Genomic DNA, 284,712 nt, shown 5'->3' with positions numbered 1-284,712 from the left:
AGAGGTGAAGGAGGAATCTCTCCTAAAGACCAGCAGCGTTTCCACACCTGCAGTACCTACACAGAGACACTGGAACAGCTTGACAGCCACTGCCACCTGCACGGCCAACTGCAGCAAGAGAGGTAACTACTGACCAACCAACTGCTGTAGCCAGTGTCACACCCTTGCAGGAAGCTTTGCACCACCTCCTCTCCCAAAACCCTGTCCCTGACCCCAGCCAAGGTCCCGCAGTACCTTCTCATAATATTGCAGCTCATAATCCAGGATGACTCCATTGGGTTGGTCAGGCTGAGACCATGAGAGGGTAATGCTGTCCACGGTGCGGCTGACCTGGTGCATGATGGACACAGCTGAAGGAGCTGGAAGAGAGATCAAGAGAGAGGCCTCAGTCAGATGCCTGCTGCATCCCCTGGCTGGAGGCAGACGGGTGTATTACTGATGCTTGAAGCTAATTAATTTGCCTTCAGCAGTGGCAGAGCTATCTGGGGGTCAGGGGATCCTGGCTGCTGCTATTTGCAGAGAGCAGCTAGGGGAGGGCAAAATGCTCCTGCTGCACAGTAAGAGTTTGTAATTAGACAACATGCAGACAGTGTCTCAGGCAGGAAAACAGACCATTCCCAGGCGAAGTAGAGCCAGGGCTGGAGCAAACACAGCCTTATTCCCCTAGAAAAGCATTACCAGCCCAGCAACATGCAATCCTCTCTGCTTGCCTTGGGGAAACAGGGGTTTTGTACTTTGACATTTGCATAGAGAAGCTTTCGAAGGCAGAGATGCAGGAAGCAAGCAGCTCCTCTCCGCCTGGGTGTGCTGGGTCTGCAAGCTGCACATGGCAATGAGGGGAGGCGCATCAGGCAGCCTGAGCAGGCAATGCAAACCTGACCTGACACACTGACAATGGGGAGCCACCCGCCTCGCCAGCGTGCCCTGGAAACAGCACACCCACAGATGCCACTCGTCCCACTGTGCACAATGAGACCTTCCAGCAGCTCCTCAGACAGCCCAGCCACACGTCCACCCCTTCACTGCCCTGTGCTGCCTGCATGGCTCCACACACGGCCAGGCTGGGACCATGCTAAGGGGAAATGCTCTTCCAGGGAGCTGTGCTGACAAGTTCATGGGGCAGGACCAGGCTGACAGCTCCCTGGGAAACTCTGACCTGCTCTGTTCCTGCCTGTTGTGGACCGGGGCAGGGGAGCAAGGAGCCTGGACTGCTTTTAACCTGTGCTGGCTCAGTCATTGACAGCAGAGATGCTTCAGCACTACAGGTATCTGCCTACAGCCCCCTCGCTGGAGGGGTTGGCACATGGAGATGCCCACACTGCCCTCTCTTCACTCTGAGAGCAGTGAGCAGAGCACGGGTCCTTGTCCACCCTGTGCCCAGCCTGCTGACAGCAGAGCCAATGCAGCCTGCAGGGATGTCAGTCCAGAGCCCATCCCAGACATCACTCATCACCAGCCCAGCCTTGGAGAGTGCTAACTCCAGCACAGCCTTAGCCCTGGCACATCTGCCAGCACAGACCCACTGCTTCAGCAGCTTTGGGGCAGAGGGCAAGCCTCTGGGATGGGAGAGAAATGGAAAGTGGTAGCAAGAAAGCTTCCCCATCACTTGTATGCCAGGCCTAGTTATAAATGGATGCAGAGAGGCTTGCACTCAGAAGGGCTTTTACCAGGCCCGACCCTTTCAATATTTCATGGAAGAACAACTCATTTGACAGCTCTGAGAAACAGTTTGGAAGAGTGGCACACAAAGCAAAGCATCAATTACCCGTCTCCAGTCTGCTTTCCTTTGGCACTACAAGCAGCGACAGAAACTGTGCCAGCTGAGGACTGCAGACACAGCAGCAGTAGGACTGTGCTACTTGGACCAGTGTGGCTGCAGCATGTTCTTGCACATTGCTGTAATGAATTACAGCTGAGCAACTGCTCTCAAAGTATACCAACAGAAGCCATCCATCTGCCTCCTCACTACTGGTTTTCTGGATTCAGAGCACGGTAGCTCTCAGGATGTTCAATGCCTGTGTGCCAAAGGGAGTTAGGGCTGGATATGTTAAAGCAAAATCTGCCACCACACTGCTCCACTGTTTCCCTCATCTCCTTGGGTTTCCCCACTCTTGACGGAAGGTGCAAGGCAGGCTAGCCTCAGCAAAGTGCTGGCCATCACCACCTTTGTCCAGCACTCATTCAAAGTAAAGTGCAGAGAACTTCCACCATGGGAAGTATCCAAGGTCAGCTTGGACAGGCCTTGCAGCAACCTGATCTAATGAAAAACATCCCTGTCCGTGGCAGGAAGGTATCTTTACAGGTACTTTCTGGCCCAAACCATCCTCTGATTCCAATGGATCCTGAGACCAGCGCCCTACCTCCTCCTAAACGCCAATCCTGCCATCCGCTTCTGGCTAAAGCCAAACCCTGTTACCCACCAGTCTGAATCTCTCCATCATCTCAGACCATCCCTTATCCCTTATATCCTAGTCCCACTGCTACATGGCCCATCTTGCAAACTCCTGGGATTAGTTTCTCACACTGGTATTAAGATAAAGCACAGGTAACAATTCTGGAGCCTGTGAGCTCTTGCCAGACCTTGCTGCTTCCTTGACAACACATTTCATAGGACATCTGCAATCTCCAAGACAAGTATTTCTCCCTGTGGAGAAAGGCCTTGGAAGGAAGATGTGACCAAACTACAGATCACCCTGCAGCATGGGATTGGGCCTGAGTACACAGCCCATGGTCTCTCTGGCACATCTGAGCTGCACATGCTCTGGGAACTCATCCCACACTCATACAGGCTGCTCCAGGACAGAGGCTGTGTACACCCAGACCTGTCCCACTACAGAACTGGGATGTGGCAGCATTCCATGATTTAGATACAGATTCCACAGCTGGCCTTGCAGCTGCAGAAGCATCTCAGCTATGGGTCCCCCTGGGTAGGAGCAAGTACCATGGGATGCTTTTCTGCCACTTCCATGCATTGTGGGCCAGCCTGGGAGGACAAGGCTTCTGCAAGGCATCTCCTGCTTCCTCCATGCTGAGGAAGCTGCAGAAGATAACAGCTAGAGCACCATGTGAATCATTTGTGACCAGCCACGGCCCAGGTAGGCAGCTGTGGAACACGGTGAACCTGCCCTCATCTGGCTTAGAAATGAGAGAACCAAACAGATGAGGTGGGGCTCATCTGATGAGCCTTAATGAGGCAAATGGGATGAGTGACTACAGCAACTTCAGCACTTCTCTTCTACCTGGGGCAAAGGAGTGTCTCTGGATAGGCAGGAACCTCCACCATTGCATCTTCTCAGTGACTGCTGTGCTATCACAGACATAGGGGAAAGGCACCATAATAAAATCACAGAAAGACTTAGGTCAGTTTTGACCCTGGGAGGTTTCCAGCCCAGCTTGCTTGCAGAATCATTTCAGAGTCAGCCTTGTCTAGGCTCGAGCTTGGGGCTTCAGCACTTTACCTTAATGCACCAGGAGCTGAGCAGACTTCTCTGCTCATGGGCAGCTCCAGAGGAGGAATCCATGGGGGTGTCAAAAGCTCTTATTGTCTGGCTTTTCTGCAGCCCACACAGAGTGCAAGGAGCTGCCTGAGCTCAGCTACTGGGAACACTTGGGAAGGATGGGGATCCAGATGTACCCCACCTTCAGGGCTCAACAGCAGAGCCTGTTGAACATGGTAGAAAAGATTAAGGGAAATAAGGAAAAGCGAGAAGACAAGAAGGGAAGCAAGCTGAGTTTTCCAGGCAATACCTGAAAGAAGGTCACAGAGACTGCAAAACCCAGGGCATGATGAGACAGCACAAGGACATGTCAATTTTGCAGGAAATTGGGAAAAGTGACCATAACGTTCTGGTCTGAACATCAGCATGAGACTGGCAACAGAAGCCAGGCAGTGAGTTAAACACAGCTGAAACGCTTGGGGTGACCCTGTGTTATAGACAGACATCCTGATTTCTCTGAGGACTTCATATTATGGTGAGCCCGCTGTGCTTCTTGCAAGGTTTGCCTTGCAGTTACTGGCCCTGTTCTAAAATGCACCTATTCTTTTCAGGTGGAAGCGTACGGACTTGAGCTTCCAAGTGCTGGAAGTTTAGAAACGGACTTTTGCCCTCATAGAAGAACTGAAAGATCATGAAAGTATTTCCTTTCCCTCTGTTACCTGAGTTTCTTGTGTGCTTCACAGATTTATCAGCCCACAGATCAATTTGATGACTCTCTTCTGAACCTTTCCCAGTTTTCCGCATAAACCTCGAAACTGATGGCAGTAGCCAGTAACCATCTCTAGCTCCAGAGACAGCATCCACCTCCTCACTCAGGTTTGCTATTGCTCTGTGTCCAACATGGCACTTCCCTGACTCAGCCTCATCCTCAGCCAGATGGGCAGAGCTGCTGTTCCCTCTCTGCAAAGGGACGAGGTACCTGCTGCTTCCTTCACTCTGTGCACTTCACTGCTGATGCAGGGCTGGAACAAATGCCTCAGGACCCAAGACACTTCTGCATTCCCTATAACCCTGTGTCGTGCTGGGAGCAGGGTGAGAGGCCCTGGATGCATCTGAAATCAGAGCAATTAGTAAAATTGCTATGTAAAGCTTAGGGCAATTCATTACAATAAAACTGACAAAAAGCAGCAAGGGGGCATCACACAATGTATTGGGTGAATGGGAAATAAATAGGCCCATTTTCCTCCTTGGTGTTACATCCCTGACTTGTACCATTTAGAGGCATTCTTAGGAAGATGGAGTGTTTCCCTCCCCAACCTATACCCATGACACCAGGTTTTCTTAATCTGGCCAAACAAGCCCAGGAGTCCTCAGGGCATCTGCTGGGGCATCTTCCTCTTTTATTGAAACAGCATCCATCTGGGAGCTGTTACCTTTCTCCTAGCCTGGCTTCTTCACTATCCTATGGTGGCCTCCCTCCTATCCTGCTTCTACCTCTTCATTACAGAGAGACAAAGAATAAAGACATAAGAGTCTATAAGGAATCACTTAACAGGAGAGCAAGCAGGCACCTTCCTCACAGACATCGAGCAACATAATCTGAGATCCTGTGGCACAGTCTGCTCCCTTATGCATGCTCATTCACCCCATCCCAGGGGACCTACCAGGGCTACAAGCATCCTATTTCTAATAAGCTTTGATAGCAGAGGCAAATTTTCCATGCCAGGCCCTGATCTTGAGCCACCACAACTGCCAGGGGCTGCTGCCACTGGTTTTTAGTAGGTCTGACTCCCAGTGACGTGATGCTGCTGAAACGAGCCCCCTTCTACCTACACACCAGATGATGTCCACAGCACTTCAGGGCTGCTCCAAAACACCTATACCCTTGGTGCTGCTGTCAAGCTGTGGAAGGTCACACTGCTCAGGCTGGGAAGCTGCACTGTTGCTCTAAAGGGGATAAAACTGGACAAGACACTGCCAGCAGACAGAGCAACACTACAGGGAGCAGCCCAGTGTGTTGGACTCCCCAGGCAGCATCTTCTGCATCATAGAATCATAGAATAGTTAGGATTGGAAAGGACCTCAAGATCATCCAGTTCCAACCCCCCTGCCATGGGCAGGGACACCTCACACTAAACCATATCACCCAAGGCTTCATCCAACCTGGTCTTGAACACTGCCACGGATGGAGCATTCACTACCTCCCTGGGCAACCCATTCCAGTGCCTCAGCACCCTAACAGTAAAGAATTTCTTCCTTATATCCAGTCTAAACCTCTGCTGTTTAAGTTTCAACCCGTTACCCCTTGTCCTGTCAATCCCTGTCTGTTTCATAGACACCTGCTGGGGGACACCAGGATCTTCCTGCAGCTTCTCTTTCATGATCTTTACACCATCTGAAATGCTACCAGTTGCAATCCACCCCCTGTTTTGCCCCTACCCCCTGCCTCCTTCATCTGCCTTTCACTCTTTGCCTACCAGTGGGTCAGCGCTGTTGAGATCATGGTACAATCAAAGCGCTTCCACTCTGTTGGCTTAGCTGGAAGAGTTAGGTTACAGGCAGCAAACCCTATCTCTGATCACTTTAATACCACTAACCCATGTCATGTCAGACAGAGTCAACATTTGCTCTGGAAAACACTCAGGACAGGGAAAGCAAAGCCAAGCTGGCCTGTGGCCTCTCCCCAGCAACACTTTGAAACTACCCAGGGGACACAAAAAAAGAGGTGAACAGCTGGGAGTTTTCCAGCATCTCCTCGGAGCCCTCCTGACAGATCCTGGAGTGTCAGGTTACTGGACCGGGAGCTGCTTTTATTCCTATAGGAGAGTCAGCAGGGAATTCTGGCATTTTCAATTACCCACATGCAGAAGCGGCTGTGATCTGGGGTCAGGATTAACTGCATGACCCCCAGCTGAAGACAGAGTGGCAGGGAAATGCACCATGATGTTGCAAGGCACCAGCTAGTCCAGAGGCCATGGGACAGGGCAGTAAATGGGGAGATGTGGGGCAGAAAGTTGCTGATAGAGGATCTGGCAGTGGATGCCTGCAAGTGCCTTGCAAACAGGGCAAAGAGAAAGCCTTAGGGTCATGGGCAAGCTTCTCTTCCACTGCTTTTACCCAGGGATGCAGCCTCATTGGTCACTCAGGTAGCTCCAACACATGGCAATAACATGGGAATGGGATCCCACATGGCACCAGAGCAGGGCATTCCTCAGTACAGGGGTCCCAGAGCTCCTTCTGCACTTCCAGCTCCACACAACCCCAGCAGCTCACTCCAGAGAGACTAAAGGATAAGTGCTGTGATCAGCCATGGAGCAAGGGCTTCCCTGACCTTGAAGCCACAGAGCCTGGAGACATTTGGGCTGGAATCCAGGCTCCAGCAGAGCCCAAACCCCATTGTTTGAACTGGCAGGAGCACACAGGGCCCCCACGCAAGGCTGCAAGCAGGCAAAATAGGCACACGGGGCTTAGATGACCTCTGTTTCTCAAGCACAGGCAGAGCAGAGAGCCAGGAAAACTCACTCTGCCCTTCCCCACAGACCTGGGTGCCTTGTCCCAGGAGGTTACCCAAGGAACACATAATCCACATCAGCCCTCGCTCCTTGTCCCAAGGCATCCCAGTGCCACACAAGCCCCAGAAGGTGACTGTCACTGTGCAGTGGTCTCTAGCTGTCCCCAGTCCAGGTCCAATCGCTCAAAGCCCCAGTTCTTCATGCTCTTACTCAGCTCAAAGTCCAACTGCATCTAATACCTAACTGAAAACTGACTTCTTTGGTTAAACCTCCATTTTTCACTTCTCCAGGTAAAGCACTCTCCTGCCATTTAAGCATCGCAGGCTTTCACAGCCCAAGCCCTCCTGAATAATGGGTTTGAATTGGAGATGCTTTCCTCTAACATAAGCACTGAAAACATCACAGTAAGGAATACCTGGCTGAGGAAGTGAGGAAGGGAAGCTTTTCCTTTGTCCTCAATAGCAACACTGGTGACTGTGCTCTGCATGGGAGGTTGGGCTGGAGCCCTCCAGAGGCTCCTCCATCAGCACTTCAGTGTGTGTGATTCTCCTCCCAAAAGGGTTCACTATTGCTTGGACTATTAAAACGTTTGCTCACCCAATTTATTTCCCAATGTCCACCCCTGTGATGGCTTCTTCAGGAGCTATATCCTTTTGAAATCATTACCTGGCAGCACACATCCCTTCACATCCACCCTCAAAGCAGCAAAAGCATTGGGCTTGACAGAGCTCTAGCATCCCGGGATTTCACAGCCTGTGAGGTTTTTGCTTCCAAGGTTCCTGGCAAGGTGGCCCCATCAGGCTGGTACCCACACTGCTTGTGTGCATCGAGTGTCTGGAAGAGTTCCCAGCAGGCCCAGCCTCCAGCCCCTTCAGTTTGTGATGACGAATGCTGGAAAGTCTTAAAAGCATGGCAATGCAGTCCAAGCTGGCCCTGGCTCCGGCCCCATTGGAATCAGCAAAGGCTTTGGTGTAGATTACAGCCTTTAAAGCAGTTCCTCCTGCCACAAGCCCGGTGACTTGGGCCAGGCAGATGAAGGCTTTTGGCTGTCTTTATGCTCTTTGTTTAGTTGGGTTTGCAGCCTTCATTTGCATGCTGCCATCCTGCCCATGGAGGAGGCAGGGCTTTTTACTCAGCACTGAGAGGATCCCAGCATCCTACCACTGGAGCAGGTCTGGGGTCACTCAGCACCAAGGTCCTTCCCTCCTCCGGCTTTCCCCTCCCTATGGAAACCTCATCTGCTGCAGATCAAGGCAATGTCATGAGCAAAATGACACCTAATGCAGAGCATCCCCTTGGACCCACTGAGTCTGGCTAATCTAAGGCTGAACTTGCTCCTTTGCTCTCTTTCATGGAGGACTCCAGCAGGCTGGTCCTCCTTTTTGTGGGGGGGCAAGTTTGGAAGCATCGGAGGGTATCTGGAAAGAACATTTACTGCCCAGCCCTACCAATGCAGCAGGCTCCTGCACACTTGCCAGTGGCTGTGATGAACAGGAACCAGGCTCCAACCAGACAGGCATGTTGAGGATGCTCCTGCCTGAACCCCATCAGATAGACATCATTTTACACATAGACAGGACTCCTAAATCACAGCGACTCCTGGATGGACCAAGGGACAACCAGCCACAGGGGTGCATTAAACTTGGTTTGCTACAATCATCTATTTATCCACATAATAAACACATCACTGAGTGGTGTATGCTCAGCTGTCCAAGCACTGTGACCCTGACACTGGCCTGCCTTATCTCTGCAGCCTTGCCTACCTGCCTCCAGCATCTCCACCTGCCTGATGCTGGCACTTGATGCCTGGTGAGCAAGCGAAGCAATTAGCACTGCAGACTGCCTGTGCCAAGTGCAGCAGTGAGGAGAAACCACCCCTCTGGAACACGTAAGCAAAAGGTAAGCTCCTTGAGCCCCTCCATCAGCTCTCAGCAGCAGGGACAGCAGCACGTTGTGGGGAGAAGGGGAGGGTTCACCAGAAGGAACTTGCCACCCCATTCATCACGGATGCGCTGTTGTTTTCAGCCCAAAGCCAGCTCCAGATGCGTTGGAACAGGTTTCCAAAGCTCCAGGCAGGTGTGGGAAAAATGATCCTTGCATTCACAGAGTAATTTATGCAACAGGGAAGCCTGGGAGTCAGCAGGGGGAGAAGCTCACAGAGCTGGGAGCAGGCAGAGAAGGGCATCTGCTAGAAAGGCTCTAGCAGTGCAACCCGTGCCCTGCTCTGCCAACATCCCCCAACTGCATGAAGAGGAGTGGTAAAGAGCCAGCAGCTGGCAAAACTCCTGCCATCTGGGAACCTTGGCTGCAGACGGTCTCCAGCAGGCAGAGAAAGGACTTGGACACGGCAGGGTCACTCGCCACAGTGCTGTAAGCCAGGGAGATGCAGGGAAAGCAAGAGGCTGGGCCACCAAGTGACAGGAGGAGGGCAGCAAATGTCAAGCTGCATCCATCAGGTTTCAGTGGCAACAGCCCTGTGTATGGGTGAAGGTGGAAGGTTGGAGCTGTGGATGAAAGAAAGCAAAGAGGGAGAGAAGAAGGGCTGCAGAGCCAGGATGCTTATGTGGGTCCAGGTCTAGCTGTTAATGCTGGATAACAGAAGCAGCCATGAGGGTGTCAAGGTTTCTGGAGGCTTTGGAGCCTAGGAGCCAGCCAAATAGTCACAGAAATAGATCCAGTGAAGTCCCCAGTAGAAGAAACATGGGATTTAAGGGACTTCAGGAATAGTCTTACAGTAGCTCAGCAGACACATTGCTTGCTCTGCCACACAAACATGTGGGAGACAGCTCCACAGCTCAACATTTCTGCTTTCCCACCTCTCAGCATGTTCCTGGAGGTATCGTGGTCCTCCTCTGTCCTAACAATGCTTGTGTCAGTTTTCTGCACACGAAATACTCTACCAGATTTTGAAACATCAAGAACTATGAGGCTGCTTCTCATTGACCTCAGTTAGCCACCTCAGTCCAGCCTCCTGATTCCCCATGCGGGTGGGAGTACTCTCCCATTTAGGCAGTTCCTGGGCAGCCTTTCAGCTTTGCCAGTAGTTTTCGAAATCAAATGTTTTACTGGTGTCCAGACAGGCAAAGTCTACTGCACTTCCTTAGAAAAACCATTGATGTCATTGGGAAAAAGCCAGTGTTACACAGACTCGTGCACAAGGACTTGATGGGCCCTTCTACCTCTTCATGTGCCAAGTCAAAACTGGTTGCCTTTCTGAATGATGCTTTAGCCAAAGACAGGACTGAATGGGAGGGTAATTCATATGCAGATTGATCTAAAACATCTCTTGGCTTGAACCTCTGAAACTTAGTAGAACAAAGAGCAATGGCCATAAATAATACCTTGGGAGGTTCATGCTGAACACAGGGAAAAGCTCCCTGACCAGGGGGAACCCTGGGACAAGTCACTGGAAATGTGGGGAGATCTCTGCCTTTGGGAATTACCCATAAGTGTCTACCCAAAGACATGGCTGCCCTGATGTATTGCTGGCAGTAGTCCTGCCTTAAGTGGCAGGTTGGATGAGAGATCCAAGATGTTGAGATGCTGCAGTCTCCTGCCTTTTACTTCTACACTGGAAGACAAGAAATAGACATTCATGGCTTTTAAGGCCTGGAAAGCTCATTCCACCTTTTCAAGGTGATTTCTGCATACACTTTCCCAGGTTGTTACACAGACAAGTAATTCCTGACTGAGGCCAGCTCAGGGCAAGGCTAAAGCAGCATGAGAGAGAACAGGAGATGCTGAGTCCCTTCTTGTGTTCAGAAGAGTGCAGACCACTGCTGTGCATCCCTCTGAAGGAGGAAGCCAGCCAGACCTTCTGATGAAAGCGAGAAGATAAAAGCAAGAGCCTGTGTGCCCCTGGCAATACAGTCCTCTCTCTGTCTAGCCTGCAGCATAACTAATGTGACAAGCAAACAGCAAGCTGGATGGCTGGTGAGAAGTGCTAATCCCTACCAATCTTATACCTTCACTTTGCCTTCTACCCTGGTTCCACTCCTTTCTCTCCTCATCTGACCCCTCCATGCTCCTGCTGCATTTGGCAGTAAAGCTGCAAAGGACTTTGTTTGGTTGAAGATAAGGGAAATATCTCTCTGCACTTCCCAGGATCTGTCCTGCCTGTGCTGCATCACTCCTGGCTGAACTCCCTACCCCTGCATAAGAGCCAGGCCAGATTCAGTCCATCCACAGTACATTCAGAGCACAGCAAAGCCATAACCCATGTGCTAGTTTTGGACCACTGAAGCATTCAGCTGTCCTTGAGCTCACAGGCACCTCTGAGTCTTGTCGGGACAGTCCTGTCCAATAGACAGTGCCTGGTTGGGATGCAAGCCCCTGGTTGGGATGATGGCCACCATGACGCAGAAACTCAAACCCCAATGGCACAAACAGGATGCACATGTGTGAGCTGCACATCTCTCCAGCCAAAGGACCCATTTCATGACACTGCTGTGAAATGCCACCTGGGATAATAATGCAAAAAATCCTAAGTTATCTGGATCCATAGAAAGGGAGAAGCACCAGTTAACTCTGCCACTGTGGATGCTGCTCCTGATGGGTTTATCAGGAAAGCGTATGGGTTTCCTCTGTCACACACTAGCTTGTATTCACACTGTATTAGGTGTTTATGGCTCTTTTTGGCTCTGTTTGCAGCCAAGAGCCTCAGCCATCAGAGTAAACCCTTCCTTCTCATCCCATGTGACACAAGAGTCGCTCCCAAAAGGAATAGGCTCCCAAAAACCTGGATGTTCTTTCCTCCATCACTCTGGATATTCCAGAGCCCAGGGCTCTTTCCTCCCTTTCTCAGATCACAAAAGCCACAGTCTGCTATCAACAGGTACCCTACCCATGCGCTATTTATGTCACCCCTGCCCAAGGAGCCCTTTCACTTGGTGACTTTCCCAGGGCACTCAGCCAGCCACAGTGTGGATGGGGCCTGCAAATCCTCACAGCATCAAGATTCCCCCCCCCATCCTTCCTCAAAGAATGGCCAAAACTTAGCAAGCAGGGGCTGTGTGTTGTCACCAGCAAGAGGGTTGAAACTTGGCTTGGCTTTCAATTAGTCAAGTGTCATTATCCTGACTGCTGGGCCATGTTCAGCTCCTTAACCCTTGGCTTCTCTCCTATGCCTTCCCTCTTGGGATGCTGGCGTGGCTCTCAACCACACTCTTGGCATAGATCTTTTGTACTGGGATGGCTGAGAAAAGGCTTTTTAGTGGAACCCGATCTTTGAGCAATGGGCTACTAAATGGGGTGGCTTTTCTTTAGCCACATCATGGTCCCTTACAACTGGCTGTGTCAGATGGCAAGTAGAGCGTGAGTTGGGAAATGCACAGCATGGAGCTGGAGGTCAAGAAGATGCCTGCTCAGAAGAGCAAGGAGAAAACACAACCTGGTCTCAGAGGTGACAAAAGGTATCTCATAGGAAGGCAGAGGAGACCATGCAGAGTTTGCTGGAAGGAGTATATTCCAGTTGGCTGAAGACCGAGGGGTGGGCAAAGAGGTGGTGGGAAGAGGATGCTTATTGCAAGCTCTTCTTATTCCTGTTCTGTTGGTCCCAGTCTTTTCTGATCTTCTATCTTGTAAGAAAGGAAGCATCACACCTCCTGTTCTAACAAAAACCTGCCCTTGGGATGTTAAACACCTTTGGTCTTTATAGGACACTCACTGCAAGAGAAAGGTCCAGGAAATCTGCCTCCAAGCACAGGTTGGTGTTGGCTGCTTCCTTTTGACCAGCCTTCTAAGAAGAGAGCTGGCCTGTCCCTCAGGGCTCCTCTCTGCACCATGGTACCTGGACTGCTCCCTCTTTTGTTGATGGGACCGAAATGATGAGTCTAAGGCCAGCATCAACTTGAGCAATGAAGAACATGAGGAAATGGGTTGAGAAGGAACTTGAGGGGATCCAGCCAAGGGTGACCATGACAACTGGAGAGAGCTGGCCTGATAATGAAGACATTAAGGGTGAATTTAATCACAGCTACAACTGCTTAGAGCTCCATTAAAAGAGGGTGGAAGCTCACTCTTCCCAGCAGGGGCAGGTGATGCAACAAGGGGCACCAGCCACAAATCAGGCTGGAAATTAAGCCAAGTCTTTCCCGGGAAGGTGACTTGAATCCTGAGAGAAGTGAAGGTTTCCAAAACCCAGCTAGGAAAAGCTACAGCAGATCTACTGTTGGTGATAGTCCCACTGCAAACAGGAGGGTGAAGCAAAGACCCAAGATGTCCCTTCCACAAAACCTGATGGGATCCCATGCCCCGAATGAGGCATGGCAGCATGACTTTGTGGCTCAGCATCAGCATCATCTGCATCACATGAAATTAGTTTTAACCAATTATTAGAGACCTGGAAAATTACATAAAAACATGGCTGCCAAATTGTTCATAAAGTGTCCAAAATGGTAAAATTGGGAATGAAAACTCCTGTGCGGAGCAATAATCACAGCTCCATGGCTGGGCTCATGAGAACAATTACAAGGTTGTGCTTGGGTTTGGAAACCAAAATGTAGATCTTGCTTCCAGAATGGGACACTGCATAGAGGGAAGCAACGTTTGAAGGCAACAAGACAGCAGCCACCAGGGAGGTAAAGACCTGCCTGCATGGCTAAGTGAGGCAGCCCTTTACACTTGGATGTGCGAAGGGAACAGTGAGACCAGCAAGGGCAGCAGTTTACCTGCAGCAGAGCTGCTATGGAGTACAACATCTAATTCAAAACATTATGATGAAGAATAAAGAAGTTTCCACAAAGTTCCACGTTCTGGAAAGCCGCCTCATAGGAAGAAAGGATGATTCAGTTTGGTCTAATTATGCCTTAATATCCATTGATAGAAGCCACCCACCACCTGCGTCTACATGAGGACGAATGTCCTAATGCAACCCCACACAGCTAAATAAGTTAAGCTGATGTAAAGGCCAGTATCAGTGAAATCCAGACCTTGTTGGAGAGGGGTGCAGCAGTAGTGACCACAGCCATCCTTCTCTGGAAGAACAAGGTGAATGGTGTCTCACCTTCTGGATCCTCGGTTTACCTTTCAGGATGACAGTCACCACCACACCTCCAGCCACACTCAGCAGGTGCCTACTGGCTGCTCTGTTCCCTTACTTTGCATTTCTTACTCTCTCACAGCAGCTTTATCCTGATACGCTGAAGAATTTGTGATGGCTGAAGGTGCTGATGCTGGTGATGTGACATCCCTCCTCAGTCCTGAACTCACTGAGCACGGGTGGTGGCCCAACTATGATGCATTTATCCCTTGGTGAACCTCAGCAATTCAGCCTTGCTTTAACCCATGACATCCCATCATGCATTAAGTCCATCTCTTCCTGAGATGGAGCTCCAGATGGCTGCTCAACCCAAAGCAAAGGCAGAGGGAGGCTGTAATGCCTCTTCCCCAGGCCCATCCCTTCCCTCTGCAGCTTTCCTCTCCCCACAACACCCTTCATTCTCCTGTCCCAGCCCTGCTTTTGTGTCTGCAGCTTCTCTTACCAACTGCTAATGATCTACATCAAGGCTGCCAGGCAGTGCTGAGTGTAAGCAGAAGAATTCAGATCCTCTAATTACAGAGGAATTAGCGAGCAGACAGTTACTGTTTAGTGCTAATGAATAGATACATTAAGAGAGACATCACACAGGCTGAGAAGTGTGAGCCCTGGTAATAAAGGAGTGTCAAACAAGGAAAACACAAGGAGGAGGATCCAGGGGACTGAGAAGGATTCACATGCAACTCAGCTCTGCTTTTGCTAATGTGGAAGTAGCCACAGGCAGTACATGAAGGCAACAAGCACACCATACAACTGCAAAATGCAAAACCTGAGCATTCAGTAACTCATCTGGAGGTGTGCAGAGCTCCTTCCCATCCCCAGGTAGCATTGCACCCACTCCATCCCCATCAGCCATAGAATCATAGAATAGTTAGGGCTGGAAAGGACCTTAAGATCATCCAGTTCCAACCTGCAACAGGTCACCATCCCAGACCATCTCCTCTCTCCTCATAGTGTGGGATGTGCTCCTGCTCGCAGGTAAACCACGGTTCAATGCTATGCTAAATCTGCCTTCAGGGCTTCTGATATGGGATTGAAAACACTGACCCTGGGTCTCCCCAGCTAACTTGAGATCAGAGGTCACTCTGATGCTTCATGGGTGACCAAGATATGTTTGCAGGTTTACCTCTGTCTTGGCACTCTGCATGCCCAACCAAGTGATGCCCATCTGCACCACTGTGGCTGCTTAACCCCACACCACACACATTGTGTGCTCTGCAGCTAGTACACACCATGGTCTCCAGGCAATTCAGTGCAAATGCAGTCATTCACAACGGCCAAATTCAGTCTTAAAGGGCAGCCTGGGGCATGTTCATACAACCCCACACGTCTGCTGCAGTGCTCAGAGAGACCACAGGAACTTGTTTTCTCCCACACATGCTTGTACCTTATTGACTTGCTTCCACCATCCAGAGTAAGCAAAGCCCCAGTGTGTGCTCCAGCTCCAGATGGCTTCCAGGTGGGCTGTGGAGAGCAGCCTCTGACCAGCAGCATCCTGGGGCATCCCAGCACCAGCAGAGCTGCTGCAGCCACCCTGACACATCCCTTCCCCCAGCAAAACCACCTTGCACAGGAGGAGCATAGCAATCCCCCATGCCAGCACAGAGCTGCAGACCCCAAATGAAACCCTTCCAGCTCTGCTGCTTGTGGTCTTCCCCAAGGTGACTCTGCAGCGGCACAGGACCTGGGGCAGACCTCCAGATGGTCATCATGCATCTCCATCTCCCAGCTCCACTGCTGTGCAGCTTGCCTTTGCTTTCACAGCCTGCCTTGGCTTTCTTTGCAGTCAGAACAGAGATTGCAGCTTGTGTCAAAATGATGGAGCTAATGTTACCTTCCCTCCTTAAGAAACAGCAGCAGCAGGGGCTGCAGCAACGCTACCAGCAACAGCGAGCACTGCAGCTGTGTCTGCAACACACCCCATCTTTTCACTGAAACCAAGAGGTGTTTTCCACACCTCAGGCTTGGGCTTCACCCAGAAACTGCCCATGCAGTTTGGTCATTACCAACCTGCGGAGCAAGAAACACCATGCCCCATCTCACCCCATCTCTTCAAGGTCTGCTCACCCCATAGGGTTTCACCCACTACCTCTCAAGCAGGAGACTGCTGCTGACCACCTCTTCCTGGAGAGGTCTGCTGGGAGACACAGGGCCAGGTCTTACCAGCCTGGTTGGTGGTGATGTTCACTGATGCAAACTGCGGGGAGAAGGGGCTCTGGTCGGTGACACCATTCACTGCCTGGATCTCGAAGGTGTACTGGGTATGGGCCAGCAGGTCACTGATGTAGATGCGGGGCTCCGTCAGGCCCAGCTGGCGTGGGGCGAACTGCACGTTGTCCCCACAGCGTGTGCATGCCCCACGGCCAGAGCCGCAGCTCTTGCAGATGATGTTGTAGACCAGGTCCTCCCGGCCCCCCGAGTCTCGTGGTGGGGTCCACTCCAGCATCAGAGATGTCTCGTTCACACTGGAGATGACGGCCTGGGGGGCAGATGGGATAGCTGTAAAGGGAATAGACAGAAAGATGTAAGAGCCAGAGTGCTGCTCATCACTATAGGACCACCTGCACCCCCTCCTCTTCCCCATCCCTGGACAGGACTCTGAAGTGGGCATGCACTGAGCTGGATGCTTCTCTTGGTGTTAGGGATGTGCAGCAAGATGGATACCCAAAGGCAAAAGTGGGAACAAAACCTGTCCTCCTAACCCAGGCTGATGTGATTATGTGGCATCCCTGGCAAACTTCACCAGTTATTTTTTATTGCATTCCTGATTTCTGGCCTTTGCACTCATGTCCTTCGTGCCAAGGTGCAGGTGGTCTCATCTGAGTACAGCCCTACAGTGAAGTCATCCCACTTCCTAGAACAGCACAAAACAACCCATCCCTTCTGCACATGCAGCTCCCCTGTCCCAAAGGAAGAAAGACCCATGTCTGCAAGGCTCCTCTGGACAAGGTGATCTGAGCCCCCATAACTCCTCCAAAACCCCACTGAGGCAGATGCCTTTGACTGATGAGCATCTCCTTTCCCAGCCACCTGCAGCCCCCCCACCCCAAGGCTGCCTAGAGCTCACATACTGGTGCACGGCATGTCGATGGGATCGGCATCTGCCCGGTAATATCCATTCCGGCACACGCAGTTCGTGGCCCCTTCTGAAGTCGTCCGGCTGTTAATGGGGCAATGGACGCATCCTTCATCGCCTTGGCTCGCCTTAAATGTCCCCGACGGGCAGCCTGGAAGAGAACCAAGAGCAGTGGTGAGGATCGGGGATGCCCAGAGCCTGGCGGTGCTGCCAGGAAACACCCTCTGGGGCTCTGCAGAGTCCGAAGCCAAAACTGACAAATTGAAGTGAACAAAGTGGAGAAGGAGCAGCTGGTTTCCAGGCACTGAGGAGGCAGGAGTGCTGCCTGCGCTGCCTGCAGACAGCAGGTCCACACGCAGACATCTCCTCCTGCTATTCCCCTATGAATGCAAAGGGGATTTTGAGCCATTGCCACCTAAGATGCAAGCGGTGGTACCAAGTCAGACCATGGTCACCAACAGGGGCCACCCAAGGAGAAGGGCACAATCACAGAATCATAGAATCACATGCATTGGCCATGATACCTCCCCCGCCTCCAACAGCCTATAGCCTATATAGCATTTCTAAGAGGCAGGCTCTTTGCTTTTGTGGGATGTTTCTTCCACCGATTTTCCCAGTCCTTTCTTTATTCCATGCAAATGCTTGCATCCCTTTTATCCTGTCCACAGAGGTGCAATCACGGGCTGCATGAAGGAACTGCTGCCTTCTGCTTGGAAGCTGCCATTTCATTTGATGCAACTTCACACCTGCAGTGGCAATGAACACTCAATCACCATCCATCTTCTCCATGACCTCTAGGATTGCACAAATCTCTGTCATGCCTCAAGCAAGCTGCATAACAACATTCACTATTTTATTCTCTACTCTTTTCCCATCATTAAGTGTCCAAATTATTCTTTAACCACCAATGTATCCACTGGACTACTCATTATAGCCCCAGGGTCTCATTCCTTAGAGACATTGAGCCAACTCAGCCCATCTCTGTGTGTGTTTGTGCAAAGTTTGGGGTTATTTTCTCCTATTTGCACCACCTCAAGCCTATTGAATTCCAATTACCTTCTCATTCCCTAGTCACACTGTCTCATAAGGTCCTTTTGCAACTCTCCACAACCAGCCTTTAGCTTCACTACTTGGTATCATAGCTAGAGTACCACTACTTGGTAGCAGCGTGCTAGAGCCTATCTCCACTGGGGCTCAGACCTCTAAACCACTCAGAGATAAAGAAGATGCTCCAGTAGCAATGGTAGCTCAAACATATGTGTGCAGCCATGCAGGGTTGGTGAGGATGGCATGGGGCATGCATTGCTGCCTACAGCAGATGAGTGTTGAAGGCTGGACCATGATGTGAAATACAGTATTAAGAGATATGGCACAGGTAGCTAAAACCATCACTGCAAAGCTTTACACACCACAAAGTCCATTGTGGGTCAGAGGATCACCAATGCCATAGCACAAGCTTGGCTCTAAGCATTTATCCACACGGCTCTCGGTGATTACTCTTTCTGCTGCTGTTCCTCTCCTATGCAGCACAAAGAGCCTGGGGGTTGGCAGGTGGTTTCTGCACTGAAACGAGTTAAACAAACTTCTCCTTCAGCTCCCTGCCAAGGTCTTCAGGAATGAGGAAGATCAGAGAAACAGCCTGGGAAACACAGGCACTCAGGGCTGCTGTAAGCAAGAGAAGGGCTCAGAAGTAGCTCTTTTTTTCCTTTGCAGGGAAAGAAAAAGAGAGGTCAGTTTTCACCTCCCTTCCTTCAAAATTATCTTGTGTTTCCAATGAGAAATGCTCTATAAAAATCACCATTAAGCTTTCCTGCTTGTAAAATGCTACCCTGCTTTCTACAGTCAAAGAGCTGCTGAAAACCTGGCTTCTCCTCATGTTCCTGGATGCCTCCACCCTCACTGTCCCCTACCAGCCATGCATTTGACTCTATTTCTGACCCTATTCCCAGCATGTCCCTTGGTACAGACCCATCTCAGAGGGTGTTAAGCTGTTGGGAGAGGTGATGGATGCATAGTTCTCCATTACAGAGAAGTGATGTTGGCTCTGTAGTGAAAATGGTAACAGGGTCCAGGTACTAATACTGGTTTTTGAAGCATGGTAAGACCAACACACATAATGGCCCTAGTGTGACATCCAGGGTGAAACACAAGGTCATTTGATCAAAGACATTTAAAGACACAGGCCTCTTTCAGCTTCTTCAGGCTTATTTTAAGAATAGCAACTTTCCTGTAAGGCAGTTTCTGCATCAAGACAGAGATAACAACAAACAAGTGACGCTGCTGAGGTTTAGTAACTGGCCCCAAGTGATAAAAACCACTCTCCAGATTTGGCCTGGCACAGGCCAATGGCTGCAGTTTAATACTTCTGCATCTTCTGCTCTCAGAGAAAACAGCTTTTAATTTGGAATCCACCCAATGTCTTGTTTCCAGAGTAAACAGCAAATCAAACCTGGAGTCTTCAGGCAGGGGCTAAACCCTCTCCTGTCTGAACAGCCTGGATGTTCCCATCACTTGCCGGAAGACATGAGGACACCTCAGTTTTCTGCCCCAGGTGGTGACAGCAGCTTCATGCTGCTTCTCCTTAGACCTACAATGAGGGTAGAGGCAGAGCATCCCTAGAAACTGCTGCTTGGGAAGAGGGAACTGAAACACTGAAAGCACAGAGATCTTTACTTTGTCAGAGCATCCTTCATCCCAGCAGGGTGACAGTGGTTTTGGCCCCATCACTGAAGCAGAGGGGACTGCAGCTTCCCACGTGGTGGGTCCCTGCATCTCCAGCACCAATCGGAGGATGCTAATAGGGGCTCACAGGAAACATATGGACCTTTAATTGCCTCACTGCTGCACACAGGCATGGATGGCTGCCTCACCAGAGCACAGCTTCGAGACAGCAGTGGGTTTGCTAAGAGCACTGGTAGCTCTCTCAAACAAGATTCCAAGCACCTCACCAGCACCAGGTGTCCTCATTTCCCACCCACCCACTCCCATGGCACAGAAGGGTGGTCATGCCTGGAAAGGCACATGCTTTGGGAAGGGAATGCCATGGACAGGAACCCATGAACAGTCCTCCCTCTCCTACAGGAGGACCACACCATGGATCTCGGAGGGAAGGCCACTTCCACAGCATCTGCTGCTGGAGACAGCACTGGCACGAGGCTTCCAGCCCTTGTTCCAACAGCACTGCCTACCCCACAGCAGCTTGGTAGAGAAAGACTCAGTCTGAAGGAAAAGCCTTTGATGCAATGTGCAAGAGGGGCCACCGAGGGGTTCACTGCCTTTCTCCAGCCAACTTAATCCAGTGTGAGCTGAGCAGGCTCCAATCTCCTCTGCATCAAAACCTGCCCTGGCCTTCAGAGCCCACCCCAGACCAGCTCTGCAAAGAGCTCAGAGCAAACAGCTCTCTTGCAATGGTTTCCGAAACGGCACCTTCAGTGTGCGCTAAAGGCTCCGAGGAAGGGCTCCCCTCTGCTCCCTCTGCCTGGCTTTTGTTCCTGCTGGCAGCAAGGCTCCTTCCACTTGAGCAAGGCGTTTTTAACGGCTGATGGAAAACAGGCAGCCCTGGCTCTGTCAGTTGGGATCTGCCAAGAGTCTTAAACCCCCAACCTTATCTCCCAGCTGCCTCTCTTCTCCCTCGGGGCTGGAAGCAGGGGGCAGGCAGGCTGGCGCTGCAGCCTCACATTGGCAGCATCCCTGGCGCTGGATTCCTCAGCCACATCCTGCCTCTCGCCCTCCCTGCTCCCACTGGCATCCAAATCACACCGCAAACCATACACAAGCCTCTGGCCACGCGCCACGGGACTCCCCCTGCACTGACCCCAAGCCAAGTGGGTGACAGAGATCTGCTCCAGGAGCAGTGTGGCCAGCACATCGAGGGAGGTGTTTTCCCCCTGTCAGGCACCGGGGATGCTGCTTCAGCTCTTTTGTGGTTGCCCAGTTCAAGGGCAGTATGAGGAATGAGAGGCCAGTATCAAATGGCCAGCCCTGGGACACAGGGCTTACAAGGAGAGGTGCAAAGATGGCTTACCTGGGGGAAGGGGAGCAATGAACTGCAGCTGTCTGGGGGCAGATGCAAAGAAGACGGACACAAACACTTCTCTGCATCAAAGGACAAGGACCACAAGTTCAGAAGGAGCATAGGGAAAAGCTCCTTTTCCAAAGGATGGTGAAGGTCACAGTGGTGCATCTCCTTCCTTGCAGGAGAGTCAGCTAAACACTGTGGCTGTCTTGAGCTAATGCTGGTGGCAGTCCTGCTGCAAGTGGGAGGCTGGATCTCATACCACAGATCCTCCTCCACCAGCATTTCTAGGTCTCTACTGCTCATGCTGTGTGTGAGGGTACTTATGATGCTGTCCAGTGCAGAAGGTTATGTCCAAACAGCTGCTTCCTTTCATCAACCATGCCCTTCTTCTTGCAATTTGAGGTGGATGTTGTAATAACATAGTCACTTTTCCTATATTCTTCCCATATTCTGCCCCTCACACCTTGACCCTTGGTTTAAGTTCTGCATGCAAATGGGGTCTCATTTTGTCTCACCTGCAGAAGTTGCCCATTCTCTGCTTATTCCTATCCCCAGGCCCTCACACAATGGTGTTTGTTACCTTAGCAGGAGTCTGGCCTCTGTACCACCCAAAGGAACAATGCTGCCCATTGCCTTTTGGATCTGCTTGCACTTCAACCATGGCATCTTCAGCCTGGACATCATAGTGCTGGAGGGAAGAAGACTCAATCCTGCCTTGCAAGGCTGCAGTGTAGGAGGCAGGCAGTAAAACCCAAGCTCCTTGGCCTTCACATTGGAGTTGGCTGCTAGAGAGGATCTTGGGACCTCCAGGTGCCACATCTCTGCACTCATCCTTCCTACTTTCCCTCCTGATAAATGCAATTAACAGCCTACACTGTTACCTCATACTTGAGATAAGCAATTAATCCCATTGCCAGGTGCTGTTACTGCCAGCAATTCTGACAGCATTTGGAGAGCAGAGGATAGAAACACAGAAGGGAAAACAGGGTTAAACAAGATTAACCAAAGGGGAATGTGCTCAGCCGAGTTCTGCAATGTGGATTAAAGAGTTGTCAGTAAAGGAAGTCACAATACACATGTTCATGATTAACCCCATCATTCTCCCCAGGATACAAATCGAAGCAGATGACACAGGCCTGCAAAACATCCTCCAGTTACTTGGGGCTTTAGACAGGTCTCTATGCCATTGACTGGACCAACCTCCTGCACCTCACCAGCAAATGGAAATCAGCTGGGTCCCATCACCTCACAGCACACAGGTACCACCTCACAGGCAGTGATGCCAGGACTCCAAACCCAACATCCCCTCTCCACAGGTGCCAAGCAACCTCATCTTCCTCCTGGCTTCAGCCCAAGGCTCCTTCAGACACAACCCCCAGGCAGGGATTTCCATGCTGCACCTTGCCTGTCTGCAGCTAACCACCACCTGCATGATACAAGAGGTCATCCAACCATTCACTTGGTCCATGGGCACAGGGTCAGTGTGGGGCTGTGATGGGACCTTAGTACTGGGGTGTGACAGAAGTTTGGAGAGGACTGGGCAGAGTAATGCCCTGCTTTGGGAGCTCCCCAGCAGAGCATGCTGTAAAGCCCTGCAAGGGACAAACAGTCCCCAGCCTCCTCACCAGACTGTGCTCAGCCCAAATAAGCTCCAAAGACCAGGAAAACTGCATAGCCCTTCTGGACACCACAACACTGATGGTGGTCACCACAAACTGACCCTGCAGCACAGCCTGAGCCAAGGCAGTCACAGTTGCCTGCTCTCCAGCAAGAGCATCACCAGCCTGCCAGGGAGCAGCCTTATCCAAACCCTTGCAGCTCTCAACAGGGCTGAGCCCTTGGGCCAGGGGCTTCCCAGCAAATCCCCCTGCAGCTTCCCAGGGTTCACCAGGTCATGTCCCCATAGGCAGCCTCAGAATTGCAAGCAGCTGGCAAGGCAGATGCGGCACCAGTGGGATCCACACCTGCAGCCCCCTTGCCGACCGGCTCTGGGCGGCACATCCATCAGCAGGATGGGATTTGGCTGTCAGGGAAGCATGCCTGGAATTTCTTACCTGCCCGGTTAGCTCGGTTCAGCCTCCACAACCCATCACAGGGACTCTTAAAGAGAAATGGGAAGCTTTCCGACCCTACCTGAGCACTGGGGTACTGCCAACAGCATAGAATCACAGAATCCCAGACTGGTTTGGGTTGGAAAGAACTTTAAGACCATCCAGTTCCAACCCCTGCCACAGGCAGGGACCCCTTTCACTGGAGCAGCTGCTCCAAACCCCTGTGTCCAACCTGGCCTTGAACACTGCCAGGGATGGGGCAGCCACAGCTTCTCTGGGCACCCTGTGCCAGCGCCTCAGCACTCTCACAGGGAAGAGCTTCTGCCTTACCTCCAACCTGAACTTCCCCTGTTTCAGTTTGAACCCATCACCCCTTGTCCTATCACTGCAGTCCCTGATGAAGAGTCCCTCTCCAGCATCCTTGTAGTCCCCTTCAGACACTGGAAGCTGCTCTGAGGTCTCCACGCTGCTTCTCTTCTCCAGGCTGAACAGCCCCAACGTTCTCTGCCTGGCTCCATACAGGAGATGCTCCAGCCCCTGATCATCCTCGTGGCCTCCTCTGGACTTGCTCCCACAGCTCCATGTCCTTTTTATGCTGGGGACACCAGAAAACTGCACACAGTGCTCCCAGTGGGGTCTCATGAGAGCAGAGTCAAGGGGCAGGATCCCCTCCTCTGACCTGCTGGTCACATCCCCAGAGTACAGACAGCAAAGACCACAATCCAGCATTACCCCTGCTAGAGCCATTCAGCAGACACCCAAGGGGAGAGGACTTCCCTATTGAAAGGAGACAGGGAGCTGGATGTTTATCACACTGCTGTAGGCCACAGGAGACTGCAGCCTCAGAGGCACAGTTCACAGCTCACATCCAGAGGCCAGCATCCCTGAGTGAGGCCAAACCTACATGGCAAGTTTATAGGTTAGGAGCACAGCTGTGGTGGCAACAGATGCTCTGCACATCCTCACTCCTGCAGGCACCTGAGGAACACTCTAGGATGTAGTTCCAAGACCAAGCTCAGCAGCCACTGGTACCCTCCTGGGGATGCTGCGTGCTGCTGTCTAGGAGCAATCACAGTCCAGCACAGGATGCAGCCAGCACCCATCCAGGCTCAAACTCAAACCCTTACCTTTGTGGCTTGGCACACACAAAGGCACTTAGAGCTTCAGGTGCTGGAAAAGGGCATTGCCCCTGGAGCCCTGGGGCAACCCACATGAAGTGATGCCAGCCAAGGTGCTGTGCCACCCGGTTGATGCTGTGGAGTGATGCGCTCGCAGATACACCAAATGTCACACTCGTGTTATTCAGCCTCTTCTTTTCTTCTGGTGCAGAAGATGAGTTCCAGCCTATGACTGAGAGACTGCAGGGTGTTTTCATTTCACTTTAGATTCTTTATTTTGATATCTTAAAAACCGCTTTCCAGACAGGCAGCATCTCCTCCTTCAATGGATGCAAGCACTGCAGTGCTGCATACTGCAAGAGCGGCTGTTTGAACCCTAAGCCAGATTTCTCCAAGTGGTCTCCAGAAGAATTTAGGACTTTCACATTCTGTTCCTTTGGTCTTGTTTAAATGTTTCCTAAAGCTTCTGCCTGGGAGAGCTCTGCCTCCACAGAGTGGTATGTTAACCATTACAGGAACAGCTCCCAGCCTTTTAATGCAGGGGAAAGAAGCAAAGCAAGCAAGCAAGTGGTGACATCAAAGTTGCACTGATGGAAACCCCCTAATCCTATAAACCCTTCCTGCTTTAATTGGTGTTAAAACAAAGATAATCTTATCTCAGCCCTATAAAAGAAGGGATTGGATGTACTCTCTAAAAGCCCCTCTAAAAACCCTCATAAACTTGACAAACATTCCATGTTTTGAGACTGAGGAGAATGGCTTTAATCCTAAAAGAAACATGAAAGTAAAAAGGGAGCTTTCCCTGGACTAGAGCCCTTCAGGACCGCCCTCTTGGTCCTCATGCAGACCTAGGGTCAAGCTCCCTGCACCATGGGGCTGGTGGGGATGCGCATGCACATCACCAACACCAGACACAGGGACTGGGGTACCAGTGCAAGCAGGGACCATCCGGTGTCTGCAGAGCCCAGATCAGGTGCCCAAGTGGACTTGTGCCTCCACTCCCAGGGACTCCCAACTGCATCTGTGGCTGCTCAGTGTTTTCACCTGCAAACCGCCTGTCTCTGCCTAACTCCCTTATCCCAGATGTCGGAGGAGCAGGTTTCCCAGTCAGGGTTGCAGAGATCCGGTCTCTGAAGGACATCCCTACCTAACCTAGAGGCTCCAGCCTCCAAAGCCAGCACGCAGAAGTGTTGACAGTGCTATTCCCAAATTGCTCTGACTTGACTTCCCACAGCACCAGCACCAGGACCATTCCACGCCTTGTTCTCCTCTCCCCCTCAAGCACACACTCTGCAGACCCCCTCCAGGTGCAGCTCCCAATGGAGCCTTTTCAGGGCACAAGCAGCTTTTCCATGTGGAGGTGAGGGTGGCCAGGAAGGCTCCGAGTGGGCACACTTAATCATTACATTTTAATGCTGCTTAGCACCCAGTTTAGACAAGTTTCAAACACGCCAGCTGGTTAAATGCCAGCAGCCGCTTTCCAGATGACAACATTGCTCTTTGTCAGCCTTAGGTGCTGAGTGGAGTTGGCATAAGGGCTGGATAAGAATGGTCAGTGATGGTGCTTTAAATCACTGGGGTATAGCTGCATAGTAACTTTAATTCCCAGCCTGCAGTGAGCAGAGATGGAGGCAGGCAGCACTGCATGGCAAGGAAGGCCACACATCTCCCAGGGTGGCTGCACACCGTCCACCTTCACATCCCAACGTGCCCCCAAGTCTGCTTATGTGCTTATGAAGGGCAAAACCCAAGGAGAACCAGAGCAGAGGTGAAGCAGCAATGAGCTTCTGCAGCAATGTGGTGATATGGAGAAGGTTGAACCTCAGGTCCCTTGGCTCTCATTTCACTGATAACTTTCTCCAAAAGGATGCTCTGATGAGGGAAAAGCAGCAGCAAATAATTGTCTGTCTATATCCATCAGGAACAGTGCTGTATGGCAGGACCTGAGAGCCAAGCATGCACTGACAGAAAACACAGATGGGAAGAGGCAATCCTCAGCCACTCATAATTCCCCTTATTTGGATGGAGTTTGCCCGCATCCATCAAAATGCACCTTCCACACCTGAAAGCTCTCTTCCACCAGATTTCATACTTCCATACTCTCAGATTTTCATACTCCCACTGGAAAGCAGAGAGGCCTTGGAAAGGCAGCACAAGCAAACCTGACATGTTAAAAAACATGAGGTTGCTCAGACACAAGGTTGGGATTATGCTGGTTCCGATGCATGGAAGCTGAACTCGGTTCCTGCGTCTGTGCATTAAGAAGTAACTCCCAGTAAATCAGGGGTCTTCCCTAGCTTCCCAGATTGCCAGGGCTCTCCCACTGTGCTTGAGAGCTTGTTGCCAGCACTGGGCATGCAGGATGAACATGGAACATGTTCCCAGAGATGCCAGCAAAACCACCAAGGATACAAAGTACAAGCAAACCATTGTGAATGAGAACCAAAACTGCCTCAAAAGAGAATAAAAACCCCAACCCCAAACCACAATGATAACCAAAAGTGTTGCTACCCCCCCTCCCCAAATGCTAGTCCTAATTTTCAATACAAAATCATTCTGGCCAAGAAATTACAGTGCAGGAGTACAAAAAAACCACATCTTAAAATGTCACAAACTGGCAGCAGTGCCTTTAAATTGGTAAGCACAGAATAGAAGATAAGAGCAGCTGAACTGGGTGGTGGAAAAAACAGGGACTGTAAGATGAACAGCAATCAAGAATGACAGAAAAGTGAAGCCATAGGAAAGGTGGCAAAATTGTGTCCACTGAAAGACAGGAAGACATAATAATAGTGGATGCATAAAGGATTGTTTCATAACCAACATTAAAATTTCCCATTACCTCTGAAAGTAGGGAGAGTATCAGTGATAGCTCCCAACACCAGGCAGGATTAGATAACTTGTACCCAAGAGCTTTAGGAGCCAACCAAGGAAAAGCTCTGTGATGAGAATGCTGGTAGTTATGAAACCAACCGCTGTGAGACCACTTCAGGGGATCAGACACATGGGTACCACTGCGGTGTGTGGTTTTCAAGGGTAAGATATGTTTATATCTCTTTGCTAAGATGATGGCACCAGAGTCAGAGGTAAAAACGTGACCTCAAATAAGAGTCCCCTGATGTATTTCCTTTGTGTTGTGGGGGGTCACTGGTTCTCTGGTCACTTTGCAGAGAGGGATAGCAGATACCTGGTGCACTGGTGAGGTTGAGCATCCTCGCAGCCCCGTTCTGCAAGAAGTGGTCCTCAGTGCCACATACCACAGAGGAGAAAGGCTGAAAACCACAGCAGCTGCTGCAGGGAATGGGCTGAGTGTGACAGCCCTGCATGAAGCTGCAGCTTCAGTGAGATGCTCAGATGGGTAAGGCAGAAACTGCCCAACACGTTGTGTCAGTCTTTGATGTGATGTGAGAACTGCACATGGGCAGCGTGGTACCAGCAACAACTGCCTGATCAGCAGCCCTATAAGAACATAGACAGATTTGGGCTTCTTCATCCATAGACTGTCCAGCCACTGAGGGGTCCCAAAAGTCCTTCTCCAGAGACTTTCACTGCATTTCCCCAAAGTCAGCTGCTCCTAAAGTTCACTGCATGGCTCCAGCTGACATAAGGATTTCCTCTGTCTGCAGAGGACCATGGAAGGCATCCATGCTTGCCTAGGTGGAAGCAGCTGAGTTATTTGGAGCAGAGGCTGCAGGTGGAGAGGGGTTTTCACCCAAGTGTGAGGCACCTGGAGCAGCTCCAGCCAGGACTGAGAGCAGGACAGATGGCAGAGTCCCTGCTAATCCAGACAGGCAAGCCAAGCTCAGGACTGCGTAGCTCCATGGGATGCTGCCAAGCATGAACTCTCACTTTAAAGGCCCCACGTGCTCTTACAGATTAACACAACCCCCTGAGAAGGTCCCACGGGGAGATGCTCATGTTTGAGAAGATTTGTGCCCTGCCTGATGAAGGATGCTGTTCTGGAGCAGAGAAGGGAAAGCAGAGCCGGGCTGGAGCATGGGGTGCATGCTCAGCCCACTCCTGCTGCAGTTCTCACTAAGAGTGCAAAGCCCCAAAGTTTCCCACCCTGACACATCTGCATCCATCATTCCAGAAGGGTACATGCTGCAGAGTAGGGATGTTGACAAGGAATTGCCTTATTGTTATTGCTGCATGAGCAGAACTCTAGATGCCATACTTCTCATGGAGAGGTCTATGTCTTCTCCTCTCCCCTGCTCCTTCCGATTCCATCTACAATACAGAGCCTGGTTTTCCATAGAAAAGCAATGTTGGAGGCAAGGACATGCAGCTTTCAAGGCAGAGCTTTGCTTGGCAGGACAAGCAGATCCTTTTGTGCAAATAGCAACTCTACTGGGACTAAATACAAGCTCCTCACAGCATGTCTAGGATGCTAAGGCTCTTCCTGCCTATCTTCTCCTCTCCCTGCTGCTTTTGTTCTTGTGGTTTCATCTGCTCCCAAGGGAAACCATCATTAAGTGTCTCCCCAGCTTGTTCTCTGCCCATCCTCCCATACACAGATGGGCAACCCTCACACTCCTCACAGGAGGACATGGAGCCTGCTCTCTTCCCACGTTGGTCCCCAATTGCTCTGCTGCTGGCTTTGCTCCAGCTCTTAGGTCTCTAGCTGGTCTAACATAAGGTGCAGGGGATGTCCCCTGCAGGAAGGAGATGCTGAAAAACTGATGAGGAGAGAAGTCCTCAGTGGTTGCTCTGTACCAAGAGCTCATGGTATGAAAATGCTTGAAGACAAATGAAGAGGCACCAAGCAGTGTGAAGGCCATGGGCCCTCCAAAGCTGTTGGCCAAGCAAGGTGCAGTGACCAGCTTCTTGTGTCCCTGTCTCAAGGAGACCTCACACAAAGCAGCACATTCCTGGTTACTCCTCCAGACAATGACTGGTAAACCTGAGCAGGCACAGACATCACGGACAACCCCACACTCTCCCACACCAAAACAGGGAAAGGATAGGAGCTGTCTATGCCATAAAATACTCCTGATGCAGGCAAACCAGCAGTAAGAAAGCATGGGGTTAGCTAATGGTGTGATGTTCAGGTCATCTGTGGTCCACTGTCCAGGGAGGTTGTGAATGCTCCATCCCTGGCAGTGTTCAAGGCCAGGTTGGATGAAGCCTTGGGTGATATGGTTCAGTGTGAGGTGTCCCTGCTCATGGCAGGGAGTTGGAACTGGATGATCTAAAGGTCCTTTCCAACCCAAACTATTCTATGATTCTATGAGACCAGCATAGCTGGGGTCGTGCAGCAGTGGGAAAGCACAAGCAGATGGAGCACAGGAGCTGTGCTTCTCCCTGTGCTGGGGTGCCTGGCTGGCCACCGCTACCCTGCCAGTGCATCCCAGTACAGTGCCGTGTACTGGAACCCAGATGCTCACACACTGCTCTGTCTGGTCTGGAGCTGAAAATTAAATTAAACCCACGACAGGGACAGTTAATTAAAGCAGATTAGTGCGAGACTAATTAGGGCCACTGACACTGCAACCATCAAGGCCTGCGATGTTAATTAGCTGTTCATTACTGTCAGCTCCCTGTTCAGTATGGAAATATGAGCTGCCTGTCCCCTGGGCTTCATGCACAGCAGAGCACGCCCTGGTCACCCCCTCCGAGGGTGCACCCAGCCTCCCATCACCTCCCAGCAGAGACACCATCACCAACAGCAAGATCCTCACCACTACCAGCAGTGAGCTCTTCACCACCACCCAGTGCAGACACAGCAACCATCCCCAACCACTGTGGCCACCAACAGGTCTCCATCCCCACCTAGCAGCAAGACCATGACACCAAAACAGCCCAGCACCACCTCTGATCTACCACATCCCTTGTTTCTGGACACCATCCCTGTGCCACTGTCAGGGAGCCAAGTGGTGCCCAGCACTCACCCATAGCACTCCCTAAAACTGGTACCCACAGACATCCACATCCCACAGATGAGATGCACTGACATTGTTTCCCCTCACCCTCATCCTTGAAAAGGTACTAGGAGATAGCATCACAGAATCATAGAATCATTTAGGTTGGAAAAGACCCTTAAGATCATGAAGTCCAACCATAACCTGGCACTGCCAAGTCCATCACTAAACCATGTCCCTGAGTGTCACATCTATACATCTTTTAAACACCTGCAGGGATGGAGGTGCACAGAACACAAGGAAAGGCTGTACACACAAAGGAGTACACACAGAGGTTGCAGGGAGCACACAGGCACTGAAGAGAGCATACAGCATCTGTAGGAAGTCCATGGGTGATTGCAGGGAGCCCATGAGGGAATGTATGGAGTGCACATAGGGTTATACAGGGAACACACACAGGTCACAGGGAGCACACATGAGCTGTAGGAGAACACACAGGTTAGAGGGAGCACACACATGGGTTGTAGGAAGCACACATACTGCAGAAAGCACACAGACACATTAGGGTGTACAGATGGGGCTGTAGAGAGCATATGGGCTGTAGGGAGCACAAATGAGCTGTACTGAGAGACACATACTGTAGGGTGCTCACACAGACTATAAGGAGCACACATACACTGTAGGCAGCACATATGGGTCATGCAGAGCACTCACAGGCTGTATGGACCATGCATGGGGCTGTAGGCATCACACACGGTGCTTTAGGGAGCACACACCAGCTATATGGACCACACACGGGTTGTAGGCAGCACATACGGCATAGGGAGCACATGTATGGTTGTATGGAGCACAGGCACAGGCTGTGCAGACAAGGCACAGGGGCTGTATGAGCACACACAGGCTGTAGGGAGCACACCTGGACTTCAGGAAGTGAACAGATTGCAGAGAGCACACACGGGGCTGTAGACATCACGCATGGGTTGTACTGCAGCACACGTGCTGTAGGGAGCACACACAGGCTGTAGCCACCACACATGGGGCTGTACATATCACACACTGTTGGGATCACATGCAGGCTGTATGGAGCACACACCATTGTAGTATGTTCAGGGAGAACACAGTGGGCTGTAGCCATACATGTAGGGTTGTAGGAAGCACACACAGGCACAGGGAACACACATGGGGCTGTGCAGCGTAAATACAAGCTGTAAAAATGGGGTCTTGGGGACACAAGAGTCTTCCTGTGTTCAGTGACAGTCACAGCAGTGAGCATGCTCCTGCATAGCAGGATCTCCCAGTTGCATGGCAGCTGTTAGGCTGAACCAGCCTCAAATCCATGCATGTTCCTCACACACAGCTACATCTTCCACCACACCTGCACCGGTGCCCTCCAGAACCAAGCTGCATTCTCACATCCCACCCTGGAAAACCAGGGAGGATGCTCACACCTTCCCCTCTAACCTGTATCCTGCTCCAGCACTGCAAAAGCAGTTCACTGCCTTTAGCCTGGCGTCTGGTTCAAACAGGTGATGGGGTAGAAGCTAAGCGAGGATGTCCTAATGGGAAGCAATCAGATTCCACTGCTTCTCTCTCCCCCCCTCAGCCCCCCGAGCGTATTTAGAGCTTTCAGAAGGAAACAAAACTTGTTTATCTTAACACTAATCAATTTATAGCAATCAAAATAAAACCCATTAGAAGCCATTCCCCATTTGAATTTCAAAGAGGCTTCTGACCCCAGGAGACTCTGAGCTGATTGATTAGAAATTTCTGACACTAATGTGTGTCTTCCAAGGGTCCAGTGTGGCTTTAATTCCTCTCTCCTGAGACACTGATTGTGTGTTAACATCTGTCAGCCCTTTCCTGCACTTAGGGGAGGGGAAATTCATGAGCGGACTGAGTTGCATGGCACAGCTGTGGAGAAGACAGCATTTGCTGGCTTAAACAGCTTCCAGAAATCCCTGGGGCCAAATCATTTGCATGATCCTTTTCTCCTTGGGCAACAAAAAAGGGCCAGGCCAACAACCAAAACTGGAGTGCAGCAAGGAATGAAAAGCACTGATGCAGAGCGGTGGCAGCAGGTGGAGTGGGCAGAGATCAGGGCTGGGATTCTGGCTTCTGCATCACAACTTTGCCCCTCACTCCTCTGTGTGCAGGTAGAAGCATCCTATCCCTATGTGCAAGGGTAGCAGCAGAACACAAACACAGAGGAGAGATGATGTTAACCTGCAGCTGTATAGAGGGGAGCCTTCATGCCTCAAGATGGAGCACAACCGGTCCATCAGTGTTTTGGATCATGATGAAGACTGCACCTGTCTCCTGATGAGGAGAGTTAAAGCACAGCAGTGGAGGAATCTCTACCCATTTGCTGCCACATTTCTCTGTTTGATGCATAAAGCTGAGGAAAGGCAAACCTGTTCAGGCTAAGGCCATATGCACAGTCACGTGCACCTGCATGTGGGTGATCCATGAGGGGACAGTGCAGTCATCCCTTTGCTCTCTTCCATCTGTACAAAGGGGTGGAGAAGGGGTGGGAGAAGAGGGAGTGAACCTGTCCATGGCAAAGGGGCACAGCAAAGACCTGCTGCATCACCTATCCCCTGCAGCTTCCCCTCCCCAGTAAAAGCCCTCTCTGCTGTGTTGGGACCAACTGCTTCTCACTTGGAGCAGAATAAAGCAAATGAAAGCAAATCAGCTCAAAAGCCACTCCTCCCTGCAGCAGGGTGATGGGTCAATGGGAATGAAGCTCTCCAACCCTGCCCATTGCTGCAGCACATGGCGAGGATGCTGAGCCTGCTGATTGCAATGCTAAGCTGCTGTTGCTCATGGAACAGCATCATAATACAAGGACTGGGAGAATGAAGATCTTCGGCCCAACGTAGAAGAGGATCATGCCGGAGATCATCTTAAGAACCTGAATGTGCACGAGTCCATGGGACATGATGAAATCCATCTGCGGGTCCTGAAGGAGCTGGCAAATGAAGTTGCCAAGCTGCTGTCCATCATATGTGAAAAATCATGGCAGTCAGGGGAAGTTCCTGACGACTGGAAAAAGGGAAATATAACCCCATTTTCAAGAAGAATAAAACTACAGTCAGTCTCACCTCTGTGCCTGGCAGGATCACGGAGCAGATTCTCCTGGAAAGCATGCTAAGGCACATGAAAAACAATGACGTGGTTGGTGATGGCCTGCATGGCTTCACCAAGGGCAAATCCTGCCTGACCAATTGAGTGTCCCTCTATGATAGGGCTACAGAACCTCCTCACTTACTGCTCATGGCTCCATGGGTTTTATCAGCAGATGTTTTTCAGCTCCCTGCTAGATGCAGTTACAGCAGGTCTGTCTCTGAGTGCTGCTGACCCATGCTGCAGTCTCCTGTCCCTCCATGCCATGCTACCACCTGAGGAACCTATTTAGACCCAAGCTGGCTTCAGCACTGTTTCTCTAGCTATGGTTTCTCTAGCCATCTCCAGTGCAGAGGTAGTGCTCAGGCCAAGCTGGCTCCATGGTCCTGGCATATGGTTTTTCATGGTATCCTAGTAGGACTGGTGGGGAAAAATCTCTGGTTTCTCCAGGCCAGACTGCAGCTCATAGAAGGGCTATGCTGAGCCCTAAATCAGAAAGACCTGAAAATCTCTAAGGATGGTGATGCTCAGCCTCTGGGGGAACTGTCTCAGCTTTTCCAATGTCTGCCCTGAGCTTCTCAAGATGCAGCTTGTGGCTGTTGTCATTTTCTATATGATCTGGCACCACTGCTGATGGGGATTTGGCTCCATCCTCTTTTAATTGCCCTGTACAGAACTGTAGCTGTGCTCAGATCCCTTCTTGGGTTCTTCTTCTCTGGGTTCTGTCATGGTTTAAGCCCAGTCGATAACTCAAAACCATGCAGCCGCTCACTCACTCCCCCTCTTCTTCCTTCCCCAGCTCCAGAAGGGATGGGGAGGAGAATCCAAAGAATGTAAAACCCACGGGTTGAGATAAGAGCAGTCCAGTAACTAAGGTATAACACAAACCACTACTGCTACCACCAATAATAACAATGATAAGGGAAATAACAAGGGAAGAGAATACAACCGCTCATCACCTGCCGATCGATACCCAGCCTGACCCGAGCAGTGATCTGGGCCTTCTGGATGACTCCCCCCAGTTTCTATCCTGGGCATGACATGCTGTGGTATGGAATACCCCTATGGCTAGTTTGGGACAGGTGTCCTGGCTTTGCATCCTCCTGGCTTCTTGTGCCCCTCCTCACTGTAGAGCATGAGAGACTGAAAAGTCCTTGATCAGGGTAAGCCTGACCAGATACTAAAGCCAGAACTAAAGCCACTCACAAAGAGTAACAGCAAGGTCTCAGGGTGCTGGGTGACTGGGCACTAACACAGCAAATGAAATTTGGTGGTGACAAAAGGAAACCAATGCACTTGGGGGAAAAGAGCCCTAATTATACAAACACAATGATGGGCACTAAATTAGCTATTAACATGCAGGGAGGAGATCTCAGCAGCACTAGAGATAATTCTCTGAAAACATCAGTTCAAAGCTCATCTATCATCAACAGAAAAAAAACACACAAAAAAAGAGAAAATGTAAGGAATGATGAAGAAAGGAACCCAATGCAAAGCAGGAATGTTATTAAACCATTGCAGGGAGTGACGTTTTGATCAGTGTTTGCAATGGTGGTCATCCTCAGGCAAGATCATGAGGGAGATAATAAAAATTAATAGGAATACTGAACAGCTTCCATCTAGAGAATCAATCAGGACCTTCCATTTGAAACGAGACCACGCAGGGAGGTATATAAAGCCATCAGGAACATAGAGATATGAATGGGAATAGATGGCTTGCAATTTCTTATGGTGTGCATGGACATATTTTTCACATGGTGCATAATTAAACTGCAGCACTTACTGCCACAAGATACTGTGGGCACTGAAAATAGGAGCAGCATGCCAGAAGACAAGAGGAATCATCACTCCATCCCTCCCTTATTGCTCCTACTTTCTGGCCAGTACAGACCTTCGCAAACCAGTAAGCACCAGGTTTGTTTCCATCAAAGACACAGCCATGCTCAACACATGGGAAACTCTCTCTCGGACACCTCCTGACTGTGTTCCTGGGTCTGCCACTAACGGGACTGGGTCAGCACTCATAGGACCTCCAGTGAACTGGCTGCAGCCAGTGCTTTCCCAGGGAACATAATTGGAAGTGTCCATTTCTAAAGCACACCACAGCCCCAAATACACCTTCTGGTTAGCCAAGTGCACAGCCCAAGACCAGGAACAGAAACTGGGGGGGCTGCCAAATGAAGGCACTTTACTGAGCTGCCTGTGAGCAGAGTGCCCTCAGTGATGGGCTAAGGGCAGTCACCATCTCCCATGAGCACAGCAGGACCCGCAGCAGGATGTCACACTAAGGACAGTGTCCCCAAAGCCCAAACACCCCATGACATAGCACTAAGGATCACAGACTGTGTCCCCAGTGCTCCAGTATCCCACAGACATGAACAATGCAGCAAGTGGGTCTCTGACCTTGTCTTTGCCCTTACAACGGGTGTCCAGCCCTGCCCATCTGCCACCAGCACTAAACCCACAGCACGGTGCCGGTGTGTGTGCATTTAAACCTGTTCTAGAAGGCTGCTTCACCTCATCTTCTGGCCCCCGAGAGCCTTCTGTGGAATAAGAAACCATCCCAAAACAGATCAAAGATGTCCACAGAGAAGCTGTTAAAGGGGAAAGAGCTTCTGGGCTTCCCGTTTAAGGAGTATGTTTCCCTTCATGCTCAGCCCAGCGATTAGTGCTCACCAGGGAATCGGAGCTGCAAAATGAATCTGAGAAGACAGAGCAGTGTCAGGCTGTTAGAAGCTCAAAAAGAATCTTGGCTCCCCTGAGCTTGAAGACAGAGCACTTACCATTCACATTTAACAACCAAACGCTTCCAAGGCCGGCAGTGGGCTGCCTGCTGGGCTCTCCCGCCTGGCTCCTCCCTAAGGAGACCATTAGCACCTGAAAACCAAGAAGCCACGGCCTTGGCTTGGGGTTGGACACGGTGCTGAAGAGCGAAGCAGGATGCTACAGGAGCCAAGGCCATGAGGCAGCTTCATGCTGCTGCGCTGAGGCTCGTATTTTTGGAACCAGCATCCCAGAGGGCTGCAGTGGATGCTGCTTGTTCTCGTGCCAGCCCTGACTGTTTTGGAAAGTTTGGTTAAGCTCCATTTGGCTGCCTTGGAGTTATTCGAGCACGGAAAAGGGGGTGATTGGTTACAGGAGGTTTCAGGGGTTTTTGTGTCTGAGCATAGTTCAGTTGGGAAGGAGCAGATTTGGGCTGCCTGGTGCAGCTCTTGCAGGAGGGGAAGCAGCCTCTTTATGTGAGCAGGCAAAATCAGGGCTATCCCAGCAGAGTGTTATTTAAGGATGCATTCCGAGCTCTCCGCTCAGTCCTGTCTCTGCAGCTGGGGACAAGAGCAACCTCCTCTGCAGCTTCTATCCCCACTCATCCCTTCTGATCCTCTCCTCACCTCCGGCAACTGCCACTCTCCTAAGAGCACTGATAAAACACACAGGTTTGGCAGGAAAGCTGGAGCAGGCAGGGCTGCTCCAGGCTGCCCTGCACCCCACAACACCCCGGGACACCCCCTTCTCCCCATCACCCCTTGCTGGCTGTAAGGCTGATAATAAAGAAACCTCTGTGTGTCTCCAGGGAAGTGGGACTCAGAGAGGGGCACAAAGACTCCCGCAGCTGTGTGTTTGCAAACAACCCAGCTGAGCTGTGAAGAGGGGCTGAAAGCAGTAATTGTCTTTAATTAAAGGAGGTTGGAGGCATCTCAGGCTTTGACAAAAGACATTTCCAGTCTGCTAGCAGCTCCAGCACTCATCCCTGCTGCAGCCGCAACCCGGCCGTGTGACAGCAGGGACATGGCCACAGCAGCCCAAGGGTGCAGATGTGGCAGTGCCAAGGTAATGCCATGTACCTGTGGGTACGAGATACATCCACACCTCCACTGCTAGGAGCATCCAGCAAGTCAGCTCACGGCTGGACAGAATACTTGGGACCCCTACAAGCCTCACATCGTGCACCAGAACTGAGCCAGATGTGCCTGTGTTAGGACCCAGCAGCTGGCTGAAGGTATCCCACTCTCCAGCTGTGCATGTGCCTGTCCAGGGGTGTCACCTCCACCCTGCATGCTGCCTCAGCCTTGTACCAATCTGTCCTTGCCACCTTCCATTCTTCCCTGTGAGGGTGCTGAGGCGCTGGCACAGGGTGCCCAGAGAAGCTGTGGCTGCCCCATCCCTGGCAGTGCTCAAGGCCAGGTTGGACACAGGGGCTTGGAGCAGCTGCTCCAGTGGAAGGGGTCCCTGCCCATGGCAGGGGTTGGAGCTGGAGGAGCTTTAAGGTCCTTTCCAACTCAAACCAGGCTGGGATCCTGTGATTCTATGAAATTCCCTCTTTCCCTCCTCTCCTCCGTGCTTCAGGGATGAAGTTCCCCAAGGACAGCATGCTGCCCACCATTCGCTGCTTTCTTCCTCCCACCCTCATTTGCTTTTGGCCTTCCAGCACACGGGCATGCAGGATATCATGGCTCTGGTTTCCATGGAAACCCCACCTTGTCCTCTCCATCCCCCAAAGCATGCAACAGGGTTGAGCTGACGCAGCAGTGCTGTGTCCTGCCAGCCCATCCCTGGCTTGGCATCCTCCTCCTGGTTTCCACCAAAGCCCTTCTGACCCCTTCTCAAAGCAACACAAAGTGTGGAGCACTTCTGCTGCCAGATAAACGCATGGCACCAACCTCTCTCCTTTAGCCAAAACTGCACCTGTGTCCAGCCTGAGCCCTCTGCTCAGCTTTGCCCATTATGCTCTGACTGCTCTCTGATGACCACCCCCTGTTCCACACTCAATTCCTACCTTGCAACAGGAAGCACCGGAAATCCAGCTCTCACACACCGGCAAATCCCTGCCGTGGGTCCTGCAAAGCTGCACAGAGCCAAAGGCACCCATTGCATCATGTGTGAACTGCACCTGCATGGGGCTCAACGTGGTCCAGAGGAACCACTGGGCATGCTGGGCAGGTCCCCATGCACATAGTTTCACCTGGGAAATCCTGGAAAGAGCCATCATGCCCTAATTCAAGAGAAACAAAACCAAACTGGGATCACTTCCATCTGAGCCAGAGAGTAGAAAACTGTCCAGCAGCAAACAGACCAGTTTTAGTTATAGGTATGCTGAAGATACACACACATTTATCACTCTGCAAATGCACCATACTCATGACAGCAACACGAGCAAGCAGTGGGCACAACAAAGGTCCCCATCTGGCTTCCTAATCCTCTTTAGAAAGCGGCACAACCAGTGCAGGCAGCACCCAAGGGTGAGCTGGTGCTCCCATCCCCATTGCTGCAGACCTTTGGCACATCCTAAAGCTAGGATTTGCATGGCTGCAGCTGGAAGACCGAACTTGAGAAAGCCTGGGGATTATTTCACCTACAACAGCTACCTCATCTCTCATTCTTCAGTCACTGCCATAGGTCCGCTCCTAAGGTGTAAACTGAGAGTAAAACACCACCATTACAGATTGGATCAATGTCCGAGCTGATGCAGGTGACAGTAACAGCATAATCACTGTACTTGTGAAGGTGACTGGAAATAACAGTGAGGGCAGTGCTCGCTGCACCACGCCGCAAGTAGCGATGCAATGACAAATGAAGGCAATTGTTAATCCATCACTGGGGTGCACAGCAGGGAGAGGTGAACAAGAAACTTCTCGGGGTGTGAATCACTCCCTGACTGTTTCTCCTAATCCCGTTCTCCCCATTTTTACTCTTTCCGTTCCATTCACGGTGCATACAGACCAAAAAAGCTCAGAGTTCATTTTGCTCCCTGTGCTGCAAGGAAAGGCCGGCAGCAGTAGGGATTCCACTGCAGTAAACCCTCCCCAGCTTCCTGCCTTCAGCTGCAGGAATCCTCTGGATGGCTGGCACAGGAGAGCAGATCAAGCATCCACTGCCTGGGCAGCCCCAGGAACCACCTCCTCCTCCCTTGCCACAGCTCCCTGCAAGCCAAAGATGGGGCTGAATGATCCTGAGCCATCCTGAGGTGGGGATGAATGGGGAGGTTATCTGCCAAAATAATGCTCTTTATTGTGGTGAAAGTAACATGGATGTCTGGAGGATTGTCACTGGCACACAAGACTGGAAGGATGAGGCAAAAGGGAGGGGAGAGAAAGGGGCAGAAGGGGGGTCATGAAAAACAGTTGGCTCCCACTGAAGTGCACCAAGAGAGAGATCAGCACCTTAGAAATCCTGAGTTAAGGGTATGATGCAAAGCAACATCCCACATCCTGCCCATCCCTTGATGCTCCACTCATGTGGGCACTTCAGGCCGCTGAATGGAGCATCAGCCCTTAGCCCTTTGTCTGCTCCAGGAGCATGCAGACACTGTGGTCAGGGATGGCTCTCCTGAAGGGCAGGGAAAAAGGTGGAACAGCATGATGGAAGCCACCCACTGATGTCAGAGAGCACACATGTCCCTGACACTGCACAGAGCCTTCCTGTGGCTCTGCAGAAAGCTCCTGGAGAGCTGATGCCATAAAAAGGCAGAGAGCGTGCATTTAATGGAGTGTGCTGTTTGCTGTTTGGCAAATATTATCTGTTACTACAGCCGCTCCAGAAGTCACTGCAAACCTTTGAAAAGCCATCCAGGCTGGGAGAAATGCCATTTGGAGCAAAGCATCCGCATTACTCTTACTTTATAAGACCCACTTCAGGCTGCACTTTAATTCTTACTCATCTTGAGGGTTTGAGCATTTTGATAGTTGGAAATGAATAAAGCCTTTATCAGTGTCCATTTCTTGCTCACTCTGCTGTTGTCTCCTGTCACAGCTGCAGGTGTAACAACTGCGGTTCTCCTGAGATCATGATGTTTTGAGGGGAAATTGCTAGCTTTGGACTGTGAGTTAAAAATTGTCTTCTTGAACACAAGCTTTCTGTGAGCTCTGAATGTGGCAACAGCCTCAAAGTGCAAAAAGACACCGCAAGTAGGAGCTTGTCATTGCTGAAAACTGTCAGCTCTCACATACTGAAGAACCAGAGATCCCCTCAAAAATGCATCCTGAATTTGTCCCATCAGCCATCATCCACCTAACCTGTGGACCCTCACCTCATGGTCCAGGCATACCCACCACGTCCCCGCAGCATCACTGTGGTACCCACAGCCCATGGAGGAGGGGTGAGCCAGCCCAAGTATAAGGATGTGCTTGAGCACAGAACCATTCACTCAAGCATCAAGAGCCCTGTTGGCCAACTGAAACCATGAGACAGGTTTTAAGAAAGGTCTCTCTCGTTTCTGACACAAGGAACAAAGGCAATATCCCCATTTTGCCTCCAGGGACTCAGGGAAGATGCCAACACGTTGGCAGGTGTCATTTCAACCCACTGAAGCAAAGAGCTGGCTTCAGAGACCTAGAAATGCTCCACAAGAATCACCTCCCCACAGAACACACTGTGTTCCACAGGTCCCCCTTTCAGATGCCTCTCAAAGAGAAGGATCTGGGAGGAGCAATGCACCACGTTGGTAGCTCCAGATATCAGCAGGACTTTTTCTGTCTCCCTTTAACAGGGTGCTTACCAAGACCTAGTGACCATCTTTAGCATCTCTTCTCTTTATAGCACCTGGCAACATTTTTTGGTTTGGGTTCCTTTTTTCTTTGGATTTTTTGGTTTTGGTTTGGCTTTTTTTGTTTGTTTGCTTTTTATAGGGTTTTGGGTTGTTTTTTTTTTGTTTCTTTTCTTTGATACAGCTTCTCCAAATGCCAAGAAATAAATGGGACAAGGGGATGCCTCAGACTCACCAGACAGCGCTCACGGCACTTCTGCCTGGTGCTGCTCTGCATGCTTCATGCAACTCCTTCCTTACAGTGTTTAAGCTCTCATCCTTCACGCAACTCCTTCCTTATAGTGTTTAAGCTCTGCATCCTTCATGCAACTCCTTCCTTACAGTGTTTAAGCTGTAACACCCACCATTGGAAGGACTGGGTATCACTGGTGTTACCAAACTTAATGTCTCCTTCAAGATGTGAACATACTGTGTATTGTGCTTGGTCAAACCTAATTTATCATTGTTTGAAGTTTGCTCTATGTAAACACAGCCATCAGGTGAGCTATGAACATTTTGATTCCATTTCCTAACCTTTATGGGGACATTTATGTACACTTTCCAGTGATGTACTGTTTCTAAGGCATATAGGGAAAAATAAAGAGCATCCCCGGAGCTAATTCAGCTAATCATGGCTTCTAAACTAATTTTTCTGGAAGATTTTTACCTTGTTTCACTAAAATAACTGTGCTTTTAGAGAGTGATAATCTGACATCCAAATAACTTTACATCAGCACAGAGAACGACTGAAGATGCCTTCCAGAATTAAACATGCAAAATAATCTCATTTTCACTTTGCCCGACCCAAATGAAAAAAACCCACCTCAAAACCAGTATTTTCCTCTATTTTCTCATGTTATATATGACAAAAAATATTCTCCTCTTGCCCCATAAGGATTCACCACTTTGATGAATTCAGGGAAAAAACTCTCCTTGCCCCCCAGATCTCCAAGCGCTTTGATTCAAAGGGAAAAACTAATGGTAAAAACCACATTCCCTTCATTTGATGGCAATAATGAGTTAAAATCCTGGAAGCCTGGGCCTGGATCCCAGCTATTCATTCCAGTTCCTATTAATGTTTACCACTTTTACTCAGAAAAAGAGGGGGGCTGGCGCAGGGGGGAAAGGGAGGCCTATGATGGAGAGAGTGGAAAAGCAGGAATAAACGCTGCTCTCCCACTGGCGTCAGCACAGGATGTTGCCAGAGCCGTTATTCCCCACTCACATGGGTGTAGCGAGATCAGGAATGTGGTGTTTGATCCAAAATGCTGTTTCTTCTATAAAAATAAGGCCAGAGGAGATTTTTTTATCAGTACAGATATCCGCTCCATGAAAGCACCCGCGTTACCAGGGGGGTCCCATCCTCACACAGTCAGTATTTACATGTGGAGGGTCAGAAAGGACATCACTCTTTTCTCTGGTGCAGACCTTCCAGGTCTGCTCTCACCTCCTCCCTTCTTCCCACTGATCCCAGCACCATAATGTGCTTAGGGAGAAGGATGGGGTGACCAAGCAGGATAGGGAGCAGAGACCTTCCCTGAAACTCTACTGTGGGGGATCGTGAGCAGGATGCAAAGGGACTGGGAAGCACCAGCTATGGCAGAGAGTGGCAATGCAAAACTCCACCACATCCCTCTGAGAAATCCTGTGAATGGCCATCATTTCCACCAAGAAATTCCCAATGGACTTTGCAGGACCTGAGATCTCCATCCCTTCCTCCAACACCTGGACTCATGACCTGCATCTATACCAACAAATGAGAGTATGCTGCTCTCTTCCCTGCTTCTAGTGGGCTGCTCTTGGGTTACCTTCTGCATCCTGCTGGGGTCTTTACTATGTCTTCAAAACGGGGCTGGCAGTGCTCTGCTGTTCAAAACTCACACTCATGTCCTGTAAAACCTCATCTCATCACTTTCTCTATAGAGAAACCACTTCAGTGGAAGGTCTCAGCCCACTCTTTGTCTTGAAAAGTAAAATGAGAAAGCAGCTGTCATTGCCTTTGCCTGTTTTGGCCATGAAGATCTTGCCCCTCAGAAGCAGCATTTCCTATTCTGAGGTGAGTCGTCCACCTTCCTCTGCCAGCAGCACATTCCTTGCCCCATTCATGGACCACCCGTGACCCTCCCTGCAGGGTCAGCATCTCTTCAGGGATTCAAAGCACCAAGAAATGAATGCCCCAGCTCCCCTGCCTGACACTCCCTTGATCCGCAGGGCTTTCCCTGCTCCTGCTCCAACCTCCAGAAGCCCAAACAGCAGCCAGCAATGTGCAGAGAACAAGCTGGCATCTCCTCCAACTCCATAGTGCACCAAGCAGGCTAGGAGCGGTTAATACTGAGCAGCTGCAATCCCCACCACAGCCCTAATTGGATTCACAACATGGAGAGGTCAGCAAGAAGCAGGAGGGAGAAGAATCAAAGCAATGGAAAGAAAGATGCTTTATTCTTGCTTCCCAGACGGAGAGGGAGAAGCCCGAAATGCAGTATCCACAATGACACAGAGCCACAGCCGGCTGGGAGCATTCAAATTGTCAACACCCCTATAGAAAAGGCAGACAAATTCCTGTTTTGTACTTGGGAAGAAGCCAGGTGATGTAATCATCTTATAGGATGATGGTGAAATACTTTCCATTCCAGCAGTAACTCAAGATGTTAAATAGCAGCTACTAAAGTTAAACATTGTTAAACTCAGTGTGTCAGGATAGCATCTACCTATGAGTTTTTAAAGAGATGGCTGATGAACCAGTGGATGGTTAATGTTCACTTTCCATCCACTGTCAAGTAGTAGGATGCTTCAGAGCTGTAGGAAAAAGCTCTTTGTTAAATGAGGCAGTCTTGGCTATTTTAGGAGTGCTGTTGCAGCACCAGTACCAGTCAGATAAGGATGTACCAGCCACAGGATATGGCCAGCAAAGGATGAAAGGGAGGTAGTAATAGTAGTGCCAACCTACGTACACTTATGGAAAAGAGATCAAGGCAAATTAGTCTTGTATGGCTTTTTGATGCAATTACAAGATTGGCTGGGAGAGTTTCACAGTGTTAACGCAACACACCCAAACCTCTGCAGAGCATTTCCCTTGGTAACACATGATATTTTGACTCAGAAATTAGTAAGTCCACCGACACTGCGGGACATATTCAATGCATTAAAACTTGGCAAGCTGATGCTGCTATGGTCTGAGATCTAAACAGGGAATGTGCAGAGAGCAGGTCTGTTTCTACTCGAGCCAACAAATATGGTTCATGCCTCTGGGCTATTTTAACATGTTTATCAATGACCCACGAGGAAGCCCAAAGCATTCCAAGTAAAGTTAGCTAATGACATGGAAGTTGTAGTGTGGTAAATACTGACGATGATACACAGCAATCCGGATGCCTCAGTGAGCTGGGCACAAGCAATGAACATGCATTTCAGCACAAACACATGTCAGGTCACACCTCCAGGGACAAGGATGCAGGCTCTTCAAAAGCATCCAGAGATGCCATTGCTGAAATAGTTAAAGCAAAGAGGGGATGTAGGAAAAGGGAAACCTCAGCATCCCCCTGGCACACAGGTTGTCACTACATACATGCATTCTGTGCATGGGATGGTGGATCTATCAATGGAAAAGCCAAAGCAGTGCCAAGGGCAGTGTTTAATGGGCAGTTCTCCATCTCTGCAAGCATTTATGACTGGCTGTATCTGCTCCAGCTCAACCAGGAATGCTTCCTGTAAGAACCTCATTATCCCTAAGGCCTTACAATTTATTGGCTGGGTCCAGCATTAACACTAATGGGCCAGACCTGAAGCAGGCATGGAGCCATAAATAGCCTTTTATCTCCAAAACATCATGTACTCATGGCAGGTGACTTTGAGACACGCGGGACATACCCTTCCCTGGCACATCAGAAACCTGCATGTCCCTCCAAGCCCTTACCCTACATTTGCCCCCTCCAAAACCCAAGCACAGCACAGTTGGGGCAAAGCCTCATTGCTCTCCACACCTCTGGATCCTCAGCATAAGTGACATGAACATCACTGCTTCTGCAAACGAATTTCCAGCATACAATGGGCTTGGTGGGAGACCTGCTGTGCCAGACCTCTAAATTACACACAGGCACACAGGCAAGGAAGCCCATCATGGAGCCTACCTGTAGGACACACATCTGCAAGGGCACAGACCTTAGAACAGCTTTCCAATACCTAAAGGGGCTGCAGGAAAGCTGGAGAGGGGCTTGGGACAAGGGATGTAGGGACAGGCCAAGGGGAATGGCTTGAACCTGCCAGAACAGGGGAGACTGAGATGAGCTCTTAGGCAGAAGCTGTTCCCTGTGAGGGTGCTGAGGCGCTGGCACAGGGTGCCCAGAGAAGCTGTGGCTGCCCCATCCCTGGCAGTGTTCAAGGCCAGGTTGGACACAGGGGCTTGGAGCAGCTGCTCCAGTGGAAGGGGTCCCTGCCCGTGGCAGGGGTTGGAGCTGGAGGAGCTTTAAGCTCCCTTCCAACCCAAACCAGGCTGGGATTCTGTGCTGATTCCAGGTCCTCCAAAGATGGGGAGGAGCTGGAGATGGATGCAGGGCTCAACAGCCAGGACCAGCAGTCAGGGACTGCCATCCCTGAGCAAGCAGAGACCCTCGCAGGCAGTGTTCTCTGCCATGCAGCCCAAACAGTGAGAGAGCAGGCAGCACAATAGCTCTGCCTCTGCCGTTGCAGAGGGGAGCCAATGAATAAGGGAGGCAGAGAGAGAAATGCGCTTAATATGCTGCATGGGAGGGACAGGCGGGGGAGAGGGGGGAGGCAGCAGACAAAGAACAGGGAGATGGAGGAAAAAGACGCAGGCAGGGAGCAGGAGAAGGTGAAGTGGGGAGGAGGCAGCATGGGGAGCCCCTCGCCAATGCAGTGGGAAGGAGCCGGGAAGCGACAGAGGAGAGAGGAGGCAGAATCCTGCGGGATGGGGCAGCGAGGCCCAGCGAAATGGAAATCTCTTAACCACACAGAATTGTTAACTGCTCCCAAATCCTTTTGTGCTGGGGCTGCAAGCTTAGGAGAGCTTAAGCTGTTAGACGCATGAACTTCCTCCATCAATATCCCTGGTGTGCACTGCCGCGAGCAGGCCTGTGCTGCCGTAGCCAGATGGAAAGCCCAGTGGAGTAAATGAGCAGCTCCTTCCAGCACCGTGCATCTGCACCAAGGGGCTGTCCATTGCTTGGGATGCCCTTTGCCACCAGGACCCGTTGGCAGGACAGGACCAGTGAGAGCCGTGTCCCCCACGCTCCCCATCACGTCCTGTTTGGGCAACCGAGCCGTGTGAGAGCACTTCGCCCCGAAAGCCAGCTCAGATTTGCTTTTGTTTTGCTTCTGGAAAGGGGCCCAGATTCCCTCCCATCCCTTGAAACATGAGAAAACCTGCCAGCTACATGTACAAGTGAGTCCCCCAAACCAGGCGGCTCATACCCTACCTCTGCAGGCACAAGGATACAATGGGAGGTGGGCAGGGATGCATCCTGCAGGTCCTTCCTGACCCAGCTGGGGTGACCAGCCCCTTTCCCAGTCCTCTCTGGGGCTCACTGGAGGTGCTGGGAGAGGATAGGGGGGCTATGGCTCCCCTGCCAACTCCATGGCACTCTCCTTCCAGTCCTCACTCTTCTTCTGGGGGAAAGCAGAGGATGTGTCCCAGTCTGACACAGTCCTGGGGTCCCATCCAGCCCCATGCAGGAGGGGAGAAGAAAGGGAAGAGAAAAAGGAAGGGGAAGAGGAAGGAGAAAGGGGGAAAGGGAAGGGAAAGGAAAGAGGCAGCCCCAGAGCCAGCTGCCCCACAGAGGCATCAGGCTGCCGACCACCCCATGATTGATGCTGCTGGGGAGCGTGGGGCTGGTGCACGCCAGCACCGGCTGGAGAAACAGCTGCCGAGGTACTGGACCTCCCAAAATCCTGCTGCTGCCAGGCAAAGAGGAGACCCAGCCTCTCCCTCCACCGTGGCCCCTGGCTCTGTCAGGCCAGAGCAGGCATAAGGAGACCTGGGAGCCACGGGGCATGCATCCCTTGGCTGTGCTGGCAGTGGGACCAGGGAGTCTCAGGAGATCGAAGCTGCACCAGAGCAAAGTGCAGGGCTGGGTTCAGGCCAGGGAAATAAATCAGCTGAGATGGAAAAGCTGACACGAATCATCTTGGTTTTCTGGTGTTGCTACGAATGCTCAGTTGTGTGCTGTAAAACACCCATCTTCCCTCTGAGGCTGGGATTAGCCAGGCTCCCTTTCCACCCTTCCTTGCTGTCCCCATCCCCATCCCCACCCCATCCCTGCTGCAGCTGGAGGACACAATCACCCTGAGCTTGGTGGGACGAGATGTGCAGTGGTCCAGTGAGGGGCAGCTCAAATCACAAACATCAACTGACACCCACAGCACAGCAGGAGCTGTAGTTTGATGCATAAATAGCTCAGCGACCAGCAGGAGATGTGGTGCACTCTCCAAGGGGACAACCCAACCTACAGTCCCAATTGAGAATGGCCAGAGGCTGTCTGTCCCCCTCCATCAACTCCTTCCCCATGCTTGCTAGGTGCGACCCAGCTACCCCTTTTCCACAGCAAGAAGAGATGCAGCTCCTTCCTTGCACTCTGCAGTGCCCACTGACGTATCTATAATTGATCTCAGAGAAACCCCAGCTCTGCTCAGAGTGTGATGATGCTATCAAAACTGTAATAGGATTTTGATATTCAGCCATTTGCCAGTTGCTGCGGTTTGCTCTGTGCATGGGACAGCAGCAGGTGCCCATTAAACACGCAGCTCTCAGGTCCCCAGCTCTCCCCAACAGCCCCTTTCTAAACCTCCCCACGCCACACATGACATGGGAGGAACAGAGAGATGAGTGTGGGCATGATGCTTTCAGCAAGGGTGGTGCAGAACCTCTCTCTTACCCAGGACCATGCTGGCTCCAGAGTACTCAGCTGAGCTGAGCAAGCACCCCCAGAGTCAGCTTTGAACATCTCTGTGGATGGCAGGAGAACATCTACAGGGCAGGACGTCACCTCCTCACCTGGGCACCAGTGAACCTGGCCCTGAACAGTCTTTAAGCATGTCCCACCCTGGGCCATTTACACCTCTCCATGCAAAAAACACTAGAGACAACTTGCTCCCTCCCAGGACATCACCTTTGGCTGCCTGCCCTCCTGCTCCCCTCATCCCAGAAGCATTTCGGATGATGCCAAGGCCCAGGGCACAAACTGAAGTGAAAACAGCCACAGTATTTTGAGAGGTGAGCTGCAGATTGGTGGCACACGGATGGATGGGTTCAGGGCACAGAGTGAGGAGCTGAAGGAGTCAGCATCCATACACATGCTCCTCTCCCACCCCTGCCCGAGGCAGTTGCTCCCAGGCAGATCATGCACATCCCTACTGCAAATCCCGACTGCCCCATGGGCACAACCACCATCCCCAAGGCTCTGTGCAGCATGACACCAAAGCCAGCAGTTACCTCTGCAGACAGTCCCATTTTCCACTGACTCGTAGCCTGCCCGGCACATGCAGCGGCCGATGGGCACCAGCCACTCGCCATCGCCGTTGCAGTACAGCTTGATGGGCACATCCACCTCCTCCGCATTGGCGATGCACGTCCCCCGGGCTGCCACCAGCGAGGTGCTCTCTGCTCCTGAGAGGGTTTCCTGGAAGACGGCCCCATTCTGGATCACACGAGGACACTTGCGGTAGAAGACACGGACGGCAATCAAGGACATGCAGCCCCCATAGTCCTGGAAGGCCAGGTAGAAACCGTTCTTGGAGACAGGCCCAAAACTGCGCACCTCAGTGTTAATCTTCATCACCCGTCCACCTAGGTCCACCTGCGAGAAGCTCTCATCCGCAGCAATTGTGTCCACTTTCATCCAAGGATTCTCCATCCAGTTGGGAAAAGTCTTGGTGGCCGAGTCAAAGTCCGACTCGAAGTAATAGAGGTTAAAAGTCTCCTTACAGGAGCCTGGGACATTAGGGATGCTGCTGCAGTCCCGGACAGAAAATTTCATCTCCACATGGATGCGGTGTGCTCCTCGCCTCCGGATGTACTTGGTTCGGAGCCAGTTGTTTTGGCTGGATTCAAAGACGTTGCACACCTGGTAGGTGCGAATCGTGTTCATGTTCTCGTCGTACCCGCTCACCTCTTCCCACTGCAGACAGGACACAGGAAGTCAAGGGCTTGCACCAAACTATTGCTCCCAATCCACCTCACCTCTTCCCAACCCCACCATGTGCTAAGAGGGCAGAGTTTGCCAATGCCAGCTGCCCCACGCTGTGCCCACCCCACCACCTCACCCAGCATTGCTCCAGCATCACCCTGCAAGCATCCTATACCTACACCTCCATCCTGCTCTGGCAGGGTTTCACCCTCACTGTATACGTGGCAGGCTCCACTCTCCAGGAACAAGGTGGCCCAAGCCCTCCACAGAGCTTGGGGCCATGTCACTGCCATGAGCACCATGCTCCATGCCTGGGTTTATGGTAAAGCACCTCTGCTGTGTGGCAGAGCATGGCAGGGCCATGCAGCATCTCTGCAGGCAGTAATGTCTTTAGCAGGGTCTCCTGCCCGTGGGCTGCACTGCACAGCAGAGCATCACAGCAAAGGAACACGATACCTTTAGCAGATGTATTCCCACCGGTGCTGCTGCAGTTACAGACGTGGCAGACAGGACCCGGAGCGCGTAACACAGCCATAAAACCTCCTCTCAGCCCAAGGACTGGCTGTGCAATGGGCCTGTAGCCAGCAGCCTCTCCCCATGGGCAGGAGGAAGGTTTATGGGAGCCCAGCTGACCCCACTGTGTACCCACAAAGGGAGATGCTGAGTTAGATCCTGCTGGTAGCTCTTATCCTCACCCCTTCAAACGCCAACATGTTCTGCAGTCCCTCCTGCGGGTTTACACAGGGTTCAACCCCAGCTGTCCTAAACTGCAGCTATGGGATGTCCTATGAGCAATGGCACAACAGCAACATCCTTCTCAGCAAGACACTCGGAGCTGACATTTCCCCATAGGAAGCTCAGCCCAGCTCCCTGAGCTGACTAACAGGTAACTCTGGAGGAGTCTCTGAAAAGTTTGGGGCTGCTATGACACCTCCTTGCCCTTTCCCCAAGGAAATCCTTCAGCTCTTGTTGTTGTCTCCATCCTTTTTAGGATGGGGAGACTTCAGGATGGGTAATGACCAGATAAGGGAAGAGCTGCAACCAGTAACCAGCTCTATGGTGAGCACAGATTGAAAACAAAGCACCTCTGACCTGGCTCACCAGAGCATCCCCCCCCAAGACCAGCAGCACCCTCCTGATGCTGGTGGCAGGGACCGGGATGCAGCTAGCGTGTGACAGTCCCAGCCAGCTGGAACGGCTTCCAATTAATTTGTTCATAAACCTGCTCAAGTGGAAGCTGAGCTGTTTCCCACGGACATCAGACCCTGAGCACAACCCTGCCCTGGATGCAGGATCATGACACCCAGGGCAAGGTAGCCCCACAGCCCAGATCCAGCATCAACGCCAGGACCGAGTTTGGTACATAAAACATCAGGAGCAGAGCATCCCCAGCCCTCAGCCTGCAAACGGCCTCACAAGGGCACCCAGGACTGTAGAGGGAGGCTCAGGGGATGGGAGACAGATTGCTCCTTGCACATCAAGGCTAACAGCCCAACAGAAGGCTGTCAGGGAAGATCCCCGAACAGCTCCAACCACTTCTGATTGGCACTGACTGGAAATCTGCTGCCATCGCTGGGGGAGGAGGAGAGCATCCTCACAGAACACAGGGGGACCATTTGCTTTCTCTTCCAGAAATAACTTTGGTGTGGTAGTGGAAAACTGCAGGATCTCCACCTATTTTAGGGCACTGGCTGGGAGCAGGTGAAGGAATCAAAGGCAAGACATAGGGAAGCAATTCCTTCCTCTGCCCCACCTCTGACACGGCTCTCCATCACCTGGACCACTCCTGACACCCACTCTGAAACAGCATGTCAGCCACCAGGACCTGGAGAGGCACAGTACTGCACCATCCACACCTGCAGGGCCCCCAGGGAGGGCTCAAGAAATGAGTCTGAAGAGCTCAGCCCTGGTCAGGCAGGAACAGCACATGGTGGAAGGAGAGTCTCTACAGCCAGGGGATGAACAGCACATGGTGGAGGTAGGCAGGAGAACACCTACAAGCAACAGGGGAGCTCCACAGGGAGGGAAAAAAACAACTGTTTGGGCTTTTGGACCTTTGATAATCAGCAATGAGGCAGGAAATGGGTAGCAGATTTTGTCTCCCAGATGATGCTGACTGCACCAACCTTGCCAGTCACTCATGGGCATGATGCACTACTTTGTCCTGTCAGTGGGCACGAGGCCAACCTGGGAGAAGCTGCGAAGGCACTGCAGCATCAGCACCCACATCGTGCGCAGCACAGGGCACATCACATCCAGCCCGCAATGGGAGGCCATCCCACCAGCAATGGCAGGGCTGTGCGGGACTTTCTAGATGGGCATCTACATCCTGATGGGGACAGGGATGTGGGAGCACCCAGGAGGTGAGGATCAAGACACCCAGCATCCTCCCACATCCCTGCAGCAGCAAGCAGGGGGCTCCCAAGCCGGGAGAGAAAGTCACCCCCATACAGCAGCCCCTGCACTTCCTTGATGCTTAATTAGAAGCCTCTCCCTTTCTCCTCGCTCTCTAATTAACATGCTGGGAGCTCAAAAGAAGAAGGCAGCACAATAATACGGGGAGACGGCTTCCAGCAGGCCCCGGCCTCATTACTGCAGGGCCGGGGAGCGGGAGCAAGGCGTGCTTTACATATGGAAACACCGCAAACAAGAAAGGCTGGGCGAGGAGAGAAAAAGACTTGACCTCTGCTCCTGCCCATTGTGTGCCCATCATCCCCCTTTGGCGGCCAGGCTAGTGCTGGTGAGGCGCCAGGCTCGCAGGCAGGCGTGGGGCTTTCTCATGGTGATGGGGACCGGTGCCGGCAGCGCCTGCGCCCCAGCACGGCAGGGCTGTGTTTAATCTCCCCAACAGAGCCTTTTCTTGGCTGTTTCTTTTCTTCTAAGTCAGCCTGGGGAGGGGACTTGCTGTCATCCTCAGGGTGAGACCCACAGAACATCTTCATCCAGCCCCTGCAGAGGGCTGCATCAGCTACCCTCTCTGCACAAGGTGATGGGGAGCATCTCCAGCCTTTGGCCAAGCTGGATTGGGCCATTCAAGCCTGGTGGTGTCAAGCACTCCACGCTGCTCCTGGCCACTGCAGCCAGAGCTGGGCAGGATGCTCTGAAGCACCTTGATGGTCATGGAGGTGGCTGGGGCTGCTCCAGCTTTGTGTCATGAGCAGAAAGGTGCAGAGATGTCCTGCCTTGTTCAAGCTCTTCTCTAAAGAAGCTTGTTCTGGGTGTGCTTGGGATATGGCTTGGGGAACTCTTGGTATCAACAAAGCAGAGAGACAGTCACTACTGAGCCAGCTAATGTCCCTCCATGAGATAATGCCAGGAATGCTGGACAGTCATTTCAGGACTTATTAAATGGCTGCTGTGGGTGCAACCTTGCAGGCCAATGCCCCCATCCTTTTCAAGTGATGGGCAATGGGATAACAAGTGAGATACTGGGGATAAATGACAGTGGCTTCAGCATTTCATTTCTCCCCCTTCCTGATTTTTAAGTGGCTGCAGACCAGTTTTATAGAGAGCATGATTCCTCCAACACCACACTGGCCTGGTGCTATAGGGTGAGAATTATACTTCTCCAGCACTGGGGTATCTTTTGGGCACATCACCTTCTAGAGAACAACTGGAAACCCCAAGTGTCACCCACCCCCTCTTGTGCTTTTCCCACTTGACCTTTTCACATGGTCAAGGCACCCTGCTTCAGTGGCTGACTTCTGTTGAGCCAACCCACCTACATTCATGAGCAGCAGGAGACCCCAGACCAGGCTCCAGGTCCCCACGATGCCACTGGATAACTCACCCCTGATGGAGGATGCACAGTCCAGCCCAGCTCTGCCGTTGCTGTTGTGGAGTCCATCAGTGTCTCTGCAGGAAGAAGGTGAAACAAGGAGTCAGTGACATGGCTGGTGAAGGCCTGAGGCAGGAGAAGGGGAAAAAAGGGAAGAGGAGCCAGAACAGGACCGCAGCCATGGAGCCCAGCCTGTGCTGTACTTTCTGGCCAGCACTTAGCTGTGGAGGAGCCAAGAATTGGTCTCTCCACCCATCTGCTTCCTCATCCATTGCCCATTTCTCCCTGGCCCCCTTGTCTCCTGCAGTGCATGGGAGCATTCACCCTTCCACCCTCCAGCAAGGGTGGGCTTTGCTCCTTAAAATCCAGAAGCAGGGTAGGCCAGCCCCAGAGCAGCTCTGCTGCTGCAGACAAGAAGCCCAGCCTGAACCAGTTCCTTCCATCCCCTCTGCAGTTTCTGTTGCAAAAGTGGGATGTTTTTTTATGCATGGTAGGCAGAATCCTTGGTGATGCTGTAGCACATAGGAAGAAATAGCACTTTTAGGACTTAAAAGTACTAAAAAATTAAACCAACATTAAACCTCTGTTCCCAGATGATTTGGGTTGAAATAGGTCAAGTGATGCTGCCACCAATACCATGGAGGAGAATTCTCCCTGAGCCACATGGGTAGCAAATACTCCTTGTGCTCTCCACAGCTCGTCACGCTTCCAGTACTGAAGTCCTTCTCATCCCAAATAGCCACAGGTCAGCCTAACAACACTGATGGCACAAGAAAGGATGCTCAGGTTATGGCACCCCAGTACTTGGGCTAACCTGTGCAGGTTTTTCCCAGCCAGCACAGGAATGGGGCAGATGGCCCCATCAGAAATACATTGGACAGACACTTCCATGAGTGGTTTCCACAATCTGGGTGACTGTCCATCCTCCAGGTCTGTGGTTGCATGCTCATTGCAACACAGGGATTTTTCTGCACTATGCCCGGTGCTGACAATTTAAGGAAATAGGACAATATTCCAGTGTTTAGGAAATGAGTTCAGAAATCACTCCCAAAGGTTCCATCACATCAAAGGGCATGGGAAAAGTGTGACACTTGTGGGACAGACTGTGCAGGCCAGCACACAACCATTCTGTGGCTGAGACCAAGGTGATGCCCACAGGAGCAATTGTACTCCTCTACTCTATAGGGAGAATGTGAACATGCCTCTGATTTCGGGATGCCAACTACATTTACAGGGATGCTGGGAAGCATCCATCATACACACATGCAAGACAATACAAAACTCAGCTTTCAGCTTCACTCTCCCTGCCCTCCCACTCAATGCAGGACAGGCAGGGGATATATCCAGCGTTAGGGAACTCAAGCAAAAGTATCTTATGAACAAGATGCACACACCTCCCCATCAGCTCACAGAGAGGGATCAACCCCAATCTAGTAGAGAGCTCTACCCACCATCCCATAACCCATCAAATGGTGCTACTTCCTATGGCCACACATGGATGGAGAGTTACTGGCTATAACTGTGTCCCGTTGCTGCTCCTCACTGTCAAAACCCCAGCGTACTGGCACAAACCCCTCAAAAGCAGCTCCACCTCCTCCACTCTCACTGTGTTGAGCAACAACAAAGGAAGAAAAGCTCAGCCTTGGACAGACCCATCCTTTAGGGGACAAACCTGGATGCAGAACCGAGCTCTCAGCCTGCCCAATGGCGCACTTGAACTCCCCTTTACCCATCACCCAGCCAAAGAGTGCCTCAGCACAGATAGACTCCTTGCACCTACTTCTGGCAGTAAATCACTTTCAGACTGTGGGTTGTTCGTTACTCCTGGTTAGAGCCAGAGGTTTCCAGTTCACAGGAAACCAGGATTTCAAAATCTGGTTTGATTCCAAGAGTAAAAAGCAAAAATAGAGCTTTCCAAACTTTCCCACTAGGAAGAGTTCTGGAAAACAGCTAGTCCAGAAATGTTGTCACTCAGATTTATGAAACTTCTTTCTCAACTGAATATTGGTTTACATAGGTTGATAATAGTGTTTATTTTATCAGGGGATCTGGCTTTTTCATTAAAACACCAGTGGCACTTTGATCTGAAAGGAAAACAACATTTTTCACCCAGTGCTAGCTAGAAGCTGCACTGATTTACAAAATCAACCCTTAAATTTGTTACTTTAACTATCAGTGACAGTGGTGCATAGTAAATACATTAACAGCAGTGACTACCATGTAAAACAAGATATACTCTAAACCAATGTAAGTAATTCCCCAAATAAAAACCATCTTTTGAGGCATTTTGCATTTTTAGAAGCCCGTTATTTAACAAAAACACAATGGTTCCTGGTGCATTACTGCAGAGCACGCTGCCCACAGCCACTGCCTCGTAACCTCAGCTGCAAACCTGTATATGTCCTCAGAGCTCTGCACCTACCCCAGCTGGCCCAAGGCCATCTTTTGACCCAAGCCAAGGAGGAGTGGAAACGTGCAGGTTTTTCCAATGGTCAATTATTTCCTCATTAAAAAAAAGGAAGATCTTCCATTAATTTCACTCTGAATTTACACTGTTTGCCTGCCAGCTATTAGATTTCCTTTCACTTGCATAAAGACTCTCCTACCCGAAGCCTCCTTTCCCTCTTGTGGTGCTTAACGGTGGCAAAATGTCATCTCCAAGACAACTACATGATTTGAGCTTCCTTATTCTTCCACCCTGAAACAAGTTCCTTTCTTTGAGGTTCCTGTTTATCAACCTTCTTTGTGTAGGGTGGATGACAAGCCTGTGGTACCCCACTTCTGCATGGCTTTCCTACCAAATGACTGTCCTGGCTGAAGTCCCTTTGGGGATCAGTTACATGCTAGAGCTTAGTAGTTTTGCCTGAATCAGAGTGAACCTGGTCAGCAGCAGGGCTGACTGCAAAAGGGAATGTGAATCCAGGACAGATTTCAATGGTGATGGTGGATTTGCTCCATCTATTGATAGTTGACTTCAAAACACCTTATTGCCCAAGTAATGCCTGCCATAGAGTCATCTGGCTTGCATATGTGGCCAAGGAGCATCCTCACCCTCCACCCAAGGTCCCAGTGATCCTTCACTGAAGATCACTGTCTCATCCCTGAGAATTTCCTTATATCCATACTAAAGAAGCACGTTAATTCATTTCTCCAGCAAGCAAAATCAGGAGTGATGCTCAACAGCAATCCCAGGCTCAGACCTGCTCAGATCTCCACAGCAAGAGGCAGTGATGGGAAGAAGGCCCCACAAAGACACAGCCAAGCCCTGCTCCGACATCCCATCATGGAAGTGCTGGCACAGAGTCTGAACTTGCAACCAGGAAGGTTTAACAACAGTAAGACAAGGCCTTATCACCCATCTCAGCCCCACAGAGCCTGAGATTCCCCTGGGGTCTGCTCCTTCTTCAGATGCATGGGGCGGAGGGGACTGCAGAACCTCATCAAAGAGGAGTTTGCAAGATGATTGATTGTGGTCTGCAAGGATCTACACCGGGAGAAAACAGCAGCAAAGAGAGTTCCCTATAGCCCATGAGGGAAATTGCAGCTACAGCTTTGCCTGGGAGCAGAATCCAGTTAGATGTGGGGAAAACAAGATTCCATTTACTTATGCAAAACTGCCTAGAGAGGTAGAAGGGTATTGCCAAGAGAGGCAGATCTTGCACTGCTTGTATCCAAGGAGGTTGCCTTGGTTCCTTCTGGTTATCAAGATATGATAAACAAGGAGATATTCATGGAGACATCAGAGTGGATGGGTGACTCCAGGCACCAAGACATTAATGGTGCAGAGTTCTGCAGCAGGCACAAGCCCCACACAAAGTGCAATACATGTCAAGGAAGAGGAACCCATCTTTCTGCCACAACATCCCATCCTACCCAAAGGAACCCCAATAGGGCTGCCCTCAGCCCCTTGCAATCTCTGCACCCATGGTGAGCTGTGGCCATACCTCATCCAGCAGGTTTCTGGATCCTACCTGAAGACTGCCTCATGCTCATAGAATCATAGAATAGTTTGGGTTGGAAAGGACCTTCAGATCATCCAGTTCCAACCCCCCTGCCATGGGCAGGGACACCTCACACTAAACCATGGCACCCAAGGCTCTGTCCAACCTGGCCCTGAACACTGCCAGGGATGGAGCATTCACAACTTCCTTGGGCAACCCATTCCAGTGCCCTTACAGTAAAGAATTCCCTCCTTTTATCCAATCTAAACTTCCCCTGTTTAAGTTTTAACCCATTACCCCTTGTCCTATCACTGCAATCCCTAATGAATGAGACCTCACTTGGAGCACTGTGTGCAGTTCTGGTGTCCTCAACATAAAAAGGACATGGAACTGTTAGAACAAGTCCAGAGGAGGCCACAAGGATGCTCAGGGACTGGAGCACCTCCTGTATGGAGGCAGGCTGAAAACACTGGGGCTGTTCAGCCTGGAGAAGCTGCATGGAGACCTCAGAGCAGCTTTCAGTATGTGAAGGGGGCTACAAGGATGCTGGGGATGGACTCTTCATATCCTGCTCCAGGCACCCAACAGGACCAATTGCTGGATGGGCAACCCCAAGCCCATCTGTTAGTGCCCTGCCAGCTGTGGAGAGAAGCTGCCTGCTACAACCGGCAATCTGGGCAGCTTCACTCCCTGTCACAGCCAATGCTTTCACAGTGCCATCACCACACACAGCAAACCCGCATGGGAACGGGGTGGGCGGCATGTCTGGCCCTGGCCCATCTCCGGTGCCTCGCAATAGCTGCAGCTCAGCCCAATGCTCTCTCCAGAGCAGCATTTTCTCAGTATTGTTGTTTGTGTTGTTCCCTCCCGCGTGTTTATCTGCAGATTCACGTGCTACCCACGGCATTATAAATAAACCTGCAGCTGCTCAAAGCCAGCAGACACAACCCTGGCCCGCTTCCCACCACAAACCACACTGCTCCCCACGGGGCAGTTAGCAGATAAGTGCCTGTCCTTTTCACTTTGAAGATGCTTTCAATAAGCAACTTTGTGCCAGGCCCATACCCGGCACTGCTGCTTGCCATGAGGGCTCTGCCTCCAGCACTCGCCACCAAACCACCACCTCCTGATGCTCAACAGCCACACTGAGACACCATCAACTGCAATGCCAATGACCTGGGTGAGGGGGAGAGCAGCTCCTACGCTGCTCAGCCACAACTGAGATGCTGCTGCACGAGTTCTTCCCATCTGGTCAGGTTAGGACTGAGACTGGCAGGCACACCTGGGAGAGGAGGACAAGACTGGGATCATACTGGGTACTGGCAGTGATTGGAGACACCAGCATGGCATGGCCAGGGCTGGGGATGGAGTGACAGCATCAATGAAGAGTGGCAGAGAGACTGGACAGGGAAGATACTAACAGAGGAGCTGTGCATGTTGCAGACACACTTCTCTGGGTCCGGAAAAATAACTGCCATGGAGTTCTGCCAATTCAGACCAATTTAGCACATCTGGGCCTGGGTTTCTCAGAAGCCCTGGCAAATCCTTCACATTCACAGGCTGCAAACTCATCCAGATACAGAAACAGCTGGACAAATAAATAGCCCCACAGATAGCTGAAGCCTCCACCCTCATTTTTCCACCCACAACTTTTTCCCTTCCTCTTTCCCTTCACAGGCCAGCTCCTCCCCCAGGGTAGGAAACGTGCCAGCATTTTAATCCTGGTATCACATTAACACAGTGAGCAGGCTTCTCCATTGACCATCAGCTGTGCCCAGTGCTGGACATTTAAAGCAGGTAAGAAGTTGCCCAGCCTGGTTTAGGTTGGAAGAGACCTTAAAGCTCATCCAGTTCCAACCCCTGCCATGGGCAGGGACCCCTTCCACTGGAGCAGCTGCTCCAAGCCCCTGTGTCCAACCTGGCCTTGAACACTGCCAGGGATGGGGCAGCCACAGCTTCTCTGGGCACCCTGTGCCAGCGCCTCAGCACCCTCACAGGGAACAGCTTCTGCCTAAGAGCTCAGTTCAGTCTCCCCTCTCTTGGGCAGGTTCAAGCCATTCCCCTTGGCCTGTCCCTACAGGCCCTTGTCCCAAGCCCCTCTCCAGCTTTCCTGCAGCCCCTTTAGGCACTGGAGCTGCTCTCAGGTCTCCCCTTCAGGAGCCTTCTCTTGTCCAGGCTGCCCCAGCCCAGCTCTCTCAGCCTGGCTCCAGAGCAGAGCTGCTCCAGCCCTCGCAGCATCTCCATGGCCTCCTCTGGCCTCGCTCCAACAGCTCCACATTCCTTTTGTGTTGGGATGCTGCAGGGTGGCTCAGCGCCGGGGCCCAGCAGGACCGGGATCCACACAAACTCCTTCATGCAGGCAGACGTGCTCCTGAAACCATGATTCCAGCCCAGCCTCAGGCACAGCCACCGCATCCCCATGCAGGGGGGCAGCTAATGAGAAACCCGTCTGTCCCCTGCCTTGAGGAGCCCCTGCCACAGATGTCTTTACCCTTCCACAAGCTGAAAAGCCCTTCTCTGCCTCCGGTGCTTTGCTGCAGTCTTACTATAGCAGCGTTGCCAACGAGAGTGGAGAGGGGCTGAGCAAACCCAGTGGCCCTTCCCTGCAGCCCCAAGCTTTGCTTTGCCTGGCCGATGGCCAGCGGAACAAACTGAAACCCAATCCCCCCCCGGCCGATGCGCTGGCGCAGGAACAGCACGCTGCATTGTGAGCCGGCGGCTACAGGATATTTGGGATACTTCACTCAGGGATCCACTTAAACTCCAAGAGGGAGAGTGATTGATAGGGAGCGAGAAGAGGCAGTTGACAGAGCTGGGATGGGGACCGCCAGCATCCTGCCCTGCAACCAGAGCCCCAAAGGCCACACCAAGGGCAGTGGTATCAGGTCTTGCTGGTGTTGCTGGTGCAGACAGGCACCTGGTCAAAGCATGTCCCTAAAACATTAGGTCCAGCCAGATGCAGAGATAAGAATAAGCATCTCCATCGGACCAGCCAGGCAGACCCCCAGCTGATGACAGTCCTGTGGGCTCACAAGGCACAGTGAGGAGGCCTGATCCCATAAATGGCTGGCAAGGGAAAGATGTCACCACTTCTGTGGAGCCACAGAGCCTTCCCAGCCCCTCCTCTCACCACAACATCACTCCCCAAACCTGCTTGACAGCCCTGTGAGACTCGAAGAGCCAGAGGGGGATTGAGGGATGATGCTGGGACACCTTCACCTATCGACTGGGTGATGCTCAGCTGCCTGTGACACCCTGACAGGACCGGTGTCAAACAAAGGGACATCTCCTGCCCTTAGAGCTGTGTTCTTCCCGACCTTGCTGGCGGATGCTGCCATGAGCTGGATTCTGCTTTCCCACTTCCCACCTACATCCTTCCCTTCGCTTTCCCTGATCCCCCACACCTTGTCTGACCACCCACATCACTGTCCTCAGGGGAGCAAACCCAGGGCTGATGCTGCTGTGCAGAGGGGGGAACCACTGAGATCCTTGCTATACTGGAGAATACAGCAAGCAGGGTTTGGAGCAGAGCTGCCCCTGGCCATCAGGCATGCAGCAAACCAGTGCATGAGCCGGGAGCTGGGGCTGAGCACACTGCAGAGAGCAGCATCCTGCTTGCTAAGCTCCAAGAGATAGGAATTGCCCCTCTCATCTGCCCACGGGGAGTACGGCCCAGCTCCGGCTCTGAGAGGGTCTCTGCTGAAGGAGCAGTTCAGCTGGATGCAAGGAATGACCACGCTCCCCCCACTGCCACATTGCCGCAGTTATCACAGCAGATGCATCCTTTCTGTCCCCAGGTTCCTGACACCGCCTGCCCCAGAGGTCACAGGAAACACAATAACCCCACCAGAGACCCCGGAAAGCTGCTCCAGCAGCACCAGGGACCCACGGTCCTGGCTGGTAGCATCTGTCCCAAAAGGAGCCGGGACTTGTAGGTGGTCCGGGTTCAGCCAAGGGCAGGCTGCTGGAAGACACAATGCAGATGCTAAATGCCAGCGAGCAGGGGCCCTCCTGCTGCTGCCGGGAACGCGGTAGCCACACAGAGAAGACACAGATGCAGGCGTTTAACAGCCATTGCTACTGTCAGCGCTAATGACTCGAGCCCTGCAGTGGCACCGACCCCATCATTGCAAGACACCATGCGGGAGGGAACCCCAGTTGTTAACAACTTGTACAGGATGCAGTGCACAGGGTGAAGGGCACCTCATCTCCCTCCATACCCCAGACCCACTCTCCTGTGTCCCATTCACAGCACACTGTGCCTGCAGACCAGCTCCTCTGCATCCCTGAGCACAGGGCCGAGGGGACCTCAGGAGATTTGGGATGCAGCAGGAAGCCCGGAGGCTGCAGAGCATTATGGGGTGAGGAGCACATGCCCGATGTTCACCCCTTTACCCTACTAACCTCTGCCCATTATCCGATGCAACGAGCACTAAGGGGAGCAGCAGGAATGACATGCGGCTGGATTTTGGGCAGCTCTGCCTCCCCTTCCCCTTGGGCCACCCGCACCCAGAGCAGAACCAGTGCGTGCAGCAAGCCCCTGCCTCACCTCCCAGCACTGCTGGCACTAAATGAGGTTTTGTCACCCCGCATGGTGGCATGGGCTGCAAGCAACTTGTTCCCAGCAGGCTCCGGAGCCCTGCTCAGCATCCCAATTGAGCTATCCTTAATGGGCTTCAATTTTAATTTGCTTTTATTGGAAAACACAGATGGTGACCCCCCTCTCCCTCCTGCCTGAACATACACGGGGTAATAACGTTTACAGGGGAAAGATATTCTCTCCAAACACAGACAAAGCTCCAGCAGAAGCCCCACCATCACACAGTGATGTGCAGCCGTGCCACACAGCCCCATGCCCAGCTCATAAAGGCAGGTCCACACAGAGCCACCAGCATGATGCGGGCAAGGGAGGCAGCACCAGCATCAGCAAAGGGGACTTAAAGACCAGGACCAGCCCCTGGTGCAACCAAGCGAGCCTGATGGATTAACCTGGCTGGCTTCTTCAGGGACTGGGTCTCTGGAAAGCATCCCAGAGCAGAGGGATGCTCAAAGCTGCTGCCTAGGGATAAAGGGGAACACTATGTACCCCCCCACCACCAGCATGCCTGGCTCCAACCAGCAATTCAGGTCAGAACTTGGGCTGCATTCACTCCAGCACCAAAACCTGGTGCTGTGGATGCTTCCACACATCCAGCAGTGCCAGTGCTGCCATGCAGAGCCCCAGGCCCCCTTTCACATCCCCCACCACATGGAGCTGGGTGAGGATGCTCTCCACCACGCATCCCTGCCTCTGTCATTCCCGTCTGCCACTGTTCTCACATGCAAACATGCTGCTGGCTGGCAGCAAGCAGGAATGGCTCAGGAGGAGCCACAAGGCCAGCCAAGCCACAGAGGGATGCCCCGTGATCTGGGATGGTTGTGGCCATGGCAGGGCTTTGGATCAGGCTCCCAACCACAAGAAGCCTCTCCCTGGGACACACACAGGAAATCCCAAAATCCCTACAAAGAGCTTGGCTTCCTTCTAGCCCCTCCCAAGGCCAGAGCATCTCTTCACCATCATCCCCTTGTTATCTCTGGGGGTTTGCTCACAGACACAGAACACAAACCCTGCATTCCCTCCGGGCCCCCTGCCACAGATAAAGCCACAGAGGAGCCGGCACTGCTGGCGCTGGGTATTTTTAGACAGCTGTAAATGTTTCCTGCATTGGGAAAACCCCATCTTCAATAGCTCACCACGGAGAAGGCTTCCTCTTTCATGCCCAAGTAACTCATTACACGCTCATAAAACCTCAGCAGGCAGCAGCCTGAACCAAGGGGATGCTCCACTGGCTGATGCTTCAGTTCTCCTGGTTACTGATGCCCTACCTGAGCAAGGGATGTGCTCCCTCATAGAATCATGGAATGGTTTGGGTTGGAAGGTACCTTAAAGCTCATCCAGTTCCAACCCCTCCTTCCACTAGAGCAGGTTGCTCCAAGCCCCATTCAACCTGGCCTTCAAGCTCTCCATCCATCATAGCACTGCCCATTAAGCACGAGCCAGACAGCTGCCCTCCATTGGGAAAGAGCATCCCCAGAAGCAGGCAAGAGATGGGCTGTGGGACCACAAGCAGAGCTGCTATCACCCCCAAGGGCTACACTGAGGAGCTGAGTGATCACAGTCCATGCTGAGACATATCTGCATGTCTGTAGACCAGCAGCAACTGGAACAAGGAAAGTGGCAGCAACATACGAAACTGCTCTGCTGCTCATACAACTGATGGAGAGCACACACTGGGGTCCAAGCTGCCACTGGGATGGGGTCCTGGAGACCCCAATGCTCATGGAGATGAATTCCCATCACAAAACGAGTAAACTCAGTGTGGGCAAACACAGAGCAAAGCTCGTTTTGTGAGCTGAAGAGGAGCCCATCAATGAAGCGGGAATGAGCAGGGATGCGTAGGTACAGGCAACCCTCATCTGGTTACATGTACGTGGGAAGAGATTTTTGCACCCTCCAAAAAGAAACACAGCCAGAGGTGGAAAAAGGGCAATTTCCAAAGTTGAAAGGGATTATTAGCAAAAATTGATTAGGGTGGAAATGTAAACAAAAACAATGAAGAGTAATTACAGCTTAAGGAGGCTTTGCCAAAATCTCATAACTCTGAGAGCATAAAAGAAGGCGTCTTTAGCTTAAAATTATCTTGGCTTTGAATAAAAGAAAAAAATTGCAGTAAAAATAAACATATTGTATAAATTAAACCCGGGGGAAGTTGGCAGCACAAAATCAGCAGTTACACGATGCAGACAAGTTGCGAAAGGAGGTATCAATGAAAGAAACTCGACTGCCAGGAAACAGAAAGGAGAGGGAAAAGTTTAAATACATCAAAAGCAAACAGAACCGGAGCTGTGGAAATGCAAGTCCATGGGGATGCTCAAGTGTGAAGTCAAGCAGCAAAACAGATGCCCCAATGCACTGGGCTAAAACAAGGGCAGAGCCAGGATGGATGAGAAGCAGCAGCTCTGGAGAGCAGCAGTGGCCAGGGAATGCCAAGAGCCATGGATCGGCCTCAGCACCCTCGCTGGCAGCATCCCGACATCCAGGAGCGAAGGATGCGTGAGATGTGCAATGGAAGGGCCACGTTAGCAACTCTGCAGCTGTTTCCTAACAACAGCAGCATCCTGAGGACAACTATTTTCTCTCATTCATTCTCTTTCATGGGGTTGTAGAGCCCCTAAAGACCCCTGGGGTGAGGACAGCACCAGGACCCATAACACGCCTCACCCAACACTTCTTGCTGTGCACCAAGTAGGGACAGAGCAATCTGAGGATGGGGAATGATTCTGCAGCATCTCATAGGGCTGGTGGAAAGAAGCTCAGGCATCTCAGTCCAACCCCATTCCCACCATAAGAACAGAGCAGTCTGGGCTTGGCCTGGCTGATCCTGGGAATTCCCTGTGGACCCGCTGCAAAGCCAAACAGACACTTCCAGCTGCTCAGCAAACCCTTTCCACAGCAGCAGGGTACTGAAAACACATGGGTGCTGCCTACAGTGGCTCTACAGATACTGCAGGAGTCAAACCAGAGAGATGCCTGGGGCACCACCTGAGCAGCCAGGATACAAGCCAACACAGCGAGCATCGGGAAGGGCAGATCCAGGGCTGAGAGCTCTCCAGAACAAGAAAAACCCAGGCAGTTCGGCCCCATGCTCCCCATGCTGCACTGGCACTTTGTCAGGGAGGTGCAGCAAGGGGGACACCCCCTGAGGAAGCTTTGAGGATAAAGCGTTAGAGGTATCAGTGTGGCTGTTGGACAGATGCTGCATCCCTCTGCATCCCTCTGCATTCCTTCTGCATCCCTTCTGCATCCCTCTATGCTGCAGGTGCCACCCCAGCCACAAGCCTCAGGAACGTCCTACAGGAGGCAGGGAAGGACAGACACATTCCTGCTCCCTCCCCACATGCAAAACCACCCATCCGAGAAGAGAGCAGCCCTGCATCCTCTGAGCACCGAGGGATGCGCAGAGAAACACCTCCAGCTTTGCAGGGTTTAGCACACACCTCCAAAATTCAATGTACAGGGTGGCAGAGGCATTACCTGACAACCCCCTCAGCCTTGACATGGGAAATGAGGCGAAAAGTCTTATGCAGGGAATGCACCATCCCCCAGATTCCCTACTCAGCATGAAACAGCCTTTATAAATCAATGTCTGCAGGAGGAAAACACGTGAGGGAGCAGCAAGTTCATCCTCCCCTTGCTGCTGCACTCCTGATCATCCTTGAATCCCACGGGTGTGATGGAAGGGATCTCTGATGGGTTCAGGTCCCATGTCCTGCTCAGGGAGGGACTCTGATGCAGCCAGTGTCTATGATGGGGAACCACCAGCACCCTGCACCGCTGCCAGCACTGCTGGAGCAGCAGGGATCTGGGATAGACAGGGAATTTCTGGCAGGCAACACGGGTAGCTGAGCTGAGGGTGGCCACACAGATGTCCTCAAGCCCAGGCTTGCACGCATAGCTGTGTACACAGCCGCTGTGTTTCCTCCAGAGCACCTGGGAGCACAACACACCTGGAAAGATGGATGAGCTACAAGTGCCATGGAGAGCCAGAGGCTGTGATGCAGCCGAAGTCCAGATGTGACCCTCTGGCTACCTGTTCCCTGGCAGGCTGCTTAGAAGCAGAGGGTGAGCACAACCCAGGGCTCAGCAGCAGCACCGCTCCTCCTAACCTGGAAGCTGGAGTACATCCATCTGATTGGATCCCAGCAGGCACAGAGCCATGTCTGATGCCAGTCACCATCCACAGGGCACCATGGCTGGTGCAGCAGGAACAACATTCCCATGGGAGATGGGCTGCTACCACAGGCAGCCTTATAGGGTGCCAGGGTTCTTCTCATCCAGCTGGAAACCCTTCCCTGCAAACACCCCCAGGCTCTGCTGATTCCAGTGAGCCCCTCTTGCCATAGCATTACCTGGCTGCTCACCAAGAACACCCGATGCCCACCGAGCTGCCTATCCCAAATGCACAAGGCAATTCCCCAAATACCCAGTATCCCATTGGTTAATGAAGGGGAGGACCAGCTGGTCCCAGCCCTGCCAGGAGCATATCCACACCTCATCGCACCCCAGGCAATAGAAAACATCTCCTCCTCGAGGTCAGAAATACCTCCTGGATTCAGAGGAGGTTCATCCCCTGTCCATGGAGGATGCAGCATCCTCCTCCATGCCTTCTGATTTATTCTGCCTGGAGAGCCGAGGCGCCGGCAGGATGCACAGGGCTGCTGGCCCCATCCATCCACTCGCACTGCCCGGATTTATGGATTAATAAAGCCCACTGGCTGAGCCTGACTCCTCTCAGGGAAAATAATTAACTCTTGATGCAGTTCTGACTCACGGGACATGGATCTGAAGAACTTGGTAAAACCTTAAAGCTGCCCTGCTCCAAGCAAATGATAACATTATCACACCAGAGCAGCATCGAGCCCAGGCTCATGTGCTCCACACAACCCTGTCCCCACACTGTGATGTCCCCAGGCCGGGACTGATGGCCAGAGAGAATCTGTAAGGAGCCAGGATGGATGGGAGACATGCGGGACAGGATGGAGCTGTGCCAGCCAAGGAGGTGACACTGCTGAGGGCCAGCGGGTTTCCATAGCAGAGGGGCTGGGTGAGTGTGAAACACAACAATTGGACTTTGAGTGCCTCTTAGATGCAGGGTTTTCCCTTCATAGAATCATAGAATGGTTTGAGTTGGAAGAGACCTTCAAAGCTCATCTAGTCCAATCCCCCTGCAATGAACAGGGACACCTTCCACTAGAGTAGGTTGCTCCAAGCCCCATCCAACCTGGCCTTGAACTGCCCAGCATGGAGCGTTCATCACTTCCTTGGGCAAAAAGGACTCTTCTTCCTTAACCAGCAGCAATGCATTGAGTCAGCTGAACCTGCACAGCCCAAACCCAACAGAGAAACCAGCAAATCTCCATCAGGAGCCACCTTCTCAGGTGAAAACTGGTTTTGCCAGAGCACGGGGTCCTAGAGCAGCGAAGCAGGGTATATCTCCTGCTCATAAAGGCTGTTGTCATTGCACATCCTCTTAAACCCAGCCATTAGCAGTGGTTTTCAGCTCTAAAACACCCTGTTCAACTCATCTGACACTGCCTAACCTGAGGCAGAGGCAGTCCTGGACTCCCCTCCCCATTTCAGCAGGGAATCTGGCCAAGGCTCCTGAGGAGGACAACAGTGAGAGGCATGGAGAGGTGCGTGCAGGGTGACCAGCATGCCTGGACTGATCTGCCACAGTGGACTCTGCTGTCACCTCCTGGCTTCTATAGAAAGGAGGTGATCCAACCAAGGCATCATTGGTACGTCAAGCCATCAGAGCTGGGACCAGGACCAGTCTACACTGTAAACTCATCACAGAGCAGTTAAGCCAAAGAGAAAGCTGGAGAAGACATCTCAGTTCACATTAGTTCAGCTAAGCCATCCATACGCCAATATAAATCAGAAACATGCTCAGGACATGAAGTGGTGCAACAACATGTGATGGAAAGTCAACGTGTGATGGACACAGCCAACAACCTAACAGACTTCTGCTTCCTGCACTGCCTGGAAGCGGTAGTGCCTTGTACCTGTCAATATCTGTCATTGTTACACTCTGTCATACCCTGGGATGGGTGAGGACAGGCTTGTTGCATAATTTTAATGCACAAAGTGCAATAAAGACCCTGAGGGTCTACAATTTCGGGCCTCCTAATGGCAAAGAAAGAGGGCTACATCACTAGACTGGAAGCATGTAATTGCCCCAGCGCTGATGATCACAGCCCATGTAGACCAAAGGGAGGCCAGGCCAAACCTCAAATGGCTTTGCCCATTGTTCCAAACGCATTCATTTCTCAAATCTCATAAAATTCACAAGCAGAGTCAAACAGGAAATAGGAGCAAAAAGTAAAATGAAAACCAGAGGGGTTTAGGAATAAATGATCTTCAGAGGTCCCTCCCAACCCAAACCATCCTGTGATTCTGTGACTCATAGAACCTGCACAGGCCACGCTTGGGCAATCTAGGAAGACAACTGCTTCAACCAAAACCAAGCTCAGAGTAAAAAAGTGCTCGTGACAACTGCACGTACAATGGCAATGCATGAGAAATGGTAGGAGAATGAGCAGGCAACACATATTTTATTGTGAGTGGCATGAAGTGAAGTGGCATGAAGAAGAAAGGAAACCTATGGAAAAGCCACATTTGGCATGGCTGAAGTAAAGAAAAAGTTATGGCAGTGGAGTTCTTTTAAGCACCTAGACAAAAAAGTTCAATAGAAGTGTTAAAATTAACAGAAACATAGGAAAAAAAACATTGACAATGGCCCAGGAATGGAGACGTTGCCACCTTTCTGAGCCCTGCCCCACTTGCAGGCTGATTAATCTATTCATCTACTGCCCTGCTTGCAATCACAGCTTCCCTCTCTGCTTGTGAAGGATGCTTGTGAAGGATGGCCATGGCCAGCCTGTGTCTGTATTAGAAAAGTAGGATGTTATTTCCATAGCCCCCAGGAGGACGGAGCTGCTTCCTCCCACTCCTAACACAGGATTCCTTAGCTCATACATAACTAATGACCCAGGGACCGTCTGGCTGTAACTCTCTTAAAAATCACACAAGCATCCAGCAAAGAGCAAGACTTTGTCCACGGCTGGAACAGATGCATCAGGACCACACGGTGACCAAACAGCTCCTCTCTTTTCTATACACACAATGGCCTCATTGAGGTGAGAAAAGCCACTGCCATCATTTATCTTCATTTATGGGGTTTTCAGTTATGACACTTCCATAAACAAGCCCAAGGAACCATGAATACAAGAAATTCCCATATGACACCTCCACAATAGGTTGAAAAATCAAATTCTGGGGCTAGCAGTTAACATCAATTGGGAGAAAACCACAAGAAGGCTTCACAGCTCCAATACTGGCCAATGTCTGCATGAACACCTGGGCAGTGGAGCAAACCTATGCAGTTCTTTCCAGCCCCATGATGTGTGTTGACGACAGAGGGATGTTTCTGTTACCGATGAGCAGGGATGCACAAGAAGTCTGGAGGAGACACAACCAGGACAGATAACCCCAACTGACCCAAGGGGGATTCCAGACCATAGGATGTCATGCTCAGCATAAAGTTATGGGAAGAAGAAAGAAGGGGGGGGGGGGGAATACTGGGAGCGATGGCACTTGTTTTCCCAAGTCACCATTACACATGATGGAGCCTGCTTTCCTGGGGATGGCTGAACACCCTCCTGCAATGGGAACCAGTGGATTAATTCCTTATTTTGCTTTGCTTTAACTCAACCCATGAGTTTTCCCAGTTTTTCTCTTCCAATTCTCTCCCCCATCTCATTGAGGGGAGTGGGTGAGCTGCTGTGTGGGGCTCAGGAGCCAGATGGGGTTAAACTTATGACAATGGGGAAAGGGAGAACTAAGAAAATCAAACACATTTCACAGTGACAGACTCAACAGACTTCAGGAATTAGCAGGCAAGAGGCCATGAGGGGATGTCTGGGAGAAGAAGAAAGCTGGGAAGTCTTTGCAGACACTAATGCGGAAGCACCTCAGCGCAGGAGGATCACGTTCAGTAGATGCACTAGGATGATAGAGTGATGCAACAGTAGGCATTCAAGGTCTTGCTCAGCCTGAAATCACTTCTGGGAGTATAATGAAAACGCTGATGTAATTCAAATCATAAAGAATTAAAGAACAGGAGTATAATTAGCACCAGTCAACATACTTCGACAGGAAACAGGTCTTGTCAAACAAATCTGATTTCATTCTTCACTGAGATTACAAGTTTGATTGGTGAGGGTAACCGTGTACAAGGCAGGAGGCTTTCTGCCTACTGGAAGCAGGAGGCGTGACGGCAGCACAGGGAGCAGAGCCAGCCCTGCCAGCCACAGCTCAGTGGCTGCTGGGACGTGCAACTCCCTGTCGCCCGAAACATGACAAAGGGATTAAGAGCTGATGAGCTGGTGGGTTCCAAGTAACAGTTCCCAGCACTGGATCTCAATAGGCTCTGCAGGAACCAGCCCCAGTTTCATTTCTGCCTTACAGTCAGCGTGATGGAGAGGGATGAAGGAAACCGATGCCATCTAATGCTCTTCCAGGTTCACAGAGCATCCTCCAGTGAAAGATATGGGATTCACCTCCCTTGGCATTCACCATATGTAAAAATAATGCTCCCACTTGGATGCAGTTGTTAATTTTCTACAGATAGTAGCAGCAGAGAGAAAAGGGCCTCTGAGGACAAGGGGATGATCTAAAACAGCCACTCCAGGCAGGTGGACCAAATTGCCCTCTGCAGGATGCTAAGGGAGGGGGTCTTGTTAACAGCTTACATTAGAAACCCCCCTTTTGTGCTGGTGATTAAATTGACCAAATCATATTCATATTGGGGGGGGTGGGAGGGGCACAGTCCTTACAATAAGTTAAAGTCTGTTGGGAAAAGCACTGGAAAGCCTGGTCTCCCTCAGGAAACTCCCATCAAACTGATGTGGCTCAGCAGATGTAAGCACCAGCCAGGCAAAAGTCCAGCTGGTCCCAGTGACACGGTGGCACTGCTGGGGTGGGTGCCCTGGCACTGCAGCTCAGATGCTGCTCCCACCCAGCAGACACTCACTGTGTATGAAGCAACAGGGCTGCCTCAAGGGTCATCAATGAGACTGACATTCCTGCCCATTGGGAGCCAGCAGGATTAGGGCTAAGTCTGGGTGTGCAAACAAATGCCAGCTTTGCACTTCCTTCTCCTCCAGAGCAGGAGACGGATGATTGGCCCATGCAGGGGCACCTACGATGTTCCATAGAGGAGCTGCCCCAAAACACAATGGAGGTGTGTGCAGACCTGCCTCAAGGATGCACCAGCTCATCACAAGGAACACGCTCATTGCCACCCACATCCATCCATCCATCCATCCATCCATCCCCTGCCACGCGACTCCCCAAAGGGTGAGCAACAACTTGGAGTACCCCAAGAAAGTCCCACAGTTGGGATCAAACCAGGAGCTCTTCCATAGGTAGAAAGAGACCACTCGATGGCAGGCCTATAGGATTTTCAACAGGTTTTAGGAACCTGCTTGCACTACAGCACAGACAAGACAGGGCTGAGGGTACTGGGAGCTGCAGACCGGGCTGAGGGTACTGGGAGCTGCAGGAGTCCCAGGTCCTTGCCTGTCCCGAGGTTCAGGAAACCTCTCCAGTGCCCCAGCAAGTGGCAAATCCATCCAGGAACAGCAATTGGGAAGGAGCAGCTGCTGTTGTCAGTGCTTTCGGGGCTTGTCACGCTGCCTCTTACCCCCTGCCTCCCAAGCCAGATCCTCTGACATCCAACACCGCCTCTGCCAAGCCAGACACTGGGTCCCCCCACCAGTGTAAGCAGAAAAGCCATTCTCTGGGGGCTCCTCTAAAACAGGGCCTTCCCCCCCATCCAAAGAAAAGACTTAGTCAAAGCAAATGCCAGACCCATTAAGAGCAAAGGACCTCACAGCCAACAGAGGAATGCCTGGGCCTGATGGACTGTTTATAGAGTCTTTTATAGGAAGGATGGGTAACCTAATCCCAACTACAACATTTTTTATGCTGCTCTATGAGGGTTCAGCTGTGATTAAACTGTTGGCACAGTCCCATGGCACATAAAACCATGGAGACCAGCAAGTCTCATCCCTGCCAGAGCCCTGCAAATGCAGGCAGCAAAACTATGCTAAGCATTAAAGGCCAGTGAGCCTCACCACAGGCCATCCCCGCTTGCACCTCCAACAGGCTTTGCTGCCTTAAGAGACCCAAATAAAAGCAACTCAGTGCTGATCTCCATTGAGTATTTATCCCTGATGCAGTCCGGAGGAGGGAAAGGGATAACCACCCAGAAGCTGGATGCAGGAGAGGCAACTGCTCTTGTGCAAATGTGATGTTAGCAATGGGCTTCAATGTCCTTCTCTCCTAGAAGCAGTCCCAGGGTCAACACAGAGCCTCAACCACCCTCCTAAGACACTGGGTAAACCCCACAGCAACATGTGCTGAGCAGTTAAACACTGGATTTTGAGCCAGCTGCACTAAACTGAGATGATCCAAGTGGTTTGTCCCTGCTCTCCACACCAGACTGGAGCAGAGACCATGGTCCCCAGCAAGGACAAGGTCCCCCCACTCCCAGGAGCCAGCCTCTGGGCAAACGATATCCAAACACCTTCCCCTGGCTCAAACAGATGCTGACCCAGGAGCCACTGTTCCTCCTGAGATAAAGCACCCCCAGGATGCTCTGATTTGATTCGGAAGGAGAGAAATTGGAAGAGCCCACAGGCTCACACCAAACCCAGAGCAAAGCCCCCACTTCCAGACCCTCAGGTTAGCTGGAAAGGGGAAAGAGTGAGGGATCTGTGGCAGGAACACCTCTGCTGCAAGGCATCAATGGGGTCTCCATCAGCACTGCAGGTGGATGGGATTTCTCCTGGCATTTTGAGCATGTTTGTTTCATCTTATTGTTATAGAACTGGAACGGAACCAAGGCTTGGGTTTGGTTTTTTCTGTTGGCTTGGTTGACTCATCCATCACTTTGCCTTGTCACTGTCATGATACGTCCTGGTGTGACACATCATCCCCTCCATAGCCACCACACACCCATTCCACGTGGGCTCCCAACACGGACCACATGAGGTGGCCTTTCAGAGTTGAAGCTCTGGAGCATATCAAGCCCAAGAGCCTACCACTGATTTCAAACCCTTCTTCTGCATCAAACACCACCACTGCAGAAACCCTGCACAAAGCATCCCCAGCCACAGCAGCCAAGGAGAGGGATGTGTCCCTCTGCACAGCCGGGCTCTTTATGTGGGATGGGACTTTGCCAGCAGTTTTATTTTAGCCCTGTGCAAATGTACAGCACATTCCCATCGCTGAAGGGAAGGATATCCCACAGTGCTTTAAGGATGCCATCACCTGAGCCCATCGTAGTCCCCAATGCACCATGCCCAGGGTGATGGGCACCCTGATTGGAACAAGGTGGGTGGGAATGCCACCATGGCTCAATGAGCACCTTGGGAGACCCACAGGCCAAGCCCTTCTCCACCCCTCTGGCCACAGAGCACTTCAAGGCTGGTGGACGGCACACCCAAGGCTGACCTCACTGATCCCATCTTTTCCCCTTTTCCCTCCGTAGCCCACACACCAAGGACCTCCCAAACACGCACTGAAACACTAGGTCAGCTTCTCAAGGGCTCAGCACCCACAAGGGAGCTTGAGACGTATTTGGCATCCCAAATTACAGGGAAGCACTTGCCCTTGAGGGGGACCTGCCACACATTCCCCGGCACAAAGCCACAGGGGCAGCCCCTGCTGTGCCATTGGGACACATGGACTCCATCGCTCCCTCCTGCCGGTCCTCAAACGTGCCGCTCCCAAACCTACCACAGTCCCTGGCAATGGCCCTCCACATCCCTCGCTTGCCAGTCCTGAATTCAAGCCCCCACCTCCCCACAGTCCCACCTTTTCCTACACAGAGACATATGGGAGAGGATGGGAACAGCAGAGCAGTGCTGTGAGACCCAGCATGGAGAAGCTGCACTTCACCCCAGCCCCACTGATAAGCAAGGATGAGCTCCTGCAGCAATGCCAAGGGGTAAAAGTGAACACCAGGAAGGAATTGGTCTGCTCAGCTTCTGGGACATACCCACTTGTCCCCCATGTCCCATCAGGATGGGGACAGCCACTTACTCTGTCCTAGAGGTACCAGCCTGGATGCTCTCCCCTGCAAAGCCTTACTTGCACATGTTGGTACCTCCTGCCTGCCCCATGACTCACCATAGACCAGTGGATGCCAGGAGACCCTCCCAGCCATAGCTCAACCCAAGGGGGAGCATCAGCCACCTCCTGGAGCGGTGCAAGGTTTATCCCAAGCCAGGAACAGAGACCAGACGACAAATGGGAGCAGCTGCCAGTAAATGCAGCCTTTCCAGGGGATCTGTGTGCATCCAAAGCTGTCGCTCTCGAGGCAGAACAGGTGCCTGTCACAGCAGAACCATGGCAGCTATTCAATCTGAAGGCACAAACTCTAACATCAGACCCCATCATTAGCAGCTTCTCTGCACTCCATTTTGCCTACAGCCTTGGAAAAAGGAAGGTGAAGAGTCAAAAGGAGCAGAAACCCAGGTATACGAGGCGCAGGCTCTGCAGCACAGCCACACAAGCAGGCATCTCTCCATCACCAGACGATGCTCAAGAGAGGATCTGCCCCCCATGACAAAGCCACATCACCCACCATCACCCAGGGTGGGCTCCCAGCAGCACCCACCTACCCCAGGTCAGCTCCATCACCCACCTGAGCCAGGATGAACCCCTCAGACACAGGGCAGACCCTGTACTGCTGCTCAACACCTCCTACCAGCCACACACCGACCCCTACTAATGCTGCCAACATCCTAATTAGCACCTTCCCTGTGCCTGCCCTGCTCCCCACTGCTCTGCATCTGCCCAAGGACTGTCTCTGAGGTTGCCCAAAGGTAGAGCAGATGAATGGGGATAAGTCCTGGAGGTGCTCAGCACCCCTTCCTCTGCCCTGCTGTGCCTGCTGTCAAAGGAGCTCCACGCAGCATCATCCACACTTCTGGTTTTATCCTTTTTGAGCCTCCAGAGCAGTGCTAACACATGGCAAGGGCAGAAGAGGCACAGGAGGGTCCTTGTTACATGGGGATTATCCCTCCCCTCTGCAAGGCATGGAAAAGGTGGGATAGTCCCCTCCTTCCTCCCAGTTTTGCCAGGGACAGGACAGCTCCAGGCTCTGCCCAGGGAATGCATTTGTCTAACCTGTCCCTGGTGGGGCTGCTCTGCTCTGACTGCCTCCATCCACCCCTTTGCTGCCACAGCATCACAGGCACCCCATGCCAGGCAGGAGCAAGATCAGAGGGGCAGAGATCTGAACCCCACTACCCAACACTCCAACATCAGGCAATACTGACACCAGCCATTCCCCACAGCAGGTACCAGCAGCCACTCTCTGCTCCCTAGGGAAAGAAAACAATCTTACCATAGAATCACAAAAACATGGAATGGTTTGTGTTGGAAGAGACCTTAAAGCTCCTCCAGCTCCAACCCCTGCCACAGGCAGGGACCCCTTCCACTGGAGCAGCTGCTCCAAGCCCCTGTGTCCAACCTGGCCTTGAACACTGCCAGGGATGGGGCAGCCACAGCTTCTCTGGGCACCCTGTGCCAGCGCCTCAGCACCCTCACAGGGAACAGCTTCTGCCTAAGAGCTCAGCTCAGTCTCCCCTCTCTTGGGCAGGTTCAAGCCATTCCCCTTGGCCTGTCCCTACAGGCCCTTGTCCCAAGCCCCTCTCCAGCTTTCCTGCAGCCCCTTCAGGCACTGGAGCTGCTCTCAGGTCTCCCCTTCAGGAGCCTTCTCTTGTCCAGGCTGCCCCAGCCCAGCTCTCTCAGCCTGGCTCCAGAGCAGAGCTGCTCCAGCCCTTGCAGCATCTTCACAACATCACCAGCTTCTCTCCCTCCCAGAGCTGTGCCCATTCCTGCACCAGAGCAGAGAAGCAGCCACATCCTCACTCACATTTAACACACAGGTGCTCTTGGTGTGCAGCTTGCACGCACAAAGGCTGAGGATGCTCACACCAACCCAGCGCTCCTCACGTGCAAGGGCACTCCACAAGCAAATGGGAAGTGGTGGGAATCCTGCATGAGATCCACAGGAAATGCTTTCCAGAAAGCTGGCACACTGCAATTAACTCCATGCAGCCTGGCCAACCCCTTCTAGGGATGCTGGGAGGGACTCTTCATTAGGGACTGTAGAGACAGGACAAGGGGTAACAGGTTCAGACTTAAACAGGGGAGGTTTAGATTGGATATAAGGAAGAAATTCTTTACTGTGAGGGTGCTGAGGCACTGGAATGGGTTGCCCAGGGAGGTTGTGAATGCTCCATCCCTGGCAGTGTTCAAGGCCAGGTTGGACAGAGCCTTGGGTGCCATGGTTTAGTGTGAGGTGTCCCTGCCCATGGCAGGGGGGTTGGAACTGGACGATCTTAAGGTCCTTTCCAACCCAAACTGTTCTATGATTCCATGACTCTCTGCAGGCAAAACACCCATACCCTCACTTTACTTCATCCCTGCTGCCCCCAGTTCATCCCTTTCTCCTGCTCACTTTGTCCCCTGACACCAGACCGGCTTAAGAGAAACCAAAGGCCCAGATTTACGACGTGGGACTCACAGTGAAGGTTTCTGAGCTGCAGTTGTGGAGCCTGGAAACAGGATTTGGAAGCAAAGCAAACCATGAAACACGACTGTGACGTCTGCACATCGGGACGTGACCCCTCACGTGCTGCAGCCCAACGCGCACCCAAGCATGCACTGCCTGGCTCCATAAGGGCCTGGGGCTTCTTCAACCTCGTTGCAGCTGCACCCAACTCATTCAGCAAGCCCAGCCCCAAGCACTTTCCACCATAACTTGCCTTAAACCAGCTGCGCATGGATTTGTCAGTCCAGAGCATCCCTATCTCTTACTCAAGAGCACAAAGAGCTTATTCAGACACATCCTCAGAAGAGGTGGTAGATATAGGTTAAAGGTATGGTCCTGGGTATGTCCTAGAACCAAGCCCTCTGTTTAGGTCATTCTGTGAAAGCAACCACACACCTGGATGCATCTTAACAGCCTATCCCTGCCAAGGTTGTCCTCGGATGCATCCCGACCCTCTAGTCCCAGTGAGCAATCCAAGCCAAAGCACTTGGGTCCAGTGGCCACCCTGCATGAATGAGTGGCCTCCTGGCTCAGAAAAGCAGGACTTCTTCTGAAGACCAAAAATCATCCAAGAACTCCTTGTCAGAGTGCCCTAATCAGCCCTCCTTTGCCCTAAGAGACTCTGGGATAGGAAGAACCTGCAGTGCCACACTGCATGTGATGCTCCTCATCCACAGCCTCCCACAGCCCCTATGCACCAGGGCTGCAGAGGATGGAGATGCCTTCTCTCCCCTGTATCCTTCTGCTGAAGTTGTTCAGGCTCACAGCGGGTCTGGATACAGGGTCCAGTGGGTCCAGCCTCTGTTCAACCCTCCCTGGGTCTCCTCACCCCTCTTTTTCACAGCACCAACCCTGCAACAATGATCCCTACAAGCCATGCTGAGGATGTGCAACCAGAGCTCACCAGGCTCCGGCAGGGCCCCACACACTTTGGGGAGCTGGGGTGACACTTCCCATGGAGCAGCACTGATTTCAGCCTGTTACTGGGCACACACCCCCCAGAGAAGGCAGCTACAGCCTGCCCAGCATGCCACAGCCATCACCTCAACACACTTTGTCCGCTCCGAGCCCCATGTCCCTTAAGCCCAGGTGGGAGCAGAGGGGAGCTGAGCCCTTTGCAGGCAGCCCCCGACCACCTCCCCCTCCTCTCCCATGGCCGGGGCTCAGCAGCCAGCACAGGCTGCCCAGGAGCCCGTCCTCGAAGCCCATTGTTCCCTTTGTCTGGCCCTTTGAGCACAAGCCGGCGCGAGAGGCATCCCCTCCGCCACGGGGACGTTCACACGCTCGGCCGCCCTCGCCACCCCTAAACCCGGTGCTGAGCCCCTCTCCCTGATGCTCTCACCCTCCCAAACGCATAAAGGGCAAAGGGGAGCGCCAATGGGCACCTTCCAGGGACCCTTGCCCAGCCACCCTGCTAAAACCAGGAGCCTGCGGAAGGCTGGAAGGCATTCCCACACCCGGAGCTTCCATCATCGCAGCCATGGCTGTGAGCATGTGAAGGGATGCAGACCCCCACGGCACTTTGCCTCAGAAGCTGTGGATGGTGTGGCAAGCCAAGCTGGGAGTTGCGGGGGGAACAGGGCCCCCCATCAAGCCCCCATGCAGCACTGGAACCTGGAGAAGGCACCTTTCCCTTTGGCACAGCCCTCCAATGACACATCTGTGACAGGAGGCTGAGCCAAAGGGATTCCTGGTTTCCTTCCCACCACTAGCAGCACACGAGGAGGATGCTCAGGAAGGAAGCACAGAAAGCACCTTGCTTTCTGCAGCACAGCATTGAGGGCTTCTTGATGCACCCGGTGCCTGGGATAGACAGGGGTAGGCTTCACCCTGCCCAAGACACTCCTGCCTCCACCCTCCATTGCTCCTTGTTTTAAACCTCATACTTCAGAACTGAAAAGCAAGTAAAAGTAAGATAAGAGGATGAACAGTCATCCCTCCATCACCCTCTTCCTCACACCTCCATGTCCCCCACAATCTGCATCTTCCCTGAAGCCCCCCACCCCTGTACCTCTCCTGCACAAGTCTCTTGGCCCTCCTTTCCCAGCCTTTCCCAGTTCTGAGTTGATGCTTTCAAAGAGCCATCCACAATGACTTTAAGATCTCTTTCTTAAAATGCTAATAAGTAATTTAAAGACTGCCACTGTGCATGCATGGGTTTAGGGTAATTTTTTTCCTGTGAATCCCTTTCCATTCATCACTGACTACATTTAATCTGCCACTTTATAGCCTGGTTATCCAGTGTCATGAGATCCTTTCCCAGTATTTTACAGACAACTGCTGTTTTTACCATCCTGAAACATTCCATATCATCTGCAAACTTTCTTGCCTCCCAGCTCCCACCCCTTCCCAATGCATTTATGAGTACATCACACAGCACAAACCTCACGCTGACCCCCGTCCAGTGGGAAAACTGACTCTTTTGTTTCCCCCTCTTTAAGCAGATTTTAATCCATGAGAGCCCTTCCTCTAAACTTATTGGTCTGGAGTCTCCGGGATCACCCAAGGAGCTCTTCTTAAAGGATGCTCATCCCAATATTCATTGGACCAGTTTATTTTCACTTCTGCCACCACTTCAGGGCCATCTCTCAGCCCTGCCCTGGGAAGGAAAACTTGTCAGGAATGCCCTTGGCCATGGCCATTTGGGGGGGTGCAGGGATGTAGTTCCCATCTCCCCATCTGCTCCATTCTGGTTGGGTTTACCCTCCCAGTTCCCATGTGTTGAGATGGAATATGGGGGGGATGATTAATTTCTTCTCCCAACTTGTTTTCCGAACACCTCTCAGCCTGACAGAGCTGGGGTTACATTCACTACACCACAGGCTCTGATTTTTCTCTTCCATTTTCCCCTTTTAGATGCCGCTTCCAATACCTGAAGAATGCATTTTTACCTCCTTCCATTTGCCATTTAACCAAGATTTACGTACAAAAACCCCAACCAAACCTCACACATTAAACGGCCACATCCATTTATTCTGAGTTTTAATATCATTTCCTGCATCACGTGCAAGCACGTCACTATTTCAGCTTCTCCCTTCAGCGACCTCCTTCATTTTGCCTTACTTGCAAGCGGTGCCATGTAGTATTTTTGCAGTCATTTTGAAGTATGATGCTGCCATACAGAAAAGTGCTGGTCATTTTATGGATGTACTGGTCAGCCTCTGAGCTAAAAACCCAATTTATTAGACCGACTGGTAAAACTCCACCAACTTCTGGAGCTCACCAGCCCCTTTTATCTCCCTTAACATCTAGCAATCAGTGCCACAATTCATAGCGGGGTAGCAGGGACCAAATGCTGCCCCCTTCATCCCCGAGCATGGAAATTCAGAGAGGGCAGACAGCACAGCACTCCTTCATTGGAATCCCAGCCTCATTTGGGTTGGAAGGGTCCTTAAAGCTCATCCAGCTCCAACCCCTGCCATGGGCAGGGACCCCTTCCACTGCAGCAGCTGCTCCAAGCCCCTGTGTCCAACCTGGCCTTGAACACTGCCAGGGATGGGGCAGCCACAGCTTCTCTGGGCACCCTGTGCCAGCGCCTCAGCACCCTCACAGGGAACAGCTTCTGCCTAAGAGCTCATCTCAGTCTCCCCTCTCTTGGGCAGGTTCAAGCCATTCCCCTTAGCCTGTCCCTACAGGCCCTTGTCCCAAGCCCCTCTCCAGCTTTCCTGCAGCCCCTTTAGGCACTGGAGCTGCTCTCAGGTCTCCCCTTCAGGAGCCTTCTCTTGTCCAGGCTGCCCCAGCCCAGCTCTCTCAGCCTGGCTCCAGAGCAGAGCTGCTCCAGCCCTCGCAGCATCTCCATGGCCTCCTCTGGCCTCGCTCCAACAGCTCCAGGTCCCTCTTGTGCTGCTGCCCCAGAGCTGGATCAGGGCTGCAGGGGGGGTCTCCCCAGAGCCCAGCAGAGGGGCAGGATCCCCTCCCTGAGCTGCTGCTCACGCTCTGGGGGTGCAGCCCAGCACACAGGGAAGTTCTGTGTTACTCACCTCCATCCTGCTTTGCTTGCAGAGCCAGCACACCCTGCACAGCCATCCCAGTGCTTGCACGCTGGCACAAAGTGCTATCCATTCATTCAACACATCCCTAAAACACCTGATACCGGTATGAAGTCGGTATTGATACATCCCTGCACACACATGTGGGGCACCTCTCTTTCCTCCTGGCCCTCAAGGGGTACCTGCCCACCTCCAGCATCCCCAGCGATACTCACTCCCTGTACTGCCTGCATCCCTGGGTACCAGCCAGGGCAGAGCCTGCTCCTAACCCTCCCAGGCACTGCCTCTCCCTCCCTCCTGCACGTCAGCACCTTATCACAGGAGGCCCCGTGGTTACCCCCTTATCTAACGCTGAACTTTTGCCTCTGAGGATCTCCCTGCTACCCCCATCCCGACACGATGCAACAGGCAGCCACGCTTCATTCTGACGTCTCTGCAAACCAGAAGCCAGGTTTGGGAGGGATTGCAAATCAGGATGGGTCTTTACTGGTAAAATAAAGCTCTTCCTATGGAACAGGACCCCCATACCCACTCCCAGGCAGACCCACACACAAGGACCCATCTCAGCAGGGTCCATCTGTGAGGAGTGTTGGGGCCGGAGTGGTCGGCTCAGACTAACACAGCTCCAGTTCAATACACACAAAGGCATTCAGGCCTTGGGAGCTATCACAGCATTCAGTATTTACTCAGCTCCTCAAGCAGGTTTCGCAGCCCCGCTGGTGCCCACCCCTCTTTACAGCCAGCTCAGGTATGTGTACACAAAGGACTAGTGCAAGCAGATCCTTAGCCCGCCTGCAAAGGGGACCGCTGCTCCCACCCTTGGGGAACAGCCTCCAAGCCCCTTGGAAGCATCCTCAAGGCACCCCCTGATCCCTCTCCGGAGAACATCAGTGGTCACACCACCTCCAAGTCATGGTTCCCTACAGCCCTGTCCCCTTGGCATCTCCCTCCTGCTTTGATCACCCAGAGAAGCTGGAAATACAGCAGGGATATGGAAGCAGCTACAGCTTCAGCATGGGAAAAGCAGAGAAGCAGAGGTTACAAGGGCAGCCCCACAGATGTTCAAATCAGGCACCAGTTCATCTGGTCTCTAAAATGAGTTCTCCCTGTTGCTGCCCTGGTGTGACCTGCAACCCCAAAAGTATGGCTCAAGTCTTTCTCCACTGAGACCATGAACCTGGACCCAACAAGGCACAAGTCAATCCCTGGGGTCGCTCCAGCCCTGGGCCTGGAGAAGGCTATGGAGGTGCTCAGCAGCAAGTCCTGCCCATGTGTACAATAGAAGTAACCAAGTTTTAACACTAAAATACATTACAGAATACATAAAATACAGTACACTGTATAGTACTGACATGTATGCAGTATAATAAATGGATATGTGCACATCATAACACATTATTAACCACACAGAAACACAAAGGTCCTGTCTCCAGCTTGCTCAGAGGATGGGGCACACGTATTCATGCTCAGCACCTCAGCCACAGCATGCCCCAGAGATACCTGATCCAGGCAAGGATACTGTCCTGCCCCAGCACCCGTCTCCAGGCCCATGGCCGAGCTCAGGATCACAACTGCCTGGCACAGAAGGACGATCAGCACTTGTCCATGATGCTGCTTCCCAGTGCAATTCCCACCAGGTGATGCTTCCTCACCCATCAGAGCCCACTGCCGCCTCCCAGGGCACCTGCACCCTCACAGATATTAGGGCCACCTCGTCCCTCCGTTGCCATGTTCTGGCTCTCCTCCAGCCCTCGGGAAGCCTGCCAGCCCCACAGGGCTGATGGAAAGTTGACTCCAGCAGGGTGAGGAGCACCTCTGGGGGCTTGTTCCTGCCTCGCACATGAGTTCCAGCCGGGCTGCTGGGTTTAAAACACCTTCAGTGCCCTCACCAGCTCACCCCGAAAACACCTTGGAAGCATCAGGACTCCAGATACACGTGCAGCATACACCAGCAGGAACACAAAGAGGAGCTGTGAGTGATAGTGGCACCATTATCAACCAGTGTGGGCTCCAGACCCTGCCCGGGCTCCTTTGTTCTTGATGTTCTGGTTTTAGTTTGGGGTTTTTTTGTTTCTCAAAACACGCTAAAAAAAGAACTTTTCCCTTCAAAAGCCTGAACTTTCTCAACTGCAGACACGTTACCTTGCAACTGCCTGAACAACTGTAGGCAGTCCTTCACCTCTGCTTTATGTACATTGTCATCCACCTCCCCGTTTTCCATATTGATTTATGGTTTACGTTCTTTTCACATTCCCTTTTAACAGCGCCGGGTTTAACCAAACAGCCTTCCCTCCCGAGCCCAAGCCACGCATTCTACTGGCCAGTGAGTAATCAACTTCCAATTTCCATGCACACTCCTGTTTATATTTCCTTCCCTATCGGCTTTGTTTCTAATTAAGGTTTGTTAAATGCAAGTGAATATATAGCATACAGAGAAATATAAAGCATGTAGATAAATAAACACCCCACACACAGGCGCACCGACGAAAGGCTGCACTTTCAACCACGGATCCCAAAGCACTTTGTCATGTTCATTAACAAAACCTTGCGGCTCCCTTGGGAAAGATGCCGGTGTTATTTTACGCCTTGTAATTAGGAAAACTGAGGCACAGAGGAGACAAGTGAAATTACCAGCATTAGAGAAAAGCTCCATAGCAGACCTGAAAACAGGACTCAAGAGGCAGGATTCCCAGGCAAATAACTAGGATGCGTTTTTTCCCCTTTTTGCCCCCATTTTGGCCTTAGGAATCTGCCGGAGCTGGTGATGGCAGCATGGAGAGCATCACCACCATGAAGTGCCTGTGGCCAGGGTGATGTGGTGGGGTCCAGCCCTCATCTCCTTGGCCAGCAGCTACCGGGTAAGCCTGCCTACACCAACGGGGCCCAGGGCATCTGGAGATGCAGGCAGCCACTGCACTCAAGCATCCCATGGAGGTAACTCCCAAAGGGGAGGAAGGAGCAGTGGTGCTCCTAGGGAGCTGCATCCCACATGCTTTTACCATATCAGCTCTCCAGAAGCCTTTTCAAGTAGGGAAAGGCTGGGACATGGTAGGTGGTTGCTTACACCAGCACTGAAAGTGACCACTGCAACCCCATGACACACATACCATACAACAGGAGGCAACAGCAGGGGCAAAGGGGGGACCCCACTGAGCCTGTATCAACACATTCAGCCCCAGACGGCAGCAATCACTGGAAGCACAGGGCTGGGTCCCCATTGACCATCTCCCTGGGAGCATCCCCATCCATGGAGAAGCACATCTTCTGGTCATCATCTCAGGTGGATGAAAGCCCCCACCAGTGCTGTCTGGCCCCTCATCCCCAGATGTATATTCCTCATCTCTTGGGAGGAGCCCAGGTGCTCTTACATCCCATACCCGCTCCTACTGCCACGATAGTGGGAAAGTCACCCACTTCTCCAAGCAAGCAGGCCAATGTGCCAGGAGCAGGTCCCCAACCCACAGCTATGCCTGGCAGTGCAGGATGCACAGGGTGGGGTGATGGTGTCACCCTGTCCCTGTACAAGGTGCCAGCTCCATCTCCTGCTGTAGCCAGCACCAGTGGCTCTGCACAACCCGCTGGCCAGGCACAAACCCCATTGTCAGTGTCAGCTACACCAGCTGATGAGGCCCACGTGGACATGTATGCTCCCACAAACACGCTCACCACCCCAACCCTTCCCCCCCATAATTAAAACCATACCAGGCTCATTTGAATAGCATAGCTGGCTAGCGCTCTCCGCTGCAACGTAAATAGTCCTATTTATGCCAAGCTCCCATATTGTAAATATCACGATGTATAGCTGGCCAACCTATGAGTCATCTCCCAAAACTCCAACTTAATAAATGGTGCCTCATCCATGTTCCAGACAAACACCGTCCGTGCGGCTCCCACCGTCCGGCGCCTCCACGCCCCGGGCCAACGAACCGGGGGACCACAGGGACCTCCCGCAGCACGCAGCCACCCGCGGACCGGGATGAGCCGGGTTCTGGCCGGACACGATGCTCCCCAGCGCTGCAGGCTCGGCCGGGGTGGGCTTGGGAACGGGAGGATGAATCCCCCCCCTTCCCTTTCTTGGACCCCACGACCGGGCTCCCACCCAGGACCCTCCCCAGTGGAGCTCCCCACCTGCCGTTGCTTTGTCTGAGCACCGGGGGAAGGCGGCGGGGAGCCGAGAGAGCCACGCCGCCAGCAGGGAGCCGGCCGGGAGCTCGGGGATGCCGGCACGGCCTTGCTGAGCTGCGCCCGAAGCTCCCTTCCACCCGCAGCGGGCACGGAGCGGCGGAGCCCGGGCATCCCTCAGAGAGCACCGGCGGGGGATGCCCGAGCTGGGGGGGAGAGGGGCTACGAGACCGAGGGGGGGCAGCGACACACAAGGGGGCCCCTGGCTCGGCACCGGGCTCCGGCGGCGGCACCGCCGGCACTTCCCAAACTTCACCTCCCTCCAGCGCTGGAGGGGTGCGGTGGGGGGGGGGGGGGGGGGGGGGGGCACACACAAAGTGTTGCCCCTTCCCCCGAAATAGGGGTTAAAAACACGAAGTGGGGCTCGCCCGGCCCCAGGGCGGCCCCTGCCTCACCCCCCCCCCCCCCTTTTTCCCTTACCTTCCACGGCAGCGAGCAGCGGCAGGAGGGCGAGGGGCAGGCAGCAGAGCCACAGCGGCCCCATGGTGCGCGCCGGGCCGGGCATCAGAGGCGGCGCGGCCGGCGCTCCATGGAGGGGGGGGAAGCGGCGGAGCCGAGCCGAGCCCCTCGCTGGGGCTGGGGCCGCCGCCGGCGCGGGCACGGCCGCGGGCACGGAGCGCACCGCCGGCCGGGCCGAGCCACCGCCGCCGCCGCGCGGGGGAGCTCCCCGCGCCGCCCGCCCCGCCCCGGGGAGCCGCTGGGCCGGCGGGGGCGGCGGCCGGCTGGGCGGCGGCGGCGGCGGCGCTGGAGGCGGGGGGGGGCGGAGGAGAGCGGCTGCAGAGCGGCGGGGGGCGGCTGGCGGAGGGCGGGCGGCGGCTCCCCCCGCGCCAAGATGGTTTCTCCCGGAGCTGTCGATCACCCGCTGAAAGCCGCGGGTTCAGTCCAAAGCTGCCCCGCCGGGGCGGGCCGAGCGCCGCAGGCACCGGAGGGGGGGTTGGTTACGGGGTCCCCGAGGGGTGCACCCCCCCCTCTGCCGGCCCAGAGCCAGCGGACCCCGGCTGAGCATCACTGGGGCTGGGGAGAGAGGGAGGTGGAGGAGGGTGAGATGGTGTGTGCTTGGTGTGAGCTTAGTATGAGATTGTATGAGCTGGTGTGCGCTGCTGTGATTGCTGGTGTGTGCTTGGTATGAGCTGGTGTGTGCTGCGTGCGTACTTGTGTGCCTGGTGTGAGTGCTGGTGTGGGAGCTGGCTACAGGGAGGGAAGGGGACATATCCAGCAGGAGACTTTTGGGGTTGTTCAGCCTGGAGAAGGCTACAGCTTAGAGAAGCTCCAGTGCCTAAAGGGGCTGCAGGAAACCTGAAGAGAGGCTTGAGACAAGGGCCTGTAGGGACAGGCCAAGGGGAATGGCTTGAACCTGCCCGAGGGGAACTCTTAGGCACAAGCTCTTCCCTGTGAGGGTGCTGAGGCGCTGGCACAGGGTGCCCAGAGAAGACCCAGAGTCAACCCAGGTGGGGCAGGAGCACAAGTTCACTCATATTCCCTCTGTGTGAGGCCATTGTGAGCTGCTCATAAGCCCCATTCACACCACATGAAGTCAATCATTACCCTCCCTGAAGGTGCAAGCTGACCCAGCTCCACCTCTTCGTCACACTCCAGATCTGACCCTTGTGCACCTCACAAGTCTTTGGAGGCGATCAAAGCTCCCGATGGTATTGGCCATGTGCATGAGCCAAGTGGGCTTCCCCAACTCACTGTGGCCAGCTGCAGGCTCTGAGCACCTTTGGAAGCTCCTACCGCAGCAGATGGTACTGGTCATACAGGTTGGCCACCCATTCAATGCAGCAGCCTCCAGAGAATCCTGTGCCCCACCTCCTTTCTTCTTTAGCGCCTCATTAGGGTTCACTCTTGCATGGAGAGAGCTCAATTCATCACAGAAGGAAGCAGAAGGATGAGGGACAAGCAGTGGTCTTGCTGCTACTGCCTCCAGATGTGTTTCTCTGTAGGACAAGAAGCCCAAGTATCAGGCTCCATTATAGTCCCCTCTGTCCCCACTGCTCTGGAGCACTCAGTATGTCCCATCAGATGTTAGAAAGCACTCTCAATCCCCAACCTTCTCAAACCATCATTTCAGCCTTTCCAGATCCCCAGTCTGTTGTTGTGTCCCGCAAGTGCCCTGAACAGGTACATCCCAGAGGATCCGCACAGTTTTCCCGGAGTCCAAGAGGAAGCAGCAGCCATGTCTGTTTGCCACTGTCCACCCAGACCCTCAGGATTTTCTTGCAGCTTTCCAGGGCTGCATTGCTAGACACAGTGGGAACCTTCCCTCTCCTTTGAGCATCCCCTTAGGCTGTTGCTGCTAGAGATGGGAGCTTGGACTATGCAGATTGACTGCTGCAGTGACTTTGGAGCTCTTACATACTCCTTGGGGTAAAGTTTGTCCGGTGACGATGCTCTTCAGAGTAACCCATGAGCTATGAGCTCTGTTACCCCCTCATGCCTTCACTCTGCTCCCAAGAAGGGCTTCCTATGACAGTGGCAAACCAGCGAGTGCCACAAAGCATGACTCCATGATGAGTGATACTGGGCTTCCTCCAGTGTCCAGGTCTGCACCTTCCTCTCCCTCTGCACCAGAGTTGGTGGCCTCCATGTAAAATGGTCATGGACCACAGAGGAGTCCATCCTCATTGCTGTCCTCACCCAGACAGGAGACATGATGCCCTCCTTGCTGCCATCTGATGACAAGCGACCGCAGCACTGTTGCATAGACCTGACCACCACCGGGCAGTGGGTCCCACCTTGGGAGGCAAGGTCTATTGGTTTTACTGGTAGCTGCTGCCTACATCTGACCCTGGGGCATTGCCATCATCGAACTCTCAAACCCTGCTGCAAAAAAGTGCTGCTTTCCCCACATAAAGGAAAAGCAGCAGGACTGGGGTTCCAGAAATGGGACAGCCACCACTTCTGTTGCACCAACATGTTAGTTTACATCAAAAGATGGTTCCCAGGCAGACAGAGCCAAGAGAGATGACATCTAAAGGACATTAAAATGGGTTTGATGGTGACGCATTCACTGTAGCATTTTCAGTTCCTGGTGCAGGAAGAACAGGTTTCATTTGCACATGAAGCCTTTGGCTCATCACATCTGCAGGAGGTGGCTTCCTCTCGCCCTCTGCAAGGTTAAAGAGGTGCAGCGGGCAACAATCAGGAGTCATGGCAGGCACAAAGGGAAGCAGCATGAGTGAAGCAGCATCTGTGCAACGGGTGGTGTAGAGCTGCCATGCACAGACTCCAGGCTCAATGCAGCATCCTGGCATCAGGGACAAGAGGGAGCATCACCCAAGGAGCCCCAACTACTAGAAGGATGTAGGAGAAGCTTCTTGTAATTGGGATCTAGGAAAGCTCCTTCCAGAGCCACTTGCTTAAGCTCAATCCCCTCATCAAGGGAGAGGGCAGTTAATGTTGGGTGGGAGGGATGGGGATTGAGTCCCATGGTGGCACCTGGAGCAGTAAATCTGCCTGTAAAGACCCATGGAGAGCAGGCAGGCAGCAGGTCTGGAGCCGTGGAGAGATGCCCTGCAGGAGACCAGCACCCTTGCTCAATCTCTGCATGCAAAAAGAAAGCTTTTCAGCTCCTGGCTGAATCCCTCGGGCTCCAAGGAGCCTGGAGCTTCCAGGAGGAGGAAAACACGAGCATATTTTCACAGAAATTGGAGTCTCCCTGCAGCAGCAAATCCCGTAAAGCAAAACCCAAGTGAAAAGCAGCTTCAGCTGTTCTGGCTCTGGCTGTGACGGGCTTGGCCCCAGGCCAGTGAGTTAATTCTGCCTATTAACTAATAGTATGGTGTTGTCGGCAAAGATTCATTGCTAAACTTATGTTTTTAAGATATCACTTATCATTTAAACACTTAACTCTTGATCCCCAAACATGTACAGGCACCATGTAGCCCTGCAGCCATGCTGCAGATAACCAAAGCCACCTCTGGCTGCGGAGGCTGGGCAGCGTTTAACCCTTTTCCCCCTCTTTGTCTGAATGATAAATTGTCTCGAGTAGCACTTTCCAAAGGAGAGCAGGCCCTCCTGCTCGGGGACCGCTTATTATCACCTATTTAATGTTCCCAAGCTCAGCGGGGATGGAGGAACTGTTCCCAATAGCAGGTTTTTCTAACCTCTGTGAAGGGTGTGTGAACAGCAAGGAACCCCATGGATATATGTGATTGCAGGCTGTCACAGAGAACAGCCTCCCCCTGTCCTGCCTTGCCTTTTTCTGTCACCCCAAATGCTCCGTGGTCCAGTGAGGAGCAGGCTTGGTCCTTTGGGAAGAAGGGTGAGAGCAACAGGGGCTGAGATGCAGGTGCTGCCCAGTGCCTTGCAGCTCAGGATGCTCAATCCCTCATCCATGTGGTACAGGGATGTTCTTCAGGGACCTCAGTGCTCTCTCACACCCTTCCCAGTGTGGACCAGCATCTTTACCAGTTTTACTGGTCTCCAGCCACCATTCACACAGGCGTTGGCTGCAACCCACTGCGGTCCCCACTCCATGAGGGTCATCGTGGTGAGGTTTCTGTGTGCAAAGTTAAATCAAGATAAGGCTTTTACATCCCTTTATGTTTGTGAGGGTACCTGGCCCTGGATGGCTTGTGCTGAAACGTGACACTGGAGAGCCAGAGTCCTCACTCAACCTGTTCAGCTTGTTGAGGGTCCTGCCCGGAGGGAGCTAATGGATGAACCAGCAGCTCCCTCTCCCCTTCAGCTCTTTCCTCCAGCATTTCTGAACTCACCTATTCCTAAATGAAAGATTCATGCGTGTGATGCATTCTGATGCTACCTGGAACCAGCAGCAGGGATGAGACAGAGAGGAAAGGAGGAGGGTAAGACGATGGCACAGATCAACCAAGCATCATCCTCTGCTGGGACCCCAGGAATGCAGCAGAACCCCAGAAAAGCTTCAAGGAAGTATTTAATGTCTTTGGGGAGACAAGGGGGCTGCAGAGAGGAGTGAGGAGCAGAAGGCAGCCGTGTTTCTGTTGCCATTGCAATGTCTGAAATCAGGTTTTAGAGCCTCCAGCTAAATTAAGAAGCAGAAGTCAACTGGTAGATTGCACTGAAGATTTGAAATTGCACTCCTAAAATGAATGAAACTTCTGAATGGTATCCATGGGAACAAATTAAAGAGAAGAGGCACTTTTGAAGCATTTAAAATAGATTTAGAACTGCAGAATTGGGCAGGAAATTTCGGATGTTTGGTTCAACAGCTAATATGAGCCCAGTCTATGATAAGAGAGCTGAGCGTAGGCAGGTGAACCTTAGATGAAACAGGTAAACCTTGGACTAGACTGCTGAAACTATCCATTGGTGGCTGTGTGCTAATATTAGAGTTAAAGGAAACTTTAGGAAAAGCAAACTCAATAGAAGTATCTCCTTTGGGACTGGAAATGTGTCAAGTCTTGAAAAAGTGAATGCCCATCATAAGCAGGACCTTGCAGAGACGAAAAGGAACCTGGTGAAGAGAATGCAAATGTGAATAAAAACATATAAATCACAAGGAACTCCTAATTTCCCAGAAAGTGGAAAAATGCAACAACCAAGAATATAAATTGTTAATCTGTGTTATAAAAAATACAGAAAGAAAAAAAACCCCTTAGATATATAGCAAAGAATGTGTGGAATCCTCACCAGAATGTCATGTTATGCATGTAAATCTAATTCAGAAGACTTCACAGCCATGAGACATTGACTGGCAGAAGGTGGGTTTTGTATTCTGGAAACTAGTTTTCTTTTAGTCCTTTATTAGTTTATGGCTAGGCAGAAACTGCAATGATAGAGAGTAAATCTGCCCAGTAGGTAACCTCTGATGAAAACCTGCCAGGCATCACATACTGACAGAGAGAATGACATTAAAAGATGCGCAATTTAATTGCTTTGATTTCTAAAGACTTCTAAAAGAAAAGGATGTAACCCAAGATATCCCCAGTCCAGAAGTCTTCTGGGAAATAGTTTTAGACCTGTGCAAAGGAAGATGGAGAAGTTGAAATGTCAGACTCGGGTCTCGGCTTAATACTACAAAATCACAGAGTGGCATCCTTGAAATTGAGAATGCTGAAATGGCATTTAATAGGAAGCTGGAGAGAAAACTACCTGGTTTTTGCCAATGCAAGTGTTAGAAATAGTTTTGCAGATGCTTATGAACCTTATGAAAAAATGCACCATTATGCTCAGAGGCACTCATGAGCAACATCCTTTGGTGCCCTGAGGTGGTGTAGGTATACGGGAAGTCCAATAGAGGATCAAAAGGGATGGGATGTTGTGAAATTGCTCTTTTCTCCTAAGAGGTGATTACTGCAAAAAGAGCTAAAGGAGGCAATCACATCTCCTTCCACAGCAGAAGGATGGAAGACAGACCGGTTGTCCAGGTCTTTCCAAAGAGGAGCAAGCAAAGGGATATGAAGTAGCATGGAGAAAGTGGAGCTGTGCTCCCCAGGGTCTGGAGTCAGTGAGAGCAGTGCTGTGTGCTCTGTGATGGGCATTTCACATTTCCTCCTTGGCTCTGGGAATATCCACTCCCTTAAGGTTTTAGCTAAAATGTGATTGAGGTGGAACAAGTACTGCAAATGAGAGCGCTGCTAGATGCAGGCAAATGCATGCATAAGCTCTTCATGCTAATATTCACTTACTTACCTTCTCTTTATTGAAGTCTCATCTAAGTAATAAACTCTAACACCAACTTATCCTCTCCTGCCTGGAGACCACAGGGGAATGATCATGGGGATGATCATTGGAAAAGCACACACAAATACAGAGACAGGAGGGTGGTGGGATGGGATGGGGAAGCTTTAACAGCGTGCATGGGATGGGCAGAGGGAGCCTAGAGGAAGGGGAGGCAGGGGAGGAAGGGCTGTTGCACAGGTCCCTGCCATGTACACGGAGCACAGGGGGACACTGTGGTCAGAAAGGTCCTTTCATTGAGCCCTTTGATACTGTTGAAGAAGGCTCTTTTCATTTATCCATGCAGGACTTGGTCCCTACAGCTACTGGCACATCCTCGGCCCATTGGCATCAGCATCCTGGCTGGTGTCTGGGAAACTTCTCCTTCAGGGGCCTCTCATGAGTACCTGTGCCCATGGGAGGTGTCCATGCTCCTGCATGGCCAGTGTGATGCCAGCCTTGTACAAGGGAGAAGGTGTGTTAGTGGACAGAGGAGTCCCTTTCCACAACCCCTTGGAGCCCTTCCGAGTGGCCAAATCACATGTGGGTCAGTGCAGTCTGTTCATGTCATCTGATGTGGTTTCCAAAGGCTTTCCATTAGGTCCCTTGCCAAAAGTATTTAAAGGAAAGCAAGCAGCCAGGGGGTACAAGGGAAGCTTCTTGTCTTTTTAAACACCTAAGAGATGGTGGCAAAGAGTAGTAAGCAAAAGGTACCCTGAGCAGAGGGAAATCACCAGTCAGTCCTACAGGGTCTGAGCTGAGACCCATCTTCAACAGACCCAGAAATGGCAGGAATTGAAATGTGTGAAGTTCAGGAATCGAGGGGTGATTCTTCACATGGATGGGAGAGTTGCTGTGGAGCTCCATGGCAGAGCTACACAAACAGGGATTCAAGTGGAGACTGGGCAAGAGAGATACAGGAACATAAAATACAGAGGGAAACCCATGAAAACAGTTGGGAAGCCTTCAATAAAAACCTTTCTGGGCTCATGCAGCCCTCCCAGCCTGTCTCCTTTCTGCCATGAGAATCCTTCCTAGGCCCAGTGAAGCTGAGGTTTGCCCTATGGGCTACACCAACCTCTGTGGCATCAACATCGGGCATGTAACGGGAACCACCAGCACAATCTTGCCAGCCCCATTCATTCCAAGCTCAGCTCCTGAGACAAAGGGTATCCCCTGCCATACTCATCTTGAGGCTGCTACCAGAGAGCTCTTTCATGTGGTTTTAATGTAAAACAACACTTGGCTTTTTCCTTCCTGGAGATGGTTTTTGTTCTGCCTGGAGAGCTGGGATTGCCTTGAGCCAGGGCTGCTGTGTCAGTGCTGGGATGGGGACCTGGGCAGGAGAGTTAGTGCAGGAAGAAAGGGAGCAGAAGTCGGGATGCAGCAGGCAGCCCTAGGGGGACCATGGGTGCTCCATCCCCGGGAGGCACAGCAATCACCTTGGGATATGGAGGCAGTGATGTGTCAGGCTGGCTCTGTGCGGAATACCTTTTCTCAGCAGGCATCCTAGGAAGGAAATAAATCAGGCCCTGATTTACCTGCGAGGACAGACACTTCTTCTCAACTGGTTTTTAATATGGAAGCATTTCCAGGAGCAGCTGTTCAGATGGCTGTGAGAGGAGCGAGCTCTGAGCCTCTTGAGTCAAACAGGATTTCCCTTCTTTTCAGACCAGCAAAACTCTGCTCTGTAAGTGGATGTTCCAGCTAATGAGGTGTTAAGTGTAGAGAGAATCACAAGTACTTGAGGGCAGATCCAGCTGCTAGTAAAACCAACAGCTAACACCAGGATTGTCCTCAACTTCCAGGAACAGCTTCAGACAAAGAAACTGTCCTAGGGGCAGGATCAAGGGGAAAATAGGGGAAATAGAACCACAAAAACATGCTTGTGTTTCATGTTACAGCCGCGTTATGTGGTTGCATATGTTCCCTTTCCTCCTCCAACAGGGGAGTCTGATGACAAGGGGCATGCTTGGAGCAGACACAGTGTTTCTTAGGGAGCAACAGCCTCCGTACTCCTGAAATACCCCCGTTTGCTGATGCAACGGCCACAGAAGATGTAGCAGATTATGTCAAGGAGGTTTATTTAGTACAGGTCTCTGCTCCCACAGGGAAGAGACGCAGTTTGGGTCTGAGCTACGTCCCTTGCTTGCTCATCAACACTGTCCTCAGGACATTGTCGCATCCAAGAGTCAAAAGTTCTTGATGGTATTTCCTGAATGGGACCTCCTTAATCTAATACCATGGACACAGGCTCAGCGGGCACATCAGGTGGGCACAAAGCTCCTGTGGAGGTTGGAGAAGTTGAGATAGGGCAGAACAGGGTGAATGTCCTACACATGCCATCTCGGGATGCACGGGACCTGAGTGTGGTGGATGGAGGATCACAAGCATCAGAAGTAGGAGAAACACACCAGGTCCCCTCAAAAACACAACCTTTGGCAGGCATCCTGCTGGCTGGATGTCACTGAGGGATGCTGAGAGTCCACAGTACCCTCAGGAAGGATAATAGGACACCACCAGCTCCAAGACCTTATCCAGGGCTGCAGCAATGTAAGGAAACCTGGGGTGGCAGGAAACCCCCTGAAGGGTTTCCAGGACACATCCATGTCTCCCTGACCTGGTGCTGATGACAGTCCTGCTGCAAGCAGGAGGCTGGACCCCTGCATGGGTTTCCACCACCACCTCTGGGATTTGTGCCCTGGAAATAGCACAGAGCTGGCAGAAGGCCAGCATCTCTTGCAGTGCTGGGGTTTATCTTTAAACATAACAATGACAGCAGTCCTGCTTTGATGGAAAATACCTGCCCGGTGCCAGGATCCTGCATCCTTAGGTCCCTAACTGCCAGAATTGGGCATCCTTGGCGAGTGGAGCCGTGTTATCTGATGAAGGGGGATTATGCTGTGAAAACTGCTCGTTGGGGATTGTATATTAACAGGATATGCTCGGCTAGTTGACAGGAAGCAATAAAGTAATTTGAAGGAGACTGCGAGAGAGTGTGTGAGTTCCTGCGTCTGTGTTAAATCACGGCGCTAGATAAGCAAACAGCGCAGCCCTGGAGCGGGGAGGAGCTGCCAAGAGGGACTCGCTCGGTGCCAGAAACCTCCAGGAGCTGCGGTGAATCCAGCTCGACCGCAGCATGGAAACCACTGGGGTTGCAGTTGCAGCCATCCCGACCTCTTGCTCAGCAGCTCCTGTCGCTTGTCACCCCCGTGTCTGCGTGCGCGAGTGGAGGCAGCATCCAAGGGCCGCTGGGATCCCGATGCCTGCGCGCAGGAGCCCGGCCCACCAAGGCTTTGAGGGGCTCCGTCAAGGAGCTGCTCCTCCCCGAGATCCAGGCCTGCGGAGGAAGGGGAGGAGACCCAGGACGAGGAATACGTGCAACTGCGAGAAATGAAGCTGCGAGAGCAAAGGGTGAGCCAGAGGCTGCCTGCAGAGATGAGGGGAGCAAGGGGGGATGCGGACAAACATTCAGCAACCGGCGCAGGTTTCAGTGCCCTGCTCGGATCCTGCCCCCCATATGTCAGCACAAACAGACCCTCATGGTGCTCAACCTCCCATATCCTGCTGGAATCCAATATAGCAAAAAAACCAGCAGCATGTTCCACCCTCGAGAGGCTTTTCTGGTGTCCAGGAGGGGACATTTGCAGGCTTTCGGATGTGATCTCTGAGCCTTTTCATCAGGGAGATGCTTTCACACCCTGTGTGATTGCCCAAGGAGCTTGCTGCCATGGGATGTGAGCTCCACAGGAGCTATGAAAGCGTGTCTGCACTTAGTGAACCTGGGGACACTCAGACTGCTCTCTTCAGAATAACAAGTAAAAAAAGCCATATATGCTGCTTTCCACCACAGGCAAACCCCCCTCCACTTTTCATGGGCATATTGGTTGCATTAGGGGCATCACAAGTCCTCCCTGCTAAGAAGGCAGCGGTGAAGGGGACAAGGGAGGTGGATGGCTGGAGGCAGATGTGGTCAATTGAACAGTGAGGCTGGGCCATGTCCATGTGTTCCTCTTCTGCTTTTTCAGCATTCCCTCCCTGATCCCTGCCCTGACGCTGATCCCCAGTAGGAAGAGTCACCAGTGATGTTCTTGCACCCCTCCTTCTTCCCACGCGCCTCACACAGTCTTTGGAATAACCAGGCAGGACAAACATGACTTGTTCTCCTGCCTGTGGAAGAACTGCTCCAGCTGGCTCTTCCAAATGCATCCAGTCCAGCCACTGCTCAGTTATCTGATGGTCATGATCAGCAGCTAAAGGAGCCTGTACCTGTGAGTCCTTCTCCCAGACTTTTCCTTCCACAACTGGAATGGAGCAGGCTATGCTGGATGGATACACAGGCTGTCCCCTGTCAGAGCTGACACTACAAGCTCAAGCTGTGTGTTGTGCAACCCTCGGCATCGGCACCATTCAGCAGACTAGTGTGGATGGCTCATGGTGCCCTCCACCTCCCTCACCTTCAGTCTGATGCTGTTTCACACTCACCCTGGAGAGTCACGCACTCACTGTTGGACCTTCATCACCAGCTTGGCACCAGGACTTACCTGACCTGCTCATGAGTCACTTCTGCAGGCAGCAGAGAGCAGCATGCTCCGGATAATGGACATGCCCACTGCTATCCACCTCTGATCACAGGGCTTTGGAGCTCCCCAGGTGGGAAGGAGCTGCCACCATTCACACCTGCACGCTTTCCTCAGCCACATGCATGAAACCCTGATGGGACTGCCCATAGCAGCTGCATCCCAACCTCAACCTGACTCCTGCTCACGTCCTTCTGCTCCGCTGCCTCCCAGTGAGAACTAACACAGCCTGGGGCACCCTGATCCTCTTTGCTTCTCCAGCACTTTGTCCTCCTTCCCTGACATCCCCACCCAGCTGCAGGAAAGAGATGTTCTCCCAGTGCATGACCCAACCACATCACAGCAGATTTGGAAGTGCTCCTGGATCACTGGCTCCAGGCCACCCGAGAGGAAGGGCCACTCCCTGGGCTGGACTGGAGCCATGATAGAAAGAGACACAAGCTGCCTTAGCTGCAATCATTAAATCCCTAGCCTATGTGGGAGAGAACATCACATCTTCCCACTCTCTCCATACTCCTGCAGGACGTGCAAGTCACTGGCATCCCTTGACAAGCACATCAGCTGTCCCTATGAGAGGTGGAAGGCTTAGGCTAGGCTTAGGCTCCATTCCGTGCTGTGTCCAAGACTAGGCAGGGCTCCCAGCTGCTCTGGGCCAGCTTTCCAAAAGCCCCCATATTTCCTGACCTTTCTGATCTGCTCACCCATGTGTGAGCATCTCAGAGTGGCTGCTGGGAGCCTAAGGAAGCAGAGAAGCACATTTCTGGTGTAGACTGAGCCTGTTCGAACACATTATTGTACTCACCGATGCCCAGTGCAGAGCTGAGGCTGCAGGACAGGCAGGAAGAAGAGATCCAATGAGTGCAAACCCATGGGATACATGATGTTTGCTGTCCTGCAGTAAGTCGGTATCAGTGTGTGTTATTTACTAAGTCACCTTCATCATCTGCTTCTAAGGAGGGATAGATGGTTTCTCCAGACCAGACTAGGAGTATCCCTGCCTTTCCCCTATCCTGGGGGGAAACTCAAGTCATGTTAGCTCTGCTTGGTGTCTGCAGGAGCTGGAAGCCCTGGTGAACTACAGTGCTGCCTTGACAGATGGGGATTTCCTTCCCCTGCCTGGCTCCAGGCTCTGGAAGCTACTGCCCCCCATCTGCTGTAGCCCCACTCATGGTTCCTGTGGTCCTGACAACTGCTGGCTTCAAAGACAGTGGGATGGAGGATAGGATCCCATCCTTCCAACCTCATCCACATGAAACGTGCCATTACTCTGGCTTCTGAGGGCTGTGTGATGCTGGATGACCCTGAGCCTGCCCGGAGCCCCACGATGCTCCCTAAAGCCCTGGGAGCTGTGCAGCAGGGATACAATCCCCCAGCATGGCTCAACTTGTGTGGGACCAAGGACCACCACCACCACCACATTGGCTTCCCAGGGGGACCAGGTCACCTCCATCACATCCCCATCAGCCAAGGCACCATTAAACCCATGGAAGGTGTTTTCTGTGCCCTGGGTGTTGGCACAGCTCTCCTGCCCAGAGGCACCACGCTCTCACCCTGCCCATCTCACTCCCCACAACAGCTCCCACTGCTCCTGTCTCACCCTGGAGGACCAAGGGGGGGTACGGTACCCACACAGCCCCCACCGCAGCCTCCCCTCCCCTGTGAGCAAGGCCCCCCTACCCAAAGCATCCCCATTGCTGCTGCCTTTACCGCAGGGCTCCGCACCGGCATGGCACGGCCTTTTCTTCCTTTTCATCCCTTTCTCACTTCCCTGAATGCACTTTGCTTGCTTTGGCGGCGCAGGGCAGGGAGAGCCCCTCTGCCCCCCCTCGCTCCCGGGGATCCCCCCCGGCAGATGGGGCCGAGATATGAATGTGCACACAGTGAAGCCCCTAAGAGGATTTGCTGGTGCCCCTTTCATTGCGAGCCTTTGTGTGCTGCTCCGCTGCGGTGGGACGGCCCCGAGTTCTCCCCCGGCTTCTCTCTCTTCCACTCCACAAGAAAAGAAAGTGCCTATAAAGGCCTTGTTTGTCCCATTTGTTTGAAGGGACCATATTGCTGTAGGTGCTGTGGGTCCCGGCGTGACAGCGTCTCTGCTTTGAGAAAGGGGCGATGTGCGGCTCCCTCCTGGGAGGGTCCGAGCAGGCGGCTTAGCCAGGCGCTGGGAAAAAAGGTTTCAGTTGCATTTCAATATCCATTGAACCCTGAATCCCCCGGGATGGGTTTTCCATGGGCTCCGCAGACAGACAAAGCCAATGGAGGTGGAGGCTGGGAAGATGCTTCGGAGGCTGGGAAGATGCTTCATCCGGTGACGGGAGGTGGACCCGTGAAACCCCCCAAAATCCCATGCCCAGGGCTGGCAACGTTGCTTTTCCTATGACATCTAGTGGTAAAGCCATGGAAGGAGGAAAATGTCGGCTGGGTTTTCCCGGCTGGAGCACGGCCATCTCCTGCTGTGGCATTTTGCCCTTTGTATGGCAGCAGACGGTCCCCCCAGCTACGAGGGAAGCAAAACGGAGCTGCACAATAGCCTCAGCGGCTCAGAGATGTCAAACAGCCCACCCCGAAACGTGTGCTTGCCCCTGTGCCTTGTCTTGGATTTTCAGGGCCCCAAAGCAGATGCCTGGGCTAGAAATGGAAGTGCTCACAAGCATGTCTACCACCCTTCCCGCTCCAGTCCATGCTCCAACATGTCCCCTTGTTTGCCTGCCAGCTGCTCCAAGGCAGCTCTAGGACATATATGTCAGGCCTGGGAAGATTTCCAGTGCAAGTCATGCCCCATGTGTTGCAAAGCAGCATTCAGAGGAGAGGTGACCCTGCACAATGAAATGAGGCTCTAAGGATGCTCGCAGGGCATCTTGCCCCACTTGAGGGGCCTTCGAGCCCCTGTGGTCCTGGTTAGGGGTGTGACAATCTGAGTCTGGATAACAGCCTGGGCTGCTCACTGATTAACCAGACTCTGTTAAGGTGTTGGCAAGAGCTTCAGTGCTTTACTAGACACTGGAAAATCCACTCTGGAGAGCACACATTGAAGAGGTTAATCATTAATGTCTCCACTATAGGGTTGCAGTGCAGTTCCTGGTACTAGAGCATCCCCATTGCTGGACCATGAGCTGCCGACAGCGGATGGACATTGTCCCAGAACAAAAGGCACCAGTGAGCCTAAATCCTCTTCTGCACAGCCTGTCTCCTGCAGCAGATCACCTTGACTTGGCATACAGGGCATGCAGGATGGGTGCAGCAGGGTGTGAGGACTTCAGGAGCACATTGACAGTGGGATCAAGACAGTAGAATAAGGAATGAGGGTGCTTTGGTGGTCCTGCACGTGGGTAGAACAGCTGTAACCACCACTGAACCTCAGACTGTACTGAGGGGCTGTGCCAAGTGGTTGTGCTACACCATGTGCAGCCAGACACACAGCTCTAGCAGACATTCTGGGGCTGGGAAGGGATAGCTGATCCTTGGCTTTCTCCAGGAAGCTCTCCTACATGCAGGGCCAGCACCCAAAGTCAAGGGGAGGCACCCAGCACTGCACCCATAGTGGCTCTGCATCCTGAGGGACACTCTCCTGCAGGACTGTGCTCCACGCAGGCAGCTGGTGGCACTGGCAGGACCACTCCAGCACTGGGCAGAGCTCAGGTGTCATCATAGGAGCAGAGTCAAGGTCTTGGTGGCTGCTGGGAGGTCCCCACTGCTGGTGCCTGATGCTGTGGACAGTCCAGGGATCTCCAAGAGCCGAAAATGTGCAAAGCCCTCATATTCCCAGAGCCTGACCTCTTGGGCATCCCCAGGCTGCAGGGCTGGATCCATGGCATAGGCTCAGCCTTGCACAGTAGAGGACACCAGGCTGTGCAGTACACAGAGTTTGCATCTCCAGGTCCATGATAGATGTGCATCTCCAGGTCCATGTAGATGTGCATCTCCATGTCCACGGTGGATATGCATCTCCAGATCAATGGCAGGAGTGCATCTCCATCTCCATGCTGGATGTGCATCTCCAGGTCCAAGATGGGTATGCATCTAAAGGTCCATGATGGATGTGCATCTCCATGTCCATGGTGGGTGTGCATCTCCAGCTCAGCACTGCTGGCAGGAGCAGCTCCCTTAGGGATGTGCAGGGCTGTCTGGCTCCCTCCCATCTGTCTGGAAGTGCTGCTGCTGACCCGTCCTGTTCTGTCTCCTTGGTGACTGCACATGCCAGCATCCCCAGACAAAAGCTCTCCTGGCATATAATGGGAACAGAAGGCAACACTGGGCAGTGCATTCAGGACTCCAGCCCCTGCTCTTGCCGAGTCAGCCAGGGCAGCAGACTCCCAGATAATCCCCATTCAAACACCAGATGGGTATTCCAGGTATGTGTCCGTGCGTGTTGCACACATTTCCCTAGGGATCCTTCTGCAGTGTAGCAGCCCTTGTAAGGCTGCACATGGCAGCCTGGCTGCGTTGTGGGCTCTTAGCTCCCTTACTTGATTGTGGCTTCCCCTCTGCATGTAAATGCATGATTTAGGGCAGCAGGAGGCTGTTGGGAGCAATCCTGGACTCCACTGTTCAGGTACTGACTGCCCAGCCTGCTCATGCATTGCTCTAAGCTGCAGGATGGGTTGTGCTCAGGATGGGTTGTGCTTTGCATGGTGTTTGTGTGGTTTGCATCAGTGTGATGCCTGCTACGTGCCATGTGTATTAATCCACATGAGCCTCTGACTTGCCTCATGTGAGGCACATGGCTGCCTATGGGACAAGGGCTGGGCTTGGGGCTTGTCTCACAGCCTCTCATAGGTGGAGCTCATGACATGTACTGTAAAAAGAGGGCTGAAAACCCCATGTACCGCTCCAGTAGGGCTGGCAGGATGCTGTAACTCAGCAGGGTCAGCTCTTCCCTATGGGGAAACTGAGGCATCTGGGGGGGACTGTCATTGATTCATCCCCAGTCACTCCCAGGAGCCAGGAGTGGAAGGAAGAAGAGCTCTGCCTTTCCTTTTTCTTGCAAACCACAGAAAACCTCAGCGGAGGAGAGCAGGGCTATGTGGGGCTATCCTAGACCCGTGTTGTCACATCCCCAGTGCTGGTTTGGGGGTTTTGCCAACAGAGGCAGAGAGGATCCCCAGCATGGCAACTGGTCTGAGCCCAGGAACCATGAAGCATCTGCATGCAGGGCATGGGGGGAAACCCCAGCTAACTGAGATGTATCCCCAAGGAGTTAAGGACATGCATGGGGACAGGCAGGACCAAGCCGTGCTCACAACAGCCTCTCCCACATCCCCTTGTGCTGCTGCTCCGTGTAGGGGCAGAGACTGGGGGAGATGCTGCTGATGTGGAGATGCAGGAGGGTGGGAGGCAGCAGGAAGCGGAGCGGAAGGAGCCGAGCTCGACGTCGAGCTGTGCCTGGAGCTGAATGCTGGCCAGGCTCTCCATCCCCGCACATCCCCATGGAAACCTTGGCCTTGTAGGTCACCAATGGCCACGCTGGTCCAAGCGGCCTCCGATGTGGACAAAGCCACTCTCCATCACCCAAAGCTGCAAAGGGGAGAGGGATGGAGCCCATCCCAACCCCTGCACCCCACACCCCAGGGTCAGGGATGCCTGAGCATCCTCTCCGTTGGCAGCATCCCTGCCTCCCCTGGGGCTGTGTGGGGTGCTCCAGCAGCAGCATCACACCCTCAGGTTCTGCTGGTCCTTCCCCTCCTGCGCTCCCTTCGCAGTGCAAGTGCCCTGAATGCTCCATTTGAAGCTAATTTCGGCTGAAATCTGGTTTGCTTTCCAGCGTTGCTGCTTTAAATTGGAGAGATTGACCTTGTAGCAGGAGGTGACATGCAGATGCACATCAGCAGCCCGTCAGAGCGGGCAGCGGGGGCCGGGGGGGGGGCTGCGGAGCTGCCTCGGGGACAGGCCAACTATTTTATGAGTAATTTAATATCTGGAACACAGACTTCATTCCCAGAGATCTGCTGGGGAAAGAAAGAGCCTTTCTGCAGCCCTGTAAAGGCTGCTCCTCATAAGGAGGAGGAAAAAGGGGCTGGGACTTAACCCCTTGGTGGCCAGCCCAGAGCGGAGCCTCCACAGCTCCCACTGCTTGCAGGGAGGCCAGGGAAAGGAGGAATTCCCTGTGCAGGTCAAGGTGGGAGACAAACCAGTCCCAATTGCTCCAAGGAAAAGAAGGGATTGCTTCTTACCATGCAAATTCACACCCAAGCCTGAGTGAGGATGGGGGAAACAAACTTATCAGGAGCCCTGAGGTTAGAGCTTGGATAACAGGTACCAAGAACTGATGGGGCGCAGCACAAACAGGTCAATACCTCTGCAGCTGCCACAGTGTTTGCTGGTGATGTGAGACCATCCTCATCCTTGGCTCAATGGTACTGATAAACAACACAGCCAGGCTTTGATCTCTCCAGTTCAGCTTCACTTCCCATAGGACTCGACAGACACCTTGCATGCTCCACCTCATCGGATCCTGCTTCTGCCTGCACTGGAGCTTTGACACAGAGACAATCTCCAAAACCCAGGTAGATGACACAAGGGAAACCCCCACGTGATGGTGTTCATGCTGATCCCTGGTGCTGGGTACCAGGAAGGGTTGATTTTAGGATCCTCACAGCTCTCTGTCAGTGTCTTGGCACATCAGGGGGCTTGCTCCCAAGTGTGCCTGGTTGCTGGGAGTCCCCATCACATGTGCTGCTCTTTGGTGTGATCTGGTACATGATGGGGCAGCGTGATGGGCGACATGGCCATGGTGCTCCTGGTTAGCTCTGTCCCACACAGCGAGACCTCCAAGCACCCCATGTCTGCTTAGGGCAAAATGCTTACACCCTCAAACCCCCTGCTCTGAAGTCACCTCAAAGCACCACCCGCCTCGACATCTGCTCAGCATCTGCTGGCCTCTTCATCTTGGTGGAGGCCCGACACCACAGGCGAGGGTCACAGCACCACCTGGTGAAGCTCCATGGCTTAGCTTTGGTGGGACCATGAGGAAGAACCGGGCTCAGCATGGAATGGGAAGAAAAACCCAAAGGGAGGGAAGGGGAGCAGAACGTGCTTGTCAGGGCAGGTCTGCAGGGAGCATGCATGGAGCAGGGTGAGTGCACATGGGTGCACGATGTGAGCACACACAGAGCAGTCAATACGTGCGTGGAGCAGGATGAGTGCATGGGTGGGAGCATGCACATGCATTGGTGCAAGTGAGCACAAAGGCACAGAGCACTGGGACAGCTCTGGCATATCCTGGATGAGAGCAAAGCCTGCAGCTCTTGCAATGGGTGCAGCCATGGCCTGGTTAAAGCTTAGAGGGTAGCAGGAGCCCATGGGTGAGATGTAAAGGGTGAACTAAAGGTGCAAATCAGTCCTTTCCCTGAGACAGTGAATGTGGAGCCCTGTGATACAGGCTCCTCCTGTGGATGGTCCCTTGGGGTGGGGCACCTGCGTTTTGGCTCTGGTCTCAGTGGGTGCTCTAATAGCTTGGGAGAAGGGGTCCTCTTCATGGTGGGGTGGAGACCTCAGGTCTTCCTGCAGGGACAGAAGCACATTGCCCGCACTGAGCGGCCATGGATGAACTGAACAGGGATGCTGCATGGACCACCATCCACCCCAGCCACCCACAGCCCTCTGTTCTCATTTTCTCACCCATTCTAGGTACCTGAGAGGTTGTGCTGCTCCATGGCCCACACAGTGACAGCTTCCGAGGAGCAGACAGCTGCCGTCCCATGGAGCTTGTGCCTGCGGTGGCATTAGGGGTGCTGGCTGAGACCCATGGCAGGAGCTGCACACCTCTGTGTTCCGGATGCATAAGTGAGGTGCAGTTGGTACCTGCATCCCCCTCTGACTCTCCAGGTACAGCCAAGACCCTGGAAACCCTTTGGCTTGTGCTGGTGTTAGGCCAGACATCAGCTTCACAAATCACTCCAGAGGGGTCCTGACAAAGACCTTTTCAAAAGTCCAAAATGATTATATCAATTACTCAGAAAGGCAGAAAGCTTTGACACGCTGTCCACCAACATCCTAGATCCATTCCTGCTTCAGGTTCCTCCTGCCCTCGCCTGCCCTATTGCATGGGGTTAACCCATGCCAGAGGAAGGACTTTGCATTTGTCTCCATCAGATGTCAGTAGGCTCCTGCCAGCTCATCTCTCCAGCCTGCCAAGGCTCTTTCATTGGCAGCCCTGTCCTCCTTGGCTCGCTGACTCCTGCAGACCTGCTGCCCAGCCTTGGTTTTGGGGTTAAAACTCTTTCCCTCGCCCTGCCCTGCTGACCCGGTTGTACTGGGGATGCTGCATCTCCAGCCGCAGAATGGCACAAGTGATGCAGCTGCTTTTTAGAAGCATCCCAGTGCTCCCGCACAGGGAGATCTTTGGGATGCAATAGCCAAGCATCTCTTCTGATGTGGGGCAGAGCTCTGCGGACACGGGGCGGCTGCACCCCAGGGACAGAAGCCACAGATTTTGCTGGGGGAGGGAGGCAGCGGGGATGGTGCAGGAGGAAGCAAAGGCAAAGGCAAAGGCAAAGCCTCCCCTCACCTGCTGCCTGGTCCCTGCGAGCGCTGCCCTCCCAGCCTGCGGGACAGGGATGCGAGGGCTGATCCAGTCTCCAGTGCCATCTGCCGGCCACTTACCCAGGACAAACTGGAGCCTGCACCAGTGCTGGTCACTGCGCTGTGCGGGCCAGTAATGCGGGGCCCTGGACCCACAAGCAGACCCCGAGAGTTCAGTGGCACGAAATCCAGTCCGTATCCGATCCCCAAACCCCTTTATCACCCCCTCCATCAAGCCCCTTTCAAATCCCAGACCCCCCCCAAATATTCTCCTATGTGGTGAGTGCCCTGTGGACACCCCAATGGGCTTCACAACCCAGCACAGCTGGGCTGGAGGCTGCAGGCAACCTGCCCACGCAGGTACGATGCTGGATTGTCACCTTCCCCAGGGATGGGGACATTCCTGGAGTCCTCAGCTCTGGAGGTCCTTGGATCCATCAGCTCTACTAATAAAGACATCTCTGAGAGTGCTTGGTTGTGCTTTAGGACTTCATAGAATCACAGAATCCCAGACTGGTTTGGGTTGGAAGGGACCTTAAAGCTCATCCAGTCCCAACCCTATCTGTGTGCTCACCTCTTCCATCATGGCATTGAGCTCTGGCTTCCCTATCACGGCTCGTCTTGGCACAAGGTTCCACAAACTTCCCTGGATATTACAGTTACCACCACCCAAAGCAAAAGCTCTAGAAGAGGTTGGTGTCCCCACATCCATCGGGCCTCAGGACTCTGGTACAACACTGTCTCCAGCATCTCCCCATCTACCACCTGTACCCAGTGGCTGCAGCTTTCCCACTGTGTTGTGTGTCCCACCTCCTGCTAGAGATCATGTTTTCCTCTCTGTTTTCCAAACCCTGGGCTGAGACCTTTGCTGTGTGGCTCTGTGACAGTGATCTGCAGCAGGAACTGCATGAATTATCTGGCTCTGCTCAGCAGGAATGAACCCAGGTTGCACCTGGGGCTGTGAGAAGCAGGAAGGAGTCAGCAGCACAAAGAGCTGTCATTTAATGGTCAAGAGCAGCAGCTATGTGCTTAAGGCACTTAAATCCAGAGCAAAGATTCAGATTTCCAGGGGAGTCCTCAGCCCTGCAGGGATCAGCCAGCTATAGGAGAAAGGATGCAGAACATGTTCAACAGACTAAGCACTGGGGGAGATGAGGAAGCCAGAGAAGATGCTGTCGGACCCTTCTATCCCCACCAGGGAGTTCTTCTCTGTTGGCTCCAGCCAGATGGACTCATTGGCTGCCAGCTTGAGGACCACACCACCCGTGGTGACCTGGTAGCTGCCCTGCACGTAGTCACAGAAGGTCACCACCTTCTCACCCCTGCTGCCACCCCGGCCCCTTTTCACGCTGAGGCACAGGTTGCCCCTGGATGTGACGTGGTAGGTGAAGTAGTAGATGCCAGGGATGCGGCAGATGAAGCGGCCGTAGCGGTTCTCATAGTGGCCCATCTCATTGGTGATGATGCGGTTGAAGCGGATGGGCTGCTCCTGGCGTGGGTAGGGACCAATGGTCCTGGCAGCTGAGAAGGCAGACTTGAGGGTGGCCTTATAGTCACCAGCATCGCCCTGAAGGCCAGGGCTTCCCATAGGACCTGGTAATCCCTTTGAACCAGGGGGGCCCTTGGGGCCAATCTTCCCAGGGTAACCTGGTAGTCCTGGGTCTCCCTTCTCCCCCATGTCTCCTTCGTGATCCACCTGGCCAGGGGGACCTAGGGAGCAGAAGGAAGAGTCATTGTGGTCTCAGTAGAGCCCCATGGGTCTGCAAGGGGCACTGAGAAGGAAACCACCAGTACCTGCATGGAGTGAGGGTCAATGGAGAGCCCTACCTGCCCAGCATCAGTGATGCACCTTGCTTTTGTTCCTCCAGTCTGTCCCCTTTTGTCCCCAAGCATCACCCCCTCCTGATAACCCCCTATAGTCACTGGTGAAAAATGGATTGCTTTCCCAGGACCATGCACCCAGCACTGCCTTTTCCTGCTCTTGGCATTCCCAATATGACATTTTCCCCAACTGCATCCTCTCCTCCTTACCTCGGTCACCCTTTAGGCCATTCTCCCCATCTCTGCCATTGCTTCCAGGTCGTCCTGGTGACCCTGGGATGCCTGGGATGCTGCCATAGGTGTTGCAGAGGGTGGAACTTGCAAGCTGCCCTCCAGCCAGACAGATCAGCATCGCCCACAGGGTCTGCATCTGCTGGAGCACAGAAGGACATTGAGGGGCTTGGCTTGTGCAATGGGAGGGATGGGGCAAGCACTCTGTGCTGCTCTGGAGAACAATGGCTAGAAGTACACCTGGGTAATGCCACCAGGGAGGGAAAACATCCTGCTGCAGAGTCAAATCCACCCTCCTGATGGCCTTGGAGGGACCATCCCCTTTGGGCATGGGAGGGTTTTTCAGTCTCTTCTTGCTTTTATATGACCAGTATACAAGTGCCCAGAGCTTCAGCCACATGAATACCTGGGGACAGGTTAGCCTGGCCCAGGGATCTGATGCCAGCCTGGCCAGGCTGCTGCTACAGGCACATGCTGCAGGTTCCCACTGCTCCCTCAGAGTAGAAATTCTCTACCCCACCTTAGGATCACACCTGCAGGGTAAAATCCATCCCCAGGTGGGAACAGTTTCCCATCTGCAAGCTCTTGCTTCCCACCAGCCTATCTGTGGGACAGCAATCCTTGCAGGTTACAAGGAAATCCCCAAACCTGCCCTCTAACCCCTGTGTGCTCCTGTTGTGTTCTGCCATATGCCTGCTTCATCCCAGGAGCATTTCTGTATCTAACCAGCCTTACCGGGACAGTCATAGGGGATGCTGGTCCCTGGGGTCCCATCTTCCTTCTGCCCTCCCTGCATCCCACAGCTCGGCTCCTTTCCCCAGCTCCCCGTGCAGCTGTGTATGCCGTGAGCACTGCACATTCCAGGGCTGTACCTGGACATCACATCACCCCAGGCATGCTCGCTCACTGGCCTTAGGTGGAATTTCCCAGCCCCTTTCAGACTGATGCTCAGTCGCTGATCTCCCTGCTGGGCCTTTGCCATCTCCCCTTTCATCCCCCCCTTCCCCAGGTCAGCAGGATGGGTTGAGGTCCCATTAGGGATCTCCACCACCTCCAGCCCAGCAGCCTCCTTTCTCTTCTGCACCATGCAAGGCATCAAGCACCAGGAATCTGATGCTGCCAGGTTCCCTTACCTGCAGGGTGGAGCTGGGGCTCAGCCTTGCCTATGTCTCGTTCTTACCTTCAGGTTCTGGTTGCACAGATGGGGAGATGGGGCAGGACACAGCAGTGTCCTGCTTGGAAATGCCTACGAGGAGAAGCAGAAGTTTGCTGGAAGGGTTATTGTGAAAGGATCTGGGCCACATCCCTTTTTTATCTTTAGCTCCTACCCTTTTTTCAGTGGCACTTCCACATCCGCTGCAGATGCTGTCCATCAGCTCAGCAGAACATGCCATCCCCAAGCAGCACCCTGTGGCCCCAGGCATGCAGCTCTGGCCTTGGGGAGCAGAGGGATGTCTGCTCTGCCCTGCAGGCTCCCTGGGTCATGCTTGCTATGGGGAATGCTGCCATGAGCTCCAGACAAGGTTGGGGTAACCCCCAGGACTGCAGAGATGTGTGTGCGTTGAACTATCATCCCCCAGGCTTCTCTGCTTCCCAGCTCAGCCCAGAGGATGCTACAGGGTCATCCATCACCTTGAATCTGTTCTCCAGGCTCTCCTAAATGCTGAGGATGGGAAACGATTCCATCCTGTGGTGAAAGCATTTCCAGTCCTGCTTTCTGCTGATGCTTGTGGTGATGAAGCACAGGATGTTCATGGGTGACAACCTCCTTTTCCATTGCACAAAGTGTGCCACCAGGAGGACTCTCCTGGTGGGCTTTGTAGCCTCCAAAGCCACAAAAGCCACACGCTCAGGGAAATCAGTGCTTCCCCTGCCTGAACCTGTTGAAGCTGGGATGTCCCAGCCACCAGAGGCATGGCTATGAGGTGTGCTGTGTGCTCTGTGGCCTTCTGCAATTGAACTGGAGGGGAACAGCAGTATGAGGGCCCCTACCTGGAGGAGTCTTGGTCCCCCCTGACCTAGGGGCATGGGCACATGAACCATCCCTTTCCTGCAATCAATGTGGCTGTGAGTCCTACCCCACCGAGCAAAGCCAGGGTTGTGAATGGTGTGTGATGCTCTGATGCTGACAATGGACAAGCTAGGGAGGAATTAAGGCTGTTCTGATTCCACACATGCACACAACATTCACCCAGACATATGTGAGCTCTACCTACAAGTCATGGAGGAACAAACACCCTGGGCCACATGCACTGGGGGATGTTTTATTGACACTTTCCATAGCTGGGTGATGGCAAAGGCACTGCTGCTGACCTGCTCCAAGACACGTGGCTGTCCTGCTGGGAAGGGGAAAGGTGCAGGGAGACCTCTGCCTCAGTCCGGTTATGTGGGATTCTCAGGGTGGATGCACGTGGCAGTGCCAGCAGCACCCTGGGGGCTTGGCACCATCACTCTGGGTGCAGATGCATTCAGATGTGGCTGTTTGCCCCATTCAGTGGCTGCCTGCGCTCAGTCCCCAGGCCAGACCATTGAGTCTGGGGCTAGAGCTGACCTCTTCCCTGGGGCTTCCCAGCCAGCAGAGAAGCCTGGAGCATCAGCAACAGCCTGGCACAAGCAGCAGTGTTTTCAGGGCAGGGTGAAGAGGCCAGCACACTGAGATGGGCTCTGGTGGTCCTCTAGTCCGGGAAAAGCAGGAACCCAGAGAAGATGCTGTCAGAGTTCCCGATGCCCACCATGCCATTGTAGTCATTCACTGCCAACCAGACCTGGTTCGCAGCATCCAGGTGGAGGAGGGTCCCCCCAGAGCTGACCTGCATGGTGTTGGTCTTGTGGTCACAGAAGCTGGCCACCTTGACCTCATCCTTGTGCAGGATGACACAGAGGTTGGCTGTGTGCGAGGAGTGGAAGACAAAGTAGTAGAGGCCGGGGATCCTGCAGGTGAACTTGCCCGTGGTGGTGTTGTAGTCGTGGTTGGTGTTGGTGATGACATGGTTGAACACCACGGGGATGTTCTTCAAGGGGTACTCACCGGTCTGCCTTGTCACTGAAAATGCTGACTGGTGCTTCTGCTTGTAGCTGCCCGGCATTCCCGGCTCTCCAGCCATGCCAGGGTCTCCAGGGTCTCCAGGGGCACCAGGGGGACCCATGGGGCCATTCTTGCCTGGCAAGCCAGGGCTGCCTGGTTCTCCTTTCATGCCCTTGGGCCCTCGTGTTGCAGGGGGGGCCGGGATTCCTGGGGGGGGGTGAAAGGGAGTGAGTGTCAATGGCAGGATGTGGGGAGAGGCTTCTCCACAGAGGATGCTCTCCTTAAGCCTGTAAACCAAGGAGAGCAGCCATGGAGGAACTGACGGCCCCCATTCAACAGCCTGTGTGGTTCCCCTCCTTGTTTACTCACCTGGCTCTCCTTTGGCTCCCTTCAGGCCATCCCGGCCATCCTTGCCTGGCAGACCTGGCATACCTGGCAGGCCTGGAACACCATAGCAGCTATGACGGGCATCTCCGGCCACAGCAGACCCCGGATTCAGGAGCAGGAGGGCAAGGACCACATGGAGCTGCTCCCAGAAGCTCTGCCCCATTTCGGTGCTCTGGAGCTTGCAAAGGGAAAGAAAGTGTTCAGGATTGGAGGCATTACATGGTGGCTTCCAGACCATGGGACAAAGGAGGTTCTATGAGGCTGACTGCACCAGGAGCTCCTGGCTGTGATGGCTGAGCCCTCTATGTCCCCCCCATTCTAACTGCCAGGTGGTCGACCCGAGCGATCCCAGCCCTGCTCCAGCAGCATCCTCACTTCCCTGGCTCTGCCCATCAGGTTCAAGCCCCCATCACCTGGGATCTCCCAGGACAAACCTTTGCCCATAGGAACAGGTCTTCCCTCAGCAGGACCAGCGTGCATCTCCTCTCCATGACATGTGTGCAGCCTGTGTCTCCTTCTCCACCTCCTCTCACATAGCCCAGTGCTGTGCCATACTGATGGACCCCCAGTCCCCATGCAGCCTCCCCCAAAGAGATGGACCCTGCAGCACCTCTTACCTCTGATGGGGGCTTCAGTGCTGCTGGGGCCTCTGTCTGCTGTGGGCACTGCCGCTGGCACAGCAAAGTGTGTGTGAGTCTGTGACACCCTCCCTGGGGAAGTCTCAGGGTTAGGAAAGGGCCCTTGGGGATCCAGAACCCTCAGATGAGTTTCACATCCTCCTGACTGGTTGTTTCCTCTGAGCAAGCACTTTCCTGTCCATCCAGTGAGATCTGTACTTGTGCCACCGCAGCACATCCTGAACTGATTTCTGAGCACAAAGGCAGCTTATGGATGGGCGCAGAGCTCCATGTGTGTGCAATGAATGGCTTGTGCAAAGTCATTGCCTGGCTCTGATGGGACCATGCTGCATCCTCAGGCAATGGATACACAGACAGACTCTACATCTCATTGAAGCTGTACAGTAGGTATGCTTCATTCAGTGCTGAGGTGCATGGGGGATCACTCCTCCAAAGGCATGTGCACCTTTCCTTTGTCACTCAGTTTGTTTATGTTACATATAATGATTACATAAACATGAGATTGCTTCATGTCTAATACATATGCAAAACCTATTCCCGTCTAGTATTATAATTAGTTTTCTGGCATTTGTCCCATTGATGCTCTTGCGCCGTGCCTTCTGGGGGTGGTCGTTAGGAGATCATGAGGATGAAGGCCTGTAGCTCCTCTTCATCATCGCAAGTAACCTCTTGCTTTCATGCAGACTCAATAGGGTTTCGTCTCCTACCCAAACCTCAGGTTCAGTACAAGCAAGTTTTATGGATCTTAAAGCAGAAATTTGTCAAGTTTGCAAATTTTGTTACTCTGGATCTCTTTTGTTCCTGTTCTTTCTATGGATACTGTTTGTCTTAATAAATGTGAAGTTATGACTCTTACCTACTACAGTTCTGCTGAGCAGCTGTAACTCCTACAATTCTGCTTCACCATTCTAGCAGCTTTGACTCCTACGGTTCTGCTTCACCAAGCACAGTGACTGCTTAAGCAAGCAGGCACAATGTTAACCCTTTCTTCCCAGGTATCACAATGGCACTGAAGGATGTCACTTGGAGCATTGTGTCCTTGATCAGGGTAAGTGCTACTGAGCAACAGCTAAACCATCAGTGTGTTATCAGCATTGCTCTCAGACTCAGGCCTAAACACAGCATTGCACCAGCTACTAGGAGGAAAGTTAACTCTGTAACAGCTGAAATCAAGGCACTTCTCTGATGCTTCCTGGCTTTCTGATACCTGCCCGGCCTGCAGTACTGCCCACCAGTCTCACCCCAAGCCCCCAGGAGAGAAGAGCATCACCTCAACACTCCACTGCCATCATCCCACAACCACACCATCCACCCTGAAGTCCCTGCCACTCCTTGCTGACAGGCTGGAGGACCACAGCTGCTTTTCCCCTTCCTTGGGGAGTTTGGGTACCAAAGAGTACCATGTGGGTGAAGTGTATGGTCTTCATGTATTTGCCCCTGTGTTTGTACAGGACAGCTACCTTCGACTCATCCAAGAAAGGACAGACATCAGCCAGTCCCAGACATTTCCTGCTCTTGTACATTCAGTCGCTCCTGTCCCTCTGCCTTTCCAGTTGGGGTCTGTGATGGGCCAGGGGCAAGCTGGCATCACTTCTCCCACTGAGCAGCTTGGGATGGGGCCCAGGACAACGATGGGTTGGGGAAGACACATGAATAGGAAAGAAAAGCCAAGCAGCTGTTGTGGGAGAAGGGTTTATTTATGCAGATGGAGAAGGGTGTGAGAAGCAGCAGTGGCTGAGTGCCAGGACAGCATTTGCAATGGTTGGTGTAGCAGAAGCAGTGATATGCAGTGATTTCCCACTCAGGAACAAGGAACTGTAGCTGATAAAGTTGTCTCCAGGGACAATCAGACCTCTTCAGTGTGGGGTCTGAATGCCCTCTGTCTCCAGGATGGGGTGGAAAGGATCAGCATGGAGGTAACTGCTCCAGTGCTGACCCCCAGCCTGGCCACTCTGTGACACCTGTGGAAGCACAGGACCCATCTGGTGACTCAGTTTGCAGCCATCTGTGTTTGCTGCGGTACTGAACCATCCCACACACTCACAGGGTAAACACCATGCAGACAGGTAGGTCTGGGCTGGTGGACGGACCCATCAGCCCATCAGTGGGTAGAGCATGAAGCCACTGAAGACGCTGTCTGCCTCAGAGCCGCTGTAGATCATGCTGCCCCGGGCAGGATCGGTGCTGAGGGAGACCCGGTCCCCCTGCGCCAGGCTGAGCACACTGCTGCCCGAGTTCACCTGCAGCACTTGGCGGCTGTTGGAGTCACAGAAGCTGACCACGTTCTCTCTGTTCTTGGTGATGCTCAGGCAGAGGTCACCGCTGGAGATCACCTGGTAGGAGAAGTAGTAGATCCCGGGGATGCTGCAGGTGAACTCCCCGGTCTGGGGGCTGTAGGAGCTCTCCTCGTTGGTGATGATGTTGTCAAACACCACAGTACTGCCCCTGGCCGGCGGGGACCTCCGCGAGGCAGAGAAGGCAGGATGCGGATGCTCCAGGATATTGCCAGCCTTCCCCTTGGCCCCCTTCGGCCCCGGCTGCCCAGCGAACCCAGGGGGGCCGGGCAGGCCATGGTAGCCCCGGTTCCCTGGGATGCCAGGAGGCCCAGGCTCACCTGCATCCCCTTTCGGTCCCTGGATGCCCGTCCTCTGGGCTGATCTCCCTGCAGAGAGGTGGTGATGGGGGGAAGTCCATGCATGTCTGTCATAACCTGAGCTGCTCCCACAGCCCGGGATGCTGCTGCCAAAGGGCTTGAGGTGCCCAGGTCACTGCACCGCACATCCCGGCTCCCACTTACCTGGTTCTCCCATGTCACCCTTCTGCCCCGGCCTCCCATCAAGGCCAGGGACTCCAGGGAAGCCATCCTTGCCATCTGGTGCCCGGCACACACCGTCCTCCATCAGGGCCATGCCCAGCAGTGCTGCCAGGGTGCTGGTCACCAGCCAAAGCCTGGGGTGCATCCTGCCTCCCTACAGACACAGGGGTGAGGGAACTGGGGATGGAGGCAAGCACACAGCAAACACACCTTGGACACAAGTGCTTTCATCAGGTGCATCCACACATCTCCCATGGCACCCCTGTGTTGTTCAATATTGGTAGAACACCACGTGCAGCAGTGAAAATAACTTCACAGAAGGATTTTGGGGGTGTTTCCTTATGTGATCTGAAAGCAGTGATGTTACAGAAAATCTGATGTGTGGCCAAGGCAGGACTGTGGGATTGGAAAGGCCAGGACATGAAGCACAGCATAAACCCTTTGCATGCTCTTGGGATGGGTGGTTGCATGTCAGATGCATGCAGAGAAGTGTTGAAACACTGAGATACAGGCAGTGATCCCATGGGATAGAGACCCCAAGTGAGGAAGGGATGCAAAAAACACAACAGAGGAGGGATAAAGAGGAAAGGGATAGGCAGGAAGAGATCCATCTGTCCAACACATAGAGCTGGAGAGAGAAAGGATGTCCTGAGCACACAGACCGACCCCAAAACCTGAGGTGCTCAGCCTGGAACAAGCCTGCAGAACCCAGTGATGTTCCCAACCACATGGATCACAGACAGATTACTGCTGCCCTCCCTTCCCCCTGGCATCATATTCTCCTCCTTTTCCTACTTGTGGAGGAGGCAAGTGGGACAGGGAGCAAGGACCGGTGGGTGTTGGCAGGGGATGCACATGTCCCTTGCTGTTGGGGTGACTTACCTCCTTGCTGGGGTGAATGAAGACAGAGCAGTCTGAGCAGCAGCTCTCCTCACTCGAAGCCTTTCCCTGTGAGCAGGGAGGAAGAGGAGCAGGATGAGGGGATGTCCTTGCATGCACTGTGGTTTGCCTGGTTGGGGAAGAGGAGTACCAAGTTTCGCTTTCTCTGCAGGAGAAACTTGTTCCCTTTCCTGCTGTGCTGGGAACAGGCAGGGAACAGCTTGGTCAGCAGAAGTGCAGGACCACAGCGCTCCCAGCCTAGCCCAAGGCAGTGACCAGCAGTGGCCGGGCACAAAGGAACACGAAGGTGGAGGCTGCCCAAAGGCATCCCACAGCTCTGTCATAGCAGGAGGGGATGGGAGGGGTGAGCACCAGGTGGCATCCAAGGGATGCTCACTGTGGGGATCACTCCTGATGGCTCCTGGTCTGGGTGATGGGCAGAGCACGACTGTCACTGGTACCCAGCCTTGTCATCGCTGCTGCTGGGGGCTGAACCCCTCTGGTGCCCACATTAGGGCTGCTCCCTGATGAAGCAGGGCTCTGGCAGCGCTACAGGAGAGCCCCCAGATGCCACCAGTACTCAAGCCCCACTGCGGCAGGGAGCAAAGGGATGAGATATGCCTCAATGAGTGCAGCAGGTCCTCGGGGATGCTGGGGACCAGCCAGGACACCTCTCGTGGTCCCAAGGAAGGTGTTGTATTGTTTCCAAAACAGCTTAAAAAGGAAATGACTGATGTGAAACCAAAAATGAACCCACAGACCCTTTCCAGACAAAACTTTGCTCATGGATGCATCTCCATTAATAATGACCTTCAGAGATCCATGACTGAGCTGAGTGTGCGTCCTCTTAAAGCAATTTAAAACACATTTTTGATCAAAATGTCACCCTGTAATAAATCAGATGCTCAGAAGAAATGCAGTTTTATTTTATCAGAGTTCCTCTATCAACCAGACCTGTATTTGTGTCAAGAAGAGATGACAGGTGAGTTTGAAAAGACCTACTGCCAAAGAGGGCTTCAGGACAGTAATTGTGTTTCTGCCCTACTGCCCTTCCTTAACATACAGTCAAAATGTGATCACTCTGTCATTTCATCCAGGATTGATCAATGGCCTCATGCTCCTGTGTCCTGCATTTCTGATTGTCCCCCTAACCCCACTGAAATGCTGAATTACAGGGGGATGGTTCCAGGTTTCCAGCATCTCATGGAAGATGGTGTTGGCTCAGGTGGCACCTCCAGGCTCTTCAGGCTCCTTGTCAGTGCTTAGCCACACTTGCTTGACTTTCAGTGTTGCTGTGTTCAATCCAACCTTCCTCCTCCAACCTCATCTACAGCTGGGACATTGGTGTCTCCAGAAGATGGATGGACGGATGGATGGATGGATGGATGGATGGGTGGATAGGGGGATGGATGGATGGAGGGATGGATGGATGGATGGAGGGATGGATGGATGGATGGAGGGATGGATGGATGGATGGAGGGATGGAGGGATGGATGGATGGATGGGTGAATAGGGGGATGGATGGATGGAGGGATGGAGGGATGGATGGATTGATGGATAGATGAATGAATTGATGGAGGGATGGATGGATCGATTGATGGATGGATGGATGGATGGATGGAGGGATGGATGAATTGATGGAAGGATGGAGGGGTGGATGGATGGATCAGTTGATGGATGGCTGGCTGGCTGGCTAGCTGGCTGGCTGCAGGGAGCCATCCTGCAGGCTCCTGCACAGCACATCCTCCAGCCCAACCATGGCCCGAGCCTGGCACACGCCTGCCCCTTGCCTCCGGGTGTCTGTGGTATGTGCGTGCCGCGCCGGGCAGCGGCAGTGGGGACACTCGCCGCGAGGTGGCAGTGCTGCCTCAGCCATTCCCGCTGACAGCCGCTCCTCCTCCGCGGAAGGCAGAGGCCGGGGGACCCCCCCTTAGCATCCCAGTGTCGGGGTGTCCGGCTGCACAGTAAGCACACGGGCAGCCCTGCCCCGGCACGGAGCCGCCACGCATCGGGATCCGGAATGGAATCACAGGATCATGGAACGGGTTGGGTTGGAAGCGCCCTTCGAAGCTCAGCCAGTCCAACCCCCCCTGCAGGGACATCTCCATCTAGAACAGGTTGCTCAGAGCCACATCCAGCCTGGCCTGGAATACCTCCAGGGATGGGGCATCCACCACCTCTCTGGGCAGCCTGTGCCAGTGTTTTACCACCCTCATTGTAAGAAATTCCTTCCTCACATCCAGCCTGAATCTCCCTCTTTTAGTTTAAAACCATCACTCCTCATTCTGCTGCAACAGGCCCTGCTAAAAAGTCTCTCCCCATCTTTCTAATAGACCCCTTTAAGTACTGAAAGGCTGCAGTAATGTCCCCCTGAAGTCTTTTCTTCTCCAGGCTGAACTGCCCCAGCTCCCTCCTGCAAACTGCCCCAGTGAGGCCACAAATGCCTTTCCCCAAGCTGGGAGTAGTTTGGCACCCCTGAGACTGGGGTAGAAGTGGTATTTCCTCAATAAGGGTGCAAGCATGGTTGTGAAGCCCTGGCAGGTTATCCCTGCTGATGCAGGTCCAAGAGCATCCCACCAGCACCACCACCAGCAGCAGGGTCCAGCATGGAACAAGGACAAGGATGATGAGGAGACTAGCAGTTGATGTGAGATGGGGTCAAGCCCAAAGCAGAAGGGAAGGTGTTTGTACACTGGAGTACTGAACTGATGTAGGTACTCTGCAGAGCCCCCCAAAACCTGCCCCAAAGAGGACAGCCCCAAATCCAGGAGAACCTGACCACTGCAGTGAGCATCCACATCATTTAGGACAGCTCTCATGGCCGCAGACCCAGGATCAGCATCGCTCCAGATGGATTTTACCCTGAGAAACCCTCAATCCAGGATGGGCCATGGGGAAGCTGCTGCACATCACCTGGCAGGATGTGTCGGAGCCACCCCAGCACTGCACCCTCCATGGGAGAAAACTGACCCCTGAAACTCTCCTCCCTGCATCCCCAGTGCCTGCAGGCACACATGAGCTGCCTGACAGCAGACAACAGGGAGAGATGCTCCTCTGCTGCCTTCCCTGCTGGGATCCCCTGGGGGTCCAAGCAGTGACAGGCAGGAGCTGTCAGAGGAGGATAAATCAGGCAGCTGACACCTTCCTGTCACTGTATAGGAGACAGCACAAAGGGAGGTGGTGGCAGATGAGCAATGCACTGCACACACCTCACCAGGACAGGACAGCAAGGAGGTGAAGGAGCTGCCCCATCCTGAAAGGAAAAGGCATCCATCCAGAGCGATGCTGATCCTGGGTCTGCAGCAGAGTCAGGAGGCCATGAGAGCTGTCCTAAATGATGTGGATGCTCACTGGAGTGTTGTGGTTCCCCCAGATCCAGCACAGCTCAGAGCATCCGTGCTCCTACAGTCACTTGTGGCTCAATGATGCCCAAGGACCCACACAAACTGGTTCTGCAGCTGGTGAGCTGGCCTGTCCCAAAACGCTGCTGATCACCAGAAAAACAAGGTTTGCATGAATGTGAAAGTCTCCCATGCTTCAATCAATGGAACAAGGAGCTGGGATGGTTCAGGTGCCCTGGAAGGATTTCCTGCAATGTCAGCTGGAAATCAGGCTGAAAGGCTGCTTGCCATTGTCTAAGAGGTTTGAATTCCTATCATGGGGGATGTGTTATTCCAATGACAGAGCAGGTATGTGGTTTAAAAGCCAGGATTTCATGCTCCAGTCTTTGCTTGCTGGAACCTGGCATCGATGCACATCCCTGTTTGGCTTGGGGGATGAGAGGAGATAGGTGAAGGCTGAGCAGCCCTGGGCAATGCTGGGCAAGCTTATCCCATCCATTCTCCTCTTGTTCTCTGTTCAGGATGTCAGGGCCTGTCATGATTTGACGTGTATTGGTTAGTTGGGCTGCTTGTTTCCCATTCTTCGGTGTATCTGTTATTTATTTATTCGTGTGTGTAACAAGCAGTTCCGGATTGATCACTTTGGCATGTAAATGAGCTGCTCCAGAGCTTGTCACTGGAATTTGTAGATTGGGAGAGTTTGCAATCAAACACAGCCGGAATCTAAATTACAACATTTCAGGCATTAACAGCAGGGAGAAGACAGGAAGGATGTGCCATAAATAAGAAGGGATCAGAGCAGGGTGCCCAGGGCTATACTGACAACGTGCCAGGAGCCCCAAGGCATGCAACAGGAGTCCCTGCTTTGCAGTGCTGAGGTGTGCCTGGCAGGGCTGGCAGTGCCCTGCACTGATTTACTCAGGGGAGAAGGGCAAACAGAGGAAGCAAAAGGCTTTTGGGGAATGTTAGGACCTGGTCTGTGGCCAAGGGCTACTCACACTGGTCTCTGAAGGGGGCTGGTTAGCTTAGCATGGTGAGAAGCGTGCAGATGTAGGCTGCGAGGAGCATCTGCCCACTGTATGGGATACTGATTTGCTTGCTACCATGGCTCATATTTGGCTTCTTCACACCACTCAGGGCTCCATCAAAAGTCTATGGATGTGTCCCAGATGCGATTCTGTCCATCTCAAGGTCAGTAGAAGAGATCACTCATGAAATCAAAGTGCCATAAGCCTGCAGGCAGCAGACACTATGGCTGGGCTGAAGAGCAGGGAGCCAAGCAGGACCTCTGCAAAGCCACACCATGGCAGGGCATGCCTGAACTGGAGCCCAGCCAGGAGAACAGTGATGGCAGGACATGGCAGGACTATTCCCAACACCAGATCAGAGTGGCTGTGGCTTTGGCTTCCTCAGTGTTGAAACTCCCCCAAGGACAGAGATCTCCCATCGCTGCATCAGGACTGCATCACATGCATCCATAGGAAAAAGTGTTTCCTGATGTTCACCCTGAATATCTGAGGGTCCACTATGTGACCACTGTGCTTTGTCACATCATTTGGCACCAGTGAGACTGTTTGGCTCTGCCTTCCTTGCAGTTACCCCCAGGGAGCTGAAGCTGTGGTTAGATCTGACCTCATCCTCCTATTCCCATGGTAAACCACAGCCTAGCACAGGGGCTTTCCCACTGCTCATCCTGAGGATGAATAACTTCCCTTGACCTTGGCCACAATCCCCCTAAGGCAGCAGTTTATCTCACCTGCGGTTGGCTCACATTCAGCCTGCTCTCCATCACTCCCCACACCAACCCTTTGCTGACTGCAGCAGTGAGTCCCCAGCCAAATCCTGCTCCTTCCTTCCTCCACCTCTTGGCTCTATGCTATGGGCTCAGGAGATGAGGCTCTGACAGACACCCTGGACAGCACAAGATTCCCTTCCAAGCCCAAAGTGATGGCTATTCTGTGGGTGAGGCACATGGTCCTCCTCTCTGGGTTTTGTGTTTCAATGCGTTCTGGGTATGAGGTTTGCACTCATCAGGCCATGGCAAGACCATCTGGAATCCCTCCACCAGACAGCAATGTGCTCATCCTAGTGGATGGGGATCACTGTGCACTTGTTCATAGCAGTGTTATGCTTTCCACTGGGCTGAGATGACCGGCATGAACCCTTAGGGCACCCTGTGCACAGCCAGACCCTGGCAGCTGCCAGAGCATCCCATGCCCTTCCCAAGCACATCTCCATGCCATGGTCTGGTTTCCCTGGCAGAAGGCATCAAAACTGGAATGGAAGTTTCCTGCAGGTGAGTGCTATGGTTAACTGGGTCAGCAGCAGCTGGAGGTCTGTGCTGGCTGGAGACTATTACTACTCATTTCTATTACAACTTGCTTTCCACAGCAGCTCCTCCAGGAACCCGGCTTTGCTTTGCCTGACCTTGGCTGCGGATCGATCCGGAGCTGCAAACACTTCTCACATTGGCTCAATTTGGAGGGGTCTGATTGCTGCTTCAGAGGCTTTGATTGCCTCTGCTCTGGCCACCGGGACCCTGGCTGATGTCCTGCAGGCACCATTAGCCAACCTCCAGGTTAGTGGATTTGCTGAGGAACATCCCAGCCCCGCTACGGTGATGCTGTGCAGAGCCAGGCCTGATGTTTTCAAGGCAGGGATGGATTCAGACTGCAATAGGAGGGAGGTCACGATGGCTCCTTGTCCCTCTGGCCCATGCTTGAGCTCTTCAGCACTAGAAGGCTTTGACTTTGGTAGGTCCCTGGGCTCTGATTCCCCAGCAGGCAGAGGGCAGCAGCACGGGTACATCCTCAGCACTCTGTGGTCCATATGCATAGAGCATCCTCTCAGGCACTTTCATTAGGTACCCTCCACAGAGAGATCCCAACCTCTCCTATGAGCCTGTGCTCCCTGTAAGTTCACCCTCCTCAACCACCTCCATCGCTTTCCAATGAGGACACAGCCCCTTCCCAGCTTTAGCAGGCACTCTTCCCCTTGCAGTGACAGTGACTGCTCAGGATACCCTTCCGCAAGCACTGCCTGAAGTCCTCTCTCTGCTCTCCACAGGCAGAGGTCAAACCCATGTCCTTGCTGCCAACTCAGAAGCAGATCGATCAACATCTAGGAGGCAATTGCAGTTCTCTGTGTGGGGGGCAATTGTGTGGCAGCCCCAGCACTGACTCTCTGGCCTGGAAGTTATTCCTCACTCAGACTCTTAATTCCAGAGCTGCACAGAGGGATGGGAAGCCTCCCAGCTTCTAATTAATTACTGAGTTCCCTGTAATTGAGGCAATTTACTGCCAATGTATCTGTCTTATTGCACTGTGCAGAAGGTCATTCTGTAACACTGTCTTTTTCCAACACCCTAGTGAGTGGCCAGAAACCAGGCCCTGAAACTCATCTCCAAACTCCACATCCACAGGGAACTTTGCACTGGGAGGCAAAAGGCAACTGTGGTCCTGTACCGATCATCAGAGAGATGCTCACCCAGGAGGTCCACTGGGAGCCACACAAGGCACCAGGAGTACAGCATGGTGGAAAGGGGCTGCCTCTGGACAGTGGGTTCCGGTCCTCTGGAACTGGGTCTGGTGAACACGGATGTCCTAGCATGAGGATGTGCACAAGCTGACGCATGCTGGACCCTGCAGCTGGGCTTCACGTGGCATTTCACATTACACAGACTGGGCATTCTTAATTCCAGTTCAGATTAATCCTGTAATGGGACATATTTGTTTACATTAATCTTCATAAGGAGGCTTCAGAAGCCTTGGGATGGGAAGATCATGCAGGGGGATTTCTAGGGAGCTCTAATCCTCCCAGTAATCCCCAAGCTTTTCAAATGAATTTATTTGGGGAGGCCACAATGGTACAAGAAGATTAGAAGGTTCTGTCTCCTGTTCTCAGTCCTGAGCTGGATGGACCTCCCTAATCCCCTAAAAGCCCATATTGATGGGACCATGCAGCTGTGTCTCTTTTCAAGTGTCACCTATCCTATGCTGGTGTAGCATCCCCTGGGTAGGGCCATATCCTTCCACTTGAAGCCACGCTGATGAGCCTTGCTTGGGCTTAAGAGAGGATTTTGCGGATATAACCCTTCAAATTGTCTCCCTCACTAATTAATGACCTGGTTTCAGTTTTGGAACATGCACTTGGATAAACTGCAGAAGTGTATTTCATTCATCTTAATTAATGATTTAAATACTCAGAAGCCTCTGCTAAGACCCTGTGATTGATGGCAGCTCGCTGCCTGTATCACTGTACTTTGGTCCCATTGGCATCCCTGACTGTACAGTGGGGATGCTGGCACTGACCCTCCTTGCTTTCCCTTTGCCTGCTGCCTGAGGGCAGCATCCTTTAGATGCACACAGGCAGCTGTGCAATTGCTCTTGGAAACATGAATTAACATTCCTACACTGGTAAAAATACTGCTGGAGACAGGGCCTGCCTGCACCCTGCCTGCACCCTGCCTGCTCTGCCCAAGCTGGTCCTTCCTACACTCCTGGCTCTTAACTAGGAGGGGTTAAGCTTGAGGTATCTGTCATACTTAGAGATGAGAGTATGTGATAGAAGCTCATCTGCACCCCCACAAAGGAGCACAAGGAAAGGAGCCCAAACAATACCCTGGGTCTACTCCCACACTCATCACTGGAGAGCCCTCAGCCCTTCAGTGGCCAATGTCCACAAGCCTAGAGGAGCAGAGAGACACAGTGCCAGGTAGGAACCCAAAGTACAGACAACCAAGGAGCAATTCCTTGTCCAGGGCCCCTCCTTCAGTCCCAGTGTTGAGGTGTGACATCCATCACCATGAGTCACTGGGAGCAGATTCCCAGGTCACCTTCCACACCAAGGGAGCTGCTGCCTAGTGGTGCGATGCAGGGGAACCATGGGATATAGGGAAAGAGCATTTTTGGAGTTGTTGTGGGCAAGCTGAGTGTCTGAACCCAGCTGCTGGAGGGATCCACATTGCACATATGTATATATGGTGAATATATATATAATAATAATATTATATATTTCTCACTAGTGGCTCTCCATCCTACTCAGCCAGAGAGGGGAGCAGGATGAGGCTGCTGGTGCTGCCAGTGCTTGTGTGGATGTTGAGTGTCTGTCTGTATATAGATAAGTACATAGGAATATAGGTATATGTAAAGTACATGTGTGCTTTGCATGTGTATGCCTGCTGGGAACACACATCTTCATCCTCACTACTGTTTGGCCATGGGGATGGGGACCTGCATCAGCCTCACCTCTCTCAGCTATTGGATCCAGCATCATGTTTCCCACCAACAATAAATACTGAAACTAGCAATTTTATGACAAAGAGGTTGGGAATGAGCATGGGATCTGCCTGTGCTTGTTCCTTCTGCGGTTACAGGCTTCCTACTGCAGACACTGAGTGCTGCGTCCTCTGGATATATAGACAGGCAGAGGAAAATCCCCTTTTTGGAGTGAAGACCAAGAAACTCTCCCCATGATGTTCTTCCAGGAGATGAGCATCCTTCTGCTCCTCGGGGATCTCACTAGCTCAGTGCATGACACGCAAAGCTGCTCCTTCAGCATCCCAGTTACTTTGTGGTTTGGATCTGGAGGTGAGAGACTGTTCTCTGTGGTCCTGTGGTGATGCCTTCTTGCCTTTGCATTGAGACCTGGCTCCTCAATAGCAAAGTCATTGTTCCCTCTCTGGCCATGCCCTTCTCTCAGAGAAAAATCATACTCTTTTTCTTCCAGGTCTTTGGATAAAGATTTGTTTCTTAAAGCCCCACTTCCTCAAGTCATGAGATTAAGCATAAAACTCAGTTTCCACTTAAAACTAGTTCATTTTTGCCCATCTTGTGAAGAAAGAGCCCCAAAACATTATTAAAAGGGTGCTGTCAGTTCAGCCATCGAAAGCTGAGGATGAGAATTTAAAATTAAGCATGTTTTTTAAGCCAGGCTTGATGTAAGGGTGTGGAATAGGTTTGGGGCAGAGCAGGGGTCTCATGAGCACCCCCAGGGTGACACTGAGGAGCACTGGAGGCTTTGGGACATAGGCAATAGATGCCACTTAGGGTGGCAGCATCCATCCTGTGCCTCTGAGGTGCAGATGTGTGCTGAGCCGCAGCTCTCACCTCCTGCATGCCCTATGCACAGTGTTAAGAGACTTCCCTTGTGCTGTGCAGGCTGCAGAGCTGACAGCCTGGCCCTGGGGCTGCACTGCATCTTGTCACCCTTGATGAAGTGTCTTTGCTTTGGATGCTGCTTAATTTCCCATCAAAACTGTTTGCCAGTGGTGGTACCCAAGTCCCCTGGGCAGTGCTGCTGAGGGCTGCTGTGCTTCTGGCAGCATTTCTACTGTGCTTTTCTGCCTCAGCAGAGCTGAATGTGCTCCTCTTACATCCCACTCTACAAGGTCTTTGAAGGGAGGCAAAGATGAGAATCACCAGCAGGACATCCACCCCAAGGGAAAGCTGTCAGGGCTGTGAGCTGGAGAGAAGCACTCAGGGGCATCCATCCTAACCAGACATCTCCCTAGTGATAACTTCACACCAGTGCCCTTCACTGTACCCATTGATAGCTGAGCCCTGCTCCCTGGACAGCCCCACAGCCCTGCAGGGAGGCTGCAACTGGTCCTGAATGGTCCTGTTGACCCCTGTGCGTGCAGACTCCCACTCCAGTGTCCTAAAACCCATCTCCGGAAGGAGGAGCTGCTTCTGTTTGACTGTGCTTAGGGAGCGTTACTTGGATCAGATCGAGGACAGATAAATAATCTGCATGCAAAGTGCCTCCCTCATGCACAGCTGGCTCACATGGCAGATACAGGAACCGGGGAGCCGGGGGAGGTTTATTATACCTGGGATTATAGAAGTGTTTGACAACTGCTCACTGTAAGGCAGCCAGAAGGGAAGGAACCCTGCATGAGTGAACAGCAGCAGCAGCAGGAGCCAGGGAAAGGCACTGCTGGGACTTGATTTCCTGGTGGAGGATGGGGATGGTGTCGGCACAAACCTCACCTGGATGGGCTGTGTTGGTGATGCTATTTGGAGACGTGGTTGCCATGTCTGTCCCTGTCAACGCCTGGTGCATGAGCACTGCGGCATGTGGCTGGCTGCAGCCCCTTCTCTGGCTCTCCCAAACCTCCTCCCTGCTGCCCGTATCCTCCCTGCCTCCTTTCTCTGCATCCCTCCTGCGACAGATGCAGATGCATCTTCTGTGATGACAACAAGCAGGGAGCAGAGCCAGCTCCAGCTGGGTGGAGTAGCTGGAAATAGCCTTTTGTGAACCACTTTTAGCAGTTCATCTGGAGTTGTGTTTTGCCAGCAAAACTTCTGCAAGCTCTTTATCTCTCTTAGCAGAAGGCTGTTATTACTGCAAAATGAAGCAGCATGGATGCAGCTCCCTGGCAGCACAGAGCCGGTTATGCAGCAGGAGGGACGCAGGCAAGCTCAGAGAGTGGCTTCAAAGTGCTATTATTCATTCACGCTCACATTCATTGTAATAACACCTTGAATCGTGGTGAATTTGGCTGGTATTCGGTGAAAGCAAGGACCCTTCCAGGGAAGAGGCTTGTGCAAAGGAGCACTCTGGTTTTGCAAGCGCAGCTTCAGGCTTGCCCAGCAAAGCGAGAGCAGAGTAGTAATGGTTTGACTGGGTCCCTGGCTTTGCTTGTAATCAGCAGCCTTCACATCCCTTCCACTTAGTGGGCACAGAGGTGAAGTCATCGTGGTGCTGCAGACAGGGATGGCTTGTGGACATGTATCCTTGCTGAATGCCTCAGAGCATCTCTTCCTGCCTGAACTGGGGCTGCTCTGACAACAGGACAGGCTGAGGAGAACAAGTCTTGATGGCTACTGGAAGTCTCAGGGAGAAGATGTAATGTCAATCCCAAGGGCTTCTGACCAGGAATTCCTGGTGCTGGGAGTGTTTCTTGCCTGCTGCTGGGGCAGGATTATGGATAATAGCATCAGGATGTTCGTATCCACCCTCTCCAGGCCAGTGTGGAGGACATCCCCCCTGCACACCTTACCCTTTTTGCCCAGCAGTGCTGGGGATGACCTGACCCAGTCTCCCATTGTTAGCAGCAAGATCAGCATTGCAAGCGGAAAGGGAGCAGTTTCTAGTAGATTTCCCAAACTGGTGGTTCCCAACAGGACCAGGATGGATGATTGTGACCAGAGAAGGAAGGAGAGGATGTCTCAGCCAAATGATGTAGCTTAGAAGAGGAGAAGAGAAGAAGGAAGGGGTGGAAGCATCCTGCAGACCCCGAGGGGCTAAACCTGCAGTCGCAAGGACACAGTGGCTTGAGAACATCCATGAGCATGTTACAGGGCTTCAAAGATGGGGAGAGCTGGGCAGAGCCCCCAGAAAGGCTGCAGTGGGTGCAAGGGGGGGTCTGGACCTGTCACAGCCAGATGGGGACAGTAAATCCTTCCCAAAGCACCACCGGATCACAGGATTTGCATGGTTTCTCTGTCATTTTCTGCTGTACTAATGAAGTGCTTCGAGGCATCGCAGGAGCGAATGCTCTTCCTCAGCACAGCTACTCTGGGCAATGTCTGCTCAAGGAATCCTGCTCTGCATGCTTAGTTATTAAGATACATTATTTACAGAGAGATGGAGAGAAAGCAAGATGTGCAATCAGTAATGATGTGATGCAGCATCCTGGCTAAGGGGAGCTCGTTTCAGAGACATGCATTTTAACAAGGCCAGAGGCAAGGTCACACATCAAAGGCTGAGGAGGGTAGGTCACAGTTATCAGGCAAGGGCTGTATCCCGGATTGCAGGTTGCAGCAGCCAAAGGCACTATTGAATGTGACTAATGGGACAAATGCTGTGCTTGTGTGAGCAGGAGGTGCCATAGAGGGAGATGACCTCCCTGCCCATGTGTCCAAGCCCTTGCAAAGATGTAATGTGGCCACTGGCTTTCGCAGTGTCAAGAAGAGGATGTTTATGGTGTGGGAGAGCAAACGGGTGCCTGTGTCTGAGCACCGTAAGCAGATGTGCTGAGGAAGGTCAGGCACAACCGGCTTTGTGAAGAGAAGGCAAAGACAAACCCTCTGGACCCAGGCAGATGCCTTGCAGTGTCTGAAGCATCACTTAAGACACCAGGTCCTCAGAGGTATGATCTGAGACCCACTGCCCCTGCACAGTCCCATCATCTCCATCACTTTGCCCCACAGCACAACCAGAGCATTTCTTTGTAAAGCAAAGCAGATGCTCAGTGATCAAAGCTGTAGCAAAAGGCAGTCAGGAAGAGACACAAGGACCAGGAAGTAAAACGTGCTCAGGAGAGCAAAATATACATTACAAATATAGATATATCTATTGTTAGATACACTTGCCTATACAAACCACTGTGTGCTAATCACCTATTACCCCATGGGGACATGCTGCCCTCCTAATCCCACCAGCCCTGCTCTGTGTGCTACCATCACTGCTCCAGGTCAAAACACAGGGTGGACAGGGTGGGTGATGGGAGGACAAAGAGGCAGGAGTGAGACTGGGAATAAATGCAAGGGAGAGCACCACTTGATCCCTGTGGGCAGATGGATGCAGGGATGCAGGGAAACACCTTCCTAATTGTTTACATTTCCTATGCACATGGAACCCATGTGGCCATTTGAGCACAGAGCCAGCATTCATCTTCAGGTTGGCTGCTTCAGGGGGAATGTGGGTGATGCTGATCAGTGACCATGAAGCTCTGGCTTGGCTTGAGATACCTGAAGCTGCAAGAACCCGTTTGTATAGAGGTTCTGCACTGTGGCAGGGTCCTTCCTCTGACAACAAGGAGGTTCTGTATCCCTTCCCTCATGTGGCATCCATGCATAGGTCACTCTTCTCTCAGAGCTCAGTTTCTTGCTGCATGAGCCCTGCAGAGGTCCAGTTCTTGCAGTACAGTGGTAGGGCAGAGCTCTGCTGCTGCACCAGTGCTGGCTTCCATGGCGAGCTAATTCCGGAGTGACTCATTTAATGATGATTAATGACAGGCACACCACCCTTTCCTTCCTCCTTTTATCGATTGGGGGGGGGGGGGGGACGACGACCCACACCAAAGCGGAACCGGAGATGAATTAATTCGCTCAAGTGGAGGGGAAAGCAATCAGACTGAAATCAGATCGAATGTGGGACTCAGGGGCGAGCAGGAGGATGTGCCGATGACATGTAAATGAGGGATGCCCCAGCCCAGGTTGGGTCTGGAGGGACACAGCACATGGGAGCACTTTCAGCAGACAGGAGGTAGGCATGAAGATGAGAAGAGCAGTGTAGCATGTGGTAGGTCCAAGCCAGAGCTCTTCTGTCTCATCATTCACTTTGCCACCCTCAGAGAACTGCACGGTATTTAACACATCATTTTCTCCCGTTTTGAGGAAAGGGCAGCTCAAAAGTGAGCTCAGCCTCTGAGCCAGGTGCTGCTCTCCCATCCCCAGCCTGACTCCAGGGGATGCTCAGGGGCAGTGAACGACAGAGGATTGCCACAGCATCCCTGCCCTGCTCACTGCTGGCACCACTGGCATCTCCTGTGATGTGCTGAGGAGGGAACAGAGGGGAGGGTGGAATGAAGCTGCGCAGGTGGAGAGGGAAGGCAGGACCTGACAGCCAAGGGATGGATGTCACCGGAGCCGTGGTGCAGAAGTAACGGTCGTCCTGGTTACCTCCTGCACCCCTATCCCGGTTAGAGGCCATGCATACCTTGGCAAGGCTAGCAAGGGGGAATGTGGCTCTGACTCTGCTTGAAACCCACCTCCAAGAGCCAGTCTAAACCCGGCTGACACCAATGAAGCCCCCTCAGCTGGGCCAGCTCCTCCCCGAGCAGCCTGCACTGCTCTCTCTGCCCACAGCATCCATTTCAGCACACTGCTCTGAGCCTGTGGAAGCAGGGCTGCCTTCCCCGCGGGCTCAGGACAGGAATAGCAATGAGTTGTCCCCGGCACCCGCAGCGCAGCCCCTGCCTGCAAGAGCTGCCAGCACAGTGGGGTGCAGGCAGGGCTGAGCAGCAGCTTCCCAGCTCCCGTCGGGAAGCGAACGCTGCCCATCCAAGCAGTCCAGATGCTCTCTTCAGTTCCCTGGGGCTTGGCACGGGAGCCTTGGCCCTGCTCGGGAGGAGGAGGATGCGTGTTTCATTTATTATGGATGGCCGGGAGTGGGGAGCACCCGGCACGACACGGAGGGCACACACAGCCTCTCCCAGTGCTTCCTTGTGATAAAAGTTTAATAAATGGAAAGACAGTTTCCATTTCATTGGTAATTAACTTCTGTTGCTGTGTTCCCTCCTAATTGTCTCTATTACTCCAGATAAAACTGAGATCAATAGAAACCAAAGTCTGGAGGCTGGGAAAGTCACAATTAATTAGTTATCTCTCTCTTGCGTGCATCCTCCATCTGCTGGTAATCAAAGGAGACTGGCTGGTCCTCACCCAGGTACTGGGCTTTCCACGGGTGCTGGTGTCCTATGGGGATTTTGCAGTGGGCTGAGCACTGCATCTGGGAGCAGAGGAGGGAAAGGGACAGCCCTTACTGTGCCACTGCCTCCCTCCCGGGTGCTTTGCTTCTTCAGGATGGTCCAGAATGGATTCCATGATGGACCACCAGGGTGATGACTGCATGGCCATCCCTTAGGCTCTGCAGTTTGTGCTGGGACCCAAGCACTAGGAAACACCTGGGAGGCAAAAGTGCTGACATGTCTCCTGTCAAGACCCATCACTGCCCCTTGGCTGTGAGTGTGAATAAAGCTGAGAAGAGCCAGAAAGTCCCTCTGCATGGGAACCCCCATTGGTCTCCAGCATGCTCCATCACACAGGGACTAAACCCACCATCCCATCTGTATTCTTGCAGAAGTGCTCTCTGCAGGGCTGATATCATTTGCTAGGATGTGGGTGCTGCTAAATTGAGAATTTACAAAGAAACACTCAGGTGTGCTGTGCTGAATTTCAACACATCCTTCCCCTTCCATCGTGTGCCAAGGACCTGCCCCAGCCCCCGCTCAGGAACTCTCCATCAGAGGCCTTAGCAGGATGTGGCTGGCACAAAGCTGCCCTATGGGACCCTTCCCAGCCCAGCAGCTCTGTGCCTGACCATACCCATGGGTGAAGCGTTCAGGAAATCCCTGTCTTCCAGCAGTCTTCATGGGCACAATCTGTGGCCTTGTCCCATGTTTGGTGAAGATGCTTTTAGGCAAAGCGAGTCTTTGTGTCACCCCAACAATATCTTTTTCCCTTGGCAAGGCTTCCCCAGCAGCATCAAGGTGATCTTCTGTGCCTGTTTTGGTGTCATGGAGATGTGGGACTGGACCTCATGAGTCAAACCCATCTCTCCATGCTCATGGTAATCACAGATGTTTGCTCCAAACCCGCATGCGCTGCACATTCCAAAGACTTGTAAAAGATTAAGGCAAAGGCAGGATGCTTTTTGCAATGCTAGACAGGTATCAAAGAAGAGAACTGACAGCAGGCAATCTCCCTGGGAAGATTCCAGTTAATCCTAAGAGAAAGTGCACAAAACCTATAGCGGGGGGAAAATAACAGCATCTCCACTTGTCTGGCTGGGGGAGCTTCCTTTCTGACCCCGGTTATGGTGACAGATGTGTCCGTCTGGTCTTATCCTGTACATTATTCCAGCTGTTTCAGTGCTCCAGCAGGGAAGAGAACCAAGAGTTAAGGAGAAGGAAAACATTATTAAGGAGAAAAATGTTTTCTGGCCCTGCAGGTGGTCAGCAGGACCTGACAAAGAGATGCTCGCAGGCAGTGATGGACCATCCTTTTCAGCCTCTCTGGGGGATGCTGTTATTCTTGCTGCAGGGATACTCCTGAGGCTCACTCCTCCCTTGACCCTTTGCTACAGTATTAATCCCAAGCCTCTTTTTTTTGTCCTCTTTCTCTCCGCTTGGGAAATCCTTCCCCTTTTGTGTGTTTATGAATCTCCTAATTTTCCATGGCAGCACAGTCACAGGCAGTTTATGCAGATTTTATGTGCTAACAGAGTTGTCGCTGAAATCGGATAATCCCTTTCCATATTTAAAAGATCATGATCCCCTTCCTCGACCCCAGTTGCGTCAGGCCAAGGTCTCTCTGCTCCTCTATTCCCCAGATCCTCCCAGCACTGCTGGCAACCGCCGTAGCTGTAGATAATAACCTAAGTAAGATCTTAACACTGCCTTGTACGTTCCTGTCTCTGCTGCAAATGCTCTGTCTGGTGCATTGTGTGCCTGCATTAGCCACAGACTGTTGGGAATCAAATTAGATTAGAGGAAAAAAGAGATATCAACTACCCTTGATCTCTGAGGTTTGAGACCAATTGTTTGTGACTAAGATCTTCACTAAGCTTGATTTGAGAGGCACATATAATTTGCCTGGAGTGAAACAAATTAATGGAAAAGCCTCTCAAATGAGGTAAATCCATTTTGGGGTCTTGGTCATGCTTGTTAGTCCGTAACTGCTTCTCCTATCTTCCAGTGTGATAAGCCAGACTTTTAGGGTAGTATTAGACCCACTCTCCAGAAACCTAAAACTGTAAGTAAGTGGTGTTTAAAAATAAGCAATGTTTCTGCATTGCCATCAGCTGTGTATTGAGCTGGAGAAATGCTCTCTTAAACACTGGGCAACAGCACTGTTAGTGTTTAAAAGCTCACTATGGTTAAACTGCAAAGTGGACCAGTTCCTTAGAGATGAAAATAAAGCAGTGTCCAAACATAGGAAACAGAAATGTGCCCAGATTTGGTGAATAAAGAGCCAAACCATAAAGGTTAAATGATCTTAAGAGCTGCTTGCTAGCAGTTTAAAAGCAAAGAATGCAGCTTTTCCCCCTAAACCATCAGGAGGCTGTCATCTCTCATAGACTGCAGTGGGACAGGAGGAGCACATAGCTCCACAGTTAAATAGAATTAAACCTTTCCAGCAGCATTTTGCACGTGTAAAATCAAGAAGGTTCCCACAGCAGAAGGGCTTTGCCAGGGAATACATAACCCTGAGAAACTGCCTCAAACAGAGGTATCAGAGGAGGTGATGGAGCAAAGCAAGTGCCTGAAGAAGTGCAGTCAGGCTCCACTCTAGGTAATGCTGGGGGTTCATTGGCATCACCCTGGACCGCCAAGTGATAGGAGCTCCCAATGGTCTGTATAAACCTGCCCTAATCCTGTCCCCATCTCTGGCTCCGGCTCTGGTGCAGCAACATAGAGAGCAGCTGCAGCTAAGAAATAGCAATCACACATTTAAGACACAGTTGCTTATTTTCTTTCCTAACTTGAAAGCTTCTATCTTTTGTGCTCCTCATTTCCATCACTTCTACCAACTGTACCACATCATCACCAGCCTTCCTGCCCTACTAAATATGATGCAGATGATATTATATCTGGTTTACATGATCCAGAACCCTGTATCACCCTTCTCCATCCTTCTCCCCCTTCTCCAAAGAAGACAGTCACAGCCATTTGCAAGCCTTCTATACCATACCCATGCTCGCCTTTGCTCATGCTTTATCTCTTCTCTCCCTGCATTTGCACTAAACCTCTCCTGCCCATCTGCAACCAGGCTGAATTCCTCCTTGTTCTTCATCTCCTCTACCCCTATGGATGCTCCCATCCTTTAGTCTCACACCTGCATCACAACACCCTAATGACTCCCATTGTGCTCCTGGCCTCTGATGTCTCTGTCAAACACCCTATCCCTGTCTTCTCTTTCTTCCTAACACTTTTTCCCTCACTTCTCATCTCTTTCCTCCCCAGTGCCTCTGACAAATATTCCCTTCAGACCCTGAAGGTTTTGAAGGCTTTGCTTGGCCTTGGCTCTGCCATCCTCCCCAGCTCCTGGCTGTGTGCATCTCTTTGAGGCTACCTTGCACTCAGCTGCCCCATCAGTAATGGGACTGTTGCTCATTAAAGAAGCAGAGCCACAGCCTTGTCAAGAAGTACCATGTAAAGAACAGGCCAAACCCTAGGCAATTGATCTGCTGGCAGATACCCAGTGGATTTTGGAAACAGCAAAGCCCTTTGTTCTATTTCTATGCCATAAATTGATCCCAGCCAGGCACCCCCTGCACTGTTCTCTCCTCTCCACCATCCAGCCAGCATCTCCTACAGTGTTGTGGCACTGGGACATGAAGTTGTGTAGCGTAATGTGGCCGCTGATGTGCAAGGGGAAAGCCACATCACCCCATGAGGACCTTGTGCTATGGGGCTTGGTGCTAGCTTAAAATGAAGTGATTAATTTTCACAGCTGAAAACCCTCCACATTTCATCTCATTTTGCAAGAAAATGCTGATGAAGCCACAAATCCATAAGGAAAAGGGTTATCTTGACAGTCAGCCTTATTCCCTCCCCTTCCAAGCAAATCCCCACTGGTCTCTGACAGGGCAGAGCTGCATCTCCCCTGGCACAGACATTCCCAGCCTAGAAGATGCTGGGGATGCATCCATGCGAAGTGAGTGCCTGGTCCAGCTGTGCCCTGACAATGGGGTGCCCTCAGTGCTGGGCAAGGCTGGAGCCCCTCTGCTGGCAGGGAAAAGGAAACCTCTGCAGCAAAAGCACGGTTGTTTGTTCATAAATATCCTATTTTGCAAAGGAGCTGATGGGGGGGGAGGACTTGAAAAAGCAAATGAACTTGTATTTTATGCTTTTTAAGATGTCTAACAGAGTACAAAAGTTCATCTTTAATAGGAGGGCAACACAGAGTGCTTAGAGCTGCGGTTTGACACAGATACAGAGCTCAAATGCCTTTGAAGTATCTTCTGATTCCTCATTCTGCCTGAAGTAACTTTAGATTTATGCAGCAGATGGGAAATAGTCCCTCGTTACGTGGCTCTACTTCAGTGCTCACTCCAAGATAAGGCAGCCTCATTGCATCCGCACTGCTTAGAAGAGCTCTTAGTGCTTTAGTCTTCAGGGGCCTGAGCCTGTAGTTTGCATATTTTTCCCTGTTTCCCTCTAAAATTAGTCTTGATAAGCCCAATGTATTGTGAGCATCTTCAAAGGCAAGCAAGGGGGAGAGGAGTTTGTCTGTGGAGGTGAGGAGCTTCATTTCAATTCGTTTGAAAACAGCTTCATGTGTTTGTGGAGGTGGCAGTGGTTGGGGGGGGATCTCATGGAGAGGAGACAGGGAACGGCCTCGTGGTGACCCCAGCCTCAAACGTGATGATGGCTTTGAAGAAGTTGCTAAAAAGGCTTCGTTGTGGCTGCACTCCCCACCCTGAGCTGCAGTGAGGTCCCTCCGCAGGGGAATGCTCCCCGAGGGGGCTGCAGAGAGAGGCCAGTGTGTGCTGCATGTGATGGGGATGGAGATGGGTCGGGCAAGCAGAGAGGATGATGTTTTCGGGTTCCATCAGCTGCACGCTCAGCTGCCGGCAGGCAGAGCCGCGCTGCCTGCACACAGGGGCTGCTGGCACGGAGCTGTGAGCACAGCAGTGCCAAAATCATCATCCCTCTCCTCTGCAAGGGCAGGTGAGGAGAAGCTGGTATTGAATCATAGAATCCAGACTGGTTTGGGTTGAAGGGACCTTAAAGCTCATCCAGCTCCAACCCCTGCCATGGGCAGGGACCCCTTCCACTGGAGCAGCTGCTCCAAGCCCCTGGGTCCAACCTGGCCTTGAACACTGCCAGGGATGGGGCAGCCACAGCTTCTCTGGGCACCCTGTGCCAGCGCCTCAGCACCCTCACAGGGAACAGCTTCTGCCTTGTATCCAACCTGAACTTCCCCTGTTCCAGTCTGAACCCATCACCCCTTGTCCTATCGCTCCAGTCCCTGATGAAGAGTCCCTCTCCAGCACCCTTGTAGGCCCCCTTCAAGTACTGGAAGGCTGTTCTGAGGTCTCTGAGTGCTTACCAGCCTGTCCTCTGTGGACTTTCACCCTCCCAGCCCCACATCTCTTCCTTGCAAGGTGAGATCACAGAATAGTTCGGATTGGAAGGGACCTTCAAAGCTCTTTTAGTGCAACCTACTGCAATGAGCAGGGACATCTTCAATGAGAACATGTTGCTCAGAACCACATATAACCTGGCCTTGAACACTCCCAGGGATGGAGCGCCCACCACTTCTCTGTGCAACCTGTGCCAGTGTTTTACCATCCTCGCTGTATAAAGTCTTCCTTAGATCCAGCCTGAATTTCCCTGTTTCAGTTTGAAACCATCACCCCTCATATGGATGTGTTTCTGAACAATCTCACCTAAAGGATGAAGGAAGGTGAAGCCTTGACTCCCCATGGCACACTGCACATGCTTGTCCCAGCAAAGCACAAGCCAGCCTGACTCAGGGTTACTGCTCCCAGGAATGATCTGGGCCACCCTTGGGCTTGGATCAGATCATGGCTGATGGGTGCTGGATGGGGCAGAGCGATGGAGCCATGGCAGTTGTCACCAGGGAACACTGTACATTATATCACAAATCAACTGAAGTGATTGAGGTTGTGCAAACACGATTTATCCCAGCAGGATCCACAGCTGTGGCTGTATTGTCTTTGTTTTCAGCTTTCAAGTTTTCCCCACTGACCAGATGCTAAGGGTTGTGTTGTTTACCCCTCCTGCAGGAAAGCATCATTTTACAGACAGCTTAGCATTCCTTTTCCTTGCAAGCTCCCCTGGAATACACCACGCTGAGCATCACCCTCCTCAGGTCCTGCCCAAGGAGTCTCTAGGCCCCTTACCCTTGTAGGCTCCCATAAATCCTGCTCCAGGGATGGTGCTGCTGAAGCAGCTCAGCTCTATCAAATGTGTCTCATCCTTAGTCTGTTATCACTGCAGAAGGCAACTGGTGATGGCTGGGAGGTACCATTCCTCTGGGGCATCCACTGGGGCATCTGCTGGGCTGCCTTGCAAAAGCTCCCCTATATTTGACATGACATGATATGGCATTCATTGAGCATTCACTGCTGCCCTGTTCGTGCCTTCTTGCTATGGAGCTGCTCAGACCACAGGTATCCCATAGGCATCCCTGAAATTGCTTCTGTGGGAGGAAAGGATAAGGGCTCACGTAATTGAAACAATCCTCCCCTCAGTCCATCCATCTTCTGTGCTGTTTATGCCTCATGCTTTATCTCTGATGTTCAGAACAAGCCAATAGCAATAGTATTTATAAGTTGTTTGTACAATAATTGCTGCTTAAGATAAATGATTCATAAAGTCCTACCATAGCCTTGGAAATGGTGTAAACAGGGAAAGCAGCTGGAGGACAGCAGTGGGATGCTAATGAGGGACCACCATAGGGGAGTAAGTGCATGAAGACTGGGCAGGAGGGGGATTAATCCAGCCCTTGAGGCTGGGAAGCATCCTGCTTCCAGTGCCCACCTGCAGCACAGGCACAGACTCCACGCTGTTCAGCCAAGCAGGGCATAAGTCCTGAAATAGGAAGTCTCAAGAGTCACTATAAATCATGAGGGGCAGGAAGAATGCGAATACTGGAGCCAGGAGACAGCATGAGCAGCTCTGAAATCTCAGGGATAAGGAAGGAGACAGAGGGGACAGGATTGGACATCCAGGTCCCTGGTGAGTGGCAGCTCCGACACAGATGGCACTCCATAGAGAGGCAACGGGCTGCTTCTGCTCACTGCTGTCCAGGTGCTGTAAGGTCCCCTCCGACCCAAACCAGCCTGTGATGCTGTGATTCCACAATTCCATAACAATAGGTGGCAGCAGCCCTCACCGTTGCCAGCATCCCTGTGGGAAAACCAGGCATCCCAGCCCCATCCAGCCTAGGGTAAAGGTGGGAGCCTGCAGAGAGGGACTTGCTGCTGGGAGAGGCATTGTTGGCACTGGGGCAGCTTCGTGTCCCTGTGCCTAGTGCAGGGTCTCCTTTTGAAGGACTGGACCTAGAGGAGTATCCATGATCCTGGAGCAGCACTGGCCTTGTGCAAGTCTGGGACCTAACTGAGCCTAGGGGACCTGGAAAGCTGAGTGTCCAGGCAGCCATGGGGATTTGGGCTGAGGAGATGGGAGTGAGCATTGTGCCCAATGCTGGCTCTGCTGCATCCCGGGAATCTTGGCACAAATGAAGAAAATGAGAGACTAGAGGGAAATTAATAGAGCAGAAAATCTGAAATGATGTGGAAATAATTCCCGCAGCTTAAGGAGAGCTCCTTGTATGCTTAATTTCAGAACACAACTGGGTTTGGGTTGCTAAATTACAGTATCAAAACGAAGAGCTCTGACTGGAGCTTATGGGACATGGGGACATTTCCATGCATGCAGTGAGCTCTCCCATATGGAACAAGGCAAGGGCTGGTGTGATGTTAGTTTGCCACGGGATTGGTGGTGGCTGGGAGATCCAAAGTGTTGCTTGTTCCCTTCATGAACGTTTGGCCCATTAACCTTCCATCCCTAATTGGGGCCTGCCATGAGCAGCTGGGGGAAAGACAAAGGATGGAGGGGGATCTGTGAGGTGTCTTCTGGCCCCTTCTCCCCATCCTTCAACTCTTCTCCTGCCTCCTCATGGGGGCTTCTGTCCCTCTTCTGTGCCAAGCAAAGAAGCTGAGGCACAATGAGGCTTGGGAGATGGATGATCCCGGAGGGATGAAAGGAGCAGCCACAATGGGAAGGGAGTTGAGGGAGACTTCTATTTCATGGGAACCTCCTGAATCCAAGCACTGTGTGGGGACTGGCCTCAGCTGCAGGGATGCCACTGGTGTCCTGACCTGGTCCTCAGCCCTGACATTTCCTTGGCTGACAGCAAGGGCTGAGCTGACCCTGCAGGGTTGTTGCAGCCAAAGAATTATGGAACCATGGAATGGTTTGGCTTGGAAGGGACCTTGAAGCTCATCCAGCTCCAACCCCTGCCATGGGCAGAGACACCTTCCACTGGAGCAGGTTTTGGGGCTTCTCTTGTCCAGGCTGCCCCAGCCCAGCTCCCTCAGCCTGGCTCCAGAGCAGAGCTGCTCCAGCCCTCACAGCATCTCCATGGCCTCCTCTGGACTGGCTCTAACAACTGCAGGGAGTGAGCACCAGAGACACAATCCTGCCCCTGTGCCAGGATGTGGAGGACTGGAACTGAAACTGTCTCCTCCTGCACGTTCTTCATCATGGGGCATGAGCCTCTTGGGCAGAGTGCAGAGACTGCAGTGACCCTGGGGAGAAACATGCAGCTAGGAAACTGGGGCCCCTGCACCCCATCCCATTCCAGGATCCCCTGCTCAAGGCTCATGTGCAGCCCATGGGCGTGCTCTGTCGATGGGTGTCAGGGAAGTAGGCAAAGGGAAGATGCTCTCTCTTCCAGATGCTGGAAATCTGTTGGGAAGTCCTCAAGGAGTTCCAGGGACAGAGAAATTATCTTCTTTCCTGACAAAAGACGTTTTCAAGGTGTCCTTTAGGCTTCAGAGCGCGCAGTGAGATTGATCTGTGCTCAGCCCCCCAGAGAAAATCACCAGTCTGTATTCCCTCTTTCCTCATACATAAATGGACAGGAGCTACTACAGGGATGCTGGAGAGGGACTATTCATTAGGGACTGTAGTGATAGGACAAGGGGTAATGGGTTGAAACTTAAACAGCAGAGGTTTAGACTGGATATAAGGAAGAAATTCTTTACTGTTAGGGTGCTGAGGCACTGGAATGGGTTGCCCAGGGAGGTTGTGAATGCTCCATCCCTGGCAGGCCAGGTTGGATGAAGCCTTGGGTGACATGGTTTAGTGTGAGGTGTCCCTGGCCATGGCAGGGGGGTTGGAACTGGATGATCTTAAGGTCCTTTCCAACCCACACTATTCTATGATTCTATGTCCCTGCCCACAGAGCCAGGAGCAGGCACCCCAGAGAGGGGAGGCAGCAGGGCCAGGATGGCTCCCATCCATGGAGCTGCATCCAGCCCTGCCCTGAAGGGAGGGCTTCGTTTCCCTCTCTCTATAGCAAAAAGCCTGGCTGCAAACTGCTGATGTGCAGGGTGTGAGGGGCATGGTGGGGAGAGACACAGCTTGGGATGTGGGGAGAGGGGAAGGGTTGTCTCATTGGAGACATGGCCCCAGCCTGCTCCAGCAGAGAGCCAGCTTTTTGGTGCTAAAGCACCACAGACCTGTCCCGTGCAGGCTCCACAGCTCCCATGCAGACCTGCATCCCTGATGGGACACTCCCAGTTAGGAATCTGGGCCGGCAGCTCCTCTGCTCCGAGCACTGGGCATAGGAACAGAAACCTTCATGTACCACAGGGATGCTGCCAGAGCCCTGACTCACGTGAGCGGTGCTGGGGTGGCTTCTGTCCTCTTTCTGCTGAGCTAGACCGCTGCTGGCGCTTAAGTTAATCAAGCTGAAAGGAGGTTTCAGCCTTCCTGGGAAATAACCGGGCTTCCCAAGGCTGCATCCACAGCCCAGTTCATCCCTGCCTGCCCTAGTTTCCTGCTCACTGCTGAGCACCAACAGTGCTGCAAGCAGGGGAAATTCCACTTTTATTACAGCAGATGGAGTCCAAAGCCTGACGTCCAGGAGAAGAGGAGCACAAGAACCATTCTCTGCAGTCACAGTCTGTGTGGGGCTTGCCATCCACCCCACAGGACCATACCAGCACACAGAGCACCTCTGGGCAGGGGCTGTCCTGCATCCACCAGGTCAGCATCTTTGCTCTGATAACCTCAACCCACAAGTCTGCCCTAATCATCCTCTTGCAAGCATCAGCTTTGGTACCCGAATCTCACAGCACAGGGTAGCCCTTCCTGTTCAGTTAGGAACATTTCCACTTCTAGGAACTCTGAATTTCCTACATGAGCTAGACCTTTTGGGACATCTCCTGTGCTTGGGTGGCCACAGATGGCATTGCCTCAGCAGTCTGTCTACTATCCTCCCCTTCCAGTGCTTGTAGTGATGGACTGCTGGCAGAGTCATTTGCTTTGCCCTCAAGGCCTGCCCCCCATTTCTTTCCTGGAGCTTTTCCATGAGTGCCAGATTAAGCTGCTTGGGGTAACCTGGCTGAGTGTGATGCAAGGCCAACACAACAGCAGATTAACTGCACTACAGGAAAATACATGGAGAAAAACACATACCGAACCCTCTGTGCATGTAAATAGCTCCAAACCGAAGTGCAAGAACTGGAGAATTAGGATTTAGGAACGCCTGGAGGTGTTATCACCCCATGGTAGACACAGAATCTTGTCACCCTTCTGAACATGTGAGGGATGGACAGGAGCAGAGACCTTCCAGGGCAGGACCACTGTAACCAGCATGGATTTGAACCACTAAGTTTGGTCAACCCCTGTCAGATGGAGCTGGGAGAAAACTCAGCCCGTGAAGCCTGGCCAAAAGAGGCAAGAATGATAAATTCAAATGGACATATAATCTATCAGTCATATTGAACTGCAGGGGTGGCTAATTGCTTGCTATGGCTGGCATGGCTACCTCCCACCATGACTCCAGTCCAGTGGATGTAGCGGGGAGAAAACCCATCTCCATCCCCATTAAGGCTTCACGGGTGGCCTGGGGAGTGGAGGGGCAGAGGAAGGCAGAGCAAAGGGAGATGGGGGCCTGGGGGAGCCGTGTTTCCCCCAGGCTCTGCTGAGCAGAGACCTCTCCCTCTGCCCAAGCAGCACCCGGTGGCTTTGATGTGATGGCTGAGAGCAAGACGAGCCCTGGAGGCTGCAGGGGGGAGCGTGTGTGTCAGAGGCAGCCCTGGCCGCTCGCTGTGTTGTGCCAGCAATAGCGTGTAAAGCGCTGTCTGTGAGAGAGGAATCGCGTGTCAAGTGCTCCCCGGGGCTGCGGGATCGCTGCCTGCCTCCATCCCTGCCCTCCCCGTGCGGGAGCCAAGGGCAGAGCAGCGGAAAGCGTCTGGAAGCGGCATCCCAGCAGGCAGGTCCCCCGCCGGGCAGGGAGGCAGCCGCTGCATCCCTATGCACAGCCCAGGCTCTCCTCAACTGGGGATGTGCTTCCCAAATCAGACACCCCAGGAGAGGGGAGAGGTGGGACTGGGGGTAAGAACTGGGTCAGTCCTTAGGAGGGTGAAGAGCTGCAGTCAGTGCAGGTAGGATGCTTTACAGCACCTCAACTTGGGGCTTGGAGCAAGCTGCTCTAGTGGAAGATGTCCCTGCCTGTGGTAGGAGGTTGGAACTGGATGAGCTTTAAGGTCCTTTCCAACCCAAACCAGTCTGGGATTCTATAACTGGTTTCAGCAGACTGACTTATAGCTGGAGTCTTTCTGCTCCATCACTTTGCCTCCCCTCAGACCGCAGGCAGGAGGGCATGAAAACCCCTGTGCCCTTGACTAAGGGGCAGGACAGGGGAGGTACAGAGAGCTGTGTGCCATCCACCTGCATTAACGGTGCCACTACCAGCTCTCAAACTACACCCATGAAATCACATCACGTGTGGACAGCCAGAAAAATTAGCTCTGGATCTCATTGCACCGTGTCCTGAGCTGCTCCTGTTGAAGGTCAGTGAGTCTCTGCCTGGGACATTTTATGCATGGACGTGATTAACAGCACAGGTACAATTCAGGGATGCAGAAAGGCAAAGTTTCTTTACCCAGCCCTTTTCAGATACTAAAGCATTCAATTCTCTGCAAAGTTCCGGTGCCTTTGATGCCTCCTGCAGCTGGTTGTGTGGGAAAGAGACAACCAAGATCCTGCCGAGCATAAGCCATGTGCTTGTGTGTGCGTGGATGGAGCCAGGGAGGAATGGCTGCACTTGAACAAAGAAAGATGAGGCAAGTTGGGATGCACGAAGTTTTAAAGCCAGTATCAGCTTCAAGGTTACCTTACAAAAGCACAGGGACAGAGAGAGAGGCAGATGCACCACGATCTTTGCTGTGTCCCCTTCTCCCTGCCCCATGGAGCAGCTCTGGGGAAGCCCGTTAGCGCTCACATTGTCCCAGATAACTGAAGAATTTGAACAGTAGGAATGTCCTTGCTAGGTACAATTAGCTGCCTGAAATAACTCAGCTGAATTCTCAGGAGCCAAGCTCATTTTGCAGGTCTGGTCATTAGGAAAATCATCAGGATCTTGCTGAAGAGTGAGCATTTATCAGCCTTCAGGAGCCCACCCTGTGTAGAAGCAGAAGCTGTGTCCTTCTTGCAGGAGGTACCCGGTCACACACCTTGAACTGGAGCTTCCACATCGAGCAGGTCTGACCACGTCTTCCCTTAGCAGTGCTGCTCCATGTCCGGCTGTACCCAGCCCCATCATATCATGAAAACAGTCCCGTGTTTGGCATAGGAAAGACCCATCCTTCCGTGAACTCTCCAAACACCTTCCATTGAAATGATCCCAACACAAGAGGGACAATGGAACTGCTTGAGTGAATCCAGAGGAGGCCATGGAGATGCTGCGAGGGCTGGAGCAGCTCTGCTCTGGAGCCAGGCTGAGAGAGCTGGGCTGGGGCAGCCTGGACAAGAGAAAGCTCCTGAAGGGGAGACCTGAGAGCAGCTCCAGTGCCTAAAGGGGCTGCAGGAAAGCTGGAGAGGGGCTTGGGACAAGGGCCTGTAGGGACAGGCCAAGGGGAATGGCTTGAACCTGCCCGAGGAGAGACTGAGCTGAGCTCTTAGGCAGAAGCTGTTCCCTGTGAGGGTGCTGAGGTGCTGGCACAGGGTGCCCAGAGAAGCTGTGGCTGCCCCATCCCTGGCAGTGTTCAAGGCCAGGTTGGACACAGGGGCTTGGAGCAGCTGCTCCAGTGGAAGGGGTCCCTGCCCATGGCAGGGGTTGGAGCTGGAGGAGCTTTAAGGTCCCTTCCAACCCAAACCAGGCTGGGATCCTATGATTCTATGAATGCCAGCCTAGCAAGAGGAAGAAAGCCAGATGCTGGCAGCAGCACCGGCAAGAGCAGCCTTGCAGAGTTTGGATGCAAATGGACTTTCAGGTGGGAAAACAAGGAGTGACAGCAATGTGGATGGCACCATTGCAATGCCATTTATCTACAGAAGAGACCCAGCACCAGCATTCCCTCCTGGCTCTTCGGCTGTGGGAGCAGAGGCCAAACATTTGTGCTCTACTCACTCTGCTGCTGGGCAGCCGAGAGTGGGCAGCAGGAGGTGGTATGGAACAGCAGTGGACAGGCACAGGAACAGGAGGCAGGGAGTGCAGGGCCAGCAGCAGGCAGGAGCAGCAACAGGCAGCGGGTGGTTAATCAGCCGTCTGCTTCCGTGACTGAGCTCGGTGTTGGCAGCAAAGAGCTCCGGAGAGGAGAAAGCCTCTCGCTCATGAAAGAAACATCAGTGCTAATCGAATCAGGGTCCAGCCCAGCAGCACGCGACAGGCCACGGAGGCTCATTCATATTTCATGCTTTGCTCTACTTGAGCAAGATAAAGGCCAGTGCAAAAGATGGGGGAGCCCTGCCTGGCATGGGTAGGACCCATGGAGAGAAGGGCTGAGATTGCACATGGGCTAGGGGTGGGTGGGACTTGCCAGTGGGTCAGTGATGTCCCAGGTAGCTCAAGTCAGTGCTTTTGGGTTGGGGCCTCTGAAGGTCAGCAGAGGAAGTGGGGTGCATGGGGCTTTGCTTGCATGCACAGTTGGGGCTGTTCAGCCTGGAAAAGAGAAGGCTGCGTGGAGACCTCAGAGCAGCTTCCAGTGTCTGAAGGGGGCTATAGGGATGCTGGTGAGGGACTCTTCATTAGGGACTGTAGTGACAGGACAAGGGGTAATGGGTTGAAACTTAAGCAGGAGAGGTTCAGATTGGATATAAGGAAGAAATTCTTTACTGTAAGGGTTGTGAGGCACTGGAATGGGTTGCCCAGGGAAGCTGTGAATGCTTCATCCCTGGCAGTGTTCAAGGCCAGGCTGGACAGAGCCTTGGGTGCCATGGTTTAGTGTGAAGTGTCCCTGCCATGGTAGGGGGGTTGGAACTGGATGATCTTAAGGTCCTTTCCAACCCTAACTATTCTATGATCTCTTCCATTGCTACTGGAGGCCTTTCTTGACCCCTGGATGTGGGACAGCTGTTCCTCAGTGCTGTTGGTGGTGGTGACACCCCAGAGATGCCCAAGCTGGTCATGACCATCAAGACAGAACATATGGCAGAGAGTGACCAGGCTCTGGTTGCCCCCTAAAAGCTGTCCTACCCCAGGAAGATGTGAGTGCAGGAGTGTGGCTAATCCAGGCTCAGGGGTAAACAAGCCATGCAGAAGAGGAGCAATGCCACCATGGATGAAGAGGGAATGAGGAGCAGGCTGCCCCATCCCTGGCAGTGTTCAAGGCCAGGTTGGACACAGGGGCTTGGAGCAGCTGCTCCAGTGGAAGGGGTCCCTGCCTGTGGCAGGGGTTGGAGCTGGATGAGCTCTAAGGTCCCTTCCAACCCAAACCCTTGTGTGATTCCATGATTCTGTAACAGGCTGCAGGGCTGCAGTGTGATGCACATCCTGCACCTCTTAGGCTGCAGTGGGACCTGTACACAGGGAGGCAGCTGGACCTGGGGACCGGATCCCCACACTTAGCTTAGCACAGCAAGGGGCTCACTGAGAACAAACCCAACCTCCAGGGCAGGATGTACGTGTCCTGTCCCTCGAAAGCGGCAGGTTTGCATCCCTACCTCTATCCACAAGGGAAGAAGCTGAAACAGCAACAGAGAAAAGAAGGGCTTGGGGTACGCAAGCAGAAACACTGTCAATCTCCTGCGCAGCATCTCCAGATGGAGCCTGGTCTATCTCCTGTTACCATCGAGCTCACAATGTATCTGCCCACATCTGCTCTCTTGTCCTACGCTGTAGCTCCAAACACCTACAGAGACTCAGTGGGAGACAGCTACAGGGCAGAAGCAAGAGTTGTGGGCAGTGGTCATGAGTGCCTCCCATAGACACTGACCACCCCTCAAGAAATGGGGAATATCACCCCAGCTGTAATGGTAGCTCTTTGAAAAGCAGTCCCAGGACCTCAAGCAATTGGATCCCTGTTATCCGGTGCTCTTAAATTCCCCACCTTGCAATGCACTGGTTTTTAGAGAGGCTCGAAAAGTGAATGTGAATACAGGCATGATACAGGAATCAAGTGAGAACAAGAGGGTGCAGGACACTGGAGAGAAGCAGCTGGCACCGACCCACTCATCTTGAGAATGTTTCACCCGGCTGGTGGAGAGCTGGGGGTGGCCCAGGCACAGCTCATCCTTGTGCTGCTTCATTTCACCACTAACTCATCAGCTCCAGGCTGTGAAAGCAAAGGGTTTTGCCAGGCTGCATTGGAGCAATGAGAAGGAGCCGGAGCAGCAGCCGGGGGATGCTCAACAAGAGCAGGGTGGGCAAGGAGGGCTGAGTCCTGCTGCCAAAGGAAGGGGTTTGGCTGCTAACATGAGGCTGTGTGAAAGCTGAGGAAGGGGTTTTGTCCGTGGTGGGAGCAGTCCTAGGACAGGATCAAACTGAAGGCGCTGCTTTGTGGGGGCAGAGTGACTGCGGCTGTCAGTGCTGATGCTGGAGGGCTTGTCAAAGCACAGGGAGCTCCCAGCAGCCCTTCACCAGCATTGCTCAGCCCAGCCACGTCCATCTGTCCATCCCGTCCTCCCAGAGGTGGGCAGCTCTGACAGGCACTCTGCAGAGAGAAAACAAAAGCCCACGCTCAGAGCCCCCCCTCCCGACTCCCAGCAATGTTTGTGCAGGGAATTTCAAAGAGGCTGCAACTGTGCTCTGAGAATCATAGAATCATGGAATCAACCAGGTTGGAAAACACCTTTCAGCTCAGTCCAACCATTCCCAGTACTGCCAAGGCCACCCCCAACCCATGGCACTGAGTCCTCATCCCCACGATGTATGAGCCCTTGCAGGGCCGGTGCCTGCAGCCCTGCCCTGGGCAGCCTGTTCCAATGCCTGAGCACCCTCTGGGGCAGGAATTGTTCCTCAGCTCCATCTAAACCTGCCCTGGGGCAGCTTGAGGCTGTTTCCTCTTGTCCCATCCCTTGTTCCTTGGGAGCAGAGCCCAGCCCCTCCTGGCTCCATCCTCCTGTCAGGCACTTGGAGGGAGCCATCAGGTCCCCCTGAGCCTTCTCTTCTCCATCTGAACCCCCCAGCTCCCTCAGCCATTCCCCATCCCATTTGTGCTCCAGGCCCTGCTCCAGCTCCATTGCCCTTCTCTGGCCCTGCTCCAGCCCCTCAAAGTCTCTCTTGCAGTGAGGAGCCCAGAGCTGAACACAGGATTTGAGATGTGGAGCTCTCTTGTAGGCAAAGCATCATCCCCATTGCAGATGTCCTCCTTGGGCACTGCCCTGCTCAAAGGACAGGCAGGGAGGTGAAACCTGGGGTAATCCCTGCTTATGAGAACCACAAGCCCCTGTCACCACCAAGGATGCTTCAGCCTGCCCTATTGCCCTCAGCAGGAGGAAGGAAAGCTGTTGGGGTGCTCTCTGGGAGCAGCTGAAGACACAGTATGAGGAGAGCAGAGGACAAGGGTAAAATGTGGAAAACCTTTCCTTCAAGACAGTGTCTCAGGGCTCATTGCAAGCTTGAAGCAAAGCTTTGCCTACACGGAGCTCCCATAGGTCCCTCTTTCATGGACACTTGTAGTCAGAAACTGAGGCTGGCACTGTCTTGTGTGCAGGGGCACTGCTGCATCACACTCCCCTTCTCTTGCTGTCATCTATTTCCATAAAGCCTGTACAAACATGAGCTCCTCTGTGTTGTTGACCTCTGTCACATTTGGCTGAAGCCCATTGCTGCTCCAGGACAAGGAGAGAGATGCAGGACAGGGGGGATGCTGCTCTATGACTGCAATGCCAAGCCCATGGTTAAAATAGGTGAAAGCCTTGGAAATGTCTTGGGAAGTTGTATCATAGCATTTGAGTGCTTCATGTAGAGCACTTATTGATGAGGTCTGCTGCTTAGAGATATTTCATTGCCTGGAAAATCCCAGGACCCAGCAGGCTGGTGAAAGGGACCTCTGGGTTCTCCTGTCCAGCATCATAGAATCACAGAATGGTTTGGGTTGGAAAGGACCTCAAGATCATCCAGTTCCAACCCCTGCCATGGGCAGGGACACCTCACACTAGACCATGTTGCCCAAGGCTGTGTCCAGCCCAGCCTTGAACTCCTGCCCCACTCAGACTCACTTTGACTCCCCAGCTCATCCCAGTCACTCCTCGTCTTCCCAAGCCTCTCAGCCACATCCTAGTTCACCTGCATCTGTCCTAGTGACCCTCCTTTCCCTACCACCCATCCCTCCGTTCTCTCTTGAAGGGGCCATCACTTGCACAGGATGCTTTTGTACAATGTTAGAGCCTCTCAGCAGGGCTCAGCAATGGGAAAGCATCGATGGAGCCGTCAGGATCCCGTGTGGAGCATCTGATGTCAAGGAGTCTGTTGCTCCACTCCGAAGACCCTGCAGAGCCCAGAGATCCCCAGCTCCTCCCTGTACTCCAGCAGTCACATCAAAGAGCACAGCCTTTTGTTTCAGCCCTGTTTGAAGCTGGCTGCTGATTTTTGGTATGCACGCAGCGGTGCTTGGCTCGTGCTTGTTCCTGGAGTAAATTTCCTTGCGTTGCTCTTAAATGATTGGAGAATTCCAATTTTAATCTTTTATTCATCATCTTCTTCCAGCTCAGGCGCAGAAAAAGCCACGTAAATCCAAAACCTGCGAGAATTGAAACTTCAGAAGAGCTGCTGACCCTTCGCTGGCAGCTCGGAATGTGAAAGAAATCAACAACTGTAATGAGGAACCTCATCTTCTGGTAGCAGGTTCAGAGCAGCCCAGCATCAAATGGGGTTTCATCCCTCCCTGCCTTGTGTCCATGCAGGATAGGGTCAGTCACACTGCGACGACTGCTGCTCCATCACCTCCTGTATCCCCATCTCTGGCATCTCTGCACTGAGAGCTCTAAGCTCATCCAGTGCCTTTAGAGCTTGTTGCCTGTGTTGCAGCACCAAGTTCTTCCCCCATGGATCCACCAAAACACATCCACCCAAACCACCTCTGTCACCCCACACTCCCTCAGCTCCAGGCATGATGACCACTGCTCACCATAGTCTGCATTGCATACTCTCACCTCTCCTTCTTGGTGCATCCAGGTAAGTTGCACCCTTCTCTGTGTTTGGGAAGGACACCACATCTGCCGAATGCAACCCCACTGCTTCCTACAAGAGCCACTTTTCATGACAACTTTGTGAAGGGGAAGATAAATAGTCTTCATAGGATGAGTATAATCAATCTGTATGTATGAAAGAGTCTGGGGTCCAGAAAACATCAGTGGGAATAGCTTCACCTTCTTTCAGCATCAGCAGAATGAATATCTGTGGCTGGGAGTCTAGGTCAACAGGTTTCTATCTTACATCAGGTTATCCTGAGTCATTTCCTTGGACACGATGCTAAGTGACTGTGCTAAAAGCAGAGAGGGAAGGTGCTTTGTGAATACAGCCTTCTTGGCAGACTAAGCTGGTATGTGATCAGACAGGAATCGTATCAGTAAATAGGAAGCAGAGTTCACCATCTGTTAGCACCATGCACAGAGTGCATTTGACCCCTGCAAGCCTGCATCTATTCGGCACAGGCTGAGCACGGGTGCAGAGCTAAGACGGGTGGCTCCATGCAGGGCTCTGCGGGTGCTCTGCAAGTCCAGACTGCCACCTCCAGGCACACACAGCTCACAGAGCCGCACTTGCTAACGGCACAGACCGATCTGGCCTGGGCAGCTGTAAACAGAATGCTTCGGAGATGAATTATTGATAGCTCGGGGTGATGCTGGGTGTGACTAGGGAAGGAAAGCTGCTTTACTCAGGAAAGTGCAATTAAAGCCTCTTGGGGGACATTCAAGATGTGAAAATCCTGAGGGCTCTTTTGATCCGTGAAGGGGTTTATTTGCTGGCATACATAAAGCAGAGTTCCCATCACCTCCCCTCGAATGGAAGAGTTTGCCTCTTGAGCAGCTCCTTCCCTGGAGAGGTCCCTGAAATCCTCTCCACAAGGGGAGCTCCATCCCTGGCAGTGTTCAAGGCCAGGTTGGATGAAGCCTCGGGTGCCATGGTTTAGTGTGAGGTGTCCCTGCCCATGGCAGGGGAGTTGGGACTGGATGATCTTAAGGTCCTTTCCAACCCAAACTATTCTATGATTCTATGATTCTAAGGGGTTTGCTGCTGAGCTGGTTCCTCTTTCAGCCATCAGATCCCCATGTGCCAGCCTTGTCCCCAGCCTGGCTGAACCAGGTACCCACTGCTGGCAGTGCTTTGAGAACATGGAGCACTGCACAGGGTTGTAAATGTAGCTCTGTGTCCTGGAGAGGAGCCTCCAGTGACTGATTCTTGCCAGGAACGCAATTCCATGGCAGTTTTTTCCAGGAGAGGAAGAAATGATGTGTTAAAAATGACACAATAGTGCCTTGTGTTCCTGAGGGTTGTGAGTGGGGTGATGCCCTGGGCATGGTCCTCACCACCAAAGTGATGCTGTGGTAGCTTTGTGTATCTACCCCTTCCCACACCTGAGGGGAGGAATCAGGCGCCAGCATCATCCACGGGTCAAGTATTTGCTCTGGGACTGAGAAATGTAAGAAAACTTTGTACACCTTGCACAATGTTGATACTGGCTTTATTCATAGCTGAAATGTGGGTCCTCAGTGAGCACTGATCTGTCCCAGCATTCCCAGGGTGTCCTGCTGTGCCCAGTGTGGAGCATCTGGTGTCAAGATACTTGCTAGTGTATCGTGAGCAAGCTGTGCCATGGTGGCTGTCCCTGTCTGTGTGAGGGTCTGAGCAGGACCTACACAGCTGTGAGCACTGAACATGCACATGGAGGAGTGGGATGAGGTCCCTGCAAGTGATGGAGCAGCTCTGCGCAACGCAGCGACAATAACAGGCAAGGGGATGGCCCGTGGGAAGAAGGGATTTTATTGTTCAGGAGGAGGTGCACACTCTGAGCACAAAAGGCAAACCCTGCCCCACCATCCCTGCAGCCCAACGACCCCAGGCTGCAGGATCTGACCCATGGACTACCTTGGAAAGGGGCATCCGGCAGCTCCCAACCTCAGATCCTGCAGCCACATCAGCAGGGTTGCCCAGCAAACCCCAAAGACAATGGCCTGCCCTCTGTTCTCCCCTGTTCATCCATGGTTGGACTCACCCTCTGGGGAGTCCCAGATGTTGGGAAGAGAGGACATGGCCAGTACCTACCATCTTGTGCTGCAGGACCTGGACTGCCCTCTGTCATGATGCTGACTGCAGGGTGGGTGTGAAGGTCTGAGTGCAGGACACAGGGTGCAATACAAATTAAACAACACATTGCATCTGTCCCCCATTACAAAAAGCTTCCATAGGAAGAAGTAAAGTGCCCGCCACAGTCAGAGAATCCATCAGGACGTAACTGCCCTGGATAGAAAGCTAAAGGAGCCCCAGAAAGGCCAGTTTAGCCAGGATTATTGCAGCTGATAAATGGCTTTAACCCTCCCACCCCCAAAACCCCATTGTGCCCAAACAGCACTGGGAGGAGCAGCCCTCAGGCCACATCCTACCAGTACCTGCATTCGAGTGATGCTGGATTTACTGTGCCAGAGCTAAGGACACGGTGCTGTGGGCCAGGCTGGCCCCTGGCAGTCACTGTGAGTCCCCTCCAGCACTTCCCCCCTCCCCAGCTGTGCCCCCAGTAGGTGTTTTTTGCAGTGAGTTCAGCCCCATAACTGAGGCTTCTGTGCTTTGAGACTGTTCTTGTGTACTTAACATCCTATTTCAGTAAAACTGTTCCCGAATCCTTAGAAAATTGTATTTACACCCAAAACCTTCTCAGCCCACAGCTTGCCCCCATCTGCATCTGCAGCTGGCTCAGCCTCATAGACCAGCTCTGCAAGTCTATGGAGGCCACTGCTCTGCCAGAAGAGATGCTCCTGTGGAAGAGAGGAGAGCTGTGGAGGAAGTCCAACCTCCCAGCCACCAGGCTCATCAGCTGGGTCGTGCTGAAGACCCTCTTTTCCCAGACCTGCTGTCCTGAGCCATGTGGGATTGCATCTGGAAGCATTGCTCAGAACCCTCCTTTGCAGGTGACATGGCAGGCAGGAGGTGCAGAGCCTCCCACAGCACCATGGAGCTTCTTGAGGCTCCAGATAACAGACCCTGGCCAATGCTCCTCCATGCTGGGGAAGTTTCCTCTGCTCTTCCTGGCACTGGCACCAGGTCCCCTGGGCTTGGTAGAGGTGGACCACGAAGGCACCTGCAGGCTGGTGCAGTTCAGGAGGTCCAGGCTGGAGTGCACTGGAACTGGGAGGTAGTGGGAGCAGGGTTGCCTCTGCTGTGTGGCAGCCTGTGGAGCCCCCCTCAGTTCAAAGATCCAACAACCTTCCACTTGTCAGGTCCAAAGGAGCTGTGTGCCATGATGAGCACAGTGCCACTGCTCCTGGTATTGCTGTTGTGTCTGATACCCCTCCATCTGCTGGGGCCATCCTGCTGTGTGAAAGGGTTACCCCTTGTCCTGCATAGTTGTGTGGGGACCCCCAGTGCCATAGAGACACAGTAGGAGATGGAGAGAGGCCGGACATGTCCCTTGCCTGTTTGGAAGTCTGCTCCCCCCTTCAGATGGGGGAAGGAGGCAGCAGGACCATCGAGGTATCTGGAAAGCACATTTCCACTGATGCTGATATCAAAGAGATGCTGGTGGGGTTCCAGGTCCTGATCTGGTGCCCCTTTTCCTGCTCACCACCCTGCTGCCCCTCTGCCAGGGTAAGTGTTAAGGAATGCCCATTGCAGGTCTGCAAATGGGGTGATCAGAGATGCCTCCTGGGGCCGTTTGTGTTCAGCAGCTGGGATCTCATGGCCTGGATGCTGCTCAAGATCTTCTTCTGGTGGCCCATCATGGTGATGCCCAGACTCCGAATGTCCCTGGAGAACAAAGACACTGTCAGACACCCCAAGGGCTGGACCTGGACAGGGGCACTGCTCCTCTCCATGCATGCACCCCATGGACCAGCCCAGGACCTCACGTCTGGGTTCTCTCCACTTGCCCATTAGCACAAGTCTGCTACTGCTGAGGGTCCACGAGCATCCTCCCAGGGGCACAAAGGCTGCCATTCCCTTGGCCATATCCTATTGACAGGACTGCCATGACAGCTCCAGGGGTGGGAAAAGTGGGATCACTTCTGACAAGCTAACAGGTGACAAGATCAATGATCTGAAATTGGATTCAGTTTTAGTGCGATGCCCTCAGATAACCCAGTCAGAAAGACAGATGGATGATGAGCCTTCCCCACTCTAGAGCTTCCCTGATGTGCATGAGAAACAAGGATCAGGATCAGCTCAATCCCACAGCAAAGGCCCCAGGTACAGCCCCCAATCAATGGATGACAACCCTCTGTCTGTGTCTCTCCATCTTCCTTTTCACTGGCTCCTTCTCAACGTGCTGCACCTCAGCTGAGGTGTGCACTGTAACATCCTTCCTGAGTCACAGGAACCGTCTGTCAGCTCCATGCCTTTTGACAGGGAAAAAGTCTTCTCAGAGGCAGGAGAGGCTGTTGTCAGCCCTGGCATTAATGTTAATACCAAGGGATGGGGAATGGAAGCCCAGAATAGGAGCAAGTATAGTCACCACCTTTTCTGGTACTGCCTGGAGCATGAGCAAACTTGGAGACCCCTGTACAGGTGGCAGCTCCTTATAGCAAAAGGAGGATGGGTCAGACACATCTTCCCCAGCTCTCCTCACTAAACCCAGCCTTGGTCACTTGGCTATGACCCTGCATTCACAACAAGGCCCTATACGGTACCTCCCTGCCCAGCTGCACTGAGCAAGGAGCCAGTCCAGTGCTCTGGGGTCTGAAGAAGCATTGAGGTGCCCCCAACTCTGTTTGCTTCCCAGTGATCCCAGAGAAGCTGTGCAGTATGGCACAGCCATGCTCTGATCCAGACAAACCTTTACCAGGGAAACAGGTGAGAAGAGCAAGGAGACAGAAACCTCGTATCTATCATATAATCTGGATTATATGACCTCGTGAGGCACTTTACAACCCAAATTACCGATGAATCCATGGTGACATTGGAGAGAAATCACAGAGGTGACCTGATGCTCACACCCTCTCAAGTACAACTTCCAGACCTCCAAAAGGTCAGCACTGCCTTGGACATCATCCCAGATCTCAACACCTTTTCCTTAGGGTTATGTCTCTGGCATCAGCGACTGACTATATTGAGCAAACCAAGGCAGGACGGTCACCGTTTGAGGGTAGTGGGAAGGTGCAGGGCAACCCAACCAGTGCTGTTTGTTCTCTGGTACTCACTCGATGTTCATGCGCATCACCATGCCCAGGGAGGAGTACCCTGCCATGGCAAAGTTGTCCCGGTAGTGTCCCAGTCGGATGGAGTCCAGCCAGTCCTCCACAGTCAGGCAGGTGGCCAGGTCCAGGAGGCCCCTGTCAAAGGGTGTTTGGGTGAACCTGGGAGCAGGATAAAAAAGGATTAGACCAGGAGGTGCTGGTCCTCGGTGGCCAGGCTGTGAGGTCCAGCTTGAAGAGCCTGATATCTTCAGGGCAGGAATCACTGCTGTATGGGCACTGCTACCCCAGACCATGGAGCAAAGCAGTGATGTGCCCACCCTAATCCGTGCCCATGAGCCCTGTGCATGACCATGGTCACAGGGGAAGACACTGCTACTAGAGATGGACAGGAACACCCCTCATTCACTGCAACCCACACGCTCTGCCCAGCACCAGCTCATCACGCAGCCCTTACCGGTTCACAGTGGCCGTGCACTTCAAGTTGTCCGGGTTGCGGATCAGCTTATCTAGGATGCCAACAATCTGGGAGAAGTGTGGCCTCTCGCTGCGGTCCTTCTGCCAGCAATCCAGCATCAGCTGGTGCAGGGTCGTGGGGCAGCCCATGGGGGCAGGCAGGCGGTAGCCTTCCTCCACCGAGTTAATGACCTGGGAGGAAGGCAGGAGTTAGGAGTTGTACCCTAAGTGAGTCATAGAATCATAGAATAGTGTGGGTTGGAAAGGACCTTAAGATCATCCAGTTCCAACCACCTGCCATGGGCAGGGACACCTCACACTAAACCATGGCACCCAAGGCTTCATCCAACCTGGTCTTGAACACTGCCAGGGATGGAGCATTCACAACTTCCCTGGGCAACCCATTCCAGTGCCTCAGCACCCTCACAGTAAAGAATTTCTTCCTTATATCCAATCTAAACCTCCCCAGTTTAAGTCTGAACCTGTTACCCCTTGTCCTGTCACTGCATCCCTATAGGCCCCCTTCAGATACTGGAAGGCTGCTATGAAGTCTCCACGCAGCCCAGCAGCCTGGATAATGACACACAAGGATGATCCCTGGTGCATGAGCTGCTGGTACCATCAGATGGGGAAGCAGGGGTGAGGTGTACACAAGATTCATGCTAAACAACAAATGAACGTATGAAGCCTCATGGGAGGCTGGGAGCAGGCTCGATACAAAGCACATACAGAAATCACTGCTATGAGAGCAGATTTATTACAGGGTCCAATAGGCCTGAAACATTGCAGCTTCCCTCCAGCGGACAAGCCATGAGACCCTCACTCTCACTCAGTCATTCTGGCCTTGCTGCCGCTCAGAGGAAACCCTGCTTGAAGAACTGTGTGAAGGCAGTGCAAGCACTGCATCCGTTCCTTGTTGTCACCAAGGCCACTTTCTAAACTACTAAGAACACCTGGGAGAGGGTATTCTCAGGTCTCCCACATCAGGAAGAAGGCAAAGACGTTTATAGTCCCTGTAGGTTAAAGTAAAAAGGAAGTTCTGTGGTTCTGCAGTCAAAATACTCTTTTTATCACCTGCTTTTGGAACTATTGCTCCCAGGTTATAATCAGGACCATAACCTATGTTTGTTTATAGTTTTTATGCCACTCTTGAGGTAAGAGCAGCTCCATATAATTCTGACAAGCCCAAAGCTGACTGCCAGGTGATGCAAGCCTGGTGCTCTCAGCAGCCTCACATGAGCAGTAGAAATGATGGACCCTCAGCCCCGGGTGGAGGACGGAACAACCAGGCTAATGCAGTGGGGCTACAGTGCTCCTAGGGAAGCTCTGACCCCTTCCAGGGAATGGGAAAGGTGGCACATGTGCTAAAGACCTTCAGCCAGGGCAAAGTCTTATACAGAGCAACAGACGGGGATGGGGAAACCCACAGTGCACACACCAGGCACAGCTAGGAGCCATGGTGCTGTAAGGGGAAATCAGTGCAGTGCAGTGCAGTGATGGGCATCACATTGATGTCCCCACTGAGGGTACAAGCACAGTGTGCACAGCCCCGTGGGGAGCTGAGGGAAGGCAAGGGCTGCTCTTTGGGTCCCTTTTTCCCAGCTCTCCATGCCCCTGTGCACTCACATCCCGGTTGGTCATGTTCCAGTATGGACGCTCGCCGTAGGCCAGCACCTCCCACATGACGATGCCATAGCTCCACACGTCACTGGCCGAGGAGAACTTGCGGAATGCGATGGCCTCCGGAGCTGTCCAGCGAATGGGGATCTTCCCCCCCTGGAAGAGGGAGGAACAGTGGGGGAAAAGGTCAAAGACTGGCTTAGTGGGAGGAAGCCCAAGTTGTGTGTGTCTGTATGGCACAGAGGACATGGGCGACCCTTCCTCTGAGAGTCCCAAAGCCAAGATGCAGAGGATGCTGTACTTGAACTAAGCAGCAGGAGCATTCCCCAGAATTAAAGGATCTGGAATATCACAAAAGGAGATCTGTGTTTGAGATACCAAAGGGAGCAGCTGAATACAAACACATACAGGGGACACATCCTGGCTCAATTCTTCTCTTGACTGAAGCCAAGCAAAAAGCATGAAGGCCATGGTTTCCAGGATAGGCCACTGCACTCATCCCTCAGAGCTGCAACTGCTTTGGGCATTGCCATCAGCTAACCCAAAGCAACTTGAAGCTCTTTCTGCTTCTTTAGTCTTTGTCCTTCTGAAAAATGGTGTTCAGACTCCTCAGCTGCAGCTCCAGACTGGCCTCCATCAATAGCTATCTATTCACAACGTTTTCCCAGTCAGAGGTGTGCCTGAGGAGCACTCTAATTCCTCTTTTCGTGGCCAGAGAAGAACTAAAAGAGCACATTCCCTCAATATACCTTCTCTGGTGACCTCCGGTGGAGCAGCACATCAAACCCCAGAGCCGTCAGGTTGGCCAGAAAAGTCTTAAAATGGCTTCACAGACAGAAGTGTCTTCATCAAACCAGAATTACCTGGGCTGCAAAGCCAATTCCCACCTTTTCCACACCCCTGAACGAGGCAGAGTCACATGGAAAAACTACTGTGTGGTCACACTGCTGCTGAGTGTACCATAACACCCACAGACTGACCTATGGCTCTGGGACAACTGGAGGAGTGGATGGAGCTACAGTCTATGGAAGGACTCCAGCAGGGACATGGGGCTGTCCCTGTGCAGTGAGCCACGTGCACCCACAAAACCTGTTTGTCTGGAGAGGTTTGATCATCTCCCTGCTGTGTTCACTGCACACCTGAGTTCTGGGATGTCCCTGTATGAAGGGAAATGCTCTAAAGCTCTTTGGGTTCATGTTCTTGGTCCAGCTATCAGCAGTGAGGTGACTGCCTCCAGTCCTACCCTGCCTATGTTGACTTGAGGGTGTCCAGCTTCTCCATCTGTCAGTGGCCTGGGCAATGACCACTGGTAAGGCTGAGCAAGACATTGCAGCTCTAGGAGCCACGCACCGTGGTGGTGTAGGCAGCATCAGGGTCATCCTCCAGGATGCGAGAGAGGCCAAAGTCAGACACTTTGCAGACCAGGTTGCTGTTCACCAGGATGTTGCGGGCAGCCAGGTCCCGGTGCACGTAGCCCAGGTCAGACAGGTACCTCATGCCCGCTCCGATGCCACGCAACATGCCCACCAGCTGGATGATGGTGAACTGCCCATCGTGTTTCTGGAAAGGAAATATCCCAGCGGTCATCCATGGTTTTCACCAGCATCACTAAACTAACCCCCTAGTACCTCTTGTATTTGACTTAGTACCTCTTCTAGCCCCAGTGCCTCTGTCTTGTCCCAGAGCCTGCTTCCCACCCTCCCAGCACCTCTGACATGCAGCTCAGGCTGGTGTCCCTGCCTTTCCCCATGGAGCTGGGCACGATGCCCTGGAGCTGATACCTACTGTAGAGGTGAGAGCCCAGAGCACATTGCTCTCTTGCAGGGGCTGCAGTGGCCATGATGCTGAGGAGCAGGAGCCAGCTTCCTCCAGTCACTCAGCCCAGGGGGATGTGCAATGAATGAAGAGACCAAAGAGCTCCTTACCCTGAGGAAGGTGTCTAGCGAGCCATTCTCCATGTATTCTGTAACAATCATTACCAATTTGCCTGCAGAAGACAAGAGAGGTCAAGTTAACAGAGAAGTCACCTTCCTCTGGGAAGCCCAGTGCCAGGCTTTTACTGATAGAGATGTGAATCCATCCTCCTGCACCCCCCAGAGTGGTCTCACCCCTGCACCATACAGAATGGGCACAGCACTGAGGATGTGGCAATAACCCCAACACTTACCCCTCCCTCCCGGTGCTATTGATGTGGCTAGGTCAATTTCCTTATCTTACTGAAATCTACATGCCATTAGCATAATGCTTTGCATCAGAATGTGCTTTTTGAAGGAAGACTTCAAATTATGATGCAACACAAGCAGCCTTTAAAATAAACACTAATGGGCAGAGCATCTCCCAAACCAATAACCCTGACCTGGGGCCACTGCAGAGCAAGGTGAAGAACTGCCACATGGGAAGTGTGTCCTGTAAGAGAAGGCAAGGGGGTGGGATGGAGGGGACCCCAGTACATGGATATCTGAGAAGTGGGCATCTGGGACAGCTAAAGGAATGAGTGTAACCAAAGAGAGCCCTGACCCCCATCTCCCAGTTCTGCCCACCAGCATCCCATCCCCACCGGTAACATACTCCTGGTCACCACCCCCTCCAGGTGGATGACGTTGGGGTGGTCAAACTGTGCCATGATGCTGGCCTCGCTCAGGAAGTCCCTTCTCTGCTTGTCCGTGTAGCCAGATTTCAGCGCCTTGATGGCCACAGGAATCTCCCTCTTCCCTGGCAGCTTCAGGCGGCCATAGCACACCTCTCCAGACTCCCCTGCAAGGCAAGGGAAGGGCATGGGAAGCTCCTGAGTACATAGTGGTGTACTGACCCACCAGCACCATGGATCACCCAGTCTGCTGTGATCAGTCTCCTTGGGATTCCCAGGCTCTTTGTGCATCACTGCCTCTGAGCACAGAAAGGATTTCCCATCGCCAGCTTCCAGTGCCACCTCTGGCAACCAGACAGGAATATCAGATACCACCTCCCTCTGATGCCTTACACTGAAAGTGATGGGTTAGTAATAGTGATTACAGTGGCACTTGATTTACTGCTTTTAATGAACAAATTTGGGAATCCCTTAGAGCAGCAGGATGTCTTCCAGCCAGGCTTCCCTATGCTGTTCTGGGGTAAGCCCTTGGGGTGCTGCTGGTGAAGCCCCATTGCCATCCCTGCCCTGTGTTTCCCTAAAAAAAACCAACCCTTTTTGTGTTGACAACGTGCCATTTAGCTACAATTTCATTTGCATTTTGTCACTGGAGATGCTTGCTGTGAGGTTTCAAAGCAGGGTGGCCACGTTGGAGCACCCACACAAGGCAGGCTGAGCCATCTGCTGTGTCAGTCTGAGCTGTTGGTGCCACACCAGCAGCCCCCAGCACTGGGCTGCCTCCAAGGAGCTTATTTCATGCATTACAAAAGCTCCCACTCTCCCCATGGTTTTGGTCTCTAACAGGATATAGAGCCCTGGGTGAGCACCATGCTAGTGATGTGCAGCCTGCTGTGGTCCCAGCACAACCACAGACTGAATTTCCCTCATCAGATGTGGTGTAAAGAGGCAGCCTGGCCCAGGGACTCACCAGACCCAATGACCTTCTCGATCTTGATCCGGGAGGCCTCAATTTCACGGGTGAGCTCATGCACAGCTTGGCAGGGGTCCTCATATGTGTGAGGGTCCACATAGAACTTGGACTCGGGGAACTTCACTGCCGGGTTTCAAAGGGGAGAAAGGAGATAGGCACTTTCAGGCAGCTCTGCTAAGAAGCAGGGGCACCCAGCAGCTGGGCAGGGGATGGGCAAGGGCAGGACTCTCGGGTTGAGATGCTGAGGAGCCACAGAGGTTGCAGACGCAAGGGAACTTAAGGCACTCTTTGGCATAGCAGTGTCCTCAGAGCAGTGCAGAACCCAGCTGGCTGGGTCTCCTCAGTGTGATTGTCTCCCTCCATCAAGCCATCTGGCTTGCTGCTATTTGGGGTGAGCCACCACAGTGGCATCTCACACTGTGTAACCCCTCAAACCCCATCACCAGGGTGTCCCTGGGATCACAGCCCCTGCTTAGCTCTCCTAAACACATCCCCAGAAGCAGCTGGTGGTCAAAACCCTTCCCTCTGGAAACCACAGCAGGCCCAGGGGATATGGTCCAGACCCCTGCCAATCCATAGGGTCCTTCATGCCCCAGGGGCAGCAGCAGGAGGGTCCTACCTTGCCCATTCTGATAATGCATCTTCTCCTCATCGGAGTCCTGGAAAGCTTTGCTGTACCCGCAGTGCCTGCCATGGGGACACACAGGTCAGAAGAGGTGCTCTTGTCCCTTGCTCCCACCAGCATCCCAAAGGCAGGGTGGAAGGCAGTGTGTGCCAGGGCTGTATGCAGCCTGGGAGGATCTACCCTAAGCCCATCCTGTCAGCCCTCATGCTGGCAGTGGTACTGGTTCTGCTATTGCCGTATCTATTGCTATCATTACTGCTACTCAGTCTGCTGACATAGAACCATAGAATCAACCAGGTTGGAAAAGACTTTCACCCCAGGATTGCCAATGACAGGAAGGTCTGGAGACTGGCTCTGCCTCAGGGAACATGGAGGCAGGGTGACCCCTAAACAAAGCCTCTTGGCTGTTTATTAACTCCTGACCTATGGATGCTCTGGACAAGTTGAGAAGAGCAAAGTTGTGCTCAAGATCTCCCACACCTCCAGCCCTGCCTGGTGACAACCACACTGACCTCCAGAAAACACTTACCTCTTCTTGCAGATTAAGACCACCAGCAATGCAACAAGGCCAGTGATGAGTGTGAGGCAGATCCAGACAATCGTCATCGTGTCGTACCGGAGAGAAACTGGAAGAAGCAGGATAGGAAGGAGGTGAGATAGAGTGCAAAGACTGCTGGGCTCAGGAACCTACCTAACCCGGTGGGGTTCTAGTCTTCAAATCCATGCAACCCCAGCTTTGGGGCTGTCCCAGTGTACAGGGACCATTTACACATGGGAAAACCTTGGGAAAGTCATGGTGATACAGCAAACTGGCACAGAGTGGAGCCTCAGGACCTCACCATCTCTTCCTTGCCTTAATTTCTATGTCTTTCCTCCCTCTTCTTTCTAATGTATCAGCACATGTCAGCAGGGCAACCTCAAGCAAGCCCTGCAAGCCCCAAGCCCAGATATGCCTCCAGCCTTCCTCTCTATGCGGCAGAGGCACGGTGGCCATGGAGAACATCATCACCATTCCCCAAGCTCCCTGCCCCACACTTCCCACACCCCACAACCACAGTCACTCACCTGGCTTCCCTGTCTCCACCTCCACAGTCTGACTGAACCTCCCACAGCCTGCAGACGTGCGAGCCCGAACCTGGAAGATGTAGCGGGTTGCAGGCTTGAGCCCAGAGATGGTGGCAGTGGTGCCCTTGGATTTCAGAGTCGAGTAGCTCTGCATTTCCTTGTCCTGGTGAAAAACACCCCCCCAAAAACCTTGCTGCATCAAGACAGCATCCACAAAGCCTTCCAAGACAGTTCTTTGTACAAGGCTGGCTGACAGCAGCAATTGGGATTTAAACCAAGACCCTGTCTAAACCATGCTGGGACCGGTTTGTGGCAGCAAGTTCTGCATTACCTTCTCATAGTACTTGATCTCATACTCCAGGATGATGCCATTGGGCTGGTCCGGCTCTTGCCACAGCAGGGTGACACTGTTCTGGCCTGTGCTCTCCTGGTGGACCACCATGACCTGGGATGGGGCTGGGGATGCAGACAGCAGGGTGTTAGGTACCCAATGGCTGGGCATGGCTGGGGCAGTAGGACACAGCACCAGGGAGGGCTGGACCTGGAGCCCCATGCAGGACCCCTGGTTTAAGCCCTATTTCTGTTTTAATTAAAGCCATAGAATTATAGAATTACAGAATCAACCAGATTGAAAAAGACCTTTAGGATCATGAAGGCCAAAATTATCCCAGGACTGCCAAGATAACCAAAAGACCAAAAGAGGCTGCAGGGACTGCAGTGGGGTACTCAGGGATTGAAAGGCAGCAGCTGTAGCTCTTTGGGCTGGCTCCTATGAGGATCAGAAATCACTGTTGGGACATAAGACCTCAGGGAGCTGGGACAGGGTGGAATGATGGGAATCCACCCCAGAGCATCTCTGCTGCACCCACTCTTGTCTTGCTCAGGGGCTGGGAGACAAGAGTGTCCAGCACCAGCATGGGCAGGGCTCCCCATGCAGCATGGCTGGGTCCCTCACCCCTCAAGGTGGGCAGGATGCTCCATGGTGTGGAGCTGGAGCAGGCACACACCTAAATTTTAATCACTCCAAATTCCCAACCCCACTGGTTTTGCAGCGTTTGCTCAGCATCCGCTTCCCAGCAGAGAGGTTGGAATCATAGAACCATAGAATCATAGAATGGGTTGGATGGGAAGGGACCTTAGAAGCTCATCTACTTCCAACCCCTCTGCAATGACAGGGACATCTAGATCAGGTTGTTCAGAACCACATCCAACCTGGCCTCAAATGTGTCCAAGGATGGAGCATCCATCACCTCTCTGGGCAGCCTGTGCCCATTCTTTACCACCCTCACTGAAAAGAATTTCTTCCCCACATCCAACCTGAATCTCCAGTTTTCAGTCTAAAACCATCACCCTCATCCTATTGCAACAGGCCCTGCTGAAAAGCCTCTCTCTCTTTCTTTGAAGACCTTGGAATGTGCCTTCCACCTCAAACTATTCCAGGGTTTCCTGGGGAAAAAGCAATTCAAATGAAGGGATTTGCAAAGACGAGACACGCACGAGAGAGACTTTCCCCAGCTGCTGTCACCTGCCAGGGCCTGGCACTGGTGTGAGCTAAGAGCAGAGCATGAACTGCTGCTTGGCCCTTTGGGAAGGGACAGAAGGCTGGAGGAACAGCCTGAAAGATTCATGCTCCACTTAATGTTCCTGTCAACAAACAAGTGTTCTCCGTGCCCCCTGTCTCCTGCAGAAAAGGAGCCTCTACCAGCAGCCGCAGTCTGAAGGGGAGGGAAAGGAGGATGAAAAGGGATGCTGTGAACCAGAGGACCACTGCTGCCTTGGGTAGCAGCTTGTCTCCAGCCCATCCTGTCTCCTGAATCCACCTCCTGCAGCAGAGAGGTTAGGATCCTCATCTCCAGTGTGTCCCATGCTCATCACCAAACCAGCCCTTGGCAGATACTGGTTGGAGCAACATCAGCATCACCCACAATGGTGGAGGCGAAGCCTCTGCTCCTCCTACCTGCCTGGTTTGTTGTGATGTTGGCCACGGCTGCTCTCCTGGACTCCAGGCTGAGGTCAGAGACGCCGTTGACTGCCTCTACCCAAAAGGAGTAGTTGGTGTGGGCCAGGAGGTTGGTGACGGTCAGCACACCCTTCACCAGGCTCATCTGCTGCGGCACGAAGCGGATCCCACTGCCGCATGCCTCACATTGCCCAGCATCACCCGCACAGCGCCTGCAGACCACGTTGTACACGATGTCAGCACGGCCCCCCTTGTCCAGGGGGGGCCCCCACTCCAGTGTCACCGAGGTGCCATTGACGCTGGAGATCAGGTTCACGGGAGCAGAGGGGGGGCCTGGGAAAGAAGCGGAGGTTCAGGCAGAGTGGGGGCTGCAAAGCATGGGATCAATGGAGAGATGCCACTGTTGTCATGGTCACATTGCAAAGGTGCTGACATTTGTACCTGCACGCACAAATGATGCTACAGGGGAATGCTGCCCGGAGTGGGGAATGCTCCACAGACAGGTCTCAGGTTAAAGTGCCATGGAGGTGAGATGCCCTGGATCTTAATGCCAAATGCCAGACAGGAAAGAGCTGATGTTTGTTCAGGGGGTGAAGCAGGAAGCAGTGGGGATGTATGAAGTCTTTTGGGAGAAGAGTGTGCATAGGTTGAACAGTGGAGAACAGGACCTGCTCATCTAAAGGGAAGGGGGAACTGGCATTTCCTGGGGAGTTTAACAGTCTTCAGTGGATATTCCCCAGGAAAACACAAGTCAGATGTTGCTTACATGTCTTTCACCCTGGCATCAGCTAGTAGCCATCCACCCTTCTTCCCTCCTGGACAGAGAGGAGGAGGAGTCCTGGGATGTTCTTGTCCCCTTTTAATAGCACTGAACCCCTTAAAGCAGCCCATTGCAGAGACTCGGGCTGAAACCATATGACACACCTTAGTGCCAGTGTCCAGGAGAGCACAGCAACACTTGTGCTGCCCTTTGGGTCTGATCACCCTCACCCTTTGTGCAAAGGAAAACAGCCAGCAAGTGGCTGGTGTGCGAGCAGGTCAAGCTTGCTGGCAGAGCCATGGTCTCACCCTAGTCCATCACAGGAGAGACCCTTGGGAGAGGAGCAGGGATGCTTGGAGAGCAGCAGGATGAGGATGAGACAGAGGGCAGTGAGGGAGTGCAGCAAAGGGGGTCTCAGCCCATGTGTCAAGGTGCACAGTGCCTTGTGCAGCACGCACAGGGGCAGGGGTGCATCATCTGCAGGGTCTGTGGATGTGATGCCTGCCCACGGATGGTTCATGTTGGGGTACTCACGTGTGCAGGCAGCAGACGGGGGGTCCTGCAGGGCCCGGTAGAAGCTGCTGTCGCAGCGGCACACGCGGGCAGCCCGGCTCTCCGAGTGGCTGTGCAAGGGGCACTTGGCACAGAGCTGGTCCCCAGGAGCTGACTTGTAAAACCCCAGCTGGCAGGCTGCGGAGGAGGGAAGGGTCAGGGGGATGTGCCTGCATGAGGAGCATCCCACAGCTCAGCACATCCCAGCAGCATGAACCGGGACCTGGCTCTCACCCCCATCCAGTGCATGGGAAACCAGCCCTATGAAGACTGCTTTTGTCTCTCTCCCAGGCTGTGCTACTGCCATACCCATACTGGTTCCCCACTGTTTCACAGGCAGACCCAGGTGCCTTTGCTTTTGTTGACCTGCCTGCAGAGCTGGAGGTGTTTTCCTGCTGCCTGCTGCCCAGAACCCTCCCTGATGCAGCTCAGGGCCAGGGAGCACTGCAAAGAATAAACCAGGCATCACTGGAAATCACCTTGCTATTATAAGAGCCATAATCTGTGTGGTGCAGTGCTCTTTCACAGGAGCTGCCCCACTGCTTGTTCTGGGGGTGCCCAGCAGCATCCATGGCAAGGGTTTCAAGAGCTAAAAGCTCCACTCCTGGGACATGGTGGTGCTTGTCCTCTGACCTTGGTGCGCTGCTACACAGAGCAAGGTTTCCTCCATAGAATCATAGGATCCCAGCATGGTTTGGGATGGAAGAAACCTTAAAGCTCATCCAGTTCCAACCCCTGCTATGGGCAGGGACACCTTCCACTGGAGCAGCTTGCTCCAAGCCTGGCCTTGGGATGGGACAAGGGATGTGCCAGGGATGGGACAGCCACATCTACTGTGGGCAAATGTCTTCTTTGCACAAAACAAAGGGAAAACACCCTCTTTTGTTCCCCCTTGCAGCAAGCCCTCAGCACACACTGAGGTCTATGGAGGGACAGCAAAGCCAAGCAAGCCAGGCTGAGTTCTTCTGACAACACCTCCCACCTCCGTTGGCTCTGCTGGTGCTGGGGCTGCGAGGCAGGAGCACCCGCTCATCCCACACCCACGATGGCATCAGCCTGCTCCATCCCAACCCCAGCTCCAGCAGCAGCCCCCCGGGTGGATCATTTGTCACACAAACAAACAGCTCGTCTCTCGTTAGGGAAATCGATTAGTTCCATAGTGACATGTGGCGCGTCAAGTGTCTGCCTAGGCGTGGAAGGATCTGCCCTCTTCTGCACATTTCCATTCCAAGTAAGGAAAAACCAGACTCTGCCTGGGTCCCTGTATTCATCAAGCATTTCTAGGACCAGTTCCAGTGACTCAAGCGCTATTCCTGGCTCTGACTCATTTCAGTTTTTCCCTACCGAGGTGGTAATACCTTCAGCCCCCGTTGCCAACTCTGCATTCAGCCTCAATTTCTGCTTCCAAACATGTAGAAGGGTTTTGTTTGTGATCCAGCATCCTTGGTGGTCTGGGTCCCTCCGTGCCGTCTGTTTGTTCTGCTTCTAGGTGCTGATTTGTTTTCTTATTAACAACACTCCTTCCCCTGCCACAGATCTCCCTGTGCTACCAGCATATTTCACAGATCACACGCTGCACAGTAATAAACCAGACTATAACTGAGCTACTTCCAGCTATAGCAGCTGAAGGCAGAGCTTCATCCGCATGCATCCCTGGTGCCTTGTTAGTCTCTCTTTACTGTCACCAGCTCCTGTGGCACTTGGCACCGAATGCTACCTTATAGACAGGGGAGCAAGGGCACCAGCAGGATGTACACATGTTGGTGTCACAGGTTGGTGTCATGTCTTGGTACAGCAGGCTGGAAAAGTGAACCCAGCCTTTGCAGAGTTTGCTCCTAAATTCCTGCTCCTCCATTTCAAAAAGTGCATAAGGGCAAGGAGCAGAAATGCCCAAACTGGGGATGCAAGGGAAGGCAGATGTGACTTAGGGGGAAATTGATGCAGCTCAGGGCTGGCTTTGCTCCCCAGCCTTCCTGACACGTTTCATCTCCCCAGGACCATCCATCAGAAGCACAGAGGACACAGGGGAGGCAGAGGTTTGCTGTCTCCAGTAGCTGCATCAAGAACAGCTCAGGGCATTTGCCACACTCTGGTGCTGACTGGTTCTCCTGATGCCACACACTAAGAGGGACTCCCTGCCTTTACCCAATGACCCTGTGATGACACAGCCCCACTGTCCACACTTGGCAATGTATATGTCAGGATTCGTTGCCTTCAACCTGTGTGAATCCTCCTTGGTCCTGCAAACCATTGTCATCTCTACCCATACAGCAACCAGGGACTCTTGATTTAAGAGGCACTGGAGTGGTTCCCCCCCCCAAAACATAGTTAATTAAGGGCAGAGAAATCAGTGCTACAAGTATGGAGAGATAGGGGAAGGATGGGAACATTAGAACATGGGAACAGATTTGTACCAAGCAGTTGTAAAGCAGGTTTGTACCAAGCAGTTGTAACCACTTAGCATTCAATGCTGTAAAAATAAACCCTGTTAATTACCCGTAGCAATGATTCACAATTATTTTAGATGCACTCAAGGGGAAAATTATCCTAAATGACAAATTACAGGTGAATTTGTGCACCAGGGAAGAGCCTCTGGGAGCCTGGACAGCATGAGAACATGGGGAGGCCTGGAGAGCAACTGGGGCTGGGGCAGGCACTGCTCTGGATGGGATAATGAACCTCAGTGTGCCTCAATGCTTGCTTTAGATGGGAGCAGGACACACACATGCAAAACCCTTCACAGGCACAGGAGAGGGCTTGGAACCTGCACAAGATATGAAATCCCTACAGGATGACAGGAATGTCCTGCTCTGGATTGAGCTCCCTCATACCATGTGGAAAACCAGGACCTCCTGGCTTAGCTCTGGTAAAAGCAAACCAGCAGAGAAGTGGCCAGTGAGACACATTCAATCTAATGCACCAGGTCTAAAATCACAGTGCTCCACAGTTATGGTTGTAGCATGCACTGAAGCCACCAAAACCTGAAGCCACTATTGGAATGGTTGTCCTGCTGTCTGCTCTGCACCCAGCTGGTCCTGCCTGCCCTCCCAGGAGCCCTGCAGAAGGTGGAGATTTCTTATTTTTAACTATTTCATGCAATTTCTACCCTAAATCTGTGCCTAAGGGCCCTGCCTCTTTGCGGACCACCAGAAGTCCTGCTTCTAGTATCTTCTTTCTGTCCCCAGTCCCATCTCCCTGTAAAACCCAGCCAAGGCTCTGTCTGTCCTTGCAGGTTCATCTCACAGTGTGATTTTGCAGTGCACATGGGACCACAGCGACCTTCATCTGCAGCCCAGCTCAAGACTTGCACATCCACACTGCTGATCCCGGTATCATAGGCAGAGCCTATAAAACCCAACACAAACCTGTGCTTGGCAGAGCACACCTCCAGCTCTCTGTCACATAAGTGGGTCCCCGGTTATCACCCCAGCCTATTGGGGTCAATACCACTGATCCCCCACCCTGTGCAGCACATCCTGCCTGGTTTTACCAGCCCAACAGCCCCACTCTCCCCTGCATCGCCTGCCCAATGCAGCCAGAAGCAGCAGGCTCGTCTCAGAAGCAGCGAGCGTGGGGAGGGCTCTGCCAACCATCTGCAGTTCAGTCCATTTGTTTCCCTCCCTTTCCGTCCTCTGGGGACAGGACAACATCTGTTAATAAGCTGGCAGAGCTCGGGAGATGATGGATGAACCTGTCGAGGATGCTCTATCTGGGAATGAGCCGCTCTCCTCATGTTGAAGTCACCGTCTGGGACTAGTGCTCTGCAGGTGGCCCTGGTGGGACCACCAAGGGCTGCTTCAATGGGGCTCTGCATTGACCCTGTGTCACTCCCTCTCAGCTCCATGCTCAGCCTGGGAGGTTGGGGCAGGGTGAGGGCACGGTTGAGAGGGTGCCATGTGGGACTGATGCTACCAATTACCCCCTTTCCTGACCCTGCAACGAAGCTCAGCATCAGCAGTCACCAGAAGAGCAGCCAGGTACCTCCCTTTGGCAGTGCTGGGAAGAGATAGAGGGAGAAATAAGCTTATCGTAGCCACTGTGACAGCCAGAGACAGGCACCAGTCCCAGAGGCCTCCAGGGTGGGGAAGAAGCTAGCACAGAAAATCCCAGCTCCTTTCAATCCAGTTTCAGCATGATGCCACCAATCTCAGCTCCCACATGACACAGACACTGAAACAGCAGCGTGTTATTCACAGTCATGTCTTAACAAGAGGCATCTGCCTCATTGTGCCAAGCCTTGTCTTTCTGCAAGGCTGTGTTCTCCCCTTTCTCTGCAGTCCCAGGTCAGAACAGGGTCTCTCACCAGGTTGGTCTGTGGTCTTGGAGGGGTGTTTTGGGGCTGGGTTGGACTGTCTCTGTTGGGCTGACTCTTGGTCCTGATATCATGCATTGCCCTACAGCCCTGCTGATGCTCTGTGCATCCTTTGTGTGCTGCTTGCCTCTGTCTCACCCGCTCCCAGTCACTGTCTTGTCTCTAGCCCCTGAGCACCACCTTACAGCTCTTCACACATCCCAGTTCCCACCATGTGACCCCCTTGTACAGCTCACAACCCTTCCCTCACCCAGTACTGCCTTACAACCACTAATACACACCAGAACTTGTCTGCCATCGCCTCCTCACTGCTTGTTCCTTCTTCCCACAGTTCAACCCATCTCACACTCCTTTGAACCCATAAACATTGCAGGATAGGGAATGGGAGCAGTTTTCACCCACAAAGTGGAGTAATTCCACTTGTAGCACTGGGCAAACTGAAACCATTGATGGTGCAGACTGACTGCATCCCAGACTGGACATCTGCACGGTGCTGCTATATTGAAATTAGCAGTTCTTGCCACGTGCCTTGAATGCCCTGTTGAAATCACCCCTCACTCCATCCTGATCCTCTTCCCTGCATCTTCATCCAAATCCCAGCTTGCTATGAGCGCTGCTTTGCTGCGTGGTGCAGACACCCTTCTGGAATCAGGGGGATGCTGTGCAGGGTCATGTAGGTGAGACAGCCTAGCACGCTCTCAGAGCAAAAGCATTTCATAAGGCTTATGTGGGACATGCTACAGCTTGCAGGAGTCATCCGGAAACAAGCAGCCTAATGCTAGAATCAGAAAAAAAAAGCTGTTTCCAAACTCTGCCTTCTCAGAGGGTTTTATACAGAATTATCCAAAGCTTCGGAAAAAAAACAGGGTTTTCACCAGGCTAAAACCAAACACAGAAAATGCTGGATTCAAGAAGGAGCAGGGCTGAATGGGAGCCACCCCTGCAGAGCAGGGTGCTGGGGGCAACCCTGCATCCCTGCTGCAAGGCTTCAGGAAGCGAAGATGCATAAATGAAGAAAGGTCACACAGAACACCAGGAACCTAACCCCAACCCTGCAGGAGCTGTTATGCAGCTTTAGAGGGTTTGTGAGCCCTCTCACTGCATGCATATGGCTCTGGATATACACAGGGGCTGAGCTTTAAAATGAGGGTGCCCACAGAAGAAGCAAGTGAAGGGCATCACAGGATGCTGGATGGATGCAAAGCATCCAGGTTTTGGATCCTTTTGTTCTTCACTGGGAAGTGTCAGCAGCAGCATCTTGTCTTCAGGAAGGGGAGGAAGTCATCACACAAGAAGAACTGTTGTGTGTGGGATCTCATGCCAAGTGCAGAGCAAACTTTTGTCACTGTCCTAATGCTGTGTGGAACAAGGATACAGATTCCCAAACTGCCGAAGGTCTTTGAATGCTCCCAGATCCATCCATCACAGCCCAGTTGCCCTTTGGCACCTCTTGTAGGGGCTACAGAGACCACCAAGCACAAATGAAGTTTGTTTCATCCCCATTGATGCCCTGAACTCCAGTCTAGCATAACCCTCATCTATGTCAGCTGCAAAACACAGCAAACTCAGAGGAAAAGTGGCAAGCAGTAAAATATGGGATAAACCCCATATTGTTCTGTTGGTGGGGAAAGGGCAGCTCTGAAGCCATCTCTGTCCTTTAGTTTGCTCCTAACCAGTAAAAAAGTAGAATTGTTTTAAGTGTTGGGGCTGCTTCAGTTTGTTTTCCTTGTACATACAATTGGCCACTTGCTTGAGGAACTGAAGGTGCTGGAGATGCTGAGACTACCTTGTAATGCTCCAGCACACTCATTGAGCTCAACTAGTGATGCACACACAGCCCAGCAGACCTGGGGTCCAAACAGACCAATCAGCATTCAGATCTGGGGTTACAAACTGATATGAGGCAAGTGCGAATCCAAGGATCCCATCCCAGAGCTGGATATAATCCTGCAAGGAAAGATTTCCTAAAGCCCAGCCCAAACTGTGCAAGCGGTTTGTGTCTCTGACACATCTTCTTTGCAGTCTGTTCTCATCTGAAGTCTAATACCAGGATCCTGGATAGTCCTGGCTTATGTGGCCTGGAAAACAAACTGGTTTGGGCTTTTATTGGTTTTTTTGGGGGCTGTTTTTAAGGATGCAGGGATTTGCATGGGATAAACAGAGGTGATTTAATCTCACCAGCTGATATTGCCTGTATTTTACAAGGCAGCTGACTGGCTTGCAAACCAGCAATGTGAATCACTATGTTTCCTTGATTTTCCTGCTTGGCATCTCAGAGAGGGCATTTGCAGAACTCCCATAGCTCATCCTTGGAACTATCACTGCTCCTGCCTTTGAAAGGTTTGTTTTGGGAGGCTCACAGCAGAACCCCTCTGTGGTGGGCACTCAGGGCAATGGTGCAGTCTGGCTCTTGGTGTGACAGGTTGGTACCCTGCCAATGGGCAGAGGAGAGTCTGAGCAGGCATCACTGAGCCTGAAGCTTGGGGCTGGCATACGAGCACTGGGACTTGCATGGAAAATCTCCATGAAATCCACACCCGTTTTGCAAGGAAATGGGAGAAGTATTCCAACATATGTGTCTAGAGTTGCAATCGGAAGGTATGTTGACATACATTTATCTGTCACCTTGATATATAGTACATAAACTTCCAGGCAGGACCTAAGGGTGTTGGAGCCCAGCGTGGTAATGGGTACACTGAAATCATAGAATCATAGAATAGTTAGGGTTGGAAAGGACCTTAAAATCCAGTTCCAACCCCCTGCCATGGGCAGGGACACCTCACACTAAACCATTGCACCCAAGGGTTCATCCAACCTGGTCTTGAACACTGCCAGGGATGGAGTTTGCTGGTTGACACAGGTATGTGTGACCCCCAGGCACATTCCTGGGAGCAGTCTGTGGGGTTTGCTTGGAGTCAGCACAGCAAGACCAGTCTCCTGTTTCCAACCAGGCAGCCTGTATGGGCTGTTTCACATGAAGACACCACACAACAAGCTTGAGGTTCCTCAGTGATGTTCTTACCCAGGAGGGGGAAAAAATCATTGTTATCAGAAAAGGGAGAGAGACTTCTCTGACTTAGAAAGGGTTCTGGAATTAGGGAAGAGAATGGAGCAAGGCTCTGATGGGCTCCCTTGACCCCCTAGCACATCATTCTTCCCCCCTGCATGCTTCTCCACCCCTTCTGCACTGAGGGAAGGGAGCACAGGCTGTGGTCTCTCTGGCTGGGTATCCAGTGGCAATTAGTGCACTGGGCAAAGGATCTGTCCTCTCATGCCCAAGCCCAAGGAGATAAGGTCGTATGTCTCCACCTTTCCTCCCCTTCCAACACCAGCATCTGGACCACATCTGTTCACACAGCTGCAAAGGTTTGCTGCTGTGGCTGCAGGTCATTGCCCAGCACGGCTGGAGTCCATGTGTTTGACCTGGCTTTGTCTGCAATGCCTTCACCTGTGTCATCTTGTCCCCTGGGGTGTTTAGGGCTTGCCCTGTCCCTGTGTTGTGCCCAGCCAGCACAGTACATCAGTGACATGGTGCAGCTAAATGGAGTCTTCCCTCCTCTCACACTGTACAGCTCCGCTCCCCCCCTGTCCCACCATCTGGAAAGTCAGCCCCCACTGACTTGCTTCATAAAGGTCCATGGAGGCACAACTGTATTCACAAACACATAATTACCAAGCTGGGTATTTTCTCTTCTTAATTAGCAATGCCGTGGTGCTTTAATTGCTCGATTAAAGTTGCCCACAAGGAAGGTTTAAGGTACATTAGATTTGCTGATTTGTTCATCAGCATGAATCCCACCAACTGGAAAAAATTATCTGCCTCCCGGATTGCTAACCAGACTCTGCAGATCCATTTCCATCAGCCATGTGCCATAGAAGACACAAGGAGCCCAGCAGCAGAGGGGTTTGTCCATAAGGAGCCAGCGTTATCTCCTATTTCCACCTCTCCTTCAGTTTGGTAAGGGTGCCAGTAGTGACAATCTCCCTCTCTTCTCCTTGTTTAGAGGATATGACCATTTCTTCAGCTCTTCCTCAGTTGTAAATGGGCTGATGGAGCAGCAATCACCTACCTGTTGCTCCCTCATCACTGTTTTCCAGGCAAAGGCAGCAGCCAAGCTGAAACTCCCAAGCACAGCAGAGGGAAAGCAACCAGAGCCATCAGGATACCAGGAGGTTAAGATACCTGCTCCCAACCTCCTGAAACCTATGGATATACCACAAAGACCCTCTTTGGGAATCACATTTCTGTCAAAGGCTCATCCACTCACTCTGGCAACAGGGAAGAGAGTCTGTCCACGGAATGATGCAGATCTGCCCCAAAACACTGACCCTGATACAAGGATCATGGACTTAAAGGGCAGCCCTCCCCAAAGAGGGTCTGGCCAGGGTAGGTATGAGGGGTGTGGATGCAGGGATCCTGTCCTGAGGATCCTGTCCTGTCCTGCCGGAGCATCCCTGCACCTCTCCATCCAACCCCAGGGTGTGGAACAGTTGTTCTGGGTCTCAGCCACACAGCTCCTTTGAGGAGGTGGCTTATGGCTGTCTTCCATTCCCACAAAAGCAGAACCAGGGTTAAAGTGCTTCCCTCTCTCATTACTTTAATTGCACCGACCTTATTGAGACGGGTCTCTGTTTGTCCTGTACAGTAGCTGCATATAAATAAGGTGGATTATGCTGATTGTCTTCTTATCTGATAAAATGCGAGGGCAGATCCCTTTTACTTATGCGATTGCTTATTCTGCTATTTAGGCAGAGCAGTTGCTATTTGCTGTGGTTAAGAGGTACTAATGTGTCTTGCTGTGGAGTGATGCGTTTCAAGGAGGAAAGAGCTGGCTGTGTATGATGGGGGTGAGGGAAGCAAAGTCCTTCAGACCCTTGACTAAGGTGGGGAAGAGTGAGTGGGGCAGCAGGGCTGAGCTGCCCTTGGGGGGCAGAGACCCTGAGGGGTTTCATTCTTGGGGTGGCTGTGGCAGAAGATTCCATGGGACTGGAAGCTGGGAATTGTAGAAATTGGCAGACCCCAGGACCCCATCAGCAGCTGTGGCCATTCATGTGCAGGTCTGGTGCAGTCAAAAGGGGGTCCTGTGCATCTGCAGATGCATGAGGCACATATATGGGGGACAAATGCCTTGTGTGATGCAGAGCTATGACACATCTAGCTGGCAGCCTTAGTGTGGTCCTCTCTCCAATCCCATGGAAACTGCCCCTCACATCCTTACGGCAAACACCAGGACATCACAATAAGATGAAATGTGTGGATCCTGCTTGAGTAAGAGCAAGGAGTCACAGAGCCCAGCAACCGCCCTCCTGCCCAGCTTTTGCTTAGGCATCCGAGGTGATGGCTGACAGTAAAGGGGACAAGAGGCAGAGAAGTTCCCCAAGTTCTTCCTCATCCTCCACCATGGCCCACCTCACCCCGTCCTTCCCCGCTCTGTGTCACAGCCTTCCTTCTCCTCTGAAGGTTTGGGAACAGCTTGGGCCATGATCTGGTTTCCAGAGCTCTCTTCCTTCACCCTGGCAGGTCCTTAGGAAAATGAACATTGAAGAGGAGGGGGAGAAACCTCCACTGTTCAAACATCTTTAGCTTTGACAAATAGGGAGTCTGGCTGTGAAAGGCGGAAGGAAATTAATTTGGAATCACATTTTAAACACTGCCATAGAGGCAAAACGTCTTCCCACTAATTTCCCCCCCACCCCAAGCGAAAACTGAATTTCCCTGATATTTATAGAAAGATTATTAGGGCCACAAGGAGTGATTTATATCATCTCATCTCGGTGATGGAGAATGAAAATTTCCAGCCACTGGAATCCTGCTTTTTGTCCACCTGACAATTAAAACAGCTAATTTCCAAGCCCAGCAGATCCGCTGTGGTTATAAATCACCCTGGAAAGGCACTTTTCGCCATGAAAAATGCACTTTGTCCCAGTCAAGCACAAGAAGCTTAGATTAAAGATTGGCATCTGTTTGCTTTTGTGTATAAATACATATACTCCTGCTCCAAAGGAGATGCCAAGGGAGAGGTGTTGAGCTATCCAACTCATTGCGTTGGATGAATGGGAAAGGGAAAGGAGGAATGTGAGATGATACCGAGGTCAGAGAAAGTCCAGTGTCATTTGTGTCCTGTTTCTGGTGCCACAAGCCGTGGAGATTTTCACCAGAGAGCATTGCTGGTTGAGCAGCATGGGCTGACACTGGCACAGGGTGCCCAGAGAAGCTGTGGCTGCCCCATCCCTGGCAGTGTTCAAGGCCAGGTTGGACACAGGGGCTTGGAGCTGCTGCTCCAGTGGAAGGGGTCCCTGCCAGTGGCAGGGGTTGGGACTGGATGAGCTTTAAGGTCCCTTCCAACTCCAACCATTCTGTGGTTCTATGAACTTACAGCTCCTTGCAGTCAGGCTAGCTCTCACACCAGTGCCCCTTTCACGCACACTTTGCACCTACTGTTGAACATGGGACAAGATAGAATCATGGAATAGCTACGGTTGGAAAGGACCTTAAGATCATCCAGTTCCAACCCCCTGCTGTGGGCAGGGACACTTCACACTAAACCATGGCACCCAAGGCTCTGTCCAACCTGGCCTTGAGCACCACCAGGGATGGAGCATTCACTACCTCCCTGGGCAACCCATTCCAGTGCCTCAGCACCCTCACAGTAAAGAATCCTTTATAAATTGTCAAATCTATCCCAGGATGACTTCCAAACCAGCAGTTGCAGGCAGGAGTTTTGGATAGAAGTATTTATTCTGCCTGTCCTTTCCTCTCTCATAGCTGGGGACTCGCTGGGCCTGGTGTGGGTCCCAGCAGCCCCTGGATCCATTCCCATCCAGCATCGGACATCCTGACCTTGCGTCAAGTCTCCCTAAGACAAATGTTCCACTTGGCGTTTCCATGAAAGGCAAACAAAGGCCCCACACTCTTATTTGTGCTGCTCCCCTAAACACATCCCATAAAGAAGCCGAGAGCAAACAGATCCGTGCAGAGGGCTCTCATGGGGAGCCCGTGCTCTGTACACACACATCCCTATGCCTGCTGCACGGCTGCTGCTGGTCACCCCGCTTCCTTATCACAGTTTGCACAGTCGGCAGCTTGAAGTCTGCCCAGTGGCACAGGGGGGCCCCAGGAAGGCTCCCGGTACCCCCAGGCTGCAGAGCTCTGAGCGGCCCCGGGGAGCCATGATGGATGGACGCAATAACCTTGTTTCATGAAAGCTCCATGGTTTTCTGTTTGCTTTCCTCTCGCTCAAACCCCTGCCAAAGGGAAGCGAGTGGTGGGGCAGTTTGGAGAAGTCAAGTGATGCTTTACTGGCGTACACCAGCAGAGACCTCAGCACCAGCCAGAGCTGCTGAAGGCACCGGATGGGAGCTCTGGACCACCGTGCTCCATGGTAGGAAAAGATGGAGCCAGGGCAGTCCCTGTCCCGATGCCAGCTCCCACTGCAAAACCAGTCCCCATCCCAGAGCCCTGTGCACCAAGATGTGTTATGGTCAGACCCACAGGAGCTCCCAAGGAGCTTTCTGGTGGTACCTGCAACACATTGTAGAAGCATGAAGATGATCAGCAAAGGCTTGGGCAGCCCTTCGCCCCCACAAAGGATGTCTGTCCAAGTTTGTGTGAGTGGGATTCTGTCCTCAGCCCATCCCCAAGGAGCTGAGAGCCCCTTGCAGCCATCCCTCCCCTTGCAGCCATTGCTAGCAGGAAGCAGACTCACCCATGCAGGAATCCCGCTGCTCCTCATAGCCAGCACTGCAGACACACTTCCCAATGGGCACCAACCATTCTCCCTCTGCACTGCAGTACATTTTGGGGGTGTCCCTCTCCTCCGAATGACCCACACACTCTCCCCGCACTTCCACCAGGGAGGACGAGTCTGCCCCAGTCACAGCCTCGGAGAATGATGCCAAGTTCCTCACTGTTGCCGGACACTTCTTGTAGTACACTCGCACTGAAACGATGGCGATGCAAGCGCCTATGTCCTGGAATGCCAAGTAGAAACCCCTCTTGCTCAGCGGCCCCACACCCCGCACCTCTGTGTTCAGCTTCAGGCGCCTCACCCCCAGGTCCACATTGGTGAAGCTCTCATCGGCCGCGATGGTGTCGATCTTCATGAACTGGCTCTCGCGGGTGCTGGTACCCAGGTCCCGGTCAGACTCCAGGTAGTAGAGGTTGAAGGTCTCCTTGCAGGTGCCCAGCACCCCTGGCATGCTGTTACAGTCCCGCAGCGTGAATTTAATCTCTGCATAGACCCTCCGTGCTCCATCCCGTTGAACCCAGTTGGTCCGTAGCCAGTTGTTCTGGTTGGGAGTCATGACATTACAGACCTGGTAGGTGTGGATGGGGCTAAAAAACTCATCCATTTCATTGATCGAATCCCACTGTGGGACAGAGAGAGAACAGGTCATTCCAGGTGTCCTCGAGCACTGGGAGAGCACAGGGCATGCAGGAATCTGCCATCACCCACTCTGGGATGAGCTCCATCTGCTCCTGCAGCTGCCTCTGGACAAGAGGTCACTACTGTCACAGGCCAAAAGAAAATGAGGATGAGCAGGCTGTACCCAGCACTAATTTGGGCAGGAACTTTCACAGCCCACACTGACGAAGAGCTAAAGGCACAGTGTACCCCTGCTTGCATAAGTCTGACCTGATAGCACAAATGGATGGCAGTGTGTGTTTGGGAGAGCTCCAAACCCTCCAGACCATGTCTGCAGGTCTCTTGGTGCTCAACCTGTCATTCACAGCAGCAGCAGGAAGGCACGTGGATCTCTTCTGGCTCATGCAACCTCCATGCACAAACTAAAGAGGCTGCTTTCCAGCTGGAGAGTGAGTTTTGGGTGCATACCATGGGGAGAAGGGGAAGCATGCAGTGAACACAGGGCTTCCAGCAAGGAGCTCAGCTTCCCCAGCCATGGAGAGGAGCTCACAGAAAGTGATGGGACACACAGGATACACTCCTGCCACTTGGCCAAGGGGTACAGGGGTGCTCTGAGGGGTGGCAGCAGGGATGCTCTCTGCCATACCCTGCTCATGGGAGGGGAGTTGGGCCAGGTGACCTTATAAGGTCCCTTCCAACCCAAACTCTTCTATGGTTCTATGCACTTACAGCTTCCCTCTGCAACAAAAGTAGGGACTGGAGCTCTCCGGCTGTGTCCAGCAAGAGAAATATGAGGTTATTTTATGCACCAAAATACCTTGACCTTCAGCTAGTGTGGATGCTTTGGGTCTCCAGACATTGACTTCTCTCCCAAATCTGGCAGAGGAGGTGGTTTTCCTGCCTCTGGTGTCTGCACACCCCTGTGGCACTGCCAGAGCTGGCAGCATCCTCATGGCTGGCAGAGAGCAGGGAGCTGAATGCCCATCTCCAAGTACTGTCAATGGTCAGCATCAGCCACAGGGGAGAACTTGGAGGGTTTGCATTTCATAGAATCCCAGACTGGTTTGTGTTGGAAGTGACCTTAAGATGGTCCAGTTCCAACCCCTGCCATGGGCAGGGACACGTCACACTGGAGCAGCTGCTCCAAGCTCCATCCAACCTGGCCTTGAACACTGCCAGGGATGGGGCACCTTGTGCCAGCACATCAGCACCCTCACAGTAAAGAACTTCTTCCTTATATCTAACCTAACTCTTCCTGTTTCAGTCTGAACCCATCACTCCTTGTCCTATCACTCCAGTCCCTGATGAAGAGTCCCTCTCTGACATCCTTGCAGGCTCCCTTCAGACACTGGAATCTGCTCTGAGGTCTCCACGCGGCTTCTCCAGGCTGAAGAGCCCCAATGTTCTCAGCCTATCTTCATATGGGAGGTGCTGTAGCATCACTCCTTCACACTGGGTCCTTTTTTGCACAGTGCCTGGACCGTCAGCTCTTTCCCAGGGTTGTACACAGCACCTTGGGATCCCAAAACACCTGCCTGTACCACTGATCTACAGGACAGGTGCTCTGCCATCGGTGGAAACACATGGAGGTGGACACGCCACCCAAACTGGTGGCTCAGAAGCCACAGGAGCATCCTCCCAGTGTGCCATAAGGTGACACTGATCCCACAGGCTCTGACATCCCTAGAGCAGGATGGAGGGATCTGATTCAGGCATTCCTTAGTGACAGGCTCTTATAGCTGGGGAGAGGAGTCTCTGACGCTGGGTACCATCGGTCCAGGAGCATGGGCACTGTGTGCACCATCACCCTCCCTCATTGCCTGCTCTCAGCCCACAGTTTGAAGTGGTTTTTGCTAGAGGAAGCTCAGCCCGGCCCCCATCAGTGTGATAAGATCCCCCAGCGAGACGGAAATGAGGACATCATAATTACTGTGGTGAGCGCACGCGCTGGGGGGGACATGGGACATGATTGCATCTGTATGCAGGGGTTTGCCTAATGGTTTAAATTAAAGTCAACACCAGCTATATAATATTTGCCAGATATATGGAAGGCGAAAGATGCAAACACCAGATATTTGGGCAGCTGAGCAAGGTCTTACAAGTCTCCCAGGGCTTGTGTGGTGCAGCAGAGTGGGGAAAAGGAGGAGTGGAAGAGGCGAACACACAAGGAGAGACCACATCCAGCAGCAGCTCAGCATCCCACCACCCTTTGGTGACCACAGAGGGAAGCAAGGACAGGGTCTTCCCCACCCTGGGATGGCTTCCTTGAGGGATGCTTGTTCTGCTGCTGCCCCTGAGACATCCAGCACAGTCCTTCCTCCCTTGAGCAAGCACTGAGCTGCAGCAGCTCCCTGGGAGCTGCCAGGTCCCTCACTCTGTCACTGGGAGAGGAGAACAAGAGAAGGATGTTATTGCACCTATAAATCAGTAGTGGGAGGCCTTAATGGAGATAATCCTCATGAAATCAGTCACTGCTGTGGCTAAGGAGGGATTTGTCAGGCAGTTAACTACCCTGAGCTTCACTGCAGGTGATTAACTCCTGGTAGTGACCAGTGCCTGGGGAATTAGCAATAACCCAGCATTTACTGAACAAGCTCTGGGAGATGAGCCTTTATCTCAATTACTAGTCTCAATCTTTATTTTTCCAACATTCCATTCCTACCCCTCTCTTCAAAGAAGATCAGTTTCAACTCTGCTTGCCCTGTAACTTCCTGGTGTTCCTGGATCCAGGCAAAGGCTCCGGATTGGAAGAGAAGCCCCTTTTACCAGAAACAGAGGGGCAGAGGTGGGGATACACAAACCACCTCTGAAGGTCTTTCCTGATGCTCCCACCAGCAAAACCAACCCCCCCCCCCCCCCCTTGGGGACAGACACCCAGCAGCTCTGTGGGCTGACCGCAGCCCATGTAGTGAGAGGGATACTATGGGGCCAGACCACAGAGGTGCTGGTGGGGGGCAGATGGGGAGGTCACGGGCAGCATGGGGAGCCTTCCTCCAGCACTCAAGGTGCTCCTATTGTAATTAGCTTTTGCAAGGCATCATTCAAGCTCTTTAGATACCCTGAGTCTGAATAAAATCATTTCCTGTTTGACTTTGTAAATCAAAGTAGACGATACAATAATTATTAATAATATGTTGACTTATCTCATCAGCGTTTTAATTAGTCAGTAGAAAAGCAATTTGCAAAGGGGCCGATCAAGGCTCCCTCTGATCCAGCAGGTCACGTGCTGAGCAAGGAGAGGGGAGAGAAGGGCACTGGGGCACTGGGGCGTTTTACTGGGGAGAGCTGGGAAACCGGAGGCAGGGAAGGGGAAGGGGCGGCCTCTTTGACAGCACTGATAAGAGTTTAATTTTCAGTGCAAAGGGAATTGTTCTGGGGATGGAGTGAGCTGCAAAGCTCCTGGGAGCCCTTTGAAGTTCTAATTGAGAGGAGCCGCAGCCTGCGGGACAGGGATGCTGCTGGTGACCCTTCCACTTCCTGCACGTGTCTCCGTGGTGGAGGTGAGGGGGGGATGCAATTAAACCCCTGAGCAGCAATTACAGCCAATTACCCCTCAGTTAATCGTCTGGCAAGAGGAAATGTCAAAACAGACCACACATGCCTCCCTGATGGCTTGACACTCCCTAGGGTCCATGGTGCTGCTGACCCCCACTGTGCCCATCGCTCCCTGCCCTTTGCTCCTCTGCTCTTGGTGGCCACAGCAAGCCCAGATAGGGGCAGGTTCACTTTTCCCATAGATGAGATGAAAGCATCAGGACTTTGCAAGTGCCTCTCTTCCAGCTTTGTGCTGCTGATGGTTTGAACTGTTCACTCACTGCACAGGCAGCAAACAGCCCAGAAGAGGAAAGCTCTGAGGCTGCCACCTTTCCTCTGGCATCCCCAGTAGCCCCAGAGAGGTGGGACAGAACCGTAGGGCAAGCTATAGGGCACTAAAGACTGAGCTAGAGGACACAAGGCACCTTTATAAGCTCCTCAGAATGGGGACTGGGGCTCTGTGCTGCTTAGTGCCATTAAAGACCCATGCAGAGCTACCCACCTCCCCACTGTCACCCATGTCATGGTCCCAGGCTCAGGCAGGGCAGCAGAATGGAGATGTGGGTGAAGCAAAAACGAGTGTGGTTTTATCTGAGGAACAGGGTCAGCAACGCCGACCTCTGAACATGCATCAGGACACTCCAGGACACCAGGGTTTGGCAGCAGGTTTGGGATGAGATGGCAGCAGTGATGTGACAGGATTGGGATCTACACAACCAAGGGCAACCTGTGCATGACCATGAAGAGGACAGTGTCTCCCTCACCCAGCAATGGCAGAAGGGAACCAAAGCCAAGCAAACCCACACAGCGATGGGTTTTGAACAGCAACCTGTTAACAGCATCACTACAGGACCTGGAGGATTTACCAACACTGGCAGTTTTGCAGTCAAAGTGTTTTATTTCATAGAAGCTGGGCTTTTCTGAGATGCAAGTGAATTGGTAGGTCTGAAGACCTATATTTATGCAGGACATCACATCATATTAGTTCTGCTGTCCCCACTGACCTTGTACCTCTGAATCCGTTACATTTCCAGGATAGTCACTGCAAGAGCTAAGAGCTAAAATTAGAGCTAATAATTTAATATATTTACATAATATATTTACATAAATAATAATGCCTGATATAAACCCAATCATCGTTATTATCATGAATTCACTGTTCTGATCACTCCTGCTCAAGCAGCGTGGGGACTGAAAGTCTCAAGCAACAGATCAATGAAAATGATTAGAGGCCTGGGAAGATTTCTGTAGGAGGTGGAATTGAAAAGATTAGGAGCGTTTAGTTCAGAGAGGGGATGAAAAAGAGTGGACATGAAAAAACAGCACAGCAGCAAAAACCAGGTAGGCACCCCAATTCTGCCCATTTTGTGCATTGCGGCAAGCCCCACTGTGCCTCGCGGTTGGTCCTCTGTGTGTTTATGATGGGATTGTTTCTGTTCCCTCAATGAATGAGCAAAATCCTTGCAGCCAGGTCGCTGCTGCCATCTGTAACTCCCCATTGCCAGAAAGCTGCTGTGGTAGGGAAATGTGGACATGGAAATGCAGGTGAAGGGAGAAGCGGAAAGGACCCAGCCAGTAGAGATGGCAAGTTCAGATGGGGTCACCATCCCTACATCACTCCTGGGCACGCTGCCGGGCTGTGCATTTACATCCCCATTCCCTTTAGGAAACATCCACATCCCTGCCCCTCTCCCCCATTTCCCACAGCAAACTCCTCTGATTACAGGTTGTTGAGAGTTTCCCAGACATTTTGGGCTGCTCTTCCTGATGCTCCCCTGGTGCAGTGAGGAATGAGAAGCTTCCCAATGTGAGAGCCCATGGAGTGACCCAGCTCTTCAATTCCCTCTTTGCTCAGGAGTTAGTGACAATTTGGTCACTACCAGGGGACACGGACAGTTAAATGGCATTTCCAAACCACCTGCATCCCACTGTTCTTTCAGGCTGACATTTTCCCATTGGATGTGGTCTCTTTGCCCCATCAGCACTGACCTAGGTACCAGGAGGACCTGTGGTTACCCATTCCCCACACGCCAACAGCCGCTTCATACTTACCCCATGCGAGGGATAAGTCATCCAGCCCCAGTCCCCCGGGATTGTTGATGTGTCTAGCAAGTTCACTGGAAAACACAGGAGCAAAACAGTGCATTAGAAAGGTTTCTCCCCATCCCTGAGGGGCAGGGAACTGAGCCACCACAAGCAATCCCTCCTGCATCCCACTCTCCTGATTGTTCCTGCTCCCATCAATCCATGGGGCTGTTGCCAGGGACCTGTTTGGCTGCAGCTTAGGCAGATGTGGAGTGAGGAGATGGCAATAAAGGGTGGTCCCCAAAGCTGTTGGTTTGGGGTATAACTGAGGTGAGGCTGTATCAGACCCGGCCCTAGGACTGAGAGCAATGTGTCCTTTTGGAGGAGAGGGGAGTGCAAACAACAGATTGGAGGGGATACAGAGAAGAGCACAGGGGATATGGAAGCTGGGAATACAATCTCCAAGCATTAGGTTGTCCACCAGTCCCACCCTGGGCCAACACTGATGCAACCGGAGCATCATTCCTCACTTGGACACTTCTCCAGAGGCTCAGTCAAGTCCTTTACATTCACATCCCTCCCAGCATCACTGGTATGAAGTCTGCACTCCAGCAGCCCCTCAGTGCCCGGCTCCAGCACAAGTGACCCCCCATGGTCCTGGCTGACACCCCAGTGGAGAGGCCAGGCAGTGAGGGACAGGCTCCATCAAAGCCAATCCTTCATCAGCCCTGCCACCACAAGGAGCCCAGCTTAACGAGGAGGCACAGGCTAATCTGCAAGGAAAAGGGAGCAGCTTCTGCAGGGGGAGAGGTGAAGATGCCTTTGAATGTGCTCAGGAGCTGCCTGTGCAGACCCGAGCAGTGTCAGCAGCAGGATGCTACAGCACTGCTGCATGCACAGGGTGAGCTGCTGCTCAGTGTCATCTGCTGCCCATGAGCCCCAAATCCCACAGCATGAGGCAGAGCAGAGCCTTGCCGCTGCCTGATAGCCCCCAACTTGCTCAGCACCAGGGGAAGGAGCCCAAGCCCAGGGTACAGATCCAGAGGGATGGAAGCTTGGGTTAGGGTGCCAACAAGGTGCCCTGACCCTTGGGAGTGAGTGCAGCAGGCACCGACACCAGTGTGCTCCTGTCTTGTCACCCCTGATGGGAACCAGGCTTCTTCCAAGACCTCCAGTGCCTCCAGCCTTCCCCAGCCAAAGCCCTGCAGCCACCCAGTAAGTTCAAGCCCACTCTGGATGCTGCCTCCATGCTCACTGCCCTTCCAGACCATCGAGCAGCATCACCCTAGACCTGGATGCAGCTTGGCTGCATCCCTGCTGCAGCATCGGCTGGTCTCCAGGCTTTGGAGGGATGGTGGTCTTGGAGCAAGGCAGTGCCTTGTCATGCTGGGGATGGGGCACACTGGGACAGTGGCTCCAGCCCTGGCAGAGGCTGGGCTCAGCGTGATGCTGGTGCCAGCAGCCAGAGGAACGGGTGCCACTTCCATTTACTATTACCAGGCAGGGAAGGAGAGGTGGAGGGAGAGAGGAGCAGAGACGTGAGCTGGCTGTGAAACACCCGGACGTCATGCTCCTGACAGAGCAGATTAGGAGCTTTTGAGGCATTTATTAATGTTAGCAGAACAATTTGAAAGAATTTCCAGGGTTTCTTGTGTGACTCCATTGGCCCAACAGCAGGCCGAGCCCCTCCACTCCCTGCATGGCGCTGCTCCCACTGCTAAAGAGGCCCCTTGCCCTCAGCACGGAGTAATTACCTCGGAGATCTCAAATCCATTTTTATTTGTTATTGTTAATCTGAAGATTTTCTGCCTATTTTCCCTGGGTAATTCACCCAGCAGGAGCTCGGGCTCGGGAGTTCCCTGCTCACAGAGCAGGAGCACAGTCCCAGTGACCCTCAGCAGGCAGGCTGCAGGGAGCAGACTGCTTTTGCAGACCCCCTCTCCCCCCCGCTGTGGTCTCTGCACCCTCTTTCCCACGCCAAGATGCTCGGCACTGGATGCAGCTGCTGTCCAGGCAGCACAAGGAGCTGGGATCCATGGTGGGGTGTACCCTAGGCTTGTCTGCACTGCCCTGTGCGGGATGTGGAGCAAGCTTGGAACACCCCATCCCATCATATGGACCATATGGTTGCTACCCAACCTCATACAGATGATGGAGCCGGCTCCTTGCAGGTGCTTTGGTGCACAGGCTTGCACCTCTGCAAGAAGCCTTGCGGAGCAGATTGCTCGTGCCTTGTTGCAGAAGGAGGTTTCTTTTCTTCCTCAGCAAGTGTTTCAGCTGGGAGCATTAAGACCACTGAAGTGGGCATGGCACAAATACAAAGGCATTGTGTGCCCAAAAGCGTTTGTGTTAACTCCTGGTGTAGCACACGCTTCTGTGGGTCTGAGTATCCAACTAGCAGCACTATGTGCCCAGGTAAGGGCAGACCAATACTGTTCCGAAACCCAACCATCCATTCCAGGGAAAGCTTACCAAAGGGAACACACTGCATCACATGTGACAAGGGCACTGTCCCATCTCTGGAGGTGATGCTCAGAAAGAGCCTGGGGGCAAGGAGGCTGCCACAAAGGACCCCTTTCAGCTGGAATGAACGTGGATTGGGAGACCTGTGTCCTACAGCTGGGCAATTCTGTTTGATGTTATGGACTGTCTGCATGGATCAGGCTCAAACTGCCAGCTCCATTTTGTTTTCCTGAGCACCATTTTGTGTCTCTCCTATTCTGTGCCTTGGCCTTGGCTTGCCGTATTGAGCCAAAACACCAGGAGGTGTCAGGGGAAATGCTTGCACTGGTTCAGGAGCTGTCAAGCCCGATTGCCTGTTCAAATGGGAGCACCTGGGAGAGAGCAGGTCGCTCCCCCAGCACCAACTGGGGTCCCGAGATGGTGTTTCATGCAAGGAAGACCTACTTGCTCCTTTATAAAGTTGCATCATGTAATGTTGCATTACACCTGTGAGACATGGCAGTCTCATAGATGCAGATTACACAGGAGTTGAAGACTAGGTGTATGTGTATGCATATGAGGTATATGTATAATTTATTTATAGCTACATGTTTTTATATATATATCATCTAACCTATCTCTACTTCTATAGCTACATCTATATCTAAATCTATCTATATCATCTATATGTGTATCTATATATCTGTATCATCTATCTGTATCTCGATATTAGACATCTATATCTATCTGTATCTATAGCTATAGATATAGATATCTAATACTGAGATAGAGATAGATGATACAGATATATAGATATACATATATAGCTATAACTATATCTATCTATATCTATATTTATATATCTATAACCTCCATATCCTTACCCCTATTTGTACCTATATCTACCAAATTCAGACACTGCTTGGGATAAGTGAGGAAGCCAAGGCAGGGACTAGCATGCAGAAGATGTGTGTTTTGTCTGGGTCCATGTATCTCTTGCCACACATCTATGAAATGGAGCCGTCAGAAACCTCTCCCAGCACTTGTTCCGGTGGCCACAGCTCCTGCAGGGATGTAGGACATCCCTATGAACAGGCACCTTGCGGTCCTTCATCCAAGCATCCCAGGCTCAGGAACAGTCCTGTGGGATCAAGAGCTTCCCAGTCAATGGGGCTTGTGGACCCTCAGCCTGGCTGGGGGTGTGTGGTGGGGTGGTGGGACAAGCCCAGGGTGACACAGGGAGGGGATGCCCTGAGCCCCAGCCTCCATAGAGCAGTGGGGGACCAAAGAGGGCTCTGAGCACCCTCACTAATTGTTAACCCACTGCGGTCCTCGCTCTAATTACTCTGTTGTCTCCCTCCCAGGCAGGGGCTTTGTAGCTCAGGCGTGGGGAGGAAGGGTCAGTGGGAGCAGCCCTGTTCCCTTGGGCTTCAGTTCCTCTCCATCACAACTTCAAAGGCCTCCCAAGATTCACAGCAAGGCTCCCCCCGTGCAACAACGCTTATTGCATCGATAATTAAACTCTTATCAGCACAGTTAGGCACTTCTGCTCCCTGCGACTCACAGACTGACTACAGCCTCATGCACAGTCTGCACACCCCACACTGGCCCCACAACCCCAGCCCCACTCAGTGGGGGAATAGCACGGTATGGAGGGGGGTATCTGCAGCAGGGTCTGGTTATGGGAAAGGGGCAGGGAAAGGCTCCCTGAGAGGAGGGGAACAAGAACCAGTGGCATTCGTTTCCCATAAGCTCAGACAGGACTTTGAATGGGCAGGTGGGGCCGGGGTGGGTCAGCTATTTGTGTCCAACCATTTAATCCAGGGGCATGCTGAATAGCTACCCGTGACCTTTCCAACTCGGGAGGCAAAGCCGAGCACCAAAGCTGTGTCTTACTGGCCTCGGAGCATCACAGGGGACGGGATGGGATGTTCTGCTTTTAGCTTCCCCCTTCCCAGGACAAGTATTTATCCTTAAAGAAAGAAAAACAGTGATTTATTCACCAGCACACAGGGCTTTGAGGTAAGAGGGGAGGTCAGCACTTCCCATTCGGGAGCTGTGCGCAAGGGATGTGCCCCATGGATGCAGGTCGGCACCATGGCAGTGGGGTGCTGCACCCCACCAGCGCTCAGCCGGATCCAGGCAGGCTTTGTCGGGCTGCACATACTGAGAACACAGTGAGGATGATGCCTTGGCTGCCCAGAGAGGAATTGAGTAAAGCATTGCGGATAGATAGAAAAGATGTCACCAAATCCGGTAGGAATGTGGGATTTCCACGTTACTGGAATACTAGAATCAGACTGGAAAAAAGAAATATATTCAAAAGAAATGTTTTCAAACAATCGCCATGACAATAACAGTGCTGCTTTTTGGACGTGCCCTAATTCCCACTCCAGGATTTCTTCTCAGACCTCCGGATTGTTGCTGTGAACTTTCTGTATTTAATTCTATATCGTTTTGTAATGCACCAGGAGCAGTAATGCCCATAAGGACTGCCCAGAGGGTCACCCCTTTTCAGTATACCAGGAGCAGAAGATACTTTGATGTAGGAAGAAAGCTTGTTTGTTCAATCAGCGCTAACAAAAAAATACAGTTCAGGGTTTAAAAACTGAAATGATCAACCCAATCCTTCCAGACCCTGCATGATCTCATATAAGATAATGCACAGCACAAAAGCATAACCTGTGGTAGGACCGAGGTGTCATGAAATAATGTGGAAAAATGAAACAAAACAAAACAAAACACTCTGAATAAAGCGTTTCCAAGGGTAAAAACCTTGAAATTACAGGGCAGTTTTTTTTCTTCCAGGAAAAAAACACATCAAAAGCCAAACAACACCAAAAAAATGTTCCCTCACAGAAATATAAGTGGGAAAATAGAGATGTAAACTGCTCCTGTTTCCTACTCTGTTTGAGACTCCTGATGCTCTTGTGCAGTGAGACAGCCAAAGTGAATTGTGCGTGCTGGCTTGGGCACCCCAGTACCACTGCCAGGCAGGGTGTTACAGTACTGGTGTGCATCCCGCATTGTGGCACACACAGGTTTCAGTGCAGACAGTGCATGGTGAGAGCTGGGCATAAATAACTGACTGGGAATGTTAAAAGAACCCACAGCTGTGCCAGGGCTCAGGGATGGGGTGCTCGGAGCCAGACTTGGAGTGAGGGGTGAGCACACGCTTCCGCATCCCTATTCCAAGGGCTTGTGTTAGTGTGGAAGCAGATATTTTGGGCTCAAGGGGAGCTGGGCTCGTTGTAATTCAGGGCAGAAATCAGTGGAGGAGGTGGGAAGGCTCCGGGGATGAGGGGGTGAGAAAGGTCAGGGAGGCAAGAAATTCCATGGAAACATCCAACGTGAGCAGCGGAAGGAGCAGGACCACATGAGGCTGGGGAGCACCGAGGCAGCTGAAAGGACCCTGGAGGGATTTGCAGACCTGGTGTGCTCAGGTCTGGATTTGGCCTTCAGGGAGTCATGTATGTACCTTCCACCACAGTGTCCCCATCCCAAGGGACACATCCATCAGCAGACAGGAGCTCTTGCCTTGCACAGCTACCCCTTGGCATCTCGTTAGGCTAAAGCCCTGCGAGAGCTAATCCATCATCCCACACACCATCAAAGGATGGCTTTTTGCATCCCTGACCAGTGTCCCCTAACCCAGAAGCTCAAAGAACAGATAATGGATGTGCACCCACACCAGGGCTTCCCACCAAGCTGCAGCCCCAGTTTTAGGAACAGGCTGAACATCTCATGCCACCAGTATAGCGACAGTCCTTAAGAATCACACAGGAGAGTGTTCTAACACAAAATACACCTATTCTGCTTGTGGTAGGCAAAACCTGTGCGTACGGATTCAGATATTGGAGCTCTCTTCGGAGGGGTTTGTGATGCTGCCCTCGCACCAGTCCTGACTCCTTCATCTCTTTGCTCATGTCTGATATAGCAAAATAGACACAAATGCATTTTCAGCTTTAGACACTGACGTTTCTGACTTCTGCTGAGCTTTCTGGGAGCCAAAGCTCACACCAGGCAAGCCCTTAACACCATCCCAGGTCTTTATCCCAGAGCATCCCAGTGCTTTCACTCCCCACCTGTAACTACCTGCTCAGTTATCTCCAGCCTGTTTGGGATTTGCTGATTTCGCACCCAAAATCAGACTCCCCAGTGTCCCTGGGTGGACCTGGCACTGGAGATCTGTGCCAATACAAAAGCCCATGAGCCCTTTAGCTGGACAAACCATAAAGACACCCTGCCCGTCCCACTGACCCCTGCAACACAGCAGTCCTAGCAAAGATTTGGGGTTTATCCTCTCCAGAGGATTCAGTAGTGAAATGTGGATGTTTGCAAACATCCCCACTGATCTGGATTATCCGAAGGGGCTTTGGATGGCAGTTTTCCTGCCATCAGGCTGTCGGATGCTTTTCTCCCTGATTTCATCTTTTGCTCTCATAGCAGTCAGCCACCCTAAACCACGCTCAGCTCTTTGTACCACAGGGACATTTTTCAAGCAAGTTAATTTATTTGTTTTCTCTTTTTAAAGGCTTTTGCTTTACTTTCTTAAAAAAAAATAGCTTTTTCTGAAATGAAACATTTTCACAGACAAAAATACCAATACTGAAAACGTTTGAAGGGAAGGGCTGAATGTCTCACGCCACCAGCAATGAAATAAATCAAGATCCTTTAAAAATTGTATAGGAGGTACCTAATACAAAAGGTATTCCAACCGAGGAAGGATCAGGGACTTGTGCATGCCCTTGATGCTGGGATCGAGATGGTCTATCCAGCTGCAGCCACTCACTTGCATGTTTAAGGCATTTAAAATAGGAGCAACTGGAGACAGAGCAGAAGGTACCACAGGCACAGCCATGATACCAGGGATGGAGGGAAAAAGATATAGGAGAAGGGAAACTGCAAAGCCCAATTTTGCCTGTGTCCATGAGGGGCTCAAGGCACCCGCTTGCACTCAGCATGCTTTCATAGCATTAAAATATGGGATCTTTAATCTAGCAAGAAATGCCTAAATAGAACAAATGTCTGGAAGGTGAACCAGGGAAATTTATATTAGGGAAAAGAGGGGTCCAATTTGTTAAGGCTGAGGCTGATGAGCCGCTGGTATGGATTCGGGAAGGCAGGGATGGGTCTGCCATTGCCCATGTCTTTAGATAAATATTGAATAGCTTTCTCAATGGTATCCCTGGGCCAAGCACAGTTCATTAGGCTTTACCAGCGTGGCTGGACCTGATCCATAAAGGACTCGTATCCTTTATGTTGTTGTTTATGACCGCACACCTACACAGGCAGGACATGGGGATTTTTGTTTCTTTATGAAGGAAACACGACTGCGTGAACCCTCCTCTCACTTCTGACCGAAGGGGTTAACCATTTCTGTGTGACAGAGGAGTAATTCTGAGTGTTGTTCACACAAACACGCTGGGGTGAGGAGACCGAACTATCAGAAACTGTCAGGGTATGAATAGAGTTATCACAGGAACGGATTTACCCCTGGAGATAAAGGCAGCACCGTAGGCTGCCAGGGAAGCGAGCAGGGATGCACTAAACACAGGACCTGACCGAAACAATGAGCAGAGGTGGAGGGGTGCCCTTATGATATCGGTGCTCACAGAGCATCACCCACCAGGACCCACAAGTGCCGACCCCAGTGAAATGCATGGGACGAGCAGCTCAGCCTCCCTCTCTGAGCCCCTTTTAGGGCTGGGGTTTGTTATTTTTTGTTGGGTTTGGGTTTTGTGCTTTTCTTTTGGGTAAAATATTTTTTTCTTCAATATTTCTCAGCAGTTTTTCTAAAAAAAAAATTAAAAAATAGGTAATTTCTTTGTCCCTGTAGTAATTCACTGGGTTTTCGGTTATACTTAAATTTGGATCCATCCAAGCTATTTCCACCGTCACCAAAATGGTGCCCATTTCTTTTCACCGTAAATAAATCCCTCACTATTTCTGAAAACAGGAATTCAAGGAGAGCGAACAAAAAGCCCACAGAGTGAGTGCAATTTGTGCCCTGTTGTGTTATTTGTCTGAGGTTTTTTAGGTTAGATTTTCCAGAAGTTTTACTATAAGAAGCTGTTAATATAAGACAGATGGAAATGAAGATGAGAAAGAAAGACCAGAAACATTCCCCCATGATCCTAAAATCCTACCTAAAATCCTGCAAGTGTTTGCTTTATAGCAGCATTTTGGGAGTAATAAAGATATTACACACCCCAAAATGATTTTATTTGTTTTTCTGCAAACATAGCCCAAATCAGCTCTGGTTTAAACGAACACTTCCCCATGTCCCCATCACCAAACGTCTGTGTACATAAAACCTCTTTTTTCCTATTCTTACGAAGGAACACGGCATCCTCACAGCCTTTTTACAACTGAAAAAGCTATTTCCTCTCCCTTTCAGAGCTTTCCTTCTCTCGCAGCCCCGACTTCGGCATTGAAGGGGTACAAAAGTAGCACCGAATGAATGCGGAGATGAGCTTTTACCTCTTTTTCTGTTTGAGCAGAGGGGCAATTAATGAGATTACAGTCGAGAGATTAGCAGGGGAGATGGCCACAAACCCTTCCTCTGGCTCCTGTTTCAGCTGCTGGGTTTTCCCAAGGATCCTGGTGTTCTCCCAAATGCCATCCCTGTTGTAGGGAGGAACAAAACGTCTCCATCACTGACCCCATGGCGCAGGGGAAAGGCGAGCATCCCTGTGTCATCAGCACTGCATCCTCCCGGTGTAGTCCCTGTACATCACCCTATCCCCATCACCTCCTGTCTGCCTCGGCCATCCTGATAAGCCCTGAAACGCTGCGGAAGATGCCGCACCATGATCCCTACCGAGGTACCACCAAGCTCACCCGCAGGCCATGGGATCTGTGCTGTGATGGGGAGAAAACTCACACACCTCACTGATGGTGGACAGAGCTGAGCCAGAGCCATTGCTTGGGAGCGAGCAGACCCCAGCAGCGGCATTCCAAGTGCCATTTTCGGGCAGAAAATCAGATTTTGTCACCCCCTGCCCAAGCCTCAAACATGACAATTTCTGCTTGTCCGATTTTCTTTCCATACAACAGAGATATTTCATATTCTATTATTTAACTTCAGTTGCTGGTGTCATAGAACATATCTGCTTTGATATTTTTTGCCAATGCAACACAGTGTGTAATAGGGTAAATATTTTAGTCTATCACACTATATTCATATTATCGAAAACAACTTTTCTACCGCCCTGATCTAAAGCAATTTAACAATTCTGGAATTCTTTTTTCTTCCGTGATCCAAATGGAAATCTCCCACATCCTGTAAATTTTCGCCCATCTATCAAGAATCTGAGTTTTGGCTTTCACAGCGCTTTGCAATGGCTGCCGCGCCAAAATGTGGGGATTTACCATGGAATGGAGGTTCCCTTTTACTCCCATTTCCAGGGCACATACTGTACGGAAGACTGAAATGAATGAAAAATATATAACAATACATAGAATATATAATTTCTTATAATTATAATGATAATATATTATTTTTATATAATTATATAATAAAAAATATAAGCTTGAAACTTGTTGGAACAAATCTTTCAGCAAAGAGAAAGGTACTGGGAGCTCTTGGAAGGGGACTAAAATCAGACTGAAACCGTTCCTTCAGGTTAATACATATCTTTATACACCAATTGCCTCCCAATACGCACACACAGAGTGCAGCGCACGCCAGCCTTAAATCTGCTTTGTGGCTGCAATTTCTTACCCTACAACCCTCAAATGAGCACCAGGGTTGCTGGGTGGCATGGGCAGAGGTGCACTGTGGCTGTGCAGTGGGCAGAGGTTATGGTTGGCAGCATTGGACACCTCTGTGCACTATGGCTACCCCCTGTGCTGAGCCACGGGCTGCAGAGATGGGATAGCAAAGCCCAACACAACGGGGATGCGGGAGGCATCAGGGCTGTGCTGCACTTTACAGCATCTCTCTATGCTTCCAGACCCATCCTTGTACCAGGGCGCTCAACAACTGGTGCTGCATGGACAATGCCAGGAGCACAGCGCAGCACCCTGGGGTGCTGGATGCTCACAGGAGCCTGCAGCTGCATCCCCAGCTCCACTGCCCAGGTTGCAGGGCATGGCTGGCATTGATCAGCCTCAGTACCCTTGGAGACACAACCAACCTTGTGAGTAGATGAGGCCACCACCATCTTCCTGCGGGATCCCACACTTTGTCCTGGTGCCACCCAGCACCTTCTACCTGGTCTAACCCAGGTCCTGCCTGCTTGGTCTTCACCAGGGCCCAGCTTATCCTCAGTCCCACATATCCCCTGACTGAGGCTGTTATTGAGACCAGCTTTCCTTCCCAAAAAGTCTCGCAGAATACCCAGGTCTTTCCCAGCTGGGGAGAGGCAGGAAGCAGCCCAGGCCTGGATCTCCATACGCACACCATAAAAACACCGCAGCAGGCAGCAATCTCCTCCACAAAGGAAAGCAAAGAGGCCTCAGCATCACTTATCCATGCCCAGTGTTACCCAAGTTCAAGCAGAGCTGCTTGGCTTTGTAGGGCTGCAGCACCAAGAGCCACCAGCAGCACAGGCAGCATCCTGCACTGCACCCTGCCCTGGGCACTGGGCGGCAAGGGCTGGGGTGTCAGGATGCTGGGGTCCTATCCAGCACTCACACAGCCCATCCTCAGCAGAGAAACACTAGTGAATCCCCATCAAGGACAGGAAAGCAGTGGGGAAAATAACAAGGAGGAGTGCCAGGAAGTGAACTGCGGGCAGAAAACAGGGTTAGGACCAGAATAGCTGGAAATGGATGATACAGGTGAGGAAGATAGGCTGGTGGGAGGGGAAGTATGAGTGGGTACTGGGAGATGGCAGCAGGCACAACGACCCGGCACAGTGGGTGCTGCAAAGTGTGTGAGGCATCACAGTGCCAGCCCGTGGGCCTCGGCATGCCGAAAGGATGTCAGGGATGCAGAGGCAGGAGAAGGGAGGGATGCCATTGCCACCACCGGGCAGGGACACTGGCACAGGGGCTCGCTGCAGAGGGATGTGCCGTGCTGGCCGTGGCTCTCAGGTGGAGCAGAAGGGAGGAAGGATGTTCCTGCCGGTGCCAAGGACACGCTTGGGAGCAGGAACGGCAGATCTCTGGGTGATGATGATCAGCAGACCTGGGAAGCAGCCGTGCTGCCACTGCCAGTGTAGGAGGAGGCAGGCGAGCGGGTGGGTGTCAGCAGCATTCCCGATGCCATGGGGGGACACGGGAGCAGGGTGGCATTGCCGAGGAGGTGAGTGCAGCTGCAGCAGGGCAGCGTGGCCAGGCAGAGGGAGCAGGCCTAACACGGCTGACACCGAGCTGTCAGGACAGGGTCCCTGGCTACATCCCTGCTTTCCACTTCGGAAGTTTCCAGCCCTTTCCCTTGTGACAAGTTTCCCACCGAATTGCCCTCCCAGCTCCCCACATCCTCCCATGCCCACCCGTTTGCTCCATCCAGCAAGCACAGCCCCGTGCTGCTGCCAGCTCTGGTGATGGGGATTGCCATGGCTGAGGTGATGCCTGTGTCCCTGTCCCCTCTGCAGCCACCCTTGCACGCTGCAGCAGAGCCCTTGAAGGGAGGCCAGAGCTGCTGCAGAAATCAAGTGCTCCTGCCCAGCTCCGAAGTTTAGCCTCTGGTGCAAAAGCTCCAGGATCAGCAAACTCAAGCAGGCAGGAACCAGGAGCTGTGCCCCCCCTGGGAATACAGAGAAGTGAAGCCCATGTGGGCACATCCAAACAACCGCAGCGATCCTGCGGGTCCCCCCAACACTGCCCTGTGGCTCCAGGGCCACCCCGGTTCCTACCTTCGCTGGTGGTGGCAGAGAGGCAGGCAGCCAAAGCGATGACGATGGAGAGCGAGGATGTCAGGTCCCCCTGTGCCCATGCCATGGTCTGGCAGGGCCAGCAGGCACGGGACGGGGCCACCACGGTTGTGCCAGCACCTCTGCGAGCGAGCGGCCGGCGCTACGGCACTCACCGGCTAATGCAAAGGCACTTTGCGCACATTGCTCGCATCCACACAGGCAGCGCTGGCGGGGAGGGAGCTGCCTGCCTGTCACGGCTCGCAAGCCAATGGGCTGGGTGGGCTCTGCAGCGAGCCCCCCTTCCCGACACACACGCGCTCGCTGTACCCAGCCCCAGCATCCGGACATCGGGCTCCTGCTCCCCGCTGCCATCCATCCATCCACCCGTCCGTCCGTCCGTCCGTCCTCCCACCCCGTGATAGCCCCCACTGCTTCTTGTGCTCCCCATCGCTCTTCACTGTTCTCATCTGCAAGAGCCAAACTTGCAGCCTGAGCCATGGCCCGGCAGGGAGTTTGCACTCAGTCGGGATCAGGAGTGAAGGGGATGGGGTTACCCCTCAGTCCCGGTGTGCACAGGGAGGAAAACCCCCTGCACATGCTCCCCTTGTATGTCTGGGGCCAGGAGAGGTAGGCAGACACCACACACACCCCATCATGCCACACCATCCTGGGGCAGGATCCTTGCTCACCCTTGAGCTGGGGCAGTGGGAGCAGGGGAAAACACCATTTACAGCCACACTGGCTGCCTGAAAGAGGGCCAGACCCTTCAAAAGCAGAGCTTAGGAGGACGCAGAAGCTGTCCCAGGGAGGGCAAGGCCAGGCACGGGGCAGGGTGCCCTGCAACAGGTACTTGGCTGCCTGCGGGGCACAGAGCATCCTCCCCACAGCCCTTCCAAGGAACCCCCTGCGTCCCACTTGCTCAGAGCTGCCACAGTTGTTGAGTCAGGTGAGTACCTTGTTCAGCATTAAACACTCAGCATCTGTCAACAGACCCCCTGCAGTGGCCATGACTGTTTCCCCATTTAAATGCTGAACAACCGCTAATACCTGCCCGTGGTAATCACAGATGCTGACTCTTGCAGTGGGGTTATTCACTCTTCCATGTGCTTATGGCCAAAGGATCATGTGTGATCACAGCCATCCCCTGCCCTCAGCAATCACCCCAGGAAAAGGCATGTGAGGAAGAACAAGCATCCTGTTCTGTTGACTCTTCATCCCTTGGATGAAGCTCACCCCATGCTTGCTCAGTGGGCTTGGGAAGGAGGGGAGTGTCTCACACCCTCCATCCCACCCTGGATCCTAATGTGCTCCCTGGAGACGCTGGACCCCATGCTGGAGTATCCCACAGCGCTGTCAGCAGCTTCCTACATGCTGGAGTGAGAGGGGCTCCCTGCCTGTCTCACAGCACATGGTGGCAACAATTCCCCATTCAGAAGGGGTGAGGGCTGTGCCTGCAGGGATGTGTCTGCACCACTCATCACCAGGACCTGGGAACAGCTCAGGATAGCAGGTCCCTCCAGGTTTTCTGCTCTGCCTGCCTGGGAAGCCATCTATCAGAGACAGCGCTGGAGAGATCCTGTCATCAGTGGTGTCATGGGATGGGCTTGCAGAGCGGCTCAGGCAGTGAGGCAGCCATGGCTTGGGGGGGGGGGAATCCAGCAGTTCCCAAGGCATCTGGCAGAGGGTGAGCGGGGCTGTCAGGCCAAGGGTGATGCCATGATGGGATCTCCCACCTGCAGCTGGTGGGAGAGCGGATGTTCTGCCAGCTATTGCATTGCTACTCCAACCCCACAATCTGCTTGTGCTCAAAGCACTTGTCACAGCTCAGAGCTGGATCCCTCAACCCTTTGTCACCCAATGCCCAAGCATGCCAGATGGACACCATCCACACTGGAACAACCTCAGTCCCAAGCTCTGGAAATGAACCTCTGGGGAAGCAGAAGCCAGCTTTGGCCTTGCAGTAGTGTGTGATGCCTGCTCTGAGTGATGCTCTAATGCAACAGGTTAACCTTGCAGACCTCCAACAGTCCCAGGACCATGGATCCTCCAAGCCTTGCAGAGATGCCCAGGGCTACCAGATATTGCACCTCCCCATAGCTTTTGGCTTTGCAGCCCAGAGAAGCTGCAGTGGTTGAGCATTGTTAAAGGGACTATGCAGGAGCACGGACACAGTGACACCAGACTAGGGCTCCCAAATCCCTCCCAGGGAATGGGAGGCCTCTCAGATACAGTCAGCTTTGGGGTGAGAGGATGGCATGTACTGGGGTCCCTGCACGCAGGGTGCTGAGCCTTGGTGGAGGACTGTGGTGACTCAGTGAGAACTGCATGTTGCAGTGCAGAGCACGCACGCTGGGCAGATGGTTTGACTGGACACTTGGTTTTGGGGTCAGGATGTGCCTCATGTGGATAATGGGTGCAGGTGCCTGGAGGCTGGGCACTATCAGTGTGCAAGATACAGGATATGAACACTTACTAAGAAGCCTGGGATGCTCCTGTCAGGAAATGTGTATCCTTTCCGTACCAGGATCAGGCCATGGACACAGTCACAGGATATCGCAGGAACCACAAACAGAGATGGAGAGGATATTTATAGATGCTGCAGGGAAAGGAAAGCACAGCTCAGACAGTGAGGATCAGTGAAGGAGGGAAGCCAAGCCTCTCTATACCCCCTTTCAGCACGGCCCAGGTCATTGTGTATTTACCAAGGAGACCTCAGCAGCTCAGACCTAAGCGGCTGTTGTCCTTTTCACCCAGCTTTGCACCCAGGATCACTCATTGCAGCCTTGCAAAGAGTAAATCTGTGCCTGGACTAGCAGGGAAGGAAGCTCTGCTCGCCTCCAGTGTCCCTGCTCTTCCTGGGCCAGCAAACCAATGTCCAGGTACTTCTGCTCTCCTGTAGTATTTGCAGGGCCGGGTATCCCTGGGTTAGGGCTGGTGGCAGTCACTAAGGGAATGTCACTAAGGGAATGTCACCATCTCCAGGACCATCAGCAGACCCAGGACCCCCCCCCCAATCCCTGAGGAGAAGAGGGTACCCAGGGCAGGGAGCAGAGCCATGCTGCGAGCCACTGTAAGCCCCTGACGCCTGTCCATCCATCTGTCCCCTGCTGTCCATCTGTCTGTCCCCTGCTGTCCGTCCGTCTTCCCCTGCTGTCCATCCCTTTCCCAGAAGGAGGAGTGCAGAGAGATGATGGGTGTGGATGCTCTCTTCCAAGCCCAGTGTGCATCCCTGTCCCACTCACAAGGTGTCTGTGGAGAATGAGGATGAAGATGGATGAGGATGAGGATGAGGATAAGCTGAGTGTGTTCCCAAGTACAAGCAACATAGCAAAGAGGTCCAGAATCCTCCTGGCAAAGCAGTGGCTATCCCCTGAAGGTGGGGGATAAGGGTCCTAGGGGGTATTCCCCCACACATATGGCCATACACAATACCCCCTCCATCTCTTGAACAGACAGCAGCCCTGAATCCAGGGCCTTTTAAAACTGTGATTAAACAAGCCAGCTACCTGTTGGCTTCCCCCCATGCCCGGGACTCCCCAGCAAAGCTCTGGGTGTAGCAGGATTAGGATGGGGGTCCTGGACCCATATGGGGGTACATCTTTCTCTGCACTTCCACATGGCTGTGGCATCCACCAGCAAAACTTGCATTTGGTGCCCCAGCCTGACCTGTTGGCAGTAATCCTGGAGTGAACTCCAGTGTACCCCATGTAACAATGCAAGGGGACAGCCCCTTGAACTGGTGTCTAATATATAACCATGCCAGCAAGTTATCTGTGTCAATATAACAGCTCATCTGGAGCAACACAGGTACTACATCAGAATTCCTCATGCTGCATCAGTGCCAATGGGGAGGGTGAGCCCTTGGCATCAGTTGTGACGAGGTAGGACTGTGTGAGGCTCTTGGCCAGGCAAGCAATCAGCACCCGATTGATTCAGGTCAAGGCTGGGAGGCCTGGCATGCCTCTCCTCCTTGTCATGATCAGAAACGCTGTGTATTAATACCCTTTATATTAAGAAAATAACCTTATCATAATTTTTCCTTGTTGAAGGAGATGGTTTGGGATTGGAATTGAGACAAACACAAACCAGGAGCGTCGGCTGCAGAAGGGGAGAGTTTAAGAAAGGCCTTTTGGTAATATCCATCGTTCCCTTATCAGCGAGGATATTAAATGTATTGAAATGCTAAGCAGCTCTTTAATGGCTGTCTCTGATTTTCATTAAACAAGCAGGGGATGAGCAGGAGGGAAGGGATGCAGCACTGTTCTCTCTCTAAGAAATTCTGATTGCTGGGTATTAACAGCATTAATGTTCTTTTATCCAAGAGCACTGGGGTTGTGCTTGCCTTCTTGCCTATTTTCTGTCCTGCCGAAATGGAACTAAGTCTCTGCTCCCTAAGGTGGGTGCACAGTTGCAATGAAGCTGTTAGAGACCAGAGCTGTATACACAGCAAGAGTCTCCAAGGACCACTCTTTTGGTACCAGCATCTCCAAGCCCCCCCATGTCCATGCTGCCATAAGGAGATACAAGCTCATGCCTTGACAGGGCAGCCTGGACTGGATTAGAAGGGGGAATGGGCAGTCAGAAGAAGTTTAGATTAAGTGAAATCACCACAATAGCCGCAGGCCTAGGCTGGAAACATCACCTGCAAGCCTGGCAATAGTGCAGCCCTTATCGGGAGGGATGGGGGGATGGTGAGTGATGGGCTGCCTTTGAAATGGATATGGCAGCAGGTCCTGGTGATCCCCAGGCATCTCCAGCCATGGAGAATAATGCTTCCTGTGCCCTATCTGAAGTGAGGTCTGGGGCATTTCCCTGCTGCCCTCTGCATCCAGTGCTGTAATGATCTCAGGGACCATCCCTCCGCTTCCCAAATGGTGACATTGCTATGTGGAACACTGGAGGAAAGCTGCCGTAGCAGGCAGTACCACAGCATGAACCAAGCAGCAGGGCTGGGGCCACAGCAGAGGCTTTGGGGTGCTCTGAAGAGGGTGTCAAGCCTGTCTGCAGTGCTGAAACCTTGCCCAGAATAGCAGCTCTGACACCAACAGAGGCTGTGACAGCCTCTGGCTTTCTCTTCAGACAGCCCAAGCAGTGATGCTTTGCTGGCTGAAGAAGCAGAGATGCCACACAGTCAAGTTCAAGCACTTCAAAGACACATCAGGAAACAAAACCCATGAATCAGGCACTATAATAGTGTGAGAGCCACAAACACACTTCACCTCTCCTTTGCCTTCCAGTTTCTAACCTTGGCTCTGTGTGTGGCTCTGTTCTGCACAGTCACAGAGGCCAAAGGCTTTGCTGTCACAACCATGTGCCTCCAGGAGCTAGACTGCCCATAGTTTGTGTGTCAGGAGCCGCGGAAGAAGGCAGCCAAGTCACATCCAGCATGTATGCATTTGGAGCAGAAAGGGACACAGGGACAGGCACAGTTATTTTGAGCTCTCTTAGGAAAGGCTGGTACAACCAAACAGAAATCAGTTGGAGCTAATAAAAGAGGGGATGCCGCTAGCCCAGGTGGGTACCTAACCCCAATCTCCAGCACTCAGTAGCACTGAGCATCCCTCACATTTCTTGAACCCAGCTTGTGCTTCTTTCCTCCCCATTTACTCCACATCTTCTTCTTCTTCAGTCCTCTGTCCCTGTTCTTTCCTTTCTCGTATATGGCTTTCTTTCCTGTCTCCAGGGCTTTATTCCACATGGACAGATGAACTGCTTTGTGTCTGCCAGATGCTGGTGGCACCTCAGACCCCATTCCCAGCCACCCAGGGCCACCTCCTCTGCACAGCCAACAATCACTGTGCTCCCTGATACCAGCTTCACCTTTAGGCTCCCTGCACACCAGGCTTCTCCAGTAGTCCTGAGATGAGAGCTGTTCAAGGCACTCAAAACCCCTGTTAGTTGTGCTGTGGGATGCAAATGCTCCATATGATCAAAGCAGGCACTTCCATGGTTGTTTCTTCTTGGGATTCCTGGACCAGAAGCCAAGCCTGCCTCTGGACACTGGCAGTGAGATGGGAAGTAAAGCAGAACAACCCACATCAGCCACCTCCAGAGTCCTGCAGCCTGCCTTGCAAGTACATTACAGCAAGTGCAAACACCCTGCAGCATCCCCAGCTTCTGCTATCCCAAACCACTGCTGTTAACAGCATAGCCACAGGACAGGCAGGAAATACCCCCAGCATCCTTTACCCTGCTGACAAAATGCACCAGTACCTGCCTGAACTGTTGGCTTTATTTCAAGCACATTGTTTCTGCTGGAAGTGGAAATCTCAAAGAGACTTAATTATAGAGCTGGGCAGACACGGGTGTAAGCCTTTGAAAGCTCACAATGAGGCACTTCCCAAAATTAATTTTGACGCTGCAAAAATAACCAAACCAAGCTCCGTTTAAAATGAGCTGAGTGATTGGGGAACAATAGTGAAACAAACTAGAACACCCACAGCCACTTTAGAGCTCATCCGGGGCTGCCCCTTGACAGAGAGGGGCACCCGTCAGGCACGAGCTGCCAGCACATCGGTTCCATGGGCACCTCGGGGTGATGCTTTCAGAAGCTGGGCTCTGCCTTTATCATTTCTCACCTTAGGAAATTCGGGAACAGGCCATCAGCATGCAAGAGTGGGGCTGGTGATGGCAAAGGTCCTAAGCCAAAATCTTCCCTTCTAGTTTTGGTTCTATATTTGGCTCTAGAACTGAGCATCCCCACATCCCCAGCTGAAGCTGAGGTTTAGTATTTGTTTCTCCTGCTTATGAAGTCCACCTCTACCAAGGGCCATGACACCAGGTAGGACTATTTATTACCTAGCATAGGTCTCTGTGTATGCAGTTTGGAGTGTACTTCCCTGCCCAGGAGCCGTGTTCCTTTGTGTGGGGTGTTGGATGCAGGACCATTCAGGAAGAACTGGAGCTACCCACCCAACCCTCTCTATTATATAAAGTAATAAAGAACGTGTTTACCTTGGGTAACCTTGTAGAATTGCTCTTCAAGCAAGCACTTCTCTGCCTTATTTCACTGAGATTTAACTCCCTGTAGGGTGTGAGAGGTCAATGAAAAGCCCTTCGTTAGTTCAAGGGTCAGCCGAAGATGAACAAACAAACTGAAGTTGTGTTTAAAAGCATGTATTTAATTAATGCTGTCTCAGGAGTTAATGAACTGCTTCACTTGGAAATTGTCTGGAGTATAATCTGTGTCTTGAGGGTAAGTGGTGAAGGGTCAGGGAGGACATGTTATGTATTTCACACAGAGAGAAGGACTCAGACATTGACAAAACCCAGCCTTTCATCAGGAGCTGCAGCATCACTGCAGGAAGGACCACAGCCAGAAGCAAAGGAGAAGCCTCAGCTCTCTTCCAGAGCATCATCTGCTCAGGGTCAGCAGAAGGTTGTTTGCTGCTCCCAAAGGTCCCTGCAAGCAAGTCCAAGCTGCACTCCAAGAGGAGCAAGGAGCTGTTTAGCACAGTCTCTGTGGTTTAGAGAAGCCGAAGCTGGCAGCACTCAGCATCACCAGGTGGCTCTGGCTGCCTCTTTACACCTAAACCAGACACAGTGCTGCTGTGTCATCTCACTGCTACAGGTTCAGATCTCAGTTTTGCCCCTGGATAGTCTTCAAGGGCTTGACCAAAATGTGCTATGCTGCTGCTTATGCACCTGAAGGCAGCGGGATCAGCAGCAAGTCAGGAGCAAGAGGTTGCTTTGCCAGACTGTAGCACGACTTTTCCCTATGCCACATATTCAAACAGTGTGAGATTTACTCAGCCTCCAGCATGGGTGAAGTTTGTTTTGCCTTTGGTTTGGGGAATTTGGGCTAAACTGAAGTCAAGCAGCTTCAGAAGGGAGCTCCATCAAACCCCAGGTATCATGGGCCTGAGACAAGTGCTCAGGAATTGTCAGGACATCCACTCAGTGGTTACCTTCCTCTTGCTCCGACTGACAGCAAGCTGCCTCTAGGTTTAAAATAGATGGGTTTTCCCATTCTATCATTGGAAACCATCTCTCCATAAGGCAAAATAAGAAGAACTCCAGGCTGATTTGATCACTCCAGCTTCCCCATGGGTTGCTCTGCTCTCCAGTGCCCCCATCCTGAGGACACAAAGCACATCACCCATAGCTAGCAGCCCCTGCATGGGTTCTGTTGTGTTGTCTGCGGTCCTGCAGGACACCATCCAATACACCATCCAAGGCTTTAGTCTGACTATAAGGCAAGGCACTGTCTCCTGCTTGGGCATCTGAGCCCACCAAGGCCTGTATCTTCTTTCCAAGCTATCTTTAGAAATACTCTTCCACAAACCTGGTCTTTCCCCTCTATAAGAGTGTGGCTGGAATCTTGAGGTGCCCTAAGAGAGTATTTAGGCATTCAGCAGCCTCTGAAGGGAGCTCTGCCGCTATCTGCACTTGTCCTAACAATGACATGTAATGAGGGTCTCTCATCCCAGCCTAATCACTGGAAGCATTACAGTAGACTCCATGTCCCTTGTTCCTCTCATGTGGCCATGCAAGAGGGCTTTCTTTAACATCCTACACTCCGCTTGTACCCTGGGACACTTGACTGGGTGATGATGCTAGCAGAAAGAGGTTCTTATCTGGTCAGTGGCCACATGTAACAGAAAGAAGTCCCTTCATCTTTATCAGAGGCAACTTCTTTTGTAGATACTTTCTGGCTTGCTCTTCAATATATGCATTCAGAGCAACAAGTTCCCTCAGCCTCAAATTTAAAGTCCATTTGCCTTCTGCTGCAGCACTGTCTTTGAAGAACTCACCTGAGCTAATAGCATGGTCACTTTCTTCTTTATCCTTCCTGCGCATCTGTCGGTGCCTGCAGACTCCTGCATTTGCTGCCTCTCCCCAGTCAGGGCGCTTTGCTTTCACCTCTTATCACAGCCCACGCAGCATCCAGGTGCTGCGCTGGCTTCATCCCTGCCCTCAGATCTGCTCTCATCTCTGCCGCGGGTCGCTCTGGTGGTGTCAAGTGTTTTCAACCGTGTCTAGGCAGGCTGCGGGCTGCTCACCCTTCAAAGCCATCACTCTGGACAGGGGGACTTCTGCTGCCTGGCAAATTCTAATTGCAGTGCCTGGAGTCAGCTCTGCAACCAGACCGCTCTCGCTGCCTCTACCTCTCTCTCTGTTTCCTGTTCTACAGCCACAGATCAGTCGCTTGCCCTTCTGAGGTTCCTCTTTATTTCAGTCCTCTCTGATTTAACTGTCCCTTTTATAGGTCCCATTTTTTCCATGGTGTTCCCGCATACCTCTTATTTCTGTGCCACAAGCCCATAATTAGCTTCCCCAGCCTCAGTCAACTGAAAGCTACCAGAGAAATCCAATGTTACAGAAGCAGCAAGTGTCAAAAATAAGGATGCTGCCCTCACATCTTCCTTTTCACTGCAACCTATTGCTCACAGGGGATGTGAGGAAAGCTGCCTGAACATCCCTCACCACACCGAGGAAGTCCAGCTCCAGAGGAGCTCCAGCATCCTTCCATTATACAGCAGCACTCAACTTAGTATGGGGCAGAAGGACCACAGCTCTCTCTTCCCAAGCGGATTAGACTGCACCTTTTGCCTCTCCAGATGTACCCCAACCTTTGGCAAGGTGTTTCTCCCAAGGTGCACGCGAGAATCAGCTTTTCCTTGTCTGTCTCAGCATTGTATCAGGTGCCTTGGAATGGGAGGACAACAGGGATGGTTTGGTGGTGCCAAAATCCCACTAAAGACATTGCCTACGTGGTTGAGACACTGCAAAGCAAAGGGTAATCAGCTGCAGCCGGCCAAGTAAAACTTACATCTTCCTGCTTATTTGGGAAGCTCAGTCTCTCACAGCAGAGCACCCATAGGCTGAGGATTTCCAGATCATTCTTCTCCTTTACCCAGAAGGAAACGTTGCTGCTCCAGAAGATATGAAGTAAAGGGGTAAGGTAAGCACACCAAAGAGGAGGGAACAGAACAGAAAGGACAGCACTGCCTTTGCACAGCAGATGGAGACCTGGCTCCTGTTCTCTCCTCTCTTGCAGGTTTACACCCCAAATCTTGCCTTGTCTTCAAGCCCAGGCAGGCAGATGTCCTGGCCAGGCTGTCTTCTCTCAGGTTCTCTCCCATGTACATTAAATGAAATGACCTTGTCCTGCCCTTCGGGCAAGGTCTGATCCATGGGGTTGGAAAATCATCCTGTATGCTCCCAATGACTTTGCAAGTACTTTAACCACAGCGGAAGATAGGAGCTGAGAACAACCCACATTCAGGGGTGGAAGATGCCCTAAAGCCTGGGCTCCAGCCCTGCACAGGGGAATTGTACCAAGGTCTCCCACACAGGGGACAACCTCCTGAATGGCCATGCTGGAGGACATAGGTCCTAAACCTAAGCAAGAGCAATTCTCCTGTCTAAATCATTTAGTGAATGCGGATAAGATGTAAGCATCATCAAGGAAAAGGCTCAGTAATCAATGGGTGAAGTCAAGGACTGGGCCAGGAATGATCTGCATATGCCTGATGGATCCACTTATTGCATCTCCTTCCCTCCAGCAGAGCTGATGCCAGCATCCCCCCTGCCATTGTCATCCTGGGGCAGCATGAGGGTCCTGCAGTGGGTGTTACTGCGCAAAGGAACAGCAATAATAAGCAAACAGCTTTAGACTGAACTCAGAGTTATTATTTGGAATCACTATGAATATCTCTGTAGCTCTGGGATTATCTTCAGCCTGTCCCACATTGGCACAAATTCCGTTGACCTTCCCACAAAGGCATTTTCTGCTGCCATAGGCAGTGCGGAGCAAAGATGGGGGCTGCTGGGGTTCTTTGGAGACCCCCAAGGTTTTCTGAGCCCCCAGAAAAGCAGAACAGAAGCCCCATGGCTCACAGCAAGGTGTTTCCAGACCCTTGAGGTCCCTGGTGAGCAGAGGAGGTGATGCTGGGAAGAGAAAGCAGCGCAGCAGGCAGGCTGGCCTTGCTGAGGGTTTGCTTGGGATCATAGAATGGTTTGGGCTGGACAGGACCTGAAGATCATCCGGTTCCAACCCCCCTGCCACGGGGGCTGAGCTCAGATCACAGCACCCCCATGAAGTCAAGGAGGCCCAAGAGGGATGCAGACAAGTGTCTCAAGCACCGCAGGGAGATGCCCCCTTCCCCTGAAACAAGCTGTCAGGCCTCCACCAGAGAGACTTGTCAAAGACAGCAGGCTCCGGTGGCGGGCTGGGGCAGCAAACCCCCTTGGGATGGCTTGATGGACAGCACTGGTGTGGATGCAGGGGCAGAGCTCCAGGGTGTGAGCCTGCCCTTGCCTGGGGAATGCCTGCCCAGGGCTGTCAGCAGCACATCAAGCCGAAGCATGGGCTGGGGGTGATGCCAACAGCTCTGTCTGGACATGCCTGCACTCACTGATGTACACATGCTGGTCCTACAGAGGGGATGAAGGTGCCTTGCACAGGGGATGCTCCCAACCCCATCTGTGGTGCGATGGCAGCTGCACCCGCTTGCCCTCTCACTGTGCTTCACACACGTGCTGAAGGTCTAGCTCAGCATCACGTACCCATGGCTTTGCCCTGGGGTATTCCTGGCTGCCCACTCTGGGGTAGCCCAGGAGATGGGAGATAACTCATGGGATGCCCCCTCAAAGACGACAGGTCTCCCGCTCAGGTTTGGAAGTTATCCCTTGCGTTTTCTGCTGCTTCAGCAGCAATGAAGATAATTATAAGCAATAATTTATTCATTACCAGTTAACCCATTTAGTCTGTCTAAGCCTCCTTCCCCTTGAAAGACAGGGATGTGGAGCAGAATGAAGCCCCCATAATCCAAGGGGAAATGGTTAGTGACCCGCTACACCACTTAGACACACACAGATCTATGGGCCTGAATAGGATCCAGCCATGGGTCCTGAGGGAGCTGGCAGAGGGATTTCTAAGCTGCTTTCCATCATTTAGTCCTCACTAACTGGGGAGGTCCCATTTGACTGGGGATTAGTAAATGTGATGCCCATTACGAGAAGGGCTGGAAGGAGGACCTGGGAAGCTGCACTTAAAACACAACAGGCTTGTCAGCTTGACCTGAGTACCAAGGGAATGTTATGGAGCAGGTCATGTTGAATGCCATCATGTAGCATGTACAGGATAACCAGGAGATCAAATCCAATCAGCATGGGTTTATGAAAAGTAGGACCTGCTTGACTGACCTGATCTTCCAGGACAAGATGACATGTTTAGTGGATGAGGGAATGGCTGTGGATGTTGTCTACCTAGGCTTTAGTAAAGCCTTTGACACTGTTGCCCACAGCATGCTCCTGGAGAAACTCATGGCTCGGATGGGTGTCTTGTTTGATGGGTGACATTCTGGATGGCTGGGCCAAAGACTGGTGATGAAAGGAGCAAGAATCTCATTGGCAGTGGTGTTCCCAGGGCTCGGGATTGGGGCTGGTTCTGTTTAACATACTGATGATCTGGAGGAGGGGATCAAGTGCATGTTCAGTGAGTTTGCAGATGACACCAAGCTCGGTGGGAGCATTGATCTGCTGGAGGGCAGGATGCTCTGCAGAGGGACCTGGACAGGCTGGATCCATGGGCTGTGGCTAACAGGATGAGGTTCAACAGGGCAAAGTGCCAGATCCTGCCCTTCTGAGCATCCTGTGCCAGCGCCTCAGCACCCTCACAGGGAAGAGCTTCTGCCTAAGAGCTCATCTCAGTCTCCCCTCGGGCAGGGTAAAGCCATTCCCTTGTCCTGTCCCTACAGGCCCTTGTCAAGCCTCTCTCCAGGAACAAGGGGTCCCCAGAGCAGTGATGCCTGCGGTCAACACCAAGACTCCCTTCTCCTCCTCATCCTCCTGCCACAGGATGACGCTGTGGGCAGCAGGAATGATGACCGGATGCAGCAGAGCTCCATGGGGCAGGGGATGAGGGATGAGGTCCTGTGCAGGCAGCCCCCAGCTTCGCATGAGGCCACTGCAGTGCAGCCTGGCCCCGAGCACGCTGCACAGGGCTGCTCCCGACTGCCGGCCTCCCGCTGGGCACCAATCTTCATCTCTTTGAAATGCACATTAAAATACATGAGCCACACTCTCTGGCCAGGGCTCCCAGCACTGGATAATTGCTTCTTAAGTGCTTTCTAAATGCAAACGGCATGTCATTCTTACCACCACTGCCACCTCCCCTGCACCCAGTCTTTGATCTTCTACGTGTCATGACAATATTGCAATTACCCCGTCAGTGTCGGGATGCGGAAGCACTCCTGGATGTAAAGTACAGGGATGCGCTGGACTGTGGAGTGCTGCTCTCCCAGTCCACACATATGAAGGGTCAGCAAGAGTCCTTCAAGCCGGGTGCTGGCCAAGCCCCAGACTGCTGGTGGATACAGAAGAGCACCTGGGAGTCACCAGAGAGGAGCTCCAAAGCCTAAAAGTCGCTCACTCCATCCCTAAACCAGCTTCTTTCTGATTTTTTAATTTGTGGATAATGCTGGGAGGAAGAAAGAAGGAAGAAGGAAGAAAATAAAAACCTGCATTTTTCCAGCTTAGTCCCACAATGTTGATTTAAAAGCAGTGTTCCCAGACATGGCAGAAAAGCTGAACTCTGATCCATCCACCTTATCCAGGCGAGACACAGCTTTGGGGGCAGCAGGCAATGAGGCTGCCCCACAGCTTGCCCTGAGCTCTCTATGAGCATTGCTCCTCAGAACTGATGGAGGACCTACCCCTGGGACCATCCCAGCCACTTGGCCCTGCTTCCCGGGCCCCAGCCAGGCCATGGGACAGGGAAGATGCTTTACAGTGAGGTGAGACAACAAGGCAGTGTTGTTTAGTGAAGGGTGGCTAGGAGAGGCTTAGTGGATGCAGTGAGAAGGGAGCAGCCCTCAGGTCTTCTCTGTACCCACCTGTTCCATATGGCCCAAACTGGGATACTGAATCTGGGGTCCAACCATGGACACCATTTAAATCATAGAATCACAGACTGGTTTGGGTTGGAAAGGACCTTAAGATCATCGCCTTCCAACCTCTGCCATGGGCAGGGACACCTCACACTAGACTATGTACCCCAAAGCCCTGTCCAGCCTGGCCTTGAGCACTGCCAGTTGGCACAGGAATGCTGTGCAGAGCACCTCCCTGTGCCTTTTGACATGTCACACCAGCAGCACCAGGAAATAGAACCCAAAATGATGTGAATGAAGCTCTACAGGAGCAGCGTGCATCACATGCACCACAGCACTGTCCACAGCATCACCATCCACTGTCACTGTGTGGGTTCAGGGATATGGAGAGGTGGAATGGCTTCACCACCAGCTGGATACCAGCCTCCAGTATGCCCAGTGTGCCCAGCAGAGCAGCTCCATGGGTAGAGCCTCAGAGACCTGGTCACTGGCTTCAGCCTGCAGGGGAAGGACAGAACAACCGCCCCATCCCACCCTGAAGTCCCACATTGCTTTCTGACACTGGGGAAAGGTGACAGAAGAGACACACAAAGAGATGGCATCAACACTGCTTCCCTTCCCTGTCCATTCTGGGTGGGTATCTCCCTTCTGAGCACTCCTGAATCCCATGGACCGATCACTTGAACTCGGCCAGAAAGCAGTTTCCTGCCTCCGTTTGCAAGGAGGGCTCCTTCAGATCCCCAGGCACCTCTTGCTCTGTTGAGGGTGACTGGTGGATGCATCTTCCCTATCCCATTCATTATTATCTTCCATCTCACCGTGTTCTCTCTCATTCATCCCCTCTCAAACTAAATAGCTCCTTTCTTCTCTCTTCTCATGTGGAAATCGTTCTCCACCCATTATCATTTTCATGATTTCACTTTCTGCTGTATCCTCTGTGATGAGACACGAGGATGCAGCTGTTCCCTGTTCATTTCTGCGCACGTGGAACATCTCCCTTCACGCTGGCGTGTCCTGTCTTAATGCATGTGGAAAAACTCATTTCCTCCTTTTTAGTGGCGATCCCATCCCCCGGTGAGAGCTCATTGCTGCAGTCCCCAGACCCTGTGCTGATGCAGGGGCATTGAAAAGCATTGTGAGGGTCTTGTTCCCAGCTTCAGGTGATGCTCTTCTTAAGCTGCCCCATTGCCCTCTTTAATTTGCTTCTTTCCATCCTCTCATGCCAACACGTGTCTCCCATTAGTTCCCCATCAATTTGCTCCTCAGTACCAAGGCTCAAGGCAGCACCTCAGTGGCATTTCCACCATGGTGTGGTCTCATCTCATCCATCAGAGAGCTGCCAGCACCGTGCCAACAGCACTTCCATCAGGCCAGGCTCACACTGCCTGAATCAGCCTCTCCATTACACTCAACAGGGCAGTGCTGGGACCCATCTCTGCTGCAGGGCAGCATCTCTCCCACCCAGGATACAGCCACAGCCAACCTCACCACTTGCAGAGTCAGCTGCTTGCAGAGCTGAACAGACACTGGGGCTGGCACATCCCTGATAAGGTTCTTTTTCATTCTGCAAAACAATGTCACACTTCTTATCTGACACAAATCTGAAGTGTTGCTCCAGTCCTTCTCCAAAGCAGTAATTTAACCCCCAGACAGGTCGGTGTGAACTTGGGTAATTATATCCAGAGCTGCCTCCAGCTCTGTGATGTCTGTGGGTGTTACAGGTCCTCTGTCTCTGCAAGGTTAGTGGGATTAGATACATCATCCTCTCATGAGATGGTGGCTCAGACCTGGAATATAAATGAGCCTCTTCTCCAGGCTGATATGTCACCCTTCTCACACAACCCTCCGAGCACGGTGCAATGCTTCACACTACGTTTCCCCTGTGACAAACCAAAGCATCTGCAGCTGCAGCTGGTCTTTGGTGTCTTCCAGTTCATGGCCAAATGATTATTGAGCTTGGACCCTGCATTATGACCATGTGTCACACCAAGCCTGACCAGCACCAGCAGCAGAGCCTGGTGGGGCTCATGGTGGTTTCCCCTGCCAATGCCCTGCCATAGCAAAACTGAGCAATGGAAGCACAGGGTTAACCCTTTCCACCCTGTCCCTTTCCTGTAGAGCCAGGTCAGGTAACGAAAGGAACACTGCAGAAAGTGCCAGCCTTGAGGACAGTGCAGGGGGATGCTGTTCTGCCATCAGGGAGAACTTGTGCCTAAGAGCTCATCTCAGTCTCCCCTCAGGCAGGTTAAAGCCATTCCCCTTGACCTGTCCCTACAGGCCCTTGTCCCAAGCCCCTCTGCAGGTTGCCTGTGGTTTGTGGTCCCCCCCCCATGTCTAAACCTACAGCATCATGAGCAAGTACCTGGTTTGAGCACAGCAGATAAGGTGGAGAAGGTGAACAGATTCACACCATGACTCTTGGAGTGAGTGTAAAGGGCAGTGACATCTGCAGCAGTGGTTGTCTCACTTGGCTGCCCAGCTGAGGGCCATGGGTAAAAGGAGCAGAGGGAAACATGCCCAGGATGGAGGAAAGGAAGAGAGGATGAGCATGGAACCACGGTCGACATTTGCAGGCTGATCCCAGCAACCTCCTCCAACCCTGGCATATCCCATAGCCACTCTCTGGTGGCAAACCCTGACACTGGAGGGAAAACCCACTCATCCCTCAGGCTACGGCAGGGGAATTGGAACTTCCCAGGGTCGAGGACAAAAGGATGGATGAGGAACCCCGAACATCAGCATTGTGCAGAGTGCCTGAGCAAATTTCAGGTCTGATCTCTGCATGCCTAATGGAAAGAGATGCCTTCCCACACAGGCTGTTCCACTGCAGCAGGGACAAACTCGAATGCACGCCGAGGGAGGCACGCAGATGCCAGCATAATTAGCCACAAAATAGACTTTTCAGCATCGCACAATGACAAAGGAAGACACAAAAAGGCCTGCGTGCTGATAATTCCTCAGCGCCTCGGTGACAAGGAACTGGGACAGGCCTGAGCTTCCACTGAGCCAGAGGAAAAGGTATATTTAAAAAGCAGATTATCTGGTTAAACAGAGGGCAGGGGGCTGAGCTGAGGGATAAGGGGGGTGTCTGTGACAGCTTTATTAGGCAGCGCCTAACGTCGGAGCGATTTCACGGTGGGGCTCAGGGCAGTAGGATGACTCCAGGATCCATGGTCTGCACTGTGGAGCCTCAGCAGCACGGTCAGACTGGCTTAGATGGCCACTGACCCCGGCAAAGATGCTGCAGGAGACAATGGATGCAGCAGGGATGCGTGCAGGGGGTCGCCAGGCTGCTCATACCCCTAGGGTACCACTGCTGCTGTTGGTACTGGCAGTCCTGGCCCCAGTAGCTCCTGGATACAACCCTGCCCTGCCTCACAGATGCCTTCCAGGATGCACTCACCTGCCTGCTCTCTGTGTCTTTTTGCAGGGTTTCCTCAATGCTCCTGTCTTGGTTCTTGTGTCTTCTACTCACATAGTACAAAGACTGCCAAGCTGGCAGGGCATCCATGCAGCTGATCCCAGCCAAGGATGGTCTTCATCACATCTCCAGCACTGTCTGCATGCAGAGAGATGCCACCTCCAGCTCTCAGGGTCCTGCTAGCTGCTCTGGCAGTGTGCCTTGCCCCACATGAGCACCTTCTCACACTGACCCCTGCATCCCTTGTCTCCCAGAGATTCAGGAGTGCACAGCTCCAGGGTGCATGGGCAGTATGTTGATGGGTTGGGATCATGTTCATGGAGCACACACTTTCCTTCTCCAGGTTATTCTGCCCTGCCTGGGCAGTGACCCAGCCTGGCATCAATGTGGAATGGAGCACTAGCAGGATTCTCACCACTAAGAAACCTGAACTAGGAGCATCCCATTCCCAGGGACAGGGTACCAGACAGCATGTGTGAAACACAGCTTTGCCACCGTGACTCCTGGCCTAGGTCTCCGGGAACAGCTATAAACAGGAACGGGGGCACTTGAACCAGTCTAATCCCAGATTTTACATGAGCTGAACAGGTCCTGATCAGCTTGCTGGGGCTTACAGTGGGATTGACAGCTGCTCCCACGCCACCCGGATGCCCCGGCCAGCCGGAGCAGCCCTGAGTGGCTCCCAACATCCGGACCAAGGCTTTCCTGTGAGAGGAGGGCAAGCTCGGGTGCTGGGACCGGTGCTTAAATGTGTCCGGCCATGGCTCTGTCCACAGGCATCAGACAGAGGATGCAAATCCAGGTCTCTGGGAACAAAAGGCTGCAGCGCCTCTGCCCCCATAGCTGCCAGCTCAGCGTGAGAGGACTCCGCAAGGCGCAACGGAGCCAGCGATGAAGCTGTCTCTGACAAGGGAAACTAAAGATGTAAGAGGGAGCATGAAATCCTGGGTGACAACCATAACAGGGGCAGCTCCAGACATGAGAGAGGGAGCAGGAGCTGTGCCGCATCCAGCCGGGAGGCTCTGCCGCCTTTGTGGAGAGCGGTGCATGCAGTGATGGGGAGCAGAACCAGTGTGTGAGATGGAGACAGACCTGGTGCTACTGGTCCCATCTTTCACTGGCACCAAGGTAACACATTGCCCCAGCCCTGGCCATGCCACAGCTTGCAGGCTCCATTATCTGGAGCTCACCATCTATTGCTACGACCCCAATGGAATGCCTTGAAGCACCGAGTGGATGGGAGCACACAGGGTGCAGGGCTGAAGGCAGACAGAGGAACCCACAACCTACCTGCCATTTTTACCTGCTACAAGAGCTCATCTTCCCTGTGCTGTTGGCTTGGGTGACCAGCTCGGACAGGAGATGTGTGCTCATTTCCCTGTGACAGCCTTCCCTCTCCCATTATCAGATTAACCCAGATTGCTTGAGCCATTACATCGCTGTGCCAAAACCCCAGAGGGTGCTGCCCGGAGCCCCCCATCACCCCCCATCTCCCCATTTCCCCATTGTGTGGCTGTGCACAAGGACACCAGAATTTCACCACCCTCTCTTTCAACTTTTCCCCTCTCTTTCCCCCCTCCTCTCTGTAACAAATCAGTGAAAAGAGGGAAGAGAAGAGGCTCCAATGACAGATGGAGCTGGCGCTATCATCTCTCTTAACTGTCACCGAGAAAATCACACGGCAGCCACTGAAATTCAAATTAGAGTTTTGCTGAAGCTGCTAAAACTCATCAAAAGATATCTTTGAAGTCCACTGGCAGGCTGGTCATTTCTTTTAAATTAGTCCCTGTTGAAAATGAAATTGCAGGGAGTTGGTGTATTAGCATATTGGAGTGCGAGAGACAGCATAATACTGCCTTTCCAGGGAGCAGAGACAGTTTGTTCCTGCACAAAGCCCGCACTCAAACCAGGCTCTTATTGCATTAGGTTAAATGAATGAGTCCTTTCAAAGCTCCCCATTAAGGGGGACGGGCTGGCACTTGGAGGGAAGATGGCAAAGACAGGTCAGTGCTGTCCCTGCATTGGTGCCCTCAGAGCCAACCTCTGGCTGCAGCATCACAAACCCATGTAAATGAGGCACTGTCTCGTTAGCAGAACCAGCCTGGTGACAGGGAAGAGGGTCCTCTCCAATCCCAAGCCAGGGACCGGCAGTTTCCAGAGCTGATGTGATGTTCACAGCTCTCTGAGCGGGATGCAGGGCCAGGATCAGTCCCACACAAGCAGGTCTGGTCCTCCAAAACCCTGTCTTTTTCCATGCTGTGCTTCCTTCCAACACCTTCCAGATAGACTGGACTCAGCATTCTGCTGCCCCAGAGGTAGCTGAGCCCCAAGGAAGGGCTATGGAGACCCCAGGAGCATCCCTAGGAAGCTGCATCAGAGCCAGCAGGATTCCAGGGCAGATCATCTCTGACTATTTGGCACTGGTCTGAAAGAGGACCCAGGAGTGGATCCTCCTAACCTGAACCTCATGTGCCTTCCATCTCAAAGGTGCCTGTCTGAGATGAGCGCAGGCATCATGGTCCTCATGAGCATGTTGGGACTAAGGGAAGCACACTGAGACACTGGAAACCAATGCTGGCCACAGTGGGGTGCTGACCAGTGGCCCTGAGCTCAGCTGCAGCACCTCCCATTACTGAATGCATCTCAATACAGACAAAGCTGGGTTGACATCCTCCCCTCTCCCAAGAGCCTGAGCACCGCATTGCCCAGGAGGCAGCAGCCACTGCTAGCCCAGGGCATCCAGTTTCCTCTGCCTGCCCTGAATCTCTAAGCAGAGGTTTCCCTGTCAGCCCAACACCTTGAGTTGTCTGCTGCTTTCCAATTGAGCTGTTTCTCTCATTACCGAGCTCCCGTGATGGGATTTTGAGTGGCACTGACTTACACTCCTGCATCCTTCCATATAACATCGTGGAGCAAAGAGCTATCGGCTGCAGACTTCACACGGCTCTGAGAGGGACTGGGAGCAGGGCAGAGGCAGGAATTGCTGCCAATCTCCCCCTTCATGAGCTGCAGGAGAAGGCAGAACTCTCCCCAGCGCATGTAACCTGTGACATTGTCCTGGGTTAATGCAAATTGCACTGATACAGATGGAGAGACGAGCTCCTGCCATCACGAGCACACACAGCACTTGCTGAGCAGAGGCTTTTGCTGCAGGTTTTTGTTAGGAAGGTCGCTGCAGTCCAGGCCTGAATGACTCTTCCGAATCGTTAGCTGCTTACTGTGGATTTGCCCTGGATTTCTGACAAAGGGGCACAAAGAGGCTCAGATCCAATCTCACAAATACACCATCGGGATGCGGAGTGAGAAGCTTTTCCTCTGCTGTCTTGGATAGCTCGTGGCATTCAGCTGCATTTCCCAGCATTGGTTGGGTCCAACACCAAAATGGGGCTCTGGGGGTCATGCAGACTGTGCTGCATAGGGTCCAACCACCCCAGTATCCAAGGCAGGATCAGCAAGCAGGGAAAGCAGCACCAGGGTTATGAGAATGTGTTTCTGCCATGGAAACCAAAATCCACTGGGCAGGAAGAGGGCTTGAAGCAGCAACTGCAGTTTGCTGAGGATCATCATCATCCTCTGACTTGGAAGGCAAAGCAGTGCCCAGGGATCACTGGGCACCAGTTGCACCACTGTTGCTTTTGGCAAGCGGGTCTGCAAGCAGTGGCAGGAGGGCAGCAGGATGGCCAGAAAGCCATGCCAGAAACAAATCTCTTGCAGCTCTGCGGGTTGGACCTGGATGATCTTCAGGTCCTTTCCAACCCAAACCAGTCTGTGATTCTCTCCCTAAAGTGATGCCAAAGGCTGAGGTGCGGCAGCTCCGATTCCTTTGCTTTTCCCACAGCAGCAGTGCCAGGGCAGCAGCATCCTGCCCTCCTGCCCCAACTGGGGCAGACATCTCCATCACTCACCCTGAGCACCAAAACCCACCAGGCATCAATAACAGCAGCTGCCAAACTCTTTATTAGTGCCCCTGTAGTGCCCGGCTCCCAGGACACCAGACACAGGAGAGCAGGAAGCAGTACAGGGGCCTCTGTTCCCATCTCAAACACACAGAGGATTGCTCCTTTCACTTGCTCTGTGCAATGAGAGGAGCATCCGGTGCTTCCTCCAATCCATCCGTTGGGGATGGAGAGGATGGCAGGGACCGGAGAGCCCGGGCTCAGTGGGGCACAGCCACCATCATTAGCTCTGCATTGCATTGGCTGCTTCCTCCCAGGGAGAAAGGCTTTAAAATGTCATCATTTTCTGCTTTGGTGACCCAAAAGTCGGTCACGCGCTGAGCACTCCTTGCGTTGTAAGCTCAGGCATGGGGAGGTCTCCAGCTCAGACCCTGCTTGTGGGGATTGCAGGAACAGGAGCTGGTAATTCCAACCCCTGCCACGGGCAGGGACCCCTTCCACTGGAGCAGCTGCTCCAAGCCCCTGTGTCCAACCTGGCCTTGAACACTGCCAGGGATGGGGCAGCCACAGCTTCTCTGGGCACCCTGTGCCAGCGCCTCTGCACCCTCACAGGGAACAACTTGTGCCTAAGAGCTCAGCTCAGTCTCCCCTCTCTTGGGCAGGTTCAAGCCATTCCCCTTGGCCTGTCCCTACAGGCCCTTGTCCCAAGCCCCTCTCCAGCTTTCCTGCAGCCCCTTTAGGCACTGGAGCTGCTCTCAGGTCTCCCCTTCAGGAGCCTTCTCTTGTCCAGGCTGCCCCAGCCCAGCTCTCTCAGCCTGGCTCCAGAGCAGAGCTGCTCCAGCCCTCGCAGCATCTCCATGGCCTCCTCTGGCCTCGCTCTAACAGCTCCAGGTCCCTCTTGTGCTGCTGCCCCAGAGCTGCCTGAGCCTTCCTCATGGTCTGGTTTTCCAGGCAGGAGCTGCTGAACGCAGCCACAAGCCCTGGCCCTGATGGGATGGAGACCTCGGTGGCCCTTGGTGCAAGCAAACATGTGAGCAGACTGCTAATGCCAGAGGCTGCCCACAGGAACACATCCCTCGAGTGGTGGCTGCTCTTTATCAGTCCCTGGCAGGGAGAAGCAGCCCTCCCAGTGCTGTGTGCAGGGCAGGCAGCCCCTCATCCTCAGGATGGGTTAGGGGACAGGCTGACAGGTACCCCCCACTGCCACCCCTACATGGAGATGGCAGCTCTGCTGCACAGCTGCAGCAGGGAAATAGATGGGGATGAGGCACAGGGACCAGGTCACACATCCCATGTGTGCAGTTTAAACCCATTGTACAGCTCAGGTGTGCCAGATGACAGCGTTGGCATCCATAGGATCCTCCCAGTCCCATGGCCCCACAGGGCTCCATATGGTCTCTGGACACTGCACAGCACAGTGGGACAACCCACAGCTGGACCAGGGAGCAGCCTGGGCACATGGCAGGGTGCTCATGGCATGATGCCACCAGCATCCATCCACACCAGTTGTGCAATCCCATTGTCAGCAGGAGGCAGATGGACACCAGGGTGTAGGCATCATGGTCAGGAGCAAGAAAAGGCTTTAGCTCAGCATCCTGGTTTTAATGTCTTGATGCAAAACCGAAACCAATGAACCAAAGCTCCACAGATGCACCAAAATGGACCAGGGATTGCTCCCAGAAAGTCCCATGTCCATCCCATTGCACAATGGATCTGGGTAACTCCAGCACTGGCTGCATCCTAGTTCTTGAAAAAGCCCTTTGGGATGTTACCACCTCTCCACAGCGTTTGCTCTTTGTCTACACACATCTCTCTTTGCAGCACCAATGCTTGGTGCCCAGCTCTCCTCCACACAAACCCCCTGTGTGCCACTGGGATGTGCTGCTCCAGGGATGTGGCTTTTCCCTGCGGTGTGTGACCAGGGCCTGAGGCACCACACATGGCAAAGGGGAGCCCAAGCAGCCCAATAATGCTCCCGTGAGCAAGATCTTCAAAGGGACCAAGGAAGAAAGGGAAGAGGGATAGCAACATTTGTTAAGCAGATTAACTTTGTGCCAGAGTAGAAAGGCAGCTGCTGTGCCACAGCTGGAGCAGGGAGCCTGCCCTGAGCAACACAGCCCTTGCTGCCATACAGCAGGTATCATTTGACCCTCACTATCTGGGTACCATGTCTCCCCCCATCATTTCAAAGAGACAAAGAGGAGACTTGTCTCTTCTTCCTGAAAGATAAATGCCTCCAGATTGTAGCCACTCGACAGGTCCACTGAAATTCATCAGTTCTGACTTGAAATGAAAGCTGTAATAAATCTCCCCGTTGAATAGGAGATCAAAGGCAGATCATTAGAGCTCTTGGATTACCCAGTGAGAGTGCACTTCCATCAGCTGCTGTGCTGCTGGTTCCCCCGTGTCCAGAACGACCCTTTCCATGGTGGAGCTTTGCATCTACAGAAAAGGACAATTGCCCTTCGAGGAGGTGTGTGTTGTGCCCCTCTTTGCCCTCACAGAGCTGCATGGCTCATGGCCACATCCTGGGCAACCACACTGGTACGAGCAGCCACACAGCATGGAAGGGGACATTGCTCAACCACAGAGCAAGCAGAAGAGGTTGGTATTGGCCCAGCCCCCTGGGGAAGCTGTTCCCCACATTACAAACTTCCTGCATCTCCTTCCCAGAGAAGGAAAATCCATGATCCCAGCTTGGTTGCCCTCCTTCAGTTAAAGACAGACCTGAAGATGCAAGGTAGAACCAGGCAGCACTTCAGTGGGACCAAGCATCCACATCAGCCCTGGCTCTGAAGGGATGTGTAAGGCTGCTGTGTTCACTTTCCACTAGTCTATGGTGAGTCTCCATGATAAGTTCTGTGCCCACCATGGATCAGAAGCCACCTCTATCTCAACCCCAGTGGTTGGTAGTAGACTATAATGGGACCATGGTCTTCATGGGCTGCACAGGGAAAGCTGTCCCCCTTTCCTAACCCTGTGTGGGCTAACCCATTCTCTCTTCTTGGACCATGAGGTCAAACCCAGCCAGTCCCCATGGCTTCTTGCTTCCCTCATTTCAACCTCAGCAGCCATCTTCTCCATGACACATCCAAGCTGGCATCTGCCTGTGGGTGCAGGGGAAGGCTGTGGAGCAGGAGCAGAAGGTGAAGAAGGCTTTAAACTGCAGGTGGTGACATCCATAAAGCTGCTGGTCCACCCTTCCTGGCTCCTTGTCCTGCTGGCGATGATCTCCCAGCCTAATGCTGATCTGGTGAGACAGTTGCCCCTGTGCCAGCTGGAGGGATGCTGGAGAGCAGATACCCCAGGGTCAAGCCTGGTTCTCTGATTGCTTTATTTCTCTAACAGTATAAGGCAAATTGCTCTTTCCCATTGCCCTGGCCTGTGGGATGTCAGGTTTACACCACAACAAGGTGGCAAACATCATCTGAACCCCCCACTCCAACAGCACCCAGGGAGCCAAGGAGGACACTGGGGAGGGACTGCTCCATGCTCCATGCAGAAGCCACACAGAGTGAGGTTTATCTCCGTGCAAAACTTGCCACACACAACAGAGTGAAATTCATTCCTGGAGAGATATTTCCCCCTGCTCTCCCCCCCTTACATCCCCACCGAGACCAGGTTTGCTGAGCTTAGCTCTGAAATGAGGGACCATAATAAGTCCATTAGCTTCAGAGGAGTTATCCTGAGCACACAGTTTGACCTGTGATCCCTCATCTTACAAAGGGCTAAAAGCAGAGAGGATGGAGCGGTGGAAGTAAGTGAGAGACCCTCGGCCACATTGCACACAGGAGGACACGGCTGTGATGTGAAAATCAGTGCTGGGGTGAAAGAAAGGTTATGTGGGGCTTATTTCACCGTCTGAAATGTGTGGTCCTGGCAATCCAGCTTCTCATATTACAGCTGTCTCTGTGCTGAGGGATGGGGTATGGGGCATCTCACACTAAAGGGTGTCTGGAGACATGGGGTACCTGTGTTGGGGAGTCCTGTGGCTGGGTGCCTGCTATCCTCAAGGTGTCCTCAGATGCAGGGGAGATCGGAGGGTCCAACCCCACAGCACGAGGATGTGGGTGTTACAGCATCCCAAAAAGAGGCCCTTTGGCTTCATTTTCAGTAGGAGCAAGCCTGGCTGGATGCAGGGAAAGGTCTGCAGGTGAGAAGAAAGCAATAACAAGGGTCCCAGTGCTGTGGCTCTGACAATGAAGAAACAACCCTGCAATTTGTAGCTGAGCTCACAGTTTTGGAAGCCCATCTCCTGGCTTTTGAAGTGCAAACCAGCACAGCATCCCCCCCACTCACAGCAGACACAGCCCTTTGTGTCACCTCCATGGCAGGAGGTGTCCGGGACCCCATGAGCAAAGCCCCCACTCCAGACCAAGCTGCTGGGCAAGATCAAACACAACCCATTCCCCAAGCTCCCCCCTCCGCCTCCTCCAGCTGCCCGATAATCCCCTGGGTTGAAAGGGAACCTGAACCCTGAGTGGTTTCATGGGATGGGAAATGGAGCTGAGCCCCCAAACCCTCTTTGTGCCGGGATAATGGTCACGGTGCCTCACGGCCCCACGATGTCCCGCGGCACTTGGCTGGGAAGATGAGCTCCGGAGCTGTCAGCGCTCGGAGCATCCATCCAGCATAACCCAAACTTTGTGTTTAAGGTAAAAAACCGAACCAAAACCGAAACAAAAAACCCCAAAAGCAGCAAAAGCAGCGCATGTCTTTGATGTTGAATAAAGCTTTTATCACAGAGCCTTCAGTCCCGGTGAGCAAAGGGGATTATCTTTCTCTCACACAAAAGTTCACCTCCCCGTGCAGGTCACAGGAGGAAGATTTCACTGGGGTGGGAGGCGTTTTCTATGGGGCAGTCACCCCCAGCCCTGCAGGCAGCAGCTCCCAGGGAAAGCTCTTTATGAGCTCACCTATGGCCTCACATCCTTTCGGCTGCAAAGGGAGGAGAGGGAAAAGTATCCACAAGGAAGAAGTGGATGCAAACACCCTGACAATCAGCACGAGAGACCCCAGCCCAGCATCCTTACAGCTATCCCATCGCCCAGCAAACAGCTGGGATACAAAGAAGTCACTTGAGGCCATGTCCTGACCCAGACCCCAGCCTGGATGCAGCCAGAGCATGGGCTGAGATTAGTTTAGATAGGAATATGGTCCAGACCTGGCTGGGGCTGTCCCCATGGAGCAGCTCCTCACACAGGGCAGGCTGGAGCCACAGGGTCATCCCTTTCCCCATTGATAGGTTAATGCAAAATGTGCTCGCTGCCTGCACCGAGGGTAACTGCTTTCTTTACCAGGCTCCCTGCCTTCACCTCCTCTGCCTGCACATCAGGCAGGCAGTGCCGTATAATGGGAGCTATCCCCTGATCCCAGGATCCAGCAGGAGCAGGAGGCAGCATCAGCACAGCCTGTGCCAGGAGGGCACGCAGGCATGGTGGGGCTGCCAGAGCTGCAGCACCCATCTCCACACTCCTGTAACAGTCGGGAACCACAGGGAGCAGAGCTCCATCCCTGCCATGGGCATAGCTAGGAAGGAAGGATGCAGGGAGGCCACATTCCCTGCTCCCGGGACATTAATCGAAGTGACAAATACGCCTTGACATCAATTATGTTGCTTTCTTGTTCAGCCAAGAAGTAATTAACTTAAGTGAAGCAATTAGGTAAACTTATCAAGTGAGGTTTGCGGTACCTTAAGCAAACAGCTAATTGGGCTGAGGGATAAAAGAGGATGGGGACAACACACACCCAAAGGGGACGAAGGGGTTCCCAGGGACTGAGGCTGCCACAGCCACTGGCTCAAGGGGCAGATCCTGCTGCAGGATCGTCTGGAGTGGAGCATCCTTGTACATCCAGGCCAGGTCATATCCCCATCGCTGTCCCTCCTGCTTGGCTCAGGACATAGGTGAGAGGAAAAGACACAGCCCCAGGGCACTGGGAAGAGCAGAGGTAAGAAATGAATCGAGCGATCGATGGGGACCCCCACCGTGTACAAGGGATTCAGAGAAACAGTCTCAAAGTGTTTGCTGATAACAGCAGGTGAGGCAGAGGATGGAGACTGATGCTCAGTGATGCTGGATTCCTGCAGGGACAGCAAGGACATGGCTGTGTCTCATTCCCAGCCTCCCACACCAGAGGAGGAAGAGAAAGGGTTGGGATGCTCTGCTGGGACAGATGTGTGTGCAGTGTCAGTGTCCCACAAGGCAGTGGGACATGGCATGGAGAGAGGTGCTGGGCTTGGAGCCCCCATGGCCCAGAAACACTGCTGGAAGCTCCCAGCACCCATCACATTATAAAGAGACTTGGAATTCTGCAAAAGCTGCCTCCGGAAGAATGACCAAGGGTCAAAGCAGCCCCCATGCACCAGTCTCCTATCATGAGTGGACATGGATACTGCACTGCTGCTGTGGGTGCATCCGTGCCACCGTCTTGGCTACGGTCACTTTTCAAAGACCCACTGAGGTTTTCTTCTCCATGGTGCCTCCAGCCCCTTTTCCCACCTTGCAAGCCAATGAACTATGTGTAGTTCAGGTTTAATTCCCAGATTTCAGCAGAACCCACACCACGAGTCGTTCTTACAGCTTGCTCAAGGTGTGGAATCAAAACGCAATCCTATAAATCATTAATGCACCCCCGTGTCGCAATGAGGCTGGAATATTTTAATCACTGAGTAATGAAGTCAATACTCACAAATCCCAGCTGTCATTAAAAGAGCTGCTTGCCTCTGTGCACCCAGCAGGAGAAGGAATTCTGCAACTGGACTGGATATGCCTGCTGGAAGGGCAGCCGGGAGGAGTGCAGCAGCAGTGGGACACAAGGGGATGGGGTTTGCATCCCTTTGTGGCTCCTGATGCTGTGGGAGCAGCATCATTGCTAAAGGAATACAGTTAAGCTTCACTGCTGCGTGATTCCTGGATAGGAATAATGGTGACCTGAGTGCATTATGGCTTGGGTGAGTGATGGGTTCTTAATGTGACCACCACCAGGTTGCTTGCCTTGGTACCACAAGAGATATCTCCAGCCCCAGTGAGGACAAACTGCAGCATGCCCAGACTGAGAATGCTCCATTTAGAGCTGGAGAGGCCCTGGAGACAAGGCCAGGTACCATCCTAGAGCTGGACTGACCCTGGAGACTGCAGCATAGAGAACATGAGCAAGGGCAGAGCTGGAAGGTGGTGAACAGAAGGCAAAAGGGCAAAGTTAAAACAACTCTGCAACTGCTGGGGTGTGCCTGCAGGCAGCAAGAGCCATTGCGTCCCCGGCACAGATGGAGCATGTGGATTAGAGCCACAGCAACAGTGCGGGGGGAGTACCACAGGGTCCCATCAGTATGGTTGGCTCTGCCAGAGGAAAGGGGGACAGGAGTCAAAACATGACTGAGAATACACAGCTTCCCCAAATAAAGGAAACCCCTGGAAGGGCAGCATCAGGCTGGAAAACAGCCACAGCCAGCATGGAGGCTGGACACAAAGAGAAGCACCTGTATGTCTGCCTGTTCCCAGTTAGGATGCTCAATGGGGTAGCATGTAGAAGCACAGCAGGACATTCAGCCAGTACTCTTCTATGGGTGATCATCAACAGGTCCCAACAGATGTGATATATGTTTCATAGAATCATAGAATAGTTTGGGTTGGAAAGGACCTTAAGATCATCCAGTCCCTTAAAGGTCCCTTCCGCCCAAACCAGTCTGGGATCCTGTGATTGGATTTCATAGGTGGAGCATCCTGGAGTCTATGTCCAGAACTGGTCCCCTGAACACAAGGGTCCTGGACCAAGTCCTGCCAACTGACCTCTAAGTTCATTCCAACCTGGACAACACCCATAAGCTGTGACAGTTTTGTTCTCCAGCCGGTATGACCAAAACACTCATTTAAAAGCTGAACGGGGTACAACAATATTCCAAAGGGATTTCTTTCCCCCATCAGGCTGCTGCAGAAGGGTTTGCATGGGTGGCAAAGGATTTTCACCTTTGGAGCATGAGACTGGTCGCTTCTGAAGGGAGGACCCTGAGCGAGCCGGCCCAGCATGGCAAATCCCATTTCCTCATCGATTTTCTTGAAGGATGCTCTGGAGGAAGCTGGGTGTATGCACTCGTGTGAACAAGGGATATTAGAGACTCGTGCAGCGAGATTATAACCGACACCGAAGGTCGTTCTCTCCTAAACCCCTCGTTTCAGGCGTTAACAACTTAAAAAATAATGGAAAAGGATTCTTTGTGCTGGAGCTGTCTCCGGCTTCATCCCAGATGAAGGTTTTTGGGGAGAAAACAGAGATGAAATCTCCATGGATGTGTTCTGCATTATTTGAGCTTGATAAAAACAGGGAAGCAAGGGGGAAGTGCTCCCTGGTAATTCTGTTTGTCATAATCCTCTTCCTCCATCATCCTGCCCAGCAACAGCCTCTCTGTCCTGCCACTGCTCCTCCTATGAGACTGAGCACTGATGAGTAGAGCCAGGAGAATATGGACCAACCTATTGAGCAGAGACCTGCCCCAAACAAGACCAGCCACTGATCCCAGCTTCCTTCAGATTCTTTCTGCTTTCCATGTCGGAAACATCTCAGCTCCTTTGGCATTTAAACCAACAGCAGTTAATTCCCCCTCAAATTACAGGTCCCCAGCCCTGGGATAGGGATTGCTCCCAACAGGACACCTCTCCCTGCAAGCACCAGGTTTGAGTACAGCCCCAGTGACGGGGACAGAAGGAAACTGTGTTCAACGGCTTTGCCAAGGTGAGCTGCAGCTCCCAGAGGGAAAGGGGAGCTCAGGGTCCCTGCGGGCTGTGGAGCTTCGGCAGGGGAAGCAGCCAGGCAAGGCTGGAGAGGAGCGCACGGAGGAGCGCAGGGACCCAGATCCCTGCCCAGAGCAGCTCCAAGATGCTCAAAATAATCTCTTGGGCATTTGCAGTTCTCTGCCAAGTGCTGAATCATCCTCCTGCAGTGCTTGCATTAGGAATGCAGGAGCTGTAGAACCTTTTGCAGCGAGAAACAGGGAAGGGGGGACAGGTAGCAACACACGAGCAGTAACGTTCTTTCTGTGCTACCTGCCCCATCAACCCAAGGCCAAGCAGAGGATGGCATCACCTGTGCCTATCCCACAGGGACACAGGCAAAGAGAGCCTGGACACACAGCAGGGCTGATGGTTTGGTTTCTTCAGTCCCTGTGAACCCCCAAAGCAAGTCCTACCCATCCTCATCCTCCACCTGGGCTGGAGGCAGCCACAGCACCAACTGTACAAAGCTCCTGGGGTCCCACATCACATCACCTACCACAGGGTCCCATCAGCTGCATCACCAGTACTCCATCAGGTGAACAGAAAACACCTCACCTCCAAGAAAGAAAAGCCCTTTCCAACCACTGAGTAAAAGGGGTTTATTTATTTAGGCTTTCCATAGAAGTTTGACAGTATCCTGCACTGGGGGATTGAACATCTCGCAACCTACCCTGGTTACGCACAAGGACAGCAGAACTTCTGTGTGTTTAATAGATCTACAGAGATGTGGCAGATAGCTGAGGATTATCTGGGTTAGTCGATGAGAGAGGCTGTAGGGAGCTGCAGAGGGAATTCACTGCTAACAGAGACCAGATTTGCTGCGAGGGAAACGTACTGTTGATAAATGGAAGTTCACGCACGCCACAGGGATCATCCGACCTACTCCTGCGTATCACCAAATTCACTGTCATCTACACCATGCTGGAAGAAGCCCCGTGTGTCACTGGACAGCTCAGAACCAACTGCTCAGAGTCAAAAGAAACAAGGTTTGCAGTGCAATGGGCTAAACCCAATGGCATTATTATGGCATTAAGTACCAGTTGACAGGGCTGCCCTGCTCTAAATACTGCCTCAGCTGTAGCCTCTGAGCTGGAAGAAATTCATACAACACAAGTCAGATAAAGGGAACGACTCACATGGTTGTAATTGCCAAGGGGTCCTTCCATCCATCCCACCCAGCTCAGAGCCTTCCTTGTGACTCCTGCAGGAGGACAGAATGGGAGCTATTCACCAGCAACTGGAGACTTCCCAGATGTGCATCCACACATAGTCCCTACAGACAGCAAAGCCCTGCATGGGGCTCATGGCAAGTGTACTTGGAGATGCACCATCACCGTGGAATGGGCCTTGAGGAAGATGCTCTGAGTGATGACAGACCAGGTGAAGACGATGGAGGGCTGGGAGGAACCTGCAGGGAGACCTTGTCCAGGTGAAGCACAGCAGAGGGCAGGGATGAAGGCAGCTGACAAGGACTGGAGCTCAACTCTTCCCTACCAAAGGGCTGGCCAAGGCAGCCAGCACCATGAAGCTGGTGGCATATGGCCTTGGCCTCCTTGGGCAGAGAAAGCCAGATTCACATGTCAGGGAAAGCCATCATCATACTCGATAGCAGGTTCGGCACAGCTGGAGCGGCACGGATTATCTCCACAGGCAGTTTGAAACCTAAGGCAGGGCTCTGCTCACCTCCTTACAGCCAAGAGGAGAGCAACCTCCATCAGCAGCAGGAAGCCTCCAGTGGCTGAAGACCTGTGGGCTGAGATGATTTTGCATGGCATGTAACTAGATCTAATCTATCTGCACAGACCCATTTGTTGGCAGCTATGTTGTGCTCCAAGTGAGAATGCGTGCAGCAGGCCCACCCTGGCCAGCCCTCCCCATCTGCAAGAGGCTCTGGGGCCAGTGGGAGAAGGTCTGGGAAGCACAAAGAGGAACACAAGCAGCCTGCCCAGACCAGGCTGCCCATATGCTGCAGGGCTCTAAGGCTCCCTAATCCAAGGGATGAAGGAAATACCAGCCAATAATTTGACCCTGAGCTCCCCAGGAACAAGACAGGGACCGACTGCTCGTGTTAGAAGTGAAAAGGTCACTGTGTGAAAAGGACTGCCCTCAAAGCTGGGCATCTCCAAGGCATCCAAGAGAAGGGAAATAAGGCAAATCGAAGCATTTGTGCTCTGTACAGATGGACCCTTGCTAGCATTGATGCCCTTCAGCACTTTGCCTTTGCTGGAGTCCAGAGACAGGAATGGACACAGTCCCCAGCACATGGGGTGAAGACTGCCCCAGGTCACTCCTTGCCCACACCAAGCAATTCCTGCTGCTTCGCTCTCATGCAATAAGGCAGATTTTCCAGCTCCTGTCTCATGCTGTCAGTTGTTTCCTGCACAGCCTCCAGTTTGCCATTCACTTGTCTTACACTGCTGCGGGTGAGCAGCTGTATGGGAATGGCATCGAGCTGCAGCAGTGTTCAGAGCAGGGGCAGCAGTAAACACCCCCTGACTCCTGCCAAAAGCAACTACTAAAGCCTCCAAACATCACTTATGGCTCCAGTTACCTTGAGCAGACCTCAAGATGCTTTCAGACATGCTGGCCATGATCCCCTCTTCTCTCCATGCACCAGCATCACCTCTTCCCAGATACACAGCCTGACATATAGTGATAGTAAGACACACATAGCTTGGCTGTGCCTGCATGCCTGGCAATTTGGATCCCCACTGCTCCTTATCCTTATCCTCCTCCAGCCCGTCTCCTCAACATGCTTTGCCACCAAGGACTTTCTGTTTGCTTGCAGGTCATAGAAACAGGTGCCATGGTCTAACCCACAGGTGCTTCCCAACCCCATCCCATTTGTAGATGAGGGCTATATATAGCAATTTAACAGCAGGCACCATGCAGCATCTGTGTGCCTCATATTAAACAAACTAAGACCTACACTTTATCAGGTTTGCCTTAATATGATTAGAAACCTGGGCAGATTTCCTGCTTTCAACAATCATCCATGGTGCAGGGGAGGCAAAGTGAGAGCTTCTGCTTTTGCTCTCTGTGCGAAACACCGGCTGGAAACCCGATAAAAGAAATTGCTGCTTTAACACAGGAAATGAGGAATCGTGGCAACTGACTGCAAGGAAGCACCATACAGCTGACTGTGCCAGGGGATCAGACACATTAACTGATGCTGGAGAGACAGCCGAGCCCCTCCATCAGCAGCCTGCTCCTGCCCAATGCAAAGGGTACTGAGCCCAGCTACCAGGGCAGCCCCTCGGCTCTCCCTGTGTACAGCAAAACCACTGGGTTCAGGAGAGGGATTGCCTCTGGCTGCTGAAGCATCTCATCCCTGCCCTGTGGAACACTGCATGGCACTCACCGAGCTGGAGCCCATCGAAAACATCATTTCCTTCCTCCAGTGCTTGAATCTGCTGGGGATGGGCCAGCAGCTTGACAGATCCATCATGGAATCTGCCAGGACCAGCATCAGCCAGGGCTTGCTCCACTCACATAGAAGGTTTCAGGCCGCTGGTACCTGCTCTCCTCTCGTCCCCCCAGGAGGGGCTTCAAGCTCTGTCCCCCCCATGCTCCTGCCATGTCCATCCCTTGCTCATGGGCAAGGGAGCAGCACTGAGCTTGCACACACTGTGTTCATGTAACACCCTGCAAAAGTACATTTTGCACTGGGAAATGCCAAGTGAGTGCTGCTCACAGCCACTGCATCCTGCCTTTTCCAAAGGATCCTCCCATGAACAGTTCAGGGTGAAAGTTGGGCATAGAACAGACATTTCCTAACAGCCACAAACTTAGTCCTGCACGCTAAATGCTACCAATTAATGCATGGAGATAGATAAATCATCAGCTGATCTAATGTCCTCATGGGATGTTACTCCCAAGGCTTCTGCTCCCAAAAGCATGTGGAGGGCAGGATGGTCCCATGCTTCAGTGTGAGAAGACAATAGCTCCTCTGCTCCCTTACAAGGGATGGCAGCAAGGTCAAGAGGGCCACAGGGCCTCAAAAACCCCAGTGGGTCACCCAGCACCTAAGAGCAAACGTGTAAAAACCACATTCTCAGAAGCAAGCACTTTAGCTTCCCATCAACTGCTTCACATGACAACCTGTAACCACATCTTTCCTTTTCCATCTTTTACAGAGAAAAAAGGGATGCAGCACAAGAAATCTCTAGTGATCAGCATCTTCAGTGTCATGCACATCAGACCAGGATGTGCCCTGGGAAATGCATCTTCCTCCCAGGTAGGACATAGGTGTTGCTAACACTGCAATTTGCTCTGATGTGCACATTTCATCCATCAAAAAGGAACTGGAATGGGGGAATTTGAGTTGTTATCTCCTCATAATGATATGGGAGATGCTTGATGGTGTCTGTGCAGCTGCAGAGCGCTCACTGGGTGTTTACTGCTGGCAGGACTCTGCCAAGGACATGTCATCAAGGCAGGAGAAATGGCCCTAAATGGGACATATGAGCCTGAATTGTGCCTGCTGTGTGACTGACACTGTTGCCCTTCACCTGTGACAATGATTGGTCAACAGGGACCAAATGGATCCAAGACAAAATGTATCCCTAGCCAAGCTCCCTCTGCATTATGAGAGGGCTGTATACAAGGCAACTTCTGCACAAGCCCTACTAAACTTTTCCACTTCCTCCAGACTTCTTCAGGAACACAGGGAAATCATCTTCAACCCTGCAGATACTGGCTCTCAAACGAAGGCCAGGACACCTGCAGTGCGCTGCCTGGACAATTCATCCCTGCTTCAGAGCACTCATGCAGCCTGTGCAGGATTCCTACAGCTCCCAGCCCTAGGATGCCACAAAAGGGGGAACAGCTTCCACCTCCATCAGCCTGGAGGACAAACTCCACTGTTTACATCCCAACACATCAGCTCTGAGACCATCAAGATGTACTTGCTCACCCTGGCATCATTCCCACACTCATCCTAAGCACCACACAGAGCTCATCCATCCCCAGGCATTAGATGGTCTTCAGCAGTTCCACCTCTGTTCTCCTGGCCAAGGAGGGTCCCAGCCTTTATCACTGCTTTGCCTCAGTCACAGATGTATTTCTCCCTCTCCACAGGTGGCCACAGCCCAATTTCAGCCTCTCATTTAAGCAGCAATATCCAGGGTTTGCAGGTGTCCTGCCCAGGGCTTGGAGCTGTCCTTCAGCTTTTCAGTAGCTTAAGGACTCTCCCTGCCAGTCCAAGAAGCTGGGGAAGGCCTGGGATGGCCAAGAGGAGCTTCAGCAAAGGTGCAGCGGCACCTGCCCATCAGCACTAATCCTTAAGACCTTGAGCACCATCTCCTGGTCATCCCTGGATTCAGTGGCAACTTAACCTCATGCTTCCTCCATTTCACCATCACTGCAAAGTCTGGGGGACAAACGGTGCATGCAACTAAGGAAGAGAGAGGTGGGAGCTCTTCAAGGCAAACACAACACTTCACCAGTCATTTGCTGCCACACACACACATCAAATCAGCTCCAGCAAGCCCCTCTCCTGGGAGCATCCCTTGCTGTTCACCTCTCCCCAAACTGTAATAGGAACAAACTCTCTCATAGCACAACCAGCTCAGCAAATGTCTCTGCCTGATGCCTGTGAGTAGCCAGCATGAGATGCTGCTGAAAAACTCCAGTCTGTTCCTCTGCTGTGCTCCCATGGCTCTGGGCAGTGCAATGGAACAGGGCTGCTCAGGGATCACCGCTCAGTATGTAAATACCACAGTGGCAGAGTTCAACCTTTTGGCATGAGGGAAAGGAAGATAAATGCTACCAGTCCCCTCAGAGCCACAGGAACCCTGCATCTATCTAATTGCACTTCATAATGGATTCAGCAAACCATTAATTATCAGATTATATTTTAGGAAACTGAAGATAAAAAAGCTTTATGAAATTTAGCCTTAAAGGGGCCAGTGTCCTGCAATGAAGCTGTTGCATTGGGCTGGCACCAGAGAAGCAAACTTTACAGCAGGTATCTGAATGCATTTTACAAAGCACTGCCCTGTGTGTCAGGGGAACCCGTGTGCAGTCACTGCAGCTATTGCACACTCAGACAGAAATACCTCCACTAGTGGCAATCCACTGATAGCAGCAATGAGGGGACCTGGGGTACAAGCACAGCTCCTTCTCCTTTCTCAGATGCGGCAGCTTCAGCATGTCCTGGTGAATTAGAGGGGATGGGAGGGCTCAGGGATGTTTGTCCTGAGAGGACATGGATGCCCAGACATGCCTGTGAGCCTTCCTAACAGACAAATGCAAAACATGGATGGGATAAGACTTAGGCTATATAAGGTATTACCTAAACAGCTCCAGAACCATTTAGCACAGACCCCAAGAAGTCTCTGCTTCAGCAGAGAGTCCCAGATGTCAGCTCCACGTTGTAGGGCTTCTCTAGCTGGCATAACTGGTAGCACAGTGGCACAGGGGAGAGCAACAGAAGAAACAAAGCAGCCCTTATGCACCCTGCAGAGCAGCAGATACCTGTGAGCACATCACAAATTCAACCATAAAGATCTCCACCCCAGATTCTCAGGATAGCTTTTTCTTTGGTTTCACACACTCACACCACCCCAACTTTGTCCTCATTAGTCTCCTCCCTCCACTCTTGTCCACAGCAGCGCAGGAACACATGTGAACACCCTCAATTTCCATCTTTTCCTCTGCTGCTTTATTTCTCTTGGGCCGGGAGAGATGAGTGGTCCAGCTCACCTGAGCTGCCAGGTGCTGACTGCAGAGAGATGTCCCAGGCCCTTGTGAATGTCTACAGACCTCTCCTGTCCCTGGCCATGCTGTACCTGTTGCATGCCATTTCTTTGCAATGTCACATGCCCAGGGAAGCCCTGAATCTCCCTGCTGGAGCAGCATGTTGAGGTACAGCTCCTGAATGAGCCCAGTGGATGCCAGAGGCCCTGCATGGGCATCCACTGCTCACTCTCACTTGGTTTCTTCACAAATCAGCATGATTTTGTCATCAAACAAGTCCTCCATAGTCACTGCCACCAGCTCAGAGCCAGTTTGGCTCACTTGAGATTCAGGCAACGTCACAAAGACTTGGGAACCAGCGAGCTGGGCGTCATCAAAAGAGATGATGTGCTCTGCTGCTCCTTGCTCCAACGTCTGAATCACCTGCATGGAAGATGACCAGAGAGTCAGACACTTCCATCATCACTTCCCCCCATGACCACTCTGCTGCTCACATCTTTCCCAGCCCCAGCTCTGGTAATAAAATTTAGCTTCACACCAGAGGTCTACAATTACAGTAGGTGTGAGACTAGTGAGAAACACTAAAGCACACATACCAATGATGCAAAAGACAGGAGGGGATTTTAAATAGTTCTCTCCATAAAATTGCTATTATTTAGCTCCATAAGCAATGGCTGACAATAAACACTCTGTGATTATCTGCTGGAGGAATGCCAGCCCAGGGAATCACTGGGTTACCTCATCCAAGGAGCTGTTCTTCACTGAAGGCTGAGACACAGAAGAGTCTGGTTCAAGCCCAGTATTTGGCCTCCAACAAAACAGCTATAATCTCACAGGGTTTAAATAGCCTCTGAGTGACCAGGCACCTCTGCACACACTGGCAGTCCCTCTTCCTAAGCTCCTGAAAACCAGGACTAAGCTGCTTCTCCTTCAGTGAGTCCACCTCACACTAGCACAGAAATCCCAAAGCACTGTGGGCTGGAGAGCTCCCACCCTGAAGTCCTCCAGGAAGGGGGAACCAAGGAGCAGAAGGGGTGACAGGAGCCACAGGATGGATCAGGGAAGAAGAAGAAGGTTGGAGGTGGAGGATGGATAACAACTGTGGGGGCTGAGGCATGCAGCAGTCTTTACCTGTACAATCTGGGCTGTGGCAGCTTGGGAGAAGAGCACCTTGGGATGCTCAGCACTGCAGTGTTCCTCCAGCTCGCCCTGGGATGGGAAGAGCTCCCCACAGTGCTCACAGGGAAAGGTGCTCTCCTTCTGCTTGAAGTGCTCACTGGTGACGTGGTTCTGCAGGGCCCCTGGGAGGTGGAAGGATGCAGAGCAGTACAGACAGTGGAAGGGTTGTGAGCCTGGGAGGAGAGAAAACATCCTGGGAAGACCAGGACAAGCCCAAGGGCACAGGGAGATGCAGAAGCACAGCCAGGACATGCAGGGCTGAAACCCACCAGGGACTCAGGCACAGCATCTGCAAGCATCCCTTCTCCTGCTGCATACAGCTTGTGGCTGTTCAGGTCCACTTTAGCCCTAGCTCCCTGCAACACCATGTGCAGAAACCAGGCTGGTGTATCTGGCTGTAGCTGTCCCTTCTCACAGTATTCTCTTCCTGTTTCCTGGACCACTCAGCACTGCTTCTTACTGGCCTAGCTTGCACCTCCTGATGCAGCTATTGCAAACCCACCAGCCACCCCAGGGACCTTCTCCTCTCAGAGAGAGCTATGTGCAAGTCTCCTCCTTCCCCATTCTCCTGCCTGCTGTTGGCTGCCACCTCCAATGTCTCCTGCTGTCCCTCACACAGCCCTGGAGACCCACTTTTCACAGTAGCCTGGTCTGCCAGTTTACTGCCCTCACAGCCCAGGTCCCTCTCTGGTCTTTCTGGTGCTTAAATCCCTTTTCCTCCAGTCTCCCACTACCTCCATCCTCTACAAACTCCAGCACTCAGGGCTCAGTTCCTTGTTTCTCTATGCTGATGTCTCCTCACCTACACTTAGCTCTCTTCTCTGCCATAACAAGAAAACCCAGAAGCCTCCTTGACTCCAGTGGCCCCAGAAGATTAACAAACATGTGCCAGCCTCATCAAAACCAGTGCTTTTCCAGTTCATCCATGTTTTCTGCTTCCTCACACCCTGTTTCTTTACCATGTCCATCTTCACCCTCCTGCTTCGAGCTTAGACATCAGCTACTCAGTGAGAGGAGCAGTCATTGCCCACAAGGTAACATGAACAACAGCAAATGCAACAGACCTGAGTGCCTGCACTTCACATGGACCTGCAGAAGAGCCAGGGTAGGGAAATGCTCCTTGCATGTCTCACACTCATGGAACTTCACATCTGCAAACAAAGCCAAAAACAGCAATGTGTGCTCCCAAGGTCTTCAACAAGAGACCTGCTGGACCAGAGCTCTGTTAATACTTCAGCAACACCGCAAGTTCATACAGAGCAGCATCTTTGGAGAGAAGGCAGGAAAAGGAGAGACCAAGAGCAAGTGAGCTGCAAGGTGCTGAGGTGAGACTTGCCAGAAGAGACTGCTACAGTATATGAAGAATCTATTGCAGTTTACAGGTAAAGGGGGTGTGCAGTCTTGTCCTGTCACAGTTATTACTACACCTCTCCCAGCAGTCACCACATGGTTGTGTTTGCTGATGAATGGGCTGTTACCTGCGTGCTCTGCCTTGACGTGCTTTCGGTGGGCAGCAGTGCTGGAGAACGTTTTGTCACAGGAGCTGCACTGCAGGGAGGAGAACTTGGAGGAACGGTGGTTCTGAGCTGCGAAGACATCAGGGTGGTGGGTCCGGTTGTGATACCATAACCCTGACAATTGCTGCAATGATAAAGATCAAATCATGGTTACAAACCAAAGCTGTTCCAGGGGCGTCATGACAGCAAGAAACTGCATGGAAAGCAACGGCATCAGTGGGGTTGTGCTCAGCAGCTACAAGACCTGCTCATCCTCCCACAGGAACAGACCCAATACCTCACTTCTGTTCTCCACTGCCCCTGAAGAGATGAACACTGCCCTTCAGTGAACAATCTCTCATCCTGCTCTCACTTGCTGCAGATCTCCTTTTGGTGTGAATTTTTGTTCTCTACTAGGAACAAGTGCTCCCACACTTACTCCCACTGAGGCATGCCATTTGCAAAACAAGCATTTTATTCCTACACTTCCTGGCAGCTAGAACCTTGGGTGAAAGAGATTCCTGAGGGTCCAGGTGGGCAGGCATGCAGCCCCTGGCAGCCACAGCCTATCTGTCATCATGGACTTGGCAGTCCTGAGGTAAAGGCTGGACTTTATGATCCTTGAAGGTCTTTTCCAACATAGTTGATTCTGTGGACCTACCTTTCCCTATGGACTTTGCCTCCTCTGTGCAATCTTTCCCTCTGCAGACCCCAAACTGCTGCATGTTGCCTGCATGGCCACAGCCTGGTGCAGGAACAGGCAATGGCAGCCTCCAGCGCACAAGACCAAACCCTTGCTGCCTTGCTCACCTGGTAAGCTTTATCACAGATCTCACAGCTAAAGGGCTTTCCCCCAACGTGGGTCACCATGTGGCGCTCCAGGAGTGATGGGGCACTGAAGACTTTGGAGCAGGTCGGGCAGGGGTGGTATTCCCGAGAGTGGGCTTCATGGATGTGCTTGCGGTGCTCCTGCAGGGTGGCAAAGCTCATCCGACACTTCTTGCAGTCATAGGGATCTTCGATGTCTGCCACCCAGAGACACAACAGAAAACACAGGGGGCAAAGAAATAAAGATGAAAAGAATTAAGAGAGGAATTCACAGAGGGAGGAAAGAAAAAGGGAAGAAATCCTTGTTACTTCCCAAATGAACACTAACACTTTGCATAGAGATGTTGCTGCGCCCGCTCACCTACAACTTCCCAGGGTGCATTGGCAGCACCTTGCTGGAAGCCATTCCTCCCATTTTTTTGGGATAACCCTACTCACACCAACAAAACACTACATTTTCTTGCTTTTCTTGGGAGGAAAAAAAATCCCATCACAAGACACGCAGCCAGCCTGCAGGCACCATGACACCTGCATAAGCCCTCAATGGCACAGATGGGTCTGCCATGACCCTGCAGGCTGGTTTGCCCAATCCAGGAAGGCCATTGGCCACACTCACTGTGGAAGGTCCGGAGGTGGATGGAGAGCCCATTGGCCTGGCGAAAGCCTTTCCCACATTCCCGGCAAACGTAGGGCTTGTCCCCAGTGTGCGTGCGGACGTGGCGGGACAGCTCGATGGACTGGGCGAACACAGCATCGCAGTACTGGCAGGCGTACATCTTCCCTGCAGTGACACCAGGGTGAGAGCCTGCACCTGACAGGACAGGAGCTCTCTCTGGACTATGCCTAATTTCAAAGGGAGAGGGAAGAGATGATAAAGTGGACAACGTGGCTCTCCTGAGGTAGCCAGAGCATCTCAGCACAGGGTCAAAAAGGTCTTAGAGGTGCTGGGGAAGACCACAGCTGCACAGAGAGTGTTAAATTACTACAGACCTTAAGTATCTGGGGGTACTACACATTTCTAGAGGTAGTACACCCTGGTGTGTCTCAGAATCGTTTAGACTAGAAAAGACCTTTAAGATCATCAAGTCCAACTGCTCCCCCAGGACTGCCAAGTCCACCACTAAACCATGTCACTAAGGGCCTCATGTTCAAAATTGCCCAGCTGCATCACACTTGAGCAACAGTGGGAAAAGACACCCAAGTGTATTTATCACAAACACCAGCAATGCATCCTCTGTGCCCATGAGCTGGAAGAGGCATGACTAAGCATCAGTGGTGCATGGGACTGAGTGTGGGGACAGGAGAAGCACTGGTGTGAAGAGCTGTGTGAAATTCAGCCAGAGGGAGGGACAGGAGAAAGAAAGTTAATCAGAGGGAGGAGGAGGCATTGCAGGAGTAAGGGAACAGAGAGGAGTTACTCAGGAGGAAAACAAGGAAGGAAGAGGAAGATCCTCTTAATGAAGAGCATACTGGGTAGCTATTTGGATGCTACAGAGAAGGGGATGGGGGAAAGGCAGAATGAGGCACTGCAAGCAAAATCATGCAGGTGAAGGAGATCTGGGAGCAGCCTGCTGCCCAGGGCTGCCCAAAGGATGGAGAAGCAGCCCGGAGACAGATGGAGCAACAGGGCACAAGGGCGTGGATGGAGCAAGCTAAGACCATGGCTGGGTTCCATGGGGAAGGCTCACCCTCAGCGTGTTTCTTCTTGGTGTGGTAGGCAAGGGCTGAGGCCTGCATGAAGGTCATCAGGCAGTGCTTGCACATGAAGGGCCGGTCCCCGGTGTGCAGCCGCAGGTGGTTCTTCAGCGTGGAGTTGGCTGCAAACTTGGCCCCACATTCCTTGCAGGAGAAGGGCTTCTCATCGAAGTGCTCCGTCAGCTTGTGGTACTGCATCCCTGTGGAGGCAAGCAGGATGCTGAGATGGCACTGGTGGGACACAGGGCCAGCCCTGCCTGCCCCTGCTGCAAAGGCACCACTCCACCCAGCCTGGAGGTCCATCAGCCCACCCGTGACACCAGGGGTCCCCCAGGATATCATGAGCTGCCACAGGGAGGGAAAGAGACTCAGCTCCTCTTACTCATCCAGCTAAACCAGCCACAGGGCTGGAACAGCTTGATTATTTCTGGAGGCTTTTAAATGTGCCAGTAGCCCCACTTTTCCTTGATGAGCCATGTGGAAAACCAATTAAGGAAGAGCTAATCAGAAAGCGGTTGTGCTCAGTGGGGCAGGAGAAATGAGCCAAGCTGCATTTCTCACACATGACACTCACAGAGCCCAGGGAGCAGGAGGAGGTTTCCAGCTATCTCTTTACTATGTTGCCCAGGCTTCCATCCAAATGCCCCTGGCTCCCATCAACCCTACCTGAGGCATGAGCAAACTCTCGGCCACAGATGTCACAGGTCACAGGGAGCCGCTTCTTCTTCTTCTTGACCACCCCCACCACACCGTGGACCTCCAGCTGATGCTTCTCCAGCTCCTTCTTCGTCGGTTTGACCTCGCTGCACTCCTTACACTGGATTTGCTTCCCTCTGGCCACCCGACAGCGTTTCATGTGCACCTTCAGGCGGCAGTAGAAATGGAAGGTCTTATCACAGGCTTTGCAGACAAAACTCTTCTTGGAAGAAGGTTTTTCATGGGGTTCCTTCGGTTCTTTGGCACCAGTGCCTCCTGCCTTGTCCTCATCTTTGTCCAGAGCTTCCACTTGGGATTTACTGTTCACCTTCCACTTCCTAATCCCAGGCTTCTCCCCACTTCCCTCAGTCAAGAGACCTATGGGAATAGCAAGTCCTGTTTTGGTGGTGACCAGCAGGACTGGGCAGCAGCCCTTTGGTCTTCTATCTCCTGAATGCTCCTACACTGACAGTTGTGCCTGCACAGCAATAACAGACACCTATCAGACATACTGACATGCCCCCATCACAGCAGTGGTGCATGCCTCTGCCCAAAGTGGCCACAGCCATGCATGGTACAATGCATGAAATCACATCCCTGGTCCTTGAACGTCTTCATCCACAATACCAGGGGCTGGATGAGGTGGAAAGAGCCAAATTTTCCAAAGAGTTTGCTCCTCAAACACCAACAACTGTTGTTTCCAAGCATCAGCCTCCTAACATGAAGTTACAGGGGTGCTTAAATGTCTGAAGGTTTGAGCCTCAGGTATGATACTAAGTCTGCCACAGAGATTGGATATCTAGCCATTAACCTCAAGAACTCCCAGGAAGACTTCCCAAACACAGGCTCTTAGAAAGAGAATAGATAATCTTGCTACAAACCCTTCTGAGTCTTCAAGTTAGGGCCCTGAGGTATCTGAAATCACTCATGACATTAATTTCTTACAGAGCCTAACGCTTTCCTGAGTCCCTGTAACAGCATCATCTCAAAAAGCAAAAGCTGGAAAATTCACCTAGGATCTCAATCTACAGAAAAGATCCACAGGGAATGTACGTATGGAAGGAATCAAAATACAAACAGATATATTTGGCTTCTTTGCTGTAATGAGAACCATGCAACAGCGTGGCCATGGAAACCAGTGCAGACTTCTCCTTTTGCCAACACACAGGAAATTAAGCCTGTAAAACTCCATTTCTGCCTTCCTCACTATGGGAAGAGCTCAGCAAAGTGTCCTGCCTGCACAGTGCTACTGCCCCTGATTTCCAGCCAAGTAAAAGCCACGTTACACAGTCCAACAGACTTGGAAATCTTAATACTTCAAGTGGTAATGACACACCAACCTGTAAACACATCAAGGGATAAAACCAGACTGGATAACAGGTTTCCAATCTGTCTTGTGCTGTGAAGATAGCAACACACACCTTTCACCTCTAAGGTCTCTTCCCACATTCCCTACAACTAACACTGCCAGTTTTTCTGACCCAAGTGAAGAAGTATCTTTAAACCCCCCAGAAATGTTAAACATCAAAAAGAGTCATCTTGCTGGGCAGGATGGATGTGGATGAAGAGATCAGTACGAAGGAAACCAACACTGGAAACGTCTAGCAGTGCCATGGCAGCAGGGGTGTATTCTGAGGCAGATGAAACAGAGTTTTGCCACAGACCCCAGTGCACCAAGAGCTACCTCAAGGTCCTACTGCTCTTATGCATGTGAAAATGTTGTTCAGGATTATGAACCCTTAGACTGGACAACAGCACAGGACTGTAATGGTATAAAAGCAGGGGCAGCTCTCAACTCGAGTCCACCTTCATGGGGAAATGCGCAAAGGAGCTCCAGGAACAGGTCTCCATCTTCAGGGGGATGCTACTACTCCCAGGGAATCATTTTGAAAGGAAAGCTGAAGCAGATCACATGAAGAAAACCTTACTGTTGATTATGGTGTATTTCACACCAAGTTCTCTTTCTCTTTTGTAAGTGGCCTTCAGAGTCTGTAACCCTGGTGGCTGCTCTACCCTCCCTGAAGGACTCCAGAAACAGAAGATCTCTTGGTGTGTGATCATCCCATCTCCCACCTCTTCAGCTTAAGCTGGAAGAAAATTCCACCTATCCCTTTACATCCCAAAGGTCATCCAATGTTCCTGGTGGCTTCTAATGCATACCTTTTACAGGAAAGAATGGCATTTTGCTTGCAGACCCTCCAATTTAATGATTCCAGAGGCTGACTCCAGCCTAAGTGAAGTGCTAACTTTCTGCTGGAGTTCTTCACATCCCTGAGATTTGAAAGTGAGACATATCTTGGCAAACATCATCTCTCAAGAAGTGACTATATGGAGACCTGGAAAGCAGGTGGCTAGAGAGGAGGTTATGGAGTTAGCTGGAAGAACCAAGACTCATCCTTACATGCACCAGCTGCCAACAGGGAAATGCTCTGGTTACTGAAGGAACCCAAGGAGAAGTTAACAGATTTCACATTGTACCTTCACCAAAGAAACCAACCCAGTACTTTGATAATGGTGAGTGTGGCTGGGGATGGGTGTAGGCAGTTTCCTCCACAGGGATGCTCTGTGCTTTCCAAGTGCTTCAGCTCACCCCTTTTTGGGTTTTGCATAGTAGAGATGTAAGAACTGTTGCTTTCAAGTGGAAATGCAAACTGTGAACAGCATGTATGCTCTTCAGAAATGTAAGATCCCTGTTTCAGGTGGAAGCTCACAGCCCTCAAACATGAGGCCCACAGTTATCATTCATAGCTCATGCCAAGAGCCACATGGTTATTGATCCATTAAGCCACCTGCAACAATTAGGTCTGGTAAGCAGCAATATCAGAGCTAAGGAGACTGACCTAGAAATTAAGGTATGGAAGCTCACTGTAAAGATCTGTAGGATGCCAAAAAGGGGCCAGTAACTGGCAATTTTCCTCTAGATACTTCATACAGAACACATATTTTTGCCAAGTAAATACCATTTTTCCAGGGCTTTTGTTTTTGATATTGCTCCTTGCTTGATTTCATCTCAACCTTGGCTTGAAGCCCTGCAAAGACACTTAGTAACAGCAGTCTGCTCTCTTTGATATTGGTGCCAGAGACACAGGCATCTGCCAGAGCAATGTAGCTGACTCCCCAGCTGCTGAGCACTGCAAGGTGGCCAGAAGCTAAGGTGGGCTGCACGTTCACAGGCATGTGCAACTCTGCTTGGCTTAGCTCCTCTACAATCACCAGGAAAACAGCCCTGGCACGTCCCATAGCCAGAAAGGGTCAAGGGGAGTGGGACAAGTGCCTGCAGCATCAGAAGGAGACAGAGAAGGAATGGCAGATAAGAAGGAATCGCCTTTTCTCTGGAATTCCTCATCAGAGTCATGACACGGTGAAAAAGCCAGCTGGAATGGTGGCAGCTCCTGCTGGAGTTAGAAGAGAGGACCTAGTCCTAAACTGGCCATGAATACTGGATGTACAGTGTAGGATATCTCTCAGGGAGACCACAAAGGTCACTGAGTCAAGAAAGGGGAGCAGAATATGTGCTACCATCTTTTGAGACCTACAGCTAGGGCAGTAACACACATCCTTGGTTTCTTCTCTACATGCACTGCTCCCAGTCACCCAGTCCCATCTACCACCCTAAAAACATTCCCTCATTACCCAAGAGCACAGGCAAGCCAACAGACCTTGAGAGTATCCTAGGGGCAGGTCACCCTCTGTCCCTTCCCAGCACACAGGGAACATTGGCTTTGCCTGTCACTGTCAAACCTGAAATGATGGCAAGTGTCAAAGCCACAAGGCTCATATTCATTCATACAGACCAGTCATGGACTTGACCCAAACGTTCAGACAAAGCAAATCAAACCTTCAATCCCTAAGAAAAGATGGGATGTTAACAACAATCTGCTTGCTCTACCTACCTACCAATCTGACAGTATTTCTGTCAGGTAAGAAACTCCGGCACCACAAGTAAATAGGGATGGACTGAACAAGTGCCTGTGCTTGGATAAAAAAATCCCACCATGTACATCCCAGTGGACTCTGCATCCCAAAGAATCTGGATACACTGGGAAATACAATACCATAAAAATATCTGTGAACAAACAGAATAAGCAAGTCCCATTTGCATCCTTTTCAAGAGAATGCAAACCTGCACTTAGCTTCCTGGCCCTCTGTTATCTTTTTCATTAAGGCACCAAATTATTCTGTTAAGCATTCTGCATTCAAATGTCAGATGCACAGATATAATTTGGCTCTGCTGAAAGCATCCCACAGCTCAGGGCAGGGTTTCACACATGGTTACTGCCATGCATTTGTTTTCTGAAGCTCACCAAATTGCTCTCTGTGTATGTTTTGTTCATCCCTTTGCCAAACTAGTACAGAATGTAACATTCCCCCACTGCTATGGGACCCTCCCAGGGGATCATTTGCTCTGTAAAGTGTATATATAGTAAGATCAAATTAAGGCACTATAAGAAAGTTAACACAGAAAACAGTCTGGGACTACAAACTGCACCATCTTTGCACAAGACAAGCACGCCCTGATGTCACCTTTCTGCAATGAGCCTGTGAAGTATCTACATATACACATATGAAGTCAAGGGATTGTATTACAAGCCCAAACTATCTAGACATACACATGTGAAATCAAAGGATTGCAACACAAGCCCAAACTCACACAGATCCAACAGGAAGAGCAAAAGAAACCCCGCAGCTTAAGGATAATAATTCTGCAAAATAAGCCAATATAGATACAAATTACATAGGTAAGTGGCTTAAATGCCTGCAGAGCATGGAAATGTAAATGCAGGTAAGGAATACCAGTATGTGCTCAGTCATGGTCTCCACAACCCTTGTAAAGTACAAAACATTAATATGATGCATTTTGTCAGCAGGAGAAAAGCACTTCCCAGTGCTTGGATCCAAGGGGTCACCCCTATGAATCGTCCTGCAATTACAACCCCAACATCTGGCCAGGGGTAGTTCTGTGAAATGACAAGAAGGACACTGAGGTCCACTATCAAACTGCCCATGACCTCTATAACCATGTCTAAAAGATCACAGAAGGACAAAAACTCGTGCTTTACTTACCCACATGCCCCAGCTCCTGCATCACTGGCTGCAGGTCTGGGAAGGACTCGTGGACATTGCAGAGCAGCTGACAGATCTTGAGGGCCAGGACAGACTTCTCCTGGGCTGTGCTCCGGGCTGCTTTCAAGGTGGCCTCTGCACTTTCCTTCTGAGCAGACATAGTCAGCAGCTGGAGAAGTAAGAAGAAGAAAACATCACATGATAGAGATTTTGGGCTGTGAAAGGTCGGGATGGGGGCATATCCTCTTTGTTTCATCTCTGCTGCTGGGAACCTACTTTGAGAAACCAGAAATGAAACCCCTTTCCATACAGGTCTTTGCCCTAAACTGATGCATGTGCATGAGCTGAGGGAATTTTGGGATTACAGAAAGTTACAACAAATGAAATTTTCACACCCTGTTTTGTTATGAGCTCACTGAACAAGTCCAGAGGAGGCCATGAGGAAGATCAGGGGACTGAAGCACCTCTCGTATGAAGACAGCCTGAGAACACTGGATCTGTTCAGCCTGGAGAAGAGAAGCTGCGTGGAGACATCATAGCAGCCTTCCAGTATCTGAAGGGGGCCTTTAGGGATGCTGGAGAGGAACTCTTCATTAGGGACTGTAGTGAGAGGACAAGGGGTAACGGGTTCAAACTGAAACAGGGGAGGCTTAGATTGGATAAGAGGCGGAAGTTCTTTACTGTGAGGGTGGTGAGGAATGGGTTGCCCAGGGAGGTTGTGAATGCTCCATCCCTGGCAGTGCTCAAGGACAGGTTGGACAGAGCCTTGGGTGCCATGGTTTAGTGTGAGGTGTCCCTGCCCATGGGCCCATGCCCATGCCCCAGGTCAACTGGATGACCTTAAGGTCCTTTCCAACCCTATTTTATGAAACCCACCACCCTATGGAAAGAGCAGCTCCTCAATCCCTTACAGCATTACAAGCTTCCCTAACTCATAAACCTGAGCTTCATACACAGCTCTCTCCTCTCTCTGGGCTTTTCCTTCCAAATCCAAGCCTGCTTCAGCCAGGCACTGCAAGGAGACCCAAGGCAAGGATGTGTGCATGCCCATTTGTATCATACCCATCCAGATCTCCAACAGCAGCTACTAGAGCAGGAATGAGCAACCAGAGACTGCTAGGTGGAAAAGGCTAGCTCCTTACCAACATAGCCCATTTTCCTTGTCAAAGGGAAAAGAGGCAAAGCACTCTGGGGTGCTACATAATCATGGCATCCTCAGAGCACTTTCTAGGAGCGTTTCATTCTCACAGATCCTGGAATAGCCAACTGAAATAGACACCCACTCCCTGGCAGCTCTGCTTTCCCTTAGCACCTCTGCAGAGCTGAAACAGTTTTGCTGTGTTTGAACATCCCCCAATTTCACAAACTGAGAATCTCACTGGCAATTCCTTTTACCCAAAAACTCCCACAGGGTTTATATAACAACCCAACACACTCTCACTGCAGCAAAAGGACACCTCCAACATTGGATGGCTTCCACAACCTAAGTAATGTCCCTTGATTTGAGTGCGCACAGGGGCCTGTCCACCCACCCTTTGAACTCTGAACCACGCCAGCATCTCCTTGTACCTCTTTTACTGCTTCAGTGAGTCCTGCTTCCCCTGGAGCCAAGCCCTCCAGGTCCCCTCTCTTCTGGATGACCTCTGAGATCAGCTTGCTGTGCCGCAGGATGATCTCAATGGCTGTGCTCTCACTGTTGGCCACTGAGAATGAAAAGTAAATGTATTTAAAACCACAAACCCCAGGGAGAACCCGAAGTCCTAAACTTTGCTTAGCTTTGTCCTGCCCACTCCTGAAGCTGAGCAGTTAACAGCAGGAATGACTCCTTTAGGGCATAGGAAACAGCAAACGACTGCAGGCAAGCTTTGGTTATACTAAATGCAGCACTGTCATCTAACATAAAACCCTCGCAGAGCTCACTTCTCATTGCTTGTCCAACCTTGGGTGAGAAAAATCAGGTTTTCCAAGGCATGCTGCTGAAAGAGACAGTGACAACCTCAAGAAGCAGGCATGGGTCTCCTGAGGCTCAGGATTTCTTCTCCCCCCCCTTCCCCCGGTTATAGAGAATCCACTCTGACTTTTGCAGAATTCATGTAAGGGGAACAGTGTTTATACAGGATAACAGGAAGCACGGGTGAGGTATATACACCATGTACCAAAAGTAAGACACAATTGTACTTGTCACCTATTCAAGAAATAAAACTGGAAATTGCCAAATAGATGAATCTGAAAAGGATTCGTTTCCCTGTTGGAGTTACTAAATTGCAGAAGATGCATAGTTACACTTTTATAGAAGAAACCAAACCAAAAATCTGCAGTTCATCCAAGACATCTGTGCATGTTTTCTGTGTGTGTTTAGGTCTTTTCATCATTTTGGGTCAGTACCAAACAGAACCATCGACTGTTCACACAGCACAGCAACTGAATACAGACAGCCTGATGAAAACAGGCTTGGGACCTAGAAGACACACAGTGTTGGGTAAGAAAAAGCTCTCTAGGATGGGGAAGGAGGTAGTGGCAGGCTCTGGGACTTATCAATGCAAGATTTTAAGCCAATATGGAAAAAACTCCCTGAAATCCAAAGATTTCTTGGAGACATGAGTTACTCCCCAGCAGAGCTAAAGGAAACTCATTAAGCACTTGAGTTCCATAGGGTTTAGGTATGACTTGGATGTGCTCCACAGGGATCAGAGGATGATTTACAAATGAAAACTATTTCCTCTCTTCTCCCATCAGAATGTTTCTGATTTCATTACCTAAATTTCAGTTGTCAGGGAAGTGCTCTCAGCTCCACCACCAGAGCACACCCTGTGCCACTGTCAAGACGTCCTCCTTGCTGCTAGCAGGACAGCACAGGACATCAAAAGATGCCACCAGTGGCTCAAATCATTCCCTCCCTCCTCATTTTCACGATAAGAAATATTTGTGCTTCTGTTTGTTCAAGCTGCAATTTGAGGAGATTCAGCTCTATGTAATTAAGGAATGCTCCTCCTTGCATTGGGTATTACCACTAGATAATTAACCATGTTGGGAGCCTGGTGTTTTAAGAAAGCAATCGTGCTTAACAAATGACAACGCAAACTGCCTGTCGGGAACGTTTGCTACAGAGGAAATTATCAGCATTATGAGCACAGTTTTGCTTTCTATTAAACACTCATTTACATTTCACTGCATGTTAATTTAGTTCTTAATTTTTATGTGACTTCAGAGCTGGTGAAATTTGCGCCTCTCTCTTGGAATTGCTCAGGGATGTGCCTAAACCCAGAACTTGGAAAGCTGTCCCACTATGCATCTCAGGAGCCCCTGACCCACCACGGATAGGCAACAAACAATACACCCCCACCAAAACAGGAGGGCACTGACTGTCCAAGATAACTATGTCTAATGGAGACAATATGTGTGGGGTTCCCATCACCACATTCTGCTCCACACGAGACCACGAGTCAGCAACCACACTGTGCAGAAATGCAACCTGGATCGAGGACAGGAGCTCAGCCCAACTAATCTCAGCCCCACAATCTCCCTCAATCACAAGGAATTCACAAGGACAGCTAAGACAGTGTCTGTATTTAATGTCAAGACTGACTTTGGGGAATTTTTAGGTATTTGCTATCAAAGCCACCAAGTACTACAAAGTCACCAATGGACCAGAGTTTGGTAAAGATACGTTCAACCTGCAAAGCATTTCTTCTGTGGAAATGGTTCTGTTTAATATGGAGACTCATGCTGCTGCTTTTAAGTGACTTGAAACCGAAAGTTAGTTTGACACTGGAGGGAACAGTTCTCCTGTTTTCCAGAGCTGACATCCTAGTTTCTGCCCTATCAGTGTCAAACCAAAAGGAAGGAGACAACAGGCTCCTGCCCCACACTGCTCATTACACTGCAAAGCTGGGGCCTTCTTCCTGGCATAGTGCTCCTACCCCAGGGCTCCCAGACCATTTTTGTTTTAATATAATAGCCAACCCATCCCCTTAGATGAAAGCAAGGCTATAAGAGCATGCTGAAGTCCAGACAAGCACGCAACCTTCCTGGCAACTCCCTGAACCAAGTCCCCAGGTTCTGAAGCTTAGTATACCCATACCTTTGCCATCAGAGACATTTGCTGTCGCCACCAAGTTGTCTAGCAGAACGTGGAGACCAGGGAATGATGCTTTCACAGCCCCAAGAAGTTTGACCAAACTTTCCACTTTTAAGGTTTTCTCTTCATCCACCTTCCTGAGGAGATTGTCCACAGCTTCCCTTTGAGAGCTGCCTCCACAGCAATCCAAAACCACCTGCAGGAAAGAAACAGCCAAGAACCTGTTTGTGAGAGCTTCCTACAAACTCTTGGGTCTGAACAGAGATCACAGAAACAGGAACAGTGTCACAGTACACACGATTGCAGTAAATCCATACTCACTTCTTCCCCTATTCTGATTAACTGGGAGGTGTCATGAGGTCCTAGCTACAGGAACATCTAAGCACATCCCACGTATATCTGACATGTGTCACCCTGAAAACTACCCTGCTGGGTTCTTCTGCTAAGTCTAGCTATTGGAAGTGGCTGACAATCCACTTCTGTTTCTTTTCAAAAGGAAACAAAAAGAGACTTAAAGATGGGGTGAAAACAGCATTTCCTTCAACACTGGCAGCAAATACTTGGTCAATTGGCAGTCTTTTCCCTTGTCTCCCCAGTTTTTCTGCAGATGTCTCTGTTTCAACATGAGTTCACTTTCTTTGAACAAAACTGGACTTGCACACAGAAACTTCTCATGAGGTCTTAATTCTTAGTTCTCGTTACCACATCTGAATACAGACCCTTCACTTTATACTACCATGACAGTCAATTCTCACTACTTAGTTGTCTGGCCATGTAATTCTTCTCCCTCTTGCAGATCCTCCTCTGTGTGGACAAAAGATGCTGGTTTTGCTCCTCAGCAAGCTCTCCTAAGCAAGGTTGGGTTATTTTTGTGTCAATAACATTAGTGTTAATACTAAGTGCCAAGAATCCCACTAGTAACCTTGCTCCATTCTGTCTGTCTCGCCCTCAGCACAATCTGTAGTTTACTCCCAGTAACATTTATCCTTTTTGAGCATCACTACTTCCTCTAGTTGAACAATTTCCTCACATGAAATTCAAATGCTCTGCTCAAAACTGAGGCAGAAAAAAACCCAAACATTTTCTCTCATCAAATGCAGGTTCCAGGTCAGGCAGAAGCAATTTGAACATTTTTTTCTGCATTTTATCCTATTTTTTTGTACTTACAGTGCCCTCTCAGCTGTCCCAACACACATTCCTGTGCACACACAGAGCTGACTGCCTAAACAACTGCTTTTACATCTCTGTCTTGGCCATCAATGGTAGGGACTACTCAACTTGGAAAACACAGGAATAAACCTTGCTGTCAGTCTCACAGCCACATGTGTCAGTTCTTCCTGTCTTGAGCTGTGATCTCACTTCAGCTGCAGGAAATGCCTGTTTGTGTGTTTCTCTAGTGGGCACTAGGCTTAGCTGTGAGTTTACAGGGCATCTCCTCTCGTATATTCTTTCTCTTTAGTTGGATGCCTGTTGCTGTCATGTCTGATGTGCCACAAGCCTCTCTTCATACCTCTAAAGTACATTTCTCTGCCTATTGGACATTTCAGCCATTCCTTGTAGATCCTAATGCTCTTCCTTGAGTTATCCATTCACTCAGGTCTGTGACCTCTCGTACAAATTCTTCTCCCTTGCTCAGGCTGCAAACTTCAGACAGTTCTCCTACCTTTAACATAAAAGAAACTAATCCAACAGCTCCTCCTGTGCACTCACCACCACCTGATCTCACTAATTAGTTTCTCTCATTTCTAAAGAGCTGTCCTTTTGTAGCCAAAACTCTGTTAGTGAACCTGTTGACATATCCTCCCATCTAATTCTCACTGAGCTGACTCTGGATCACTCAGTCTGAAGTCCTCAACACAAAACCAGGTACAAAAGCAGCATCCTTTTGGGGATGCTCATGTTGTAACTTACCACTACTCTCAGGCTAGTGTCAACAGATGCAGAAGTGATGGCCATGGCAGTGGGAGAGGCAGCGCTGGCACTTCAAGACTTAGTTTGACACCAGTAGGTGGGACAGTCCAAAAACATCCCCACATTCTGCCTGCAGCAGGACTTCCAGATCTTGATCTTTAAGGTCCTTGATCTTCGAGATCCCTTCCAACCCAAACCATTCCATGATTCTGGGATTCTCTGTCCCAGCTCTGAAGCAGTTTGGTTTGAGCATCAAGCTCCTATAGACACTGGAGCCAAAGGGGAGGGAAAGCACACAGCTCAAAATACCCACATCCTCCTAGAACAGAGCCTGGACAGAAGGGAAGGATGAATGTTCCTACCATCTACTCTGTGGACTGGTCGCTCTGAATTCTGCAACAATTTAAGCCATGGGACACCATGTGTGAGAGGCTACCTGCTCTTCCTTTGTATCCAAGTTTATTCATTTTAAGTGATAATCTGCATCCAAGCCATCCCCCAAATCCTCCACCCTACCTCCCCACACTACAGAAACACTGATAAAGCCACAAAGTTAAGCGCTCTAAAACCACAAATACTAGGTAAAATCTCCCCCAAACCCCAAGGTTTTACAAAGAGGCTTCACAACAGATCATGTACTGGTTTTCCAGCAAAGAAAATCAGACTTGCTCCATGCACAGCTTGGGCCAGGTACAGGAAGAACCCAGTTGTCTAGAGAAAAGGCTATTACACTTAAAACTCCCTTGTCTTCCTTAATAAACGTGTAGCTAGTGTGAGAAGAGAAAGGAAAGCCTCATCTTTAGGAACCCTTGGAGAACTACATCCTCTCTCTGCCAGCCCAGAGCTCTAGTGCAACGTTGGATCAATCAGGTAAGATGAAACTTTCAGAGGTGGCTGCTAATTCCATCTTTGTTTCCCCAGTGCTGCAGCTGAGGCACCAGAGATCTCAAATGCACACACACCACAGGCCCACTGCTTTAATCAGTTTAACTTCTAAACTAATTAAGCACTTTCCCACTTCTCTGGAGGGCATGAAAAACCCCCAGACAAATAAAGCAAGCCTGCAAAAAAGGAACCCCACCACCCTGAGGTCATTCTACACTTGGCAATTCTGCTGTATTTCCCTATGCCACAGCAGAGATAAAGCTATGCACCCAGCCCCACTGGAGTGCTCGCCAATATTGTTACCTGGGGGCTAAAACAAGAGCATGGAGGGATCCCATGGAGAGAATTTCGTATTTAGAGCAGGTTTGGAGGCTCTGCAGCAAACAGAGCACATGGTGACTGAAGAGGCTAAGAAATAGCCAACATCACCCCTTCACCAAACGAGGCTAGAGTTCCTAGTCTATGATGATGCAAATCCAAGGCTGTATCCTGTGCCCAAGGAGCACACCTATGGCAACAGAATGCTTTGGTGCATTGGTGGTTGGGGTTTTTTGCTTGATTTTCAATGGAAGGGAGATTCAAAACGGCTGCATTTTAACTACCTAATTTTATGAGGAAAAGAAGAGTGCAGGGAAAGGGAACAGGGATATATGAAAGATCATCATCTCCCTGCTGCTGACACAGCTCTCATGGCTCAGCACTAGGCTCCAACGTGCAGGGCTCTGCTGACAGCCACAATATCCCCAGCAGACTCTGAGCCCTTTCCTGCACACGCACCTCACTCCATCCTCTCACATCCCCATTCCAGGCTCAATCATGCTGCTCTGGGAGGGGAAAATTCATCAGCTGCCAGTCACAGGAGACCACCAGGAGAATCATAGAATCCCAGTCTGGTTGGAAGGGACCTTAAAGCTCATCCAGTTCCACGGGCAGGGACACCTTTCACTAGAGCAGCTTGCTCCAAGCCCCATCCAACCTGGCCAGGGATGGGGCAGCCACAGTTTCTCTGGGCACCCTGTGCCAGGGCCTCACCATGCTCACAGTAAAGAACTTCCTCCTTATCTCCAATCTGAACTTCCCCTGCTTCAGTTTGAACCCATCATCTTTTATCCTATCACTACAGTCCCTAATGAAGAGCCCCTTTCCAGCATCCCTATAGCCCCCCTTCAGACACTGGAAGCTGCTCTGAGGTCTCCACGCAGCCTTCTCTTCTCCAGGCTAAACAGCCCCACCTTTCTCAGCCTGTCTCCATACAGGAGCTGCTCCAGCCCCTGAGGATCCTCATGGCCTCCTCTGGACTTGCTCCAGCAGCCCATTGTCCTTCTTATGTTGACATGAAAGCCAGGACAGGACGTGTGCAGGTTGCACACTGAACACAGCATGCACCTGGCAAGTTTTAGCTGCACAGGGAGGGTATAGCCAGCTCCCCACAAAGCACAAAGGAAATCTTTTCTCCTTTGTGGCTTCTGCAAATCAGTATACATAAAGCAACTGCTTGCAGGAAAGCAACAGTTCTCCCACCAACTGCTGCATTCAACACATCAGAAACAGATCTTACACATACTAGTCAGTGGATGTGCTGCTCTTGCAGACAACTGTGTGATAGAAGTTGAAGAGTTAACACTGGGAGAGTCAGCTGAAAGGTAAGCTGATGACCACCTACACAAGGACTTCATTAGCAAGCAGGCAGCACAGAGGTCATTAGTGGTTCTGCTGAAACCAAACCACTACAGAGCCTTCTCCTGGCTCACAAAAAGGCATTTTCAGGGTCTATAGGAGCACCAGGCACATCCCCTGCTTGTAGGGCAATCTGACACTGCACCAGGCTGTGATCATCCTGAGGCTGCCTTCACAGCTCAGCCCATCCCCACAGTTCAGGACAGAAGGACCCAAGACAACCTTTGTGCAATCTGCGCTGTGCACAAGGGAGATGAAATTTCCAGGTGAGACAAGCACATCACTTGGCAAACAGAGCGGTGAGATGCTGCCCCACAGATGCCCCCCACCCTCCCCTCCACAGCTCTCCTTATTTCAGATTGGTTTACCCGCTTCTCTGAGGCAGTCAGGAATCCCTCTTCTGCTGCCTCCAAGAAGTCAAGGATGGGGCTCAGCTGTGTCACGCTCTGGATCAGCTCCTCCCTGCATCCCAGCAAGCGAGCAGTCAGCATCTCTCCCTCGTCTGTGCTCTCTAGGGGCAAAAAGGATTCAGAAACACAAAGTCAGTCTGAAGGAACTGACAGGCTCCCGAAGCGAGTGAGACTCTGTGAAAGATCTAAGTGAATAGCAAAGCTCATCCCAAGCACAAGCAGTAGAGGAAAAACACTTTACTATTCTCTTTAAACTCTATGAAAGGAAAACGTCTCATTTATCTAACAGAGCACAAAGCCATAAAGCAAGCTGGAGGTTAACACCAGGTTTGCAAGGCCACTGCTTTGTGTCAGACTCAAGTGAAAAAGGAGCTTTCAATCCCGAGGCTCAGCTGTGCTCTGACCCATGCAGCCATGGATCGATCCAGCCCTGCAGGCAGTGATGGGGAGAGCCCTGCACTGCCCACACCTGCTGCTGCGGGATGAAAAGGCTCCATGATCTTGGCCAGCATGACAGAAACCTCCTGCATCTCAGTGAGGACACAGGGTTTCTGGAGACCCACTCTGCCTGTAAGGTTGCCCACTCACTTTGCCAGTGGCTGCACTCCATTCCCTACCTCTTTGCTGCAGAGCTTCTCCACTGCCCTCTTCCCTCTCCAGCAAAGCCTCTCTCAGTTTGGGGTTTGTGTCTTGAAACAGCTTCAGTAAAGACACGAGGGTCTGAGCATCCAGGGCCTGAGCATCCTTCACCTTGCTCAGCAGCTTCTTGAACACTGACTGTTCCCCTGCCTCTGCAAGGCAGGAAACCAGAGCCTGCAACAGAACAGGGAAAGTTTTAACAACAGAAGCAACTGCCCTGTATAAACTGACACAAAAAAGCCGAATCCTGGGGGTTTGCTCAGGGGACAAAAAATTAAACCAACAAAACAACCACATAGACACCCACCACTGAACTCAAGTGGTCTGTGGCCACCAGCCATGTGAAGGAAGGCAGCAAGCCCTGCCCTCCAGCCCTTACCTTTACAGCAAGCCCCACAGACTGGAGCAGGTTCCAGCACCAAACATCACTTCATCTCTTCCCCTAGTAGCCAAATGCCAATAAGAGACCTAATAAAACATGGTTTAAATGCTGTTACTTTTGAAGCCCAAAGCTAGGGCAGGGGATACAGGTTTTCACTGTAGAACACTAGCACAGAAGGCATTTTAAATGGGACTTCCAAGAATCTCCATCCTCAAAACACAGTGGAACTGTATCTCCCAGAGAGAGCTTTGGAGAGAAGGCAGCAAACCTAACATTGTGGGCTCTCTGCATACGTGATAATCATGCCCAGAGCTCTAAAACCCACTCCAGCGACCCAAAACAGCAACCAGAGGCAAACATGCCTGTGCAGTCATAGAAATAAAAGGAAAAGAAACAAGCTGGAACTCTTGCTCCCATTTCCCTGGAGCCCTTTAACGCCATAAATATCACCCCTAAAGACACACACTTCCCAGCTCTCCAGGAGAGATGCCAGCCTTTCAGAGCAGGCTCCTTTATCAGAGACTCCAGGGATGCTACAAAAGTACCTTTGAAGTGGAGAGCTTAGCCCAGCTCCAGAGAGATCGACCATTTTCTGCTGTCATTGTCATTTTTATTTCAATGATAAAAAGACTGAATGCAACTGCTTGGGGCCGCACCAGGGGGATGGTGGACTTGCTTTTCCTAGCAGGTGTAAATGCTCATATATTAAGGGCAGCATGACAGTGCAATGACCTATAGCAAAGAGTATCCTCAGAGGGGAAGCTGCAGGAGTCCCAGCTCTTTACCCGCTAATGGCATTTTTCCTGCCAAACAGAAACATGGACATGAAGGGCTCTGTTATAAAGGAAGAAAGGGGATGTTGCAGGCATGCTGAAGACCCAGCTGAAAGGTATTTGTTAATGCAAACATGAATTTGTAATGAGACTCAATAACCAGATCATGCTTGTTCCCAAGGTTTGCAGGCCTGGCCCCTTCCAGATCAGAATGAAATGCAACCCATCTTGACTCTCACCATCCTAAAGGGGCTCAGCACCCTGCCAAATTCCTGGGTTTATGACAGGGATGAAAAGTAACTTGTATTGTCGCAGTATTTTCTCCTTTGTTTTCAGTTGTTGCTAAGTCCAATCAGCTCCGCATTGCTACCTGGGGCTCAGGTATCACCCTTTCCTCAGTGCATGGATTTGCTTAATGGAAATGAGTCTGCAGAAACTGAAAGGCTCTGCTATTTATAGTCTTTTTCCAGACCTTTCCTCAGACACGTTGCTCAGTGGGAACACAAGAGCCTTTTAGCATTGTTTTGAAAGAGTACACAGTGCATTTTAGACTTGGTCTGAAGCATTAACAATTCCCAAAGATCCTGGAGAAAACTGAGAGATACAGATATCCACTGGAATCATGGCTTCCACTTAGTCATAACGTGCCCACACAGTCTGATCCATTAGGCTTTCACTGTCTGGGACACTTAGAAGAGCCTTCCTGGCCAAACAGGCTCTTTATGGCACAAACCAACACACATCCAGCTTCCAGACTGGAGCAAGAGACCATCTCTCTGAGCAGGGAAATCAAGGAGAGATTGTTTCCCTACTCAGAAACCTCAGCCCAAACTCTCCCACAAGTACACAAGAACGGGGTTGGGGGGGAAGTTCTCCATCACTCCTAATCGGGATGCAGAAGACAACAGGAAACTGTTTTATGCTGCATCCAGAAATGCAAATGAAGGATGACAATAGCTGGACAGGCCCATAGGCAATGGAAATGATCCACAAGAACAGTGACATTTATTCTATGCGGGAGTATCAGCGCTCCTCCACTTCATCTGAACCCAGTAGCAGAGGGAACAAATGAGCTGTGCAATAATTTGAATTGAGTTTCTCTAAGAGAGCAGAGGAAGATAAGACTCGACACCAGCAAAGCTCTTCTACGCTTCCCCAAATTACTGCAATTTCAGCCTTGTTCTCATTTCCAAGCAGGTTTCATCCAAGCCAGAACCAAATTAGATCGGAATAGTTTGTGAGATACACAGAGAGACTCTAAAACAAAAACAACCCCCCAAAATCACATCTCCTTAAACAGAAAAGGAACTCATCCACATTGTTCAGCCTGGAGAGCAGAATGTAACATCAAACTCAGAGAGAAGCAATAATTCTCACAAAAGCAAGGTCTACAGCACAAAACTCCTTGGGGAAAAACCCCAGGTCCTAAGAAACCCCCTGGAGGTAGCAGGAAAGAAGGCAGCAATGCTGGAGGGGAGCAGGCAGCAGTGCTGCAGGGAACAAGACACCCAGATAGGGATGAGCTCACAAGCAAACGACCAGAAAAACAGCGGCTATGTCCAAGGCAAAATCCCACTGAAATCAGAGGAGCCTGAACACCAGGACAGCCCTGTAAAATCCCCACATTCCCAGGCTTTGCTGTCCATTGCTGCTTGCCTACAGAGACCAGCCACCCACCAAAGGCTCCTAAGCTGAGGAAGGATGTGGAGGAGGGGTGGGAGATCTTCCCTAGAGCAGGGCAAGGGCACCCAGCAGCTTACTACAAAGAAATGGCATCTCACCAGCTTCCAGACCTGCTGCTACTCACCCTGAAGCACCAAAGAGACTGCAAGCAAATGAGCAGCAAACTAATACAGAAAAGTCGGGGGACAGAGGGTGGGGGGAAAGAAGACAGGAAAAAAACCCACAAATCCATTGATGTCAACCACTGGCACCAATCTCAGCCTTAATTACACATCCCAAGCTGGCCTCTTTGGAGCTGAGCTTGCACTTTAAGCATGACTTAAGAAGCACACAAGTGTGTCTCCCCCGAGGAAAAACACCAGGCCATTGTGGAAAAAAGCTGCTCTGTCTGCTAAAAACAGAGCCCAGACTGAGTGCTGGTGCCCACAGCTCCTGCTGGTCCTAGAGGGGAGCTCAGAGAGGGACAGATCTAGCTGAGCCCCTGCTTACAAAAGGCTGCAGTTTGTGCCCCTCACACTGCCCTGGGGCTGACACTTTTCATGCTTGTCACAGCTGAGAAGTGATTTTTCAGAGTGGCTTAAAGAAAATCCATTTCTCATTTATTCAGTGTTTATTTATAGCTGCAGAAAGATTGCCCAGCTGCTGGTCTGTGGTCAGACACCAGAGTGCCTCTGAGCTCCACAACCCCTCACTTGGCTTCTGCTGCAACAGCTCACCTGGGAGCACAAAGGGCCAGGCACAGGTGTGTGAACCCTACCTGGTGGTTCTTGGAGGTGCTGAAGAAGCAATAAACAACAGTTACTGGATGGCAATAGGAAATGGGGCTGTTACACAGAGCAGAAGCCAGGCAGCACAGCTGCCTGGGAGCTGTGCAGTGAAGTTCTGCCCTGCAACCCTGGAGCAGCACAAGCAGGCAGGGGAAGGCAATGAGGCATAGGTGCTGCCTGCCTGCACGGATGCATGGAGCTGCCAAACTGCTTCTGGCAGGGCCCATCCACATTGCACAGCACCCTTCCTGCCCTGCTCCCATTGCCAAGGTGCAGAATAGGTAAAAACTTAAACCTGACATATTTTTCTTATCAAGGTGATGCTTGAGCTTGCTGCTACAAACACAAATTGGGATCCATGTCTCACTCCTAAAGATGTTCAGTTCGGGACCATCAGGAGGGTCAGCAGCTAAGGGAGCACGGGTTTCCTCCTGGAACATTGAAAGGCTTATCAGAAAAGAAACCTGCACTCCCCAAACCAAGGGAATTCTCCTCCCTGCTGTCATAAGGGTTTTTTCCTAATAAACATGCTGCCTTGGGTTTTTAAAAGCAGAATGCCACCACAGCCCAGAAGTCCTGTGATCATACTGATGCTGAAGGGACTAAGTGACTTGAATCCAGACACCTTCCCAGCTAGCAAGGGCATGGGAACCTAGAGAGCATCACAGCTCCCCAACGTATGGAACAGCACTTCTTGCCTTCAAAAGGTCAGCTAACCACAGAGCCACTGGAGAGGCAGCCATAAAACAGTCACACTCCCATTTTTCCACATACAGAAAAGGCACACGGGGCAGTTCATGCAGCTTGGTGTGGAAAAAGCTCTACCAGGGTGAAGAGAGCAAGTGTGGTCCCAGCCTCGCTCTGTAGCGGCTGCAGTTTTCTGCGCAGAGCCTGCAATGACACAGCAGAGTGTAGCCTGCACCAATGCTCACCAGACACACCACCACTGCCAGCTCCGAGTCCTCCTGCACCACTGCCACACCAGCAAGGACTCATCTGCTGCTTCTGTGGTGCCTTCAAGCCAGTACAACGCCTGGTATCATCGTTCAGAGCCCAGAGCACCCTCCAGCAAGAAGCAAGTAGCAGACTCAAATAACCCCCCAACAGTAACTTGAGCACCATTCATCAGTGACAGCTCTAGAGCACCACAGGGCAGCACCCACAGCCCCCCACAACACTCCCCTCGAGCAGCCTGCCACATGTAGAACAGAGCAGATGCTCCACGGCCAACCCTCACCCAGGGCTCGGGAAGCCTATTTTGGGATCTCATATGTTGACAAGTTGATACAGTTCCCAAAGCAAATGCCTTAAACAGGAAGAGAGAAATCAGTGGTGGAACACTCCTACAACACAATGAAGACGTCTTCAGGGTAGGACACACATTTCTTCACCTATGTGCACAAGCAGCTTGATCTTACAGATGCTTCTGCCCAGGGTATGGCTCAGGTGAGCACATATTGCCCTTCAAGCAACCAGGCACCAGAGCCCCAGTTTGCCATGAAACGATCTCCTAACCAGGGCACAAACTACTCTAGCCCTCAGCAGGGGATAGAAAAAACTTGCATCATTTACCCAAGTCAACACACCTACCTCCTTCTGAGAGGCATCAATTTCTCTGCACTCTTCTAGTCTGTTCAGCACAGCCTGGGCATCAGAAAGGGCCTCAGAGAAAATGCTTTCATATCGAAGAAAGAAATCCAGTTTACAGCTTTCACTGTCTGCTGCTGTGTGAGAGAAACAAGATGAGTTATTTGCTAATTGAAGGGATTCACAGAAAGCATGATGTGATTGAAAGGCATCGGTTTGTAACCGGCACATTGGTTATAATAGGGAAACTGTGACTCACAAATCCCTTCTGAAGATATCACACAGCCTGGAGGGAAAACCAACAGCTTATTTAACACCAGTTATAAATGGAACATTTATTTTAAACCCAGTACAGCCTCTGTTTTCCTCCCATGCTGAACAGGAGTTTAAGGGATAAAGTAGCATTAGCAGACAACTCTGTTCACTTACTGTTATACAGATTGCCTTATCAACCTGCACTAATGCAGATCCCTACTCTACATCAGATGCAATCACATGCATGAGAAAGAAAGTCTTGCTCCCTACAGCTCTGGTAAAGTGGCGAGTGTGAGGCAACTGCAAAGACCAAAGGAGAGTATTGCACAGTGCCAAAGGAAGAAATCCCTGCAGGAAAGGGATTTGCTCCCAGCCTAGGGCAAACTAAAACACAGAGGAAAAGATGCCCAATAACAGGAAAACATCAGTCAACATGGCTGCATACAAGAGGCAATGCTGTGTCCAGACCTGTAAAGTCTCACCTAAATCCCTCCTCGCTCCTCCTTTCTCCTCTGCAGGTTCAGGAAGCTCCTCTTCTGCAGAGCCACCCTGCTCAGCACACGCGGGCTGATCAGGATGAGAGCCTGGATCCTCCTGGAGGGATCTGGAGTCACTTGATATCCCATCCTGGTGAACCCATGTGGGATTCACAGTAAGGTCCTGGCCAGGAAGAGAAATATCTGCTTCCACTTCTGCTTCTTCAGGACCAAGAAAAGGTGAAAGTCTCTGTGGTATGAGGTTATCTGTTTTTCCTTCATCAGGTTTTTCAGCCTGGGGCAGGTTATTAGCTTCAGCATGGTTTTCAGATGAGTCTGTTGCCTGGCTGGAGACTTCACTTACTACCTCGTCCTGAGTAGAACAGCTGATGAGGTCCCTGAGGAGGTTTTTGCAGCTGACAGCCACATCAAACATCTGCAGACTATCTGCCACGGAGATAGCTTTGGTGAAATTGTGCTTCCCCAGTGGGAGTTTGCCACTGTACATCATCTCCAGCAAGAGTGCAAACTCCTCAGGGGTCACCACAGAAGCATCGATGGAGATGGTGTCTGTACTGTCCAAAAGGGATTTAAAAAGCAGGCTGGCAGCAGCCAAAACCACCTTGTGTGCCCTAAAGTGAACATTCCCAATGAAGATGGTGCAGTCACAGAACTGCTGCTCTTTGCAGAGAGTATAGACCTGCTGCAGCAGCTGCCTGCTGTAACCAGGAAGCTCCATGGTATCAGGACAGGGTCTACTGGCCTCCTCCTGCTATGGTCTCCACAAAAGCCTGTTAGTGAAAAAAACAACAACGATGCTGTTAGCACATTGCTCATAGAGGAGCCAGACAGAAAGAGAGGAAGCAAAAATGACCTTTCAGTTTACACTTCCCAGTAGTTCACTGCACTGCAGTTCAGTGGTTGCAGCAAGAGGCCCCATGGACTGAACTTACAGTCCCCAAATTTAGCAACTTATCCTGCTAGAGCTAGTCTAGATATTGTTCAAATAGGAATACTTCAGAGAGAGAGCTTGGGAATGAATACTGAGCCCCAGGTGGCATAAAAAGGGAGAAGAGACTCCCTGATGTGCCTCCTACCATAAAGCTCAAGGAGGTGCAAGTACTCTTCAAATCAGGCACCGCAGTGCCAGGCTTTGCCTGCATCCAGAAGCTGGACCTGGTTTCTGAAAGGGCAGGTGGGGAAACAGTGCAGGAAGACCTGTTCAGATCATCTACCAAACACAGGCGAATTGGAGGTGTTAGTTTGACCTGCAAAGCATCAAGTGGTTTGGGACCAGTTAATTTACTCCCCACCTCCCTGCTGAGATCAGTAGGCATTAGAGATGGAGATCTGCTTTCAGCCAAGAGCCTTCAGCACCTCCCTTCTCAGCACACCCCAGTCCTAACTCTTTGATTTACAAGTCTTTAACCCCAAACTGTAACTTCTTGCAGAAGTCCACAGCCCTAATCCCGTCTACCAGAGCCTCCCTCTTCCTTCCCCTCTATCACTGCAGGAGAGAGAACAGACAGGACATCTGCCAACAGTTTATCAGTGGGATATCTGGAGGTTTTATCTCAGACAGGATAAAGCTGTTACTGCCTTGTCGACACTCAAGGCTGCCTAACACTGGTGCTGGCAATGATGCTGAAACAAAGCAGCATGAGTGCTGGAGGAAGAGCACCCACATGGACAGGATTTACATGACCTTCAACTGTTTAACATCTCTGCGCTCAGCTTCCTACTGTCTTGTAGAGAACAGGAGTACTGTTGCCTATCATCAGGGCATGAGGTGTGATGATGCTCATACACCATCCTAAGAGCTGCCCCGCACAAAAGCAGGCTCAGCACTACTCCCAGCTTGCACTGAACTGCAAATTGCCAGCAGACACTGGGGGCAGGTTGAGCTGGTGTCTTGCAAGGTGCCAAGCCCTCTGGAGCTCAGAGGCTATGGGAAGCAGGACCTCCTGCCCAAAGCCACAGACAGCTGAGCTGGTGGATAACACCCATGCATGAGAGCGCTCCTGCTCAGCCAAGAACTCCCCCATGCCTTAAAGATGAAGTACTATAACTTGTTTTTCAACCATCAGGATAAGATGGTTTTGGCATCACCTCAAAGCAGAGGCATCACGCTTCCCATCTGAATACCTTTGAAGCGAGAGCACTGGATAGCTGAGGCCTTTTCCAGAAAGCAGGAAACCTAAGTAGTCCCTGATACCCTCCTGCTTCCCAGGAGCCAGAGCTTCTCTGGGCACGTTGCTGCCAAAGGCTGTCTGGCCTGCAGCTCATCTCTGCTGCTTTGCAAGTACCAGATCCAGTCCCTCACTCATACACAGGGCCAATCACCTGCACTTCCAACCCATTAACCACACAGACCCTGCGATCCTCCCACACTGTTGTAAATCATGAGTAACCAAGCTGCCATCAGTGGAGTTGCTGGTCGTGGAAGAAGAAATAGATCTGTTCCTTTTGCCAGGCTCAATATAATAGCAGTTTTAGTCCACCCACTCCTTCTCTGGAGCTGAAGGAATTCCAGTATCTAAGAAGAAACTGAATCTGCTGGTTAAATAATAATAGTTGTGGGTCTTCCTCCAAAAGGACAAGCAGGAAGCATCAATGTCCTGGAAGAGATGCCTGCTCACTTTGCCATGAATAGCCTTCTGCACAAAACCCAACACTTCCACCACAGCAAGCTGGAAGAAGCTGCAGCACCGTCTGCTCTCTCTATTCCTGGCAAGAATATAGAAGACATATTTGCCCATGACAGCTCAAAACGTGAAAGCTCTAAGCAGCCTAGCAGCACCTCGCCTTCTTTATTATAGCAACTCAGAGCACTAGAAAATGCAATTAGATCAGACATACTTGTTTAAATACATTTTACTTCTTTAATTATAGAGACCCAAAGATTCAGTACTGTCAGAGAGAACAGATGTTTTTAATGAGGGCCAACTCCATCCTCAAGGCATTGCCCCCTACTTAGAAAGTGCTTCAGGCTTTTCTGCAAGGAAGAAGCACCAACAGCAACCTGACTTCTCCCTCACTGCCTCCTATATCTCTGGCCACAGTAACCTGGGCTTGGCTAAAGCTGCTCTTCCAGCAAGGTCATGGCAAGAACTCTTTGGTTTTTAGGTGGAGGACCTTTCACTGCCATACTTATTCTGTTAAATTACGTGCCTCATTTCTTACCCAAATTTTGTCTGGCTTTATCTCCCAGCCACCTTCTAGACAGCTTCAGGAGACCTGGATGGGAGACAGGGCTGAACTAGGACTCTCTCTGAGAGCAGGTAACTAGCACTTCAGCAGGGATGAGGGCTAGCAGAACAAGAGCTATCTGCCTCTGCCAGCACCACTGGTCACTTTTTAGCTTGAAGCTGCTTCTCAGCATCCTCTTTAGAGCCACGCTCACTGGGAACTTCTTATGGATTTCACACTTCAGGTAAAACACTGTTTAAGCTGCTTCTGGGGCCGCTGACACCAGAGCCACACCAGCACTGTCATCTTCTGCAGTATTGGCTCACTGGAGTCAGAAAGGGGGACAAAGGAGACAAGATATTCACTCATCTCAGCTGTATGACAAACAGGCTTTGCAAAATGAACCTTTTGGGGAACACTGGGGGACATTTTTGGCCTGGTCCCATCAGCTTCCCAGGGAGAATACCAAGGTGGCTTAGGAATTTTCATTCCATCCATTTCCAGTGCGACTGTGAATCAATTTGAGCCAAATTCTCAGAAGTGCCTAAAACTCCTAAGACTGTACTTGACCCACATGTTGATAAAGGCTCTCCTGTCAACCTTAAGCAGAAGTTATCATCTGTGAATGCTCTCAGGACACCCACTTCAGCAAAGAAAATCCTTCTTCTTCTGAACCTTTCAGGCACAGGAGGTCCAGAAAGAGTCTGCAGCAAACATTATCCTCTGCTGTCCCATTTCAGCTTCCTTTTCCTAGGTGTTTCCACCCTCACATACCTCCAGAGTTTGAGGGGGATCATGTCTTTTTCTTTAAGCTACATTAAAGTGAGAAAAGCACCAACTCTTCTCCATAGAGGAGGGGAACAGGAACACCCAATTCAACCTACAGAACTGTAATGGACTTTCCAAATTACTTCTCTTCATTATTCATACAATTACTCCAATCTAGATTCCACAGATTAAAAAGCCATCCACATCACTAGGTTCATCAAAAGATAATCTAAATTTAGGACTGAGTACTTGAAGATATAGCAGAGATGGGTGCTCCACAGAGGCACAATGAGACCACCCCTCCCCTGCAGTTGTGAGGCTGCCACAGCACCCTCACACTATCAGAAGGCCCATCACAAAGCACAGAAAGAGTTTCAATGCCACTACCTTGGCAAAAGGATTCTATGCACCCCTCACTGGCACAATTAAGGGCTTTTACAAGGTGCTGGTCTACACACCTGCTGGAGTTAGTATAATAATGAGATCAACGCTCCTTGCTTCATTGCTTAGTAGCATCTCTGTGGCCAGCTTGAAGATGGGCTCCGTGCCTCACATTCTTCCTTGGGATGCACATGGAGCAGGCTTATTTTAGCTTAAAAAAGTAATTAAAAACAAAACAAAAAACCCACTATTGCTGCACTGGCAAGGAATTAAGCAAAACCAGCACAGAGCTTTTTAAAAGGCACAAACCCACAGCCTTGTGCTCCCTCTTGCTGCCAGCACAGTGCAGTGCGATGCTATGCACTGATGGACACAACCTGCACACCCATTGCAAAGAAGAAGCAATTCACGTGGGAGCTCTAAATAGCTAAACAAAGCAGGCAGGGGAAAAAGTAATAAAATAAATAAAAGGACAGAAAGAGAAAAACAAAATGGAAAAATTCAACTTCTCTGCCTTAAGTAAATGCCCCTTCTGTTCGAGCTGATCCAAGTGTCTCACAAGAGCAGCCCTCCCGTGCACTGCACTCACAGCTTTCTAATCAAGGGAGCTAAAATCACAGAATCCATCCTGGTTTGGGTTGGAAGGGACCTTAAAGCTCATTCAGCCCCAACCCCTGCCATGGGCAGGGACCCCTTCCACTGGAGCAGCTGCTCCAAGCCCCTGTGTCCAACCTGGCCTTGAACACTGCCAGGGATGGGGCAGACACAGCTTCTCTGGGCACCCTGTGCCAGTGCCTCAGCACCCTCACAGGGAACAGCTTCTGCCTAAGAGCTCATCTCAGTCTCCCCTCTCTTGGGCAGGTTCAAGCCATTCCCCTTGGCCTGTCCCTACAGGCCCTTGTCCCAAGCCCCTCTCCAGCTTTCCTGCAGCCCCATTAGGCACTGGAGCTGCTCTCAGGTCTCCCCTTCAGGAGCCTTCTCTTGTCCAGGCTGCCCCAGCCCAGCTCTCTCAGCCTGGCTCCAGAGCAAACATCACCAAAACAAGCGCAGGACCCATTCCAGGAAGGCTCCTTGCCCCTCTCAGAGGGGCACACCCCATCACTGCCCATTCTGGGTATGTTCTCTAGTGCCCCTTGGCCCTGCAGCCCCTCAGGTACCACAGCAGCCTCCAAAAACAACAGGCACCTTTCGAGTTTTCTCACTGAGGAGTTAAGAGCAGTGACAACCTTAAATCAGCATTGGAATTGACCAGTTTCCTCATTCCTAAGACGATGACCTTAAAAGGAGATGTAGTGGAAAGCCTCAAAATCATGTACTGCAATTCAATCCTTTTACCCCTCTCACCAAAAGTAATTCAGTCTTTGAAGCACTGAAAGATGCTGAGGGGTTATTACCTGCTTCTGACGTGCTCGAAAGGGCCAGAGTAGGCAGCTCCCCCAGAGAATAATGTAAAATGCAGTCCGAGGAGCTAGTGCACACCAAAGTGGTTTTCAATCTACTTTATTTCAGTTCAGAGCATCAGTGCAGATGGATAACAAGGGGAAAACAAGCAATGTTTTGACTCAATTCAGCACAGTGCAGTCTCTAAAGGCAGCAGAACAGCACACAACACTTCGGTGAGCTCTCTGAATAGAAACAGTATAGTTTGGGAAATGAAAAATTCCACACCTACATTTAAGAGAACTTTCTGGAGTGGTTGATACCTTCTGACCAGGCAGGGGACGTAGCTTAACTAGACAGAGGTCCTCTGAAAGAGGACATCTAAAGAGAAACACCTTGGGAGTCAGTGGAATCCAGCTACAAGCTCAGAGCCAGGATTCTGCTGGAAGCACCGCTTAGTGCAGGTTACAAAAGAACACTGCCGTGTTTTCCACGGCAAGAACGTAATCACCCAGCTCACTAAGGCAGAAGGGGCACGGCCATTGCTCCAACGAGGACAGCGGCCCTTCAGTACCCCGGCCACCCGTTTAGCACCCCCCAAGCACCCCTCTATTTAACAAGGCCCTCACGCCAGGCCGGCGGCAAAGGCCCGGGCCCTCCTGCTGAACACTCCGCAGGCCTCGGTCCCTGCCGTGCCGCTGCCCCGGGACGAGCTCAAACCGGCGCCGCAGAGCCCGGACCGCAGCGGGGCTTTGATGACGAAGCGACGGGAGGTCGGAAGCGGGCACGGAAAGGGCAGAGCTCCCCGCAGCGCCCCTCGGGTCAGACCGGCGGCGGAAGGAGAAGCCGGGCGGGCCCGGCTGTCCCCGCAGCGCAGGCCTAGGCCCAGGCCCGGCCGGCGTCGCCATGGTTACCTTTATTGGCTGCGGCGCGGCGGACACGGAGCGCGGAGGCAACAGCAGCGGGAACAATAAAGCTTCAACAACAGCCGCCCCTCCCCTCCGCGCGCCGCCATCTTGAAGCAGCAGCGGGTCGGCTCCCGCGCCACGTGACGCAGGGCGGCGTGGGGACGGGCGTATATGTAGCCGGCGGCACCCGCGCATGCGCAAGGGTCTCCCTTTGCCGTGTGGTGAGGGAGCTCGTTGTCATGGTGATAGAGGGGTAACCAATGTACAGGGGTAAGACAGAGAAATTGTACAAGGGGGTTAAAGGAATTCCTTTACTTAAACTAAAGTATTGTCTGTCGTAAATACCTAACATGGCAAGGCATTGACTACTGATGAGGGGGAGAAGCAGATGCTTAGTTCTACTGTAAGGGACAAAAGCAGATGCTTAGCTCTGCTGGTAAGGGGCAAAAGCAGATGTTTGGTTCTACTGATAAGCGGGGGAGAAGCAGAGTGGGTACGGACCAAACCCTAAGGCCATGTGTGAAGATTAAAAGGTGAAAAGTTTAAGAAGAGGAAGACTCATTTACTCCATCTTGAGACCCCTGCCTATGACCGAAAGGAGCCCTCAGGTACTGAAAAGCCCCTGTGGTGCTTCTCCATGTGGGAGGACGTGGGGTGGAACGGGCAGAGGTGGTGAGACTTCCATGTGTGTCCTGCTGAACATGAGCAGCTTGTGCTTGGGCAGCCAAGAAGCCCTCAGCACCCTGGCCTGGATCAGCACCAGTGGCAGTGACTGTGCCCCTGCACTGGGCACTGCTGAGGCTGCACCTTGAATCCTGTGCTCAGCTCTGGGCTCCTCACCTTGAGGGGCTGGAGTGGGGCCAGAGAAGGGCAATGGAGCTGGTGCAGGGCCTGGAGCACAAGAGAGATGGGGAATGGCTGAGGGAGCTGGGGGGTTCAGATGGAGAAGAGAAGGCTCAGGGGGGACCTGATGGCTCCCTCCAAGTGCCTGACAGGAGGATGGAGCCAGGAGGGGCTGGGCTCTGCTCCCAAGGAACAAGGGATGGGACAAGAGGAAACGGCCTCAAGCTGCACCAGGGCAGGTTTAGATGGAGCTGAGGAACAATTCCTGCCCCAGAGGGTGCTCAGGCATTGGAACAGGCTGCGCAGGTCAGGGCTGCAGGCACCGGCCCTGCAAAGGCTCACACATGGTGGAGATGAGGCCTCAGTGCCATGGGTTAGGGGTGGCCTTGGCAGTGCTGGGAATGGTTGGACTGGATGAGCTTAAAGGTGTTTTCCAACCTGGTCCATTCTGGCATGGCTGGGGTCCTCCGTGTTCCTTCCCAAGACCTCAGTGTATTTCTCTTCTCTCCCTGCCAGTAACCTGGTCCAGCCTCAGCTCAGAGCAGGACTCTGGGTGCATTTCACCTCAGCAGCTTTGAGAGCTTCCAGATGGCCCCAGCATGGGACTGCCCCCAGCCATCAGTGTGCAGGGAACAGCGAGGCACCGAGGGTAGGAATTGTGCCCTCACAGCAAGGATGTGGTCCCTCTTCTGTGTGTTAACTTGAGCATGTCCTCTGCTCTCTGCACCGTCACAGAAGGATTTTGGCTGTATTTTGCATGAAAAAAAGAAAGAATAAAGTAAAGTGCTAGAATGTGCATTGAGCAGCAGGCTCAGGCATTGCCATTTGTATTCCCAGACCTGGAAGGGGCAAGCTGCTGCCATCTCTTGATGGATTGAAGGAGAGACCTAATGAGCCAGCTCATTTACATAAACTATTGCTAATTTCGGGATAAGTGCATGGAGGTGGAGATAGCAATACCCTCGGCTATGTAGCCTTGAAACCAGACTGTGTGTGACCTGGCAGAGTGGCAGGGTTGGGGCAATGGGTCCTGGTGATGGTCAGGCCCTTCCCACAGGGATACAGTTGAAATCCTGAGGCTGGCATATACTCAGGTAGATCAGCCTGCAAACAAATGGGTATTAATTAGAAACCCACAGTGTCGTGATGAGACCTGCTCTGCTCTGGGGCCGCTGTGCTCTGCCAGGGAAATGCCTTTTGGCTGGGATCCTTGGCCACAATTCTGGCCATCAGAGTAGGAATGCCATCGCAGCAGCAGGTTTCAAGGTCACTTTTGGTGCATGCAGGAAAGCAGGACGGGAGATTTTCTGTTGGAGGTTTGGAGAGAGGCTCCTGGGGACCTGCTCACACCATGGTCCATTGCTGGTCTCCAGCAGCTAGTTGTCTCTGTTAGAGATGCCAGTTCCCACTCCACCAGTTTTCTCCTAAGTGCTCCTATTTATGTGCTGAAGAGACCCCCATGAAAAAGTGTGGGACCCAGATCTGGTTATTTTTATCCCCAGACTGGTAAGGATCAAAGCAAGTTGATGCTGGAGCCCTGAGAAGTGACTAGTGACTCTTACTGTGTGGCTGCTGACAGCTCCTGACCTAAAGGTGACAACCAGGCTGCATCAGATGAAAACCTGCTCCCCATCCACTGCAGGGAGGGGCTGGCACTGGCTGAAACATCACTGGGATAAAGGGCAACGAGTGCTGCCTACTGCACTAGAAACACCATCCCCATCACTGCTGGATCTGCTTTTGCTGGTGGGGTTGTCTCATGCTGTCTGAGGCAGTGATGAACCAGAGCAGAGCAGGAGCTGTGTGTTACAGTAGGTGCCTTCTCTGGAGCAGCAAATCCTTTCCTACCAAGTCTAAGGTGACAGAATGGCAGTCACAGAATAGTTTGGGTTGGAAGGGATCTTAAAGCTCATCCAGTTCCAGACTGTGCCATGGGCAGGGACACCTTCCACTAGGGCAGGTTGCCAGCTCTCCAGGGGTTTTGGACCGCATCATGTAAATCAATGCCATGATCCAGGCTAAGGGCAGCTTCCCCAGATGAGGATGAGGAAATAGGACAAAAACAGTATCCCAACATACCATTGTCAATTCCCATCATAGTAACACCCTGTTGTCCCTTAGAAACATCTTAATTCTCATCTAGCAAGTGCTGGTGAGGGAAGTGTACCAAGTGTTTTCTTTCCCCTGAGTGTAGGATCATCGGATAAAGCTCCACCAAGTGACTCTCGAGGGAACCCACAGGGGAAGATGAGACCAAGGTGAGCTGCTTTTGAGCTCACCATCCTGCCAGTGGACACTTGTATCACAGAAGAGCCCAGAGAAGCATGGCTGGTGTCTCCTGCTCCTGGTGTCTCACTGAGAGCAGGCAGAGGTCCCACACATCCAAACAGGCCTTATCTCTTGTTCCCTGAAAGAGCCCCTCTTGCTGAGACAGAGCTCACTGAAGGAGCGAGGACTGCTCTGCTTTGCTCTGCCAAAGTTATCCACACAGCTTGGAAAGCTCACAGCAGGGAGTCAAATGGGGTGAAACACAACCTCCCTTCGGAGCTGGGACACTAAAACTCAGTCCTCTCCTTTCCAGAGGAGGTCCCTTCTTCTAGAGGGACGTGTCCAGGTCTGGCTGGATGGGATCATTCCAGTGGTCAAGTCCAAACCATTCTGTTTTCACAAGCTTTTGACGTGTGCATCTTTTCCAGGCAGCACGGACCATGGATCTGCACTGGATGCTCTTGGAGCATCTCTTGGTGACAGCGGGGCTGTTACATGGTGTAGATCTGCCCACGAAGGGAAAAATAAGTTAGGCAAGGGGATGCAGCCGTTTCAGCTGAGCTCAGTGACCCAAGCTCTAGGCCATACAGCCACATCTTTCCCCTCCTAGCTCATAATCTACTCTGCACTGCAGCCTGGGTGGTGACAAGCTCCATCCCTGCCTTGCGGCTTCTCCTTTGAGCACTTGAGGGCACTGTTGGAGTTCAGAAAGAGGCAGATTTCGGTTCTTGTACCACTCAAAGCCACATCAGTTTGCAAGGACTCCGGTTTCCACTGGAAGCTTTGCTGTTCACATGGGTTGGTAGCTGTGGAATGAACCCAGTCTCAGGCAAAAGCTGTCACAGAAAATAAGTGATGGAGGCTTCTTTTATCTTCCCTTTACTGTAAGCATTTTCCCTTTCCATCTTTTTAACCCCAAAGCTTCTCTCTTGAGGGTCTGATTTCAGGGAAGAGGATGGGCTGCACTATCAGTTCGTGAGGGGAAGCAGTGAGCTGGTTCACATGGAAATGCACTTCACCTGCACAGATACTCTTTAAGTTTCCAGAGTGCTGTTGATGCAAGTGACTTGCAGCCTGTCCATGTGCAAACATGGATCTCATTGCTCCTAGTGTCGGCCTCCAAGGGAGCTGGCAGAGCAGGCTGTGCTGCGGGGTCAGTGCTACAAGGGCTTAGGAGGACTGCACACAGCACTGGGCTGGGAGCCTGTGCCAGAATAAGTATTTACATGTGCTGGCATAAAGTAATTACTAATGGAGCGGAACACCATGCCCAGCTCCTCCAAGCTGTCCCAGGGGAGATGCTGGGAGTTACCAAGCAAAGTGCACTCTCCATGTACCAAACTCCATATTTCCTCTCACTTCTCTTCCCAAGGGAGCAGCTATTCCATGGCAGAGGAGTCTCTGTCCCTCCTTTGCCCCATCTTCTTGCCTTTGCCAGCGCAGTCCAAGGTTGTATTCAGACACTGTAAGTTGCCTTGTTATTCCAGCCAAAGTGCCCTCAAAACTGATTCTAATGAGGTCTTTTTGGGAAGGAGACATTCGCATTAAGAAGCAGGGATTGGAAATGGGTTTGGAGTGTGTCACTGCTGTGTTTCTCCAGCCAAAATGAATTTTCACTTAAGAGGTGACTGACTTCCTTGTGCCCTCTTGTCGTTTTTGGTTCACCAGCTTCCTTGTCTTTTGACTTTATTGCTTTTCATTGCAGTGATTCCCAGGGTCCTCCCCTTCAAAGACCTTGGCATTTGCCGTTCCTTCTCCCTTCTGTGGGGTATGTGGGGACAGATCTCTTGCGTCCAGGTTCCCACAAGATACAGACTGGGTCCACTCTGTTGCTGAATGTGGTGTCCCAGTGTCTGAGCAGAACACATCAGGCTTTCTGAATGTATCTTCAGTGCTTCTTCTCCATCAGGTTCTGACTTTAGTGTCCTGTAGAGACTCCAGTTCCTGGGCTCTGTGGCTGCTGTTGCAGCGATTGTGTATCTGTGACCCATTACTAAATGTGATCAGGTTTCTTCCTGTCTTTTCACATATGGGTTGGAGTTTCAGGAGGCTGCAGAGATTCCTTTCAGGATGGGGCACAGGGCTTGTCTTCAGCTGAGCATCAATATCCAGCCCTGGCACCACTCCAGGCATGCCTTCATCCTCGACTCAGCATGCCTAGGCATCTGTCCATGATGTCAGTTCTTCAGTCCCCTGGTATTAGTGCCTGGCCTCTTTTAAGCAAAATCCCACCCTAAATGTGGTCCAGAGCTCACCCCTCACCTGCTGGTAGGAACTGCTGGTGTCTGTCACATTGACTTTCTGAGATCTCACCAACCTTGCTGTACAAGTTATTGTCCTGTCTCAGTACCTGCTTCTGTTGGCATCTTTGTTACTTCCCTTAAGCTTCTCCTTCCAGCTGTGCCAGTGCTGTAGCAAGCTAAACAACTGCAGATCCATCTGCATGGGCAGTGCAAGGTAAACCCAGCTCAACTTACTTGAACCCTTTTTCTCAGAGCTGATGTCCAAAGCTCTGAGGTAGGTGCTCCTTCATGGTGACTGGGCATCACTGTGCACGGCAGAGCTGGAGGGTTCATCCCTTCCAGAGGATGCAGTCAGCAGCTTCTTTTCTGAGTGCAACCCCCCTTCCTGTCCATAGATGCTCTGTTCACAAAGCAGGAAGCTTCTGCCTCGGCAGGATCCCTGCTCCTACATCTGGAAGCTGCAAACTGCACTGGACACTTGAGCAGTTCCTCCACTGCTGCCGAGTGCCACACTTTTTTTCTGGCCATGCTATTCCCTTGTGCCCATTGTACATCCCTCTCAGCCAGTGTGTCCTGAACACTGGCAGCTACCTCTCATTAACAATGTCATAACTTATAACTGTTAGTCTTGATCTCTTCTGTGTTAGATCTGCTTCTGTCAGCATCTCCCTTACAGGTTCTGCTGTGCTACCTCTGCAGGCCCGTGCTGATGCATAGTTCCCTACTCCAGAATCAAGTATCTATTTCTTCTCCCGTGTCTTGGCTTTAGGTAAAATCCAGTATCTCTGTGCTCTCATTTTTTCTGGTGACAGCACCCATCAACACCTCTCTCAGCTGTTGCAGTGCTTCAGACACCATTCCTGGGCTGAAGGCTCTGTTCTTCCAGAAATCGTATCCCCACTTAGATAGTAAAGGGTTTCCCTTTAATTTTCCTCTCTTACTCCTGGAAGCCAGTTCTGCTCAGAGCCTGTTTTTCCTTCCGTGCATGTGCATGGGTTTGTCTGCGCTCCAGCATCCCCGGTGGTCTGGGTCCCTCCGTGTTGTCCGTTTGCTCCGTTTCTAGGTGCTGATTTGTTTTCCTATTAATCTCCCTCCCTCCCTTGCCGCAGCTCTCCCCAGACTGACCGCTGCCAACTTGCTTCATGTATCATGTGCTGCGTAACAACACAGGGGAAGAGGACTCCGTGCCTGCAGCCCGTTCTCTGTAAGAGCTATTTCCAGAGGGGGCAGGTGCTGGCAGGGCTCCAGCCATAGCTTGCAGGCAGATTTAGCTGCTCTCCCTCCAAGCTGCCCCTGGGGCACATGTCCCTCAGCACGTCCCATCCCAGTTGCTGCATGGACCATGTCCCTGCTGGGGCAGAAACTCCATCCAGTCCCCTTTTTGGTTCTCGGCGGCTGCACACCAGTGCCTGCTGCTGGCTGGGAGCAGAAGGCATGCTCTGCTTTCCCACTACTGCTGGAGGAGCAAGGGATGGAGGCTCCTGCACATCTCGGATGGTGCCAAGGTAGGGCTATGGTTTGTATCACGAGCTCCTCTCCAGGCATCAGGGTTGAGCTGCAGAGCAGAGAAGGGCTTGATGTTCTCCATCACTCAGACACGCAGGTAGATCTGTGCCTTGTGTTCCTGCTTGGGAAGCATCCTGCTTCCAGGCCTCCACCACGGAGGAGCAGTGCTCCAAGCACTTCAGAAGGGTCTTTTCTCATGGACTGGGACCTGTCCTGTGTAATGGGATCACTGAAGGCTGAGTAAAGGAGGCCCTGATGGCTGGCATCCATCAAGATGGAGTCTGTCTCTAGCTGATGCAGGCAGAGCAACCTGCAGCCTATATGCCATCTCTCAGATATCCCAGTCCAAATACCAGGCAGGACATTTTGGGAAGTGGTGTCACAAAGGAGGCTTCTTTTGTCAGGGAAAATCAGTTTATGGAGTTGCTGGTAATCATCTCTCCATCCTCATGCTGCAGCTTGTTGTCCCTGCCATCTGCTGACACATTTGTTTGTGCTAAAGATCAAGCTGTGGGGATGACTTGGGGGTTAAATATAACCCCCATCTGCTCTCTACAGCAGCCCACGGTCAGCTGGATAGGAACAGTGGAGGGGATGGCAAGGCATGAGGGAAAGGAGAGGAATTATTTAAGTCATCTTTGTCACCCATGAAATCATGCTGTGTTCCTGCAGTTGTGGTGAGAGGGGGACTGGTGGGAGAGGACCAGAGCTGTGTAAGGACTGTGTTTGCTGCCTGATTGTGGCCTGGAAAACTGCAATCCAGAAAACTCAATGCCCAGTTCACATTGTCCTGAAATAGTTCTTTCATTGCAGCATTCCTTAGTGGCTCCATGAAAGCTGAGGCGCTGACTTCAGACTCTTCTCCATGTGGGCAGGACAGGCTCCTGAGAAGAGGAAGGCTGATCTGGACCCTGGACAGGGGAGGATGGAGGCAGTCTTCTGTGTTCCCCACACTCCCTTTGCTGTGACAGAGCAGCCTCCAGCCCTTTCTGACATGGGAAAGTAGGTTACCACTGGCCAGTGCTACTTGGCAACTCCAGCCCAACTAGGTCAGCACCAGCACCAAATTTCTTCAGGGATTCATTGTGTTCACATGGGAGGAAAAGTCATTCTGTGTGTGAGCTGCCCCTGCCCAGCAGCCTCCCTGCACAGCCCAGCACTCCTCCTCCCAGCCCCAGCCCATACTCCTGCCCTGGGGAACACAAAGGTGACTGACACTGTTAATGCAGCAGCCCTGCCCACCCTGAGTCCCATATGGTTCACCAGGGCATGGAAGTTGTGGCATTTAGAAGTATTGATCCTGTCTTTGGGGAAGTTCACCCTTTGGAGAGGGAGGTTTTTCTAAACAGCAGCAAATAGAGATGCTGGAGTTACTCTTGGCTCTGTCAATAGCATGGATGTGTGTGGCTGCCCTGTGTGCCAGGTTGTCCCTTTCCCTGCTCCTGCTGCTCCCTCCCCTGGGGCTCTGCAGGGTTTATTTTCAGGCCTCTCTAGGCAGGGCAGACCTGGAAAAGGTCTGTCTGTCACAGAGCTGTTTGCAAGGGAGGTGTTGTAGGCCTCTGACTGCGTTAGCCTTCTCCCCACACAGTGGGGACAGGTTGTGCATGGCCACCAACCCCTCCAGTGCTGGCTGAGAGCAGCAGTGACACTGCACTGGCTGTATGGTGTAGTCTGTTATAATGCAGGGTACCCAGCAACAGTCACCCACTGGGAAAATCAGCACCAGCATCTCCTCTGTGCCTGCCAGCTATCTGGAGAATGGAGGGGAGACTCAGAAATAGGGTGGCAAAGGTTCTTGCAAATCTCCATAAAGTTTGTTGGCGGGTTATGTGGCTAAGATAGGATGAAGACTGGCTCGTATTCTGGTGGGCTGGAACACTGCTTGTGTATGTGAAGGGTTATTTTGCTGACTCTCAATAGAGCTGCTGCTCTCCCATCAGGGCTGAGAGCATCCCTGCAACAAGGAGAGGATCCCCCTGCATCACCAGGATGGAGTAACTTGGGGCAGTGGAAATTCAGCCTTAGAGTGAGTAAGACCTGTGAGTCAGCAGGTCCCAAAGCACAGACCACAGTGTCCAGCCTTGGGCAGGGAGAGGTCGGAGTCCTGCTCGTGCTGTGCAGGATCTGCATGGGGACAGCTGAGGGCAGGTCTGCATCTGCTCCAGCACAAGAGGGACCTGGAGATGTTGGAGCGAGGCCAGAGGAGGCCGTGGAGATGCTGCGAGGGCTGGAGCAGCTCTGCTCTGGAGCCAGGCTGAGAGAGCTGGGCTGGGGCAGCCTGGACAAGAGAAGGCTCCTGAAGGGGAGACCTGAGAGCAGCTCCAGTGCCTAAAGGGGCTGCAGAAAACCTGGACAGGGGCTTGGGACAAGGGCCTGTAGGGACAGGCCAAGGGGAATGGCTTGAACCTGCCCAAGAGAGGGGAGACTGAGATGAGCTCTTAGGCACAGGCTCTTCCCTGTGAGGGTGCTGAGGCGCTGGCACAGGGTGCCCAGAGAAGCTGTGGCTGCCCCATCCCTGGCAGTGTTCAAGGCCAGGTTGGACACAGGGGCTTGGAGCAGCTGCTCCAGTGGAAGGGGTCCCTGCCCGTGGCAGGGGTTGGAGCTGGAGGAGCTTTAAGATCACTTCCATCCTAAACCCATCTGGGATTCTATGAAGCATGGCAGAGTTGGGTTTTATTCACTCGCTCAGCAATGAGCATTTCAGGAGCCCAGAATATTTACAAATCAATGTTTTCCCTCTCTGTCCCACAGCTCTTCCGATGGCCTAATGGACCATGTCAACCACACAAACTGCGTGCTGGCAGAACAGAGCGCTGTCCTTCAACCCTGACTCTGGAAAACCGACTTCCTTTGCTGCAGCTTAACCTTTGCAGTGAGCCTTGATAAGAGGCTTAAGCACAGCTATGCTTCTGCAAAGCAAAGACTTGGGACCTCCAGACAGCTCTGGAAGAAGGGTGAGACATATCAACCATTCTCTTGCAAATGCTCCATGACCAGTGTTAACTAAATGCATGTTCATGGTAAGCCACCAGGGACATCAGCCTGGGAGACTTTTGACCTCAATTGGAGGTTGTCTTCACAGTTTTGCTGTTCCTCAGCCTGAGGTTAAACCACAACAGCCTTTTGTTTCTTCAGAGCTGAAAGAGTTCCTGAGATCTGCTTTAGCAGTAGGTCACTTACGTCTTCAACTACCAGTACTGGTTGCTGGAGCAAGAGCAATGCCCTATAAATCCAGAAGGACTAAGCCAACAGTGCAAACAAGCAATATGATATTTTTAGGATAGATTTCCAAGCAGCTGAATGTTCTCTCACCACATTTACAGCCCCTAGAGAAGATCCTCCAGATCTTCTTCAGAGCTAAACGGATGATAGAAACAAACCTAAAGGCTTTAACTTTCATATAGGAAGGGCAATTCAATTAAAAATTCAAATGAGCAAGGGGCTGGAGAGTTGTGAAGCAGCATGGAAAAGGTTGGGATTCATCATTTGGGAAAGGAGAAAACTGAGGGATGTGATGAAGTTTACAGAATCCCCAAGGTGGTGAATTAGGTGAAGATGAAATCAAATCCCAATGACAATAATTAGGGGCAGTCAGTGGAACTGGTAGGGTATCACTCTACAACAGAGAAAGAAAAAGATTTCTTCATGCAGTGGGGAATTTACTCAGGAACTTACTGCCACAAGAGGCTGTGGAGGGAGATGCTGTCAGCATGGCCAGAAAGGGATTAGACCAGCTAGTGGACAGCAGGTCCGTAAGGAAGTATCAGAGGGAACAGACAAGGATATACCTTCTACTGTTCCAAGCCCAGAGGCTATGGATGCTAAAGAATGAGGTGCTTAGGTTGCAGAATGCTCACCCAAAACCTATTGCCGCTCCTAGCTGCAGGCTAGACTGGCTGTAGCTCTGACCCAGAAAGGCATCTCTTATATTCCTACTCCCTCTCCTGTTCCAGTTTTCTCCTACAGGATTTTCCCATCAGTTAGCACTCAGCTACTGGAGTGTCTCAGCAATGGGACTGAGGGATGTACCCATGAGGATCACCTCCAATCTCACCATGGGGAGGGCAAGCTCTTATTGATAGGGAGCACAGTGCATGATGTGTCCGTATCCAGTCATTGAGACCATCCACATGCAGCTACAAACACATAACACCTTTGGCTGCATGAGTCCAATGGGGACTTGCTGGTGCCACACAAATCCCGTACACTCATAAGCAGAGGCTGGGTACCACACAGAGACCCATGCAGGCCATTCAGTTTTAGTTCTTTCTCCTCTCTTTGCAGATAACCCATCTTCCTTTTCCAGCATTATTTCCCCTAAATTATTGAGGCTGCTTTACAAATGAATCCCACCTGAACAGGAGGCATGGTGTGAGGTTCCAGCAGAGCTAGGTCATCATAGCAATGAACCATCTTCCCAGCCAACTAATACATATCTTACCTCAAGTGCCCCATTACAAGAAAGTGTTAATTAAAGATACACAGGAAGCCACTAGGGATGGGTAAAATGGGTTGGGCTGGGTTAGGAAGAAGGCTCCATCTCCATGCATATCCCCAGTTCCACAAAGAAATCATTTAGACGATCTTAGTCCTTCCCAGCACCCAGGAGCTAGTGCATAAAGGTGCAGCTGTTTCTTCACATCTGTATCAGCATCCGGGACTTCTCACAGCCTTGGTAACATGCTTGGGTAAACCATGTCTGTTCCAAGCCCTGTTCAACCATGTCAGCATGTGATGAAGCTGGAATATCTCTCTCTTGACAACATGGGTCATTTGAAGGTTTTTTTTAGCTGAAAATTCATATTTCTAACTTCACCACAACCAACAGCTTGAGTTTCAGTTCACATATTCACAGAAGAGTGGCCAGCCTGCATTTCAAGTCTTTATGGGATGGAGAATTCACCACGTCTCTGGGTTCCTTGTTGCAATGATCAGTTATTCCCACTGTTAAAAATAGTGACTTTATCTCAACTCCAACAACCACCAGCTTTGCTCTCCAATCCCTGTTTCTTTTTCTGTCTTTGTCTGCCCTCTTAAAGAGCCCTTTGCACTCAAACTATTCCCCCACATCAGTTCTCACAGACCATGATTAAATCACCTCTTAAAAACTAGATAAACTAAACAGATCATGTTCCATTAGTCTCTCACTGAGAATGATTTCTAGCCCTGGGATAATTTTCTAGTTCTTTCCTGAGTCCTTTCCAAGTTTTCAGTGGCACTCCCAAGCATAAGTCCTAGACCTGAATGTGCCATTTTGGTGGTGATGTCACTAAAATCACAGGCAGGGGTAATGCCACCTCTGTGATATTCCCTGCTCGTGCATATCAAGATCATATTCAGCCTTGCAGCAGCAGTGGGAGTTTCTGTTCTCTGGATTTCAGACTCTCTCCAGAGTCCCTGCTTCCCCTGGTCCATCGAGGCACATCTGATACCAAGCAGTCATTAAATGGTGACTGAAATGTCCCTGGTTTTCTATATTCTGGTGCCTATGAGCTGCTCATCCCTTCAGCTTGAGTACTTCCTGTGCCACCAAGTATTTGTCTGTGTTTTTCTTTAGATAAGATTCTATCCCATCCCAGACAACCACTCTGTGCTGTCATTAATCCCATAAACAAGCTTTTCCCATGAAGTTCCTCTGCTTGCAGCATACCAGTTGCTTCCAACAGGGAAAGAAAATCTTTGCCATCTCTTTGCACAGACCATTCCAGTTGTTTACTATAGCATGAAATGACGCATTCAGTTCTCTCAGATTCTTGCTCCAGTATTCATGTATGTGCTTCTTAGCAGAGCTCAGCATCCTCACCTAGCCCCAGGAAGGATGGGAGCAAGGGCAGAATGTCCCTCTGTATCCCAACTGCATGGCTCTGGTGAGCACTACCCTTCTTTCCTCACCTCAGATGTTGGGTTCACACACTCCCCTGAATGCATTTGCAGCACATCTCAAGGGGTTACTTCACATCTAGCTGTGAAGGCTCATAGTGAACAATGTATTTAAGAGGTTATGGTGCCCTGTAATAAAGCACTTAGAAATACCTTTAATGTTACTTAACTTCAGCACCAGGAAGATGCACTGAGCCCTTTGTGCTTATTTGGCTGCACCAAAACACCCTGCACCTCCCGCTGCTCCCACCCTTCCTCCATGGGAAACCAGCAGCCACCAAGAGAAGGCAATAACCAGCTGTGGAGAACTGTGACTCAGGTGGCAAAGGCAGGTGAGAGGCTCCTGGAGCTTTTCTGGCTGGCTTTATATTTGTGTTTCCTCCATTCCTTTGCTAAGCACCAGTTTCTGAATCAGGACCTTCAGGGCCCATGGCATCCTGCAGCCCCCACACCAACACTTACAAACCCTGCGAGAAGGAGGACCTGGCAGGAGGACTGGGAAATACTGTCACCAGCTGAGGTCACTGCACAGCCCATCTTTTACCCAGAGACCTCAAATGAAGAAACTGGAGAGTAACACTGGAACAAACTCACATGTTATTCTCAAGCCTGTCGTTACCCTGACTCAGATGGAGACGAGCAAAGAGCTTGTACCCGGGGTAGATTGTAATCGGAGTGATGGAAAAGACCATTAGGTCATCTGGGCCATCTGCCCCCGCCAACACACGCCTGTTCTCTGGTTCATGTTATCTAGTGCTCAGCTTGGAGTGAGTCAAGTGATGCAGCTTCCAGTTTCCCACGGGAGACTTTTCCTAATAAAACTAATAGCTGACATGGAAATGTTTCCTGATATTCTGCCTAAATATGCTGTTGCTCACATACATCCCATTACTCCTGCTGATCCTCCCGTGGGGCACTCTGAAAGCATGTCTCCTTGGTGTTCATACCCATCGCATCCCTGCTGACTGTTACTGTCATATTTTCCCTGGGTTGCCATCTAGACAAGCTGCATTTTACAGTATGGTAGTAACAACTCTGGATCCAAGGCTCCAAAACTTCCACACTTATTTAGAGCTCTAACTTAGAGGAATGAATCAGGCACCAGGTGATGAAAGGTTTGCAGCTTCTAGAGACTTCAGCGTTTACTAGCAAGGTAAATGATGGAGAGGAAAGGAGATAGAATAGGTAGATGTATAGATTGAGGCCTTTAGGAGCAAGAGATGTAGCCATGACCTGGAAAGACTTCAAGTAGATACAGGCTGGTTCTCTTTCCCTTCTTTAATAAAAGGCTTATTAAAGTAAGTGATTTTCAGGGTTGTGCAAGCCTCTGTCAAGCACTTCTCCAATATCATGTGCTGCAAGTGTGGGGAATCACCTTGGCTGTGGGATGCATAATGTGCTCCAGGCTGAACCTACAGCCAAGCCGAGCACCCACTGCTCCTTGGGGCTTCCTCCAAGGGCATCACTGAGGAGCACATTGGTGGCAGTGAGGGATGTGGAAAGGACAGACATGTTTCTTGAATGAATTGGACACAGAATGTCCAAAACAGCAGGGTTATAGCTCAGAACTGAGACCTGGCTTTCAAAGTACTTCCTACCATTGGCTTTTTGGCCTCTGAGCTCTGCTTGCAGAAACCCTGCCATGCTGACTTGATGCCACCAGCCTGGAGAAGCTTCAGTTCCCAAGGGGAAGAGTGTCTTATACAGAGCAGAAGGAGCTGCAATCCAAGATGGAGTGCCTGCGTAGCTCAGATAAACTGTGCCTGCCACAGGAAATTAATTCAGATTGAGAAGAAATAATTTCTTCCCTTGGTTGAATGAGATGGGAGATCCTCCTTCTGTTCTTCATTAAGCAACAAAGGGTGAAACCAACAGCAAATTGTGTGCAAACCACCCAACTGCAGCCCTGAACTCCTGAAACATCTTTATTCACTTAATCTGGGATTCAGGAAATTCTCGTCCAAGCCGGTTTTATTGGGTGGTTTGAATTGAGCTCTCAGCCTCCCAATCAGTAACAGATGAACAATTCTGCATAACATTTTTCTCCTGTATTTTTGGCTCTGCTCCGTCCTTCCTAGTGGCTGAGCTGATGAAGCAGGCCTGTTTCTCATCCCTTCGGAGAAGCTCCACTTCTGGGAATGGCCACGGGCTCTCCTGGGTCCTAATCAAGTCCCACCTTTCTCAGTTCACCTCCATTGGTGGCTCAAGTCCCCATCTCTTCTCTCACCACCTCCCTCTTTACTTCTTCCTCCAGCTGCTTCCAGGGCTGGCATCAAGTCATGAGCCCATAAAGATCAGCCACAACCAAGGTCTCAGGTGCTGAAGGGCAAGCTGATGAACTGCAGCACAGCCTGGTTGAGATGTGTGGACATCTGCTGGTAAAACATGAGGTGGGACAGGTCCTGGCTATGGCTAGAGCTACATAGGGACAAAAGTATGCTCTATGGGCTGACCTGCCTTTCAGAACCTCTCCAGGCAGGTCACTCTGGGCTTGTTTTCATTGTGTGTTCCTGAGCACAGTTTCTGTGACTGGGAGCAGAGCACAGATGGATTTCTGACCATTGGAATACACCAGTATCCGTGCTGGCCCATCACCCAGTGCATGTGAGGCGCACCACGCTGTGCCAGCCCTGCTGTGCACAATGTGTGAACACATGTGCCAGAAGCAGTGTGCATGTGTGTGAGCTTGTGCATGATTGCATGCTCATCCCTATGGCCAAGATCGTACCAGTCCACAGGGCTCCTCTGCCTTACTGGGGATGCTGGAATGCTGGGAGAAAGCAAAAGGAAAAGGGCAAAACCCTGGACAAAAGGGGGATGTCAAATGCCTGGAGAAATTCCAGCCCTTTGGCAAGGGGCTGTTCACATCTGTGCCCCCATGCCCATGCCTGTGTCAGTTACTTGTCAGCACCAATCTGCCTCCACCCTTGCTGCCTCGGCTGCCTGGGGCTGCCAAGACTCATGGAAGGCCAGTCAGGAAATTAAATGGGTGCTGTGAACCCACCGTGTGTGAGCTCCCTCACCCTGCCCCCTTCCCACCCTCTGGCACCAGATTTCCATGGATGATGCTCCTGCCTTGGTGTTCTAGCACTGCCAGTTCCCAGAATAACCTGTTCCCGTGGCTGGGGGGAAGCCACACACTTGCTCAAGCGATGTGTTTGCTCAGACGCTTCAGCCCAGGCTTTTATTGTTATAATGCCTTCGAGATCTGCGGCTTAGAGGAGGATTTGCTGCCATGTGCCTGACAAAGAGGAGTGACCTCAGCGACACCGGAGAGCGGAGAGTGTGTAAAACCTTCCTGGGCTCTGCGTAGGAGTGCTGCTTCCCTTCTTGGCTGCTTTCGGCTCCATCTGCTCTCTCCACACACGGGTCTCCCTGTGAGTCCCTCCTGGGTGGAGAGAGGACCAGGCAGGAGAGGAATGTTCACACAAATGGGTTTGACATTATATGCAGAGCTCCCAGCTCAGCATGCCTGGAATGTTAAGCACAAGAGCAGTTCCCCTCTCTCTGGTGGGTCTGCAGCTTCTCCTCTCCATCCTTCTCCCTCTCCATCCTTCTCCCTCTCCATCCTCCAACCAACGCATCGTCCCATCTGCACACACTGCTCACCCCATGTGCTTGCTGTCCAAGGGTGAAGGATGCCCCTGCCCCATCTGTCAGCTAACCCACAGGGACTTGACCCTGACTCTCTACTTTCCAACCCAGGTCTCTCCTGTGCGGACTGGAGGTCACCACCACGTACTGCAGAGCTGGAGCTGAGTCAAAGCGACATGTCAGAGATCGCCTTAGACCTTCCTTCACTCACCCCGTGAAATATTGGCCATCTTTTCTGCCACATGGAGCAAAGTAAGTTGCAAACCCAATGGGAAAGGCAGGAAAAACAGTCATTAATAACTGTGCTTAATTACAACCTAATTTCTTGAAAAATGTGTTTGAAAGCAGCTGGCAACAAGTTGAACTGTGTGGAAAGTTTGAAGAATACCAGAGCAGACATTAATTAGTCAACAGGCTCCAGGAAAGGTCAGGCTCTGGAAATATTTAAAGGGCCCATAATAAAATGAATTTTAATTCCAATGCTGAATTAAAACTTCATTGCAAATCCCCAGAAAATAGAATCCTTCCCCACAGGCTGCACTGAACGTGTTCGAGGGAGACTTGCTCTCCACACACCATAATATTGGGTTTCCCAAACCATCTCTTCTAGTTACCTTCTTGTGTCGGAAACTGCACACAAGCACCTTCCTTTCAAGGGGTAAGCCTGGTTACTGTAAGACCTCTAATACTAACCTCTCCAAATTGGCCTCTGTAATGCAGCATGACCTCTCTAGAAGCCCAGTGCCATCAGTAAAACTTGATCTCATGTCCACACTTGTACAAGGGGAGAGCCAGTCTCTTGGGAGGACCTGCAGAGATGCAGTGGCCATAAGCAATGTGATCAGGGATGTTTTCTCTAAGTGACCATGAATCTCCTGCTGACCAACAGCATCACTGTTATGCTGTTCCTTGCTGGTTTAACTGAACTCTGTCTGAAACACAAGCATACAGACAGATATAGCCCATGGTCTGAGTCCCTGCAGTTCTGGCAGAAGCAACACATCAGTCATCATGTCCTGGGGGTACAAGTTATTCACCAGACACAAAAGTCCCAAGAAGGAAATCTGCTGATAGAGAAAAGCATCTACCAGTAAAGGATGACACTCACCCAAGTGGCATTTGACAGAAAGCCACTACCAGGAGACCCATTCTGTGTCCCTGAGTCTGGAGTATTTCAATCTGCCTAGCTTGTTGGTTTTCCAACCCTGTCCTTACCTTGGCCTTCTTCAATGACACCCCTTGGCACCCTGTAGGAAAACCTGTGCAGGGTTCCTCTGTATGAGGAAATGTCATGATACTTATAGTCAAAGGGGACACATCTACCAGTCAGTGGGAGAGATCTTTGTGGGAAGAGAACTGGCCCATGCCACCAGCTGTCTTGTCTATCCCATCACAGACACCATCGTGTTCCCATGTAAAGGTACCACTGTTCAGGCTGTGTGGCATTGCTCCAAAAGCACAAATTCAAGGTTTGCATGGGATGAAGAGCATTCCTGGTCCTATTGCATGGAAGCCACATGCTGAGCCATCACACATAAGTGTCAGTTGCTTACCCATTCTGGCTGTTATGTATAGTGGGGAGTGGGGCTGGGACAGGCTGGGAGGTCGCTGGTGGATGGGTTTTGGCAGAATACAACATCACTGAACATGCAATGTGCAGGTTTTGAGTGAGTGCACACTGGTACCTCTGAGCTCTGCCTGCTTCGCTGCTGGCTCATCTGCCCACCCAGCTCGGAGGCAATCACAGGCCCCAGACCTCCTGTGCTCCTCAGCCACATCCAGAGCAGCTGGCAGGAAGCAGTGGCTTCCAGGTTTGCAGGGAGTTGTGAATAGTTTGGTTTCAGATACAACAAACTGCTTGGACTGCAGGTGTTTCCAGGGCAAAACATCTCAATAGTTTTCCTTCTCTGAAGGGCAGGACCCTGGGGCAGGATGGTGACTCAGCCTAGGGTCCTGCTGGCGACAGGGTGACAGATGACAAAGGTACCCTATGATTGCAGCTCTTGAGGGCTTTTCTTGCTAGGTCAGCTGGCTTGAGGCTTACCCCTGAGTCCAAAAATCAGACCTAATGGGAAACACTGCAGGCAGCCAGCAAGGAGCTCTGCAAGTCCCAAACAGCCCAGTCTGCAGGAAGGCATCACTGACTCTGGATGACAGCAGGCAGAAAACTGCCTGGGCCCCACCTTCAGTGGTGGAAAGAAAATCCCCTCCCTGGGAAAGGAGGTAATCTCTGGGCTATGTCAAGGGGCCTTGACATCAGCTAGGACAGTCCCAGAACTGCTCCATCCCATGGGCTACTACCCATTGAGACAAGCCAGTATGCCACATCCCCACCTCCTTTACCCAGGGACCAATACAGAGCAACTGTGGGGCTGCCAAGCATCTCCTTCACCTTGACCCTGAAGCCCTCATTCCGCAACGGGCAGCGAGTGCTATCAGAACAGAGCTGGGTCAGGAGTAAGTCAAGGGCTTGGGAGATTTCCCTGTGTGCAGTGATTCATGGCCCGTGTTTGTCAGTAGATGGGAGGGTTTGGAGAAGAGCCAGGTCATCATGAAAACATTTACAAATCCCAGACGTTTTGTGGATTTCACCACAAATTATCTGCTGTCCAACACAGCCAACCCACATTTTTGAGCTGCAGTTCATTAGTCCTCCGTTTCCAGCACTGGTGTGAAGATGGCAATGGCCAGCAAGAAGGGACATGCCATTAGAGGTGTACCAGCCAGCCAGGAGAATGGTGAGGGGTTGGAAACCAAATGATTCTTCACCATGGCTGCATCAACTTGCCCAGTAGTTAGAGAAATACGGATGCAGACCTTCTCTGGAGGTGAAGAGAGGAAAGACTGTTCCTAGGAACACAATGGCTCTTACTGAGGGCTGTGCCAGCTTTCCACATGCAGAAGAAAATTACCGAAACCATTCTGGTACCCAGAGCTTTTGTGCTGTCTCAGAGTGTGAAGAGCTTAGGTGGAAAAGAGAAATCAGGCCAGAACTGCCCATCACCAGCAGCAGATATCAGACTGAAGAGGATGCAGAAGGCTTTGTGTCCCCCTTGGCTGGGCCACAATCCTCACAAGACTGCCCAGCAGTGGGGTATAGGAAAAAGTGAAAAGCTCTCGTAAGCAAACACCATGCCTTACTGACACAACCTTTCCTGATCAGAGCAGAGGACTGGAGCAGACTGGGCTTCATTCAAAGGACCTGTGTGTACCTCTGGAGATGTGTAGTAGACACATAAAGCCTGAACAAGAGGTCAGAGCTCAGGAAGAGATGTCAAAAAGAGATAAAAGGGTATCAGGTATCTGTGGCACCAAGGCCATTCAGATTACAGCACATCTATGAGCAGCTTTTCAAGGCAGACTTGCTGCTGGCCTCCTGTCTCCTCTGTGTTGTGGCAAGGGCTCACCAAGCAGAGCTATGTCTTGGAGTGTGAGCCCTGGGCATTTGTTCTGGTGTTGTTTGTGGGTATGAGACAGAGTGAGTGGAAACAGTGTGGAATAAAACCACCTTTTCCTTCTAAACCCTCTCTCACAGATATGGGGAAATACATGGGGAGATCTGAGGAAACATTTGCACATAATGGAAAAGCTTCAGCCTGCAATTCCAAAAGGAGGGCAGAAACCCATCCTTTCTCGTGGCATATTGGGCTGATCCCCCAGAGAAGCTAGATACCCTGGTTAACCTGATGGTTGGGGATGTAATAGAGTACATGTTCTTCCCCCCATCCTTTACAGTGCAGGCTGCCCCCCTTCATCACAATGTGGAAAGGAATTTGGCAAGAAGATTTCCTTCAGGGCCTTACAGGGACTCCCTAGGCAGGACACAGCTCAGCTTTCCTGCTTGTTGAGCATAGGAAACACAGATCCATGAAGGTCCTTGCAAGCTGTTCCTCCCTCTTTGGCAAAATGAGGGCCTGGGGAGGTTTCTTCTTATTCACCAGGTAATGAAGGCAAGAAGCTGGACCCCTGAGGAGGACTGGTCCTGGAAAGGTTCCCTTGGAAAGGAGCAATCTCTTTCAGGGTGATGCTGGGATGCTCCTGTTGTTCAGGGAACACTTGTCTCCACCATCAGCAGGGCTCTCCACTTGGTTCATTATTCCTGATTCAGATTTTCCCTCCTGCAATAGCCAATATAGCAGCAGCTATGGCTAACGCTGCCAAGACTTTCTGTCATGCACCCTTGTGGAGTGGCTCTTGGCTGCCTCCAGTCTTGGATCTGAAGTGATATTTGTGATATCTTGGTTTCTGTCAGCCCCTGCACCCTGCCAGTGTGGGCAGGCAGTGAAACATGGCAGGGAGAAATCACCTGCCCCCCTCCATGAGATCACATCATGACCAGGCAAGATGGTCCCCGAGCTCCTGAAGCCAGACAGACCACACATGGTGGTAGGTACAAAGCCTGGTCCTTTATGGACTTGCAGAGGTCGGTGTTAGCTTGCTTTGGCCATCCCTCCTCTCCAGACACCCATCCTTCCCCTCACCCTCTGTGGCCATGCCAGGTTTGACACCTATGGAGTGGAAGTACTGCCAGCACCCAGTGTTCCTCCTCCTGCTGTGAAGGAGGTCACATTGCATTGATGCCAACCAATCTGAGGAATGACCACACAAACCAAGGTGTCCCCATGTGTTAAACAACCAGGACCAGACCTCAGGGCTCCCATCCCAGAGCCAAGACCTCCAGACTGCAGCCAGGCTCTCCCCTGCCTGCTCTCTGCCTGTCCTCTGCCAGCACCATTGTAAGATCATGTGGATTCCTGCTAACAAGGCTATGCAAATCACAAGAAAAGTAGTAAATCCCCTAACTCAACCTCCCAGGTATCTCAAGCCTTTGATCTTTACCTTGATTTTTCTGTGTTAGGGCTAATAATTTGGCTAAAGCATCTCTTCAAGATAGCAATGTCACTTGATTGCACCAGCAGTGCTTCATTAAGGAAAACCTTTCCTCCCTGTTCAGTCAGGATTTTGTGGTGCTGGCAGCAGGGCCATTAATAATGCACTCATTTTCTGATGTATTTTTTAACACAGAATAATTTTCTGGGCCTTTCACAACTGTTTTGAGGATTGGTTTCCCTCGGGGCAGTGTGGGAAGCTGCAGGAAGAAGTGAGTTCCAAAAGTGGCAGGAGGAGATGGGACGACCTCATGGAGCCCATTCAAGACAGGGTACTGGCAGGTCATGGGAGATGGGGTGAGGTACAAGGTATCCTGGTCCCTCAGGGAAGGGACAGCACATCTGGAAGAGAAATGGCAATGGTGGTGTTCCCTCAGCACAAGCCCCAGGGTGTCTTTCCCAGATGAAGGACTGAGACTGGATGTGTCTCTGGAGACCACCCTATCTCAAGCAGTGTAATCATAGTAAAACTAGGCAGGAAGCGTTGGCCAAGGGATAAGATCTCCTGATCCAGGCTTTAAACTGGCTCTTTGGGGTTAGCAGGAAAGCAGCTTGCTTGCACTGGTGATGGGTTTTCTTTAGCCTTCCTCCAACTGACCGCGTTGGGGGGTCCAACACAGCATCTCTGCCTCTCACCACCCCAGCACCAGCATGAGCCCAGCCTCTACCTCCCCAGTGAGTGAACTCAAAGCAGCTTCAAGCTCTGTTATTCCTTTTCTCCCATTCTGAGTCCTTCTAAATATCCCTTCTCTCTGCTCCAGCTCCGCAGGCTTCAGGGATTTGGCTCTGGCAAA

The 284,712-nt window shown here is 51.9% G+C and overlaps 6 protein-coding genes across 13 annotated transcripts in view; all 6 read right to left on the bottom strand.

The window, feature by feature from the left end:
• EPHB2 (EPH receptor B2) overlaps positions 1–84,591 on the bottom strand; it is a 103,165-nt gene extending 18,574 nt beyond the window's left edge. For both annotated transcript variants that reach the window (XM_034068196.1, XM_034068197.1), the window contains exons 1-6: positions 84,429–84,591; positions 52,677–52,741; positions 48,193–48,877; positions 17,057–17,212; positions 16,149–16,484; positions 235–359 (exon numbers count right to left, since the gene is read on the bottom strand). In XM_034068196.1, coding sequence (XP_033924087.1) covers positions 235–359; positions 16,149–16,484; positions 17,057–17,212; positions 48,193–48,877; positions 52,677–52,741; positions 84,429–84,513 — 1,452 coding nt within the window. In that variant the 5' untranslated portion in view covers positions 84,514–84,591. The remainder of the gene's footprint in view (positions 1–234; positions 360–16,148; positions 16,485–17,056; positions 17,213–48,192; positions 48,878–52,676; positions 52,742–84,428) is intronic.
• Positions 84,592–104,721: 20,130 nt separating this feature from the next.
• On the bottom strand, positions 104,722–107,070 carry C1QB (complement C1q B chain). 4 transcript variants are annotated; one of them, XM_031044291.2, is made up of 3 exons: positions 106,980–107,070; positions 105,779–105,938; positions 104,722–105,457 (listed from the first exon to the last, which is right to left on the bottom strand). In XM_031044291.2, exons 2-3 carry the CDS (start codon positions 105,936–105,938, stop codon positions 104,883–104,885), a joined length of 735 nt encoding a protein of 244 aa, XP_030900151.1. In that variant the 5' UTR covers positions 106,980–107,070; the 3' UTR covers positions 104,722–104,882. The 4 variants fall into 4 exon arrangements, with proteins under 4 accessions (XP_030900151.1, XP_033924259.1, XP_033924257.1 ...); XM_034068368.1 differs by having other exon boundaries at positions 105,779–105,941; positions 106,933–107,064; XM_034068366.1 differs by having other exon boundaries at positions 106,933–107,064.
• A 977-nt stretch (positions 107,071–108,047) lies between these two features.
• On the bottom strand, positions 108,048–109,966 carry C1QC (complement C1q C chain). The gene is made up of 3 exons (XM_034068353.1): positions 109,829–109,966; positions 109,194–109,389; positions 108,048–109,031 (listed from the first exon to the last, which is right to left on the bottom strand). Exons 2-3 carry the CDS (start codon positions 109,372–109,374, stop codon positions 108,475–108,477), a joined length of 738 nt encoding a protein of 245 aa, XP_033924244.1. The 5' UTR covers positions 109,375–109,389; positions 109,829–109,966; the 3' UTR covers positions 108,048–108,474.
• Positions 109,967–111,525: 1,559 nt separating this feature from the next.
• On the bottom strand, positions 111,526–113,662 carry C1QA (complement C1q A chain). 2 transcript variants are annotated; one of them, XM_034068337.1, is made up of 4 exons: positions 113,547–113,662; positions 112,647–112,818; positions 111,894–112,511; positions 111,526–111,810 (listed from the first exon to the last, which is right to left on the bottom strand). In XM_034068337.1, exons 2-3 carry the CDS (start codon positions 112,807–112,809, stop codon positions 111,943–111,945), a joined length of 732 nt encoding a protein of 243 aa, XP_033924228.1. In that variant the 5' UTR covers positions 112,810–112,818; positions 113,547–113,662; the 3' UTR covers positions 111,526–111,810; positions 111,894–111,942. The 2 variants fall into 2 exon arrangements, with proteins under 2 accessions (XP_033924228.1, XP_033924227.1); XM_034068336.1 differs by having other exon boundaries at positions 111,526–112,511; positions 112,647–112,841; positions 113,547–113,646.
• A 36,727-nt stretch (positions 113,663–150,389) lies between these two features.
• EPHA8 (EPH receptor A8) lies at positions 150,390–193,051 on the bottom strand. 2 transcript variants are annotated; one of them, XM_034068172.1, is made up of 17 exons: positions 192,967–193,051; positions 180,746–180,810; positions 174,500–175,163; positions 162,464–162,619; positions 161,167–161,502; positions 159,541–159,665; positions 159,210–159,372; positions 158,674–158,770; positions 158,139–158,206; positions 157,517–157,642; positions 156,531–156,716; positions 155,888–155,949; positions 155,313–155,522; positions 153,969–154,118; positions 152,344–152,534; positions 151,893–152,048; positions 150,390–150,504 (listed from the first exon to the last, which is right to left on the bottom strand). In XM_034068172.1, the coding sequence occupies exons 1-17, from the start codon at positions 193,049–193,051 to the stop codon at positions 150,390–150,392; spliced, it is 2,955 nt and encodes a 984-aa protein (XP_033924063.1). The 2 variants fall into 2 exon arrangements, with proteins under 2 accessions (XP_033924063.1, XP_012983092.2); XM_013127638.2 differs by lacking the exon at positions 192,967–193,051 and having other exon boundaries at positions 157,517–157,637; positions 158,089–158,206; positions 180,746–180,805.
• A 30,440-nt stretch (positions 193,052–223,491) lies between these two features.
• ZBTB40 (zinc finger and BTB domain containing 40) lies at positions 223,492–262,819 on the bottom strand. Of its 2 annotated transcripts, none has more exons than XM_031044286.2 (16): positions 262,702–262,819; positions 256,076–256,860; positions 255,342–255,475; positions 250,125–250,320; positions 249,466–249,608; positions 244,628–244,820; positions 242,116–242,249; positions 240,547–240,715; positions 235,453–235,860; positions 234,780–234,986; positions 233,708–233,872; positions 233,074–233,288; positions 232,246–232,408; positions 231,832–231,918; positions 230,720–230,940; positions 223,492–230,011 (listed from the first exon to the last, which is right to left on the bottom strand). In XM_031044286.2, exons 2-16 carry the CDS (start codon positions 256,806–256,808, stop codon positions 229,820–229,822), a joined length of 3,360 nt encoding a protein of 1,119 aa, XP_030900146.2. In that variant the 5' UTR covers positions 256,809–256,860; positions 262,702–262,819; the 3' UTR covers positions 223,492–229,819. The 2 variants fall into 2 exon arrangements, with proteins under 2 accessions (XP_030900146.2, XP_012983088.2); XM_013127634.3 differs by having other exon boundaries at positions 230,720–230,889.
• Positions 262,820–284,712: the final 21,893 nt, after the last annotated feature.

This window comes from Melopsittacus undulatus, chromosome 12 (assembly GCF_012275295.1).
Source record: "Melopsittacus undulatus isolate bMelUnd1 chromosome 12, bMelUnd1.mat.Z, whole genome shotgun sequence".
NCBI lineage: Eukaryota > Metazoa > Chordata > Aves > Psittaciformes > Psittaculidae > Melopsittacus > Melopsittacus undulatus.
Note: the sequence above shows the minus strand (reverse complement) of the source record. Positions and strands in the feature narration are given on the sequence as shown.

What these genes read in the sequence shown, in the direction of transcription:
- C1QC (XM_034068353.1), bottom strand. Translation starts at nt 109,374, where the DNA reads ATGGGGCAGAGCTTCTGGGAGCAGCTCCATGTGGTCCTTGCCCTCCTG. An exon ending in GGGAGCCAAAGGAGAGCCAG is followed by an intron (nt 109,032 to 109,193) that starts GTGAGTAAACAA and finishes ACCCCCCCCCAG; the next exon opens with GAATCCCGGCCCCCCCTGCA.
- EPHA8 (XM_034068172.1), bottom strand. Translation starts at nt 193,051, where the DNA reads ATGGCATGGGCACAGGGGGACCTGACATCCTCGCTCTCCATCGTCATC. An exon ending in CTCTGCCACCACCAGCGAAG is followed by an intron (nt 180,811 to 192,966) that starts GTAGGAACCGGG and finishes TGTGTTTTCCAG; the next exon opens with TGAACTTGCTAGACACATCA. An exon ending in CCCGTCTGCTGCCTGCACAC is followed by an intron (nt 161,503 to 162,463) that starts GTGAGTACCCCA and finishes CTTCTTTCCCAG; the next exon opens with GCCCCCCCTCTGCTCCCGTG.
- ZBTB40 (XM_031044286.2), bottom strand. Translation starts at nt 256,808, where the DNA reads ATGGAGCTTCCTGGTTACAGCAGGCAGCTGCTGCAGCAGGTCTATACT. An exon ending in TTGATGCCTCTCAGAAGGAG is followed by an intron (nt 250,321 to 255,341) that starts GTAGGTGTGTTG and finishes GTTCTGTTGCAG; the next exon opens with GCTCTGGTTTCCTGCCTTGC. An exon ending in CCACAGCCCAGATTGTACAG is followed by an intron (nt 230,012 to 230,719) that starts GTAAAGACTGCT and finishes TCTTCCATGCAG; the next exon opens with GTGATTCAGACGTTGGAGCA.
- C1QB (XM_031044291.2), bottom strand. Translation starts at nt 105,938, where the DNA reads ATGCAGACCCTGTGGGCGATGCTGATCTGTCTGGCTGGAGGGCAGCTT. An exon ending in TGGCCTAAAGGGTGACCGAG is followed by an intron (nt 105,458 to 105,778) that starts GTAAGGAGGAGA and finishes TCTGCTCCCTAG; the next exon opens with GTCCCCCTGGCCAGGTGGAT.
- C1QA (XM_034068337.1), bottom strand. Translation starts at nt 112,809, where the DNA reads ATGCACCCCAGGCTTTGGCTGGTGACCAGCACCCTGGCAGCACTGCTG. An exon ending in GGGTGACATGGGAGAACCAG is followed by an intron (nt 112,512 to 112,646) that starts GTAAGTGGGAGC and finishes ACCTCTCTGCAG; the next exon opens with GGAGATCAGCCCAGAGGACG.